The following is a 288,358-nucleotide window of genomic DNA, read 5'->3' as shown; positions in this document are numbered from 1 at the left end:
TGTGGAGCGACAGGTGGAAGTGAGATACTTTCGCTGACGTTGTGCGCCATGGTGGGAGGCAGTCGGGAACCACCATGCAATTCCTCATTGGTTAACATTGGGCCCTATGGGTTACAGTGGCCAATGGTGATCTACGCCGGCAGTGACGATATGCACAGCCGCGGACATGACCAACATTTTCTATCTGATTCCTCACTTGCCACCTGACCTTCCATAGGAGAGGACCTACACTGCATGTGCTGCTGTGACCTGTGTCTGGAACCTACCATGGCCCGTGTGACCGGGGAAAAGGCCACAGCCTTCAATTCGGAGGATTTGCAGCAACTGGTGGATAGGGTGCTACCCCAGTACGCACTGCTGTATGGGCCTCCAGATCAACTGGTGAGTACAATGTGGGCACGATGCACGTGGCATGAATGCATGGCGTTGTGTGTGTGGAGGCCTCGTGTTAGGGGGTTAAGTGGACATCCTCTTTACGATGTACATGTTGTGTGTTGGGCTATGTGTGTGCCAATGGTGATGGAAACAGGTATGGTGGGCCATATGTGTAACTGGCTGGACTGTTTGTCTAATGGTGTTTTCCTGTGTGTATTGCCTCTGCAGGTCAGCGCCCATCAAAAGAAGGGTATATGACGTGCCATCGCCAAGGATGTGCGGACCCTGCGGGTCTATGGCAGGCACAGCACCCACTGTCACAAATGGTGGGAGGACCTGAGACGCTGGGCATGGAAGACGGTGGAGTCCCAGTTGGGGATGGCCTTTCAACGAGGAAGGGGTGCCTGTCGAACCCTGACCCCCCTGATGGCCCACATTCTGGCGGTGGCCTATTCTGAGCTGTTGAGGGCATCACAGCAGCCAAAAGGGGGTGAGTACAGTGGCTATCATTACAACTTACAGCTGGTGGGGTGGTATCCGGGTGGTGGATGTGTGTTAGTGCATGTCCCTAGGCCAGGTCTGACATAGCAGCGTAGATCCTCTGGTGGCTAGTGTACTGAAGGGATAATCCTGCCTACCTAGCTTGTAAGCATCCACTACTGGTCAGGGCTGCGTGGGTCCCAGGTGTGCTGCAGCTGGCGGTGTGTGCCCCTCCTTATGCCTTGGTGGCTAGCAATATCAGTGGTGGTGCAATACATAGTGCGTATGCCTGCTCCCTGTGTGTGAGGGTGCTGTATACGCCAACTGTGGTGTTGGTGTAGCCATTGGCCCAGTGTATTGTCTCTCTCCCCCTTTCTTGTTTTGTCATCCTGCCCTTATGTGCATTAGCATCATCTGGCGCAGGAGCAGAGGCACCGGCAACGGAGGGAGCTGCATCCCACAGGACCCCGGAGGCAAAGTCCACCGACGCTGAGTGCACCAGTGGAACAGAGGGCGAGAGGAGCTCCACAGCACAGACTGGAGGGGACAATTCGGACATAGATACCTCCTCCGATGGAAGCTCCCTGGTGGTGGTGGACACTTCTGTGAAAACCCCAGCTACAGGTACAGCCGCCACCCCCGTACCAGCACCGCCCTCCTAGCAGCCCCTCAGCGAGTTGCCCGTGCCCGCTCACCCAGGAGGGTGGGCATCTCCTTTGTCCCAGGCACTGAGTGAGGAGGCTATTGACCTCCTGAGATCCATCTCTGTAGGGCAGTCAACCATTGTGAATGCCATCCAGGGGCTGGCAGCCCAGGTGAAACAATCTAATGCATTCCTGACTGGCATTCACACTGGATTGGTGACCCAACAGAGATCGATCCAGACTCTGGCCTCCTCTCTGATGGCATCCATTGTCCCCATTTCTACTGTCCCTCCTCCAACTACCACTTCCCAGTCCCATTCCCCTCAACCCCACTGTGTCTGTCCCCCCTCCTAAAGTACACAAATGCAAGCATTCAGATACCCAGCAGCCATCCACCTCACAACAGCATACAGCCCATGCACCTGCACCCAAATCCAGCAGACAAACACCTCCAACAACCACTCCCTCATCCTACACTCCCATTCCTTCTCCCTCTTCCCGCCCCAATGTACCCAAGAAACTTTTCCTTTTCACCATTGACCTCTTCCCTACCCCTCCCCGCCGTCCTGCATGTATGGCCAGGGAATCACAAACCCAGCCAAGCACCTCAGCCACACAGTCCACAGGCCCAGTTCCATCTGCACCTACTCGTGGTGGAAAGGATTCCAGGCCACATATACTGAAGGGGAATGAGCCTCCACTAGCCAGCCAAAAGGGGAAGGAGCCTGCACCTACCATCCAAAAGGGAAAGGAGCCTGCACCAGCAGGTAAGAAAGGCAAGGAGCCTGCACCTGCCACCCGAAAGGGATAGGAGCCTGCACCAGCAGGCAAGAAGAGAAAGGAGCCTGCACCAGCAACTGTTACGGAGCCCCCACCACCAACCATGGGTGTGCAGCCATCTGAGGGTGCAGGGGCTGTGCAGGAGCCTCCCACCAACACCACCAGCACCACCACAGTGCAGCCATCCGAGGGTGCAGGAGCCTCCCATCACCCGTGGACGCAATGTGATCCTGCCTCCATGGGCTGCTGTGCGGCCTGTCCACTCCAGAACCAGTGGGGAAGACACCCACTCAAGAGACTGTGGCATTGCACTCCCCAGGACCAAGCACAGGGCATGTTGCCCCCTCCAGAACGAGTGGGCAAAACACCCACTCGAGAGACTGTGGCCTTGCACTCCCCAGGACAAAGCACAGGGCATGTTGCCCCCTCCAGAACCAGTAGTCTTGTTTCCACTCCCGGCTGAGGTGCCCCCTCTTCCCCTGAGGTGCCTGCCTATTTGCCAACTGATGCCCCTGCAGTGTTCTCTCCGTATTGATGCAGGTGACAAGCGGGGCCTTGGACTTTGACCTGTGCCCATGTGGCCCACGCGAACTGAGGACTGGGCAGTGTCCCTTTTTCTGTACATTTGTAGATATCTGTAACATTGACTAAATTATTTTTATACTGTGTTGATCTTATTACAATCACTTTAGTAAATTCATGTCGTCCTTGCATTATTCTGCCGATTTAGGTGGATTCACTTGTTTTCTTGTGCATATGGTTGTGTGTATGGTGTGTGTGTATGGGGTGTGTGTTGTGCGTTTGTGTGTCACTGTTGTTTTCCTCCCCCCTCCCTTGTGCGCAATGTGGCTGTACTCACTGTCGTCGTCTTCGCCGACGTTGGTGTTCATGGTGGAGCAGAACATAGAATATCATCGAAATACATGCAGTTCTGGTTCCATGGTGGCGTGGTTCTTCCCTGTGTCTCCAATGGTGAGTCCTTTCACTTCTGAGCTCTGTTTCTGACAGGCTTTTGATGTCGTTTGTATCGCCCCTGAAAAGGTGGCAGATTGTCTGGTCTTAATATGGGTGGCGGAACTTTGACTTCCGCCTGGCTGTAGGTGGGTACCGCTGTGGTGCCTGTTGTTTCCACCCTGGCGGTCGGTGTGGTACATTGGCTGTTTTTCAGGGATCTTTCCGCCATGGTCATAATTTGGCAGTAGTTACCACCAGCCTGTTGGCGGTATTACCGCCACTTTATCACTGACCACCAGGATCGTAATGAGGGCCTATGTTTCCACATGTCCTGCTTTTAAATACCATGAACCCTGCCTTGTGGGCTATAAGGCCTACTTAGGAGTGACGCTGAGTCCAGGCTCCCCTGGGAAATAAAAAAAGATATCATGCAATGCGCCTCGTGCAGGGTGCAGATATCACCTGGCACCTTGAGAAAAAATGAAACATTAAATGAATAACGGGAGGGTACGGATTTAAGCTCTCAAACACACAAGGAAATGAAAAGGGCATATATTTTTGTTCGTATTTTAGTAACTGCTGAACTGATCTACGGGGTAGTAAATATTTCAAAATATGTTATTTAATGGGCTGAAGTTCTCATCTTCAACTCTCGTATATAGTGCTAGAAATATTCGTTTCTCGCCTTCCATATCAGCACTAGATCTCCAGGTGCAAGACGTGAATTCAGTGAGGAGATGAAATTCATGTTTTATACATTCATGTTGGAAAGCAGGTGATCTGATATTGTTCAGAGTTATTAAAGTGCAGAGTAATCTGAACTGCACCCCAACACCTCAAGGTGTCGGATTTCTCTCTGCCACGTGTAAACATCCGGCAGCAGCATGAATTTACTGCGTTAATCATTCTGTAACCCCACCAGCATTTAGTCAAGGACATGACCTGATCAGCAGCGACATGTCTGAAGATGTGTCCCAAACCAGCCTGCGTGGAAGACACAACACGATCAGCCTTGCGTTCGGGATTCTGTTGCATGGTTCAAGTCGGACAAGCTCACTCTTTGCTTTCATAGCTCCTGTATCAGTCCTTGTGCTCACCATGCTTGCACTACATTCATGAAATTCCTGTCCCAAGGCACATTGATTCCACCTCTTAGCTTGCAGTATACATGTGCATACACCAACAAGCACATTTCAAGTAGAAAGAACTGCAAGGCCGGTTCTCTGCACATCCAATGGTGTGTGAGTGGATGACCATATGGGCTGGAACCAGCTTCAAAACCGTTACGGTTTGTAAAGAGAGGAGTGTCCTCGGTTTGTCTCAACAGGTAAGTCATTGCAAGCTACTGCACCATCACACTTGGTTTTGCTGGATGCGATGCTACCTCTGACTAGTGCATGCCCATATCTACTCAAAGATTTAAATATAGTTGTATCACCTTTAACAACCATCTTCACAAAGGCTGCATATCGCTTACACAAATATATCAACACAAGGTACGTGCAGGAGCCTTGTTGGCAAATATCCGCATATTGAGCTTTCTTGAACTTCATTGAACAACACAGACTCGCTTGCATGAAAAGCATGCTACACGCCTACTCATGAATGTGTGAAGACCACACGCATGGCTGAAAATTAGATGAAACCAAGATCTAGTCGAAGCTGGTGATAATTGCCTTCAAAGGTCAGGGGTTGGGAGGTGAACAGGTCCATGCAGTAAAGATGGCCACCAGGTATGTGCACTTCTCATGGATCCCACCCTCTTGCCAGTTTCAAGTATACTTAGATAGTGGTGGGTCAAAGAAGCTTGATCCGCAACAATGCTGGTGCATCTTCCACCCCAGACTTCACCCAATCATCGTGGTCTGTTCCTATCATGTGATGGTGCAACGCTAATGGTCATGGAATGATGATGTGAAGCTCCAGCAGAGTCTAAAAGGCACTTTAGCCCCACCTACCAAAGCTGAGCTTAAAGGAAAATGCTTGTGGTCTACTCTAGATCATACTCAGCAGGAGGCAAGTAGAATGTGCCGGTATCATGCACCGGCTGCACTAATGCTAAAGGTGTTGAGGTATTTGCTGGTGTTCGGTCCCGGAACATGTTTAGAACACCTAGATTAAAACGAAGGCTCATGATGCTCAATTTGTATTCGGCACCCTAGCTGGGTCAGAGGTACCACATGGTGAGCTATGCTATTGACAGATAAAATGTCTGGCAACATTTCCTGCTTTGTCTATGGTAAAGTCAGTGAGGAAGGCAGGTTGGGAGAAGGTTGGTAAGGTGGGAGAGGGGTTGGCAAGGTGAAAGGGGGGTTGGCAGGGTGGGAGAGGGGTTAACAGGGTGGGAGAGGGGTTGGCTGGGTGGGAAGGGTGTTGGCAGGATGGGAGTGGTCCCGTAGATGGGTTGGGAGTGCTTCACCAGGGCATTGCACATAGGGCAGCTTTTCATATGGTCATAAATAATGAAAATCTGTTTTCTGCCCACTCTTATTACAAGATCAACATGTTTAGACTTAATAATGACGTTTTTATAAACAGTGAAAAAGCAGAAAACATGTACATTGCATATATAACTTCCTCTAAAGCAACCATATTGTCATAGGTATTGCAATCCCTTTCAAAGGCTAAGAAAAGTCTTAGGAAACATAAAAACAGGAAATGAAAAGATGGGCATTGCCTGTAAAGACTGGGACAAGTGTTCAAAGATTGTAATTATATAGCATGTACGTCATCTTTAAAACAAATGTGACCAATTCCATGTGCTGCCACACAAAACAATACAAATAAAGTACTTTCCGCACTTAGGTGGTCATTACAACCCTGGCGGATGGTGTTAAAGCGGCGGTAAGACCACCAACAGGCCGGCGGTAAAAAAATTGGAATTACGACCGTGGCGGAAACCGCCAACAAAGACAGCCACTTTAACACTCTGACCGCCATGGCAGTACAAACAAACAGCGCAGCGGTCACCGCCAACAGACAGGCGGAAGACAAAGAACCACCCACAGTATCACAACCTACCAATCTGCCACCTTTTCCAGGGCGGATTCACCGCGGACAAAAACACGGCAGAAACAGGACTTCAAAGGGAAAACGGTCACCTCTAAACACCCCACGAGGAATCTGGACGCCATGGAACCAGAGCTGCAGATCCTGCCAGCCCTTATCTTCTTGCTCCTCTACCAGGAGCACGAACGCCGGCGGCGAAGACAACGGTGAGTAGTGCACCTACGACACAGGGGACGGGGAGGGAAAAAACAGAGACACACACACGCAACATGCAACACCCCCACCCTCATCCACTACAACACACACACCAATACAGCATGATACATTACAGTTACACCCCCCAACCCTCTGGAAGAATGTAAAGACAAAAGGAAATGAGTGTAACCATTGCAATATATTAAAATCAAGTACACAAAAATATACATATAATCTATAAACAAAATATACACCAAGCTTACTAGTCCAGGTAGTGCTCCAATGAAGTCAGTGGATCACTGGGCCCACACGGTATGGGCGAGGCCCACACAAGATCCCCGAACATGACGGAGAGAACACTGCAGGGGCATCAGAGAGCAAGAAAAGGGGGGCACCTCAGCCGGTTGAGTGCACAACGCCAAATCCACGAGGGGGTGACATGCCCACTGTTCAATCCTGGGGAGTGCAAAGCCACAGTCTCTCAAGTCTCTACAGTGGGTGGTTTGCCCACTGTTCCATCCTGAGGAGTGCAAAGCCACAGTCTCTCAAGTCTCTACAGTGGGTGGTTTGCCCACTGCTTCATCCTGAGGAGTGCAAAGCCACAGTCTCTCAAGTATCTACAGTGGGTGGTTTGCCCACTGTTCCATCCTGGGGAGTGCAAAGCCACAGTCTCTCAAGTCTCTACAGTGGGTGGTTTGCCCACTGTTCCATCCTGGGGAGTGCAAAGCCACAGGCTCTCAAGTGGATAACAGTCTCCACTGGTTCTGGAGGGGGCCTTGTGCCCAGAGTGCTTCATCCTGCTAAGGACAGAGGTAGTGGATGATGGTCTCAACTGGTTCTGGAGGGGGCTCTGTGCCCAGAGTGCTTCATCCTGCTAAGGACAGAGGTAGTGGATGACGGTCTCCACTGGTTCTGGAGGGGGCCTTGTGCTCAGAGTGCTTCATCCTGCTAAGGACAGAGGTAGTGGATGACAGTATCCACTGGTTCTGGAGGGGGCCTTGTGCCCAGAGTGCTTCATCCTGATCGTGACGGACTCAGTAGTGTCAGTGCCCTTGGCATTCATGGGCCAGCGGTGCTTGTAGCGGCGGTGCCCTGTTCGGTGGTGCTTGTAGCGGCGGTGCCCAGTTCAGCGGTGCTTGAGGCGACGGTGCCCTGTTCAGCGGTGCTTGAGGCGCGGTGCCCTGTTCAGCGGTGCTTGGAGCGACGGTGCCCTGTTCAGCGGTGCTTGTAGCGGCGGTGCCCTGTTCAGAGGTGCTTGAGGCATTCATGCATTCATCATCGTTTCATGCACGCCTCAATCTCCCGCCCCCATCTTTCATCCACCCCACTCCACACAGGCATAACCCATACAGCATGCTCCCAGCGTACTTACCTGTTTGTCTGGAGGACCGTAGAGTAGCGTGTACTGGGGGAGGACCCCATCCACGAGTTTCTCCAACTCCTCCGATGTGAAGGCAGGGGCCCTTTCCCCAGACACTCGAGCCATTGTCTCTTCCAGACTGAGGTCACAGCAGCACTTGCAGTGTAGGTCCTCTCCTGTCGAAGATCAGGTATCGAGTGATTGAACAGATAGAAAATGGCGGTCACGTCCACGGCGGTGCGTACCGTCACCGCCAGCGTACATCGTCATTGGCTCCTGGGACCCATAGGGTCCAATGTTAACCAATGCAGCATTGCACCGCGGTCTTCGACCGCCCACTGCAATGGTGTACAACACCAGCGCAGTTACCACACATCCCATTGTCCCACTTTAGAGGTCAGGCAGCTGCCATTTCAGCGGCCCACATGGCTTAATTTTTAACTGCGTCACACATACCTAGGCCTAGACTCAACACACATACAGGCCACTTTTTGGATTAGGATTCGTGTTCTGTGTAAGCTGTGGGTACGTACCTCTGAGTTGGTTGACTCTGTGCTTGCTGTTGTCCCTCATAGGCACCGTCCGCTGGGACATGTGAGAAGATGGCGGCATCCTCCGATGTACAGACCACTGGTGGACCTGTCGACAATGGAGGAAAGACATGTGATCATCACCTACAGGCTTGACCGTGCCACAATCCATGAACTGTGTACCCAGCTGGAGCCAGACCTGATGTCAGCTATCGGCCATCCCACTGGAATCCCCCCTCAAGTGCAGGTGCTGTCAGTACTTCATTTCCTTCCAAGTGGGTAATTTCAAACAACAGTGGCCATAGCATCAGGGATGTCCCAGCCTATGTTTTCCAACGTGTTGTCCAGAGTGTTGTCTGCCCTGCTGAAACACATGCAGAGCTACATCGTTTTCCCTCAGTTGGAGGATTTGCCGACAGTGAAAGGTGATTTCTATGCCCTGGGACATATCCCGAACATCATAGGTGCCATTGATGGGACACATGTGGCTTTGGTCCCCCCGCAGGAGTGAACAGGTGTACAGAAACCGGAAGAGTTATCATTCCATGAATGTGCAGATGGTGTGTTTGGCAGACCAGTACATCTCCCATGTGAATGCCAAGTTCCCTGGCTCAGTGCATGACGCCTACATCCTGCGGAATAGCAGCATCCCTTATGTGATGGGTCAACTCCAGGGGCACAGTGTGTGGCTATTAGGTGAGCACCTGGAACCAAGACAGTGGGAATGGTTGTCTGGGTCTGGGGATATCCCTACAGGTTAGTGTGTGTCTAACAGTTGTCATTCGCCTTTTGCAGGTGACTCTGGTTACCCCAACCTGCCATGGCTACTGACCCCAGTGAGGAATCCCTAGACAAGGGCAGAGGAACGCTACAATGAGGCCCATGGGTGAACTCAGCGGATTATAGAACGGACCTTCGGCCTCCTGAAGGCCAGGTTCAGGTGCCTCCATATGACAGATGGATCCCTATTCTACTCACCAAAGAAGGTGTGCCAGATCATCGTGGCCTGCTGTATGCTTCACAACTTAGCTCTGCGATGACAGGTGCCTTTTCTGCAGGAGGAGGGTCCAGATGGCGGTGTTGTTGCAGCTGTGGAGCCTGTGGACAGTGAAGACGAGGAAGCAGAAGAAGAGGACATGGACAACAGGAAATTCGGTGATTCTGCAATATTTCCAGTGAGACACAGGTAAGAGAACAGACCTGCCTACTACATGTACTTTAACACTACTACCTCTCTACTGTCTGTCGTTTTCACCCAGTGGATGGTCACTGAGTTGTCACTTTCCCTTACGATTTCACAGATGTGGGTCCCACTGTGTAACATCTGCTTTGTTTCATCATGGACTAGAGCTGTGTGACATAGGTATGTTGACATTCCAAATTGAAAGAGCATTTTGTCACTGTAATTGCTAATACACAATTTTGAAATCACAGACTGACTCCAGATTGTTTTGTGCTTCAAGGGTGTTTATTTAAGTGCCAAATATTTGAGGGTGTTGTAAAATGGTGAGGGGTGAAGGTGGAGGAATGTCCATGACAGAGTCCAGTCTATTAGTCTCACAGGTGCATTGCCCAAATGGGCATAGGAATTGGAGCTGGGGCAGGGTAACAAAGTGGGACAGAAAGATGACATTCAGGGTGGTCTCATTTCTTGGAGGGGGTCTTGGCATCATTCTCTGTCTTTGTCCTGGATCTCAGTGACCGTTTGCGAGGAGGTTCTCCCTCTGCAGGGGGTGGGGTGCTGGTGTGGTGGTCCTGTGGTGGGTCGTCCTTCCCACTAGCGCCGGCAGAGGTGGTAGGCAGTTCATTGTCCATGCTAGTGTCAGGGGCCCCTTGTTGTGTCACAGTGTCCCTCCTGGTGTTGAGTACTTCCTTCAGCACCCCGACGATGGTGCCCAGGGTGGAATTGATGGTTCTGAGTTCCTCCCTGAAGCCCAAATACTGTTCCTCTTGCAGGCGCTGGGTCTCCTGAAACTTGTCCAGTACCGTTGCCATCGTCTCCTGGGTGTGGTGGTAGGCTCCCATGATGGAGGAGAGGGCCTCGTGGAGAGTGGGTTCCCTTGGCCTGTCCTCCCCCTGTCGCACAGCAGCCCTCCCAGTTCCCCTGTGTTCCTGGGCCTTCGTCCCTTGGACCGTGTGCCCACTACCACTGCCCGAGGTCCCTGTTGTTGTTGGGGTGGTGGGTTATGCTGAGTTCCCTGTAGTGGTGGACACACTGCTGCTTGACGTGTCCTGGGGACAGAGGTATGGGCCCACTGGGTGGGTGCTGTGCTGGTGTTTCCAGAGGGTGGAAGCTCTGTAGTGGCCTGTGACTGTGTGAGGGGAACCAACTGTCCAGAGGTCCCCGATGGGCCGGGCTGTTCATCTAGATCCAGTTGGACAGAGGTGCTGTCATCACTGTGGGCCTCTTCTGTTGGTGGTGTGGACATGTGTGGACCCTCCTGTCCGGTGACGTTGGGTAGGGGTCCTGCAGGGGTATAAAAGGATGTTTATTACATCTGTGTGTGGCATGGTGTGCAATGGGTGGGTGACCGTGTACCCCATTGCTTGCATTCCTGTGATGGACCTTGTGTGATGATGGTTTAGGGGGTGTATGGGTATGTGCAGTGGCCATGCTTTGGTGATGGGTGTCCATGCTTTGGTGTTGCATGCAGGGCTTGGTGTTGGGATGGGTGGTTTGTGATATTGGGACATTTGTGAGGAGTTGGAGTGATGGGGGTGAGGTTGAGGGTGGGGGTATGTGATGGCATGCAGGTAGGGAGGGGGATGTAATAGTAAAGATTTGACTTACCAGAGTCCATTCCTCCATCTACTCCTCCGAGACCCTCAGGATGTAGAATCACCAAAACCTGCTCCTCCCATGTTGTTAGTTGTGGGGGAGGAGGTGGGGGTCTGCCGTCAGTCCGCTGCACCCCAAGGTGGTGTCTTGAGACCACGGAACGCACCTTTCCGCGTAGGTCGTTCCACCTCTTCCTGATGTCATCCCTATTTCTTCGGTGCTGTCCCTCTGCGTTGACCCTGTCCACTATTCTTCACCATAGCTCCATCTTACTAGCTATGGAGGTGTGCTGCACCTGTGCTCCGAATAACTGTGTCTCTACCCGGACGATTTCCTCTACCATGACCCTGAGCTCCTCCTCAGAGAACCTGGGGTGTCTTTGCCGTGCCATGGGGTGGTGTGGGTGATGTGTGGGGTGGTGTGTGTGGTGATAAGTGTGCTGATATGTAGTGGTATGTTGTGTGAGGTGTGTGGAAGTTATGTGGGTGATGGTATTGTGTGCCTGTGGATGCTTGGTAGTAGTTTGTAGTGTCTCTCTCTGGGCTTCTTTCGGTATTTTTGTCGTAGGGGTTTGTGGATGATGTGGGTGTGTGTTTTATATTGTATTGGGTGTGTGGGAGTGGTGTGTGTATGTGTATCAGGTGTGTGTATTTTGAATTGTCCAATGTGGCTGTGTTTTTTATATGTGTGTGTATTTTGAGCGCGGCGGTGTGTACCGCCAATGGAATACCACAGTTGAAAGAACACCGCGTGGATTCGTGTGTCGAGATACTGTGGGCGTATTTCTGTTGGCATGACGGTGGAGGATTTGTTTTCGCCAGTTTATCACTGACCTTTAGTGTGGCGGACTTGTGTGGGTGTCTGTATTTTGGCGGATTCCCTGCTGTGGGTCATAATAGCTGTGGCGGATTTCCGCAGCCTTGGCGGTGTGTTGGCTGCACGTCGGTGAGTGGCTTTTACCGCCAATGTTGTAATGAGGGCCTTAATCATGATATAGTTTCGAGAAGCAGCCACCTGATGACTCCCTATGTCTGCTTGCTTCCTCCCCACCGACATGCAGATTGTTGTTGTTACCAGCAGTTCAAGCTGCACAGAAGATGGGTAGCAACTCCTGTCACTACCGCCAGTCATCGTGGGCTATCTCAGGGAGTATGTGTGCAGCCATCTGGTAGACTCCCTACAAAGGACAAGAGTAGACTTTGAAGAAGTTGTCTGTCTTCATAAATATGGCTGACCTGACCTCAGATGCCTTCAGAGGTGTTTCCCTGACATTAAGGGCTCTGCCAGGTTTCAGCCTGGCAGTGCACCACTGGCAATGACTGATGGCAGTGCCAGTAGTTACAGAGGTGGCTACGTGCAGCAGCAGTGGACAACTCCAGGAGTTCTTATTGATAAAGCAGTGGCAAGACACAATTGCTACAGAAACTCTCCATCTCCTGGCTGCTGTCGTTTCCTGGGATACAATACAATAACAAGTAAAGCAGGAAGGGGGTGTGGCCAAGATGGCGACCGGAGCGGCAGCATAAACTGCAGCTCCAATCCCTGGCCCGCACAATTATCCTGCTAGAGGCACCCTGGCTCCCATTTCGCGGGGTATGAGTGACGCTTAGGGTGCTGCCTGGTGGCTGCATCAACGGCGCGACTTAAAACGCAGAACTGCCGCCGATTCAACACGTGGCGAGCGCCCGGCCGGCCGCGGCCTGGTCCCGCTTTGGAACCTGCAAGCTTGCTGTGTGCAATGCGCAGGAGTCCTCGCGACTGGTGATCTGTCTTCTTCGGGGGCACAGGAGTCGTGCACAGGCCCGTGAAGGTCACCCTGGAGTGGCGGCGCCGGCCGGGTCTTCCCTGCTGCGACGCTGCCCATCTCGGCTCAAGCCCTGCCGGAGCAGGCTTGCCTGAGCTTCATCCCTCGAGGGGGACAGCCGCTGGGGACATCGGTGTCCCGGCTCCACCCCCTGTTCACCGGAGGCTGTGCCAAACAATACTGCCGCGCGGCCTCACAAGTTGGGGCCGCCATTTAAAATTTTGAATCCTCGCCCGGTTAAGGATGTTTGACTCTGTAATGCCGGCTCCACCAGTGAAGGGGTTCATGCCGTAAGGAGACGCACCGCATCGGGGTGGCCTCCTTGAGGAGGCACTCTGTGGCGCAATCGTGTTCTGGCACTGATCTGTGGCACTCTTACGCCCTGCATGGTGTGGCCCGCGGGAGCCGGCTCACAACCCCAAGCACCCTGGGCTTGTGGACTGTCCTGGATTGCCGGCTTTTTATGGCGGTCCCTCTTATCCAGATCCCAGTCTAAAATTGAATCTCGCTTCACCTCAGGAGGGGTGAGGCAACAAGAGCGCAACTGACTGACGGGAGCAAAGTGCACAACAGGCTTGATCGACTGCAAGAGGTGAGCTTTTTGGCGACATTTATCGAGTCGCAGTGCGCTGCCGTGCTAGTTATCCTCCTGTGACCCAAGGCAACCGGAACAGTTATAACTTTTAACAAACCCCGCAGTGCTCTATCCACACCCCACTAGCATCATAAATTCCCACCAGCATCATAACTTCTAGGCTTTGCAAGCAATGGTCAATGCACTAGGCTACTAATCTCCAATATATTCGTCCTGCCTATGCTTTACTCGGCCTCAGCACCCAGTCCAGACTGATGTGACGCCTGACTCGGCCGCACTTATTGCTTTGTGTTCACTTGTTGCGTTAATGTCCACGTACTCCTGCACTTGTCAAATGGTCAAGCCAAAGACCACACGAGCACCTCCGGGCAAAATGGACCACACTACCTCACCCCCTTAAGAGGCCCACGCCACCACGCAAGTGGTATTTTAGAAGCTGGAACTCACCCTACAATCACATACGTCACAATTTGAAAAGATATTGCAAGCCATTCTAGACACTAAGACCACCCTGGAAGCTAAAATAGGCTCGGTAACAGAATATCTCAATATACTTCATACTGATCAACACGCACTGGCCGACAGGGTGTCCAAACTTGAAAAAGACACGGCGACCCTTCCCCGCTCTATGAAAGATTTTCAATCGCAACTAGCGCATCTATCAACAGAAGTGGACTCTTTAAAACGCAGAGCTGAGAACGCAGAAGGCAGGTCCCGTTGCAATAACATTCGATTGGTGGGATTCCCTGAATGCACAGAGGGCTTAAGCGCTGAATTATTCATAGAGCAATGGCTCACAGACACAATCCTTAAAGACAATATCCCGAAGTTCTTCTCCGTTGAGAGGGCAGACAGCATCCCCGGCAGACCCCTCACCTGGCTCACAACCACGCCCGCTTATAGTAAGATTTCTTAACTATCGAGATAGAGATCTTACCCTACAGCTATTCCGTAAATCTGGCCTGGTAAGCTTTGAAAATGCGGTGATTACAGCTTATCCAGACTTTAAAGCAGAAGTACAGAAGAAGCTAAATTATTTTTACCGTGTTAAGACATGCCTCCGCAAACACAGCATCAAGTATGCGCTGATGTTCCCAGCCAGACTCCGGGTGCAGGACGACACTCGTTCATATTTTTTCACTACTCCGGAAGATGCCTGGACTTGGCTGCACGCCAAGGGTCTAGCCGACCCACTAGACACAAGCACACAGGACGATGATAGACCTTTCTCCACTCCGGGTCGCAGGCAATGCAAAAAACAAGGGGCTAAACCCTCGCCTGAACAGGCACAGACCGAACGCTCCCGGCTACTGCGGGCCACATCCAGATTCGTTAATGCATCGCCCACTGCCTTATCTACACAAACGGACGCGGACCTGGAGCAGGACGTAAACTCTGACTCAGCGGAGTCCACGCGGGGTCCTTCCCTCACACCACTCACAGCGGACGACATCTGCTGAGCAGTTAAGTTCCACCTGTTCCCGCTCACCAGTTGCGTTGGTATGACTCCCCCTTTCTCTGGCTGTTTAGTGGCTAAGGGATGCCACTATTGTTTCCTCACTGCGGCGCGAGGCCCATGTGCGTCCCCCGGGCAGCGTACTTCGCAGTTGGCTCTTTTGATCATGAGTAACCCGGGCAGGGTAAATCCATGTTTCTGCACCAATGCCCTCTGGCACCTCCTTGATCCATATGGACCATTCTCTCACGCCGGCAACCGCCGGAATTGTTTTCTATCTTCTAGTAATTCATCCGTTGTTATATTTCGTTTTAGTGTGCACCTTTTTATTTGGTGGTTGGTTTTGTCAAAGGCTAGTTAACTGTAAATGCGGCATCAAACGTATATGTCATATCTACCATAATAATAGGATCACAGCTCATAATATACCAGTCATTGGCTGGCCAATCTTAGCGGATAAGTGTCACAGCAGTGTCATAATGGGGGTGGCAGATACCCACTCCTCTGGTTACACGACAGCCACAAAAATATTATGGCCACCCAAACGCACCAAGTTATCTTGAAATATAAGATACTCATATGGAATATTAGGGGCATGACAACCCCACTGAAACATCAAAGGGTCTATGCTTTTCTCAAGAGGCATCAAGTACACATAGCTCTATTACAAGAGACACATCTCTCTAAATCCACGCTGGAAAGCACACGTTCAAAATGGAAAGGTCAACTGCATGGCACCACTTCTTCGTCTTTTGCCCGTGGAGTAGCCATTTGGATTTCTCCTGGGGACCCATTTGCTTTATCTCGCACACAGTGTGACCCAAATGGCAGACATGTGATACTCGAAGGCACCCTTGACGGGTCCCCTTTAGCTCTGGTTGCACTGTACTCCCCAAATGCAAATCAAAGTGATTTTCTATCCACGCTCTCTACCGGTAATCTTAGCGACCCCACACTAGAATACATGTAGGGGGGTGACTTCAACAGTGTCCTAAACACTAAAATAGATTGCTCGCTTACCCCACTCACCATGGCCCCTTCCAGTCGCGCCTCACAAGCTCCTGCAAGCTGGGCATCAAACAACGGCCTGAGGGATGTATGGAGGGTGAGCCACCCCACCCACCGCGAATATTCTTACTACTCCCCAGTACATAAGCTACATACCAGAATAGATATGTTCTTTGTATCTGCAACCGTTATTCACAAAGTATGCATGTCCGAATACCTAGCGCGCACTATATCAGACCATAACCCTCTATGCGTAACAATGGCTTGGAGCCACATGCACACTCGTATACCAACATGGCGATTGCAGCCAGAAGCTCTTTTAGACCCCCCTTTCAAACAGATATGTCCATAAGACTAGCCGATTACTTTCTATCGAACAAAAACACAACCTCATCCCGCGCTATAGAATGGGACGCCCACAAAGTGGTGATACGTGGACATTGCCCTGTGGCCACGGTGGGGGTGAGAAAAGTACTCACCAAAGAATTACAAGATTTGGAGGTGAAACTCCGCAGTGCAGAGAATGTGATCGCCAGTGAAGAGTCCACACTAACAACATTGAACTCGCTTAGGGCTGCCCACAAGAAAGCAGACAACAGATTAAGCAAACACGACTATAGACATTACATGGCAAGACAACACGCTGAGGGAGACAGGTTGGGCAGGCTATTAGCTTGGCTGACCCACCAGCCATCGCAGCCAACACCCACTGGTGCGATACATTTAAACCCTGATGTCATCGTTAACACTCAGGCAGGCATAAACAACGCCTTTTCTACATACTACCGCACCCTTTACACGCCCCCCCAACCCCCAGAGCAGCACCTCACTGACACACTACACCTAGTCTCTCAAAACCAACTTATCCTAGATAATACCGCTACTCTAGATGGCCCTATTACTATTGAAGAGCTGCGCTTAGCTCTGTCGCAAATGGCACGCAACAAAACCCCCGGTTCAGACGGTCTACCGGTAGAATATTTTAATTCCCTCGCTATCCATCTACTACACCCACTCATAGAGGTATTCAACGAGGCACACCACAACTTACAATTGCCAGACTCTAGGTGCGAGGCTTTGATAGTTGTCCTCCCAAAAGCGGGCTGCGACCCCCTCGATGTTAAATCGTACAGGCCGCTCTCACTACTCAATACAGATTACAAATTATTAGAGAAAGTACTCGCAAATGGGCTCCTCCCCTACCTACCAAGTTTAGTACACCACGACCAGTCCGGCTTTATTTCTGGTAGAAGTACCTTCTTAAATATCAGAAGACTCCTACACATAATGCATAGCAATACAAACATTGAAGCGGTGGGCCTCTCCCTAGATATTGAAAAAGCGTTTGATACGCTAAGCTGGAATTATCTCCTATGTACACTCAAAGCATTCGGTTTCGGTCCCGGCTTTATCAACTGGATCAAAACGCTCTACTCCATGCCCACAGCCCGCGTAAAAAATGGTCGCACTATCTCCGAAGCATTCCCTCTAGGCGGAGGCACCAGACAAGGCTGTCCACTAGCTCCTTTGCTATTCGCTATTGCCATGGAACCATTAGCAATTAAACTACGCAGCTACGCACACATATGGGGTATTCCGGAGTCTAACACATATCACATTATACCCTTATATGCAGATGATGCCCTAATATACTTACGCAACCACTCAGCCTTTATGGCAGAGGTATTGCAGTTGCTGGACTCCTTCGCCCTCGCCTCTGGTCTGCATGTCAATTGGTCCAAGTCAAGTATCTTCCCTCTTACCTTTACCCTTTTGGAGCTCGCTCCCCCTATCCCCCATGGGTCGGGTGGCGATAGCCAAGATGCTTATCCTTCCAAGGTTTTTATATTATTTTACTGCCGTCCCGTTGTGCCTACCACGCTCGTTCTTTAGCAAACGGCAGTCAACACTAACCGACCTACTATGGGGCAAAGATAGACGTAGAGTAGAGTTGACTACAACACAACACCCGCAGGAGATGGGTGGGCTGGGTATGCCTAACTTCGAAAGATACTACGCAGCTGCTCAACTATCGTGGCTATCCACATGGCTTCAAGATACTCCTACTGCTGAAGGCATAATGTTGCAGACATATATAGCCCCGCAAGAGTTGCTGTTTACAATGCTATCTGGCCCTCCCCCTCTACTCCCAAAACTAATACTGTTGGAAGCAGCTCGCTTTTGTTGGCGCAGATACGTCCAAAGCAAGACTCCCTCTCCCCCTTACTCACCCTTGCTGCCGCTGTTTCAATTGCCGGGAACACAAATCCTCTCAACACATCATGACATGTGGGAAATAAATACACTGAAGGTGGGCGATTTATATTCTAGCTCCGAGATGCACACCTTTGCGGAACTGGTGTCTGCAGGAGTGATGCACAACGGGGCCTTCCTGACATACAGCGCCATTAAACGGCTACTTAATAACCTCTGGGGTGTCGGTAGCGTTGAGCCTCCTGAGTCCCCATTACTCACCATCATCCTTACCATAGGCAGTACAAAAGGCATTATAACTAAATTATATAAAGCATTGCTTGCGGCGATTTGCACCACCCTGCCGCATGCGAAGGCACATTGGGACTCTGTCCTCCCCTGACCCCTACCACAAAAGACCTGGATCGCCGCTCTCGCAATGATCAAATCAATATCCCGTAATCCTCACTGCGTTATACCCAATTCAACTATATTCTCCACTCATATTTATCCCCAGCCCGCATCCAAAGAATATATCCGAGCACAACCCCGACATGCCCAAGATGCGCTACTCTGGCAGCTGACTTCTACCATATGGTCTGGAGCTGCCACTCAATAAACTTGGCCTTTCACCGCGTTACAGATGTCACAGCAGACATCTCATCCCACACTTTGTTGCCTATGCCAGACTCCTGCTTACTTGGCATATGCCACTGCACCAGAGCGGATAAACAGACACACAGATTCATAGATTTAGCATTCGTCGTTTTCAAACGACTAATAGCTACGCACTGGAAAGCTCCACATGTCCCTTCCCACCTGTCCTGGCTTCGTGACTTACATAGCAGAGTGCAGGCTGAAGCCCAGACACTCCACTTATTGCAACACAAAGGTCTCATTCAGGAGGGCCCCGAAGCTTAGGACACTTTTGTGGTGGCAATAGAAGCCAGAGATGACATGTACGCCCCGTGAACGGGGCACCATACATACTTATTACAGCTCTGACTGACACCGTCAGCACGTTAATTAAGCTGCCCCAATTTCATTCATTCTCAATCATACCCACTATCAACATTCTTACCCCTCCCCACAATGTAATTTCGCATCACACTAGGACACTTTCTCTGTGGTCAAGTCTACATGCAACCTATACCTAGATCACTCAATTTTACTCTTGCCCTGTACCCTGCCAAACCCCACAAAACATACTCCACACCTTAGTTGGGACCCCCGCCCTATTCACACATATTAGCTGTACTCCTTCTTTTCTCTTTCCCCACTTACTGTTGGAGATTGCCTATACTAGCAATGACATTAATAGTGATTAGCTGCATCCTTAATTTGCAATTAGTTAATACATAGTTTTCAAGCTGAATGCTGCTTTATTTCTTCTTTTTTTTCTTCTCTTTTTGTATTTTCATGTTGTTTTATATTTGCCTTTTTCGTTTTTCTTCGTTCCTTTTGACACCTTATTGTGTAATAATGCTGTGCAAGTTTATATAAGTAAGCAAATGGATCGCAAAATTATTAACAGCCAATGTACTGTTGTGTGAATGTTACGATTAATAAACAGATTTTAAAAAAACAACAAGAAAAACAAGTAAAGCAGGAAGACTCTTACCTTCTCTTCATCCTCCTTGTTGCAGCAAAAAGAGGGTGGGTGTTAGAAATTAAGGCCCTCATTACAACCCTGGTGGTAAATCCCACTTACTGCCGTGCTGACGGCCATCAAGATACTGTGGTGGAAATCCGCTACAGGTATCACAACCCACAAATTGTAATCCGCCACAATACAGACAACCACACAAGTCCGCCACACCAAAGGTCAGTGATAAACTGGCGATAGCAAAACCTACACTGTCACGCCAACAGAACTACGCCCACACTATCACGACCCACGAATCAACGTGGCGGTCATTCAACCACGGTAATCCATTGGCGGTACACACCGCCGCGCTCAAAAGACACACACTTACAAAACACAACAACATTGGACAATTCAAAATACACACACCTGATACACATACACACACCACACTCACACGCCCAATCCAATATAAAACACGCAACCACATTGCCCACAACCCCTTACAACAACATTTTTGGAAGAAGCACAGAGAGAGAGAATAGCAAACACAACACCAGCATCCACAGGCACACAACACCATCACTCATACAACATCCACGCACCTCAAACAATACACCCCAACACAGCACATCACAACAAACAGCACCTCACACATCACCCACACCACATCATGGCACCTCAAAGACTCCCCACGTTTTCTGAGGAGGAGCTCAGGGTCATGGTGGAGGATAATCTGGGTAGAGCCACAGCTATTCGGATCACAGGTGCAGCAGACATCCATTGCAAAGAAGATGGAGCCATGGCAGAGAACTGTCGACAGGGTCAATGCAGTGGGACAGCATCCAAGAACACGGGATGACATCAGGAAGAGGTGGAACGACCTACGGGGAAAGGTGCGTTCCGTGGTATCCAGACACCAGGTAGCAGTACAGAGGACTGGCGGTGGACCCCCACCTCCTCCCCCACAACTAACAACATGGGAGGAGCAAGTCTTGGTGATCATGCATCCTGAGGGCCTCGCAGGAGTAGCAGGAGGACTGGACTCTGGTAAGTCATATCTTTACTACTATATCCTCCCCACCCTACCTGCATGTCATCACAAACTCCTAGCCCAACCCTCACACCCATCACCCCAACACCCCAGAGATATCCCACTATCACAATCCACACATCCCTAAACCAAGACCTGCATGTCACACCAATGCATGGACACCCATCACCAAAGCATGTCCAGTACAGATACTCACCCAGGCCCCAAAATTAACAATCACACAAGGCCAAAGACAATAACCCAACCACAGGAGTAGAGGGTAACTCACACTTTGGACAAGAGGGCACACACAGATACAATAACTATGCATTTACACCCCAACAGGACCCCTACCCAACGGCACCAGACAGGAGGTACCAGACATATCCAGTCCCCAACAGTAGAGGCCCACAGTGACAACAGCAGCTGTGCACGCCTGTATCAAGATGACCAGCCTGGCCCATCTGGGACCTCGGGACAGTCGGTTCCCCTGCCACTGTCACAAACAACCACAGAACCTCCTCTGTCAGGAAACACCAGCACAGCACACACCGGGCCCATCCCTCTTTCCCCAGGACACGTCAATCAGCAGTGTGTCCACCACTACAGGGACCCCAGGCAAACCCACTAACCCAAGACAATCAGGGACCTGGGGTCAGTGGCAGTGGGCACACGGTTCAGGGAACAGAGGCATAGGATAACAGCGAAGCTGGGAGGACTACTGTGTGACAGGGGGAGGACAGGCCAGGGAACCCACTCTCCACAAGGCACTCTCCAACATCATGGGAGAATACCATCATTCCCAGGAGACCATGGGCACGGTACTGGCCAAGTTTCAGGAGACCCAGCAGCTGCAGGAGGAAAACTACCTGGGGATCAGGGAGGACTTGAAGTCCATTAACAATACCCTGGTCACCATTGAAGGGGTGCTGGCAGACATGGCCAACACCAAGAGGGACACAGTGGCACACCAACAGTCCCCTGACACTAGTCTGAACGATGAACAGCCCTCCACCTCCGCTGGCGCTAGTGGACAGGAGGTCCCACCACAGGAACAACAGGTCACCAGCACCCCACCCCCTGCAGAAGGAGAACCACCCCGCAAACGATCCCTGAGATCCAGGAACAAGACAGAAAACATTGCCAAGAACCCCGCCAGGAAATAAGACTCTCCTGATTGTCACCCTTCTGTCCCACTCTGTTACCCTGTCCACCTTCAACTGCCATTACTCCACTTCCTATGCCCCCTTGGACAATGCACCTTTGATGCCAATAGACTGGACTCCACCATGGACATTCCTCCACCATCACCCCAGCCCATTGCATAGCCCCCTCCACTCATTGGCACAGAATTAAACACCCTTGAATCACAAAACAATCTGGAGTCAGTCTGTACTTTCACAAATTTGTTATTGCAACCTCTCAGAAAATTAGCAATGTCAATGTTCATTTTCACATACCAATGATAGACAGTTGTTGGGCAGCAGTAAACATAGCAGAAGGCAGAAAGTGGTACACAGATCTGTAAAATGGAAACCAAAGTGAACTGTCAGGTTCCATACACAGAGGCAAAAAGGCAGAATCATGCAATGTCCTACAGTAGTCTGATATGAGAGGAGCAGTGCCAGTCTCTTACCTGTGTCTCACTGGAAGTATTGCATGATGATGTTTCAGTTGTCTATATCTTCTTCTTCTGCCTCCTCTTCTTCACTGTTCAAAGGCTTCACAGCTGCCACAAGACCAACATCAGGCCCATCCTCCTGCAGCAAAGGCACCTGGCGTCGCAAAGCCAGGTTGTGCAACATACAGCATGCCACGATTATTTGGCACACCTTCCTCGTGAGTAGTATAGGGAGCCACCTGTCAGATGGAGGCATTGGAACCTGGCCTTCAGGAGTCTGAAAGTACGCTCAATTATCCTCCTAGTTCTCCAATCTGCCTCATTGTAACGTTCCTCTGCCCTGTCCTGGGATTCCTCACTGGGGTCAGTAGCAATGACAGGTTGGGGTAACCAGAGTCACCTGCAAATATCGAGGGACAACCGTGAGACATACACCAACCATTAGGGAATCCACCATACCCAGACACCTATGTAATCTGTGTTGGGACCTTGGGCTCACCTATTAGCCACACTCGGTGCCTCTGGAGTTGCCCCATCACATAAGGGGTGCTGCTATTCCTCAAAATGTAAGCGTCATGCACTGAGCCAGGATACTTGGCATTCACATGGGAGATGTACTGGTCTGCCAAACACACCATCTGCACATTCATCGAATGGTAGCTTTTGCAGTTTCTGTACACCTGTTCATTCCTGCGGGGGGACAAATGCCACATGTGTACCATCAATTGCCCCAATGATGTTGGGATGTGTCCCAGGGCATAGAGGTCACCTTTCACTGTGGGCAAATCCTATACTTGGGGGAAAACGATTTAGCTGCGCATGTGTTTCAGCAGGGCAGACAACCCTCTGGACAACACGTTAGAGAACATTGGCTGTGACATCCCTGATGCTATGGCCACTGTTGTTTGAAAGGACCCACTGGCCAGGAGATGGAGTACTGACAGGACCTGCACTAGAGGGAGGATTCCTGTGGGATGGCAGATAGCTGACATCAGGTCTGGCTCCAACTGGGCACACAGTTCATGGATTGTGGTACGATCAAGTCTGTAGGTGATAATGATGTATACCAGAGGATGACCCAATCTCATCATCTGCCCCAGCGGACGTACCCTATGGAGGAGAAGGGTGAGCAGAGGGTCATACACCACATAGGTTTCACAAGGGTGTTTAGAACAAATGTGATGTAATTTGTGTTTAGCGCTGTATGTTCGTATTCCTGCACAAAACTGTTGTGATGCAGTTAGATGGCCTGCCATGTGCCCACCTGAAATGGTGGCTGCCTAACCTGTAAGGAGGGACAAGATGAAATGAGGTAACTGCGATGGCGTTGTACACCGTCGCGGTAGGCGACGAAGACCGCGGCGCAATTCAGCATTGGTAATCATTGGGCCCTATGGGTTCCAGGAGCCAATGACGATGTACGCTGGCGGTGACGGTACCCACCGCCGCGGATGTGACTGCCATTTTAATCTGTTCACTCACTTGATACCTGACCTTCAACTGGAGAGGAGACCTACACTGCAAGTGCTGCTGTGACCTGAGTCTGGAAGCGACAATGGCTACAGTGTCTAGGGAAAGGGCCCCTGCCTTCACTGTGGAGGAGTTGGACAAACTGATGGATGGGGTCCTCCCCGAGTACACGCAACTCTACGGTCCACCAGACAAACAGGTGAGCACACTGTGAGCATGATGGATGGGACAGGAATGTATGGAGTGGCGTCGATGGAAGATACAGGTGGGGGGTGGGTAGAGGCCAGCATGTGAGGATGGTCAGTGTATGTGTTTGTGGGCCAGGGTGGGAGGTTGTGGCCAATGAGTAAGAATAACCGGACGGGGGAGTAAAATCCTGTGGACGGGCTCGGCTCTCTCCGACACCGGAATAGACGTGTCGGATCTCTCCGACGCGTCATTTCCGCGTTCCCACGTTGCCGTGGGAACGCCTTCGGAGGACGGCAGGCGTCCGCCGGTTGCCGCGGCAACCCAGGAGGGGTTCCGGGCCGCGGCACCAACGCGGGAGGAAGTTCCGAATTTAAAGGGACTTCCGAGGAGGCCAGAGGACGGAGAGGAGAAGGAGCGCGAGGAGGACAGAACGACGGACACGGGAGAGAGCCGACCGGAGCATAGGAAGGAGGAGACGGAGAGGATTGCCCAGGAGATTGCAGCGAAGGAACTCCCCAGCACCAGCCACGACCCAGGAGGGTCGTGGCTTGCTAAGGTACGGTCCTTGTGGGGAAAAAGGGATTAGTACCATTAAAAGGGCACTGGGGAAGGGGACTAAAATAGAGTGAGGGGAGGATTTGGGAGGGAATTGCAGAGCACAAGAAAAAAAAAACACAAGAGTCACAAAAGAGTGCACTTAAAAGAGTTTATTTCCTCTGCACTAACTCACAACCATCACTCCCCACCCTTTTTGGTCACCACTTCCCCTTTCATTTAATAAACCCTAAAACCTTATTAAAATACCCCACTTACCTTAGCGTTTTTTCCTTTTCATACGGCATCATATCATTGGAGGCCGCCGACAGACAGGGAGAACATCCACCTAGAAAAAGAAGAGACAAGGAAAAGGCAAGAAGGAGAATAAAAGACAACGTCCAGAAGAACTGACCTATAGGAGACGGCAAAAGAACAATCAGAGACAATCCCATAAAAACTCAAATAAATCATTTATCTTACCACCATAAATATTCTCTGGGTTTGTTTATACCGTTCAACCTGTCACAAATCCATTCCTACTTTACATTTCCTCTAGGTCAGCGCCCACCAGAAGAAGGGCATTTGGCGTGCCATCGCCAAGGAAGTGCGGACCCTGGGGGTCTACCATAGATGGAGCACCTACTGCCGCAAGAGATGGGAAGACCTGCGCCGCTGGACCAAGAAGACGGCGGTGGCCCAGCTGGGGATGGCCTCCCAATGTGGAAGGGGTGCCCGTCGCACCATGACCCTCCTGATGTACCGGATCCTGGCGGTGGCATATCCTGAGTTAGATGGGCGCTTGAGGGCATCACAGCAGCCACAAGGGGGTGAGTACAGTCTCATGCAGCTGACTCTGCGTGCTTTATAAGGTTTCTGGGTGTGGGAAGAGGGCTGTGGGTCCACCTAGGGCAGGGCACGTGTGCCAGGGTAGATCCATTGTTGGCAGGCTCAGTGCCAGTCCAACCCCAAAACTGGTAGTGGCCCTCTACACCTAGTCAGGCTCCTGTGGGTTCCAGGTGTGCATCAAATGGGTATAGGCACAGTCCACCATGGGCATGTGAATTTCCCCTGAACTGTTAGTGCATGGCCTAGTGCATAGGGTCTGCTCCCTGTGTGTTGTGTCCGCCAACGGTGGTGTTGTTGCAGGCATTGACCATGTCTCTCCTCTGTCTTCCCCCCCTTTTTGTTTTGTCACCCTGTCCTTGTGTGCATTAGCATCATCTGCCGGAGGAGCAGTGGCACCGGTGCAGGAGGGAGCTGCAACCCACATGGCCCTGGAGGGTGAATGTACAGAGTCTGAAGGCACCAGTGGGACGGAGGGCAAGGGGAGCTCCACAACGGGGACATAAGGAGACACCAGCGACAGAGACTCCTCCTCTGATGGGAGCTCCCTTGCGGTGGCAGGCACCTCTGTGCCCACCGCAACAACAGGTACAGCCACCAGCCGCCCTACCAGCACTGCCCTCCCAGCAGCCCCTCATCGAGTTTCCTGTGCCTGGTCACCCAGGAGGGTGGGCATCTCCTTCGTCCCAGGCACCTCAGGCCCTGCGCAATCAGCCCTGCTGCCCTCAGTGAGGAGGCTATTGACCTCCTGAGATCCCTCACTGTTGGGCAATCAACCATTTTGAATGCCATCCAGGGTGTCGCGTGGCATTTGCAGCAAACAAATGCATACCTGGAGGGCATTCATTCTGGCGTGGCAGCCCAACAAAGAGCATTTCAGGCTCTGGCCTCAGCACTGATGGAAGCCATTGTCCCTGTGTCCAGCCTCCCCCCTCCAACTTCCACTACCCAGACCCAATCCCCTGTACCTCAGCCTATCCCAAGCACACCATCAGACCAGCTTGCACACTCATCAACACACAAGAGTGGACATGGCAAACATAAGCACCACACATCCCAAAGGCACTCACACAAGCACCATCCCCATGCAGACACACCAACATCCACTGCCTCCACTGTGTCCCCCTCCTCGATGTCCTCCTCCTCCCTCCCAGTCTCGTCTCCACTCACACCTGCATGCACTACATCCTCAGCCACTACCTCCATCACCAGCACGCCCATCACCACACACCGCTCACGTGCAATCACCACCCCCACTACCATACACACGTCTCCTGTGTCCTTTCCCTAGTGTGTCTGTGAGCCCTCCTCCCAAAGTACACAAACACCGGCACACACCCACTCAACAGCCATCTACCTCACAACAGCCTCCAGCCCATGCACCCTCACCCAAATTCAGCAGACGTACACCTCCTACAAGCACTTCCTCTTCCTTCACTCCCAAACCCCCTCCATCTTCCCGTCCCAGTGTGTCTAAAAAACTTTTCCTTGCTAACTTTGACCTCTTCCCTACACCTCCCCCCCATCCTTCCCCTAGGGCCAGGGTGTCCAGATCCCAGCCCAGCACCTCAGCCACGAACTCCTCGAGCACTGTGGTCTCTGCAAGTCCTGTAACATCGCGGGCCGCACCCATCAGGGCTGCCAGTGTGCCACCTAGTGAGGCCAAGGATCACCCTATTCCGCCACCTGCCAAGGTGAAGAAGGGGACAACATGCAGTAGGGAAAAGCCGCACCAACCAAGCAGCAAGGCCTTCTCTAAGACAAAAGACGACAGTGCCAAGGTCCCAGCAGCGACTTCCGAGGTGGGGAAGGGACACAAGGCTAAAGGGAAGTCAGCTCAGGGCACGGAGCCTCAGGGTGAGGGACTGGTGACACCCCTTCTGCAGGACAGAACAGCAACCTGTACGGCGGTGGCTACCGCCACAACCACCACCACCTACACCGCCACCTGCACGCCCACCTGCACATCTGCTGCCTCTGCTACAGTCCCCAGCATCATCCCCAGTGGGCAGCCGTCCGAGGCTGCAGGAGACGTCCTTGTGTCTCCCTCCACAGGTGCTGACACATGCACCACCGCCAGCATCTCCTCCGCTGACACCGCCGCAACCACCGCCACCTGCCCCGCGACGTACTCAGACTGTGCAACCACAGCCGACATGGACATCATCCCCAGTGGGCAGTCGTCCGAGGCTGCAGGAGACATCCTGGACCCTGCACAGACTACATGAGGCACCACAACCAGCACTGGCAGTACCAGCAGTTTGCAGGCTATGTCGCCGCAGGGTGGAGTGTGTCTCTGCCTCCATGGAGTATTATGCTACCTGTTCCCAGCAAATCTCGTGGCTCTGACACCCACGTGCGGTAATGGGAACTGCCACACACCATGTGAAGCACTCTGGGCACCAAGCCCCCTCCAGAACCAGTGGAGAGATACATCCACTACCCCAGTCCTTAGCAGGATGAAGCACTCTGGACACCAAGCCCCCTCCAGAACCAGTGGAGAGATACATCCACTACCCCAGTCCTTAGCAGGATGAAGCACTCTGGGCACCAAGCCCCCTCCAGAACCAGTGCGGAACAGCATCCACTGGAGAGACTGTGGGTTTGCACTCCCCAGGACCAATCAGTGGGCAACCCACCCCCTTGAGAGACTTGTGAGACTGTGGCTTTGCACTCCCCAGGACCAAACAGTGGGCAACCCACCCACTTAAGAGACTTGTGTGACTGTGGCTTTGCACTCCCCAGGACCAAACAGTTGGTAACCCACCCACTTGAGAGACTTGTGAGACTGTGGCTTTGCACTCCCCAGGACCAAACAGTGGGCATGGAGCCCCCTCGAGGAGTAGTGGCGTCGTCCCATCATCTGGCTGAGGTGCCCCCCTCCCCTTCCCCATGAGGTGCCTGTTTTTTGCCAACCTGATGCCCCAGCAGTGTTCTCTCCGTTTTGAGGCTGGTATCATGTGTGGGCTTCACCCATGCATTTTGGGACACTGGTCCATGGATATTGAATGGAACACTATCTGGACTTGTGTAGTTGCTGTACATATTTGTGTATAATGATCTGTTACAGACCTGTTTCCAGATCTGAGTTTTCGATGATTACACTTGTTACAATCATTTCCTTTTGTCCTTGCATTCTTCCAGAGGGTTACGGGGTGTGTATGTAATGTTGCTGCATGTATTTGTGTGTATGGTGTTGTGGGTGAGGGTGGGGGTGGGGGTGTTGCGTGTGTGTGTGTGTCACTCTCTTACCCCCGCTCCCCTGTGTGCTAGGCGCAGTACTCATCGTGGTCGTCGACGCCGTCTTTGATGTTCCTGGTAGAAGAGGAGGTAAACCAACATTGGTAGCACCTGTAACTTGGGCTCCATGGCGTCCTGGTTCCTCGTTGGGTGTCGAGAGGTGAGTCGTTTCCGTTCCAAGTTCTGTTTCCGCCGTGCTTTTGATGGCGTTGGTACCACCCCAGAAAATCTGGTGGATTGGTGCCTTGTAATACAGTGGGCGGTACATTGTCTTCCGCCTCTCTGTTGGTGGTTACCGCCACGCTGTTTGTTTCTACCGCCGTGGCGGTCGGAGTGTTAAAGTGGCTGGCTGTGTTGGCGGTTTCCGCCATGGTCGTGATTCCCTTTTTTTTACCACTGGCCTGTTGACTGTATTACCGCCGCTTTAACACCGACAGCTAAATATTTGCTTTGCAGACTCAAAAATAAAGCTAGGTTGATAAGCAAATATACAGATCAAAGGGGTTGTGCCGGGGACCTCTCGGCACAGGTATGCAATACTGTGATGGACTCTGGTTCTGTCCTGGTTGTGCTCCTATGAGGGATCGTTGAGCGGCTGAGAAGGGCAAAGCCGCTCAGGTTGACTGAGATTGGAGAGCGGCAAAGGAAAGCTGGACTACTCCAGTGGGTCACAGGTGCCAGCAGCAAAGTTTGACAAAGCTGCTTGGGTTGACCACAAGCAGCGAGCAGCTAAGGAAAGCATGGCTGCTCAGGACGGTTCACAGGAGCAAGCAGCAAAGGTTGACAAAGCCACTCCAGTTTGACTGAAAGCAGCGAGCGGCAAAGGAAAGCAGGGCCACTCCGGACTGTTCACTGATGCGGGTGGTAAAGTCTGCCAAAAAATGCTTGGGTTGAGTTGAAAGAAGCAAGCAGCATAGGTAAGCAAAGGCTGCTCGAATTCACTCTGGGTTTGGAGGACGAGTCTTAGGCTACCGGGCAGAGATCAGCAGGCAGCAGGCACAACAAAGCACGGCAGCAGTTCATGAGAGCAGTCAATCCTTGCATAGCGGCAATCCTAGTGCACAGCAGTCTTTACTCCAGCAGCATTTTCTTGATTCCAGAAGTGTACTGAAGGTAGAGGGTCAGGGACCAAGTACTTATACTAGAAAGTGCCTTTGGTGTGGGAGGTGACTACAAAGATTTATTGTGAAGTACGCAGGTCCCGTTTCAGGCCTGCCTCAGTTCCAGACTATTAGTGGAATGTAATCAGCCCTTTTGTGTGGACTGTCGTCACTACCCTTTGAGTTGTAAGTTTGAGCCCTTCCCAACCTCCTCCCCAGGAAGGCCCATCAATATGCAGACACATACTGATGCAGCTGAGTATCCTGTGTTGTGGGTGTCTGAAGGGACTGCACTAGGGTTTCTGTCACCTAGCCCAAGCCAGATGTGGTTTGGAGATAGGCTGTGGGCATTGAGTGCAAAGAAATGTCCACTTTTTAAAAGTGGTGCTACTAAAATAGTAATATTAAATCAGATTTTACCAGTAAAGAGGATTTATTATTACCATTTCAATGGTACTAAATATGATGCAGCTACTTCTCTCAGATCAAGAATTACAGCATAAAAGGTATTATAAGGAATTCCTAGTGATGGCCTATGAAAGGGGCAGGTCCCACAGTAATACAAAATGACTTTGGGGAGTTTTTCATTACTAGAAGATGAAAACTTAATAGCATATGTCCTGCCTTTGCTTACATGGCGCCCTGCCCTATGGGCTACCTAGGGCCTACTTAGGGAGTGACATATGTAAGAAAAGGGGTGTTATGGGCTTGGCAAGAGATTTTAAATGCCAAGTGACTGTGGCAGGTATACTGCACACACAGGCTCTTCAGTGGTAGGCCTGAGACATGCTTACAGGGCCACTTGAGTTGGTGGCACAATCAGTGCTGCAGGACCACTAGCAGCATTTACTTTACAGGTCCAGGGTGTATGGTATATCACTTTACAATAGGACTTATAGGTAAATAAAATATGTCAATTGTGGATACACCAATGTTACCATGTGTTGGCCCTGGCCCTTTTTGCAGGGTCATCCCCAGTCTTTTTGCCTCCTTCCTCCTACTTTTTCTGGCCAGTTTTTGTTGGCTTGAGGACTCTGGGCACGTTACCACTGCTAACCAGTTCTGTTGTGTAGCCATTTTAGTTATAGCATCATGCACGTTATTTTAACATACTAGGCCTGCAGCTGTGCACTTTAACCTAGATATATTTAATTCGGCTTTGCTTTATTATTGTTACAGTAGCCACTTTTACGGTGTTGTTCTTTTTTCTCTCTATCTGACTGTTTTTGCCTAGGCCAGCACTCTGTTCTCAAACAAGACATTCTTGCTCACTCTGTGCTTCTTCCAAGGCTGCAGTAAGATAGGTTGCCGGTGAATGTGGTATAAGTTTAGTCTCTGACATTCTTAGAAAATACACATCCTTACATAGGGACATTTTCTCAGAACATCAACTGTTTTATTATAAAAATGCTTAAAACACTTCCCTGTCTCTTACACGTTAGAGGGAGATCCCAGCCACAGAACCACGACTGTATGCTGATTGCCGAATGTTTCGCTACAGCTGTTTTGCAAACTTCAGGCCTTTGCTCAGGTATGGGGGGTGATGTCTTCCCAGGGGAACCTGAAGGGCAGAATTAGAGCTTAACACGCTGTGCTCTATCATAGCCTAGGTAGGAATTAGTCTGACTCTAGTGACAAAATGGTAGCATTATTCTTATGTTTCACTCTTCTTGTCACAATTTTAATCTTGTCATGCTGTATCGTCCTGGTTATTGCTGTCCACTCTTTGCTACCTAAGATGCAGTCGCTTTAATAAAGCATTATTGAAATATATACTGCCTCTGTTTGTCATTGTGTATATGGGACTAATGTAACTGAGAGAAACGGATGAGACCTGAGTGACCACGGCTTCCCTGAGAAACCAGTTATGTCATGCGCTCAGCTGCCCAATCATCCCTGCCCTTGGGTAGAGATGAAGCACTGCTAGTTAGCCGGAGCAGAACCCGTATTGGAGCGACAGTTGTCACCTTTAGTGGGTCAGACTCAGTCTCCCACCCCGCAGGCGATTCTGCCACTCGAAATCCAGTAGTCTCATTAGAATAATGAGAGCCTACGCGACAGTACTATAGTGCATATGCTCTCTGTGTAAATTGTATTAGTGATTGGTTTGTCCATGATTGCCATATTTGATTTACTAGTAAGTCCATAGTAAAATGCACTAGAGATGCCTAGGATCTGTAAACCAAATGCTATTAGTGGGTCTGCAGCACTGGTTGTGCCACCCACATGAATAGTCCTGTAAAGATGGCTCATACCTGCCACTGCAGTGTTTGTGTTTCAGTCTTGCACTGCCAATTTGACCTGGCAAGTGTACCCACTTTCCATGCCCAAACCTTCCCTTTTTGTACATGAAAGATACCCTAAGGAAGGCCCTAGATAGCCCCATGAGCAGGGTGTAGTGTATTTTAAAGATGGTCCATGTACTGATGTGTTTTACATGTCCTAACAGTGAAGTATTGCTCATAGGTTAACATGGAGGCTGCCTTTAAATATTCTTAAAGTGCAGATTCCCTTTGAGAGCCGGTAGAAATATGGAGTTTGGGGTCTCTGAACTCACAATTTGAAAATACATCTTTTATTGAAATTGTTTTTTAGATTGGTAGTTTGAAAATGCCACTTTTCTTGCTTAAACCATTCGGTACCTCTGTCTGCTTGTGTATTCCACGTCTATGTCAGACTGACAGTTGGGCTGTTGTGAATTCCCTCTAGACAGTGACACAAAGGGAGCTGGGGTGTAGCCTGCATATCCTGATGAGCCATCTGGGCTATAGTGGAGGTAGGAGTGGTCACTTACATCTGAAAAGGAAGTGCCTGCCTTCACACAATGCAATCTCCGATCCCCTGGAGTGTGTCTTGGGCCAAGACTGGGCAAGGCAGGATCTTATGAACAACAGAGACTTTCCTTTGAAGTAGGTCTACTTCAAAGGCAGAAAGGGGTATAAGTAGTAGACCCAAAACCCCAGACTTTAAAAATATTTCTGGATCCAGGGGAACCTCTGCCAAGATGAATAGCTAAAGAGCTGGAGGATGAGTACTACCACTTTGCTGTGTTGCTTTGCTGGGTTGGTCTGTAGTTGCTGCTTCTGCCTGAAAAGAGAGCAAAGGGTGAACTTTGCTGTGTATCCTGCTTGAGAAAGTTCTGCAAGGTCCTGGAGGAGAGCTTGCCTCCTGTTGTAAGTCTTAGGGATATCAAAGACTTCAGTTTCATCTGCCATAGCACTGGGAGCTGTGTGAAAGATCACTGCAACACCACCAACAATGCCGCTGGTCTGCACAGTGACCTGCAGATGCCGCACGGAGCCGCACTGCCCCACTTCACACCGTAACCTTGGTCTCACCGATGCCGCCATCTGACGCCACCACCGAGCCGCTGCTTGGACCGTGAATTGTGGCCCCGCACTCCGGCATTGCCTTGCTCACACCACAGCCTGGTCATCCCTGACGATGCCGCTCCTGCTGACACCGGCGCCGCTGCCTGCACCTTGGCCTATGGACACCTCTCGTGAGGTACACGAAGCACCGTCCCACACTGCAGCGCCATCGACTCCAGTGTTGTCAACTGATGCCCCTGTCTGCACCGCAACATGTGGGTCCCGCACGAAGCCTGCCCCGCGCCGCACTGATGACTTGGGCCTGCCGACAACAGCACTTCAGCAATGATGACCCCGCCGCCTGCACCGTGACCTGGGGACACCGCATGGTGCACTGCCCCACTTCACACAGCAGCCCTGGTCTCACTGATGCCGCAGGACACCATCACCGAGCCGCTGCCTGCACTGTGACCTGTGGGCCCCGCACATCACACCGTCCCACTTCGCACCGCAGCCCCAAAGCCATCCAAGCCAGCGCTCCTGATTTAATCATCAGACCGGAGTTCGATCTGTAAAGCGTGTGACTTCAAGGGCCCAACGACCCCTGTACCGACCTCTGGAACCGACACCAGCGACACCGCACTCTGGCTCTCATCACGAGGACCACGATGCCCTACATTTCCAAGGTACTGGTTTCAGGTCTTCCCGACACCGTAGCTGGCCCATGATGCCGCAGCCGGCCTGAACTGTTAGATTTGTTGTTCATGACACCGCAGTAGCCCCAGACGGAGCTATCAACTTCAAGGAACTGTATTTTTAAGTAAATTCTTGCAAAATTCATATCTTTATTACTGTATGTTGGATTTTTCTCGTTTTGGTCTTGTTTTATATAGATAAATATTGGCTGTTTTTCTAAAACTGGTGTGGTGTCCTTTTGTAGTGTTTTTACTGTATTACTGTGTGTTATGTGCAACGTCTTTACACATTGCTTCTCAGATAAGCCTGACTGCTTGTGCCAAGCTAACAAGGGGGTGAGCCGGGGTTATCTGAGCTGGGTATCTCCATTATCCTGACTAGAGTGAGGGTCCCTACTGTGACAGGGTGCAAACTGACTGGCAAATAATGACCCATTTCTAACAATATGTTTTAGGGGAGAAGCACATGCACTTTAGCACTGTTCAGCAGCAGTAAACTGCTCGGAGTCCTGAGGCCAATAAAAAGATACAGCAACAAAACAAGAAGTAAAGGCATAAATTATGAGGTAAGGCCACCCCGAGGATGCCAGTTCTAACAGTCAGCTTCAGGCCTATACAAGGAGAGCTGGAACGCAGCTTTCTCTGCAGATGGATCTCTCGGAAGACTTGCAAGCCTCCGGTCCCGCTGGCATATATTCGCTACAGTTTCCAAGATGATCATCGAAAACATCCTCAAACCCTAGCAGCACACATCTGCTTAAGTGAACAGGGCCACGTTCACCTCAGTCACCTGAGTCAGTATCTGCCCCCTTGTGGGGTGTTCTCATCATGTCAGGAAGGGCACCTGGCAATGAGAACTAGTTAGGGACCAGTACCCTGATCCATTCCCCTATCACATAAGAGTCAAGCCCACTCTGAGCCGGGCCTATCCTAGGCAGTCACCTACGCAGATACCGATCTAGGGCGGTGTCACTGACATCACCAGGGCCCCATCTGGTCAGGAGGGCAACCGGAACCCAACCGGAACTCCAGCAAAACCAGTGGCAAGAACCGCAAGTGGTCAGTGCAGCATCTACTGAGTCCTGGCCCCCGCCCTTACCCCATCACTCCCTCATTGGGGACACTGGAACAAGGACTTTGGAGCCGAACAATGGATTGCTCTGTAACTTTAGGACCACAGGAATACGACCAGCAGACACCAATTTTCAAAGCCCCTTAGGCCCTCTTTTCACCATCTCTGTCAGAACAGGGGACTTCAGCGGATGGTGTGACAGGCAGCCCCAGTAGTTAAAGCCGGAAGGGGCAGGAAAGGCTGGAAGAAGGTGCAAGAAGTCAGAACAGGTGGGAGAGAGATTTCGGGCTTTCCCTGAAAATGTGGGCTCCGTGTCTATGGGTCTGTAGCACTGTCTCATTAGAGTCACCTCTGGGTTTTATTGGAACATATAGATACCTATATTGTAGAGCCTCTAAATACTAAGGGCCAGATGTACGAAAGGATTTTACCCATTCTGTGTCTATGGGAAAAAGCTTTCGTACATATGGCCCTTATTTCCTTCCCTTTAAATTGTATATCCCAGTACTAGCCTCTAAAGGAATTTCACTTTCCCGGATTGTCTTTTGCAGTGAAGATGTATTGTTTTCTTTAACTCCACCCTCTCCGCTCCTTCCCTTTCTTCTTTAAGAATTTAACCTTTCTGTGCAGGCGCCAGACCCCGTCCCCCCTCCCCTTTTTTGCATCTCAGTATATATGGCAATTTGTAACTCTTTTCGCCCCTAGTTTGCGATCTTTATGATAAACCATGGCACTTTTATTCCCGTAAATAAATCATACTAATTTTCCACATTTTTGCTTTTTAAAAACTGATGAAGCGGAAAGAGAAAGACTAACAAACATTTATATATATATCATGCAACAAAACCGCATAGAAAACGTGCCTTAGCAAAGAAAATAGTGTACGTAGAGAAATATGCCCACAAAGTAGGTCGCCACTAGCTTAAACAAGCTCAATTAATCATGAAAACTAACAAAATGTATTATTAAATGTACTAATATGTCATATTTGAAGTTATACTTTATGATTCTCTCATTAAAACTGTTACACGCTTATCTTAATTTAGCAGAGGCTTTGGCCTAGTTGCCTGGCCTCAGTTTTAACTGTGTATTTTCATTAATATTAACAAAGATGTGTTTGAATCTCTAAAAAGCTGTATTTTTCCAGTAGATGACTAATACTCTTATCTCAAAGTTGTGTGTTAGGCAACTTTCATCTACTTTGAAGCTCAAGGTCAGTTTCTGCAAGTGCAGACAATGAAGACACTGATGCAGAATTAATTGGCAACTTTGTTGCTACTTATGTTCCAAAATTCAAGGACACCTTATGCGTAAATGAACTTTAAGAGAAAAGACAACAATTCATTGGTCAAAGTAAAATCACCCCATGGACCCTCCAATGGAAGAACTTGAAAGAATTGGAACCGTTTTTACTTAATCTCACCAGACGAGGAGAAGGGAGCATTTTACTCCATTATTCCATTTTGCCATTGCCGTTCTTACCTTGATGACACCTTGATGCCTTTCTTGATGCCAGACAGACATTTTGAATAATTCTCACCCCAGTGACTTTAACTTTAACTTTAACTTTACCCTTTCTTGCCCATACAATACCTTTTGCCCCCCTTTCCTTGCTGTTGCAGGGAACTTGACTTAAACTTTGCCCCCTTCGAAGTCTTGCCCCATGCTGATCGAACTGGTGCCTGAAGGATGAAGACTTACCTTGAATGCTGATTGTATTTGGTAATTATAAAACGATAAATGTATTATTCATCATGCTTTTCCTTCTTAGGTACCAACTGCTTATTTTGACAGAGCCTAAGCTAGAAGTTTTTGATGAATTTAAGTTGAATAAATTCATTTTGCATGAAGCCCCACATGCCAATGCAAATCAGAGATTAGTTGAGATATTCATTTAATGCAACGTGCTAAATTGAAATCTTGTTATGCTGATCAATGTAAGCAATCAGTCAATCTCAGTTACTTTTATTAGTGATTTGCACTGCTATATCTGAGTGCATTATTATTCAAGTTTTGCATAGATTGTGCTTCTTCCGCTGCTATGGACAGCCAGTAATGTTCGTATACGTGTATCATTTGATTTTGAGACTTACTTACATTGTATTAGCTTAATTAATATAGGGAAATAAACTCATTAACTTTTAATAAATAGGTGTGGTTATTCATGGCTGAAAGGTCATGGTGTGTCAATTACTGATTCCTATTAACTTTTAATTGTTATTTGATTACTAACTGAGTACTAGTTTATTGATCATAAATGATTATTGATTACTGATTTGTTGGATCTGATGATTTCTTTGGATGAGGAGAACTCAACCCGATCAAAAGGTTCACCGACCTCCGGCATGTCCAAGTATAAGTAATCTACAAGGACTGGACGCGCTATCAGTAGATGGTAGCAGAGGATGGTTTGGCCCTTTGGGACCCCATCTGAAAAACAGACGGATCTAAGTTAGAATTTTCTTTAATAAAACAAGTTGGAGAGATGATGATGCCCTAAATCCCCAATGACTTCCCTGGAATCTCAGAGCTTGGAATGGAGGAAATGGAGGAGGATGTTCTCGGCGTTTCTAGTGACAGTATGAATGAGGTTAGGGTTTCGCGCTTGCACAGCTTATGCCGCAGATAAATTGTGAAGTTTGTGAGGATTTTTAGGGGGTTACGAACTCCATTTAAAATTTTAGAGGAGTGGTACTCTAAAGTGTGAAAGTAGGGAAGTCTTCGAACTTCATATGTGTGTAGCGCTTTGTGCAGGAAAATTGTCCACATGGTTGTTGATGTTGAAACAGGCCCTGCGAGGTCAAGAGACTCCAGAGTATGTTGAAAAGTGTATGAGATACTTTATTGATGTTGTAATTTGTTCGGTTGAATAGGTTGATCGGGCATGGTCAACGAGTCAGTACGAATTTTGAAGAATAAAAAAAAAAATTCAACTTTGAGATTTGACTAATTCTAAGGTGCACTAGAATAGTTCATTGATCAGTTGAAAGTAAAGTTTGCAGGTCAAATTCTGCTTGCGAAAATGGGAAGCCGAGAAAGATGGAATAACTGCAGAGGCTAGTGAAAAATCCCTAAGGTTTCTGAAGCGATTGTATTACCTTTTCCTATAGTAAACCGACAGATTTGTTTTCTTCTTTTTGATTAGTGCTGGCGATATATTGCAGAAACTAGTTTTGAGTGAAGCTGAATGATGGAGGACAAGCCGCAAGACTTTGTCAGCTGCAGTGTGTGAGTGTGACATCACTGGAGCCGCGCTGGGATAGGTTGGTTGGTGAGAAGGGTCACACACGAATTGGACACTGTCTGTGAAGCGCAATTGGTGGGTAAAGCCAAGCGAAGAGTATTCTGGGGAATTAAAGTCACTTATTGATTAAATTTTTGGGAGAAAATAAAAGACGGAAAGCTGAAATTTCTCAAAGCATTTAAGAGAGCCTTGAGGGGAGATGTATATATTAAAGCAAATGTAGGACAAGAAACACCGCCCGAGGGTACACCAGCTTACATTGTAATTGAAGAAAAGGGTGTCGCACCATGTCTTTGGTTAAATCAATGGTGTAAATTAACAGAGAAGCATGGAAGCGTAGCGTTTCCTATCCATGGGACGTTTAATCTGAGAGTTTTGGAGAATTTGAGATTTGTGCTATATGACATGGAAATACCTCCAAGACCAGCACAGTTTAAAGCATTAGCAATTTGGGAACTGATAGCTAGAAAGCAACTACAAAAGAAATTTGAGACAAGAGTGAGAAAAGTAGGAAAGACACTAGCGGATGCTAGATGGGATAATGCTCAAAAAGTTTGGAGATCCGATATATTGCATGGAGTTAAATTGTTTCCAGCAATTACTGAAGGAGCAGAGATGGAAGGAAAGAAAGCTACCCATAAAACAAACAGGAGTCAGTTCAAAGCTGGAGAAAACAAGAGAACCTCGAAAAGGTCAGACGAATCAGATGATGAGGAATTCATTCTGCAATTGCTAAATGACCGTCCACCATCATATATGGAAAACGAAAATGACCCAAGCACTAGCACTGCCCCACTAGAACCAATACATGGTATTGTAAAACCAAACTTGAGAAAAATGCCTATCACTGTAGGTCTGCCAGTACCATTATATGCACAAGCAAAGCCCAGTGCATGCGATCAAGGCCTAATGACACAGAATGATACAGGAAGAGGATATGTAGAAAATATCCAAGACGTGACTCCCGTAAGAACAATCTCAAACAGATCTGGGTCTTTGTTGGAATTGAGTCCGATTCCAATTTGTGTTCCGTCAACTGTGGTAAGGTCAAATCCAACACTGTTAATACCGCAATTTTCAAAAACAGAAATATTACAGAAACCATCAGTAGCAGTGGATGTAGATGCTACATTATTGGGACTAAATGCACAACAGTTAACACAATGGTTGAACAGTCTGAATACCCCACAGAATACACCCAAAGGAAAAGGGGAAGAATACTTGAATCAAATTAGGTTGGGTATGGAAGCAGGTGAACTCGTAGAGGGAACTATGGGTCTGAACAGGTTGAAATCATACACAGAAGAGGAGCTGAGATATATATGCCCTAGAATTACAAGAGAAGTAGGCAGCATACATAAAGGGTTACAAGAAATTGCAGATAAACATAACATAGACATAAATAAAACCAAGCACTTGAGTAGAAGTTACAGGTTAGACTTTGAGACAAAAGATTTTGAACACATGAGGTCTGCAGAAATGAAAACACACCTTAAAGAAGTACTGCAAAGTGCGCAGGTTTGGAGGTGCTTAGACAAATGGGAGAGCAGGTGGGCTAAGAAAAAGGATAAGAAGAAAGAAAGTACCCCAGATCAAAATGTTAGAATACAACAGAATGATGATCTTATAACCATGTTACCGATGAGAGAAACAGCAGGAGGAAAACTTACTCATATACCATGGCACAGGTGTGATAGTCAGTCTTTTACGGATGATTACCCTAAGTTAAGAGAGAAACCGATCGAATGGTATCAACAAACAGAAAGATTCGTGAAACTCGCAAAAGTGTCTTTGGGAAGATTTGAATACTCTATTTGAAATTGTAGTTCCAGCAGATTTGTGGGTTGAATGTAAAAGGGCTATAGATTGGCAGACAAAGGAACTGGAGAGAGATAAGGACACAGGTGCACCATCGCCTGAGGTAATGAGAATATACCATAAAGTGATTGAGTATCTGAAAACAAAAGCACTGAAATTACCAACAACTGATAGGAAAGTACCAGGCACTGAGACAGAACAAAAAGAGCCTGAAAGCGAACAAGGAGAAACGGAGACAGAAGAAATATTCACTGAGGAAGACACAGTCACTCCTTTTGAGGACAACTGTGAAGAACCCCAGAAGGTGACGAAGATCCTATATCAGGTGAAGAAGCAGGAGAGCTTAGTCAGAGGAGGGCTTTCCCAGAAACAGACAATAAAGAGAACAGAGAGAAAAATTGACCGATCTCCCAGGTGAAGGAGACGAGATGGAGCAAAGTCAAATTGTTCCAACTCTTCCGGAACCGGTTGCAGGTCCGTCAAGCGAAAACAACACAAAACGAAAACAAAGTGTATCACCAGTGAAATCAAAGACTAAAGAAACATTAAATGGAAACAAATGGCCATAATCCAAGGAGAAAAGAAAAGAAGTGTCCATCATAACAACATTAAATGAAGAAAGAGACACATCCAAAGAACAAGACATAAGCGAAGGGGAATCGAAAGGAGATGAAAAATGTAAAAGGAAAAGAATAGCGAACAGAAGATATTCAGGTCTAGAATGGGCATACACAGCCACTAACGACTAGTCAGACAAATTTTTATCTCTTAGTCTTGAAAATGAAGAAGCAGAACAACATTTTGGCACTTGAAAATTGAATTTTATTAACTGAATTATTTTCTGAAAAAGAAAGAGAGAAAAAAAAATTGTATTACCGGATAAGACATTGATAACCTGATTGACTTTGAAACTGATTTTGAGACAAAGCTGCTAAACCAATAAGAGACTTAGCTGCTAAGAAAATCATGTGAACTTTGACCTCGTTGATCCTTTATATATTGCTGCAAATTTGATTTTGCCAAACTATCTTCAACTTTCTGATTCTCTATAGATCATGACTGACACTACTACACAAAGACGTTGGACAAAATGCTGTAAATTCATGTGTATAGGTCTGATAATTGCATGTGTAATAATAATTATGTCACTAATTTTCTGAAAGCATGGATGGAATATGATGCAAATGATGCTTCTATCTTTAAAACTACTACTGAACTAACTTCTTTGAAGAAACTCGAACTAGACGAAAAATATTTACATGACGATACTAACACGAAGAAAGAACTCTCATATAATGTTTTCTATTGTGTGCTGAATGAGTATGTTGAGACAATGGATGCAAAGGATTGTTATGTATGTACAAAAATTCCTACATCAGTATTAGAAGGAGTTACATATCATAGCATGCCCCTTACATATACCAGATTTTATAACCAGGAGTATATTCAATACTTCTATTCCAATCAGGACGTCGTATTTTCATTTGTCCCCATAATTGAGTATTTGAGTAAAGTAGCAAGAGATTATTATATAAAATTAGTTAGAGGTTTATTTGAGCCAACCTTGCCTTTTGTTACAGTCTACGCTCATAGAAACAACCTTACATGCTTACTTTCACCTGTAGATAAAAGCTTTTTAGATCACACTGAGGATAGAAGATTGCTATAAGATTTTTTTTTTAAAGAATTGCAAAAAAGGACATCTGTAGATAACTATGCTTTTGCCGCAATAAAAACACAAGGGAAATTAGCTTTAGATGCATTACATATAGGGAAACTTTGCGTAAATAGACCTAAATCATATTATGACAAAATCATTGTAGGAACGATTGAATGTAAACACGCGTTTTTGCTCCAGAGTAAATGGATGTTCATGTTAAATATACAAGACCCAGCTGTTCCAGGGTCTATTATATTTGTGGACTTAATGCCTATTATCGTCTTCCTAAAGGATAGTGTGGGATATGTTATTTGGGAACAGTATTTCCAAAGATTTATCAACTAGACGACTTAAAGAAATGTCCGAAGCTGTCTGAATTACATCGTATTCAGAAAAGGGAGACAGCCTCTGGTGTGATAGGAGACATATTTGGAGCAATAATTCCTTCAGTAGGAGTTATATTAAACTCAATTAAAATACAAAATTTGTCTACTATTGTGGATAACATGCTGACAAATTTTTCAGGAGCAATGATCCTGATGGATACTGAACTTGCTGCAGAAAGAGACATTCTTCTACCAAAGAATGGCGGCGTTTGCAAAATGCTTAGTGCACGTCACTGTTGTTCATATATTCCTGACAACAGTACACAAATTAGAAATATGCTTACAAATTTAACTAACTATAGTACAGATTTGAAAGAACGGAAAGAACCAGGAGTATGGGAAAAGGTTGGAAAAGGTCTTGCTTCCATGGGAAATTGGCTCAGCAACATTTGGAATGGAAAATTAATGAAAATGATAAAAGGGATATTAATAATATTAACCCCTTCGCTGCCAGGCCTTTTCCTCCTCCTGTGCCAGGCCTTTTTTTGCCTATTTGGAATAGTTTTTGCTTAGGCCCTCATAACTTTTTGTCCACATAAGCTACCAACACCAAATTTGTGTCCTTTTTTTCCAACATCCTAGGGATTCTAGAGGTATCCAGACTTTGTGGGTTCCCCTGAAGGAGGGCAAGAAATTAGCCAAAATACAGTGAACATTTTTTTTTTTTTTTAAATGGGAAAAATGGGCTGCAGAAGAAGGCTTGTGGTTTTTTCCCTGAAAATGGCATCAATAAAGGGTTTGTGGTGCTAAAATCACAGCTTCCCAGCTTTCAGGAACAGGCAGACTTGAATCGGAAAAAACAATTTCTCAACACAATTTTGCCATTTTAAGGGGACATACCCCATTTTTACAATTGTTTTTGCTTTCAGCCTCCTTCCAGTAAGTGACAGAAATGGGTGTGAAACCAATGCTGGATCCCAGAAACCTAAACATTTCTGAACAGTAGACAACATTCTGAATTCAGCAAGGGGTAATTTGTGTAGATCCTACAAGGGTTTCCTACAGAAAATAACAACTGAAAAAAAACAAATATTGAAATTGAGGTGAAAATTTTTTTTAAAGCAATATACCGTTACATCTGCTGGACTCTTCTGGGTGTGGGGATATATAGGGCTTGTAGGTTCATCAAGAACCCTAGGTACCCAGAGCCAATAAATGAGCTGCACCCTGCAGTGGGTTTTCATTCTATATCAGGAATACAGCAATTCATTTGCTGAAATATAAAGAGTGAAAAATAGCTATCAAGAAAACCTTTGCATTTCCAAAATGGGCACAAGATAAGGTGTTGAGGAGCAGCGGTTATTTGCATATCTCTGAATTCCGGGGGGGCCCATACAAGCATGTGAATTACAGGGCATTTCTCAAATAGACTTAGGGCCATATTTATACTCCGTTTGCGCCGAAATTGCGTCGTTTTTTTTTACGCAATTTCGACGCAAAACTAACGCCAACTAACGCCATATTTATACTATGGCGTTAGAGGCGAATAGCGCCAAAGTTCCCGGAATGTGCGTCATTTTTTAGCGTGAACCCCTTCCTTGCGTTAATGATATGCAAGGGAGGCGTTCCCGTCTAAAAAATGACTCCCAGGCCTTTACGTGGGATTTATACTCCCGGGCAAAAGAGATGCCCGGGAGTTGGCGTGGCTAAAAGCGGCGCATTTGCGCCGCTTTTTAACGCCTGGGTCAGGCATGGCGTTAAGGGACAAGTGGGCTCAAAATGAGCCCAGAGTGCCCTCCCCTGCCCCCAGGGACCCCCCCTGCCACCCTTGCCCACCCCAGGAGGACACCCAAGGCTGGAGGGACCCACCCCAGGGACATTCAGGTAAGTTCAGGTAAGTATTTTTTTTTTTTTTTTTAATAATTTTTTTTGGCATAGGGGGGCCTGATTTGTGCCCCCCTACATGCCACTATGCCCAATGACCATGCCCAGGGGACAGAAGTCCCCTGGGCATGGCCATTGGGCAAGGGGGCATGACTCCTATCTTTACAATGATAGGAGTCATGTTGATGGGGGATGGGCGTCGTTAAAAAATGGCGCAAGTCGGGTTAAGACGATTTTTTCGACGTAACCTGACTTGCCCCATTTTAAGACGCCCATGCGCCATTTTCCCCCTACGCCGGCGCTGTCTGGTCTACGTGTTTTTTTCCCACGCAAACCAGGCAGCGCCGGTCTGATTGCGCCGTCTAACGCCATTCCATAAATACGGCGCCCGCATGGCGCTTCAGAATGGCGTTAGACGGCGCAAAACTTTTTGACGCTAAACTGCGTTAGCGCAGTTTAGCGTCAAAAAGTATAAATATGGGCCTTATTTTTTACGCACTCTCTTATATTTGGAAGGAAAAAATGCAGAGAAAGACAAGGGGCAAAAACACTTGTTTTGCTATTCTATGTTCCCCCAAGTCTCCCGATAAAAATGATACCTCACTTGTGTGGGTAGGCCTAGTGCCCGCAACAGGAAATGCCCCAAAACACAACGTGAACACATCCCATTTTTCTACAGAAAACATAGGTGTTTTTTTGCAAAATGCATACCTGTAGATTTTGGCCTTTAGCTCAGCCGGCACCTAGGGAAACCTACCAAACCTGTGCATTTTTTAAAACTAGAGTCCTAGGGGAATCACAGATGGGGTGACTTGTGGGGCTCTGAGCAGGTTCTGTTACCCAGACTCCTTTGCAAACCTCAAAATTTGGCTAAAAAAACACATTTTCCTCACATTTCGGTGACAGAAAGTTCTGCAATCTGAGAGGAGCCACAAATTTCCTTCCACCCAGCATTCCCCCAAGTCTCCTGATAAAAATGATACCTCACTTGTGTGGGTAGGCCTAGCGCCCGAGACAGGAAATGCCCGAAAACACAACGTGGACACATCCCATTTTTTGACAGAAAACAGAGGTGTTTTTTGCAAAGTGCCTACCTGTAGATTTTGGCCTCTAGCTCAGCTGGCACCTAGGGAAGCCTACCAAACCTGTGCATTTTTTAAAACTAGAGACCTAGGGGAATCCAAGATGGGGTGACTTGTGGGGCTCTGACCAGGTTCTGTTACCCAGACTCCTTTGCAAACCTCAACATTTGGCTAAAAAAACACATTTTCCTCACATTTCGGTGACAGAAAGTTCTGCAATCTGAGAGGAGCCACAAATTTCCTTCCACCCAGCATTCCCCCAAGTCTCCCGATAAACATGATACCTCACTTGTGTGGGTAGGCCTAGCGCCCACGACCGGAAATGCCCCAAAACACAACGTGGACACATCCCATTTTTTGACAGAAAACAGAGGTGTTTTTTGCAAAGTGCCTACCTGTAGATTTTGGCCTCTAGCTCAGCCGGGACTTTGGGAAACCTACCAAACCTGTGCATTTTTTAAAACTAGAGACCTAGGGGAATCCAAGGTGGGGTGACTTGTGGGGCTCTGACCAGGTTCTGTTACCCAGAATCCTTTGCAAACCTCAAAATTTGGCTAAAAAAACACGTTTTCCTCATATTTCGGTGACAGAAAGTTCTGCAATCTGAGAGGAGCCACAAATTTCCTTCCACCCAGTGTTCCTCCAAGTCTCCCAATAAAAATGATATCTCACTTGTGTGGGTGGGCCAGGTGCCTGCAACAGAAAAAGGCCACAAACTTATATAGATTATGGGGATAGCACAGCGAGTTGATGAGCACATAATCTTCTTTTATACATCTTTAGGGTGACTCTGCTTTGGGGACCCACACAAGTGAGGTGTCATTTTACTTGGGAGACTGAGGGGAATGCTGGGTAGTAGGAATTTTGTGCTGGAGCGGTGATCGTACAAACGAAAGTCAGGAAAATATGCTTTTTTAAGCAAATTTTGAGGTTTGCAGAGGAGTCTGGGTAAGAAAATGTTGGGGGATCCACGCAAGCCACACCTCCCTGGACTCCTTGGGGTGTCTAGTTTTAAAAAATGTCTGGGTTTAGTAGGTTTCCCTAGATGAAGGCCGCACCCAGGACCAAAAACATAGGTGCCCCCTCCCCCCAAACACAGGTAGTTTTGTAATATATCATTTTGATGTGTCCACATACGTCTGTGATGTGCCAAACACTAAAACTGTGAAAACAAACGCACTTAGGTTATGTGAAAAAGACCCCTCACCCACCAACCAAGTTGGTGGCATGCTTCATCATCGGGGCCCCACCTGAGACACCTAGAGTGTCACAAGTGTGCTGCGATGCCTGATTACAGCGGAGCAGGGTTTTTGAATTTTTACCCCACAATCTGGTTGGATTTGGCCCGAGGGTGAGTGATGGTTCAGTAGATCAAATTTTATTAACAAGAGATTTCACAAAAGTGAAATGCACTGGTAATAACTGAAAGGCCAAAAAACTGAACCAATGACTCACAGATCGTGAGCTGTAAAGCCACGGCAAGGCACCAACCGCTTTACAGTCCATTCACACACCTTTCATACATGAAATGCACAAGACCATTCACGCAGTGAGCCACGGGCCCAGCACATTACAGCACTAACATCGACAGACAGCGCCAGTCAAGGGCCCATCACTTTCATACGCCCACATGGCTAATACAGCAATCACACCAGCTGATGAGTGTGTGGACTGGCGTTTGGCCAAGCGCCACACCATCCATACCGCCAGCCAAGCGCCACCCCACGCACACCCCCAGCCAAGCGCCACCCCAAGCACACCGCCAACCAAGCACCACCCCAAGCACACCGCCAGCCAAGCGCCACCCCACGCACACCACCAGCCAAGCGCCACCCCCTGCACACCGCCAGCCAAGCACCACCCCACGCACACCGCCATCACTTTTTTTTTATTTATAAACAACAAAGAAACCACTAACTAATTATAAAATAAGTACAAAACTACAAACACAAAAACTCTAACTAAATACATGACAGTAATGCCAACCATGAAACTGAACATATGAAAATATAAAACAGGCAGTGTACGCTCACGGTATGTCCCAAACATTTTCCTAGTGTGGTAACTTCTAAAACAGCCGGGCACACACAGCCCAGGCTTTGAAGGGCATTCGGGGCAGTACATCCAGCTCTCCCTCCGGATTGCTCTCCGGGCACATACTCTACATTTCTTTGTGGGTAAATCTTTTTTGGGAGTGAGAGGAATGTGATCTAGAAAGTGGCGATCTTTCAATCTAGCCACATCCTCCACCAATTCTACTCTAGGAACTCTTGCCTATTCCACCACAATAAGGCTCTCTATCACCGACTCCTGAAATTTAACAAATGTCATCCTTGATTCAGGTGAACAAACCTTGAACACAATAAAGCAGTGGTTCCCAACCTTTTGACTTCTGTGGACCGCCATTTTATCAATACTGGAGCCCGGGGACCCCCACTGAATCATTATTGGAACACGGGGACCCCCGAGGAGTCATTACTGATAGCTGGGACCTAATATTATTAAGTGTTTTAAGCAGCCGCGGACCCCATGAGGAGGCTTCGCGGACCCCCAGGGGTCCCCGGCCCACAGGTTGGGAACCACTGCAATAAAGGCATTAAAAGTTGCCAGATGAAATAAATGTAGGGCCAACTTTTTATACCGCACGTAAGACTTACGCAGAGCAGTGTGAGGTTCCAACCTCTGATCTACTCTATCAACACCACCCATGTGCCTCTTGTAGTTCAAAATGCACGTAGGTTTGCGCGCTTCGGCAACCTGGCCCCAAACAGTCACAGGGGAAGTACTCTCATCATGGATGGTAGATAGCATGTACACATCCCTGCTGTATGAAAATTTCAGAGCCAGCAGCATATTATTCCGCAAGGCACTGCACTGTCTGCTCTCAAGTTTTTTACAGACAAGCTCCCTTGGATAGCCTTTCCGGTTAGAACAGATTGTGCCACAAGCACCAGTGTCCACTCTAAACAAATCCTTGAACAACTGCACTCCAGTGTAGAAATTATCTGCGTACAAATGGTGACCTTTGTTAAACAGTCGTCTACCAAGTTCCCACACAATTTTTTCGCTAACTCCAAAAGTGGCCGGACAACCAGGAGGGTCAATACTGGAATCCCTACCAGTGTAGACCCGGAAATTATACACATATCCTGTACTGCTTTCTGACAGCATATACAATTTAATCCCATACCGTGCCCTCTTACTAGGAATGTACTGCTTAAAAACTAAACGCCCCTTGAAAAGGACCAAAGACTCATCCACACTTATCTCTTTGCCTGGAACATATACCTCTGAAAACCGATCTACAAAATGATAAAGGACAGGCCTAATTTTAAAAAGACGGTCACAATCAGGGTGATCTCGTGGCACGGCTAAAGCATTGTCTACAAAATGCAGCATACGAAGAAGAAGCAAATAGCGATTACGTGTCAAAGTTGCAGGAAATATAGCCGTTGCCATCAAAGGACTAGTAGACCAATAAGAAGCCAGTGACGGCTTCCTGATCAACCCCATCAAAAAAGTCAAACATAAAAACTTTTTCATCTCTTCCAGATATGTGGGAACCCAATGAGTAGCTCTAGGCTGAGGCCTAAGTCTGGCAGTGTTGTCCCTCAAATATTGCTCTGCATACAAATTAGTCTGCTCCACAATCTCTTCCAAAAACACATCGTCCATAAACAAGTGAAAGAAATGGACAGGCAAAAAGTTTTCCATATTGACTCTACACCCTGGGAGACCAGTAAATGCAGGTAACTGTGGCCGCTCCATGTTTGGGGCAATCCAGGTGTCAGGTCTTCTAATGGGAACACTTCAGCCCCAGGCTTATGCACTCATGGCACATCAATGTCCACCTCTAACACAGGCCCTTCTTCTGCACTGAGAGTAGCTTCCTCATCAGAAGAACTCTCTTGGACAGAAAACTCACTGCCAGAACCTCTCACTTCCTCCTCTGCCTCAGATGCAGAGTCAGTCTCATAATCATGGTCTGAAGATGACTCAAAGAGCATGCCAACAACCTGCTAAGTGGTCACTCTGCGGCTAGCCATGATTCTCACTAACAACAAATTGATTGCCAACAACTAGCACTAAAATAAGTAATAAACCAAGTGTAGCTTTATCACAAAGAGTTATGTACTAAAAAACTATACCACTCACTTGCCTGAGAAAGCTACTCACCAGCAACTACTCTGCACAGACACAGCAATCACCAATGATATCCCACTAAAAAGAAAAAAAGAAAAAAGCAAATTAGACATATGACAACACAAATATCATTGTGCTCAAATCTAAGGACAATTTCACACACAATACTGCATTTAGTTCACCACCTACAAACATGTCATTCATGCATGTCAACAATACTCATTTGGAGTAAATTGCTGTCACTTACCTAAAACATGCAACTATGCAAACCGCAGGACAACTACTGCCAAAACCGCGAGGATCCACAGCAAAGGAAACAAAAGTTTTGAACTAGAACAAAAAGAAGAAATAAACTGTTATAATCACAAATACAAATACTTCGCAAGTTGAAAAACACCCCGCCACCAAGAACTTAGAAATTGTCCCTGGTGCCTAAGTGGTTTCTGCCCCACTAGGAGGCAGATAGGCCTAAAAAAAATAGTCTGATCTGCCTCCAAGTGGGGCAGAAATGGCCAACAGCTCTGTACCCTGTTTGGGGGGGGCGGACATTGCCAAAGGGGGCGAATGGGGGTGCCCCCAGCACAAAAAAAACAAAGGAAACCAAAAAAATAAAATCTCTGACATCTTGGTGCCTTCTGCCCCCCTTGGGGGCAGATGGGCCTAACAAAAATAGGCTGAACTGCCTCCAAGGTGGGCAGAAATGGCCATCACTAATGTGCCCCCTTTGAGGAGGTGACCCTTGCCAAAGGTGCCGCCCCCCCCACACACACAAAACACAAACACGATCCTTGGTGCCTAAGTGGATTCTGCCCCCCTTGGGGGCAGATGGTCATAAAAAAGTTGGCCGATCTGCCCCCAAGGGGGGCAGAAATGGCCAACAGCTCTGTGCCCCCTTTAGAGGGCGATTCTTGCCAAAGGGGGCACCCCCAGCACAAAACAAAAAAAGGGGAACAAAAACATAAATAAATCCCTGGCGTATTGGTGGTTTCTGCCCTTCTTGGGGGCAGATGGGCCTACAAAAATAGGCCCATCTGCCCCCAAGGGGGGCAGAGATAGCCAATACGAAATTTCCCCACTTTGGGGGGGGCGACCCTTGCCCAAGGGGTGCCCCCAAACACACAAAAGACACACACACACCACACAATCCCTGGCACTTAGTGGGTTTCGACTGCCTAAAAACATAAAGAAAAGAAAATCCCTGGTGTCTAGTGGTTTTCGGACCCCCCTGGTGGCACATCGGCCGATCTGCCCTGGGGGGGGCCGAAATAGGATTAAAAAATAGCCCCCAATGGGAGCGACCCTTGCCCAAAGGGTCGCTCCCAAAATACATTACAAAAATCAAATCCCTCATGTCTAATGGTTTTCGCCCCCCCCGGGGGCAGATCGGCCGAAGAATCAGCCGATTTGCCCTCAGGGGGGGCCGAAATACGGGAAAAAAAATAGCCCCCCACGGAAGCGACCCTTGCCCAAGGGGTCGCTCACAAAATACATATGAAAAAAGAAATCCCTGGTGTCTAGTGGTTTTCGCCCCCTCCCCCGGGGGCAGATCCGCCAAAAAATCGGCCGATCTGCCCCCGGGGAGGGGTGAAATAGGATATAAAAAATAGCCCCCCATGGGAGTGACCCTTGCCCAAGGAGTCGCTCCCAAAATAATTGTGTAAAATGAAATCCCTGGTGTCTAGTGATTTTGACCCCTACCCCCAACCCCCCCTGGGGCAGATCAACCGAAAAATCGGCTGATCTGCCCCCGGGGGGATGAAATAGGAAATAAGATAGCCCCCCATGGGAGCGACCCTTCCCAAGGGGTCGCTCCTAAAATACAATACTAAAACAAATCCCTGGTGGGTAGTGGGGATTCCTGTTCCATCATGGAGCAGGAATCCACTGAAAACAGGCACAGGGGGAAAGGAAAAACCCTTTCCTTTCCCCCGTGTCTGTTTTTCCCCCCAAACCCCCAAAAAGGGAAGGACTCACCTCTTAGGAGTCCTCTTCCCTCGAAGCGCTGGAAGCAAATGGCTTACAGCGAGTCCTGGCAATACTTGATGACGTCGGCGCGTTGTGAGCGCGCTGACGTCATCAGATTGCCGGGGGGGTCGGGAGTGGAAGGTGAAGGGATTCCCCTTCCATCCAAGACCGGGGGGTGTGGGTGGGGTGGTGGGGGCCCCCCCGTGGGCCGGGTGCAGGACGAGGTGATCTCGTCCAAGGCACCGGGGAACCAGTGCCTTGGACGAGATCACCTTGTCCAAGGCACCCTACGGGTTAATTTGCTTAGTAGGAATATGGGGAATATGGAAAATTATTAAAATATTAAAATTAAGAAACAAAAGAAGAACTGAAAAGAAAGAACAAAAAGAAATGGTAAAATTAAACAGGAAAAATTCAAAGGGAGAAAAACGAAAAAGAGAATTCATTGAAATGCAAGAATATTAAAAACAGAATTTTAGAAAAAAGAAAATTTGTGTAGGAAGATTTAGTATGATGACATCATTAGTCATCAGAGGAGGGATTGATGAAGCGGAAAAAGAAAGACTTACAAACATTTATATATATCATGAAACAAAACCGCTTAGAAAATGTGCTTTAGCAAAGAAAATGGTGTACGTAGAGAAATGTGCCCACGAAGTAGGTCACCACTAGCTTAAACCAGCTCAATTAATCATGAAAACTAACAAAATCTATTATCAAATGTACTAATATGTCATATTTGAAGTTATACTTTATGATTCTCTCATTAAAACTGTTACACGCTTAGCTTAAATTTAGCAGAGGCTTTGGCCTAGTTGCCTGGCCTCAATTTTAACTGCGTAGTTTCATTTATATTAACATTAGACGTGTTTGAATCTCTGAAAAGCTGTATTTTTCCAGTAGATGACTAATACTCTTATCTTAAAGTTGTGTGTTAGACAACTTTCATCTACTTTGAAGCTCAAGGTACGTTTCTGCAGGTGCAGACAATGAAGACACTGATGCAGAATTAATTGGCAACTTTGTTGCTACTTATGTTCCAAAATTCAAGGACACCGTATGCGTAAATGAACTTTAAGAGAAAAGACAACAATTCATTGGTCAAGGAAAAATCACCCCATGGACCCTCCAATGGAAGAAATTGAAAGAATTGCAACCGTTTTTACTTAATCCCACCACACGAGGAGAAAGCAGCATTTTACTCCATTATTCCATTTTGCCATTGCCGTTCTTACCTTGATGACACCTTGATGCCTTTCTTGATGCCAGACAGACATTTTGAATAATTCTCACCCCAGTGACTTTAACTTTAACTTTACCCTTTCTTGCCCATACAATACCTTTTGCCCCCCTTTCCTTGCTGCTGCAGGGAACTTGACTTAAACTTTGCCCCCTTCGAAGTCTTGCCCCATGCTGATCGAACTGGTGCCTGAAGGGCGAAGATTTACCTTGAATGCTGATTGTATTTGGTAATTATAAAAGGATAAATGTATTATTCATTGTGCTTTTCCTACTTAGGTACCAACTGCTTATTATGACAGAGCCTAAGCTACAGGTTTTCTAAATTTATGTTGAATAAATTCATTTTGCATGAATCCCCACATGCCAATGCTAATCAGAGGTTAGTTGAGGTATTCATTTAATGCACCGTGCTGAATTGAAATCTTGTTATGCTGATCAATGTATGCCATTAGTCAATCTCAGTTGCTTTTATTAGTGATTTGCAATGCTATATCTGAGTGTATTATAATCCACGTTTTACATAGATTGCGTTTCTTCGGCCATTATGGACAGCCAGTAATGTTCATATATGTGTATCATTTGATTTTGAGACTTACTTACATGGTATTAGCTTTGTTAATATAGGGAAATAAACTCATTAACTTTTAATAAACAGGTGTGGTTATTCATGGCTGAAAGGTCATGGTGTGTCAATTACTGATTCCTATTGACTTTTAATTGTTATTTGATTACTAACTGAGTACTAGTTTATTGATCATAAATGATTATTGATTACTGATTTGTTGGATCTGACGATTTCTTTGGATGAGGAGAACTCAACCCGGTCAAAAGGTTCACCGACCTCCGGGTGTCCAAGTATAAGTAATCTACAAGGACTGGTCGTGCTATAAAAACCTCATATGATCTTTGTACAAAGCCTCTGAAAGCGTCTCTGAACCTCACCCGATGGCAGCTGTGTCCGCCTACAGACACGTCAACGTTTTACGAAAGGTAAAGGGTGAAATTTTCAGAAAAAAAAAAACGGGGAATGTATTTTCCCAATTGTTACATAGAAGCAGAGACAGCTTCAGGTTAAAGGCAGCTAAAATAAATCCATTTTTCGTTGTTTTTAGAATCGGGAGTCTCGCGCCTGAATCGGGTATGTAGGTATGCGCACGCCTATGAGGCGGATACGTTATATAAGTAGCAGTGTTTCGGAATCGTCATGTCATAGAACACGTGCCATTAGGAGAAATGTCTAACCACACAGGTGAGTCAGGAGTTTTCTCAAGGTGAATTGTACTTACTGCATCACGCCTTTTGTATTTGTCATTTAATGAGTTCAGAGTTCGCAAGTTTTGTGCACCATAAATATCTGTGACGTCATCTGAGGATCAGTGCCCCTTTTTGAAACACAGTTTTCTGAATCGGTATTGAAATCGTGAACAGAAGATGCACATTTATTATTCACGTAGGTTTAGTATGCAAATTTCTCCTGCCGTGGATTGGTTTGGGGAAACAAGGCCAAAATCTCATGTATTTGCCACAGATTCGCTTGCCTTTTTAAAATCACAGTTCTTACTCAATTACAAAAATCACAGAAACACTGCAGATTTCCACAGCATATGGTCCCAGTGAATGTTTAACACTAAGGGGCAGATTTAAGAGCCCCTAGCGCCACCGAAGTGTCACTTTTTGCGACGCTCCGGTGGCGCTAACCATTTCTCCATATTTACAAGGAGATGTAATTCCACTTTTTGTGGCTTTATGCCTCCTTGTAAATATGGCCCCCTCCGAAGCAGTTTTCTGCGTCAGAGGGGCGTGCAGCGGGTGTTGCAGTGGGCGTTCCATCGCAACACACATTGCTTTTGACGCTGCCCCATATTTACCAGATAGCGTAAATCTGTGGCAGGACCAAAAACGAACATGGGAAAACGAGGAGGAATACCTTTATTCATCCTTGTTTTTTGCTTTTTTCTATGTGTGCTGCATTCTGAAGCACACATAGAAGACGCAAAATGCCCTAGATGATTGTTTATGTGCAGGAAGGTGTCCCTTCCTGCCAGTGCTTAATTTGTAAATAAAAATGTGCCGGTGCTCAAAGCCCTCCTCTTAAACATGCGTCTGCTGCAATTAAATATGGGAGCACAGAATAATGAGGCAGCGTGATCCTGAAGCCATCCCGGGCCTCTTCAATCTATTTAAAGCCACTCCCTGCCCCTTCAACTTACTCTTGCAGCTTTCTGCCTTCTCCCATTGTGACGCTTTTTCATTTTTCTCTTCCTCTGTCTTTCCCATATGTGCCTTTTCCTCACAGGAAATGCTTGGGACAGAAGAATAAGCACCGGCCCTCAAAAATAAGTGCTGGTGCCCAGCACCGGAAACAACAAGCACAAATTAACCACTTCGCTGCCAGGCCTTTTCCCCCTCCTGTGCCAGGCCTTTTTTTGCCTATTTGGGGCAGTTCGCGCTTAGGCCCTCATAACTTTTTGTCCACATAAGCTAACCAAGCCAAATTTGCGTCCTTTTTTTCCAACATCCTAGGGATTCTAAAGGTACCCAGACTTTGTGGGTTCCCCTGAAGGAGGCCAAGAAATTGGCCAAAATACAGTGAAAATTTCGTTTTTTTCAAAAAAATTGGAAAAAGGGGCTGCAGAAGAAGGCTTGTGGTTTTTCCCCTGAAAATGGCATCAACAAAGGGTTTACGGTGCTAAACTCAGCAGCTTCCCAGCTTTCAGGAACAGGCAGACTTGAATCCGAAAACCCAATTTTTCAACACAATTTTGGCATTTTACTGGGGCATACCCCATTTGTGCAATTTTTTGTGCTTTCAGCCTCCTTCCAGTCAGTGACCGGAATGGTCATGAAACCAATGCTGGATCCCAGAAACCTAAACATTTCTGAAAAGTAGACAAAATTCTGAATTCAGCAAGGGGTCATTTGTGTAGATCCTACAAGGGTTTCCTACAGAAAATAACAGCTGAAAAAGAAAAATATTGAAATTGAGGTGAAAAAAACATCAATTTTTCTCTACTTTTTACTCTGTAACTTTTTCCTGCAATGTCAGATTATCGAAAGCAATATACCGTTACGTCTGCTGGACTCCTCTGGTTGCGGGGATATATAGGGTTTGTAGGTTCATCAAGAACCCGAGGAACCCAGAGCCAATAAATGAGCTGCACCCTGCAGTGCGTTTTCATTCTATACCGGGTTTACAGTAATTCATTTGCTGAAATATAAGGAGTAAAAAATAGCTATCAAGAAAACCTTTGCATTTCCAAAAAGGGCACAAGATAAGGTGTTGAGGAGCAGTGGTTATTTGCACATCTCTGAATTCCGGGGTGACCATAGTAGCACGTGAATTACATGGAATTTCTCAAATAGATGTCTTTTTTACACACACCCCTATATTTGGAAGGAATAAATGTAGAGAAAGACAAGGGGCAATAACACTTGTTTTGCTATTCTATGTTCCCCCAAGTCTCCCGATAAAAATGATACCTCACTTGTTTGGGTAGGCCTAGCGCCCGCGACAGGATATGCCCCAAAACACAACGTGGACACATCACAGAAAACAGAGCTGTTTTTAGCAAAGTGACTACCTGTAGATTTTGGCCTCTAGCTCAGCCGCCACCTAGGGAAACCTACCAAACCTGTGCATTTCTGAAAACTAGAGACCTAGGGGAATCATAGGAGGGGTGACTTGTGTGGCTCGGACCAGGTTCTGTTACCCAGAATCCTTTGCAAACCTCAAAATTTGGCTAAAAAAACACATGTTCCTCACATTTCTGTGGCAGAAAGTTCTGGAATCTGAGAGGAGCGACAAATTTCCTTCCACCCAGCATTCCCCCACGTCTCCCGATAAAAATGATACCTCACTTGTGTGGGTAGGCCTAGCGCCCGCGACAGGATATGCCCCAAAACACAACCTGGACACATCACAGAAAACAGAGCTGTTTTTAGCAAAGTGACTACCTGTAGATTTTGGCCTCTAGCTCAGCCGCCACCTAGGGAAACCAACCAAACCTGTGCATTTCTGAAAACTAGAGACCTAGGGGAATCCAAGGAGGGGTGACTTGTGTGGCTCGGACCAGGTTCGGTTACCCAGAATCCTTTGCAAACCTCAAAATTTGGCTAAAAAAACACATGTTCCTCACATTTCTGTGGCAGAAAGTTCTGGAATCTGAGAGGAGCCACAAATTTCCTTCCACCTAGCGTTCCCCCACGTCTCCCGATAAAAATGATACCTCACTTGTGTGGGTAGGCCTAGCGCCCGCGACAGGATATGCCCCAAAACACAACGTGGACATATCACAGAAAACAGAGCTGTTTTTAGCAAAGTGACTACCTGTAGATTTTGGCCTCTAGCTCAGCCGCCACCTAGGGAAACCTACCAAACCTGTGCATTTCTGAAAACTAGAGACCTAGGGGGATCCAAGGAGGGGTGACTTGCGGGGCTCGGACCAGGTTCTGTTACCCAGAATCCTTTGCAAACCTCAAAATTTGGCTAAAAAAACACATGTTCCTCACATTTCTGTGGCAGAAAGTTCTGGAATCTGAGAGGAGCCACAAATTTCCTTCCACCCAGCGTTCCCCCATGTCTCCCGATAAAAATGATACCTCACTTGTGTGGGTAGGCCTAGCGCCCGCGACAGGATATGCCCCAAAACACAACGTGGACATATCACAGAAAACAGAGCTGATTTTAGCAAAGTGACTACCTGTAGATTTTGGCCTCTAGCTCAGCCGCCACCTAGGGAAACCTACCAAACCTATGCATTTCTGAAAACTAGAGACCTAGGGGAATCCAAGGAGGGGTGACTTGTGTGGCTCGGACCAGGTTCTGTTACCCAGAATCCTTTGCAAACCTCAAAATTTGGCTAAAAAAACACATGTTCCTCACATTTCTGTGGCAGAAAGTTCTGAAATCTGAGAGGAGCCACAAATTTCCTTCCACCCAGCGTTCCCCCACGTCTCCCGATAAAAATGATACCTCACTTGTGTGGGTAGGCCTAGCGCCCGCGACAGGATATGCCCCAAAACACAACGTGGACATATCACAGAAAACAGAGCTGTTTTTAGCAAAGTGACTACCTGTAGATTTTGGCCTCTAGCTCAGCCACCACCTAGGGAAACCTACCAAACCTGTGCATTTCTGAAAACTAGAGAACTAGGGGAATCCAAGGAGGGGTGACTTGCGGGGCTCGGACCAGGTTCTGTTACCCAGAATCCTTTGCAAACCTCAAAATTTGGCTAAAAAAACACATGTCCCTCACATTTCTGTGGCAGAAAGTTCTGGAATCTGAGAGGAGCTACAAATTTCCTTCCACCCAGCGTTCCCCCAAGTCTCCCGATAAAAATGATACCTCACTTGCGTGGGTAGGCCTAGCGCCGGCGACAGGAAACACCCCAAAGCGCAACGTGGACACATCCTAAATTTTGGAAAAAAACAGAGGTGTTTTTTGCGAAGTGCCTACCTGTAGATTTTGGCCTCTAGCTCAGCCGGCACCTAGGGAAACCTACCAAACCTGTGCATTTCTGAAAACTAGAGACCTAGGGGAATCCAAGGAGGGGTGACTTCCGGGGCTCGGACCAGGTTCTGTTACCCAGAATCCTTTGCAAACCTCAAAATTTGGCTAAAAAAACACATGTCCCTCACATTTCTGTGGCAGAAAGTTCTGGAATCTGAGAGGAGCTACAAATTTCCTTCCACCCAGCGTTCCCCCAAGTCTCCCGATAAAAATGATACCTCACTTGCGTGGGTAGGCCTAGTGCTGGCGACAGGAAACACCCCAAAGCGCAACGTGGACACATCCTAAATTTTGGAAAAAAACAGAGGTGTTTTTTGCGAAGTGCCTACCTGTAGATTTTGGCCTCTAGCTCAGCCGGCACCTAGGGAAACCTACCAAACCTGTGCATTTCTGAAAACTAGAGACCTAGGGGAATCCAAGGAGGGGTGACTTGCGGGGCTCGGACCAGGTTCTGTTACCCAGAATCCTTTGCAAACCTCAAAATTTGGCTAAAAAAACACATGTTCCTCACATTTCTGTGGCAGAAAGTTCTGGAATCTGAGAGGAGCTACAAATTTCCTTCCACCCAGCGTTCCCCCAAGTCTCCCGATAAAAATGATACCTCACTTGCGTGGGTAGGCCTAGCGCCGGCGACAGGAAACACCCCAAAGCGCAACGTGGACACATCCTAAATTTTGGAAAAAAACAGAGGTGTTTTTTGCGAAGTGCCTACCTGTAGATTTTGGCCTCTAGCTCAGCCGGCACCTAGGGAAACCTACCAAACCTGTGCATTTCTGAAAACTAGAGACCTAGGGGAATCCAAGGAGGGGTGACTTGCGGGGCTCGGACCAGGTTCTGTTACCCAGAATCCTTTGCAAACCTCAAAATTTGGCTAAAAAAACACATGTTCCTCATATTTCTGTGGCAGAAAGTTCTGGAATCTGAGAGGAGCTACAAATTTCCTTCCACCCAGCGTTCCCCCAAGTCTCCCGATAAAAATGATACCTCACTTGCGTGGGTAGGCCTAGCGCCGGCGACAGGAAACACCCCAAAGCGCAACGTGGACACATCCTAAATTTTGGAAAAAAACAGAGGTCTTTTTTGCGAAGTGCCTACCTGTAGATTCTTGCCTCTAGCTCAGCCGCCACCTAGGGAAACCTACCAAACCTGTGCATTTCTGAAAACTAGAGACCTAGGGGAATCCAAGGAGGGGTGACTTGCGGGGCTCGGACCAGGTTCTGTTACCCAGAATCCTTTGCAAACCTCAAAATTTGGCTAAAAAAACACATGTTCCTCACATTTCTGTGGCAGAAAGTTCTGGAATCTGAGAGGAGCTACAAATTTCCTTCCACCCAGCGTTTCCCCAAGTCTCCCGATAAAAATGATACCTCACTTGCGTGGGTAGGCCTAGCGCCTGCGACAGGAAACACCCCAAAGCGCAACGTGGACACATCCACAATTTTGGGAGAAAACAGTGCCTACCTGTGGATTTTGGCCTGTAGCTCACCCGGCGCCTAGGGAAACCTACCAAACCTGTGCATTTCTGAAAACTAGAGACCTAGGGGAATCCAAGGAGGTGTGACTTGCGGGGCTCGGACCAGGTTCTGTTACCCAGAATCCTTTGCAAACCTCAAAATTTGGCTAAAAAAACACATGTTCCTCACATTTCTGTGGCAGAAAGTTCTGGAATCTGATAGGAGCCACAAATTTCCTTCCACCCAGCGTTCCCCCAAGTCTCCCGATAAAAATGATACCTCACTTGTGTGGGTGGCCCAGGTGCCTGCAACATAATAAGGCCCAAAACCTGAAGGGATAGAAGGGATAGCACAGCAAGTTTATAAGGGCATATTCTTTTATACATCTTTAGACGGACTCTGCTTTGGGAACCCACATAAGTGAGGTGTCATTTTACTTGGGAGACTGAGGGGAAAACTGGGGAGTAGGAATTTTGTGCTGGAGCGGTGATCCTACTAAGAAAAATCAGGAAAATATGCTTTTTTATGCAAATTGTGAGGTTTACAGAGGAGTCTGGGTAAGAAAATGTTGGGGGAGCCACACAAGCCACACCTCCCTAGACTCCTTGGGGTGCCTAGTTTTAAATAGTTTCTGGGTTTTGTAGGTTTCCCTACATGACGGCCGCACCCAGGACCAAAAACATAGGTGGGCCCTCCCCCCCAAACACAGGTATTTTTGGAATATATCACTTTGATGTGTGCACATACGTCCGTGATGTGCCAAACACTAAAATTGTGAAAAGAAACACACTTAGGTTATGTGAAGAAGACCCCTCACCCACCAACCAAGTTGGTGGCATGCTTCATCATCGGGGTCCCACCTGAGGCACCTAGCGTGTCTCAAGTGTGCTGCGACGCCTGATTACAGCGGAGCAGGTTTTGTCATTTGTACCACACATACTGGTTGGATTTGGCACGAGGGTGAGTGATGGTTCAGTAGATCAAATTTTATTAACAAGAGATTTCACAAAAGTGAAATGCACTGGTAATAACTGAAAGGCCAAAAAACTGAACCAATGACTCACAGCTCGTGAGCTGTAAAGCCACGACAAGGCACCAACCGCTTTACAGTCCATTCACACACCTTTCATACATGACATGCACTAGACCATTCACGCCGCCAGCCACGGGCCCAGCACATTACAAGACTCGCATCCACAGACAGCGCCAGTCAAGGGCCCATCACTTTCATACGCCCACATGCCTGATACAGCAATCACACCAGCTGATGAGTGTGTGGACTGGCGTTTGGCCTGCACTGCCAGCCAAGCGCCACACCACCAGCCAAGCTCCACCCCACCCACACCACCAGCCAAGCGCCACCCCACACACACCGCCAGCCCAGCGCCACCCCACACACACCGCCAGCCAAGCGCCACCCCACACACGCCGCCAGCCAAGCGCCACTCTACACATGCCATCCCCCTTTTTTTTGTTTTTAAACAACAAAGAAACCACTAATCATAAATTAGTACAAAACTACAAACACAAAAGCTCTAACTGAATACATGACTAATGCCAACCGTGAAACCGAACATATAAAAATATAAAACACCAGTTTACGCTCACGGAATTTCCCAATAATTCTTCTGTGTGTGGTAGCTCCTGAAACAGCCACCCACACACAGCCCAGGCTTTGAAGGACAATCAGGGCAGTATATCCTAGTCTCCTTCCTGATACCTCTTCGAGCACAGACTCTACATCTCTTAGCAGGAAAGTTTTTTTTGGCCGTGGGAGGAATGTGCTCAGCAAAGTGACGATCTTTCAATCTAGCCACATCCTCCACCACTGCTTCTCTAGGAACTCTTGCCTGTTCCAGCACAACAAGGCTAGCTATGATAGACTCCTGAAATTTCACAAATGTCATCCTTGACTCTGGAGAACTATCCTTAAACACAACAAAAGCATTAAAAGTTGCCAAGTGGAACAAGTGAAGCGCTAATTTCTTATACCACACATAAGACTTACGAGCAGCAGTGTAAGGTTCTAACCTCTGATCTACTCTATCAACACCACCCATGTGCTTATTATAGTCTAAGATGCACACAGGTTTGCGCACTTCGGCAACCTGACCCCAAACAGCCACAGGTGAAGTACTCTCATCATGGATGGTGCTTAGCATGTATACATCCCTCTTGTCTACAAATTTCAGAGCTAGCAGCTCATCATTCCGCAAGGCACTGCACTGTCCCTTCTCAAGTTTTTTACAGACAAGCTCTTTTGGATAGCCTTTCCGATTAGAGCGGATTGTGCCACAAGCAACAGTGTCCACTCTGAACAACTCCTTGAACAACCGAACTCCAGTGTAGAAGTTATCTACATATAAATGGTGACCTTTGTTAAACAGTCGTCTACCAAGTTCCCACACAATTTTCTCACTAACTCCAAAAGTGGGAGGACAACCAGGGGGGTCAATATTGGAATCCCTACCAGTGTAGACCCGGAAATTATAAACATATCCTGTACTACTTTCTGACAGCATATACAATTTAATTCCATACCGTGCCCTCTTGCTAGGAATGTACTGCCTAAAAACCAAACGACCCTTGAACAGGACCAAAGACTCATCTACAGATATTTCTTTCCCTGGAACATAGATCTCTGAAAACCGATCTACCAAATGATCAAGGACAGGTCTAATCTTAAAAAGATGGTCAGAATCAGGATGATCTCGTGGCAAGGCTAAAGCATTATCTACAAAATGCAACATCCGAAGAAGAAGCTCATACCGGTTACGACTCATGATGGCAGGAAATATAGCAGTTGCCATCAAGGGACTAGTAGACCAATATGAAGACAGCGACGGCTTCCTTATCAGCCCCATCAAAAAAGTTAAACCCAAGAACTTTTTCAACTCTTCCAGATTTGTGGGAATCCACCGGCTAGCTCTAGAGTGTGGCCTAAGTCTGGCAGCGTTGTCCCTCAAAAACTGCTCTGCATACAAATTAGTCTGCTCAACAATCTCTTCCAAAAATATATCGTCCATAAACAACTCAAAAAAGTTGACGGGCAAAAAGTTTTCCGTATTAACTCGACACCCTGGAAAACCAGTAAACGCAGGCAACTGTGGCTGCTCCATGTTTGATGCAACCCATGCGTCAGGTCTTCCAATGGGAAGCCTTTCAGCTGCTGGCTCCTGCACCATTGGCACATCACTGTCCTCCTCTAAAACAGGCCCTTCATCAGCACTGAGAGTGGCTTCATCATCAGATGATTCATCTCTGACAGAAAATTCACTTCCAGAATCCTGCACTTCCTCCTCTGCCTCAGATGCAGAGTCAGTCTCATATTCATGGTCAGAAGATGACTCAAAAAGCACACTAACAACCTGCTGAGCGGTCATCCTACGGCTGGCCATGATCCTTCCTACTAAAATTAACTGGACAAATACACCACCAACAACCAGCACTGTGTAAGATAAGTAACAAAGTATAGGTTTATCACTAAGAATTATAAACTCAAAAACTATACTGCTCACTTGCCTGAAAAAGCTTGACTCACCAGCAACTACTCTGCACAGCCACAGCAATCACCAACGATATCCCACTAAAAAGAGAAAAAAAAAAGCAAATTAGACATAAGACAACACAATAATCATTGTGCATAACTCTAAGGACAATTTCACACACAATCCTGCATTCAGTACACCACCTACAAACATGTCATTAATGCATTGCAACAATACTCACTTTGAGTAAATTTATTTACTTACCTAAAACATGCAACTACGCAAACCGCAGGACAACTACTGCCAAAACTGCAACAAGCCACAGCAAAGTCAGCAAAAGCTTTGAACTAAAACAAAAAGGAGAAAAACTGTTATTATCATAAAAGCAAATACTTCGCCAGTTGACAAACACTCCGCCACTAACCATATTTTCATTTTCCCCTGTGTCTAGTCTTCTCTGCTTGGGGGAAGATGGGCCTAAAAAAAAATAGGCCAATCTAACCCCAAGGGGAGGGGGCAGAAATCGCCCAGATTACATTGCACCCTTTGGGGGGGGGCGACCCTTGCCCAAGAGGCCACACCCCCACACAAAGCACACACACACACATAGTATCCCTGGCGCTATGGGGATTCTGCCCCCCTTGGGGGCAGAAAGGCCTAAAAAAAATAGGCCTCTCTGCCCCCAAGGGGGGCAGAACTGCCCAAAAATACATGTGGGCCCATGGGGGCGACCCTTGCCCAAGGGGCCACCCCCCAACACAAAAAATAAAAATCAACAATAAAATCCCTGGTGTCTAGTGGCTTTCTGCCCCCCTTGGGGGCAGATCGGCCTAAAAATAGGGCCAATCTGCCCCCAAGGGGGGCAGAAACGACAATAAATACATTGCGCCCCTGGGGGGAGCGACCCTTGCCCAAGGGGCCACCCCCCAACACAAAGCACACATACATACATACTATTTCTGGCGCTATTGGGATTCTGCCCCCCTTGGGGGCAGAAAGGCCTAAAAAAAATAGGCCTCTCTGCCCCCAAAGGGGAGCGACCCTTGCCCAAGGGGCCGCCCCCGAACACAAAAAATACAAATCAACAATAAAATCCCTGGTGTCTAGTGGCTTTCTGCCCCCCCTTGGGGGCAGATCGGCCTAAAAATAGGGCCAATCTGCCCCCAGGGGGGCAGAAACGACGTAAAATACATGTGCCCCCAAAGGGGAGCGACCCTTGCCCAAGGGGCCGCCCCCCAACACAAAAAATACAAAGCAACAATAAAATCCCTGGTGTCTAGTGGCTTTCTGCCCCCCTTGGGGGCAGATCGGCCTAAAAATAGGGCCAATCTGCCCCCAGGGGGGGCAGAAACGACGTAAAATACATGTGCCCCCAAAGGGGAGCGACCCTTGCCCAAGGGGTCGCTCCCCTACACTAATAAGCACACACACACACACACACATACTGAAATCCCTAGTGTCTAGTGGGCATTCCTGCTGCCCGATCGCATCGCGATCGGGCAGCAGGAATGCTCAAAGAGACATCGAGGGAAAGGAAAACCCTTTCCTTTCCCTCAATGCCTCTCTGAGAGCACCCCCACCCCGCACGAAGGTGAAAAACTCACCTTCTCCCTTAGACGCGCTGGAAGCAAATGGCTTCCAGCGCGTCTTTCCCCCTTTCCCTGAAATCAGCGCGCGATCGCGCGCTGACATCATGGGGGGGGTCGGGGGGTGGGCGTGAAAGGGGAAGGGATTCCCCTTTCAGCCCTGGCCTGGGGGTGTTGGGGGGCGGCCCTCGGGGGAAGCGCTAGCGCTTCCCCCGACTGCCAGTCCCAGGACGTAATGGTTACGTCCATGGCGCCACACGGGCGCTGCCATGGACGTAACCATTACGTCCGTGGCGGGGAAGGGGTTAAGCACTGCTTCCTGCACATAAACAATCATTCAACATTGACACTTTTACTTCTATGTGTGCTGACACTTTTATTTCTATGTGGGCTGCGTTCTGCAGCACACATAGAAGTGCCTAATCACCATTGTGTATTGTTTATGTGGAGGAAGGGACACTTTCCTCCACATAAACAATCACACCCTTCAACGCAGACACCCTTGCATCAGCGCAGGCAGCTTGATTTAGCACATGCACATGGGGAAACGCAGGGCTGCACCACATTCTTGTAAATACAGCGCAGCCCTGCATTTCAAAACTGGCACAGCACTGCGCTGTTGATTTTGCTGCAGCACCACGCTGCACCAGTTTCTTGTAAATCTTGTCCTAAGGCACTCATTTACAAGGGCATGCAGCACCGGAATGTCACTTTTACCGACGTCCCGGTGGCGCAATGCCCTGCCCCATATTTCCAAAGCGGTGTTAAGCCACGTTTTGTGGCTTAACACCACTTGGAAAATATGGCCCCTTTAAACACATCTCTTTGCGTGAAAGGGGCCTGCAGTGGGCGTTGCTGTGGGCGTTCTGCTGCAACACCCATTGCTTTTTGACACTGCCCCAGATTTACAAGGATTTGTAAACCTGAGGCAGCGCCAAAAACATGGTGCACAAGAAGAAATACTTTTATTTCTCCTCGCTTTGCTTTTCCTATGTGTGCTGCATTCTGCTTTTAGCACACATAGGAAGAGCAAACCTCCTTTAATGATTGTTGATGTGCAGAAAGGTGTCCCTTCCTCCACATAAACAATCATTAAATAATGACGATTTGCCACTCCTAAGTGTGCTAAATTGTGCAACACACATAAGACTAGCAAATTGCAATTATTGATTGTTTCTGTGCAGGAAGGGACACCTTCCTGCACATAACCAATCATTCCTTGCAACGCAGGCACCCTTGCACTAGGTGGCCACTTTTACTGCCAGTGCTAGGGAAAACACAGGGGTGCACCATACTGAATTAAAATAATGAGGCTCTTTGAAGTTACATCAAAGCAGCGTATGGTGATACTCAGGGGCGTAGGTGACACTTCATTTCTGGGATTGGGCATGGACAGCCTTGGAGACTTTTCATTGACCATATAGAAGGTGCCCGTTGTCTAAGAGCAGCAGTGTTCGATTATTGTATACAGTCACATAGTTCTGAAGTGCAATAGCATGAAAGCAGAGCATGTCATCACAATCTGTAATTATATTCTGGAAAGCAATTACAAAATATGTGAAACAAACATGATCCTTGCTTCTTTATGCATTAAGAAACAAGGGTGGGAGAGAAAACAGGCATTTGCAATACAATAGGTCTTGCATTTGCTTGAATTTAAGCTAATGGTGTTGTAAATGCATAACTGGACTTTTCTTGCCACATAAATTGGTCAACCCTGTTTCATAATTTGGGCCTCTCTGCCATATAATTCCAGTGACCCTGCATATAACTAAAGTATTTCCACTTACCAACACAACGCAGAAGCAGTATCCTAGAATGAAGCTGAGTGAGGAGAAGAGAAGAAAGAAGAGACAGTTAAAATGTTTATCCAACAGAGACGTTACTGGGGTAGCTGGGATTTCAGTATTTTTCGTGTTTTAGGCTTTCTCCCATTTTTAGTCATATGAGGGCGTTTCAGAAGACTGATGCAAGAGCAGCAAATTTGTGCTCTCCATGGAAATATTTCCATTACATAGAACCCCTTGTTGCTAATCAAAGTCTGTGATGGTCACCGATCTATGGTATATTACTTTGAAGTCAGCACCCCTAGTGGACACAGCACAATACCTTAAATGTTTGATGCTATACCATTAATAGCCAATACCAGTTTCACAGAGATAGTTGGTTGTGCTCAAGTATTGTTTACTTTCATTAAAAAAAAATACCATTGCCTTATTTTTTGCAGTTTTATGTATCACGACTCGGCACGTGGGCACTGCAGCTGTTTACATGAGCAGGAGATTGCGTTACACAAGATCAGATCAATTGTTTTTGCTTGTTTTAGGCACAGGAAGATTAAGAGATTTGTCCAGAATCACAGGCTGTTGAAGCAACGCCGGGACTGGAGCCCGAGCTCCAAAGTCTCGTTCGGAAGAAGCAGCAGGCAGGATTAAGACATTATGGCCCTCATTACAACCCTGGCGGTCGGTGTTAAAGCGGCGGTAATACCGCCAACAGGCCGGCGGTAAAACAAATTGGATTACGACTGTGGCGGAAACCACCAACATAGACAGGCACTTTAACACTCTGACCGCCACGGCAGTACAAACAAACAGCGCGGCGGACACCGCCAACAGACAGGCGGAAGACAATGTACCGCCCACCCTATCACAACACAGCTATCCGCCACCATTTCTGGGGCAGAACCAACGTGAATAAAAACACGGCGAAAACAGTACACAGAAGGGAAAACACTCACCTCTCCACATCTCATGAGGAACCAGGACACCATGGAGCCAGAACTGCAGATCCTGACGGCGAAGGTCTTCCTGCTCCTCTATCAGGAGCTCGAAAGATGGTGGCGACGACCACGGTGAGTACTGCACCTACAACACAGGGGAGGGGGGGAGGGAAAAGAGAGTGACACACACACGCAACATGCAACACCCCCACCCACAACACCATACACACAAATACATGCAGCAACATTACATATACACCCCCCTCACCCCCTTGAATAATGCAAGGACAAAAGGAATTGATTTGAACGATTGTAATCACTAAAAATCCATTAGTCAAAACTCAAAATACAGTACATACAATTATGTACACCAACTACACAAGTCTGGATAGTGCATCAATCATTGTCAGTGGACCACTGGGCCCAAAATGCATGGGCGAGGCCCACACTAGATACTTGACTGGAAACAAAGAGAACACTGCTGGGGCATCAGACCGAAAATATACAGGCACCTCAGGGGGAGAAGGAGGGGGAGCACCTCAGCCTGATGAACGCACTACGCCACTGGTCCACGAGGGGGCTCCATGCCCATTGATGTATCCTCGGGAGTGCAGAGACACAGTCTCACAAGTCTCTCCAGTGGGTGGTTTGCCCACTGCTTTACCCTGGGGAGTGCAAAGCCACAGTCTCTCAAGTCTCGCCAGTGGGTGGTTTGCCCACTGCTGAATCCTGGGGAGTGCAAAGCCACAGTCTCTCAAGTCTCTCCAGTGGGTGGTTTTCCCACTGCTTTATCCTGGGGAGTGCAAAGCCATAGTCCCTCAAGTCTCTCCAGTGGGTGGTTTGCCCACTGCTTTATTCTGTGGAGTACAAAGCCACAGTCTCTCCAGTGGGTGGTTTGCCCACTGCTGCATCCCGGGGAGTGCAAAGCCACAGTCTCTCAAGTCTCTCCAGTGGGTGGTTGGCCCACTACTGCATTCTGGAGAGTGCAAAGCTACAGTCTCTCAAGTCTCTCCAGTGGGTGGTTTGCCCACTGCTTTCTCCTGGGGAGTGCAAAGCCACAGTCTCAAGTCTCTCCAGAGGGTGGTTTGCCCACTGCTTTATCCTGGGGAGTGCAAAGCTACAGTCTCTCAAGTCTCTCCAGTGGGTGGTTTCCCCACTGCTTAATTCTGGGGAGTGCAAAGCCACAGTCTCTCCAGTGGGTGGTTTGCCCACTGCTGCATCCCGGGGAGTGCAAAGCCACAGTCTCTCAAGTCTCTCCAGTGGGTGGTTTGCCCACTTCTTTATCCTGGGGAGTGCAAAGCCACAGTCTCTCAAGTCTCTGACCTCCGGCGTGTCCAAGTATAAGTAATCTACAAGGACTGGACGCGCTATCAAAACCTTATATGAACTTTGTACAAAGCCTCTGAAAGCGTCTCCGAACCTCACCCGATTGGCAGCTCGTGTCCGCCTACAGACACGCCAACGTTTTACGAACGGGAAAGGGGGATATTTTCAGAAAAAAAAATCCGGGGAATGTGCTTTCGCAATTGTTACATAGACGCAGAGACAGCTTCAGGTGAAAGGCAGCTAAAACAAAGCAATTTTTCTGTATTTTTAAAATCAGGAGTCTCGCGCCTGAATCGGGTATGTAGGTATGTGCACGCCTATGAGGCGGATACGTTATATAAATAGCAGTGTTTCGGTTTCTTCATGTCATAGAACACGTGACATTAGGAGAAATGTCTAACCACACAGGTGAGTCAGGAGTTTTCTCAAGGTGAATCGTACTTACTGCATCACGCCTTTTGTATTTGTCATTTAATGAGTTCAGAGTTCGCAAGTTTTGTGCACCATAAATATCTGTGACGTCATCTGAGGATCAGTGCCCCTTTTTGAAACACAGTTTTCTGAATCGGTATTGAAATCGTGAACAGAGGATGTACATTTATTATTCACGTAGGTTTAGTATGCAAATTTCTCCTGCCCTGGATTGGTTTGGGGAAACAAGGCCAAAATCTCATGTATTTGCCACAGATTCGCTTGCCTTTTTAAAATCACAGTTCTTACTCAATTACAAAAATCACAGAAACACTGCAGATTTCCATAGCATATGGTCCCAGTGAATGTTTAACACTAAGGGGCAGATTTAAGAGCCCCTAGCGCCACCGAAGTGTCACTTTTTGCGACACTCCGGTGGCGCAAACCATTTCTCCATATTTACAAGGAGATGTAATGCCACTTTTTATGGCTTTATGCCTCCTTGTAAATATGGGCCCCTCCGACGCAGTTTTTTGCGTCAGAGGGGCGTGCAGTGGGTGTTGCAGTGGGTGTTCCATCGCAACACACATTGCTTTTGACGCTGCCCCATATTTACCAGATAGCGTAAATCTGTGGCAGGACCAAAAACGAACATGGGAAAACGAGGAGGAATACCTTTATTCATCCTTGTTTTTTGCTTTTTTCTATGTGTGCTGCATCCTGAAGCACACATAGAAGACGCAAAATGCCCTAGATGATTGTTTATGTGCAGGAAGGTGTCCCTTCCTGCCAGTGCTTAATTTGTAAATAGAAATGTGCCGGTGCTCAAAGCCCTCCTCTTAAACATGTGGCTGCTGCAATTAAATATGGGAGCACAGAATAATGAGGCAGCGTGATCCTGAAGCCATCCTGGGCCTCTTCAATCTATTTAAAGCCACTCCCTGCCCGTTCAACTTACTCTTGCAGATTTCTGCCTTCTCCCATTGTGACGGTTTTTCATTTTTCTCTTCCTCCGTCTTTCCCATATGTGCCTTTTCCTCGCAGGAAATGCTTGGGACAGAAGAATAAGCACCGGCCCTCAAACATAAGTGCTGGTGCCCAGCACCGGAAACAACAAGCACAAATTAAGCACTGCTTCCTGCACATAAACAATCATTCAAAATTGAGACTTTTACTTCTATGTGTGCTGACACTTTTATTTCTATGTGGGCTGCATTCTGCAGCACACATAGAAGTGCCTAATCACCATTGTGTATTGTTTATGTGGAGGAAGGGACACCTTCCTCCACATAAACAATCACACCCCTCAACGCAGACACCCTTGCACCAGCGCAGGCAGCTTGATTTAGCACATGCACATGGGGAAACACAGAGCTGCACCACATTCTTGTAAATACAGCGCAGCCCTGCATTTCAAAACTGGCACAGCACTGCGCTGCTGATTTTGCTGCAGCACCACGCTGCACCAGTTTCTTGTAAATCTGGTCCTAAGGCCCTCATTTACAAGGGCATGCAGCACCGGAATGTCACTTTTACCGACGTCCCTGTGGTGCAATGCCCTGCCCCATATTTCCAAAGCGGTGTTAAGCCACGTTTTGTGGCTTAACACCACTTGGAAAATATGGCCCCTTTAAACACATCTCTTTGAGTGAAAGGGGCCTGCAGTGGGCGTTGCTGTGGGCGTTCTGCTGCAACACCCATTGGTTTTTGACACTGCCCCAGATTTACAAGGATTTGTAAACCTGAGGCAGCGCCAAAAACATGGTGCACAAGAAGAAATACTTTTATTTCTCCTCGCTTTGCTTTTCCTATGTGTGCTGCATTCTGCTTTTAGCACACATCGGAAGAGCAAACCTCCTTTAATGATTGTTGATGTGCAGAAAGGTTTCCCTTCCTCCACATAAACAATCATTAAATAATGACGATTTGCCACTCCTTTGTGTGCTAAATTGTGCAACACACAGAAGACTAGCAAATTGCCGTTATTGATTGTTTCTGTGCAGGAAGGGACACCTTCCGGCACATAACCAATCATTCCTTGCAACGCAGGCATCCTTGCACTAGGTGGCCACTTTTACTGCCAGTGCTAGGGAAAACACAGGGGTGCACCGTACTGAATTAAAATAATGAGCCTCTTTGAAGTTACATCAAAGCAGCGTATGGTGATACTCAGGGGTGTAGGTGACACTTCATTTCTGGGATTGGGCATGGACAGCCTTGGAGACTTTTCATTGACCCTATAGAAGGTGCCCGTTGTCTAAGAGCAGCAGTGTTCGATTATTGTATAAAGTCACATAGTTCTGAAGTGCAATAGCATGAAAGCAGAGCATGTCATCACAATCTGTAATTACTGTATATTCTGGAAAGTAATTACAAAATATGTGAAACAAACATGATCCTTGCTTCTTTATGCATTAAGCAACAAGGGTGGAAGAGAAAACAGGCATTTGCAATACAATAGGTCTTGCATTTGCTTGAATTTAAGCTAATGGTGTTGTAAATGCATAACTGGACTTTTCTTGCCACATAAATTGATCAACCCTGTCGCATAATTTGGGCCTCTCTGCCACATAATTCCAGTGACCCTTCATATGACTAAAGTACTTCCATTTACCAACAACACGACGCAGAAGCAGTATCCTAGAACGAAGCTGATTGAGGAGAAGAGAAGAAAGAAGAGACAGTTAAAATGTTTATCTAACAGAGATATTACTGGGGTAGCTGGGATTTCAGTATTTTTCGTGTTTTAGGCTTTCTCCCATTTTTAGTCATATGAGGGCATTTCAGAAGACTGATGCAAGAGCAGCAAGTTTGTGCCCTCCACGGAAATATTTCCATTACATAGACCCCCTTGTTGCTAATCAAAGTCTGTGAGGGTCACCGATCTATGGTATAGTACTTTGAAGTCAGCACCCCTAGTGGACACAGCACAATACCTTAAATGTTAGATGCTATACCATTAATAGCCAATACCAGTTTCACAGAGATAGTTCGTTGTGCTCAAGTATTGTTTACTTTCATAAAAAAAAAATACCATTGCCTTATTTTTTGCAGTTTTATGTATCACGACTCGGCACGTGGGCACTGCAGCTCTTTACATGAACAGGAGATTGCGTTACACAAGATCAGATCAATTGTTTTTTCTTGTTTTAGGCACAGGACGATTAAGAGATTTGTCCAGAATCACAGGCTGTTGAAGCAACGCCGGGACTGGAGCCCGAGCTCCAAAGTCTTGTTTGGAAGAAGCAGCAGGCAGGATTAAGACATTATGGCCCTCATTACAACCCTGGCCAAGTCGGTGTTAAAGCGGCGGTAATACCGCCAACAGGCAGGCCGTAAAAAAAATGGGATTACGACCGAGGCGGAAACCGCCAAACAAACAGCGCGGCGGACACCGCCAACAGACAGGCAGAAGACAATGTACCGCCCACCCTATCACAACACAGCTATCCGCCACCTTTTCTGGGGTGGATCCAACGTGAATAAAAACACAGCGGAAACAGTACACAGAAGGGAAAACACTCACCTCTCCACATCCCATGAAGAACCAGGATGCCATGGAGCCAGAACTGCAGATCCTGCGGGCAATGGTCTTCCTGCTCCTCTATGAGGAGCTCCAAAGATGGTGGCGACGACCACGGTGAGTACTGCACCTACAACACACTGGAGGGAGGGAGGGAAAAGAGAGTGACATACACACGCAACACCCCCACCCTCACTCACAACACCATACACACAAATACATGCAGGAACATTACAGATACACCCCCCACCCCCGCTTGAATAATGCAAGGACAAAAGGAATTGATTTGAACGATTGTAATCACTAAAAATCCAGCAGTCAAAACTCAAAATACAGTATATACAATTATGTACACCAACTACACAAGTCCGGATAGTGCATCAATCATTGGCTATGGACCACTGGGCCCAAAATGCATGGGCGAGACCCACACTAGATACCTGATGTAAACGGAGAATATATAGGCACCTCAGGGGGAGAGTAAGGGGGAGCACCTCAGCCTGATGAACGCACAACGCCACTGCTCCACGAGGGGGCTTCATGCCCATTGATGTATCCTGGGGAGTGCAAAGCCACAGTCTCACAAGTCTCTCCAGTGGGTGGTTTGCCCACTGCTTTACCCTGGGGAGTGCAAAGCCACAGTCTCTCAAGTCTCTCCAGTGGGTGGTTTGCCCACTGCTTTATCCTGGGGAGTACAAAGCCACAGTCTCTCAAGTCTCTCCAGTGGGTGGTTTGCCCACTGCTGCATCCTGGGGAGTGCAAAGCCACAGTCTCTCAAGTCTCTCCAGTGGGTGGTTTGCCCACTGCTTTATTCTGGGGAGTGCAAAGCCACAGTCCCTCAAGTCTCTCCAGTCAGTGGTTTTCCCCCTGCTTTATACTGGGGAGTGCAAAGCCACAGTCTCTCCAGTGGGTGGTTTGCCCACTGCTGCATCCGGGGGAGTGCAAAGCCACAGTCTCTCAAGTCTCTCCAGTGGGTGGTTTGCCCACTGCTGCATCCTGGAGAGTGCAAAGACACAGTCTCACAAGTCTCTCCAGTGGGTGGTTTGCCCGCTGCTTTATCCTGGGGAGTGCAAAGCCACAGTCTCTCAAGTCTCTCCAGTGGGTGGTTTGCCCACTGCTGTATCCTGGGGAGTGCAAAGCCACAGTCTCTCAAATCTCTCCAGTGGGTGGTTTGGCCACTGCTGCATCCTGGGGAGTGCAAAGCCACAGTCTCACAAGTGGATAACAGTCTCCACTGGTTCTGGAGGGGGCTTGGTGCCCAGAGTGCTTCATTCTGACAAGGATTGAGGTAGTGGATGTGATACTCCACCAATTCTGGGGGGGCTTGGTGCCCAGAGTGCTTCATCCTGCCAAGGACTGAGGTAGTGGATGAGATACTCCACTGGTTCTGGAGGGGGCTTTGTGCCCAGAGTGCTTCATCCTGCCAAGGACTGAGGTAGTGGATGTGATACTCCACTGGTTCTGGAGGGGGCTTGGTGCCCAGAGTGCTTCATCCTGCCAAGGACTGAAGTAGTGGATGTATCTCTCCACTGGTTCTGGAGGGGGCTTTGCGCCCAGAGTGCTTCATCGGACGACTGACCATTGTGGATGGCAGCCATGTCTGCGTTGGTGGCACTCGCTCAGGATGTCGCTGGGCCACTGGCGGTGCTTGCGGCGGTGTCAGTCGCAGCGGTGCTTGCGGCGGTGTCAGTCACGGTGGTGCTGGCTGCGGGCTCTGTGGCGGCGGTGCTGGCAGCGGGCTCTGTAGTGGTGGTGCTGGCAGCGGGCTCTGTGGCGGCAGTGTTGACTGCGGGCTCTGTGGCGGCGGTGCTGGCTGCGGGCTCTGTGGCAGCGGTGCTGGCTGCGGGCTCTGTGGCAGCGGTGCTGGCTGCGGGCTCTGTGGCGGCAGTGCTGGCTGCTGGCTCTGTGGCGGTGCAGGTGGCGGTCCTCTCCGCCGTACAGGTTGCCGTCGACGCGGACAGAAGGTGTGACGCTGGTCCCTCAGTCAGTGCCACCATGCCCTCTCCTGACCTGCCCTTCAGTTTCTGGCCCTTCCCTACCTTTGAAGGTGGCGCAGCTGTCTTGCCACTATATCCTTTCGTTTTCCCTGACCCCTTGGTGGCAGGTGTTTTCGGCTTCTCCCTCCGGTATGTGGGCACCTATTTTAGCTTGGCAGGTGGCGGGATGTCCTTGCCTTCGCTCCGTGGCACACTGGCAGCCCTGATGGTTGGCGCACTCCAATAGCCCGCAGTTGCTGGCACCACTGTGCCTGGGGATGTGGTGGGTGAGGTGCTGGGTCGGGACCTGGAAAGCCTGGCCCTAGGGGAAGGATGGGGGGGGTGTAGGGAAGAGGTCAATATTAGCCAGTAAAAGGTTTTAGACACACTGGGAGGGGTAGATGGAGGGGGTTTGGGAGTGGAGGAAGAGGTAGTGGTTGTAGGAGGTGTACATCTGCTGAATTTGGGTGAAGGTGCATGGCCCAGAGGCTGTTGTGAGGTGGATGGCTGTTGGGTGGGTGTGTGCCTGCGTTTGTGTACTTTGGGAGGAGGGCTCACTGACACAGAGGGAGAGGACACTGGGGATGTGTGCATGGTAGTGGGGGTGGTGAGTGCATGTTTGCGGTGTGTGGTGATGGAGGTAGTGGCTGAAGATGTAGTGCATGTAGGTGTGAGTGTAGATGAGACTGGGGGGGAGGAGGGAGACATGGAGGAGGGGGACACAGTGGAGGCAGTGGATGTTGGTATGCCTGCATGGGTATGATGCTTGTGTGAGTACCTGTGGGATGTGTGGTGCTTATGTTTACCTGAGCCACCCTTGTGTGTTGAGGTGTGTGCATGCTGGTCTGATGGTGTGCTTGGGATAGGCTGAGATACGGGGGATTGGGTCTGGGTGGAGGAAATTGAAGGGGGAAGGCTGGACACAGGGACAATGGCTGCCATCAGTGCTGAGGCCAGAGCCTGAAATGCTCTCTGTTGGGCTGCCTGGCCAGAATGAATGCCCTCCAGGTATGCATTTGTTTGTTGCAAATGCCTCTCAACACCCTGGTGGGCATTCACAATGGTAGACTGCTCAACAGGGAGGGATCTCAGGAGGTCAATAGCCTCCTCAATGAGGGCAGCAGAGCTGACTGGGGCAGGGCCTGAGGTGCCTGGGGCGAAGGAGATGCCCACCCTCCTGGGTGAGCGGGCACGGGACACACGCTGAGGGGCTGCTGGGAGGGAGGTGCTGGTAGTGGGGGTGGTGGCTGTACCTGTTGATGTGGGGGGCACAGAGGGGCCCGCCACCGCAAGGGAGCTCCCATCAGAGGAGGAGTCGCTGTCACTGATGTCTCCTCCTGTCCCCGTCGTGGAACTCCCCTAGCCATCCGTCCCACTGGTGGCTTCAGAGTCCGTTGTGTCGCCCTCCAGGGCCAAGTGGAATGCAGCTCCCTCCTGTTCTGGTGCCACTGCTCCTCCGCCTGATGATGCTATTGCACACAAGAACAGGGAGACCACAAAAAGGGGAGGGAGATAGAAGAAAGACATGTTCAGTGCATGCAACACCACTACCGTTGGTGGACACTACAGACACAGCAGCCCTCTGCACTACGCCATGCACTTATGGTTCCTAGATTTATCACATGCTCATGGGGTACAAGGCCTAAGCCCGATTGCTGCACACATGGAAGTCACAGGAGCCCGACTAGGTGTAGATGGCACTAACCACTAGTGGGGTTGGGGTGCCACTGAACCTGCCTCACAAAGGACCTTGCCTACAAAGCTCGCCCTGGCCTAGGGGAACCCACTGCCCACCTCCCCACCCAAACACCTCGCAATGCGTGCAGAGTCATTTGAATGTGACTGTACTCACCCGCTTGTGGCTGCTGTGATGCCCTCAAGCGTCCATCTAACTCCGGATACGCCACCGCCAGGTTCCGGAACATCAGGGGGGTCATGGTGCAACAGGCACCCCTCCCGCGTTGGGAAGCCATCCCCAGCTGGGCCTCCGCCGTCTTCTTGCTCCAGCGGCGAAGGAACTCCCATCTTTTCCGGCAGTGGGTGCTCTGTCTGTGGTGGACCCCCAGGGTCCGGACGTCCTTGGCGATGGCACACCAAATATCCTTCTTCTGGTGGGCGCTGACCTAGATGAATAGTACAGGGAAAAAGGAAAATCTTTACCCATCCGGACTGTCATACTCATTGGCCCACGTTCCCACCCTTGCCCTGACGCACATACACTCACCGTCCGCTCATGCAGGCCTCAGCCCCCCCATGTATCTTCCATCCACACCACTCCAAACAGGCATTGCCCATGCAGCATGCTCACAGTGTACTCACCTGTTTGTCTGGAGGACCGTACAGTTGTTTGTAATGGGGGAGGACCCCATCCACTAGTTTCTACAACTCCTCCGAAGTGAAGGCAGGGGCCCTTTCCCCAGGCACATGAGCCATCGTCGCTTCCAGACTGAGGTCACAGCAGCACTTGCAGTGTAGGTCGTCTCCTGTTGAAGGTCAGTTATCAAGTGAGGGAACAGACAGAAAATGGCAGTCACTTCCGCGACTGTGCGTACCGACACCGCCGGCGTCCGTCGTCATTGGCTCCTCTGACCCATAGGGTCCAATGTTAACCAATGCAGGATTGCGCAGCGGTCTTCGACCGCCTACCGCGACGGTGTACAACACCAACGCAATTACCTCATATCCCCTTGTCCCACCTTACAGGTCAGGCAGCCGCCATCTCAGGGGGCCACATGGCATTAATTTTAAATATGTCACACCGATGTAGGCCTTGCATACACACAGTAACAGGCACATTACGGATTAATAACATTTCTGCAAAAAACACATTGTGATAGCTCAGTGTTGGCTGACTCTCTGCTTGCTGTTCTCCTCCATAGGGTACGTCCGCTGGGGCAGGTGATAAGATGGCGGCATCCTCCGGTGTACAGACCGCTGGTGGACCTGTCAACAATGGAAGAGAGACACGTAATAGTCACCTACAGACTTGATCGTGCAACAATCCATTAACCGTGTGCCCAGTTTGAGCCAGAACTGATGTCAGCTATCCGCCATCCCACAGGAATCCCCCCTCTAGTGCAGGTCCTGTCAGTACTCCATTTCCTGGCAAGTGGTTCCTTTCAAACAACAGTGGCCATTGCATCAGGAATGTCCCAGCCAGTGTTCTCTAACGTGTTGTCCAGAGTGTTGTCTGCCCTGCTGAAACACATGCGCAGCTACATCATTTTCCCTCAGGAGGAGGATTTGCCGACAGTGAATGGTGACTCCTATGCCCTGGGACATATCCCCAACATCATAGGTGCCATTGATGGGACACATGTGGCCTTGGTACCCCCCGCAGGAGTGAACAGGTGTACAGAAACCAGAAGAGCTACCATTCGATGAATGTGCAGATGGTGTGTTTGGCCGACCAGTACATCTCCCATGTGAATGCCAAATTTCCTGGCTCAGTGCATGACGCTTACATTCTGAGGAATAGCAGCATCCCTTATGTGATGGGGCAACTCCAGAAGCACCATGTGTGGCTAATAGGTGAGGACATGGACCCTATACAGTGTGAATAGTTGTCTGGGTATGGGGTTGTCCCTAGGGGTTAGTGTGTGTCTAACAGTTGTCCCTCGACATTTGCAGGTGACTCTGGTTACCCCAACCTGTCATGGCTACTGACCCCAGTGAGGAATCCCAGGACAAGGGCAGAGGAATGCTACAATGAGGCACATGGGCAAACTAGGAGGGTGATAGAAAGGACCTTCGCCCTCCTGAAGGCCAGGTTCCGGTGCCTCCATATGACAGGTGGTTCTCTCCACTACTCACCAAAGAAGGTGTGCCAGATCATCATGGCCTGCTGTATGCTGCACAACCTGGCTTTGCGACGACGGGTGCCTTTTCTGCTGGAGGAGGGTCCAGCTGGAGGTCTTGTGGCAGCTGTGGAGCCTGTGGACAGTGAAGAAAAGGAGGCAGAAGAAGAGGAGGTCGACAACAGAAACAACATTATCCAGCAATACTTTGAGTGAGACACAGGTAAGAAGATGTCACTGCCTCCAACATCTCATTCTATTGTTTGAGCTATCATAAGTCTGTCATTTTCACTCAGTGTATGGACCGTGACTTGTCACTTTGCCTTTCCATTTAACAGATGTGGGTCCCACTTTGTGCCCTCTTCTATATTTCATCCAGCCCTACAGCTATGTTTCATCGGTATGTGAACAATTAAATTGACATTGGTATATTCCATAGTTATTGCAATTACACATTTGTGAAAGCACAGACTGACTCCAGATTGTTTTGTGAATGAAGTGTGTTTATTTCTGTGCAAATAAGTGGAGGGGGTTGTAAAATGGGCAGGGGTGATGGTGAAGGAATGTCCATGGCAGAGTCTAGTCTATTGGTATCACAGGTGCATTGTCCAAAGGGGCATAGGAAGTGGAGCAAGGGCAGTTGTAGGATGCACAGGGTGACAAAGTGGGACAGAAGGGTGACATTCAGGGGGGTCTCATTTCTTGGCGGGGGTCTTGGTAATCTTCTCTGCTTTGTTCCTGGATCATTTGCGGGGTGGCTCTCCATCTGCAGGGGGTGGGGTGCTGGTGTCGTGGTCCTGTGGCGGTGCCTCCTGTCCACTAGTGCCGTCAGAGGTGGACGGCTGTTCATCATCGAGGCCAGTGTCAGGGGCCCCTTGTTCTGCCACAGTGTCCCCCCTGGTGTTAACAAGGTCCTGCAGCACCCCTGCAATGGTGACCAAGGTGGTGTTAATGGACTTGATTTTCTCCCTGATCCCCAGATATTGATCCTCCTGCAGCTGCTGGGTCTCCTGAAACTTGGCCAGTACCGTTGCCATTGTCTCCTGGGAATGATGGTGCGCTCCCAAGATGTTGGAGAGTGCCTCGTGGAGAGTGGGTTTCCTGGGCTTGCCCTCCCCCTGTCGCACAGCAGTCCTCCCAGTTCCCCTGTTTTCCTGTTCCTCTGTCCCCGAACCGTGTGCCCAATGCCACTGCCCCCAGGTCCCTGATTTTCTTGGGTGGGGGGTTTGCCTTTGTTCCCTGTAGTGGTGGACACACTGCTGCTTGACGTGTCCTGGGGACAGAGGTATGGGCCTGCTGGGTGGGTGATGTGGTGGTGTTTCCTGAGGGGGAGGCTCTGTGGTGGCTTGTGCCAGTGACAGGGGAACCGACTATCCAGAGGTCCCAGATGGGCCAGGCTGGTCATCTTGATCCAGTTGTGCAGAGCTGCTGTCATCACCGTGGGCCTCTTCTGTGGGGGCACTGGATATGTCTGGAACCTCCTGTCTGGTGATGTTGGGTAGGGGTCCTGCAGGGGTGTAAAGGCATGATTATTGCATCTATGTGTGCCATCGTGTGCAATGGGTGAGTGACCCTGTACTCCAGTGCTTGCATTCTTGTCTAGATCCTTGTGAGATATTTGGTTAGGGGGTCTGTGTGGGTATCTGTAGTGGATATGCTTTGGTGATGGGTGTCCATGCTTCGATGTTGCATGCAGGGCTTGGTGTTGGGATGGGTGGGTTGTGATAGTGGGACATATGTGAGGTGTTGGAGTGATGGGGGTGAGGGTGAGGGTGGGGGTATGTGATGGCATGCAGATAGGGTGGGGGATATAATAGTTAAGAGTTGACTTACCAGAGTCCATTCCTCCTGCTACTCCTGCAAGGCCCTTAGGATGCAGTATTGCCAAGTCATGCTCCTCCCATGTTGTTAGTTGTGGGGGAGGAGGTGGGTCCACCGCCAGTCCTCTGTACTGCAACCTGGTGTCTGGAAACCAGGAACACACCTTCCCCCGTAGGTCGTGCCACCTCTTCCTGATGTCATCCCGTGTTCTTGGATGCTGTCTCACTGCGTTGACCCTGTCGACGATTCTGCGCCATGGCTCCATCTTCCTAGCAATGGAGGTGTGCTGCACCTGTGATCCGAATAGCTGTGGCTCTCCCCGGAGGATTTCCTCCACCATGACCCTGAACTCCTCCTCAGAGAACCTGGAGTGTCGTTGAGGTGCCATGATGTGGTGTGGGTGATGTGTGAGGTGGTGTGTGTTGTGATGTGTGAGGGGATGTGTTGTTGTGTGGTGTTTGAGGTGCGTGGATGTTGTGCGAGTGATGCTGTTGTGTGTTTGTGGATGCTAGTGTTGTTTCTGGTGGTGTCTCTCTCTGGCCTTCTTTCAAAATTTAGGTTGTAAGGGTTTGTGGGTGATGTGGGTGTGTGTTTCATATTGGATTGGGTGTGTGGGAGTGGTGTGTGTATGTGTATCAGGTGTATGTATTTTGAATTGTCCAATGTGGTTGTGTTTTGTAAATGTGTGTGTATTTTGAGCGCGGTGGTGTGTACTGCCAATGGAATACCGCGGGTGAAAGACCGCCACGTGGATTCATGGGTCGTGATATTGTGGGCGTATTCCTGTTGGCGTGACGGTGTCAGTTTTGTTATCACCAGTTTATCACTGACCTTTGGTGTGATGGACTTGTGTGGGTGTCTGGATTATGGCGGATTCCGAGCTGTGGGTCGTAATAGCTGTGGCGGAATTCCGCCGCCGCAGCAGTGTGTTGGCGGTCTTCTGCTCAGCAGTAAGCTGGATTTACAGCCAATGTTGTAATGAGGGCCTATGTTAATTGATCGCTGCAGTATTGCCTGACTTCTGGGTGTGATTGTCTGAGCACCAAATATTTAAAAGAAGAGGAGTAAGGATATCATCTTAAGGCTAATGTCAAGAATGTTTCAAGAAAAAAAATGAAAATAAAAAGTAAAACAGTTGAAATAAGCGATCTGATTCAAAGCGCCACTGTGAGCGTGAAGAGCGAGACAAAAGGAAAGAGAAGTTTGCTCACAGCCAAAGTTATTGACAAAAGTGCAATTATCCATGTAATAGGAGCGATAGCCAAGGTGGTAACAAAACCGTCCCAAGGAGGGACAAACATAAAGCAGTTACCAACAGAAACAAAGGACTTTTGAAAGGCAAGCCAATGAATGAGAGATAGTAATGGGCGTCAGTGGGCGTGATTAAAAGTCCAGAAACATATCAACACATCGGAAAAGCAGCGCATGCACACTGCTAAGCTCGACCCAAAAAGGAACAATAAACAACATTTTTTTTAGCTGCATTCTTAAACCTTAAAAACCAACGGAATTAATCAGAAACCTTTCTGTCTGCTGCAGGCAGTTATAATACAATCCTGAATTTATGTTGGAAAAAACTAATATTTTTGTGCACCATTATGTGAGGAGGGCAAATTATTTGGCAGTTGTATGTATGTCAAATGATTCCATCATATCTTTATATACGTTGCAAATGGCATGATTCAGTCTTTTCTGGCACAAAATTGACCTTAATCAAGTTTTCAGTTGATGGAGACGAATGAAGTTTGTCCCCGCCTCAAAGAAGATAGTGGAATAACTAAGATGACCTGTTATAGGCTCTCAACCTTTGTTAAAAATAAAAAAAAGCTCTCTTTGTTGGAAGCATTTTTTCAAATCATGACTGTAAGTTCTGGCCTTGAAGAGTACTTAAATATTCTTGATAATAAAGTTAACTGAGGTGAGGGTAGCAAATAGACAATTTCTTGGTAATGAGCAACTGTGTCTTGTGTGTGTCTCTGTGCCCATTTTTGCGGTTCAGTCCATAACATCAATCTCTACAATTGGCCCTCATTCTTTTGAAAGACAAAGCTGTAATCACTCATTGAATTTTAGCGTCTGTGATTAATGTATTCTGCTGTAAGGAAGTCACCATCCCTCTATAATTTCAACTAAACCTTGACTGACCTCAGTTGCTACACTATAAGAGTTGGTTGTATGAAGACTTAGGCCCTCATTCGGACCTTGGCGGGTGGCGGAGGCCGCCCGCCAAAGTCCCGCCGTCAAAATACCGTACCGCGGTCGCAAGACCGCGGCGGGTATTTTGACTTTTCCCCTGGGCTGGCGGGCGGCCGCCAAAAGGCCGCCCGCCAGCCCAGGGGAAATATCCCTTCCCACGATGACGCCGGCTCGGAATCGAGCCGGCGGAGTGGGAAGGTGCGACGGGTGCAGTTGCACCCGACGCGTATTTCACTGTCTGCTAAGCAGACAGTGAAATACTATTTGGGGCCCTCTTACGGGGGCCCCTGCAGTGCCCATGCCATTGGCATGGGCACTGCAGGGGCCCCCAGGGGCCCCGCGACACCCCCTACCGCCATCCTGTTCCTGGCGGGCGAACCGCCAGGAACAGGATGGCGGTAGGGGGTGTCAGAATCCCCAAGGCGGCGCAGCATGCTGCGCCGCCTTGGAGGATTCGTTTGGGCAGCGGGAAACTGGCGGGAGACCGCCAGTTTTCCCGGTCCGACCGCGGTGTTACCGCCGCGGTCGGAATGCCCAAGGGAGCACCGCCGGCCTGTCAGCGGTGCTCCCGCCCCCGTTGGCCCTGGCGGTGCAACACCGCCAGGGTCAAAATGAGGGCCTTAGTGAATTGGAATTCAAGAGTATCTCAGGAAATGGGACACCAATAAGTCTCTCTTAGACTTAGCTCTCTATGCAGGGTCACTTCCTAGTGTTTTCTGAACCTGTTTTTTGTTAGCTTGTAGAACACTGTGCACTTTACCACTGTTAACCAGTGGTAAAGTACTTGTGCTCTCTTCTTTACATGGTAAAATTGGATTGCTTCCAATTGGCAACTTCTATTTACTTATAAGTCCCTAGTAAGGTAGTACTACATGTCCTCAGGGCCTGTAAATTAAATGCCACCAGTGAGCCTGCAGAATTTATTGTGCCATCCACTTAAGTAACCCTGCCACTGCAGCCTGTAGTGTAGTTTTAAACTGACATTTCAACCTGGCAAAATAAACCTTTTGTCAGGTCTAAACCTTCATTATTAATTCATATGTCACTCTTAGGGTAGGACCTAAACAGCCCACAGGGCAGGTATTGGTTTACCTTATTACATTTAATAAGTGATAACTTCAATTGGGAACAGATAGGAAGGTCGAGCATGGTGTCTAAAGAACTGTAATTTAGACCACTCTTTAATGTTGATTTTAAGGCACATTTCTGAAAATACCACTTTTAGAAAGTTGGCATTTTCTTTTCCTAATCCTTTGGTGCATGCAGCATGTGCCTTGGGTCACATGACTGGATGTAGTTGGCAGTTTGTCTTTGTGTAGTCCACCCAGACAGTAATTCAAAGGGGGATTAGGTGTTGGCAGGATGGGAGGGACAAGCTGTTTCCTGGCCCAATTACATTTAGAAGAGGCTGCATCAACCCACAAAGAACTTGTCACCAGTCTATTGTAACCCCAGATTCCTTGGAGTCTGACAGGGGAAGAAAGGAAATTCCAGAACCAGATGTAGGGGAAGTCTGCAAGGTTCACTTCAAAATCTGGCACCAGCTATAAACATTAGACCCTCCGACCAGCTCTTTAATACACTCCTGGAACTGTGGAAAACTACAGGAGGACTGCCTTGTGCTACAGAGATCTGCCTGGCTGCTTGAGGCCTGTCTTGTTTCTCAGAGTAATTAGCTGCTGCTTGAGGCCTGCCTTGTTTCTTAGAGAACTGCCTTGCTGCTTGAGGCCTGCCTTATTTCTCAGAGGACTGACCTTCTGCTTGGGGCCTGCCTTGTTCTCCAGAGGACTGCCATGTTGCTTGAGGCCTATCTTGTTCTTGAGAAGACAGCCCTGCTTCTTGAGGCCTGCCTTGTCACTTGAAAGAGAGAGCACCATCTCTAAAACCAGGACTACCAGAGTGACTCTAATGGCAGGAGGCTAATCTATTTTTATGGACTACGGAACACAACAAGCTCCAGGGGCCTCACTGCACTTGTCCAGCTGGCCTGCTGCAATTGGCCCTTCCTGGACCTGCAACTGGTCTGGTGTCTGCTGGAATTAGTTCCTGATCCCCAAGATGTGCCCCCACCCCAGGGCCTGGACCTTTGGCGAAGCATTAGTTGAGCTCCTCCTGTGAAATCCTGATTCTTTGAACTCTGCGCACATGACTTTGAGGAGGTAACCTTTTTCATTTGAACTAACCTGGTCATGTATCTGGCCCACACTCCATCATGTTCAGTCTGAATGTAACACCTTGTCCTGGTCTACCGCCCAAATATCCACGGTTAGAACTTTCTTCTTCTCGGTGGTATTTTTGCTTAAACTTTTATAATTGCATATCTCCAGTTCTACTGATTGGATATTTTGTCATTTGGTTTTATTTTTTTTACCCTGCTTGCAGGTAGGTCGCTCCCTGCTTTCTCCCACTGCGCCACCACCACCTTTACCGTTCTCTGCTTCCCTCCTCTCTTCCCGCCGCTGCATCCCCTGCGGCCCCTCCCACCTCCCCCCTAGTTCGCTCTCCGTTTTTCTTCTCCTTTTTCCCCGCCGCTGCATCCCCAGCCCCCTCATTGCACGATTCCTCCCATCTCCCAGCTGCCACTCCCACCCTCCCCTCCTCTTATGGCAGCCGCGGCGCGGCGCGCCAAAGTCGCGTCAAAGGCAAGTCAGTCTGTGCCCGTCCGCACCTGGACAGCGCCCAGCACCACCCCCGGTCCACGAGACCCTTGCGACTCTAGACGCCACTACACGGCTGACCAACTCAATGCCCTCAACCCCGGCCGCACCACAGCATGTCCAAATCCTTACCAAGGACCACCCACGGACCCTTTGCCTGCTGCGTCTGCAAATTCCCCGTGCGACAAAACAAGGAATCCTACAAAGACCGGAGCAAACCACCTCCACTGCATACTCCTTAACACCCGCTCCGCACGCAAGCACCCCATCGAGCTGTGGGACCTGCTCGACTCCACCGCCCCAGACGTAGCCTTCCTGTCCGAAACCTGGTGGAACGACTCCTCGGCGCCCGACATCGCAATAGCCATCCCGGACGGCTACAAGATCATCCGTAGGGACCGCAACAACGGAATCGGAGGAGGTATAGCCATCGCCCACAAATCCTCCCTCAAAGTCAACACCCACACCGACGACTCCCTCAAGACCGCTGAACACCTACACTTCCGCATTGACACCGACCCCAACACCACTCTCAGAGGAACGCTCATCTACAGACCCCCCGGACCACGAGCACCATTCAGTGAATCCCTCGCCGACCTCACCAGCCCCCAAGCACTCACCTCAACGGATTACATCCTCCTCGGAGACCTAAATTTCCACCTGGAGAACAACAACGAAACCAACTCCACTACTCTGATCGCTAACCTCGCCAACCACGGCCTCAGACAACTCGTCAACACACCAACCCACATCACCGGCCACACGCTTGATCCCATCTTCCCCTCAAGCGCCCACATCACCTTCAACCATACCACCGTACTCCACTGGACCGACCACCACTGCATCCATTTCACCTACAAAAAACATACCGAGCACCATCGCACCCAACAACCACCCCGCTGATGCTGGAACAAAGTTACGGAAGACCAGCTTACCAACGCCCTCGTCTGGAACCCACCCCCCGACTCCACCGACCCAGACACCGCTGCCAACAACCTCACCCAGTGAATCAACGACTGCGCCAACACCCTCGAGCCACTCAAAAAACCCACCGACAACCAAGCCAGAAGAAAGGCCACCTGGTTCACCAACGAACTGCTAAATTCCAAACGCGATTGCCGGAATCTAAAAAAAGGAATGGCTCCTCAAACGCACACCTGACAGCCTCACAGCCCACAAAGACGCCACAACCAAGCACCACTAACTCATCAGACAAGCCAAACTATCGCACTTCAAAGACCGCCTGGACAACAATGCACACAACAGCAAAGAGCTCTTCGGCATTGTGAAAGAACTCTCCAACCCCAGCGCCAACGTCAGCGACATCCCTCCATCCCAAGAACTGTGCAACGCACTGTCCACCTTCTTCCACCAGAAGATCATCAACATACACAACAGTTTTGACGCCACTCCCACGCCAGACCCCACCCCCGAACACTCCACCTGTGCAAACCACCTGACCTCCTGGACCAACGCGAGCGACACAGAGACACGCAAGACCATGAACTCCATCCACTCAGGATCTCCGTCAAACCCCTGCCCACACCACATATACAACAAAGCCGACACCACCATCGCCCCCCAACTACGGAAGGTCATCAACATCCCCTTCGAAACAGCGACATTCCCTGAAAAATGGAAACACGCCGAAGTTCGCGCCCTCCTCAAGAAACCTAAAGCAGACCCCAACAACCTCAAAAACTTCCGATACATCTCCCTGCTCCCCTTTCCAGCAAAGGTGATTGCAAAAATCGTCAACACACAACTAACCAGGCACCTCGAAGACAACGGCATCCTAGACCCCTCCCAGTCAAGCTTCAGAGGAAACCACAGCACCGAAACCGCCCTTCTCGCCACCACAGACGACATCAGATGCCAAATGGAAAATGGCGAAACATCAGCCCTCATCCTTCTGGACCTTTCTGCCGCCTTCGACACAGTCTGCCACCACACCCTGGAATCACGCCTCCACAAAACCGGAATTCAAGGAAAAGCCCTCGACTGGATCGTCTCGTTCCTCTCCGGCAGAACCCAGAGAGTCCGCCTCCCCCCCTTTCGCTCCGAAGCTACCGACATCATCTGCGGTGTCCCCCAAGGCTCATCCCTCAGCCCGATGCTGTTAAACATCTACATGGCCCCCCTTGCACAAGTGGCCCGACAACACAACCTCAACATCCTCACCTACGCCGACGACACCCAGCTCATCCTCTCACTCACCAAAGACCTGCGCACCGCCAAAACCAACCTCCACGAGGGGATGAAATCCATCGCAGAATGGATGAGAATCAGCCGTCTGAAACTAAACTCGGACAAGATGGAGGTCCTCTTCCTCGGACCCACCCCTTCCGCCTGGGACGACTGCTTGTGGCCCAACGCACTAGGAACCCCACCGACACCAACCGACCACGCTCGCAACCTGGGCTTCATCCTCGACTCCTCCCTCACCTTGTCTAAGCAGGTCAACGCAGTTTCCTCCTCCTGCTACAACACACTCCGCATGCTCCGCAGAATCTATAAGTGGATCCCGACAGAAACAAGACGAACAGTGACACAGGCTCTCGTCAGCAGCAGGCGGGACTACGGCAACGCACTCTACACAGGCATCCCAGCAAAAGACCTTCTACGCCTCTAACGCATCCAAAACACCTCCAACCAACTGATCCTCAACGTACCTCGCCACAGCCACATCTCCCACCACCTGAGAAACCTTCACTGGCTCCCCGTGGACAAAAGGATCACTTTCAAGCTTCTTACCCACGCTCACAAAGTGCTCCACGACACCGGACCAGCCTACCTAAATGACAGACTCAGCTTCTACACCCCCACCTGTCAGCTCCGCTCCTCTAACCTCGCCCTCGCAGTCGCCCCCCGCATCCGAAGAAAGACCTCCGGCGGCAGATCTGTCTCTTACCTCACCGCCAAAACCTGGAACACCCTCCCCACCAACCTGCGACAGACCCAAGACCTTCTCACCTTCAGAAGACTCCTCAAGGCCTGGCTCTTCGACCAGTAACTCCAGTTCCCCTCAGCCCCCAGCGCCTTGAGACCCTCGCGGGTATGTAGTGCACTTTATAAATCCAATGATTGATTGATTGATTGATTACATTTTACTCTGTTTTCTAAATTGGTTTGGGGGTTCTCTTGTGCTGTGTTTTCACTTTACTACAGTTTGAGTGCTGCATAAATATTTAATCCAGTGCCTCTGAGTTAAGCCTGACTGCTTTTGTACCAAGCTACCAGGGGGTTAAGCACAAGTTAATTTAGTGACTTCTGTGATTCACCCTGACCAAGAATGTGGTTTTGCTTGAGAAGGGGTTTCACCCCACTCAATCAAAAACTCAGTTTCTTCCAGTTTCCATCATTTAATATCCACCTACTACCCCAGGCCTCTATAAGAGACATGTCAAAGAATGAAAGCCCTTAGAAACAATGCTATTAAAATATCCTTGACGAGCCCTCCAGTTGGCAATTCGCTAGCATTAGCAGACAACATCACCCCATTAAAAGTGGTCCTGTGTGTATGTTTTAGCCAAAAAACTATAAGATTTCTAATCCCTGTTTCTCCCTTTTAAAAAAAGTATGATGTAATAAGCATTGCATTAAAATCAGCATAGGGCTCACAATGAGTTTGTCCACAAAGGCAACCTCTGGGACTTTTCATCAGAACCTGCCACACCATAATTGCAGTGTTGTGGGGAATGTGGAACCAGGAAAACTTATTATTATTCCCAACCTCACTACTAAAAATGGTCATGGCCAATCAAATTTTCAACATATAACTCTGCTGCCATTTGCTTCATCATTGCACAGGACAGGGAGAGAGGATACTATCACAGACATCTGAAGTGTATTGCTTGCTCTCCTGTGGCTGCAAGGCAGAGATCGAAGCACTGTATGCACTCAGCGCAACACAAAATATAAAACACAATAAAAAAATACTTTAAACCTTTGCTGTCTACTCTGCTGGAAGAATCAGTGCAGATGGATGCCATGAGTGTAGAGTGCTCAAAAACTGAAAAGCTGAAGATGCAGATAAACATGACATGAAATATTCCTTCTGTATGAGAAGTTCATAAAATGAGATGCACAGTGTGTGTGTGTTGGAGATAGATGCTTCACAAATGTGAAAACCATGATGTGAAAGAATGGGTTACATATAGCCTAGTATGTGAGATGCCTTCAAAAACAAGATGCAGTGTGTGTATGTGTGTGTGTGTGTGTATGTGTGTGGCTGTGTGTATATGTTTGTGTGTGTGAAATATGTTTGCCAAAACGAGATGCAGTATGTGTGTGAGAGACAGGTCTTACAAACACATAGGCCCTCATTCTGACCTTGGCGGGCGGCGGAGGCCGCCCGCCAAAGTCCCGCCGTCAGGTTACCGTTCCGCGGTCGAAAGACCGTGGCGGTAATTCTGACTTTCCCGCTGGGCTGGCGGGCGGTCGCCTTCAGACCGCCAGCCAGCCCAGCGGGAAAGAGGCTTCCACGAGGAAGCCGGCTCGGAATCGAGCCGGCGGAGTGGAAGCTGTGCGACGGGTGCAGTTGCAGCAGACAGTGAAATACATGTAGGGGCCCTCTTACGGGGGCCCCTGCAATGCCCATGCCAGTGGCATGGGCACTGCAGGGGCCCCCAGGGGCCCCGCGACCCCCCCTACCGCCATCCGGATCTCGGCGGTCCGACCGCCGGGATCTGGATGGCGGTAGGGGGGGTCGGAATCCCCGCGGCGGTGCAGCAAGCTGCGCCGCCGCGGAGGATTCAATGGGGCCGCGGTACACTGGCGGGACCCCGCCAGTGGTGCCGGTCCGACCGCGGCTTTACCGCCGCGGTCGGAATCCCCATTGGAGCACCGCCGGCCTGTCGGCGGTGCTCCCGCGGTCCTCCGCCCTGGCGGTCAAAGACCGCCAGGGTCAGAATGACCACCATAATGCTTGGTATATGAGACACAGTTTACCATATGTCGAGAGATGCTTGAGACAATAAGAAATGCGGCACCGGCTTGTGAGATGCTCACAGAAATTCAAAATAGTAACATATGCCAAATGAGATGAGTGTGGGTAATGCTTGGTTAATAAGGAAATGTAAGGCATCCTTTGGAGCCAGTACAAGCTTTATTTCATAGAATAATTTGAAGCTTCATGGTGTCAGAGAGTTATTTTTTTTTTTAAAGGCACTTTAAGAATATTACTCTGCCAAGAATGGTTTGCAGTAGGTACAACCCGAATGTGTTGTTCTAAAAAATATTTTTGATGCACTATAAGCAATTAAACATTGAGGGGCAAATTTATATAATTTGATACAACTTAGCACAGTAACCAAAGTTATCAAAAATCATCAATCGGAGAGTAGAACAGCACTACATCCACTAAGGTACGACACCAGTTTTATTTCTCCCCATGCTGACACACATTTGTCTGCCATGGGCCAGTGCACACAGCCATGCACTTTAGTGAACAGGAGCGTGTTTGATGTCAAGCATATGTTTTGAGGTGGAAGGGTACCCTTCTGTACAAAAACTATGCTTTAACATAGTTTAATATTTTGATCATTGTATGTATGCTGAAAGGTGCTGTACATGTATAAACATTTATAGAAAATAAAACTTTTCTAATTATTTATGCTTGCCTTGAGGAGGTGTAAATGTTTGCCACAAAGTCCTATCTAACTTTTTTTTCAGTAAATAAGGTTTTGCATCAAAACCATGGATGGTTGTATGGGAATTAGAGGTGGGCGAGCCACTGAAAGCTCAAGCCAGGTTCGAGCTGGAAGCCTGACTCTGGCACACCTTGAGGTCTTTCTGGAACTTCAAGCCCATAACGAACAGAGCATTGGCTCCTGCCTGCTAACCTCCTTTATGTGATGTTTGTTGTATGATTTAAATCACAAATATTTTCAGGGCTTGGCTCATGCATAGGCTCTAATATGCGAGCCAAACCCTTGGCTCGGCTTGCTCTGTTAATTTGTTGGCTCGTCCACCTCCATATTAACCAACTGAGGTTTAAACTTGGAACATTGGATTGCCCACAGATCAGGAAGGACCAAATTATGTGACATCATTGACTAAATTATGCAGAAGTAAAAAGCAAATTGTGCTGCATAATGTGGCACTTTTTTTGATGGTATTACTTCATTATATTGCCACTTTTACAATCCTAATACTGTATGAGCAAATGTTTTACCACATTAGTACAGGTTCAACGCCCAAAGGGTGCACATATGTTATATGTGGTGATCAGAGTTGTGCTCCTATCATGTGATTTTGCTGCTGTTATGCATGAATTTGAGGTGAAAAGGCGTGAGAGATGGGTTTCTCCCGACAGATTCTAATGAATGGATGGAAGTGTGTGAGTGCCTTGTGGCCTATGTTTGAACTTATTTGGTATGAGATGAAGGCTACCAATCTTCGGAGGTGTAAATCCAGTGTTTCATGCAGTTGCACGGCCCATAACATTACCCAATTCCTCTCAAAGCATCTTCGGTAGAAGAAAAATGTGACATTGACTTTACAGTGCAACAGGACTTATATAGCACTTGTCTTACACTTTGCTAAATGCAACAATTACCTGGAAGGAAAAGAGTGGATGGACATGGAGGGATGGGCCATTAAATAAAATAATTTATTGAACCTGATGACAGAATATAACTTTTTTCATTAAAGATTCTGATTAAATAGTGTTTTATGTTGTTAGAGATGGGTTTCCAGTTGGTAGTCGGTTTGCACCCTGTCCAAGTAAGGACCCTCAATCTAGTCAGGATAAGGGAGATACCCTCTCAGACAACCCTTGCTCACCCCCTTGGTAGCTTGGCACGAGCAGTCAGGCTTATCTCAGAAGCAATGTGTAAAGTGTTTGCAAATAACACACAGTAATACAGTGAAAACACTACAAAAGGACACCACACCAGTTTTAGAAAAATAGCCAATATGTATCTGTATAAAACAAGATAAAAACGAGAAAATCCAACATACAATAATATATATATGAATTTTGCAAGAATTAACTTAAAAATACAGTTCCTTGAAGTCGATAACTCCACCTGGGCCTATCACGGCATTGTGATCAACAAAATTAACAGTTCAGGCTGGCTGTGGCGTCACGGGCCAGCTACGGTGTCAGGAAGACCCACAAACAGTACTTTTGCATTTGCATGGCGTCATGATCCTTGCCGTGAGCTCCGGATAATGGAGTTGCTGGCATCGCAGTGTCGGTTCCGGAGTTGGTGCGGGGGTCATCGGGCCCTTGAAGTCTCACGCTTTGCAGATTGAACTCCGGGCTGATGAAGTCAGGGGTGCTGGCGTAGATGGCATTGGGGCTGCGGTGCGAAGTGGGACGATGCGATGTGTGGTGCCCACAGGGCATTGTGCAAGCAGTGGCTCAGTGACGACATCCCTCGATGAGACCAGAGCTGCAGTGCGAAGCGGGGTGGTGCAATGTGTGGTGTCACCAGGTCACGGTACAGGTATCGTCGTCATTGTTGAAGCACTGTCATCGGTAGGTCCAAGTCAGCTGTGCGGCATGGGACAGGCTCTGCAGTGTCCATGAGTCGCAGTGCAGACATGGACGCTTGGTGACTACACAGGAGTTGATGGTGCTGGTGTTTGTGGACCGGGGCTGCGGTGTGGGATGGTGGTTCGTATACCTCAAGAGCGGTGTCCACAGCCCATGGTGCAGGCAGTGGCACCGGTGTCAGAAGGATCGGCATTATCGGGGATGCCCAGGCTGCGGTGTGAGGAAGGCGATGCTTGAGTGTGGGGCCCACAGTTCACGGTGCATGCAGTGGCTCAGTGGCTGCATCAGATGGCGGTGTCAGTGAGACCAAGGTTGCGGTGTGAAGCGGGGCAGTGCGACTCCGTACGGCGTCATTGGCAGCATTGTAGTGCTTTTCTACCTAAGCAGCACAAAACACACAGTTGCCAGTGCTGTAGCAGATGAAACTGACGCCTTTGATATCCCTGAGACTTCCAACAGGAGGCAAACTCTACTCCAAGTCCTTGGAGAACTTTCTCAAGCAGGATACACAGCAAAGTTCATCCTTTGCTCTCTTTTCAGACAGAAGCAGCAACTGCAGTCCAACCCAGCAAAGCAACACAGCAAAGGGGCAGTACTTCTCCTCCAGCTCTTCAGCTCTTCTCTTTGACAGATGTTCTTCTTAATTCCAGAAAGATTCTAAAAGTCTGGGGTTTTGAGTCCACTACTTATACCCCTTTCTGCCTTTGAAGTTGCTCAAATTCAAAGGGAAGACTCTGTTGTTGACAAGAGCCAGGCCCCAAACACACACCAGGGGGGTTGGAGACTGCATTGTGTGAGGGCAGGCACAGTCCTTTCAGGTGTAAGTGATCACGCCTCCCTCCACTCTAGCTCAGATCGCTCATCAGGATATGCAGTCTACACCCCAGCTCTCTTTGTGTCACTGTCTAGAGGAGAGGTGTAAACAGCCCAACCGTCAAACTGACCCAGACAGGGAATCCACAAACAGGCAGAGTCACAGAATGGTTTAAACAAGAAAATGCCTACTTTCTAAAAGTGGCATTTTCAAACTAACAATCTAATAACCAACTTCACTAAAAGATGTATTTTTAAATTGAGAGTCCAGGGACCCCAAACACCCAATTTCTATCTGCTCTCAAAGGGAACCTGCACTTTAAAGTTATTTAAAGGCAGCCCCCATGTTAGCCTACGAGAGAGATGGGCCTTGCAACAGTGAAGACTGAATTTAGCAGTATTTCACTGTTAGGACATGTAACAAGCATCAGTACATGTCCCACCTTTAACAGACACTGCACCCTGCCCATGGGGCTATCTAGGGTCACCTTAGGGGTGCCTTACATGTAGTAAAAGGGAAGGTTTAGGCCTGGCAAGCGGGTGTACTTGCCAGGTCGAATTGGCAGTTTTAAAACTACACACACAGACACTGCAGTGACAGGTCTGAGACCTGTTTACAGTGCTACTTATGCGGCTGGCACAATCAGTGCTGCAGGCCCACTAGTAGCATTTGATTTACAGGCCCTGGGCACCTCTAGTGCACTTTACTAGGGACTTACCAGTAAATCAAATATGCCAATCATCGATAATCCAATCAACAGTACAATTTATATAGGGAGCTCTTGCACTTTAGCACTGATTAGCAGTTTAAAGTGCGCAAAGACAATAAACCAGCAAAAACAGAGTCTAGTATACCATAAAAACAGGAGGCCAGAAGGCAAAAAGAGAGGGGAGACAAACCAAAAAGCTGCCAGGTCTAACTCATGTCCCCTCTGGCTGAGAGTAGGGGGAACTAACCAACCCCTGGGGAGTTCTTACTAAGGCAGAAGAACCTGGACAGACCATCAGTGTTGGCGTGTGCTGCGCCAGTACGGTATTCCACTGAAAAGTCCATCACCTGTAGGGAAATGGACCACCTCAACAGTTTTGAGTTCTCACCCCTCATCTGCATTAACCATTTGAGGGGTCTGTGGTCGGTGTGAACCTGGAAGTGAGCCCCAAACAAGTTGGGTCTTAGCTTCTTCAACACCCAGACCACAGCAAAAGCTTCCCTTTCAATTGCACTCCACCTCTGTTCCCTGGGAAGAAGTCTACTGCTAAGGAAGACTACAGGCTGGTCTAGACCCTCCCCGTTTAGCTGTGAAAGTACTGCTCCCACACCATGCTCTGAAGCATCTGTCTATACCACAAACTCCGTTGAGAAGTCAGGGGCCAGCAGCATGGGTGCCATGCACATGGCCTCCTTCAGAATGCCAAACACAGTCTGGCATGCCTCAGTCCAGATCACCTGCCCAGGCTGCTTCTTAGAAGTCAGCTCTGTCAAGTGGGCAACAATGGTGCCAAACCCCTTGGCAAATCTCCTGTAGGCGTAGGAAAGCTCTCACCTCTGTTTGGGAATTGGTGGGTGCCCAAGCCTGAATGGCATCAATCTTGGGTTGTAGAGGAGCCACCTGGCCACTTCCTACCTGGTGTCCCAAGTACACCATTGACCCATGCCCTAGCTGGCACTTACTGGCCTTTATAGTAAGGCCTGTGGCTTGCAGAGCCTTCAAAACTTCCCAGAGGTGGTGCAAGTGTTCCTCCCAACTGGAGCTGAAAACGGCAATGTCGTTAAGGTAGGGGGCACTGAAGATTTCAAGCCCAGCCAGGACCTGATTGACCAACCTCTGAAAGGTGGCAGGGGCATTTTTCAACCAGAAGGGCATGACCGGAACTGGAAGTGCCACTCTGGTGTTGAGAACGCCGACCTCTCCTTGGCCCCATCAGTTAAGGCAATCTGCCAGTACCCAGACGTTAAATCAAACATGCTGAGGAACTTGGCTGCCCCCAACCGATCAATTAGCTCATCCAGACCTGGGGATGGGGAGGGCATCAGTCTTGGTGATGGCATTGAGCTCCTGGTAGTCCACACAGAACCGAAGTTCTGGTATGGCACCAGGTGCAGCAGCCTTGGATACCAAAACCACTGGGCTGGACCACGGGCTGCTGGAGCTCTCAATCACCCCTAAAGCACAACATCTTGAAGACCTCCACCGTGATGCTGGCCTTCACTCTGTCAGACAACCTGTAAACCTTGCTTTTCACAGGCAGACTGTCCTCAGTGTCCACATCATGCATGCATAGCTGCATGGCACCTGGAGTGAGTGAAAACAGAGTGGCAAAGTGTCCCAGTAACTGGCGACACTCACTCTGTTGCTCTAGAGTCAGAGAAGGGGAGAGAACCATGCCTTCTACTGATCCACCCTACTCCTTGGCAGACAGGAGATCAGGGATAGGTTCACTCTCCTCTTCTGCCTCATCATCTGTAGCCAGAAGCATGGTTACATCAGACCTCTCAAAGTGGGGTTTGAGGTGGTTCACATGAAGAACCCTCAAGGGATTGTTGGAGTCTGCAAGTCCACCAAGTAGGTGACATCACTCTTGCGCTCCTTCACCTCAAATGGCCATGACCACCTGTCCTGCAGAGCACAAGGCTCTACTGGGGCCATGACCCACACTTTATGGCCAGGCTGAAACTCAAACAAAGTGGTATTCTGGCCGTATCAGATTTTCATGTACTCCTGGCCTGCCTCTAGGTTCTCTTTAGCTAGCTTCTTGAAGCATGCAGTTTAGTTTCTGAAGGCCAGCATATAACTGAATACATCCTGGAGTAACTTCCTAGGAGCTTGCTCCCAGCCCTCTTTCACAAGACTAAGATGTCCTCTGACCGGGTGTACCTACAATAGCTCAAAGGGGCTAAAGCCAACCCCCTTCTGTGGTACCTCTCAGTAGGCATAGAGAAGGCAGGGTAAGAGGACATCCCACTTATGCCTCATGAAGTCTGACAGACCCCCTATCGTGCCTTTCAGGGTTCTGTTGAATCTCTCAACCAACCAGTTACTTTGGGGGTGGTAAAGAGTGGTGAACTTGTAGTTCACTTCACATTCCTTCCACATGGCCTTTATGTACATGGACCTAAAGTTGGTACCTCTGTCAGATACCACCTCCTTGGGGAAACCCATTATGGTAAAGATCCCCATCAGTGCCTGGGTGTAGGAAAGTAGCCTCTTTCTAGCTTGGTTACCTCACTTTTGGCCTGTTTGTCAGTGTGCTTAACTGTGTCTACTGGGATCCTGCTAACCAGGACCCCAGTAGTTATGCTCTCTCCCCTAAATTCAGTTGTTGGTAACTGTTATCACTGTATTTCACCCACAATTAGCATACTAGTGCCCCATTATAAGTCCCTAGTATATGGTACCTAGGTACCAAGGGCATTGGGGTTCCAGGGGATCCCTATGGGCTGCAGCATATCTTTTGCCAGCCATAGGGAGCCCAAGCAAAGGGTTCTGCAGGACTGCCATTGCAGCCTGAGTGAAAAGGTGGAAGCACACTTTCATTGACACTTTTCACTACAGCAGGTCACTTATACGTCACCCCTATGGCAGGCCTTTCAGCCCAGAGGGCGTGGTGCAAAGTACCTGTGTGTGAGGGTAACCCTGCACTAGCAGAGGTGCCCCCACAAACTCCAAGCCCATTTCCCCAGACTTTGTGAGTGTGGGGATGCCATTTTACGCGTGTAGTGGACATAGGTCAACACCTATGTCCAGCTACATAATGGTAACTCCGAACATAGGCATGATTGGTATCAAACATGTTGGAGTCACACCCCAAGGCTTCTGCAAGCATTGGTTGTATGATTCCATGCACTCTGGGGGCACCTGAGACGACCCCCAGTAGTGCCATTACAGCCTTCTGAGGGTTTCCAGGAAGCCCAAGCTGCTGCCACCTCTCAGACAGGTTTCTGCCCTCCTGTTCCTTGAGAAGCTCGGGCCCAGGAAGGCAGAATAAAGGATCTTCTTTGGGAGAGGGGTATTACACCCTCTACCTTTGGAAATAGGTGTTACAGGCTTGGGAGGAGTAGCCTCCTCGAGCCACTGGCAATGCTTTGAAGGGCACATTTAGTGCCCTCCTTCGATAAACCAGTCTACACTGGTTCAGGGACCCCCAGTCCCTGATCTGGCATGAAACTGGACAAAGGAGTGACCACTCCCCTGTCCATCACCACCCCAGGGGTGGTGCTCAGAGCTCCTCCAGAGGGTCCCTGGGTTTTGCCATTTTGGATTCAAGGTTGGCAGGGAACTCTGGGAACATCTGACTGACCAGTGCCAGCAGGTGATGTCAGAGCCCACTCCTCATAGGTGGTCACCCAGCTAGGTGACCAGTCCTTCTTTCAGGGCTATTTAGGGTCTCTCTCTTGGGTGGTTCCTCAGATTTGGATTGCAAGACTTGGGTAGGGATCCTCTGCAACCTCCACTTCAACTTCTGACTGAATAAACTGCATCTGGAGTCTTCAGAACCCTACAATCTGCAACAAAGAAGCAAGACGCCTCCTGCAATATTGTATCTCCGGCTCCTTCCAGCAACTGCAACATTTCCCCAGTGGTGCATCCTCTGAGGACAGCCCGTCTTCAGCCTGCATCAGAAGGTACAAGGAATCTCCCTTGCGGTGAAGAAGTCACTCCCCTGCTTCTGCAGGCACCAACCGCGACAACGACTGGCTGCATGGATCCCCTCTACTGCTGAGTTGCGTAGATCCTGCATCACAGGTGATAGACCGAAGTGATCCTGATGGTCCTCTCTTCCAGCTCTCCAAACTGAGTGGAGATAAGCTCTTGCCTGCCCATGCAGGACAGTACCTCCATGCACCATGTCCTATGCAGCTGCCAAGGCTTGTTGACATCCTTTCCACAAGACCTTCAGGCATCTTGAATCTCCAGCCCCAGCACTCCTTCCTGTGACGCACAGCTCACTGAGTGGTTCTCCAGCGTGATGGGAGCCTTTCTTGTAGTCTGCATGGGCCTCTTCAGCGACTCTCCTGTTCCCGTCCTGTAGGACTCCTGTGGGCACTGCCAGGGCTTCTGTGGGCTCTCTGTGTTGCAGAGGGCCCCTTTTGACTCCACCTCCTGGGCAGAGTCCACCTGGCCCTTCCTGGTCCCCAGCAGCTCCACTTTCGGCTAACTGTGAGTTTTGCATGTACCAAGGCTTGTTGACGGAGCCCGAAGACGCAAACCAAACTGCAATCCTCCTTCTGGCGTAGGACATCACCTGCATCCTCCAGGAACCCAACTTCGTTTTCTTGGGTGCAATGCTGACTCTTCTTCAACTGTGGTTCACTTCTTGCACCTGCATCCTGGTGGGTAGGTGCTCCTACAATCCCTGGACTTTGCTGTGATTCTTGGACTTGGTCCCATTCTTCCACGGGTCCTCTTGTCCAGGACTCTACTGTTGGTGTCTTGCAGTCTCTTCTGAGTTTTGCATTATTTTTCTTTACTTCTCCGTGTGTGTTCTGGGAAACTTACAGTGATTTAATCCTGTTTTCCTGGTCGCTGGGGTGTGTTGTGGTACTTACCTTTGGGCTTTTCTAGTACTCACAGCTCCTCTCTACACACTAACCATACCTAGATACCTAGGTGGAGGGGGGGTGACTTTCACATTCCATCTTTTAGTATATGTTTTTTTCCTCCCCTTACGGCCATTTCTTTCTATTGTGATTTTCACTAATTGCACTGTTTTCTAGCTGTTTTTATGCCTATTTCTGCATAGTAGTGTATATATTTTGTGTATTACTTACCTCCTAAGAGAGTATAGCCTCTATGTTATTTTTTATATTTATGTCATAAGAATAAAGTATCTTTATTTTTGTAACACAGAGTGTTTCCTTTCATGTGTTTGAGTACTAATTGTGACTACAGTAGTATTGCGTGAGCTCTGCATGTCTACTAGATAAGCCTTGGCTGCTCATCCACAGCTACCTCTAGAGAGCCTGGCTTCTAGACACTGACTACACTACACTAATAAGGGATACATGCACCTGGTATAAGGTGTAAGTACGATAGGTACCCATAACATACCAGGCCAGCCTCCTACACCGGGCCACATTGGGCACCGTCACTGTCGTCAGAGGAATAGCTTCCGGGAACTGGGTGGCATGGTCCAGCAAGACCACGATAAACCTGTTGCCCAGGGCTGTCTTGGGGTCCAAAGGCCCTACTATGACAATGCTCACCCGCTCGAAAGAGGTGCTCATGACAGGAAAGTGTTGGCGAGGGGCTTTACACTTCCCTCCACTTTTGCCATTTGCTTGGCAGGTCTGACTGGTCCTACAGAACGCATCTGAATTGTTTCTCATTTGGGGCCAGTAGAAGTGGGTGACAAACCTGTCAAAAGTCTTGCTCTGCCCCAAATGATCTGCCAGAGGCACATCATGAGTCAAGAAGTAAGAAGGCTCTGGGGTACCACCAGCATATCGGCTCCCACAGGCTCAGAAGCCTTAGGCTCGCAATGCAGGAGATCATTCTCCCAATATATCAGGTGATCCTTGGGCTCAGCGCCAGCTGCCTGGCGTTGGGCTTGCTGCCTAAGATCTCCGAGTGTAGGGCACACCTTCTGTTCTGCACAGAACTCCTCCCTGATGGGACCCCCTTCTTGCTGCAAATGGGTCAGCTCAGGTAGGTCTCCCAGTTCGGCCACTTGCTCCCCTGTAGGTGCTGGGCCGTCCCCCTCAAGGTCAGCCTCCTCCCAGACCATGGGAACTTCTGGGGCAGGTTTCCCGCGCCCCTTGCCCTTTCTCTTGGCGGTCACCTGGGACACTGATTAAGGCTCCAAGTCTTTCTGATCACTCTGTCTGTCTGCCATGGACCGAGTGGTCACACACGCCCACTCTGGTAACCCCAACATCCCCAAGTGTGACCTGAGTTCCACCTCCTTCCAGGCGGAAGTCTCCAGGTCATTGCCCAGCAGACAGTCAATTGGCATGGTGGGACTCACAGCTACCCTCAAGGAACGTGAAAACCCCCCACTCAAAAGGAATCTGCACCACCTTACATTGGCGCTCCGTGTTGTCCATTGCAACTACTTGGTGGAATACACAAGGGACTATTTGCTCTTCAGGCACCATGTGACACCAGACCGTGGTCACACTGGATCCAGCATGTCTGAGAGCTTCTACACTCTGCCCATTGCCTGTATTTGATAGTGTTATCAGGCATTAGGTTTCTCTGGACCATCTCACCGCCCCCTAGTGAGAATGGCCATCTCTGTGGATTCCCCACACCCACCTGGGACCAACTCCTCCCCAAGCGCTACACTGGCCAACCCCTTCGTCTGCTCACTGCTGGGTGGCTGTGTCCACTTTGGACATTTGGGATCCCCCTTCATGTGACACACCTGGTCACAAGCAAAGCACTTACGGGGTCCCGCCTATGCAGGCTTCCCTGAAGAGGTCCATGGTTTCTTATTTCCTGTGGGGTGGGATTTCTTATCTGGGTTATTAGATTGGGGCCCTTTGGAAGACTCCTTTTGTTTACCCTTTTCCCCTCACTCTCTGTTGCTGGGAACCCTGCCCAACCTTGGCTGAATCTCCCCCATCTACCTTCTTGTGGGCTTTGGCACCCACCCAGCGGTTCGCCTCCATAGCTAGCTTCCTGGGGTCAGTCAGCTTACTATCAGTCAAGTGCTGGCGCAGCTCTGCAAAACCATAGACTAGACAAGTGCTCTCATGCAATTAAGTTGTACAGCCCCTGAAAATCTGTCACATTTCTGCCCTTCACCCAACCACACAGTGCTCTGCAGAAAGAATCTACACATTCTAACCAGGTCTAGGAATCAGTTTTGTCTAAATTGATCCCTGTACTTGTCAGGAGCGAGACCATACCTAGTGAGACGGGCCTCCTTCATGTCAGCATAGGTGAGGCTGTACCACTTACCCAAAGATAGATAAGAGTCCCTCCCCTCCTCTAAGACATGGTTCCATAAACCTGCTCCCCAATTCTTCTCAGGGACCCCATTCATATTGATAGATGCCTCACATCCCTGAAACCTTCTCTGGATATCATCTCCCTTCTTGTACTCTCTACCTACATCCTTGGGAATGTGTACTATTCTCTCTGAGTGCCCTGCGGTATTGCTGCCACTATCGCTGCTGGATCTACTCCTATGATCCAGCTCCTTTACTCTGAGCTCATGGTCCAAAAGCATCTTCTTCTCCTCCATGGCATACTGCTCCCGCTGAGCCTCAATTTTTAATCTCTCCAATTCTATCTTAAACCTCTTGGCTTCTATCCTGTCCTCCAGCTCCTCTGGAGTAAGGTCTTTTGATCCACCACTGCTGCTTGCCTAGAGGGTACCTCCCCCAGCAGCTCCTGCACCCTCAGCACATCTTCCCTAGGATTTGGGTCCACAGACTCCCCCATTGGATCCACAGACTATCCACTGGCAGTTCTGGCTGCTATCTGGGCTTTCAGTGTCTTCTGTAGCTCCTCCTTCTTGGTGAGACCTCTGACTTGGACTTTGAGATTTTGCAAACTGCCTTCAGTTCCTTCATGGTGTAGGTTTCCAACCAATTCTGCTCAAAAAACAAATCCAGTTTTGCCACTGATGATGCTTATGACTGAGACATGATGTTGTTGGGGTTCACTTGAACTCAAGATCAAATATAGATCAAAGAGAAAAATCTAAAACAAAAATCTGTATGTGGCACGTAGTGGTCTGTGATATGGTAGAAGTGTACACCAATCACTGTGGGTCAAGTGCAAATACAAGTTCTACCCTCACCACTGACAACCAATATCAGAAATGGGGTCTCTAGTTGGCAGTCAGTTTGTACCCTGTCCAAGTAGGGACCCTCAATCTAGTCAGGATAAGGGGGATACCCGAAAAGATAACCCCTGATCACCCCCTTGGTAGCTTAGCACAAGCAGTCAGGCTTATCTCGGAAGCAATGTGTAAAGCATTTGCACACAACACAGTGATACAGTGAAAACACCACAAAAGGGCACCACACCAGTTTTAGAAAAATAGACAATATTTACCTGTGTAAAACAAGCGCAAGACAAGAAAAATCCAACATATAATAATAAAGAAATTAATTTTGCAAGAATTAACTTAAAAATACAGTTCCTTGAAGTCGATTGCTCCACCTGGGGCTGTCACTGCGTCGTAACCAACAAAACCATCAGTTCGGGCCATGCACAGCATCAGGGCCAGCTACGGTGTCGGGAGGACCCGCAAACAGTACCTTTGGATTTACACGGCGTTGTGATCCTCGCGGTGAGCTCCAGAGAACGGCGTTGCTGACATCGCTGTGTCAGTTCTGGAGTCGGTGCGAGGTTTGTCGGGCCGTTGAAGTCACACATATTACAGATCGAACTCCAGGCTGATGAAGTCAGGGGAGCTGGCGTGGGTGCTGTTGGGGCTCTGGTGCCAAGCAGGATGATGCGACATGCGATACTCACACGTTATGGTGCAGGAAGCGGCTTGGTGACGTCATCCAGCAGCATCAGTGAGACCAGGGCTGCGGTGTGAAGTAGAGTGGTGCGACATGCGGTGTCACCAGGTCATGGTACAGGCAGTGGCATCATCATTGCTGAAGCACTGTCGTCGGTAGGCCCAAGTCAGCGGCGCGGCGTGGAACGGGCTCCGTGAGGCATCGATGGGTCATGGTGCAGGCAGGGACGCCTGGTGACGATGCTGGAGTCGATAGTGCTGGCGTCGGTGGACCGGGGCTGCGGTGCGGGACGGGACGGTGCTTCATGTACCTCACAAGCGGTGTTCTCAGGCCACGATGCAGGCAGCGGTGTGAGCAAGGTGATGTGAGAGTGTGTGGCACACAGGTCCCAGGGCAGGCATGGCTCGGTGGCGGTGGCAGTATCAGATGGCAGCGTCGGTGAGACCAGGGTTGCGGTGCGAATCGGAGCAGTGAGACTCCGTGCGGCATCGACAAGTCACAATGCAGGCCAGCAGCATCGTTGACGGCGTTGCATTGGTTTTTCTTCTTGAACAGCACAAAACACACAGTTCCCAGTGCTGTAGCAGATGAAATTGAAGTCTTTGATATCCCTGAGACTTCCAACAGGAGGCAAACTCTACTCCAAGCCCTTGGAGAACTTTCTCAAGCATGATACACAGCAAAGTTCACCCTTTGCTCTCTTAATAGACAGAAGCAGCAACTACAGGCCAAACCAGTAAAGCAACACAGCAAAGGGGCAGTACTCCTCCTACAGCTCTTCAGCTCTTCTCTTCTCCTTGGCAGACATTCCTCTTGATTCCAGAAAGATTCTAAAAGTTTGGGGTTTTGGGTCCACTACGTATACCCCTTTCTGCCTTTGAAGCTGCCCAACTTCAAAGGGAAGTCTCTGTTGTTGACAAGATCCTGCCTGCCCCGGCCAGGCCCCAGACACACACCAGGGGGTTGGAGACTGCACTGTGTGAGGGCAGGCACAGTCCTTTCAGGACCACTCTTCCCTCCACTCTAGCTCAGATGGGTCATCAGGTTATCTAGACTACACCCCTGCTCCCTTTGTGTCACTGTCTAGAGGAGAGGTGTAAACATCCCAACTGTCAAAGTGACCCAGACAGGGAATCCACAAACAGGCAGTCACAGAATGGTTTAAGCAAGAAAATGCTTACTTTCTAAAAGTGGCATTTTCAAACTAACAATCTAAAAACCAACTTCACTAAAAGATGTATTTTTAAATTGTGAGTCCAAATTTCTATCTGCTCTTATTATTTAAAGCGAGCCCCCGTGTTAACCTATGAGAGAGATAAGCCTTGCAACAGTGAAGACTGAATTTGGCAGTATTTCACTGTTAGGACATGTAACACACATCAGTAGATGTCCCACCTTTAACATACACTGTACCCTGCCCAGGGGGCTACTGAGGGCCTACTTTAGGGGTGCCTTAGATGTAGTAAAAGGGAAAGTTTAGGCCTGGCAAGTGAGTGTACTCGCCAGGTCGAATTGGCAGTTTTAAAACTGCTAAGACAGACACGGCAGGGGCAGGTCTGAGACCTGTTTACAGGGCACTTATGTGGGTGGCACAATCAGTGCTTGTAGGAAAGTACCACCTTGCCTGGCGTGTAACCCCCATTGTTACTTGTGTGTATATTTGTTTTTGCCTGTGTCACTGGGATCCTGCTAGCCAGGACCCCAGTGCTCATATCTTGTGCCCTGTATGTGTTTCCTGTGTGGTGCCCAACTGTATCACTGAGGCTCTGCTATCTAGAACCTCAGTGTTTATGCTCTCTCTGCTTTTAAAAATTGTTACTGCTGGCAAGTGACTAATTTTACCAATTCTGATTGGGACACTGGCACACCCTTATAAATCCCTAGTATATGGTACCTAGGTTCCCAGGGTATTGGGGTTCCAGGAGATTCCTATAGGTTGCAGCATTTCTTTTGCCACCCATAGGGAGCTCAGACAATTCATACACATGACTGCCACTGCAGCCTGAGTGAAATAATGTCCACGTTATTTCACAGCCATTTTACACTGCACTTAAGTAACTTATAAGTCACCTATATGTCTAACCCTCACTTAGTGAAGGTTAGGTGCAAAGTTACTAAGTGTGAGGGCACAAGCCAAGGTGCCCCCACATTGTTCAAGGCAATTTCCCCAGACTTTGTGAGTGCGGGGACAACATTACACGCGTGAACTACATATAGGTCTATACCTATGTGTAGCTTCACAATGGTAACTCCGAACACGGCCATGTAACATGTATTAGATCATGGAATTGTCCCCTCAAGCCAAATCTGGTATTTGGGTGCCAATCCCATGCATCCCCTGGGCTCCAGCATGGACTCCAGGTACTGCCAAACTAACTCTCTGGGGTTTTCTCTGCAGCTACCGCTGCTGCCAACCCTCAGACAGGTTTCTGCCCCCCTGGGGCCTGGGCAGCCCAGTCACAGGAAGGCAGAACAAAGGATTTCCTCCGAGAGAGGGTGTTACACCCTCTCTCTTTGGAAATAGGTGTTAAGGGCCTGAGAGGAGTAGCCTCTCCTGGCCTCTGGAAATGCTTTGAAGGGCACAGATGGTGCCCTCCTTGCATAAACCAGTCTACACCAGTTCAGGGATCTCCCAGCCCCTGCTCTGGCACGAAACTAGACAAAGGAAAGGGGAGTGACCACTCCCCTGTCTGTCACCACCCCAGGGGTGGTGCCCCGAGCTCCTCCAGTGTGTCCCAGACCTCTGCCATCTTGAATGCAGAGGTGTGAGGGCACAATGGAGACCTCTGAGTGGCCAGTGCCAGCAGGTGATGTCAGAGACCCCTCCTGATAGGCTCTTACCTGGTTAGGTAGCCAATCCTCCTCTGAGGACTATTTAGGGTCTCTCCTGTGGGTTTCTCTTCAGATAACGAATGCAAGAGCTCACCAGAGTTCCTCTGCACTTCTCTCTTTGACTTCTGCCAAGGATCGACCGCTGACTGCTCCAGGACGCCTGAAAAACCGCAACAAAGTAGCAAGAAGACTACCAGAAACATTGTAGCACCTAATCCTGCCGGCTTTCTTGACTCTTTCCTATTGGTGCATGCTTAGAGGGCTGTCTGCCTTCACCCTGCACTGGACGCCAAGAAGAAATTTCCCGTGGGTCAATGGAATCTTCCCCCTGCTAAAGCAGGCACCAAACTTCTGCATGACCGGTCCTCTGGGTCCCCTCTCATCTTGACGAGCGTGGTCCCTGGAACACAGGAGCTGGATCCAAGTGGCCCAGACAGTCCAGTGGTCCTTTTGTCCAAATTGGGTGGAGGTAAGTCCTTGCCTTCTAACACCAGACAGTAATCCTGTGTACTGCGTGATCTGCAGATGCTAGGGCTTCTGTGCACTTTTGCAAGACTTCCTTCGTGCACAGCACAGCCCAGGTCCCCAGCACTCCGTCCTGCATTGTCCAACTCGCTGAGTTGACCTCCGACTTCGTGGGACCCTCTTTTGTTGTGCTGAGATGACTGCTGTGCTCAGATTGCTTGAACGCCTGTTCAGGTGCTTCTGCGGGTGCTGTCTGCTTCGGTGTGGGCTCTCTCTGTTGCTGAGCACCCCCCTCTGTCTCCTTCTCCAAGGGGTGACCTCCTGGTCCATCCTTCAACCACGACTCTCGCAGCCAGCAAGGCTTGTTTGCAGTCTTTCTGCATGGAAACAATGCTGCATCCTCCAGCACGCCGTGCAACTTCTTCTGATCAAAGGAGAAGTTCCTGGCACGTTCCGTTGTTGCAGAATCTTCAGCTTATTCCACCCAGAGACAGCCCTTTTGCACCTTCATCTGGAGTTTAGTGGGCTCCTGCCTCCCCCGGACACTTGCATGACTCTTGGACTTGGTCCCCTTCCTTTGCAGGTCCTCAGGTCCAGGAATCCGTCTTCATTGCTTTGCAGTCAGTTGTGGTCTTTGCAAAATCCCCTATCTCGACTTTACTGTCTTTCTGGGGTAGTAGGGTAACTTCACTCCTACTTTTCAGGGTCTTGGGGTGGGGTATCTTGGACTCCCTTAGTGTTTTCTTACACTCCCAGTGACCCTCTATACAATACACTAGGCCTGGGGTCCATTTGTGGTTTGCATTCTACTTTTGGAGTATATGGTTTGTGTTGCCCCTAGGCCTATTGTCTCCTATTGCATTCTATTGTGTTCTACAGTGTTTGCACTACTTTTCTAACTGTTTACTTACCTGATTTTGGTTTGTGTGTATATTTTGTGTATTTTACTTACCTCCTAAGGGAGTATATCCTCTGAGATACTTTTGGCATATTGTCACTAAAATAAAGTACGTTTATTTTTTAGTAACTCTGAGTATTGTGTTTTCTTGTGATATAGTGCTATATGATATAAGTGGTATTGTACGAGCTTTGCACGTCTCCTAGTTCAGCCTAAGCCGCTCTGCTATAGCTACCTACAGTAGATCAGAGGGCAAAAAGACAGGAGAGACACGCCAAAAAGCTCCCAGGTCTAACATATGTTATGAATGGTTTATAGGCACTAAGAAAATAAAAAGAGACATTAACTTTTAATTTTTGTCAAATATTTATGTTACAGTTCCTTTAGACTCACAAGGAATAGGTAAGTGCTATAGGACCATATAATAATTAAATGTAACTGCCTTGCTCATTTATATTTTAAAAGAAACTTGCATAAACTCTCCTTTAAAGTAGTTTAGAGTGTGACAAGGTATTACCGCAATGTATTTGTCGGTGGTGAGCGATATGCTAATGGAGCCATTCATCCCTGTTTATCTGTCCCCCCCCCCAAGTCTTTAAATTACACCTTGAAAGTGGGTTGAAAAGAGAGTGGTACTGTAGGGGGTACAAGAAGCAATTACAATAAGCTTTTGCAATGCAATAGGTATTACATTTTCTTGAGTTACAGCTAGTGGCATTGTAAATTCCTAACTGGACTTTTCTTGCCACATAAATTGGTCAATTCTGCCTCACAATTTTGTCTTTTTCTGTCATATAATTCCTGTGGCCCAGCATTCAACTAAAGCACGTCCATTTACCTTCTTCCTCTAGCTTAAAACATATACAATTATCATATGAACCTTCATCAGAAATAAACTTTTGGCATTAGAGTGTAATGCTCAAAACACCATAACAAAAATATAATTTGGGGCAGATTTGAGGGTGAAAGTAAAGAGTATGTCAGGAGTAAAGATGGAGAGGACAAGTGGCGTAGTAACGGTGTCATGGGCTCTGGAGTAAGAAAGGAAAATGGTTGACTGCAATTTTGGTAGGAAAATACAGCAGTAATTAGAATTGAGTGAGGTTCATAGGTCTCTGGGGCCGGGTGCCTCTGCACCTGATGCTCCATTGATAACCAGACCTTAGGAGACAGAGCGGATGGGGCCGAAAAAGAGAAGTGAAAAGAATACAACAGACAAAAGGAAGAAAAAAATGGGGCCGCAAAGAAACAAAAGAAAGAAGAGAAAGAAAGAATGGGGAAATGAAAACACAACTAAGAGAAGAAATATAGCAAATGTGAGACAAAAGAAAAAAGGAAATGAAGCTAGTGAACAAAAGCTAGAGGAAAAAATAATGTAAGAAGTGTGAAAAGAAGAGACAAATGAACATCAGAGAAAAAAAGAGATGGTGAGAGAAACAAGCAGCAAAAGAACCAGGGCATGTAAATACTGACACATTGCCCACAGACACAGAATGGGAATACCACTTTGACACTTCCGGTCCCAACAAGTAACTTGTGGCTTTCACATACAGACGGGAAAAAGAGGGATTTATAGTCAAATGTGAATTGACAGATAAAGATAACAAAAACACCAGAGAAAGGAAGGAAAAAGGATCTAAAAAAAAAGAGAAAGGGCACATACCGAGTCAAAGGAAAGAGCAAATAAAAAAGACAAAAAAGAATGAAGGTAAGAGAAAAAATAGTGAAAGAATGGATGCCTGATGAAGAAAAAAGAGAAGAAACAAGGAAAGAAATACCCACGTTTTTGCCAGTTTGAAAGAGGAGGTAGCAAGAGAAAGAGAGAAATTAGAAAAAGGTAGAGGAGTAGAAATATGCAGTTGAAAGAAAGAGCAAAAATGTTAACTTGTGGATTTTGAGAGCTGGATAGAGAAAAGTGGCAGAGAAAGAAAACATTGAGAGTAAACAGAGTAGAGGAAATAACAGAGTGAGATAGGTGAAACAGACCCTCCCAAATAAAGATGGCAGCTATGAATATATTTAATTGGCTCCCCCAGGTCCTCAAACAGAAGTCAGAGTGTGGAACAGCACGGGGCACTGCAGAACAGCAGGAGGAGCATTAGCAGAGTTGTATGTGAACTCCAATACAGCAATATTGGGGAGCTTCAGATCAGGATTCGCTGTATAGAACAGCTGTGTCCCAGCCCAGTGCTGGAATAACAGACAGGCAGCGGGTGAGAAATGAGAAATGGAGCGCTGTGTAATTCCTGGTATTGGGATAATGGGGCGTTGCAAGTTAGGGTGGAGGTGCACTAAAAGAGTTGTGTGCTGGCTGCAGTACTAGAATAGTAACATGCACACAAGGTCAGAAGTGAGCTATGTTAATGGAGCTATGTGTGGAAGCTAGTATTGGTGTGCCAGTGTTGCCTAGTGTTGTCCTGGACGTGCCCTGGTGAAGCTGTGAGTGGGGACCAGTATGGGAGTGGCATTGCCTCTGAACCACAGAAGCGAGGAGTCCTGAACAGCTTGTGTGCACTGAATGTTAGAATTGATGGATTCTGGTGGAGCTGTGGTGGTTCCCATCAACAGTGGTGTTGGATGTTAGACTTGAGGTGCACTGACTGAGCTGTGATTTGCTCTTTTGGGTCTAGTATTGACTCATCAGTGAGACTGAATATTAGAATTTAGCTGCCGTAATGGAACTATATGTGAGCAAAGTCCCACTATAGGAAAGCAAGTGACCTCGCCGGGGTTGAACTGAGGTGCACTGATGGAGCTGCTCCTGAGGTCCTAGTACTGGAACAGCAGAGTGCACTGACTGTAAGAACTGAGGTGCTCTGGCAGACAGCATGTGTGGGGTTCTGGCACAGCTGAGGGGCTTGGAGTGCGTGAATCGAGGTGCACTGATGGAGCTGCGCCCGAGGTCCCACTACTGGAACAGTATTGTGTAATGACTGTAAGAAATGAGGTGCTCTGGCAGGCAGTGTGTGTGGGGTTTGGGCATGGCTGAGCGGCCTGTAGTGTGTGATCTGAGGTGCACTGATGGAGCTGCACGCAAGGTCTCGGTACTGGAACAGCAGAGTGTATTGACTGCATGAACTGAGGTGTTCTGGCAGACAGCATGTGAGGTTCTGGCACTGGCATAGCTGAGGGCTTGGAGTGTATGAACTGAGGTGCACTGATGGAGCTGTGAGTGGGATCCCAGTATGGAGCAGAAGTGGGCACTGTCTCTAAGGATTGCAGAGCCCTGGTTGAGCTGATGAGCAGTCCTAGCACTGGAACAGCAATGGGCACTGAGTGCTTGGAAGGAGATGCTTTGTCTGAACTGCATGTGGGTAGCAGAGCTAAAAGAGTAGGGACGCCCTACAAAGGTTTCCTAGGTGACATCAGGCTACATCTGTGGGCGGGGCCTTTGGATGGCATAGGCAGGCACACCAAATGTGACCAAGGTAACAGCCTGATTTATAGCCTTGTTTCCAGCTAAGCACGGAAACTGAGGTGTGCTGGCAGACAGAATGTGTGTGGTTCTGGCAAGGCTGAGGACTTGGAGTGTGTGAACTGAGGTGCACTGATGGAGCTGCGCCCGAGGGCCCAGTACTGGAGCAGCAGAGTGTACTGACTACAAGAACTGAGGTGCTCTGGCAGACAGCGTGTGTGCGGTTCCTGGCACTCGCATGGCTTAGGGCTAGGAGTGTGTGAACTGCTGTGCATTGATGGAGCTGTGCCCGAGGTCCCAGTACATATACAGTCAGAGTGTACTGCCTGCAAGAACTGAGGCGCTCTGGCAGACAATGTGTGTGAGGTTCCTGGCACTGGCACGGTTGATGGCTTGGAGTGTGGGAACTGTGGTGCACTGATGGAGCTGTGTGCGAGATCCCAGTACTGGAGCAGCAGAGTGTACTTACTGCAAGAACTGAGGTGCTCTGGCAGACAGGGTGTGTGCGGTTCCAGGCACTGGCACAGCCGAGGGCTTGGAGTGAGTGAACTGCTGTGCACTGATGGAGCTGCGCCCGAGTTCCCAGTACATTACACAATCAGAGTGGACTGCCTGCAAGAACTGCGGCGCTCTGGCAGACAGCGTGTGTGGGGTTCCTAGCACTGGCACGGTTGATGGCTTGGAGTGTGGGAACTGTGGTGCACTGATGGAGCTGCGCCCGAGGTCCCAGTATATTACACAGTCAGAGTGTACTGCCTGCAAGAAGCTGAGGGCATGGAGTGAGTGAACAGCAGGGTCTTCTTCAGGACTGATCGAACAGCAAGGAAGGTCATCATCATCACAGTTTAATTTGCTGTAATATATGAGTTAACACTGAATAAAGTAAAAATACAAAATATACTTCTGATTTGTAGGGCACAATATTACATGTAGCACATGAAACACGCTAAGCTGTTTGATAGCGCTACTCCAGGCAATACCTTGTTTCCTTACGTTTTTGTGTCATGTCACTATTTTACTATGACACGGTTTATTAGTTATAACGAATTTCTGAAAGAACGCATTTCAAATTAATAACACTACACATACTTTTGGATTAACAGCATCCAATCAAACGGTTTATTTTTTATAATATGTAAAAATATATATATTTAATGCACAAAACACAGCAAGCTTTGCATAAGAAGCAACAAACAGGGAAGAGGAATACAGGGGGGAGTTAGTGGGAGTGACAGGGAAGCCACGAAGTGGAATGTAACATAACAGCAAAACAAGTTCGCACTTTATAAAACTTCAATGTGGCATGTCCGACACGGCGGACGGAGATACAAAATAAACAATATAACTACCTTGTAGTCATACAAAGCGCTCAAATACCACTGATCAAGTTTGTGCTGCATTAATCTCATAAGCACCATGTCCTGCATCAGCACCAACGAGAGAGACAAAATATTATTTTTTTTAAGTAGTTTGCTCTTAGTCAAACATATTGGCAATCGTGTAATTATCCATGTAACAGGGTGGGTCCCAAAGGCGCTAACAAAACCGCCCCAAGATGGGACAAACGTAAAGCATTTACCAACAACATCCGGGGACTTTTAGAAGGCAAGCCCACGAACAAATCAAGGTGATGGTTGTGAGGTGGTTGTGGTTAAACCCCACAGATAGATAACAACATGCCAGAAAGCTGCTACTCTCGACCTAAAACAGGTCTTTGTGGAAGTCACTCTGGGAAAATGGGACCAAATCACAGCCAAGTAACGAAACGGCTGAAATTGTGCACAATACAAATGGTAGCAAATATCTAGCAAGGAAGCAAGAATGTCTTCTCCCTCTACATTCTAAAAACTCGGTCAGATGTCTCCATCAGCTGCCTCCAGCCTGAAGATAAAACTAGACAAATAAACAGACTATTTGTGAAAGGAATTTATCACGAGTTACCACTTTGTTGTTTTTCATAGGAAGCAAAAATAAATAGGGCTTCGAGCATGTGAAGAAGAGGGAGGGACTTGAACCTAACTCTGGTGATTGATGCGCCTGCAGCAAATCGCGTGCACTATGCAGATCACAGAATTGTGTTTTTTAAGTAGATAGCTCAGTGGTTTGCTGCTTTTGTGACAGAGATCCTTTTGGGAATGCTTCTCCAGAGCAAGCACTCTTAAAATATACTGCCTATCAGTATGGATGGCATGTGACTCGCACATCTTTTAGTCCTCACTGTCTTATGTAGCATTTGTGGTGCACAGATTTACACACCCATGATTCACTGTTTCTATATAATATGTGTGTGATGTAAAGCGCTATGTCTCCCTACATTGGTATGAGCATCTCTAGAAACGGAAGGAAAACATGAGAGAAGGGTTATGGAGAGATGGGGGACATCATTGAGGAATGGTAGTGAGGGAAACGGTGGAGAAGGAGGTCCATGGGGGGCCCGACAAAGAATGTGGAACCGGGCGCCACCAGCACTAAAGCCGACACTGCGAGGAATCAATCAATGTTAACCATGTCCTGTTACAAATCACAGGTGACTTATGGCACTCAGAGGTCATTAATGTGCTGTGCAATAGCCTGCTACACTGTAATGCAAAATCAAAGTGTATACTGGAATACATTTTATTAATATAGTTTACTTAATACTGTAGTATAGTCGGAAAAGTCGTGTTGTGACCAGTTCCTCCCACACAGGGACATCATGATAACGAAAAACAGTTGTACATCATATCTGTTTGTCTAACAGTGCAAACAATGTTTTGTTTGTTGACGGGAAAACGAATTTCTGATTGTTCCCGAAGCGTCACGAGAGGCAGGGTGGCCATTTTTTAAGAGATTCCGACGGTCACTCTCTCACCTCCAAAACGTGCGTGACACAGTCATCGCGCTCTATTAAGCAACAGCATGACTGTACTGAAAACAACACAACAGTCTCTCTATCCAAGGAACGTTTCTTGATTGGTTAGGGGCAATGGCATAGGCAGCTGAAAGAGACAAACAAAAGGCTTCACATTCTGTGTGACCAAAATATATTAACTAATGTAAAAAAACAAAAGTGGAAACAAGTTTGCAGACCAAAACTTACAATCTTTTGGTGTCACGACGCCGAGATAGGATTATTTTGGGGCTGAGAAACTATGTCCTGATAAGTTTGGTTTATTTAAATAAAAGTTGAACACCCTGACCTCAGCCGACACCATATTGGAGCACACTGCCTCCCCACTCCAAATGTACACCGCCCTTGGGACACAGGTACCGGCACAATCACAGCAAGAGCTGACACTCAACAGGCCAGGTACCGGCGAGCAGGCCTCCGGGAGACATGCTCTGCTTCCATTATTAAAACTGATCTATGCTTATTTTCGAAAAGATGTTTCTGTGCTCAGAAATTATCAGTGCAATTCAACATGAGCGCAGACAGAGACTGAGCACATGTCCTGCCATTAAGAGAGTACTCTCAATATCTTCCTTACTGCATAGTAACATCCAAAATACATGTGCTTTGGACACCGGGTTTAAAGATTATTATTGACAGGACTGAGGGCCATATTTATACTTTTTGACGCAAAACTGCGCCAATGCAGTTTTGCGCCCAAAAAATTAGCGCCGGCTAACGCCATTCTGAAGCGCCATGCGCGTGCCGTATTTATTGAATGACGTTAGCCGGCGTTAGCCGCCGGCGCTGTCTGGTGTGCGTTAAAAAAAATGACGCATGCGCCGGCGTAGGGGGAAAATGGCGTATGGGCGTCCACAAATGGTGCAAGTCAGGCTGAGGCAAAAAAATCGCCTCAACCCGATTTGCGCCATTTTTTTGCGACGCCCAACCCCCATTGAAATGACTCCTGTCTTAGCAAAGACAGGAGTCATGCCCCCTTGCCCAATGGCCATGCCCAGGGGACTTCAGTCCCCTGGGCATGGTCATTGGGCATAGTGGCATGTAGGGGGGCACAAATCAGGCCCCCCTATGCCACAAAAAAAAAAAAAATTAAATGACTTACCTGAACTTACCTTAATGTCCCTGGGGTGGGTCCCTAAATCCTTGGGTGTCCTCCAGGGGTGGGCAAGGGTGGCAGGGGGTGTCCCTGGGGGCAGGGGAGGGCACCTCTGGGCTCATTCTGAGCCCACAGGTCCCTTACCACCTGCCCTGACCCAGGCGCTAAAATCCGGCACTAATGCAGGTTTTTTAGACACGCCCACTCCCGGGCGTCATTTTTGCCCGGGAGTATAAATACGACGCATATGCATCGGAGTCATTTTTTAAGACGGGAACGCCTACCTTGCATATCATTAACGCAAGGAAGGTGTTCACGCAAAAAAATGACGCTAACTCCATGGACTTTGGCGCTAGACGCGTCTAACGCCAAAGTTTAAATATGGAGTTAGTTTTGCGTCGAATTTGCGTCGAAAAAAACGATGCAAATTCGGCGCAAACGGAGTATAAATATGCCCCTGAATACCTAACGTGTGGATCCTGGAAATTAAAGCAGGATTCTGATTAGAGCCAACAAACACCTCCTTTGCAAGATCTGTGATCTCTTGGTAATGTGCAGCCATTGGACATCATCACGCTGCCCTCCCAGCTGATAAGGGGATGCCCGCTTTGTGGTGATTTGTCTGCAGACTGCCCGTGGGTTAGTTGTCCCCTATAGGCCTGATAAACAGGTCAAAGTGTAATTTTACAGTAGTAGGTCCCTGCTCCCACACAGAAGGAGGGACAAACGGGCATGGCTGACCACTAGCAAGAAAGGATTTTTAAAAGACACTTAAACTAACAAATGAAATAGCTTGAAGCCCACAGTAAGTATACTAAAAGTATACATGTGGTCCAACGCTTATGCTCGACCTAAAAAACAAAGCTTCCTCTAAATCTGAAAGGCCTTTGAATGGCCTGTGAAGTACTAGAGTCCAGAACACAGATTAGATAAGAGTCCTCAGTTTCACGGAAGTTGCAAGAGGTGTGCCAGCTTGGATTCTGAAAACAGACAGCAGCCCTGTTTAAACTTAACTCGTTTTCAGTTCTCATGCTTTTAATGCAGTGAAAAACGAATGAAGTTTAAAGGGGGATTATATTGGTGTATTTTTTTCAGTTTCAGGGTCGTTTGTCCCCTGTACCCCCAACCTCCCAACTCTTGTCCCCCTTGTCTCCTCCTCTCAAAAATCTGAGGGGGGGATAAATCCCCAACGCCCCCCGCAGTTCCTTTACTCATGGTGGTACTGGTGCAGAGTTAAGATTATTTTTTCACCCTGAGGGTGAGGGCAAACATGGAGAGCCCAATAGGGACCCGACTCAGCACATTCTTTCAGAACTGCCAGTGCTGAGCACCGGTATGACTCCGCCCACCTACATCTCTCATCTCTTCAGTTCAGAGGCTATTGAGGATCCAGGAGTGGGCTAAGGGTTCAACCATGTGAGGTATCAGACATCGAAGGCGTGTGAGTGATCTCACTTCTGAGTAGGCATTTTGGTGGGGACAATTACATGTCTGAAGCTTGGGATACAGCCACAAAGACTGCTACTGTTCAGGTCGAAAGACCTAGGGATTGTGGCAGGAATCATAAAAAGACCAACTCTCATAAAATGCAAAGTCACTCAGACGTTTCTCCACCATAAACCGCCTCGCCGGTAATGAGGAAGAGAAAATAAAACATCTATGTAGTTGTGACATAGCTTGTGTACAGGTGAAAGTCCCTGGAGATGCGTCCATGTAACATCCGGCTTCTCATTTTTTGATTCTGGCAGACCCAGTAGGATTTTGGTTCAGGGGAGCCACATCACAAATCTTGTTGTTTTTAACATGATGCTCACCAAAAGTGTACTAAACCTTTTTTTTAAATATACTACTTTGAAACTTCTTTTTGAACACATCAATGGGGTAGCAAGAGTGTCATTGGCTCCAATGCGAGTTAGGTAAATGTCCCTGCCCTACAGTCCACCCCTTGGGCAGTAAAAACGATGATAAATTGGGTGCATCGTGTCCCTCACAGCCCTGGACCTCGGTGCCACTGCACCCGCTGCACTAATGATAGCCATGTCCCAGGATGCATCTTTTTATAAATGTTTTATTCCAGAAGAACTGGCATTGTAACTCCTGACAAAAACACTGCTAATTGTTCAGTTTCCCAAGGATGGTTTTCTTAATGACCGCAGGTTCATAAGAGGCAGGACTTTGACTCTGTGAGGAATGTGATTCGATCACTCTAAATCTGAGCCAATGAGAGACTGAGGTTGAAATTGAGACACCAAGAAGCAACCTCCTTTATTATACCAAAGATCAATTTACTTCATGTCCATTGCCTATGTTCAAGACACTGTAGCGCCCCACCCCAGTGGATCACGCGGGGATCGCAACAGAGAAACACATTTAGCAGATAACAACGAAAATAAGCAGTGAAGCGTGGCACTGTTTACACCAGTCGTTTCCTGGTAGTTGGCTTCCCTTCCTCCTCTCACTTTTAATCGCATGACACCCATGTGATGCCTTGGTTTGTGACACCAAGTGTTAAAAAAAACACAGATTGTCCGTACGTATTATTTAACATCTTCAGTTCAGACACACATTTATTTTCATATTGAAATTTACAGAAAAAAGCATGCTTGCCGAAAATATTTATTACAGTTTGATATAAAACGCACTGTATAAATGTCATCTACTGAGTGAAGTGAACTATAAAATGACACTGATAAAATACTAATTGTGTATTTAAAGAAAAATATAAACTTTCAATAGTCAGGCAATTTGTAAGATATACGACCAACACAGTTTCACACCTGAATAGTAGTATTGAGCTAATTACCAGGCATGAGCTAAGCTGAGTAACCGACCTTCGCAGTCCCAAAGACGCCTGCAGCTGAACCATCAGGAGGTTCTGTTGCAACTTGGGAAGATTGCACAACTTGCTCTAGTGCTAGCGCAATATTTCAACGTTTTTTGCAATGAAAAGAGCAAGGATGACCTTTATACCCACTCACTGTTGCAAAAAGACATTCTTCTACTCGTCAGTCAGTGCGAATGATCACGCACTGCTCTCAACTTGCCCAACAGCGGTGTAAAACGTCTGTAATTCCGACCCAAGAGAACCTCGCCGTCACATGACACAGGACACACCTGCGGCTGGCCAAAGGTCAATAAAAAGAGAGGAGAGGGTCAGCTCACCTTTGGTCAATTTGTATCATCAAGGGACTCTCCAGAATACATCTAGAAGCAACCCCGCGTTGGTAGTTAGGTTACAAAAACAATAACATTACAATGGTTTGAGGATGCTTGGACCATAACATGTTGGAAGCACAAGCTCTAGCGCTATACAGTGCTCTACTGAAAGTGTCTCCTCCCCGCACGCAAGAGATTGTTGCCTGTTTCTTTTTTTAAATGAACACAAACGTAGACTTGGCGATCCTTGGACAATATATTTCTGCACATCCCAGTGGTGACAAACAGATCACGTGACTTGCCAAATATCCAGTCAGGATGACGACATCATCAAAAAATAACATCAGGGTGTCTAAAATAGTCTTGGCGTGACTGAAAGCGATAACAGAACTATTATAAGGTTTGCGTATGTATCTTCAGGCCTTCATTTCAAGGGGCTTGTTAAAATAATGGAAGGATCCTGTCCCCAGAGTCTGGGGTTGGGATGAAAAGAGGATTTCATGATTTTGGGGAAGAACTTTCGGGAGTTGAAGTTTCTGCATAGATGTTTTCCCTCTGAGGTTCCACTGGAGGTTTTAGCTGCTCTTATTAGCCGAATACTCCATGTGAATAACCAATAAGTAAAATTCTGATGGGCCCGCTATCACCCGCTACTGGGTCCCCTGGAATATACAGTTCACTCATAAACTAGCCCTTTATTTTCAGAACATCAGTATAAAGGAAGATGAGCAAAAGGTGAATCTTCCTTGATTAAAGAAATAAAAGATTTGTTGTTGAATAAAGACCTTGTTTGCTTATATATAAAACCCATTGTTATGGTGCGAAAACTCTAGCCTATATACCTTGCAATCCTAGATTACTTTAAGTAATGCAATGGAAAATTTATAGAAATATGTCATTCTACGTAGAAAAAAAAACCTCCCAACCTGATAGAGCGGAAAGTGGGTATAACTCTTTATTAAAACGGAGAAATAAGGCATACGGTGTGGCTTGTTCAGAGACCCCCAGAAACTTGATCCACTTTTTAACTCAATCTCACTCAATAAGCCACATCAGGAGTATGTACATTTAGCAACTGTGGCAGTCCCAAGCGCCTCTGCTCCATGTGCGTAGAAGTGCTGCCCTCATGCCATGGAGGTGGAGAGCTACTCCATGTCTTCTGCTCGCGAGAGGTTCAGCTCGCTGTAAATGATCTGACTCCCCTGTATGAGTGGAAGAGCATTTCTGGAGTCTCCGTTGCAACGCACATGCGGTGAGCATTGGATATCTGCGTAGATGGTACCAGTCCTGGCAAGCTGCAGAAGAGGCAATGAGAGTGAACAGAACACAAGGTTAAATGACATCTCTGGAACAATGCATGTAATCTCTTACTGGTGGTCACATCAAGAGATGGTGTTGGCTCAGAAGTCTATTGAGCCAACCTGCCTCCACTGTGTATTCTGACAGATCTGGTATCTTTCATGAGAAGTGGCCCTGAATACCAAGCCCATTTGGGGGTGATGCTGTATGTGTTCGGTGTTTGCTCCCTCTAGCAGACAACTACACTTTTCTAGGCTGGCTAGGTTGGGATATAACGTGAGTTGAAGATGGCTTCTCCCTTTTCACCAGGCCATGGGAAGACTGAGACCTGCTGGTGATGGTAGTCAATTGTAGTAAGCACACACCTATTCCACACCTCTAGCTGAGGTGCTTCCCATACCTCAGAGTACAATTTGATGTATAACATTTCTAGGACCCTTTTATATCACATCAGTGCTGTGCACTGTATATGCAGAGTATTTTGTGTTAACAGTGTGACCGATGCTCTTTCAAACCTACACAGTGAGTGTGACCTAATATAGAGGTCCACTGAAGTAAATGAAGGTCATTCTGGCTTCCATTCCCTTTGCTTGGTTCATGAGTGGTCACTACATCCATCTGCGTCCCCAGAGACTCGCTTTTTTCTCTTGTGCCATTTTTGACATTTAGCTTCTATTTGCTAGTATACATAGCCCAAAGCACGCTCAGCAGTGCCGCTCCTTGAGCCTCAAGAAGGAGTAGGCCATTCCCTCCTTCCTGGGAATATGAGCAGAACAATGGGAATCTGCCCAGCCTCAGAGCCATGCACAAGGACCTCTCTTGGAGGTGTGGTACCAGAATATCACAATCAGGATACCGTCTGAGATAAATATTGTGTCATTTAAAAAAATATGCCTCCATTGGAATTAACAAAAGAACGTCTACATTGGAAGGGAATACATTTTGAAGGCAATACTTAGGAAATAAAATGTATGTCAAAGGACATTGCTGACTACAATATTCTGAAATACAACTCATTTGGTTACCTCCTCCTAGCTCCTCTTTCTCCATTGTGGAGAAATCCCCATGAAATGGCATTTGAATGAACTGAAGAGTCACCGTGGGGGTCCCCAATGGCTTCCACTGGGGGACCAAGGAAAACAATTGCTGCCCCTAGCGTGCTCCTTCACACCCTGTTACTGCTCCTCCACCCCCACAGTCGTCATGAAGGTAGTAGCAGGACCAGAAAGTAAAGGGATCCCTTAGTGTGTTGTTTAATTTCTACAGTGTCCATTCTTTGCCTTCCTCTGAACCACCCGCACCATCTGCAGGAACTAGCAGCTTTTTTAAGGGGCTATGTTTGGAATAAGTGGTCAACCCTTTCATGTCATCGGGGAGTCAAATGGGACTTGGTGTCACTAAGGCTATTTCTGGCATTTTGTTTTAATGATTGTCCACGTCTTTCAATGCTTGGACACTGCGTGTCCCTCCAGTGCCCACCCGAGCACATGCACTAACACACCTAAGCTGGTTTTAAGTCACCCTTTTTACCCTTCAATGTCTGTAGAATGCCTATGAGCTTGCATTGAGGATGGTGTTGCCCTGTTGCAGGCCCCAGTGAAGCTGTGATCTTCAGGGAAAGGACTCGGCCACCAATGAGTGAGGCAGACAAAGGAGAAAGGATCTGTGTCTGGCATTGTGGACCCGAGCTGTGTCCGAACTGACCGAGGCCTAACAACGAGGATCTGCTTGAGCAGAACAAAATCTGTCAAGTATCAGAGGTCTGTCTGTGCAACTGTCAGCGTGACCCAAAACAGGAACCTTAGCAATGAGACAAATGCCTTCATAATAGCCTTCTTGTGGAAGATGTAGGCTTGATGAGTAGCTCGCCTGTCCTGTCCATGTTCTACCCACCCTTCTGACACCGAATTAGGTAAACCGTGTTCGTATCAAAGCAGAATTCCCCACTAAGCTCCTGCCATCTCTTCGCAGTTTAAGGAGAAACCTTTAGACCTCTCTGGGGCCCCAAAGACCTTGTCCACGACCCCAGCAGGCTGATGTCCGGACAATTGTCATCTCTATTGCCCCAGTGGTGCCTGAGATGTTGTGGTTACAAGTTCCGCCCACAAGCCTTAAACCCCAGAATGACCCAGCCACCTGTTGTAGTAAGTGACCATGGAATGGACCCTAAAGACACATACCTTGAACCTAAGAACACATACCTTGGCCAGTGTTGCTGTGAATTCGAAAGCCCTCATTTCTTACTAGACACTGGCTCGAGATTACTATTGTCATAAATCCACAGGGCCTCTTAGCATCCTTTGGGTGATCAATTTGTTGGTGGACTTGAGATATTTGCAGACATCAGGCGCTACAGTGTTTACCCTGGATGTTGAGCTATCTTGCTGTGAATTGTCTGAGAATCCACAGAAATCCTGTTGTGACAATTCTGAATTTGAAATCAGAGTTTAGCAGTAAAACAATGGGTAGCCCATGCTCATAGTCCACTGCTGACAAAACGTTGAGCAGGAGAAGGATTTACATACTGTTGTGGTGCAACATAAGGCTTAAGGTTATAGCGGCTAGAGATGCTCACACTTTCATAACATTAGATGTGGTGTCTCAGTCCCACAAGATGCTAGGACCTTCTGGCGTGTTGTTATACTTTTACTTTACTGTTCTATTAATCTGTCATATAATGAAAGATATGTATGCTTTCTAAACTATAGCTATCTGATTTTAAACTATCATTTTGAGAGTGTTATTCTGTATCTGAATTTTTGACCAAATAAAACCTCCAAGATTAAACCTTGGCCACGGGACTGACCTCACTACCCCCAAAAGAGCAAATCCCCAATAAAACCTTTTGGTGCACTTGAAAAGAGCAATAGTATTCAAGGAAGTGGGATAACAATGTCAAAAGATCGTAGGTGTAACGTAGGCCCCTGCAGCCCCTGTGGTGCATGCTCGCCAACTCTTCAGGGGGTCCAACCATTCGGGGAGGCCACAACCCTTACAAGAATCCCCATTCAGCTCAAAGTCTAAGAATCAGTGAGGTATAGGGGACCTAGGGACCCGTCATCACATTCTGCAAGGGGGTACCCATCATTCTGTCTTATGCCTCTGCCCATAACCACTGTCGGCCCCGGACATGGAAAAACTGACATGGGGTGAAGTCCTGCAATGTCCCCACCTCAGAATCTCACCTGAGTATCTGTCAGTGCCGCTGTCTCACCGCTGGCTCCAAAACAACCTGAAAGAAAAGGACCAGTATTATGTCTCTTTAAATGTAATACAGACACTATAATTTGCAAGTATGACCACCATACCATCCTCTCTTCTTGGTTAGTGCTTAATTCATCAAAAATAGGTGCTAGTGCCCAAAGTTGTCCTCAGAGGTCCAAGGCCAGTGCTACCAAATGACAGTGGTGCTGAATACGAAGGCTGTCTAATCTTGATTCCATCTTGTACCTCTTTCTTCAACTACCAGATACTCCCTACTCATTTATCTCACTCTTGCAGGCTGTTTCCATGCTTGTTTTCTTTCTTTTTCACTGCTTCCCATCTTTATCCTCCTCCTTTTTTCTCCCTTGTGTGTTTTTCTCTCTCTTCTTCTGCATCAAAGTCTGACGAGGAAAAATAAGTTCTGCACTGATCCTGAGAGCCTTGTTTGACATCCTCATGAATCATTCTACTTCGCTGTATCCATTGCGGTATGATCTTCCTGTTCCCTAGGACCAGTGTCTCCAGGAATTCCTTAAACTTGAACTCCTGCTGCGGTGGCCCACTGAGCGTCTTTAACTCCACCAGGAGGCCGAAAGTAGCAAAAACGTTTTTGAAGATGGCCCCACACTGTGGAATGACATTGAGGATGATAACTCACTGACAGGGTGCATAGAGTAACTGTCCACTAGCAGCAACGTTTCTCGACTGTCTGGGAAACTTCGGAAATCTGCACTGCTGTTGGTCCATGGGCTCAGCCATGGGTCTACAGTGAAGAATGGGGCTGGGCATGCCCCCCTATTGGTGATCTGGCATAGGTTGCACACTTGGACCCTGTCATTGACTACAGTATGCATGTCAGGCAATCAGACTTTGTCTCTGAGCCATGGCTTTGTCTTGGCAGCCCCAGGTGTCCCTGATGTGCCAGGTCAACAGTGAAGTTCCACAGAGACTGTGGCACCACTAGCTGCTGTCATAAAAGCACAAGGTCATCCCCTATGCAACAGAGCTCGTCCCGAACTCTCTAGAGTTGTGTCATGACCAGGCTCTCGGTTGTGTTTCAGTGCTTAGCATTATCTAGAAAATGTTTCTATTTATGGTGCTGAAGAGCTTTCACCGCCTTTTGCAAACATGCATCTTTGATCATTCCATTTCAGATGTCTTTGAGGGTCATAACCTTTATGTGTCCTGGGCGATGTTGTAGATGAAGGATTCTGCCCACTCTGCATCCCTACCCCTCTTGTCCACCAAAGGTTTTTGCAACAGATAGTTGGCTGTGTTCCTCATCTTCGGGCAGTAGAGGATGGTGAGGTTAATGCATTGTAGCTATACTGCTCACCTCTCGATCTGCTGCAATGAATGGGGGAAGGTGACAGTGAACAGGGGAATCAAAGGGATATGGTGAATGACCACCTGAAACTCTCTTCCATACAGATATGGATGAAAATGCTAGCAACCCCAGTGGGTGCACTATTTCCTATTATCCAGAACTGTGTCTGGAGAGGGCATAGGGATATTTTTGTGAGGAATACAGGATAATGTCTCCCTGTCTGTAACTCAAATCAAAAAAAGGTATCATACAATACTTGGTACCTGGTCATTGCCTGGCTGAACCCAAAGTATTTCTTTAGGGACCCTTACATACCCTATTGGTGTCGTGCTTCATCATATGGTTTATATGGACTCACTTTGGTCCCTATAAACTAGGGTGGGATCTAACATATCCCAGGGAGCAAGTTGGATATTTTTCCACAAGGGGTATTAAAATATAGATAAAAATACTTAAAGGTTACCTAAGTTCCCTGTATTCTTAAGTACACTTGGGATCATTACAAAAATCACTATTTTGGGTATTTTTAAGGGAATTAGTATCCCTACACCCTAATCATTTGTGAAATAACACTGGGTTGACCTTTTGTGATTTGAACCTCAGCGGATGGCCAGGGCCTCCCTTTCAATCTGATTGTATTTTGTCTACATTTTGATCAGCATTCTACAGGAGTACGCAATGGGGACCCACACACCATGTAACTCTTCCTGTGTCAGCACTGAAACTAATCCCACTTGACTAGCATTGTCAACAAGCTCTGTGCACTGGTTGAAGTATGCCATGGTGGTATCCCAAAAAAGGGTGTTATTTGTTTCCTCTAAGGCTTCATTCACCTTACTGTCCCATTTACAGTCTGCCTTAGCCTTTGTAAGTGTGCGGAGGGGTTTGGCAGCATAGCCAAGTTTGGCACCATCCTTCTGCAATATGTGGCTATACCCAGAAAACATTGTTTTTCATCAGATTCTGGAGCAGTGAAACATTCTGAATGGCATCTGCCTTGGAGGGGTCGACCTGTATGCCGTCTTTTGAGTAGATGTATCTGAAGAATTCTATAGTGGACTCAAAGAATGAATATTGTTGCCAGTGAAAAGTGCCACTAGACTCTGCCAGCCTTGAGAGAGTAGCATGAAGACGGCCATGGTGCTATTCCAAAGTTGTGGAGTAGATTAGAATGTCACTTATATTTATGACAGGCTCAAATACTGGAAAGGTTCTTTTATGGAATTTTGGAACACATCAGCAGCCAAGGATATCCTGAAGTGTAACCACTTGTATCTGTGTAGTACCAAATGAGTAAAAAATGTGCCAGTGAAGGGGTTGCCTAGGTCAAGGTCTAGCTGGTGATAACAAACATTCAAGTCCTCCTTTAAAAACCATTGACACCAACTTAAATTTGCTAAAATGTCATCCATTGTCAGCGTCAAATGCTGCTCCCTTCTAATTGCCTTGTCAGGGAGTCTCATCTCAACACATAGCCTGATGGCACCAGGGTGCTTCAGCGCCATCAACAGGGGAGATACTCAAAGGCTAGGCTCAATACTTTTTACTGACTTCTTTTAGAGTTCTTTCTCTACTAAAGGGAGGAGGTGGAAGGGATAGGATATAGCAGGAGCTGGCCCTGGTGGATGGGGTCCCCAGGGCCTTACAAAGCTCTCGTCTTTAAAGAAAAAGTCCCTGGGCTCCCCGGGCCATTCCCTGTGGCTAAATTCCCACTGCACTCACAAAAAGGCTGTGTGCAGTGAGGGATTGGCTGCCTTTGGAAGGTTGGCCACAGGGCCAGGCTGTAAGCCAGGCCTTGTGGCCAACCCCCTACTGTACACAGCCAAGGGAGTTACACAGCTTTGGGTTGATTGCATGCAGGGGGTTGGCCACAGGTCCTAGCCCCAGAGCGGGCTTTGTAGCTAACACCCCACTGCTCACGGCCAAAGACAGTGCACAGCATGGGGTTGGTTGCATGGAGGGGGTTGGCCGCAGGGCCTGGGTGCAGTTCTGTCCCTGAAGGTAACACCCCCGCCGCACACAGCACACACAGGCTCTGCGCTGTGGTGGTTGAACTAACATATGGTAATTAAATATTACTTTACTAAAAAAAACTGAAATTGACTGAAAAAAACACACGTTACAGGCACATCATAGTTAGGAAATAGCTTTAAAAAACCGTGAAAATTCACTGAAAAAACAAAGGTTACAGGGACGTTATAGTTAGGGAATAGAATTTAAAAAAACTTAGGCATTTTCTAAAAAAACAAAGGTTACAGGGATGTTATGGTTATTTTCAGATTGTACATGCACAAAACCATAGAAAAACAGTTATATTTTTCTCAAGTAACTATAACGTGTGCCCTAAAGTAACTGTAACCCATGCCTTTGCCATGGACTGCTAGTTACCCCACATATTATCTCAGTCATGACATCTTCTATGACATAATTGATAAAATAACTGCAATATTTACAGTGAAATTATTGATGAGGCAATTGTGCATGGCATGGGGGGGTTTAGGGAGAGGCTTTATGCTTGCCTTTGACCTTGTGCAGCACTTGTAGTCTTTTGGCTAAGATTGTACTATAGAAAGTATGGGGGTCATTACAACCCTGGCGGACGGTGTTAAAGGTGTGGCAATACCGCAAACAGGCCGGCGGACCAAAAAAGGGAATTATGACCCTGGCGGAAACCGCCAACAAAGACAGCCACTTTAACACACCGCCCGCCACGGCGGTACAGACAAGCAGCGCAGCGGTCACCACCAACAAACAGACGGGAGACAATGTACCGCCCATAGTATCACAACCCGCCAATCCGCCACCTTTTCCGGGGCGGATTCACCGTGGATAAAAACACGGAGGAAACAGCCATTTCAATGGGAAAACGCTCACCTCAACACATCCCACGAGGAACGAGGACTCCATGGAGCCCGAATTACACATTCTTCCAGCCCTTGTATTCCTACTCATCTACGAAGACCAACAGCGGCGCGGCCGAAGACAACGGTGAGTACAGCACCTACAACATGGGGGAGGCAAAAGTTAGGGGGACACCCACGAAACACTCCCACCCCCACCCTCATATATTACAACATACACACCAATGCATCCAAAAAAATCACAGTAACAACCCACAATCCCACCGGAAGAATGCATAGACAAAGCGAAATCTGTTCAAACATTGTAATGTATCAATATACATGTCTGTCAAAAATATACAGATATATAAGAAAATCAGCCAGAAAAATATACATTACGAGAAGTAATGCAGATATGCACATAGCAATGTCCGTGCACCACTAGTCCAAAAAAGCATGGGCGAGGCCCACAAAAGATACCTGTCCTCAATCGGAGAGAACACTGCCGGGGCATCAGATAGAACTACTACAGGCACCTCAGGGGGAAGGGAAGGGGGGGCACCTCAGCCGGATGACTGCAAAGCCAGATCCACGACGGGGCTCCATGCCCATTGATGTATCCTGGGGAGTGCAAAGCCACAGTCTCTCAAGTCTCTACAGTGGGTGGGTTGCCCACTGCCATATCCTGGGGAGTGCAAAGCCACAGTCTCTCAATTAGATAACATCCGCCAGTGGTTCTGGAGGGGGACATGTGGCCAGACTGGATCCGTCTCCCCGTGAAAGTTCCTGTCCCGTCAATGTCTCAGATGCACATGGGATAAGGATGCTTGATGTGGCGGTCTTTACATTCTTACCCAGTGCATGCCCTGTTCAGCGGTGCTGTGCCGTGGCGGTGCTTGCCCTGTTCAGCGGTGCTTTGCCATGGCGGTGCTTGCCCTGTTAAGCGGTGCTTTGCCATGGCGGTCTCTGGACTGTTCAGCAGTGCTTTGCCATGGCGGTCTCTGGACTGTTTAGCGGTGCTTTGCCATGGCGGTCTCTGGACTGTTCAGCGGTGCTTTGCCATGGCGGTCTCTGGACTGTTCAGCGGTGCTTTGCCATGGCGGGCTCTGGACTGTTCAGCGGTGCTTTGCCGTGGCGGGCTCTGGACTGTTCAGCGGTGCTTTGCCATGGCGGTCTCTGGACTGTTCAGCGGTGCTTTGCCATGGCGGGCTCTGGACTGTTCAGCGGTGCTTTGCGAGGGCGGGCTCTGGACTGTTCAGCGGTGCTTTGCCATAGCGGGCTCTTGACTGTTCAGCGGTGCTTTGCCATGGCGGTCTCTGGACTGTTCAGCGGTGCTTTGCCATGGCGGGCTCTGGACTGTTCAGCGGTGCTTTCCCATGGCGGTCTCTGGACTGTTCAGCGGTGCTTTGCCATGGCGGGCTCTGGACTGTTCAGCTGTGCTTTGCCATGGCGGTCTCTGGACGTTTCAGCGGTGCTTTGCCATGGCGGTCTCTGGAACGGGCATTGGTGTGTGGCATGACGATCCCTAGACTGGGCATTGGTGTGTGGCATGACGTTCCATGGACTGGGCATTGGTGTGTGGCATGACGACACCCAGACTGGGCATTGGTGTGTGGCATGATGTTCCCTCATAGCGCACCGGGGCTGTAGCAGCCGGGTCCCTCCTGGGCACTGACTCCGGCAGTGGCGGTAGTCTCCTGGCCAGTGACGATACTTGGGCCCTCCTGGGCAATGACTTGGGCGGTGGTCTCCTGACCAGTGACGATACTTGGGCCCTCCTGGGCACTGACTCCGGTGGTGGTCTCCTGACCAATGACAATACTTTGGCCCTCCTGGGCACTGACTCTGGTGGTGGTCTCCTGACCAGTGACGATACTTGGGCCCTCTTGGGCACTGACTCCGTCGATGGTCTCCTGACCAGTGACGATACTTGGGCCCTCCTGGGCAATGACTCCGGCGGTGGTCTCCTGACCAGTGACGATACTTGGGCCCTCCTGGGCACTGACTCCGGCGGTGGCGGTGGTCTCCTGACCAGTGACGATACTTGGGCCCTCCTGGGTACTGACTCCGGCGGTGGTCTCCTGACCAGTGACGATACTTGGGCCCTCCTGGGCACTGACGCCGGCGGTGGTCTCCTGACCAGTGACGATACTTAGGCCCTCCTGGGCACTGACTCCAGCGGTGGTCTCCTGACCAGTGACGATACTTGGGCCCTCGTGGGCACTGACTCCGGCGGTGGTCTCCTGACCAGTGACAATACTTGGGCCCTCCCGGGCAATGACTTGGGCGGTGGTCTCCTGACCAGTGACGATACTTGGGCCCTCCTGGGCACTGACTTCGGCGGTGGTCTCCTGACCAGTGACGACGGTGCTGGCGGTGGCGTCTCGACAGCCGGGAATGATGCCGCCCTTCTCTGCCGTGAGACTCACAACAGGCTGGGCAGACTTCCTCTGGCCCTTCCCCACCTTTGGTGGAGTCACAGCTGACTCTCCAATCCCCTTGGGACCCCTGTGAGTTGTTTTCCCACCAGGAGTCTTCACACGGTCCCGCCGTCCACTTTCCAATTTCAGAGCCTTTACAGGGGGTGGGCTGCCAGTGCCTTGGCTCCGGGTCATACTGCCTGCCCTGGTGGGCGGTGCACTCCACATACCTTGAACAGGCACCACTGGTATTGGAGGCTTTTTGGCTGAGGCGCTATGACGGGACTGATGAATTGGAGGGGGGGTGGGGCAAAAAGGTCAACTTTACACAGGGACAGTTTCTGACGAAAACTGGGATGGGTAGTTGGAGGGGGTCTGGGAGTGGAGGAAGAGGAAGTGGTTGTAGGAGGTGTCACTTTAGGTGTTATGGGTGCAGGTGCAGGTACTGGAGGCTGTCGTGAGGTGTGTGGATGTTGGGTGTGTGGGTGCCCGCGTTTGTGTACTTTGGAAGGGGGCGTCACAGATACACTGGGAGAGGACACAGGGGACGTGTAAATGGCAGTGGAGGTGGTGAGTGCAGGTGAGCGGCTTGTGGTGCTGGGTGTCCTGGGGCGATTCCTGGTGCCTTTAGATGTGGTGCATGCAGGTGTGTGTGTAGACAAGACTGGGAGGGAGGAGGGAGAAGAGGAGGAGGGGGACACAGTGGAGGCAGTGGATGTTGCTGTTTTTGGATGTGGGTGAGGCTTGCGTGAGTGCCTGTGGGTTGTGTGGTGCCTATGTTTGCTTGAGCTACTTGTGTGTGCTGACTTGTGTGCATGCTGGTCTGTAGGTGTGCTTGGGATGGGCTGGGGTACAGGGGATTGGGTCTGGGTGGAGGAGGTTGGAGGGGGGAGGCTAGACACAGGGACAATGGCTGCCATCAGTGCTGAGGCCAGAGATTGCAGGGTCCGCTGAAGGACAGCCTGACCAGAATGAATGCCCTCCAGGAATGCATTACCGTGTTGCAACTCTCGTTCTACACCCTGGATGGCATTCACAATGGTAGACTGCCCAACAGTGAGTGACCTGAGGAGGTCAATGGCCTCCTCACTGAGGGCAGCAGGGGTGACTGGGGCAGGGCCTGAGGTGCCTGGGGCGAAGGTGATGCCCACCCTCCTGGGTGAGCGGGCACGGGGCGAACGCTGAGGGGCTGCTGGGAGGGCGGTGCTGGTAGGGGAGGTGGCGGCTGTACCTGTAGAAGTGGGGCGCACCGATGGTGCCGCCACCACAAGGGAGCCCCCATCGGCGGACGAGTCCGTGTCGCTGCTTGGTGATCCGGTGGCCGACGTGAAGCTCCCCTCGCCCTCCGTCCCACTGGTGCATTCTGAGTCCGTGGTGTGGCCCTCCATGGCCATGTGGGATGCAGCTCCCTCGTGCTCCGGTGCCACTGTACCTCCGCCTGATGATGCTGATGCACAAAAGAACAGGGAGAGCACAAAAAGGGGGGGGAAATACAGAAGAAGAACAGGTTGAGTGCATGGCATACCGCTACCGTTGGCGGACAAGACAGACACAGCAGCCCCCTGCATTACGCCGTGCTCCTGGCCTCTGCATATGCAATTCCTGGGATATGGCCTACATCGCTATGGTGGACATCTGCACACATGGATGCCACAAGGGCAACTATACCTGTATTTGGCACTGTACTGAGGTGGGGTAGAGTGCCGCCACATGGGCTGCATTATAGAGGGGCCTAGACTACGCATTTCTGGCTGGCCTAGGTACACCCACAGGCCTCCTCTCCCACCCAGACCCCTCTACTGCGCGCAAAGTCCGCAGAATGAGGTTGTACTCACCCCCTTGTGTCTGCTGTGATGCCCTCAAGCGCCCATCCAACTCCGGGTAGGCCACCGCCAGGATCCGGAACATCAGGGGGGTCATAGTGCGATGGGCACCCCTCCTACGTTGGGAGGCCATCCCCAGCTGACCTTCCGCCGTTTTCTTGCTGCAGCGGCGAATGTCCTCCCATCTTTTCCGGCAGTGGGTGCCCTGTCTCTGGTGGGTCCCCAGGGTCCGGACGTCCTTGGCGATGGCACGCCAAATGTCCCTCTTCTGGTGGGCGCTGACCTACATGACATGCACAAGGGAAGAAGAGAAGTCATTACCAACTGCATCGTCGATGTGAGTGCCCCCCCTCCCTACTCTAACCATGTGGCCCATTCATTGACATGCATTAATGTTCCCTGAACTCTGCCCCCTTCCCTCTTCCACCCAGCCCTCTCCACCCAGGCCTAGCCCATACAACGTGCTCCCTGTGTACTTACCTGTTGGTCTGGAGGACCGTAGAGTAGCGTGTACTGGGGGAGGACCCCGTCTACCAGTTTCTCCAACTCCTGAGCAGTGAAGGCAGGGGCCCTTTCCCCAGACGCAGCAGCCATCGTCGCTTCCAGACCGAGGTCACAGCAGCACTTGCAGTGTAGGTCCTCTCCTGTCGAAGGTCAGGTATCTAGTGATTGAACAGATAGAAAATGGTGGTGACATCCGCGGCGGTGCGTATCATCACGGCCGGCGCACCTGTTCATTGGCTCCTGGGACCCAAAGGGTCCAATGTTAACCAATGCAGCATTGCACCGCGGACTACGACCGCCTACCGCGACGGTGTGCAACGCCAGCGCAGTTACCCCACAATCCCATTGTCACAGTGTAGAGGTCAGGCAGCCGCCATTTCAGGGGCCAACATGGCTTCATTTGCTTCTGCGTCACACATAGCTAGGCCTACACTCAACACACATACAGGAAGGGTTTTGTGTGTGGTGTCGTGTTCTGTGTAACTGTGGGTACATACCTGGATGAAAATTTACTTTATCGTCGCTCTTGTCCTTCGTAGACGCCGTCAGCTGGGACATGTGAGAAGATTGCGGAATCCTCCGGTGTACCGACCGCTGGTGGACCTGTTGACAATGGAAGAGCGACATGTCATCGTCACCTACAGGTTTGACCGTGCCACAATCCAGGAACTATGTACCCATTTGGAGCCAGACCTGATGTCACCAATCCGCCATCCCACTGGAAGCCCCCCTGACGTGCAGGTGCTGTCAGTGCTCCATTTCCTTGCAAGTGGGTCTTTTCAGACAACAGTGGCCATGGCATCAGGGATGTCCCAGCCTATGTTTTCCAACGTGTTGTCCAGAGTGATGTCTGCCCTGCTGAAACACGTAAGGAGATACATCATTTTCCCTGAGGTGGAGGATTTGCCTACAGTTAAAGGTGACTTCTATGCCCTGGGACATATCTCCAACGTCATAGGTGCCATTGATGGGACCCATGTAGCTCTGGTCCCCCCCCCACAGGAGTGAACAGGTGTACAGAAACAGGAAGAGTTATCATTCTATGAATGTACAGATGGTATGTTTGGCAGACCAGTACATCTCCCAGGTTAATGCTATGTTCCCTGGCTCTGTGCATGACGCCTACATCCTGCAGAATAGCAGCATCCCTGATATGATGGGTCAACTCCAGAGGCACCGTGTATGGCTATTAGGGGACTCTGGTTACCCCAACCTTTACTGGCTACTGACCCCAGTGAGGAATCCCAGGACCAGGGCAGAGGAACGCTACAATGAGGCCCATGGGCGGACTAGGAGGGTGATCGAACGCACCTTCGGCCTTCTAAGGCCAGGTTCAGGTGCCTCCATATGACAAGTAGTTTCCTATTCTACTCACCGAAGAAGGTGCGCCAGATCATCATCGCCTGCTCGACGCTTCATAATTTGGCTTTGCGACGCCAGGTGCCTTTTCTGCAGGAGGATGGTCCAGATGGCAGTGTTGCGGCAGCTGTGGAGCCTGTGGAGCCTGGGGACAGTGATGAGGAGGAAGCTGAGGAAGAAGACAACGACAACAGGGAGTCAGTCATACAGCAATATTTCCAGTGACACACAGGTGAGAACATTTTCAGATTTTACATTACATTCACTGTCACACGTCTTCCTCTATCCTGTGTGTAATTACTTGGGATTATTTGGTAATTGAGTTGTTTCTTTCCATTACGGTTTCACAGGTGTTGTTACCAATGTGTGTCATCTACTTGCATCCTTCAAGGACTTTTGATGTGTGACATTGGTATGTTGCTTTTACATCTCACAACGCATTTTCACACTGTCATTGATATTACATTTTAACAAATCATAGACTGACTCCAGATTGTTTTGTGTTTCAAGGGTGTTTATTGCAGTGCTCAGAATTGGGAGGGGGTTGTTACATGGTGATGGGTGATGGCAGAGGAATGTCCATGGCAGAGTCCCGTCTATTAGTCTCACAGGTGCACTGAGCATAGGAAGAGGAGCTGGGGCAGTTCAAGTATGGACAGGGTAACAAAGTGGGGCAGTGGGAGGACAATCAGGGTGGTCTCATTTCCTGGCGGGTGTCTTGCCATCTTGCTCTGTCCTGTTCCTGGATCTCAGGGACCGCTTGCGGGGTGGTTGTCCGTCTGCAGGGGGTGGGGTGCTGGTGTGGTGGTCCTGTGGCGGGGCGTCCTGTCCACTAGCACCAGCGGAGGTGGTGGGCAGTTCATCGTCCTGGCTAGTGTCAGGGGCCCCTTGGAGTGCCACGGTGTCCCTCAGGGTCTGCTGTATGTCCTTCAGCACCCCTACGATGGTGCCCAGGGCGGAGCTGATGGTCCTGAGCTCCTCCCTGAACCCCAAATACTGGTCCTCCTGCAGGCGCAAACTTGACCAGGACCGTGGCCTTCGTCTCCTGGGAGTGGTGGTATGCTCCCATGATGGAGGTGAGGGCCTCGTGGAGAGTGGGTTCCCTTGGCCTGTCCGCCCCCTGTCGCACAGCAGCCCTCCCAGTTCCCCTGTGTTCCTGTGCCTCCGTCCCCTGGACCGTGTGCCCACTACCACTGCACCAAGGTCCCTGTTGTTGTTGGGGTGGTGGGTTAGCCTGGGTTCCCTGTAGAGGTGGACACACCGCTGATTGACCAGTCCAGGGTAGGGAGGTTTGGGCCCGCTGGGTGGGTGCTGTGCTGGTGTTACCAGAGGGTGGAAGGTCAGTGTTGGGCTGTGCCTGTGCGAGGGGAACCGACTGTCCTGAGTCCCACGATGGTCCGGGCTGGTCATCAGGCTCTAGTAGGGCAGAGCTGCTATCGTCACTGTGGGCCTCTTCTGGGGGTGGAGTGGTGTTGTCTGGACGCTCTGGTGTGGTGACGGTCCTTCGTGTTCCTGCAGGGGCATAAGAGCATGATTATTGCATGTGTGTGTGTCATGGTGTGCAATGGGTGGGTGAGCGTGTACCCCAGTGCTAGCATTCCTGTGTGGGGGCTTGTGTGATGATGGTTAGGGGGTTGTTCTGGGTATGTGCAGTGGGCATGCTTAGGTGATAGGTGTCCATGCTTCGTTGTGTCATGCAGGGCTTGGTGTTGGGATGTGTAGTTTGTGTTATTAGTACATTAGTGAGGATTTGGGGTGATAGGGGAGGGTGTGAGGGTGGGGGGGTGTGATAGCATGCAGGTAGGGTGGGGGATATGTTAGTTAAGATTTGACTTACCAGTGTCCCATCCTCCACCGACTCCTCCGAGGCCCTCTGGATGCATGATGGTCAAGACTTGCTCCTCCCATGTTGTTAGTTGTGGGGGAGGAGGTGGGGGTCCGCCGCCAGTCCGCTGAACCACGATGTTGTGCCTGGAGACCATTGAACGCACCTTCCCCCGTAGGTCGTTACACCTCTTCCTGATGTCCTCCCTATTTCTTGGGTGCTGTCCCACAGCGTTGACCCTGTCCACTATTGGTCGCCATAGCTCCATCTTCCTAGCTATTGATGTGTGCTGTACCTGTGAGCCAAATAGCTGTGGCTCTACCCGGACAATTTCCTCCACCATGACCCTGAGCACCTCCTCGGAAAAGCGAGGGTGTCTTTGGCGTGCCATGGGGTGGTGTGTGTGATGTGTGGGGCGGTGTGAGTGTTGATGTGTGTGGTGATGTGTCGTGGTGTGTGGTGTTTTGTGCGTGGATGTTGTGTTGGTGATGGTGTTGTGTGCCACTGCGTGGTGGGATTGTCTGATCTGTGCTGTGTCTCTGGCCTTCGTGAATTATTTTTGTTCGTAGGGGTTTGTGGGTGATGTGGGTGTGTGTTTTATATTGCGTTGGGTGTGTGGGAGTGTTGTTTGTATGTGTGTCAGGTGTGTGTATTTCGATTTGTCCAATGTGGCGATGTTTTGGAGATGTGTGTGTATTTTGAGCGCGGCAGTGTGTACCGCCAATGGAATACCGCTGTTGAAAGACCACCGCGTGGATTCGTGGGTCGTAATAGCATGGGCGTGTTTCTGTTGGCACGGAGGTGGAGGTTTTGTTATCACCAGTTTATCACTGACCTTTGGTGTGGCGGTCTTGTGTTGGTGTCTGAGTTTCGGCGGTTTCCGAGATGTGGGTCATAATAGCTGTGGCGGAATTCCGCGGCCGTGGCGGGGTTTTGGCAGTCTTCTGCACGGCGGTAAGCGCCTTTTACCGCCAATATTGTGATGACCCCCTATATATCTATATATGCATAATCCCACTGCACAGTGCAAATACCCTCTGTGTAATCCATCTTTTGCAACATCACTGTGCCTGCACCAAATCACTGACTGCACAACACCATGGACATATTCTTTCCTGCAGTGCACCACAGTACTAGATAATGTGTAGGCACTGGACAAGTAATAGTTGTTTGTGGATGAAGGTATTATGAGGAAATGCAGCTGAGTCCCCTGCAAGCTAACCTGTCCTTGTACAGAAAATATTTCGACAAGAACTGACAAAGTCAATATGCCTTGCTTATATAACAAATGCAAAAAGCATTTCTAGATATCTTTCTCTTGTAAGATACAAAGATTTTCCAGGCCACGCAGTCAAGAGGCTGAGCATGGTTATAAAAGAATCTGACACTTTTATTGGATGTTATTACATTAGTCCACTGAAGGTTTCGGACAGTCAAAGACCAGCACAACATTGTTGAGCCTCTCTTGGGCTTTTCATGCCTAAAAGGTGATTTTAAGGCAGTTGCAGATGGAACCAGCCCACTTTAACAGCATAAAAGAAGATCATGCATGTAGCTCCCAGTTTACACTGCTACTCTTACATTAGCCAATCACCAGGCACCAATGACAGGCACAGTCCCATGCTGTAGCTCCTGTCATGCATTTTTGAAGCTGGAAAAATCGCAGATGACTACATTTCCCATGAAACTGTGTGTGCCCCTGTGTGCGCCCCACAAGCAGCTTTAGGGTACAGCCATTAGACTTGGCATGTCAGAAGAAGCCTTGCAGTGGTGTTGAGAGTAGGGATTCCTTGGTGTAGAGTTCCACCTAGACTATGACAGATGTGACACACTGCGGCCAAGGATATCAATAAATGGGCCTTGGACTGCTCAGAGCTACTCCCATATTAGGCATCCAGTGTGGGATGCATGTAATTTGTGCTTGTGGGTTGGGTTGCAGTCTACTGTCTATGGCCTACCGCTTTGAAATCTACATTGGCAACAAGGGCAGATCTCTGACCGCCCGCACTATCAGTGCTGTTGGTGAGTGCTGCTCACTAACGCTCCAGCAAGTGTCTTCCGGGCATAGAGCCCCACTTGAGTGGAGGTGTGGTGCGGGTGACCTCTCCTCATGGGCATCAGCAGACTCTTGTGCTGGCCGGCTCGCTATTCCTGCACAGCTACCTGTCTAGATACACCACTGACTGATGGGTCCCTGCTGTCCCTGAAGCTGGTGGAGCTGCAACTAGAGAAGGTGCCATCTTGTGGTGTGTGGCTGCTTCCACAGAAGAGGGGACGGCAGCCATTGCATTCTATGTGAGAATCCGCTGGGGGCTGGACCTCACTATCACATGCAGGCCCCGGAGAATGTGAACTCCAGGCAAGTTGGAATGCAGCCAATACCTTGAATAGAATAACAGTACAAAAATGCAAGGCCAACACATGCTTTCTCATAGTTGTAGGCCTCCTCCTTGCCTTACTGAACCCAGCCTGCAGGCAAAGCCCACCTCCTGTGGGGGTTTGGCATCTGCACCTTGAATCTACCTCTTGGCCTGAGGGTGGCCATCTGGACACACCCCTACCCCACCTGCTAACTCGGGATGGAACTCAGAAGCTATTCCCTGTGGTGTGGTTCACACCGCTCTCCTCTGTGACACTTCAGTGATTGCTGATGATCCGAGCCAGCCCCATCAATAACCATTCCTACCTCTGCAGCAGTGCTGCCTCCCTTGTGGGTAAGAAGACTCAACCGTTATTTCTGTGCACTAAGGAGACAAATGATGCCATTAAGAGGTCATTGCTGCTGCACTTGGAGTGGAGCAAGTTTACGCTTTGTTTGAGAAACTCCTGGGGAAAGGTAAAGACAATTACGAGGATGTTGCTGTGGCAGCATTCAATGCCCATCGTAACCGGCAGCGGAACCCCGACTATGAGTGGTTCAAATGCTTTTAGGCCAGCCAATACAACAACAAAATAATTGATAGATTCTATGCGCAGCTCAGAGCCCTAGCGTGCACGTGCATCAACGATGACCAGGCAAAGGAGGTGGAAGCACAGCTGGTTCAATGGTGCCATTCATCTGTATTTAAACGCCTAATATTATACCAGTCAGGCATCAAACTAGAGGATATTCCAATCTTGGCAAAGTTATATGAACTTGCCAACAGCTGTGATGACAAGATGGTGTTAGCCTTAGGGGAAGGTACCACATCCACAGTCTTATCCAAATCAGAGCAGATCAAAAATGCAATGGTTGACTATGTGTACACGCAGTCAGCCTTAAATCCGCCAGCACATCCACAGCACTCGACACAAGGTCAAAGGCACAATTATGGGCTAGATCTCCATGCTCCAATAGTTGCCCGGCAAAGGGAAAGGCATGCTCCTGATGTGTCAAAAACAACCCAAGTGTGCCAGAGAAATGACAAGGGGGGAAAGCCACAAGCATGCTAGCACCTCATGCAAGCACTTTAGCAGCTGACCCTTAATGACAACTGTAGGAGGCTGGACTGGCTTGTAGTGAGTACCAAGGGGTACTTGCACCTTGCACCAGGCCCAGTTATCCCTTATCAGTGTATAGGGTGTCTAGCAGCATAGGCTGATAGATAATGGTAGCTTAGCAGAGCAGCTTAGGCTGAACTAGGAGACGAGTGAAGCTCCTACAGTACCACTAGTGTCATATGCACAATATCATAAGAAAACACAATACACATATATACTAAAAATAAAGGTACTTTATTTTTATGACAATATGCCAAAAGTATCTCAGTGAGTACCCTCATTATGAGGATAGCAAATATACACAAGATATATGTACACAATACCAAAATATGCAGTAATAGTATTAGAAAACAGTGCAAACAATGTATAGTTACAATAGGATGTAATGGAGACACATAGGGATAGGGGCAACACAAACCATATACTCCAAAAGTGGAATGCGAACCACGAATGGACCCCAAACCTATGTGACCTTGTAGAGGGTCGCTGGGACTATTAGAAAATAGTAAGGGTTAGAAAAATAGCCCACCACAAGACCCTGAAAAGTGAGTGCAAAGTGCACTAAAGTTCCCCAAAGGACATAGAAGTCGTGATAGGGGAATTCTGCAGGAAAGACACAAATCAGCAATGCAACAACAATGGATTTCCAGTCGAGGGTACTTGTGGAACAAGGGGACCAAGTCCAAAAGTCACAAGCAAGTCGGAGATGGGCAGATGCCCAGGAAATGCCAGCTGTGGGTGCAAAGAAGCTGCTACTGGACAGTAGAAGCTGAAGATTCTGCAAGAACAACAAGGGCTAGGAACTTCCCCTTTGGAGAACGGATCCCCCACGCCGTGGAGAGTCGTGCAGAAGTGTTTTCCTGAAGAAAGACTGCCAATAAACCTTGCTAGCTGCACATCGGGAAGTTAGGGTTTTTGGATGCTGCTGTGGCCCAGGAGGGACCAGGATGTCGCCAATTGCGTCTGGGGACAGAGGGGGTGTCGAGCAAGACAAGGAGCCCTCTCAAAAGCAGGCAGCACCCGCAGAAGTGCCGGAACAGGCACTACGAAGTGGAGAGAAATGGTGCTCACCCGAAGTCGCACAAAGGAGTCCCACGTCGCCGGAGGACAACTTAGGAGGTCGTGCAATGCAGGTTAGAGTGCAGAGGACCCAGGCTGGACTGTGCACAAAGGATTTCCGCCGGAAGTGCACGGAGGCTGGAGTAGCTGCAAAAGTCGCGGTTCCCAGCAATGCAGTCTGGCGTGGGGAGGCAAGGACTTACCTCCACCAATCTTGGACTGAAGAGTCACTGGACTGTGGGAGTCACTTGGACAGAGTTGCTGGATTCAAGGGACCTCGCTCGTCGTGCTGAGAGCAGACCCAGGGTACCGGTGATGCAGTTCTTTGGTGCCTGCGGTTGCAGGGAGACAATTCCGTCGACCCACGGGAGATTTCTTCGGAGCTTCTAGTGCAGAGAGGAGGCAGACTATCCCCATAGCATGCACCACCAGGAAAACAGTCGAGAAGGTGGCAGGATCAGTGTTACAGAGTTGCAGTAGTCGTCTTCGCTACTTTGTTGCAGTTTTGCAGGCTTCCAGCGCGGTCAGCAGTCGATTCCTTGGCAGAAGGTGAAGAGAGAGATGCAGAGGAACTCGGATGAGCTCTTGCATTCGTTATCTAAGGAAATCCCCAAAGCAGAGACCCTAAATAGCCAGAAAAGAGGGTTTGGCTACTTAGGAGAGAAGATAGGCTAGCAACACCTGAAGGAGCCTATCAGAAGGAGTCTCTGACGTCACCTGATGGCACTGGCCACTCAGAGCAGTCCAGTGTGCCAGCAGCACCTCTGTTTCCAAGATGGCAGAGGTCTGGAGCACACTGGAGGAGCTCTGGGCACCTCCCAGGGGAGGTACAGGTCAGGGGAGTGGTCACTCCCCTTTCCTTTGTCCAGTTTCGCGCCAGAGCAGGGCTAAGGGGTCCCTGAACCGGTGTAGACTGGCTTATGCAGAAATGGGCACCATGTGTGCCCATGAAAGCATTTCCAGAGGCTGGGGGAGGCTACTCCTCCCCTGCCTTCACACCATTTTCCAAAGGGAGAGGGTGTAACACCCTCTCTCAGAGGAAGTCCTTTGTTCTGCCATCCTGGGCCAGGCCTGGCTGGACCCCAGGAGGGCAGAAGCCTGTCTGAGGGGTTGGCAGCAGCAGCTGCAGTGAAACCCCGGGAAAGGCAGTTTGGCAGTACCAGGGTCTGTGCTACAGACCACTGGGATCATGGGATTGTGCCAACCATGCCAGGATGGCATAGAGGGGGCAATTCCATGATCATAGACATGTTACATGGCCATATTCGGAGTTACTATTGTGAAGCTACATATAGGTAGTGACCTATATGTAGTGCACGCGTGTAATGGTGTCCACGCACTCACAAAGTCCGGGGAATTGGCCCTGAACAATGTGGGGGCACCTTGGCTAGTGCCAGGGTGCCCTCACACTAAGTAACTTTGCACCTAACCTTTACCAGGTAAAGGATAGACATATAGGTGACTTATAAGTTACTTAAGTGCAGTGTAAAATGGCTGTGAAATAACGTGGACGTTATTTCACTCAGGCTGCAGTGGCAGGCCTGTGTAAGAATTGTCAGAGCTCCCTATGGGTGGCAAAATAAATGTTGCAGCCCATAGGGATCTCCTGGAGCCCCAATACCCTGGGTACCTCAGTACTATATACTAGGGAATTATAAGGGTGTTCCAGTTGTAGGAAGTTGGCTCTGTATGCACTATTTCAAAGTAAGGAATAGTATGCACAGAGTCCAAGGGTTCCCCTTAGAGGTAAGATAGTGGCAAAAAGAGATAATACTAATGCTCTATTTTGTGGTAGTGTGGTCGAGCAGTAGGCTTATCAAAGGAGTAGTGTTGAGCATTTGTTGTACATACACACAGGCAATAAATGAGGAACACACACTCAGAGACAAATCCAGCCAATAGGTTTTGTTATAGAAAAATATATTTTCTTAGTTTATTTTAAGAACCACAGGTTCAAATTCTACATGTAATATCTCATTTGAAAGGTATTGCAGGTAAGTACTTTAGGAACTTTGAATAATCACAGTAGCATATATACTTTTTACATAAAACACAATAAGCTGTTTTAAAAGTGGAGACAGTGCAATTTTCACAGTTCCTGGGGGAGGTAAGTTATTGTTAGTTTTAGCAGGTAAGTAAATCACTTACAAGTCTCAGGTTTGGGTCCAAGGTAGCCCACCGTTGGGGGTTCAGAGCAACCCCAAAGTTACCAGACCAGCAGCTCAGGGCCGGTCAGGTGCAGAGGTCAAAGAGGTGCCCAAAACACATATGCTTCAATGGAGAGAAGGAGGTGCCCCGGTTCCAGTCTGCCAGCAGGTAAGTACCCACGTCTTCGGAGGGCAGACCAGGGGGGTTTTGTAGGGCAACAGGGGGGACACAAGTCAGCACAGAAAGTACACCCTCAGCAGCGCGGGGGCGGCCGGGTGCAGTGTGCAAACATGCATCGGGTTTTCAATGGTTTTCAATGAGGGACCAAGGGATCTCTTCAGCGGTGCAGGCAGGCAAGGGGGGGGCTCCTCGGGGTAGCCACCACCTGGGCAAGGGAGAGGGCCTCCTGGGTGTCACTCCTGCACAGAAGTTCGGTTCCTTCAGGTGCTGGGGTCTGCGGGTGCAGGGTCTTTTCCAGCCGTCGGGACTTTAGGTTCAGGCAGTCGCGGTCAGGGGGAGCCTCGGGATTCCCTCTTTAGGCGTCGCTGTGGGGACTCAGGGGGGACAACTTTGGTTACTCACGGTCTCGGAGTCGCCGGAGGGTCCTCCCTGAGGTGTTGGTTCTCCACCAGTCGAGTCGGGGTCACCGGGTGCAGTGTTGCAAGTCTCACGCTTATTGCGGGGATTTGCAGGGGTCTTTAAATCTTCTCCTCTGTAACAAAGTTGCAGTTCTTTTGGAGCAGTGCCGCTGTCCTCAGGAGTTTCTTGTCTTTCTTGAAGCAAGGCAGTCCTCTGAGGATTCAGAGGTCGCTGGTCCTTGGGAAAGCGTCGCCGGAGCAGGTTTCTTTGGAAGGCAGGAGACAGGCCGGTAGGTCTGGGGCCAAAGCAGTTGGTGTCTTCTTTTCTTCCTCTGCAGGGGTCTTTCAGCTCAGCAGTCCTCTTCTTCTTGTAAGTTGCAGGAATCTAAATTCTTAGGTTCAGGGGAGCCCTTAAATACTAAATTTAAGGGCGTGTTTAGGTCTGGGGGGTTAGTAGCCAATGGCTACTAGCCCTGAGGGTGGGTACACCCTCTTTGTGCCTCCTCCCAAGGGGAGGGGGTCACATTCCTATCCCTATTGGGGGAATCCTCCTTCTACAAGATGGAGGATTTCTAAAAGTCAGAGTCACCTCAGCTCAGGACACCTTAGGGGCTGTCCTGACTGGCCAGTGACTCCTCCTTGTTATTCTCATTATTTCTCCTGGACTTGCCGCCAAAAGTGGGGGCTGTGTCCAGGGGGCGGGCATCTCCACTAGCTGGAGTGCCCTGGGGCATTGTAACACGAAGCTTGAGCCTTTGAAGCTCACTGCTAGGTGTTACAGTTCCTGCAGGGGGGAGGTGTGAAGCACCTCCACCCAGAGCAGGCTTTGTTTCTGTCCTCAGAGAGCACAAAGGCTCTCACCACATGAGGTCAGACACTCGTCTCTCAGCAGCAGGCTGGCACAGACCAATCAGTCCTGCACTGAACAATTGGTTAAAATTCAGGGGGTATCTCTAAGATGCCCTCTGTGTGCATTTTTTAATAAATCCAACACTGGCATCAGTGTGGGTTTATTATTCTGAGAAGTTTGATACCAAACTTCCCAGTATTCAGTGTAGCCATTATGGAGCTGTGGAGTTCGTTTTTGACAGACTCCAAGACCATATACTCTTATGGCTACCCTGCACTTACAATGTCTAAGGTTTTGCTTAGACACTTTAGGGGCATAGTGCTCATGCACTGGTGCCCTCACCTATGGTATAGTGCACCCTGCCTTAGGGCTGTAAGGCCTACTAGAGGGGTGACTTATCTATACTGCATAGGCAGTGTGAGGTTGGCATGGCACCCTGAGGGAAGTGCCATGTCGACTTACTCGTTTTGTTCTCATCAGCACACACAAGCTGGCAAGCAGTGTGTCTGTGCTGAGTGAGGGTTCCCCAGGGTGGCATAAGATATGCTGCAGCCCTTAGAGACCTTCCCTGGCATCAGGGCCCTTGGTACCAGGGGTACCAGTTACAAGGGACTTACCTGGATGCCAGGGTGTGCCAATTGTGGAATCAAAAGTACATTTTAGGTGAAAGAACACTGGTGCTGGGGCCTGGTTAGCAGGGTCCCAGCACACTTCTCAGTCAAGTCAGCATCAGTATCAGGCAAAAAGTGGGGGGTAACTGCAACAGGGAGCCATTTCTTTACACAGTAAGCCAATGTAAATTGGTATAATTGGTCACTAGCCTGTTAGTGACAATTTGAAAGAAATGAGAGAGCATAACCACTGAGGTTCTGGTTAGCAGAGCCTCAGTGAGACAGTTAGGCATCACACAGGGAACACATACCTATAGGTCACAAACTTATGAGCACTGGGGTCCTGACTAGCAGGGTCCCAGTGACACATAACAAACATACTGAAAACTTAGGGTTTTCACTATGAGCACTGGGCCCTGGCTAGCAGGATCCCAGAGAGACAGTGAAAACACCCTGACATACACTCACAAACAGGCCAAAAGTGGTGGTAACAAGGCTAGAAAGAGGCTACTTTCTCACAACAACCATTCTGAAAGTGGGACACCAAGACCACCCACCACAGAAGAAGAAGGGGCCAGCAAAGATAAGTGCACCTCGTCAGCATGATTGTTGGTCCTTTGTTATGTTCACTAGTGTGATTTTTAGTCTGGGGGAATGCTGAACTCCTGTAACCCGTGATCAAGGCACAGCTGGGCCAAAACACATTGGGAGAAGGCAGTAATAAACACTTTCTGTTGCAAAACCTACAGCGGTGTCTGAGCGTATCTATAGTTTATAGATACTGTATATATATATATATATATATGTATATATATATATATATACATACACACACACACACACAGGAAAAGCATTTTTTGTGTTAATAATAACTTTGGTAAATTTAGCCTGTTTTGATGAATCTCCGCTAAAAATCCCACAAATGTACTATTCTTTGACTAATTAGTGCATGGAAAGATTTGGGGTGATCCATGAAGCAGGGGCCGAGTAAAATGGGAGGTCTCGAAACTCAAAATTCCCATGCCTTTTCCAAGGCTATAGCAAAAACTGCTGAATGGAATAACATCAAATTTGGTAGGAAGATTAAGGGTCAAAAATATTTGCATGTCCAGATGGTTGGATCCACAAGATGCTTGAGAGACCTTTTTTGCGATTTTTGTTGTGATCCTGCAAGACTCCCACAAGATCGAAAAAAACAAAAACAAATTGGGAGCCCAGGGCTGCATTGATTAATGAAGGGGAGGGAAGGTGTGCGGACCACTCCCTGAGTAGTGTTAGGCCCCGGGGAGTTCACCCTTGGGATTGCATTACATAAAAGAAGAGGGCATGCAGCCCCCCTCCTAAAGCAATTATAAGTCCTGGGGAGGCCACTCTGCAGCCAAATATGCACAAAAACAAAGAAGGGGCGTTGCATGGCTCCCATACTGAAGCCTTCAAAGGCCATGGTGACACCAGTCCCCGGGCTTTATCTTTAATGGTAGGAGGGGGCATGGGTCCACCCTCCACAAGACTTTTTAGGCCCCGGCTAGCCCATCCATGTGGCCGGTTCACTTGCTATGTCCAGAGGAGCCAACCCCCAGGACACAGGAGTTTCCCTGTCTGCACAGGTGTAGGCAGGTATACTTGTGGTTGCTCCCGCTTGGCGCAAGCAAACACAAATTCTGCTCCCAGCAGGTGGGAGTTTTAAAAATGCTCCCGCTGGGAGCTGATTTAAAATCTGTTTCACTGCCCGTACTGATGCGAGCAGGAAAACAGAACAATAGATTGCTCCCACCTGGAGGGAGCATGCAAAGATAGCTGCTCCCTCGGGGTGGGAGCAATACTGTGGGAGCTGGCTGGGGGTTGCGGGGCCCTGGGGCTCCCCTCAGGGCACACATCATTGTGTTTGTGGTGGGTACCCCAGGTTAGCCCTGGAGCACCTACCTTTAACTAATGAAAGCCCCAGGAAATGGGGTCCCTGCACCAAAATAGGCTCTGAGAGGGGTGCCACATGCCCCCTCCCTTTTAAATAGAAAAAACACATATAAGTTCTGTCCCTTTTAGCGCTGCCCCTTCCACGTTAGTAGTATGCAACAGTGTTCCTGCCATTTTCCAGGCTGATGGACAGTGTGTTTTCTATACAATCGCACAATGGAAAATGGCCGAAATCCTTGATGGAGGTGAACACATTCTTGATTCATGGGAGTTCTATTTCTTCTGTATTGACTGTCCAAGACGAGTGGGTTCTTTCTTGTCATCTCCTGGTCTGAAGACAAAGTCCATGGTTCTCCCCTCTAATTGCTGCTGAGTATGCATCGGTGCCAAATCAATCACAACCTCCGCCTGTTTGGCCCTGCATTTATAGCATGCATTGGCATTGCCGCCATGTTGCACTCTGATGTACAGTGTATTTTATCTGCAACTGCACATTGAAAAATGATCTGAAATCCTTGACATGCATCATTGATTTATTGGAGTGCTATCTCTTCCGTAGTGACTGTCAAAGACGAGTAGCTCTTTCTTGTCATCTCCTAGTCTAAGGGCAGGGTCTACAGTTCTCCCTTTTAATTGCTGCTTGGTATGCAAAGGCACCAAATTACCTACAAGCTCCACCTGTTTGGCCCCGTCCCTTCCACCTTCATAGTATACAATAGTATTCCCGCCATTTTCCAGGCTGAAGGACAGAGTGTTTTCTTTACAATTGCACGTTGAAAAACAATCTTAAATCCTTAATGGAGGTGAATGCATTGTTGATTTATTGGATCACAGTCTCTTCTGTATTGACTGTCCAAGACGAGTGGGTTCTTTCTTGTCATCTCCTGGTCTGATGGCAGAGTCCACTGTTCTCCCTTTTAATTACTGCTAAATATGCAAAGGTGCCAAATCACCTACAAGCTCTGCCCATTTGGCTCCACCCCTTCCAAATTAGTAATAAGCAATGTTGCTGGTTCCGTGTGGGTTGGCCATAGGGCCTGGCCACAAGACAGACCCTTTTGCCAACCCCCTGCTGTGCACTGCCAAAGGAAATGCGTGGGGGAGAGTTGGCTGCCTGTGGGGGAGTTTGCTGAAAGGCCTGGCCCCAGGACAGGCCCTGCGCTGCAGTGCGTGGCAGGGGTTACCTTTATGTATTGTTATAAAATATTACTTTACGTAAAAAAAAAACTAGAAATTCAGTGAAATAAAAAAGGTTATGGCAACATTATAGTTAGCTGTGATAAAAAGATTTGGTTTTGTTTACAAAAAACCTTTAAAAATTACTGAAAAAATCTAAAGGTTAAACTAATGTTATAAGTAAGTGAATATGTCAGTGACAACATTAACGTTTTGAAATTTTAAAAAACACAAAAATTCGTCAGTAATATTTAGCAGAGCTAACTATAACTTGCACCCGCCATGCACTGGTTAGGACCTTACATATTATTCCACTGATAAAATGTTCTATGACATAATTTATGACATCACTGATGAAGTCTCAAATGAGATACTTGATGTCATAAACAGAATACAAGTGCTTAAACCTACACAGTGTGATAAAATCACAATAGCTAGGCTTTGGTTTCTTTTGTAATGTGATTACAAAATAGAATATGTGACACATTCAGTGTTTTCTCAAGTCAGTTACACTCTACAGTAGTAATAGCACCTTTGCATGCAGTAATACGTTTGTCTCACTGTTTATTAGTATAATTCTTCCACTATGAGTGTGTGCGTGTGTGCGTGTGTTTAGGTGTGTGTGTGTATGTATACCTGCATAATTATATAATATTAACAAACAGACTGTAAATGCTATGACTTATACAACAATGTATAAAATAAAGTGTGCTGTCTACAACAGGATGTGGCCATATTTATCATACTTATCTTGGAGGTGTATTCCGGCATCCCCCAAATCATACACTGAGAAGTTGGGAATGTTTGCTCATTCACTGATATGCAAGCAGCTAAGTAAGACTCTGACACTTTCAAAGTTCGCCAGGTGCAAATACAAAGATACTAACCTAGGGCCTATGACAGAGATATAAAGACTACTGACTGAAAATCATCTGGATTCTTTCCAGTATTGAAATATGTTTTCAAAGCAGTTCCTGCTACCATTACAATTACCTCTCTATAAAAGTCCTAGTGCATGACTTATGAGATACATTAGCTGATCCAGGCGACTAAAGTTATTGTGTTTTTGTACTTTTGGACAGGAACGAGCAGGCTCTTGGCTTTACCACCTTACAGTGATCCAGACAGTACCATCAGCTCTATTGTAAGCATTTTGTTTTCCTTACCCCCTCCTCTGACACAGAGGCTGTAAGGACTACCCGGAGATAATGATGATTTCCAGCTTTTAAGAGATTGGTTCAAAGTCTGCCTTAATAAACATCGCCAAACCTGTACAAGAAGCATTCACAAAGTTAGTATGACTGGATTGCTTTAGATGTAGGTGTTCCTTGTTAATCCAGCTATAAGCAACATGTTTTGCTACACAAATAGGAACACACACAAGCAGGCAGCAATATGCACACACACAGAGTCAAACAGCACTCATGCTAGTACATGCAGACACATCTGTGTTTGCATGCATAGACTGATGGTGTATACAAGGGTGAGTTACTTTGAATTTGAGATTGATAAACAAAAGCTTACCACTCGAGTCTCTGAGCCCTGCCTCGACAGCATTGCATGCCGTATTGCCTATGGAATGACTGCTAAGTGCCATGCCCAGTCTACCTGAGGTGCCCCCACTGTCTGTAGATTGTAGTGACATATGTGAAAGTTTGAGAAATCACACCGTGAGATAACAAGAGATCACTGTGGATGTATCTTCTTAATAAATAGGACTCTTTGTCACAAGGTTTGCAGACTTGATCCAGGTTTGCAGATGCAAAATCAGTATGCACATTTATTTGAAAAAGTACTTTTGTGAATCAAAAATAAGAATAAAAGAAAGTTCACAGTGAGACCATTCGAGTTAAATGTGTGCAGAGAGAACTATCTGCATGAGAGTAGGTGTATTGTTATGTCACCAATGCTGTCAATGCTGGGGTGGTTTGTGATGTCAACAGTGACACCCTTATGAAAAGGCTAGGGGAGAACAGGTGCAATGGCTCACGGGGATCCCCTGCACTGTTCATGCACTTGGCATGGGCAGTGCAGATGCCCCTCTCGCCAGCACCATTGCAATGTTCAGACAGTGAACATTTGCAAGGGTGTTGGTGCACCCTTCTGGCTACAGAATTGCTGCCGGCTCGATTACGAGCGGGAAACAATGCTGTAGCCTGTTTCCCGGTAGGCCGTTTCCACTCGCTGACCTAGCAAGAAACTCGTAAAAACTCCAGAAGGGAGGTCGCCATGAAGGTGGTGGCCACCCTTTCTGGAGTTTGCCAGATGGGCCTTCCCTTCTGCCAAAATTGAAAGAGGCCCATAGTTTCAGAGGAAAGAGCTACACAATATTTAGCACAGAGATCTTCTTAAATATTTATTTGTTTCAGGAGTGCCTAGGAATATCTGAGCTTTATTCGCGACAATTGTAACTTTATATTGGGAATTTAGGTTTCTGTAAATTAAAGTACACTTTCCTTTTGAAAAATGACATTGATTTATTAAGCCACTTGTGTACTTTATTAAGCGTTAGTATGTGCTTTGCAGAGTTTTAAGTTTCTAATCCATACCATAGTCTTGAGTTAGCCTTCTACTGCTCTGCCTTGCTAATTTTACGATGATGTGCTAAAGTGGTTTAACTGGACCACACTTGGGATCCAAGGAAAACGTCCTAAACAACACATCATAAACAACACAGACATTTCCCAACGCTTGCCTGAAAAATGACTGCCTTTTTCTCTGCCTTAACCATGCATCTGCCAAACTATGCATATGCGTGGTTAAGGCGGAGAAAAAGGCAGACAGCAGTCTAGTGGATCAGAAGAGGACGCAGTGAGGTAAGTGGGGCTAAGGCAGGGTTGAGGGGGCAGTTTTTAGGGGTGGATTTAGGGCTTATGTGGGGTTTGGGAAGTTTATTTTTTAGGGCTTAGGGTGGGTGGGGTATTGCAGTAGTTTATTTTTTTGAGGGGAGTGGGGGCTGGAGTAGTTTATTTTTTAGGGGTGGGGGAGGTTTAAGGAAAATTGGGAGGAGAGGATGAAGGATCAGGAGAGGATGCGGTGAGGTAAGTGGAGTTGGAGGGTAGCTTTTAGGGGTGGGGTGGATTTAGGGCCTAGGTTAGGTGGGGGCTCGGGTAGTTTAGTTATTAGGGGTGGGGGAAGGTTTTAGGGCTCAGGGCGGGTGGGGTGTGTCTGAGTGGTTTACTTATTAGGGGTGGGGTTAGTTTTGGGCCTCAGGGTGGATGGGGGCATTGGGGTACTTTTTTAGGCTAAGGAGGGGTTGTATGACACAACCATGCATGCCCTTTCCACAAGGCATGGGCAGTGCAGGGCCCCCCATGGACAGCCCCAGTCGCGCTTTTCACTGTCTGCTTAGCAGATAGTGAAAAGCACAACAGGTGCTGTTGCACCATATGCACCGCAACATTGCTGTTGTGGGCTGTTTCCTGCTGGGTTAGCAGATGGGAAATCTGTTTCCACCCGCTGAACCAGCGGTAAACTTGTAACAGGGGCCGCGGGAAGGACACCTCACTGATGGTGACCTGACCCCGGGACTTTGGCAGACAGCCTTTTCCGCCCGCCGAAGTCAAAATTAAGCCCTATGTCTCTATCGCTTTGCACAGTGGCATTTTAGAGATGTTTTTGAGGCTCTCGAAAGATATATTTCAAATGTTTTGTGTCAACCCAGTTTCGGAAAGCTTGTTTTGTTTCTTGTGGGATCAGCAAAATAACAAACAGGGCGCTGCAAAATATGGCTTACCCAGGTCCACCAAAATCTTTCAGACAACACTGAAGTAAGTTACTATTGCCAAAGTGCAAGAACTGAAAGCATGACTTTTGACAGCACCATAACACTCCTTTATGTGTGCATCACCTTCCGCAGTCCGGCTTTCAGCTCCTAGAATCTGTTTCATGGACATCAGTAGTGTTTTATAAATTGTTGGTACATTACATTACAAGTCCAGCACTACAGATGGCCTCCTACTGGTACAGCAACACTATCTGCTGAAAAATATTAGTAGGGACTATAAATAAAGCCTCAGAAGAAATAATGTTTTCTCTTGAGTTATTTTATTTTAAATGAAGAATAATAGACAACATACTACATAGCTATTACCTTTATTTGTATTCAACATTTAATTAAGTTACATATATATTATTTAAATGAAATTATTTTCCTGAAGTTTAAATTAAATAAATTAACATAAAGAAAAACATACCTAAATATACTGTAATAACTATTAAAAGTGATGTTTAAAATTAATTATAATGAATGTAATTTTATTAGACAAATTACCATTTTGTTTACATTCTAAAACAATTGCTAAAACTGTGTGCTATTTTTATATATTTATTTTAACATAATATTATATTTCTATATATGTAAAATAATGTAATTTAATGCACCATTATTTCCTATGAGGTTTTAGTTAAAGTGTGTTATTTTCTGTTTGAATTTGTAACAATACCAATGTTCTGGCTGTATGTGGTGTTGGATTAGTCAGAAGTAACTTGAAAAGTGCAGTTTGGGAACAGCAGTAGATTCACTCTTTTGTGGGTGGGTGGTGTCAGTCAATGAACGCTTCCCTGACCCCCAGTAAACCCCTCCTAACTCCTCCCTTATTTCCTCATTTTTAAGTAAGTAGTCCCCTTTTCCAACCACTACCCTGTATTCCCCCCACATTTACTACTAAAACACAGGGCCTCTTTCACAAAAGTATCCTACACTTTTGAGTAATTTACACTTTCAAGTAAATTTACGACTTTTTGCTGTTGACAAAATCTGAGTGTAAGTTACTACCAAAAAATACAGTAGTAATAATTTGAGTATTTTTTCAATTGTCTGTAATATTGATATCTATTCCACCATTATTTAGAAATACGTCATTGATATTTTGCAATCTTGTTAAAAGCACTTTTTCCCTTGATTTTTGTCCCAGTACTTTTGCTCCCATTTTTTCATCTCAACTTTTCTCTCCAAGCCTTTCTTGGGTGAAATCTTCTTCAGTGAATTATTTGAGTGTTTCAGGGTCTGCTCTGTTATGCTCTTCCTATTCTCGTCCGTCAAGTTCCATCAGTCCTGATTGCCCCAGAGGCTTTTAATGCATTTATATGGATTTTCATCCAATCTTTAAATCATCTTTGTAGACGTCTTCGGAAAGACTTGTCGCCTTCACGCTGTAATACGGTGTGAGTAGCAGAGTGAATATAGGAAAACGTTTTCCCATTTTCTGGCACTGGTACAGCAGAATGGTGTGGTTACTGCATCCTGTTATTGACGTGGGCCCGAAGTCGGGCCCTGCATCAGCTCCTCTCCCACCAAAGTGTATGACTCAACTCGTGGCCGTGGCAATTCCTGTCCAGTGGCCGGATTGGCTTTCCTATGTGACATGGATTCAGCTGCTGTTTCTATTCCTTTTGGGTGATTGCTGAAGGTAAGTGGACGGTGTGAGTCACTGTCTTTTTGGATGGCTGTGCCTATACTCATGCACCATGCGTCTTGCTCCTTTCTTTCACCCTCGTTGATTTCTCCTTGGGGTGCCCTCCCAGCACTGTGCTATGTGGGTTCAATAGCTCCAACGTGGGCAGGAAAGGGGCCAAAGGGAGGATTCAGGTCACATTATATTGCTGTCTTCTTGTTTCAGGTCACTTGGGACAGGGGCCGCCGGATTTCCACTATGTAAGGCAAGTCAAATTGCGCAGGGGGCACGTCGCAATGTTTCAAGATCCTGCCTTCACCCCGACCAATTTGCATTTAATTCCCTTGGTTCTACCTCATTTGTTCTTGGTAGATTTTGCCTTCTGTTTGTCTCGTTGATGGTTTCTTTCAAGATTCTGTCATTTGTTAATTGTTTTTTATTTTATTTTGTCTAGAAATGTTTTGCTTGATTTGTTTTGGGCTTCAGAGGGGTTTTTAATTCTTGCTTTCTGTTGCTTTCCCTCGTTGATGCCTGTCTTTTCTTAAGATGTCTGGTCAAGTGTCTGTTCTTCATTATTTTTGCTGGCACCGTCTTACTGCATACACATCCCTTTTTTGGGAGTTGGTATAAGGGCTTTGGGAGAAAGTTGCCCCTTTCATCCATTTAACTGTCACAGAGAAAAGCTCTCAGTACCGCTGCTCAATACGCTGCAGCAAGACACCTGACCTCAATGTGCCAAACGCCAGATCAACAGTGTCAGTGTGCACAGCCTTGCCATGCATATATTTATATATATTCACATTGTGATTTTATTTTGTTAATTGCTTTCCTGAATTTCTAAAAAACATTCTCCAAAATTGTATGGCTCTACCCACTACTTTGCAGGACTACACATTCTGCAAACATACAATTGTGTGTATTTTTATTTTTGGGAGAGTGCCTGGATGCTTTGGGACCACCCCGTCACTCGCCAGTCCCCATTGACTGATCATATTGGCCAGATCCGCCTATCCTCCAAATATCCTCTGATTACTTGGTGACTCAAGAGAGAAGTGCTTCCCCTGCCAATGGGATTTGTTCATTGTGAACACTGTGATGGGAGCACATACACAAAGACTGTAATGTGTAGTCCAAGACAAATGTTAACAAGAAGCATAGTGCCTTATTCGTTTAATGATTAATATTGCAATGTTATAATCCACATCAGAGTTTCATAGGAAAAACTGTTGGTTCGTCCACTGGTCTTTGCTAAGGCTATTATGTTCAGTAGGTTCATTTAGTATAGACTCCTCACAGCAAGACTGTTGTCACCAAATGTTGATGTTGTTGGTTGTGTTGGAGTCTCCTATACTCTTGGCCATTGTACATGCTGGGAGCTGTAAACTCTTCTCTGTGTCACCTGTTTGTAGGTGCATAAAATGCAGCAACTCACCAGTATATGATAATGTCTGGTTCAAGGTAGGGACTAACCTGAACAGGAAAACAGTCTAGGATACTCCAACACCACCAACATTCCCGGACATGCGTCTCGGTGTTATTGAATCTATACCAAGCGAACCTGCCAGCCATAATATTCTTAACTGGAAATCGGACCTCTTTCCTGGGCTTTTCATGCCCCTCAACATTCTTTAACTTCAACAGTTCTCTTTTACTATTATGAGCAGGCCAGAATTAAGCAATTGGATTGGCTGTATCGCGTTATTGTGTGACATGTCCTCAACCTCCTCCCTTCCCTACTCCTCTGCGCACACCATCATCTCACCTTTGTTCTTCATCACCAGTATCACGATGAGCGCTAGCAGCAGAAACAGACTGGAAGCAGCGGTCACCGTGTAGGGAAGATGGAAAGAGGGTGTTCCCCCTGTAGAAGGCATCAAACACCAGTCAGAGGGATACGTAATGACACAGATTATGTCACTTCTCTTCCACTGCTATAATTACGGGTTACATACATGTACATGCTTGGTAAATCTTAGGTTTTGACCCTGAGTATCAGGGATTTTGGTTCAAACACCCCCAATTTTCTCCATATACATGAAAAACGATTTCGTAACTTGCATTTTTTAAATCAAACAATGAGTATGTTCTACGTAGGTTCTCCATACATAAGAAGACAGGTTTATTTGCCAAAAAACAAACTGAGGAACAGTGGGAAATAAACCCAAACAGATATCTCTGAAAGGTGATGAATAGTCATACTGTAGAACTGTTTAATAAAGGGCTAAATGACAAAATAATATCTTAAAACCGGCAAACGTAAACATTTTAAAGAGTAAAAGAAATTGCGGTTTAATGTGTTCAAAAAACAAAAAAGGAGAAATACGCTTGTTGTGGGAAATACAAGGAGGACAGGAGATTGATAGTCTATTTTCCATTTCTATGACGACCCAAGAATGAGGGACAAAGAGCTGAAGCAGAAAAGTTAAGGAGGATTAGCAAGCAGTAAAGGGGCATTGGGACACAGGGGCAAGGATAGGAAGTTGCTGTTTGATTTGCAAAACTTTCAAACACAGAGGAAACGATCTGGAACAAAGCGAGACAGGAGGAAGGGTAGTGTGGAACGAGAAGATGAGCTAAGAGACCAAAGGTGGTTAATCCCAGTACCTACTGTGTCCTAGTGGGTGCCAGTGGGCACCTGTGGCACACCTAGCAGGGAAATGTCCTATTGACACTCTCGAGCAGCTTCCCCCCCAAGGCGTGTGCCTGCTCGCTCAGTGCAGAGAGAAACACGAAGCTCACTCTTCCCTCCATGGAATCCAGCATACTGCAACATAAAGTAATGCAGAGTAGCTTGTTTGTTGGTACTGCAGGTTGAGACAATGACATGTTTGCCACCTCTCTATGAACATAAAAAGCTCAAGGAATCACTTATATTTTTGGAATTTTCTAATGTCATCCGGCAACTTCTGATAGTTACTAAAACCCTATAAAAATAACTGTTGATGTTAGCAGAGCTTCTGCGTCTGCAGTAGTACACATTGTATTAGACCGAGTGGGTGATATATATTTGAAAATAGTTCCAAAGGCTGTTCTTCTGCTCTGGCCAAAACCCAATGTTACCCCCACAAAATACCAAGCCAAAACGGTGCAGAGACCCCGCAGTCTTTAAACACAACTGTGAAAAAGAAGCACAGTAGTTCTTATACTATGTTTGAAACTCTGAACCAAAGAAAAACTCGAGACTTCTGTTTTTGTGAAAGGCTGTGTTTTGCTTTTTGATGAAAAGAAGTTACTTACAGAAAAGGTTCTGAAAGAGAACTTATTTTCCTAAGTTTTAGAGTGAGTTGGTAAAAAACAGTTTTATCTTGAAAAAGTTTCTATGTATGTGGCTGTTTAGCCCTGGAGCAAATTTACATTGCCTCCACAAAACAAAACGCAATTAAAAACCTGCCTGCCTCCATAGGATTGTGGGTATGCGAGTGCACTGCTGGGAGCCCATTTTAAGCCTCACTCTGATATTCTCCAGTGGGGCAGTGAGCATACTAGTAGTGGGAGTGGGCTGTGCCAGTGGCATACGTGCCTTCCTAATCTGCCTTCCGACCATTTCTTCAAGCATTAGCTACTCTTTACCTGGCTGTGGTCAATACTGCCTTTACTGAAGTCGCAGACATTTTGTTTATTTTTTCCATCCACGCAGGTTCATGGAGCACCCTCCATGCATGAGCATGGCATCTCAAGATACAGATAAAACCTGACCAGACCCTCCCACATTCAAGAAATTCCACTGGCTCTCCCCACACATCAGCATCACCTTCAAGATCTGCTGTCTCATTCAAAGCTGTGACCTCTAACACACTCCCTGACGCTGTGACACACGCTTGAGAACACCAGTGACCTCAAGACCTGCAGCAATGATAGCGCGCTAAAAACAAGTGCAAAAAGGGGAAACATGCCTTACTCTGCAGTGCAACCAATATCTGCAATGCATCCCACTGCATGCCAGTCACATAGAAGTGATCATGGGAGCAGCTGTAATGTCGGCGCCTCCGACATACAATTGGTATTTTTAAATAAATGAGTCCTACAACTGTGTTGTTTTAATGCGTGGTCGAGGGCGGCTCGTGAAGGCTACCTAGACTCGCACTCCCCTCATGCGCAGCCTCACTGCCTGCCTCCAGCCACGCCTTTATTATTTATGTCGGCCCTCCATAACCTCAGGGTAAAACCATCATTAACAAAACTATAGGGTAACCAAACAAACCGGCAGAAGCGGGTTCGACACCCTCCCCCAATGGTAGTGTCCAGCGACCAGTTGCGTCACTTGAACGCAACACTACATACCTTCTAAAAATAAAATAACTGAAAATGCACAACAAAGCATTAAGTCACCCATCCACCAGATGGTCGCGTAGTCTTATAGAAGGAGCTGGGTTGTTGCGCAGATTATATTGGGTAGCCTCTGATCTCGACTAGAGTCACGACAAGGGATAACATCATGGTCTGGAGCATGCGTGGTTTCAGGTGACACTTCAGGGCACGGGATACTACTAGGGTCCTCATCAGGTAGCGATATCATGTCACTGTCTACATATGGATTAGGTACACCCCTGGTGACAACAGTGGAAGGATGGAACTTCTTGAAAAGGGATATGTTGCGGGTGATAACAACAGTGCCGTGTTGCGCCACCACTGACGATCCATGTCGAGGGATGATGGTCCAAGGAGTGGTGCCAAACAGCATGCAGAACTTACTTCCAGACGCCAGCTCTCTCAACAGTACTCAGTCACCAACCATGTGGTCTGGCGACACCGCTTGTCTCTTCCTGCTTGCATAGTTGTTCGTGGCTAGTCGTCGTTCTTGAACTTGATCAGGGTTTATGGATGGAGGGACCCAAGAGCAGTGATGTGGGATGGAATTAACAGCAGCTCGCCCAAAAACGACATGTCCAGGGGCTTGGTTAGTCGTAGAATGATGGGTCTGGCGATAGTTCCCTAAAAACGAGTATATGGCATAGTCACTGGTTTGACCACTATCGTGGGAGATGCGTATCACTTTGTTTAGGGTTCTCATAAAACGTTTGACTTCCCCATTAGCCTGGGGCCATCGTGGAGTGATTTGACGGTGTCAAACACTGGTGCTCTCAAAATACCCACCCATCTCCTGACTTTGGAAAGGCGGACCATTATCAGTTTTGATTTCAGAGATGAGACCGTGTGTGGCCATAATCTTCTCCAAACAGGAGATTACTACATCAGATGTGAGAGCCGGTATGATCTCCACCTCTGGGTATTTGGAGAAGGCATCGATCAAACCATGGTGTGACAACCATCCGGGAGACTCCCAAAATCAAGACTCGCTGACACCCAGGGTTCTTCCGGGCCTGTCTCTGTTTCAACTGGGACTGGTCGGCTGGGCTCACCAGAGGCCTGGCACCACAAACAAGATCTCACCACATTCTCCACCTGTTCATCAATAAGGGGAAACCATACTTTTGATCTCGGATGGTTTTTGGTCTTGACCATGCCTTGGAGACCATTGTGAGCAAGCTACACCACTCTGGCAGTGAGAGACGACAGTATGACCAACCTGCACCCACTGAGCACACATCCATCAGTGTCCACTGTAAGTTCATCTCAAACATTGTACAAACTACCCAGAACACTTTGGGAGTCAGACGTTAGGGTGGGCTGTTGTTTCTTCATGATGTACCACTCATTGGTCCGTATGGCAGTTAATACCTTTTGTAAACGCTCATCAGCTTTGGTAGCCTGAACAACCTCGCTCACCGAGAGCGGTAATGGTTGAGACCGGTCTGACACATACTTGACGTACTCTTCCGTTTCTTGGGCATCATGTACTTCATTCTCTGACTCGGCTCATGGGTGCCTTGACAGATAGTCTGCAGGGTTCTCGGACCCAGGACAGTATTCTAGCTGACACCTGTAATCCTGTAATTGGAGCATCCATCTCTCTATCCTGGTAGGAGGCTTAGATGCCGTGCCGTTGAACAAAGGTATTAGGGGTTTGTGATCCGTTGTCACTACGAAAGGGCGACCATATACATAGATGTGAAAATGTTTACAGCCCTAATGCATAGCGATGGCTTCCCTCTCTATTTGAGAGTATCTTTGTTCGGTCTCAGTTAGCGATCTGCTGGCGTAAGCTACTGGGGACCAGATCCCCTCACCTTGTTCTTAGAATAGCACAGCTCCTAGTCCTTTTGGCCCTACATCGACGGCAACTTTAGTTTTTTTCTTAGGGACAAAATATCTCAGTGTAGTTTCACTGGACAAAGCATCCTTAATAGCCTGAAATGCTGCTTGTTCAGCCGAGCCCCATGTCCAAGATTTGGATGCTTTGGCCAATTTTCAGAGAGTATGTGGACAGGTCCTTTATGAATCGGCCACAGTAGCTTACCATACCCAAAATACTTAGAAGCTCGGTCACGTATGTGGGAGGATGTGCATCTTTGATGTTGCTTACTTTCGCTGGGTTCGGTGCAATGCCACTGGCTGAGAATACATACCCAAAGAACTGTATTCTGTCTTTCAAGAACTCGCACTTCCTGTGATGCAGCGTTAGCCCAGACTCCTGGACCTTCTGAAGCACGCTTCTTAGACGGGAATGGTGTTCTGCAATGGTGGGTGCATGGACCAGGATGTCATCACTGACATTGATCGTCCTTGGTAGATATGCCAGGAGTTCCTGTATCACATTTTGGAAGACTTCAGCGGCGCTGGAGATCCCAAAATTCAAACGTTCATAACTTCTCAGCCCAATGTGAGCAGAAAATGTTGTGATGTAGCGCCACTCCTCTGACAGCACCAGCTGGTGGTATCCTGATCTTAAGTCCATCTTTGAAAACCAACAAGACCCACTGAGCTCACCAATAATGTAATCGATCGTGGGTGTTAAATGTCTCTCCTGTTTGATGGCTGCATTCAGGAGGCGCATGTCCACACAGATGCGGACTTCTCCAGGTTGCTTGGGTTTGCGTGCAATGACGATTGGTGACATCCACGGCGTTGGTCCTGTCACTCTTTCTATGATACCCGCCTTCTCAAGATGATCCAACTCCTTCTTTGCCTGGGGTCGGAGGTGAAACGTGATGTGCCTATGGCGAAGGGTAACTGGGTGCACCGTCTTGTTGATGTGTAGCTTTACCTCCCTACTCCTTAAAAACCCAATTCCTTCAAACACTCCTTGGTATTGGGCCAACAGCTGTGTTACAGACTCCTGATGTATGCTGAGTGAAAAGGTGACTACTCCTAGGTCTTCTGCCTCATTGCAGCCTAGCAGCATTCCAGGTCCCTCTTGTGTTACATAGATTTTAGCCAGGATGGTTCGAGACCCGTGTGAGATGGTAGTCTGGAACATACCCTTCAGGGCAAGTGGCGTGTTCTGGCCATAGTCATAGACCTTTACTTTGGCTTTGGTTAGTACAGGACTGGGCGTCATTTTACGGTATTCATCAGTGACTAGAATGTTGATTGATGCTCCCGTGTCGACCACTGCCAGAATCTCATGCGTGCCTACATGGACCTGGCATTTTGGCAACTTTGTTGACACAAAGAAAGTGTTCCCAACTGCGAACAATGAATGAATGACGTGTACCTCGGCCTCATTGTCATCCATGTCGCTACCATGCTCGGATTTGTCAGTCGTCGCGTTGACAGGAGTGTTTCCAGTTCGGGCTTTGCTTGACCTACACACTTTTACAAATTGGTGTAGCTTTCCACACCCAGCACACTTCTTGCCTCTTGCTGGCCATTCAGACGGTTTATGCGTGGGACCACCACAATACCCACATTGTCTTGTTGACTATTTATTTGGGCGGTACTTTGTTCTGCTCGTGGTTGGAGCTACAATGTTGGTAGCCTCCTCTTTTATGGGTCTTTGTAAAACTGCTTCCATATGAGAGGCTCAGGCTTTAGATAGTTCTTTCATGCACCCCATCTGTAGGATGTCAGGTAGAGACCTTCCTGACTCTTCCAAGATCCGTTCTCTGAGTTTTATTGAGGAGCATCCTTGAATTATTTGCCCTCTTATTTCTTCTGCCACGTCAGTGAACCTGCACATACTGACCAGATCCCTCAGTCTCATGTGGAAGGAGTCTAATTACTCTTCTGCTTATGGGCTTGCCTGAAGACAAAGCGCTCGTAATCTGTATTGGCCATGGGCTCAAAATGTCTATTTAGGGCAGCAATGAGAGTGGTGTGTGTTTTGGGTGCATCCTCAACGAGATTCTTTGCTATCTTGTAGATGTCCTTTCCCCCTAAATGCAGGAGCAGGGCACGCTTTTGAGCGTCTTCCACCTTGGTGGCTTCAAAAAATAGTAGGACCCTCTCCACCCAGTCTCTCCACTTAGGGGCTTGTGCAGATGGAGCCTCATCGACCAGAAATGGCTCTACGGGTGGTATAGCTGACATGGCAGCGGTGGGTGTACGTGCCTGCAGTGAACATGGGTGACGGCAGGGCAAAATCTGTAAGCAGGAGCACTCACCAGATAGTCACTAGCCCAGCAGTGCAAAGATCCTGAGTGCTGTGTTACGAGGCCATGTAGTAGGCCCAGAGGCACATAAATACTCCCTTGGAATGAAGAGGGGCAGAAGGATCCTCTGTGGCAGCTGACTGGAATCACCTCTCACAAAAGTTTGCACATGTCAAAGACAGCAGCAGGAGCAGGAAGCTCTCCAAGCATCAGAAACAGCAGCGGGAGAGAGCTCAAGGCAACAATGTGGGCGGGGCCACCAACACAGGCCACGCTAAGAGAATGACGTGCTCCTCACAGCAGGCCCGCCGGCACCACTTGCAAATATAATGCATGGAAAAACAGACCTCTGCAGACACCAGGGGCAGCATGCGAACAAAACGGTGTGCGGCATACAGCAGGAGAAACAGCTGGTTCGTCTGAACCCACGTGGCACAAGCACCGCGTCAAGAGCGCCCACCATGGGGCAGAGCAGCACGGTGAGTCACTCCGTCCTCCGTTGCCAAATGCAATGTCGGCGCCTCCGACATTCAATTGGTATCTTTAAATACATGAGTCCTGCGACTGTGTTGTTTTAATGCGTGGTCGAGGGCAGGTCGTGAAGTCTACCTAGACTCGCACTCCCCTAATGTGTGGCTTCATTGCCTGCCTCCAGCCATGCCCTTTAGTCTTTATGTTGGCCCTCCATAACCTCAGGGCAAAACCATCATTAACAAAACTACAGGGTAACCAAACAAACCGGCAGGAGCGGTTTCGACACACTTCCACAATGGTAGTGTCCAGCGACCAGTTGCGTCACTGGAACGTGACACTACAGCAGCGACCTCTTCTTATACTTACTGAAATGGGGAGATTAAAACTATCATTTTGTATTGTCTAACAAATTTGAATTAATAAAATAATTTAAAAATATTATTAGATTCATGAGGTTTGATGTCAATTACATAAACATTATAATTTACATAAGAACCGCTGTCATCATCTAGAATTCATGACTAATGATTTAATTAAAGAGGCTGTGCTTTATGTATGGGTCTTTTATAAGAATGCTGCGCAGTCGCAGTAGGCTCAAACATCCTCCACAAATAAATGTCCCATTTACCTCCTGCTTCAATGAGGAGGCTGGGACTTGAGTGCTGGTGCCCTCTTTGGGTATTAGTGGGTGCAGCTATTGTGGGGTTGTAGGGATCTGGCTATCATGTTTAGAATATTAGGGGAGCATTGAAGTATTGGGGGAGGACTAAGGCTGTTCCCCACGAGCAAATAATGTGCCATAAGTCCTCATACATTCAAACTTGACACACATCACCCTTGCTTTCCCTTAACATCTGACTGGTGTCTGGGGGCAGAGCACTGAGCAGTGGAGCAACAACCAACCTCTCTATAAAAGAAAACAGACAGCAGAGAAAACTTGTCTTTGCAGCTTCCTCTGTCGCAAAGAGGGTTTATTCCAGACAACCCTTGAATCCAATGACAGTTCTGTTCATGCTTCCAGAGCCCTAGGACTTTTGCATTTGTCTGACTTTCACAGTAGCTCCCTATAAGAATGTGAGATTAATTGGGAGTGGATGGTAACCCACCACAAGAAGTAAAGTCACTAACCTGTTAAGTCCAGGCCAAGGATTCAATCATTTAAACCTGAGCTCAGCCCCTGGTAGCTATGACACAAAGCAGACAGGCTTAACTCAAAGAAAACGTGTGAAGTATTTAAAAGAGGCACAAGGAAAAGAAAATTTGTCAATCAGTAATCACTGTTTCCAAAGTGATGGGGACCTAAGCCTGATTTCAGCCCGACTACAGAAAAGCTCCAGGTTCTTCTCACTCAAAGGTTTCATCTTAGGACTCAGAATCTAAAGTGGAAGTCAAAATCCTTTAACGGGGCAAGACAGAAGACTGTATCAGAGAAAGTTCTCCTGAAGTCTGATAGCCAGTGTACAAAGACCTGCTGAAGCCGTTGGTTGTGGTGGGAGGGGCTTAGAGTGAGATAATTACAGATTCCGTTAACAAGAAAGTCCTCTTGTCGGTTGGATACTTTTGGGCATGGACATTTCTATTCATTGGCGGGATCCACCATCATAGCGATTCCTATTAATGTAAGAAAAGTTTGACGGACTGTTCCAATTAAACAGGAAGGATGGCTGGCAGATTTTGTAAAAGTTATTTTTATTGTTAAAATATAGCAGTTTATTTTTTAAATAATATATTAATGAGCTCCAAAGCTTTCTCCCACATTGTGGTGGTAATTTTTTTACTGTTCCTCACTGCACAGATATGCCTGATAGTGACACAATGTAAAAACAAAAGCCATCCGACTGCCCACTCTAAATATGGTGGATGGTTGGATGGATTAACTTCAATGGCCCCTACTCCCTCAAGCTGTTGGAGAAAAGTGTTTGCAGACTAAACAAAATGTATTCTGTTGGAGTATATCTGGTAGTCCCCCCACCTCTAAATTGGGAGACCAAGAGTTTAGTGGGGAGGGAACTCCATCACAGTTGCGCAAAGTAGCCTCTCTGCCAAACCATAAATTAACCCCTTAGTCTCTTTTTTGGATCCCAGAATCCTCCCTGGGTAAAGAAATAAATATGTCAATTAGGGATTAGCACATTTTGACATGTATTTAGAGGTCAGTACACATGTACCGGGTAGTGGACAGCAGTGCCCCAATGTGCAGAGTTTAAAAACTAGCAATACAATTAAGCACAAATGAGGGTGAATTTGGAAAAATGTACAAGAGAGGTCAGGGCCTCCTGTAATCATTCCTAAATATTTACTCTGTTGACTGATTGATCCAAACTCTGTGGGACCTCCCATTCTGATCTGATTTCTAACTTTTCCCTCACTTAGTGCTTGCTTAAAGTTGTGTTTTGATAAAGTGAACATCAGCAAGGGCGATGAGATCACCCCCTCCTTGCTCCAGCCCTTGGGATAACCAGAAGGACCTCCCACCTTCTATGTTTTCAGTTCTTGTACTGATATGTATTCTTGTTTCTTCGCAGCATCCTTGGCGTTGCTGTTGTCTGTTTCCATATCAGTGGATGAGGACTCTTCCTCACTACTTTCTCATAGTGTTGGGCAACTTTTATGTTACTAATGTTAAGGGATGTATCTTCTCTTCTATTATGCTCACTTATGGGGAAACCTAGTGTATGCTCCATCTGAATCATACACCTGTACACATTTGTTGTACAACTGCATCTGTCTACAAGTAATGCAATTGCAGAAACATGGAGGCTACAGTGAAAAGTAGCTGATATAGTTCAAAACAGTTATTAAAGAGTGGATGACACATAGAGAATTGAGAGTTTGGGGTATTTGCTTAAAGAAGCAATTCAGCAGCATAGACATAATGATACGACTTCACGAGGACAACTACGCACAAGTCAGGTGGGGCGACAAGGGCCAATTAACTGATAGAATCCACGTTTCCCGGGGTGTGCGGCAAGGGTGCGTACTTGCCCTGACCCTCTTTTCCCTGTCTATCAATGAAATCGTCCCCTCCCTCCTCAGACTGCAGGCTGATGCACCTTCACTCGGCACACAAAAAATCCCAGTCTTACTCTTTGCCGATGACACTCTTCTGATATCCAAGACCCCTAGTGGTCTAAGGAAACTCCTTGCGTGCTTCAAGCATTTCTGCTCATCACAGGGACTCGAAATCAACGCCTCGAAAACAAAACTAATGACCCTCAATCCCCACAGATCTTTTAAAGGGAAGTTTACTTTAGAGGGCTCCACACTTGAGAAGGTGGGTATTTTCAGCTACCTGGGCATAACATTCACTGACAACATGTCTTGGAAGCCACACATAGGAAAACAAGCCCTAAAACTAAAACAAACAACAGGGGTACCACTAAAAAATGTTCACCTCTCACACACAAAACCAATTCGCCCAGCATTACAGTTATACGAAGCCCAGGCCGTTTCCTCAGCGCTTTACGGGGCTGAACTATGGGGCTATACCAAAACCCAAGACTTAACCACCGCTGAAAACAACTTCCTAAGAAACCTTGTGTCCCTTCCGCTAAGCACTCCACTGTTCCTCCTTTTCAAGGATCTCGGTATCAAACGCATTGGACACAAAGCCCGCCTGCAACCTCTGCTGTACTGGCGGCGTCTCTGGACCACTCCGGAGCTCGACATCTTCACTGAAGCTCTACAGGTCATCCTAAAAGCCGACCATCTTCACAGAATCCCCTGGCTACGATGCATCAAGGGTTCACTGTACTCACTTGGGCTCGATGATCTCTGGAACTCACCAACCACGTCAGACTTCCCCTCGAAAAGCGAACTAAAGAAACTATACTGGCAAATGGCAAATTACGAAGACACAAGGGCTGCACTCCACACTACACTATCTTGTGACTTTGCCAATCTAAAAGAGTCATGCAAGTACGAAGCTTTTTGGGACCTAATCATGGCCCCAAGGGAAAGGAAACTGTACTTCCAGCTCCGCATTGGAACACTCCCATTAAGACTTCTCACCAGTAGCTGGTCACACAATGAATCAACTGTATGCCCAGCTTGCAAAGCCCCCGTCGAGAATCTCCCTCACGTCCTTTTTGCCTGCCCCGCGTACACCGCCCCCCGTAGGAAATGGCTGGCCCCGGCATGCAGACTACTGGGAGTCCGCAGCTCTGCGCTAGCCCTGCGAATCCTCAGATCAGACACTAGGCCAACGCTAGTGATCGCCGTCGCCAAATTCCTCAGAGCTTGTTGGCTTGTCAGAGGGAAAACCCTTCTGGATAAAGACACCAAATAAGACTGTCCCATCGTCCTGTGCAGCACATTTTATTCCATTTTTTTTCCACTTTTTTCCATTTTCTCTTATCTTTTACTCCCTTTTATCATTACATTTACTTGTAATTATCATTATGTGTATTTATTTGTATTTATTACTGCTTTCGCTTTTTTGGCTCTTGTAGCCGCAATAAAGCTCCTTTGAATTGAATTGATTCCAATAATTGTCAACATAGCACCAGAAATGGCATAGTTAAAAGTCATAGCTTTGGCCTTTTCTCATTTTTTAGGTCTTCCCCGCATGTTGTCAAAAGAACATATCGAAACTTTACAGTGAGCTCCTGTCTCGTTGCTTACCATTGGTTGGTTGTTTTTTCATCGTCCTCATTTGCTTGTTTCTTATTCTATGGGTTTCCTTCCTCTTCTTGTGTTTGTCCTTCCCCTGGTAAATAGCTTCTTTACCATTCTTTTAATCACATGGTTTACATCCCTGCATTGCACAAATTCAGGGAACTACTTTTTTCTCTAAGCACTCCCTGAAGTGCATCTGTTTCCATCCTCTGTACCCTGTGTGATGCATTTCCACTCCAAATACCTGCCCCCTACATGCTCCATGTTGCCGGCCCCACACACACCCTGAATTCATCCATTTTGTCAACCCATGGGCTGTTTTTCCTTTTTTCTTTCTTCCCAAGCATGCGTTTAGCTCCTCCATTTCTCCCACATCCACTTTCATTGGTTCCCACCCCTTTAACTTCTCCCACACCCGCTCCCTAAACCAACTCTTCCATTGCTGCACTGCTGTTTCTAAAAATTCTAAACTTGTTTTTTGGTCATTTTTGGGGGGCCTTGTGCCAGGCTGCTCCTTTTTTTTTTTAGTGCTTTCACAGAAGGAAACATTACGTTTTATAAACTGGTCCAATTGACATTTGCCATCTTGAAACATCAAACAAACAAAAACAATAAAATAGTGGCTGCATCATTTCATATGCGTGGGTACACCTCTTGTGCGTATGTCATCATGCACGTCCGCCAGCAGTGGTGATTATTCATGATGCCTTTCTTTTCATTTTTCATTTTTTTGCTGATTCTGAGCAGTATCAGCAAAAATAATTTATTTTTGCCGATGGGACACAGCATCAGGAAAAAAATCATGAATCAAAAAGGCAAAACCATTTGACTTGCCCAACTTGTTTTATCAAAATGAGCATAAGCCTATTTCTCTTTAGGTAATCAGATCTCTTGCTAGGCATTCTTGATTTTTCTGGCATTATTCCGAATTCTGATCCGTTGTCCAAACCCAGCTTGTCACCTTCCCATTGCGTGTTGGCTTTTTTACTACAACTCTACTTCCAAGGGTGAACCTGGGAGACTCGTGAGTCCTGTTCGGTTGGACAGAGAAGGTACCTAGAGTGCTGGGTTTGAAAGAGCATCTGGCATTTCTCCCTGTTGAAATACCTGGCTTTACCTTCTCGTTAAGGATGATTAGAAGTTTGGCAAAAGGGGTTAGGGGGAGCAGAACAGCACATAATGAGGGAAAAGTATAATACAATGGGATGTGGAAAAGTGGAAAGGGTGGGAGAAGAGTAGTATGGTGGGGGGGCGAAGAACAAAATATTGAAGGATGGGAGAGTAGAAAAATGGGAGGACGTGGGGGAGTCTGCACTAGGCACGGGGAGAAAAAGGAAAGGAAACTGGTTGTAGGAAAACAAAATAGTAAAAAACAGGAAGATAAATAAATAGAAAGATGCAGGGGAGACTGATTCACAGATGGACGGAAGGCAGAACACAGACTAATGAGGAGAAAATAGTAAAGGCCTACAGGACAGCAGAATCGACAGGAAGAAGGAGAGGGAGGCAGAAGATAAGGTGGAGAGCAGAAAAATATAAAGCTTAGAAGGGATGAGTGGAGAGCAGAGTAGCTTAAGAAAGTAGAAGAGAAGAGTAGGAAGGTGTTCTTGGAGAGCGGCAGAGGACAGAGTGTAAGTAAAGTCTAAATAGATGAGATGGGAAGACAGCAGAAGAGATTTCTTATTTTCCCGATTCTGCACAGCATAAGCAAAACTAATTTCTTTAACTCGATGCTGCACAGCATCAGGAAAAATAAATTACAAAGCCAATAGGTCAAAAAGGCAAGACCCACTGATTTGCCAATACTTATTCCACCAAGACAGACAGAAGGCTATTTCTCGGTACCTGGCAATGTAACTCTGATCCGTAGCTCAGTCCCATTCCCCTGGAAGGGCTTCCGGGGCAGCGGCTGCAGGATGATGACCTTACAGTAGTAGACACCACTGTCTTCCTCCCGGGCGCTCTGCAGTCTCAGCTCTCCATTCTGCAAGGAGTCATCGACACTCAGAGACACCCGTGAGTCTGCGCTCACTTGGGGTTCCTGCTTCGCCTGGCCCACGGGACCCTCTGTCAGCAAATCAAACGTGCGCGTGAAATTGCTGCCAGCCTTGCTCCAGGTGTACGCGACCTTCTTGAGGGTCACCCTGTTCCTCAGCTGCAGCTGACAGGTCAAAGTCACAAAGCTGCCTCTCGGCACGTGCAGCACTTCCGGTGTCTGCCTCACTGTGTCCTGCTCCACATGTCCACTGGCATCTGGGACAAGACAGATAGATACATATGTAGCAGACTATGCACTGAGTGCTTATAAATATAAAACACACAGGAGAACCTCATGTGCAATAACTTGGTGGAATTTCTTATTGTCAAAGGCCAGGTGAGTCAAATGACCTTAAATTCTTTCAGGTCTAAGATGCTGCTATGTTCTGTAAGACAACTCCATGTGCACTGTCACCCTTGATGTAGGAAGAATAGGAACACGTCACATACATCACATACATACAAACAAGTTCCCAAATCCCAATAAAAACATTTTAGGCTAGGGATAGTTGTAAAGTAATGCAAGCAGTGAAAGGCTTAATATATGACATGCTAAAAAAAGACAGACCGTGGGTTCAAGAGAAAAGGCAGATCATATTTAGGACAAACAAACACTTATTACTTAGGAAACATACACATGCTGCATTGTTAAGTTAGCTGTGCTGAAACACACAAGAGGCCCAAGCCACATTAGAATGAGAGTTTTTCTTTAAAGCTGCACCAACTGTTGCTTTCAAAATCTTCACTTAGCACGAACATGGTGGAACAAAAGGGTGTATCCTGCCTTAGCACAAGGGTCCTAAAAACCACAAGTCATTCATATCTTGGGGAGGTGAACTGTGTCAGGGTCAAATAAGCATTAGCACAAGGCAGGGCTACCGTGAGCATCATGTAACATATAATCACTTGTTGTGTTACTTACCCACTCATGAGGTGACCAGTAATCGTGCATGTGCTCTTGTCAAGAGGTACCTCTCCCCTATTATCTTATCTGTACTGCTTGTTCTTGCTTATGTCAATGCTGAACTTGTCAGCACAGTTTTTTTTGGTTTTTACAGTATAAATACCACTGCTTGTGAACTAGAACTTTGAACTTCAGTCATGGCCTCTATGTTGAGACTGCCTGTTGTTCCCAGTTGAAAATCGATTAAACCTATATTATTGCGTCAAATTGATATGTCTTATTTTATTAACAGATTTCCCTCTAACAGCCTGCACTTCTTCTCACAAGGTATTGAGGACTTTACCTGCCCAAGTGCTCCCACAGTGGCTGAGAGAGGCAGGTGTTTCTTCACTCTAACTCCTGAATTGGAAAGCTCCCTTCCTGGCCTCAGTGGCTAAATGTTTAGGGGCTCCCTTACTCTAAACCTAAACATCTCTACACCCTCTCTTTATGAAGAGGATTCATGGACTTAATCCTGCCATGGTTCACCTCCTATGTGACGAGTTTGTCTAAATTCACCCCTTAATCTGACAGAATTGTTATCCGTGGTACACTTCAAGCAACCGTCAAGTCACAACCATCATTAACATTGATGAGCAATTTCTTGGCCTGCTCCGGACGGGTTTGAACATCCAGAGACACCTTTTCTTGACAACACACAGCTGAAGACACCTTCTTGCAGAAACAACTCTCTTTCTTTCTAGAATAAAAAGGAGACTACAAGTACAAGGGTGCGAAGAACACCCTGGACTGGATGAGCACTAGACATAGACCTGAGAGTTCTCCTGTAGGGTTCAGAAATAGTCTCAGAAACAAGTGTGCACTTTTGTTTTATCAGAAACGTGACCCGTAATTCCCATAAAGTGTGTGAGACATAAAGTCATGAAGTTGCATACAAGAAAGTTTGGTAGTCTATGTATGAAGTCCAACTTCTTGCAGGTTTCAAATGTAGAGGGTTGAAAGACGATGCAGGAAAACTTGAAAGTCATCCCTAAAGCTGGTGGCATGTGGGAGAACCCTCACTCCTGGTTTCCTAGGGTGTGAAAGCCAAAGAAAATGGAGAACAAGGCCGGACTAGCTGGACTGGGCATCAGGGGTTTCCAAGGAAGGCAGTAAGGTGGGTGGGCCTGTTTTGTAACCGGGAGTCGTTTGTGTAGCAGTGCAGCAGTTTTGAAGGCACGTGCTGCAGAGTTCCTTGTATATTCAGAAGCTTTCAGCAAACAACAAAAGTGTCAAGGTAACTCTGGTGATTAATGTTCCTGCTGGAGAGAGATGGAGTTTTGCCTTGTGGCAGTTTTGACTCATCTAAGGTAGCACAGAGGGTTAATATACCTGTTAGAAAGGCCATTTTTCATGAATATAATAAAACAGCATTTTTTGTGCATAGCTCAGTGGGTTACTGAGTGGAGACTCTCTTGTTACTGTACAGTTTGTAAATTACAATCCTAATATAGCACAGTCAGCTGTGAAGTGTCATCAAAGAGCAGCATGCAAACTGCAAGGTACAAGTTAGAAAATTATATTTTTTCAGACTTTCATTATACTAATGTTGCTAAAAACAGTTTGTGTTGAAAGTAATTATTGTTAGCCAACCCTAACCACTGTGTTACATTCTGAATCCTGGGTTTGTGCTTCTCCAGACCACGTACTGTAAAAACATGCCTACCAGTATGGAAATTAGCTGTCTCTTACCTACAAAGTTTTTTGTTCGGCTTTTGTAGCTTAACCCCTTCGGTGCCTTGGATGAGGTAGGGCAGGGCTACCGTGAGACACACAGGATCCCTGGTGCCTAAGGGGCAGAATCCCCTTAGGCACTAGGGATCCTGAGTGTGTGTGTTTTGTGTAGGAGGCGGCACCTATGGCAAGGGTCGCCCCCCAAAGGGGGCATGTTACTGATGGTCATTTCTGCCCATGTTGGAGGCAGATCGGCCTATTTTTTGGGGGGGCAGAATCCAATTAGGCACCAGGGATCCTGTGTGTGTGTTTTGTGTGGGTGAGGGGCGCCCCTTTGGCAAGCATTGCTCCCCAAAGGGGGGCACATTACTGATGACCATTTCTGCTCCCTTTGGGGGCAGATCGGGCTATTTTTTTAGGCCCATCGGCCCCCAAGGGGGGCAGAAGCCACTTAGGCACCAGGAACTATTTCTAAGTTCTTGGAGGCGGGGTGTTTGTCAACTGGCGAAGTATTTGTATTTGTGATTATAACAGTTTATTTCTTCTTTTTGTTCTAGTTCAAAGATTTTGCTTCCTTTGCTGTTCATCCTTGCAGTTTTGGCAGTAGTTGTCCTGCGGTTTACATAGTTGCATGTTTTAGGTAAGTAAAAGCAATTTATTCCAAAGGAGTATTGTTGACATGCATGAATGACATTTGTGTTGTCATATGTCTAATTTTATTTTTTATTTTTTATTTTTAGTGGGATATCATTGGTGATTGCTGTGTCTGTGCAGAGTAGGTGCTGGTGAGTAGCTTTTTCAGGCAAGTGAGTGGTATTGTTTTTTAGTAAATAACTCTTTGTGATAAAGCTACACTTTGTTTATTACTTATTTTAGTGCTGGTTGTTGTTGGCAATCCATTTGTTGTTAGTGAGGATCAAGGCTAGCCACAGAGTGACCACTCAGCAGGTTGTTGGCATGCTTTTTGAGTCATCTTCAGACCATGATTACGAGAGTGACTCTGCATCTGAGGCAGAAGAGGAAGTGAGAGATACTGGCAGTGAGTTTTCTGTCCGAGAGGATTCTTCTGATGAGGAAGCCACTCTCAGTGCAGATGAAAGGCCTGTTTTAGAGGAGGACATTGATGTGCCAAGAGTGCAGCAGCCTGGGGCTGAAGGGTTTCCCATTAGAAGACCTGACACCTGGATTGCCCCAAACATGGAGCAGCCACAGTTACCTGCATTTACTGGTCTCCCAGGGTGTAGAGTCAATACGGAAAACTTTTTGCTTGTCAATTTCTTTCACTTGTTTATGGACGATGTATTTTTGGAAAAGATTGTGGAACAGACTAATGTGTATGTGGAGCAATATTTGAGGGACAACGCTGCCAGACTTAGGCCTCAGTCTAGAGCTACTCAGTGGGTTCCCACATATCTGGAAGAGATGAAAAAGTTTTTAGGTTTGACTTTTTGGGTGGGGTTGATAAGGAAGCCGTAACTGGGTTCTTATTGGTCTACTAGTCCCTTGATGGCAACGGCTATATTTCCTGCAACTATGACTCGTAATCGATATTTGCTTCTTCTTCGTATGCTGCATTTTGTAGACAATGCTTTAGCCTTGCCACGAGATCACCCTGATTGTGACCGTCTTTTTAAGATTAGGCCTGTCCTTGATCATTTTGTAGATCGGTTTTCAGAGGTCTATGTTCCAGGGAAAGAGATAAGTGTGGACGAGTCTTTGGTCCTTTTCAAGGGGCGTTTAGTTTTTAAGCAGTACATTCCTAGTAAGAGGGCACGGTATGGGATTAAATTGTATATGCATGTCAGAAAGCAGTACAGGATACGTGTATAATTTCTGGGTCTACACTGGTAGGGATTCCAATATTGACCCTGCTGGTTGTCTGGCCACTTTTGGAGTTAGCGAAAAATTGTGTGGGAACTTGGTAGATGACTGTTTAACAAAGGTCACCATTTGTACGTAGATAATTTCTACACTGGAGTGCAGTTGTTCAAGAAGTTGTTTAGAGTGGACACTGTTGCTTGTGGTACAATCTGTTCTAACCGGAAAGGCTATCCAAGGGAGCTTGTCTGTAAAAAACTTGAGAGGAGACAGTGCAGTGCCTTGCAGAATAATGAGCTGCTAGCTCTGAAATTTTCGAGCAGGAGGGATGTGTACATGCTATCTACCATCCATTATGAGAGTACTTCCCCTGTGACTGTTTGGGGTCAGGTTGCTGAAGTGCGCAAACCTGCAACTACAATAGGCACATGGGTGGTGTTGATAGAGTAGATCATAGGTTTGAACCTTACACTGCTCTTCGTAAGTCTTACGTGTGGTATAAAAAGATGGCCCTACATTTATTTCATTTGGCAACTTTTAATGCCTTTATTGTGTTCAAGGATTCTTCACCTGAGTAAGGATGACATTTGTTACATTTCAGGAGTCGGTGATAGAGAGCCTTATTGTGGTGAAACAGGCAAGAGTTCCTAGAGTAGCAGTGGTGGAGGATGTGGCTAGATTGAAAGATTGCCACTTTCCAGATCACATTCCTCCCATTCCCAAAAAAGACTTACTGACTATGAAATGTAGAGTATGTGCCCGAAGAGGTATCTGGAGGGAGAGCCGGATGTACTGCCCCGATTGCCCTTCAAAGCCTGGGCTGTGTGTGCCCAGCTGTTTCAGAAATGACCACACAAAGAAACATTTTGAGGAAATACCGTGAGCGTAAACTGCCTATTTTATATATTCATATGTTCAGTTTCACGGTTGGTATTACTGTCATGTATTCGGTTAGAGCTTTTGTGATTGTAGTTTTGTACTTATTTTATAATTAGTTAGTGGTTTCTTTGTTGTTTATAAATGGAAAAAAGTGATGGTGGTGTGCGTGGGGTGGCGCTTGGCTGGAGGTGTGCGTGGAGTGGAGCTTGGCTGGCGGTGTGCATGGGGTGGCACTTGGCTGGCGGTGTGCTTGGGGTGGCGCTTGGTTGGCAGTGTGCGTGGGATGGCACTTGTCTGGCGGTATGCGTGAGGTGGAGCTTGGCTGGCCGTGCCAGCCAAATGTCATTCCACACACTCCCATCAGCTAGTGTGACTGCTGTATCAGGTATGTGGGCGTATGTAAGTGATGGGCCCTTGAGTGGCGCTGTCTGTCGATGCGAGTGTTGTAATGTGCTGGGCCCGTGGCTGGCATCGTGAATAGTCTTGTGCATGTCATGCATGAATGGTGTGTGAATGGACTGTAAAACGGTTGGTGCCTTGACGCGCTGTGAGTCATTGGTCCAGTTTTTTGGGCTTTCAGACATTAACAGTGCATTTCTCTTTTGTGAAATCTCTTGTTAATAAAATTTGATCTACTGAACCATCACTCACCCACGTGCCAAATCCAACCATTATGTGTGGTACAAATGACAAAACCTGCTCCGCTGTAATCAGGCATCGCAGCACACTTGTGACACTCTAGGTGTCTCAGGTGGGACCCCGATGATGAAGCATGCCAGCAACTTGGTTGGTGGGTAAGGGGTCTTTTTCACATAACCTAAGTGCATTTGTTTTCACAATTTTAGTGTTTGGCACATCATGGGCGTACGTGGACTCATCAAAATGATATATTGCAAAACTACCTGTGTTTGGAGGGGGCACCTAGGTTTTTGGTTGTGGGTGCGGCCTTCATGTAGGGAAACCTACCAAACCCAGACATTTTTGAAAACTAGACACCCCAAGGAGTCCAAGGAGGTGTGGCTTGCGTGGATCCCCCAACATTTTCTTACCCAGACTCCTCTGCAAACTTCAAAATTTGCTTAAAAAAACATATTTTCCTGACTTTTCTTAGTAGGATCACCGCTCCAGCACACAATTCCTACTTCCCAGCATTCCCCTCAGTCTCCCAAGTTAAAGGACACCTCATGTGTGTGGGTCCCCAAAGCAGAGTCAGCCTAAAGATGTATAAAAGAAGAATATGTCCTTATCAACTCGCTGTGCCATCCCCTCTATCTCTACACGTTTTCGGCCTTATTCTGTTGAAGGCACTAGGCCCATTATATCGAGGATCTAATATAATGTAAATGACTGGCTTGCGTTGCGTAACTCACGAGCCAGGGAATGTTAGGAATGGAATATGGTGAGAGATTTGAGGGTGGCAGTTGGCAAGTACGGGCAGACTGGAGGAGTAGTGTATTTATGCATTACAGCTGGGGCTCTTTCTTCCAGAATAAATCTAGACAAAACATACTTTGTTTTGGGGCATCAATCATAACAAATTTGGCGACGAGTGACTCTCAACCCCGACTACCATGCGAACTACAATCTTCATACGGCCTACAATGCAGACAATCTTTCAACGTACTTAGCGGTCTACAGGGACTTAATTATTCAACATTCAACGCGAGTGAGTAACTTTATAATTTAAGAATTGTGTAGAGTACCTGCAAAGTAAAACTTTTCAAACGTTATTGGATTTCATTGCATGCGCGCACCGTGTGTCCCATTGGTGCTGTTCCTTGCGCTTCACTGCCGTACCACAGCGTCACTCATGATGTCAGATTAGGAATTCTGACAACTAGACCACCAACCTTGTTAAACGTTCGGATATCATTAGATTTTATTGCACGTGCGTCTCACGCCTGTCAAGTTAGGAAGGCTGACAACTAGACTGCTAACCTTGCTGCACGTTCAAGCTGTTTTATGCATTTTTATATCCAGATCGCTAACTTATGAACAGAAGGTGGTACTAAATATAAAATACATACAAAATAAATGCATACATTGGCTTCAAATAATTTACATTTACCACCACCACAACCTTTTCTCTCTGGTAGTGGTGATACATCTACAAAATGGCAAGAATGGCTGGAATATTTTTAAATTATATTCCTACATGTGATGAAGATAACGACTTTTCAGGGGAGCAAAAGAAGAAGATTTTATTACATTGTTTAGGACCACAAGGTCCTGCGTTGGCATTGATCGTTACAAATTTTTTCATAGAAAGCAAGAGTAAGAGGAAACAATTGATGAATATGTGTCTGCTTTGAAGAATTTGGCTTTAACATGTAGATTCGGTACTTTACACAATGAGTTCATAAGAGATCAAATAGTTATGCATGCTGCGAACCAGAATACACAATATTGCTTATGGACTAAAGGGGAATCACCTTTACAAGAAGTAATAAAGGTAGTCAAAAGGGCGGAATTGACTGGGAGATGTGCAAAGGCAGTTTTGCTGAGCAACAAAAAAGAGGATGATTCCAAAGCAGAGTCTAACACTCTTGTCAACAAGGTTACTGAGACAAAAAAGAATTTGAGTGGGACAGACAGTATCTTGAGAAAATATAATTCCAGTAAATTTAAGAAGAAGAAGAAGAAGGAAGTTACAAAGACAAGTGTTACGTGTTTCAGATGTGGATTACTGGGACATTACGCAAATGATAAGAGCTGTCCGGCCCAGAATCAGAAGTTTTCTGGTTCGGTATTATTGGCCATTTTGTTAAAGTCTGCAGAAGAAAAAAAGAGTCGGCTATAAAGTTATTAGAAAGTGCCCCAGATTCAGCTTCAACCTCGGACAGTGATGACAGGAACATGTGGGTACTCAATATAAAAAATACTGAGTCTTTGGTACCCGAGTGTCAACGGAAAAAACGAAATGTGAAATATCAATGGGAGGAGTTATCATCACTGTTACTGCTGACTCTGGGTCACCTTACACAATTGTAAATGAATTGGTTTGGTTAAAAAAATGTAAACATGTTGTTGGTGGGGATCTAGTTACACTGGATATTTCCCCGAAAAGTTTTACTGGTGAACCAATCCATTTGATTGGTTACAGGAAACTGTTATTTGTATTCAAGGATCGTAAGGCGGAATGCAAAATGTATGTATCTAAGTCTGGGCCTTCTGTTTTAGGTTGGTGGGACCAAGGTGCGCTGGGAATGATCCTTGACCCAAACAGCACGGAACCTGTGTCTGTGATTCAGGGTGGAGAGGCAAATGAGACATCCATTTGTACGAACACATTTTCCCATTGACACAGAATGGGAAAAACCCTTTGATACATCTGGCCCCTATTTCCCCAAGTATTTTCGGGTACTATTGGTAAGTTAAAAAAGTTTAAGCATAAAATGTTGTTGAAGGATAACGCAGTACCTGTTGTCCATAAAGCAAGGAACTTACCTTTAAGTGTTAGAAATGAAGTGTCTGGTGAGTTAGACAAGTTATTACAAGCAGGCATTATCAAACAAGTTGAAGCATCTGATTGGATTTCTCCATTAGTAGTGGCAAGACGCTCTAATGGTAAATTGAGACTATGTGTGGACCTTAGAGACCTCAATAAGAATATTTTGGTAGACCAATTCCCTTTACCAAGAATTAATGAAATTGTAGCTCTAATTAAAGGTAAAGAATGCTTTACCACAGTCGACCTTACTTCTGCATATCACCAAATTTTGTTACATCCTGATAGCCGTAGATTGACCGCCTTTATTATGCCTTTTGGATGTTATCAATTTGTCAGGGTTCCATTTGGGTTAGCATCAGCGGCTGCTGTGTTCCAAAGACTAATGTCCAAATTATTCAGCAAGTTGCATAATGTATTTATTTTTCAAGATGACATTTTAATTATGGGCGATTCGAAAACTAACAATGATGCTAAAGTTATGAGTGTTCTCCAGGTGTTAGGGCACAATGGACTTACGGCTGAATACAGTAAGTGCAAAATTGCCAGACGGAGTGTCATTTATTTAGGACACAAGATTAGTGGTAAGGGTATTGAACCTAAAGTAGCCTATTAGCTGTGATAAAAAATTTGCCAGCGCCTACAAATAAGGATGAGGTCAGAGCTTTTTTAGGTCTGGCGGAATATTATGCTAAATATGTGCATGGTTTTTCCCATAAGACTTTTCCCATTAGACTGTTGTTAAAAATGAAGTGTGTGTTTGAGTGGTCTGAAGAGTGTGAGACAGCATTCAAAACAATTAAAAATGACATTATTAGAGCACCTGCTCTACAAGGTTTTGATCCAAATTTGCAATGCATTGTCACTATGGATGTCAGAAGTAAGGGGTTGGGAACGGTTCTTACACAAGTAGAGGAGAGTGATAAGGAATGTGTAATTGCATTTGCTTCCCGCTCAATAACCAATACTGAGGCGAAATAAAGAGAGGGAAGCACTTGCATGTGTATGGGGTTTGGAGCATTTCTGTTCATTTGTATAGGGCACAAATGTCATTTTGCGAAGCGACCATAAACCACTTACCAGGGTGTTAACCACAAATGGCTTATTTAAAGCTTCTCCACGCATTGCCTGTTTATCCATAAGGCTTTTGGAGTACAAATATGAAGTACGTTATGTGCCAGGTATCAAGAATAAAATTGCTGATTTTTTAAGTAGGATGCCTTTGGCCAGAACCAATGAAGAAGTGAAGGAGTTGGAAGATTGTTGTGTGGCTGACATTGTACAAGACGTTCAGGGTATCACCAAAGATGAATGGAACAAAGCTTTGGATGAAGATGTGGTATTAAGTAAAGTTCAAACGTGGTTATGTGAGGGGTAGCCACATAAAAAATATATAGGGGATAACCTAAGGGTGTTTTGGGAAGTGAAGGAGGAGTTGTCCGTAGAGTGTAACAGATTAATGCGTAATGGAAGGTTTATTCCTCCGGAGATTCTTAGAAATAAAATACTGGATTTGTGCCATGATGGTCATTTAGGTATATCAAAGACAAAAAGTAAAATTAAACAGTTGTATTGGTGGCCAGGGATTAGATATAGCTGTGGAAAGGAAAGTGAGAGAATGTATTCAGTGCAATGAATCAAAGAAGACTTTCTCTACATTTAAACCGCCTTTGGTTCCTATTAAATGTCCTGAAATGCCCTGTGAGAAGATAGGTCTAGATATTACAGGACCCATACATGCAGAAGGGGAGTGCAAATACATTGTGGTGATAATTGACCATTTTGTAGAAAATATGTATATGTAAAAATTGCATAAATGTATAGGGGGAAATGTGTTATATAGAGGATCTAATGTAGTGTAAATTGCTGGCTCGCATTGCGTAACTCACGAGCCGGGGAATGTTAGGAATGGAATGTGGTGAGGGATTCGAAGGAGGCAGCTGGTCAGTACAGGCGGACTGGAGGAGTGGTGTAACATATGTCCTTATCAACTCGCTGTGCTATCCCCTCTATCTCTACAAGTTTTTGGCCTTATTCAGTTGCAGGCACCTGGCCCACCCACACAAGTGAGGTATCAGTTTTATTGGCTGGAAGGAAATTTGTGGCTCCTCTCAGATTCCAGAACTCTCTGTCACCGAAATGTGAGGAAAAAGTGTTTAGCCAAATTTTGAGGTTTGCAAAGGATTCTGGGTAAAAGAACCTGGTGGGAGCCCCAAAAGTCACCCTGTTTTGGATTCCCCTAGGTCTCTAGTTTAAAAAAATGCACAGGTTTGGTAGGTTTCCCTAGGTGCCGGCTGATCCAGAGGCCAAACTCCACAGGTAGGCACTTTGCAAAAAACACCTCTGTTTTCTGTAGAAAAAAGTGGCTCCTCTCAGATTCCAGAACGTTCTGTCAACGAAATGTGAGGAAAAAGTGTTTTTTTTAGCCACATTTTGAGGTTTGCAAAGGATTCTGGATAACAGAACCTGGTGAGAGCCCCAAACGTCACCCCGTTTTGGATTCTCCTAGGTCTCTAGTTTTCAAAAATGCACAGGTTTGGTAGGTTTCCCTAGGTGCCGGCTGAGCTAGAGGTCAAAATCCACAGGTAGGCACTTTGCAAAAAGCACCTCTGTTTTCTTTGAGAAAATGTTATGTGTCCACTTTGTGTTTTGGGGCATTTTGCTGTAGGGGGCGATAGGCCTACCCACACAAGTGAGGTACCATTTTTATCGGGAGACTTGGGGGAACGCTGGGTGGAAGGAAATTTCTGGCTCGTCTCAGATTCCAGAACTCTCTGTCACTGAAATGTGAGGAAAAAGTGTTTTTTTAGCTAAATTATGAGGTTTGCAAAGGATTCCGGGTAACAGAACCTGGTGAGAGCCCCAAATGTCACCCCGTTTTGGATTCTCCTAGGTCTCTAGTTTTCAAAAATGCACAGGTTTGGTAGGTTTCCCTAGGTGCCGGCTGGGCTAGAGGTCAAAATCCACAGGTAGGCACTTTGCAAAAAACACCTCTATTTTCTTTGAGAAAATGTGATGTGTCCACGTTGTGTTTTGGTGCATTTCCTGTCCCGGGCACTATGCCTACCCACACATGTGAGGTACCATTTTTATCAGGAGACTTGGGGGAGCACTGGGTGGAAGGAAATTTGTGGCTCGTCTCAGATTCAAGAACTCTCTGTCACCGAAATGTGAGGAAAAAGTGTTTTTTAGCCAAATTTTGAGGTTTGCAAAGGATTCTGTGTAATAGAGCCTGGCGCGAGCCCCACAAGTCACCATGTCTTGGATTCCCCTAGGTCTCTAGTTTAAAAAAATGCACAGGTTTGGTAAGTTTCCCTAGGTGCCCGCTGAGCTAGAGGCTAAAATCCACAGGTAGGCACTTTGCAAAAAAACACCTCTGTTTTCTGTAGAAAAATGTGTGGTGTTTCCACGTTGTGTTTTGGAGCATTTCCTGTCAGGGGCACTATGCCTACCCATACAAGTAAGGTACCATTTTTATCAGGAGACTTGGGGGAACGCTCGGTGGAAGGAAATTTGTGGCTCGTCTCAGATTTCAGAACTCTCTGTCACCGAAATGTGAGGAAAAAGTGTTTTCTTAGCCAAATTCTGAGGTTTGCAAAGGATTCTGGGTAATAGAGCCTGGTGCGAGCCCCACAAGTCACCCTGTCTTGGATTCCCCTAGGTCTCTAGCTTTCAAAAATGCACAGGTTTGGTAGGTTTCCCTACGTGCCGGCTGAGCTAGAGGCCAAAATCCACAGGTAGGCACTTTGCAAAAAACACCTCTGTTTTCTGTAGAAAAATGTGATGTGTCCACGTTGTGTTTTGGAGCCTTTCCTATCACGGGCACTATGGCTACCCACACAAATAAGGTACAATTTTTATCAGGAGACTTGGGGGAATGCTGGGTGGAAGGAAATGTGTGGCTCGTCTCAGATTCCAGAACTCTCTGTCACCGAAATGTGAGGAAAAAGTGTTTTTTTAGCCAAATATTGAGGTTTGCAAAGGATTCTGGGTAACAGAGCTTGGTGTGAGCCCCACAAGTCACCCTGTCTTGGATTCCCCCAGGTCTCTAGTTTTCAAAAATGCACAGGTTTGGTAGGTTTCCCTAGGTGCCGGCTGAGCTAGAGGCCAAAATCCACAGGTAGGCACTTTCCAAAAAACACCTCTGTTTTCTTTGAGAAAATGTGATGTGTCCACTTTGTGTTTTGGGGCATTTCCTGTCGTGGGCACTAGGCCTACCCACACAAGTGAGGTACCATTTTTATTGGGAGACTTAGGGGAACGCTGGGTGGAAGGAAATTTGTGGGTCCTCTCAGATTCCAGAACTCTCTGTCACCGAAATGTGAGGAAAAAGCGTTTTTTTAGCCACATTTTGAGGTTTGCAAAGAATTCTGGTTAACAGAACCTGGTCAGAGCCCCACAAGTCACCCCGTCTTGGATTCCCCTAGGTCTCTAATTTAAAAAAATGCACAGGTTCGGTAGGTTTCCCTAGGTGCCGGCTGAGCGAGAGGCCAAAATCCACAGGTAGGCACTTTGCAAAAAACACCTCTGTTTTCTGTGGAAAAATGTGATGTGTCCACGTTGTGTTTTAGGGCATTTCCTGTCGCGGGCACTAGGCCTACCCACACAAGTGAGGTACCATTTTTATCTGGAGACTTGGGGGAACATAGAATAGCAAAACAAGCGTTATTGCCCCTTGTCTTTCTCTACATTTTTTCCTTCCAAATATAATACAGTGTGTAAAAAAGACGTCTATTTGAGTAATGCCCTGTAATTCACATGCTAGTATGGGCACCCCAGAATTCAGAGATGTGCAAATAACCACTGCTCCTCAACACCTTCTCTTGTACCCATTTTGGAAATACAAAGTTTTCTTGATACATATTTTTGACTCTTTATATTTCAGCAAATGAATTGCTGTATACCCGGTATAGAATGAAAACCCACTGCAAGGTGCAGCGCATTTATTGGCTCTGGGTACCTAGGGTTCTTGATGAACCTACAAGCCCTATATATCCCCGCAACAAGAAGAGTCCAGCGGACGTAACAGAATATTGCTTTCAAACATCTGACATTGCAGGAAAAAGTTACAGAATACAACGTAGAGAGAAATGAATGTTTTTTTTCACCTCAATTTCAATATTTTTTTATTTCAGTTGTTATTTTCTGCAGGAAACCCTTGTAGGATCTACACAAATTACCCATTGCTGAATTCAGAATTTTGTCTACGTTTCAGAACTGTTTAGGTTTCTGGGATCCAGCATTGGTTTCACACCCATTTCTGTCACTGACTGGAAGAAGGCTGAAAGCACAACAAAACGGAAAAAACGGGGTATGTCCCAGTAAAATGCTAAAATTGTGTTGAAAAATTGGGTTTTCTGATTCAAGTCTGCATGTTCCTGAAAGCTGGGAAGCTTTTGATTTTAGCACCGCAAACCCTTTGCTGATGCCATTTTCAGGGAAATAAACACAAGCCTTCTTCTACAGCCATTTTTTCCATAAAAAAAAAAAAAAAAAACATTTTCACTGTATTTTGGCTAATTTCTTGGTCTCCTTCAGGGGAACTCAAAAAGTCTGGGTACCTCTAGAATCCCTAGGATGTTGGAAAAAAGGGACGCAAATTTGGCGTGGGTAGCTTATGTGGGCAAAAAGTTATGAGGGCCTAGGCCCCTAATAGCCAAAAAAAAGGCCTGGCAGCGAAGGGGTTAAAAGGGGTTACTTGAAGCATTATAATGATCCATAAACGTTTTTATTGAGAGTGAAGTTCACTGAGTCACACATTAAGGGACATTCACAGCTGTCCCCGCATAAGGAAGTGAAGCTCTCTGTTTGCTTTGGTAACAACAACTATAGAAAGGAGAACGAGTGCAGTGTTTACCCGAAGTTTATCACCGTGCTCTTTCCTGGTCACTTATTTACACTAAACATTCTCTGCTGGTGGAGGCCTTTGTGTAGGAGTTGTTTAGATTTTTTATGGAACTCTTAAAATATTCAGGTGAATATCTTCAATTCTCTTGAGTTCAGTGTCTAGCCATTCAGCACTGTTCCTTCCCTGTCTCCCAGCTTCTCATGTCATGAGAGAACCTTACAGCTAGTCGTGCTTTTACACCAAAAGTAATTGTAGATTTGCGACTGACAGCAGAGACCGCATTGTAAAACACAGCCCAGGCAGCCAGTCCTTGCCCCAGGTTGCATGGCTTTTGTGTCTGTCTCACTTGCCTAGCTCCTATTTGTTGCTTTGCTCCTTTTTGTGGTTAACCTTTGATAGATTTGTCATTCTTATTGCTCTGTACCCAGCATTGCAAAATGGGCCACACAAACTATGTTCCTGGCTTTCAGTGCCACCTAATGCTCACTCGAAAAACTGCAGCAAAATATGACGATAAAACATTGATTTTTTTCTTTTTTGCTGTAGTGCAAAATGCTGCACTAAGGTGCATGTCAGTCTTTCTTACTTTTGCATACAATAGCGACCACCATTGCCTGGTGTTAATGGAGCCAGAACTCTGTGCCCAAAATTCTGTTAGCTAACAATGGAGAATTTTGGGCACATGCTACAAAAATATCCCTATTCTAGCAAGCAGAGTTGGAATCACATGCCATTATGTGCTGCAATCCTAAACCTAAATATTCAAACAAAGATTAGCTAACCGAATAGGTCTGGTTTTAATGTGCTAACTCATGCAAACAGAATTCCTTTGTGTTTCCACAGATTAGAACATTACAGTTAGACTTGTTGCTTTCACCAATGTTTGTTTGCCACAGGACCCTGAAAAGGAACATTAACCTTGTTTCATTCCAGTGAACTTGATGCTGTTTTATTGTTGGCATTAGGTTTTCAGTTACTTCAGAGAAAGGTAATTTGTTGGTCATTTTTTTCATCAAATGTAGGAATATTCACCATTCATACCAACATATGGACATGATTTCACACTTGCAACTTCAAAACCAGTGATAAACTCAAGTTTGGTCCCTTGCGCATTGTACACATATTTTCATTGAAGACTTTGGTAGTGTTTTTGAGTTGTAAAAGATGACACAAACATTCCGTTTGTAGCCCTAAAATGTACAGCAGCCATAAAGGCTTACTATGCTCCATGGCGTCTTTAGTATATCTGAAGTGTGAAATTATATATTTCCACAAGTCAGCTATAGAAGTGCTTGCATAAGCACTTTAGAATATTGCCTTTGCCAATTTTTCTTAGCAATAGCAAATACCTATTTGTAGTTTACCTGGGTGTGGCTGTCCAACTGTGAGATTGGCAGTGTGGGGTTGCTGGTGGGTTTTGCCATTGAGATTGGGAAGGCCTGCCCCTAAGATGGTCACCCAAACATCTTGCAATAAGTGGCCATGTTTGGGTCTTGATCACCCAAAAGTCCTGACACACAGAAAATATTAATAATAGTAATAATAATAATAATAATAATAATAAAAAGCACTGGCAAAACCAATGGGTCTGACTAATAAGTGAAAGTGCTTCATTGTTGTTTGTCTCCATTATTGTGTGTATGAGGGAGTGGAGGAATGCAAGACTGGGTCAGTCAGTGGACGAATAGATGGATGTAATTGGAGAGTAAATGAGTTTATTGATGGAAGAGACCATTAGTGAATTGTCGGAAAGACTCTTGTTAGAGCAACAAGACTGCTGGATTTGGGTGGCAGCAAAACTGGGTGTGGGGGACTGAGTCTGATCCTGCACTGTGTGACAGCTGTCACCCTAATCCTTATGGCCAGCTAGCAGCACCTCACCAGCACCAAAGAGTAAAAGGTGATTTGTGGCAGTTCTTAGCATGTTATCTGGGTTTCTCAGGGAAATCATGGTGGGACAGATCTTACCCCTTTCCCTCAGTCACATATGCCTCACACATACAAAGGCAAAACAGAAGCAGGACTAGATTTTATAGGTTTAATTGAATCACCCTCATTCTACGTAAAAAGGCATGTTTTGCAATTATAAGTATGATAAAAAATAATAAAAGCAAGGCAGGGACAATAAAAGTGAAACATTGGAAAAGTCCTACCATACTGTCACAACAATGATTCTAAAAATCCTTACTTGCACTACTAAGATTTTCTACATAGCATGGCTATGTAAGCCCTAATCTGCCCATTAGGCCCCCTGGGAGAACCCCATCCTCCATACCTGTGATTGTAGGTAAAGAAGAGGTCTGTTGGTTTACCACCAATTCTCCCACATGGAGGGAGAGACTGTGTCAGGTCTCAGCAGAAACTTGCAAAGGTGACTTAGAGTGTACAATGGCAACTGGTTGGAATTACCCTCTATTGTGTAGGGGGCAGTGAGGTAGTTTATAATAAAACATCTGGTGTTCTGAGAAAACTGCTCTGACGTGACATCTTGTATATTCCTGTGTTTAAGAGTTGAGGATATGAGGAACTCTTTGTACCGTCAAAAATTTGCAGCTTATCACTTACAACCTTGGATAGAGCACAGCATGAGAATGTCGTGCAGAGAAAAGAATAACAGATGTCTGTGTAAAGGACATGCTGATAAAATAATGAAAACATCTCCACTAAAAAAAGGCTTCAGCTAAAAAATATAGAGAAATAAAAATGCATGTCTCAAAGTGAAAAGGGCACAAGCTGCAGGCCTAACCTAAAATAACGTGCATGTGTAATAGCTAAAGTAGCTTCACAACAGGATGGATGAATATGTGAATGGGCGAATGCATGAATGAATAAATGGAGAAAGAGCAATGTTTGGGGGCCAAGAACGGTCAGAAAAATAGTATTAGACAAATATGTAACTTAAATAAAGAAAAGAAAGGGAAAGAGGGAGGAGAAGAGAGAAAGAGCAACACAGTAGATGAAGGAAGAATGATTGGAGCAGAGATAAAGAAGGTGAGAGAAAGGGAGACATATTATGTGAGCAATACAACAGTTAGGTGTATTACAACTCGTTGTGACAACATTATTCGATAGGAACAGTTATATTATGTGTTTATGCAACATATGTGGGAATGTAGTTGTCAAAGTAATTATTTTATCCTGCCTTTTCAGGAAACATCTAATATTGCCTTTATTCATCAAACTGTCTGGTGTACATTAATATGTGCACCAGTATGCAATGTAGTAACATAATACATTTCATAATTAGCAGCCCATTGGATGACTGCTTTCTGGATTTGGTAACATGATTCCAAGGTACTAATGGGCTGTTTTATCATGGTATTGTGTTCCTCTTGCATCCCGCATGGTATTGCAAGGGCAACGCAATACCAAAGTTAGATTTCCCAAGCAGTTTCTTGGTAAATCTGGAGTAACACAGGGCAACACAAATTACTTCCTTGTGTTACTCTGCAATGCGAAGGCGTTCAGTGGGTGGAGTGTGGGTGTTCCAATGCATCTACTCCTTTCTTTTTGGCAGATTCACAGATTTACCAATTTTGGAAAAACTGGGAATGTGTCAAAATGCTAACCTTCTCAGGGGAGGTGCAAGGTGCCTGCTTTGGCACCAGGCAGCAGGTGGTGTACAACCCCAGGCAGAGAGCAAAAATTTGACATATCTTGATAGATATGGCACATTCCAGCCCTCTCCCTTTCATGCAGTGCAGCAGGTTGTCATTCTGGATTCCATTGCGTGAAAGAATGATAAATCTGGCCCTAAGTCCAGGCTTGTCATACTGCTTGAACCTGGACACAACCTTTCAGCACCCTCTTGTAGCACATTGTTCCCCAACTGGCACGGTAGAAAACGGTTGTGGGTTATTAGTTGGGGAGGATGTGAATCTTTCCTAAGTAATCGGTCCAAAAACTTGTTAGGTCTAACTTACAAGCACAATAAATAAACCTGCTCTCAGCCCCTAGTAGCTATGGCACAGAACAGACAGACCTAACTTAAGGAAAAATGTGTAAACTATTTAGCAATTTCAGAACAGGTAAAAAGTTAAGAGAAAACACAATAAAATTCCCACAATAATTTTCTAAGACTAGAAAAATAAGCCTTTATTGGCAGATTACATTTGCTCAGCGTTAAAGCCTGCAGTCAGGTGTTTTATTGCAAGAAATCTCACAAATGACCTTTGTAGGGAACGATTTTGGTGTTGGTTATCCCCTTGACAAACCATAGAGGTAGAAGCTTTTAATTGTAACAATTCTGGCTAGAATTTCTTCGGAAGGCCTGACAGGATTAGCTGTGTTTTATACCAAAACAAAATCATAAAATTATAGATCCTTTCATATGTATGTGGAGAACTATGACAGTCTGTTACAGCTTGCATAGTACATCTGGAGGTGTGGTCAAAGCCTAGCTGGCATGCCAAATACAGCTCTGCAAATTGTGATGAAATGGAAACAAGTGTGCGTAAAAGATGCATATTGTTTCTCCCTTGTCATAAAAAATCCCAGGGTGCAAGCTGTAGCATAACATACCTCATTTGGTTTACATGACTGTGTATCCATTATCAGTTGTAAGACAGTAAACAAGTGTGTTGGTGAAATCCTGGCTATGTGTGATTTTGGCCCTGGGGACCCCATCCCCCGGGGCCTGGCAAATTGTAAAATGGCCCCCTTATATAGGCAGATTTTAGCCCCGGGGACCACGCTTCCCCAGGGTCCAGACAGTTCGTTAAAGAGGAGGTGGGGAGTGTGCCCCCCTCCCTAGGCTGATTTTGGACCTGGGGACTCCATCCCCAGGGGCCTGGCCAATACAAAAAATGGGAGGGAGGCTGTGTGCCTCCCCTTCCTGAGCTGAATTTGTCCTCAGGGACCACATACCTCGGGTCCAACAATCCAAAATTGAAAAAGAGGAGGTGAGTCACATGGCCACCCTCCCAGGGCAACTTCCGGCCCGAGAGACCAGGACCACATCCCCTGGGGCCTGGTCAATTTAATAAACAAAGAGGAGGGCGTCACATTTCCCCCCTTCCTGGGTTGATTTTGAGCCCGAGGACCCTATCCACCAGGGCCTGGCCAACTATTGTAAGGGGAAGGGTCTATGTGGCACCCCTCCCTTGGCTGATTTTGTACCCAGGGAGCCTATCCCCTGGGCTTGGCCAATTATAGAAGGGAAAGGGGCCTCATGGTTCCCCTCCCTCAGCAAAATTTGGCCCAGGGGACCCAATCTCATGGAGCCTGGCCTTTATAAAAAACAAATAGAAAGGGGGGCACACAGCACCCCTCCCATGTTGATTTTGGCTCCAGGGACCCCAGGGCCCGGCCACTTCTTCTGGGTGCCCTGGCCCCACCCAGGGCACCCAATGTACACTTTCGTGTACCGCGGGGGGAGCCTCAATTCATGCGTGGTCCCATTGCCAATTTAGCAGGGTTGCGACATTGGAGGAAACATCTATAGACTCAAATATGGATAAAAGTTAATAACTGGCCCAACCTTTTTTACCTCAAAGAAAGTGTATGCAATCAAATGGCTTAAACAAAGATGTGGCCTGGCCACTTTACTTTTTAAATAGGTATTTATAGTGAGGACCTAGTTTCCAAAGGAAAAGTGTTTTTTTGTTTTTCCAGTTACAGCCGAGCCCTACAAAAAATGTTACAACGAAGAGAAGAGACAGGGTAGGAATACCCTTGCCCCCTATACTGGTGGTGGGGTCCCCCATGCACAACGCTAATGCCAAAAAGCATTTAAAAAAATAATAATCTTGCAAAACCTTAGAGGATCTGTGGATCCCAGGAAAATTGAAAGAAAAAAACAAGCCCGGTCTCCCACTTTTTGATTGTATTTGAGCCCCAGGGTGGGCGAGGTCCCGTGGGCATATTATATAATATATTATGGGGATATGTGGTGCAGGTGGTCCATCTCCCCCAATGACCGCCACCTCCCTAGGACCAGACAAATGTGTAATTGTGAGGAGGGGGACGCACGGCCCCCCTCCATAGGATTTTTATGGTCCCAGGGACCACCACTTCCCAAGGGCTTAGCCTTGTGCCCCCTTGGAGCCCCGGGGACCAGCACCTCCCTAGGGCCACAGTAACTTTAAAAGAGAGAGGAAGGCCGCGTGGCTGTGAAATTTGCATATGAAGGGAGAAGAGCCATGTGACCCCCCCTTCCTAAGCCTCCACAGGCCCGGGGGACCCCATCCCTAAGGGCCGATTTCATTAATAATGGGGCAGGGCCATTTAAGGCCCCAGGAAGCTCACCCCTATGGCCTAAACTTTAGAGATGAGGCTTATAAGTTTAATTAAGGGAGGAGTGCCATGAGGCCACTCCATGAGCCTTCAATGGTTCCATGGAGCCCACCCCCGGGCCAGCTCACATGCTGTGTCCAGTGGAGCCCACCCACGGAACACAACGGTTTCCCTGCCTGCACCAGCACAGGCCAGGAAACCAGTGTATTCTTCCACTTGACAGGTGCATTTTTTAATCTCCCACCATGCGGGAACAACACAAATTCTTCTTTCAGCAGGTGAAAGCTTTGAAAATGCTCCCACCAGCTGACAGCACATTTTGATCTGTTTCCCTGCCCACAGTGATGCAAGCACGGAAACAGATCAAAATATGCTCCTGTCCCAGAAGTATAAGTAACTGCTCACCATGCACTGCTTATGACCTTACACATTACAGCACCCATCACATGTACTATGACATAATTTATGACATCACTGATGACATCTTGAATGACATTACTGATGATTGTTGTGTAATAGACAGACACAATAGAAAATTCAAGATTCCTCTCTAATGCGAATTATTTGTGGTTCTCTGTGTCTAATATATCATAATATTGTGGGAGAGAAGAAATCGAAAGGTTAGGCAGCGATAAGAGCGTGCAGATGCTCAGGCGTAGGGTGGCATCAAATCAGAAACAAACTGCACACGTTAAGCAAGGCATGATGGAACCCCACCTACTGCTGCCCAAGTGATCATGTGTTTTTTTACCTTTCAAAAGCAGAAAGCAGTGTGTACCATGTAATCTTTACATAAAAAAACTCACCTTAGTCTTCTGTCCCGCACCCATGTGAGCAAAGCCAGTACTAACAGAGATTTTAGTCTGTTTGATGAAAGTGAGTGTTTGCACATGAAACAACTAAGCCACTCCCTAAAATGCATCCTTTAAAACTCAGATCTGGAGGTTAACTAGTGATGCTGGCAGCACAGTTCGGAAACAGAGAGAGGAAAACAGTCGTCACTGTTTCCCAGCTGAACTGTTTGTAGTACACTAACTAACTTGCAGAAATTCTGAGTTAAATGTAAACACTTTAGAAACTGTAATCACATAAAAATAGGCACACAGTTGTGTCCTGCACAAACATACAACTTTATAATATGCCCTTTGGTGTTTTTAACAATTATTAAATAGAAAAATGTTATCTGTAGTTAAAGGCTTATTTGCAGTGCTGTCTTTACACTAATAATACATACTATGCACATTCTTTAAAATGCTTTACAAAGAAAATTTGTAGGCACAATTTTTCCCAATTCAAAGTTAATTTTCATTTAATTTAGGAGAGGAGGAGCCAGCCTCCTAGCACTCGTATTTTCAGATAACACACATATCCCCAGGGGCGGCTCTCCTTTACTATGACAAAGGAAAGTCACTCCACTGGCTGAGCCAGAAGCAGAAAAATATAACAATAGTTTATTACTTTATTTTTCTGCTTCTGGCTCAGCCAGCAGTGCAGGGAGGGGTGCGGCTAGGCCACAGGAGGTGAGAGTAGGGGAGATTGCGCCTAAGTGCACATGTGTGTTTGGCCGACCTCAGACAGCCAGCCAGGCACACATGGCAGTTAGGTGTCTCCAGCCTGTCTGTGTTTAACAGCCGGGCTGGAGAAACTGCACAGACCCCAGGGCTGTGTCTGAGCAGCAGTCCAAGCCGCTCAGACCAATCCTGGTGCTGCTTTCATGCTAAGTTCAGCATCAAAGAAGCACCAGGATTGATGGGGAGCCTGTGCTGGTGTCTCAGCAGTGAATGCTGGGACACCACAAGAAGAGCAACAAGTGAGGCGGCAGAAATGGAGACAAGGTAAGTGTTTAAAAAAAAAAAATGTTTTACCTCATCTCTGCCCTCCCGCCCCTACTCCCCACCCCACCCTTCCCATTGAGTTATCTGGCAGCCGCCTCTGCATATCTCATTATCTGTCAATGTGAGATTATCACAAATGGCAGGGGTGTAACGCAGACTCCTGCAGTTACTGGCCTTCAGGGATACCCAACCCTTCGGGGGGGGGCACATTTCAGACCAAGTCCAGTAAATATTTGTGAGATTTATGGTATATTCAGGGACCCCTTTTCATATTCTGGAGGGCTCCCACGTCGCTTTGTTTTACGTCCTTTGCTGGAACTGGATAAAATGTAGTCTGGGAACCCACAAATTATGGGTCAAGGTGTGGCAGGGGAAAGGAAGTGGATTTGTGAGGGGCAGGGCTTGAAAAACAGAGTCTCACACTCAATTTATACATTTCTTTTCAAACTGCTGCATAGAAGTTGGCAACAAGGACCTATGTGACAGTAAACCTGTTTTAGATTACTTAATTGGTCACAAAGAGGCTGCATTTTATATATATCTTACAGTGCTAAGAAACCTGCCGAAGAGATCATTGTGTGCCCAGAGATTTTGAGGGAATTATAATAGAGGTAAGAAAACTCTAGTGGTAAACAAAGTTCTGAGAGAGTTCTTTGTTTTGTCCAGTCACAGTTTTGACTCAAAGTAGAATAGTTGGTTAATATGCCTGCTGCAAATCACATCATGTCACATGCAGATAACAGATTTGTATTTTATTGGTATTTTATTCAGATAAGACAAGTGGGCTACTGCTTTTGCCTTGAGATCATTTTGTCAATTCTGGTTCAAAAGTTGCAAGCTTGCTAATATAGCATAGTAATCTATTTACCAGCATCAAGGAACTGCCTGCAAACTGATGACATGAGTTTATGTTCTTATTGTTTTATTTTACAATCTGATGTTATTCCAAAATTGCAAAAAAAGGTTCCTTTGGGAAGAATACTTAGTACTATAGACAACCACAATCACTGCATTATGTTTTATATCCTAACTTTGATTTTCTCTCGACCATTCATTCAATTTATAATGTCTACAAGTAGGAATGATATATGATTTCTGTACCCTAAATCCCTTATTTCCTAAGGTAACATTTCTCGTACATTGATTTACACGCATGTATAATTTATTGTGCCTTTGTTTGTAATGTAATGTGCTCTGACACCCTGAATTGGAATGAACAGAACTATAAAAGAATTAAATTAAAAAAAATAATAGGAGCCATTTACATCAATATTTATATAATTACTCATACAGACAGATAACTCTTGCATTCCTACAATGCAACCACATTTCTTACATAGGGAGATGAACAAAGTTTAAAACATGCCTCTGAATCATAACTTCTCTTAAACACTTGTGAAGTGATAACAAGCTGTGCGTATTTGTTGTCTTCCATTGTATTGGCATTTAGGTGTTAGGCTCCTGATGGCTCCCAGCCAGAATGCTATTTGAATAAAGTTAGGGCTGATGGCCCTTTGAATCAGGCCTTTGTTTCAGCCCAGCCTGAGGTGTAAATAAGAAAGTTCCCTCCCTCTCTGCACAAAGCAGACAACCTGCGCTGCTGAAATGTGTCCTGGTGTCGGAAAATGACACCAGGACGAATTCAGCATGTTAGCATGTTTCCCTGGCATCCATCGCAGAATACCTGCCAGAACAGGGATCCAGCAGGATTGCCCTACTTTCCAGCACTGGCTACACCACTGGTTACGCCACTGGCAGATAAGCCAGTCACAAGATCCAGCAGGGTCCCCCTACTTCCCAGCACTGGTTATGCCACTGGCAGATAGGCTAGTACCAGGATCCGGAAGGGCCCCCCTTCTTTCTAGCACTGGTTACGCCACTGGCAGATGGTGAGTCACAGGATCCAGCAGGGTCCCCCCACTTTCTAGTACGGTTATGCCACCGGCAGATGGGAGGGCTGCATACAAGCTGGGAAGCAGCAGTGTGAAAGAAACACACACACACAGCTGGAATCTGAATGCAGAGCACGTGGCAGTTGGTGAGTTACTGCTCTGACGAGATTAAGTGGGGAAGAAGGAGCTGAAAGTCCAGGCTAGGTTTCCACTGCAATGCCAAGATGAGCTATAGGGCAGCGGTTGGACTCTACAAATGGAATCACTCAAACAGCTAATGGGGAGCTCAATCATTGTAGCGAGTGGGTCTAAGGTTAAACTATATAGACATCAGACTATTTTACGACTGCTAAATTGCCTTGACCCACCCCCACACATTTAGCACTTCACAACATCTGTCCTATTGTAGCCCCTGCGGACCGGCGACATGCTGTTTCACTATTGAGGTTATGAAGGCAATGTGTGTTGAAAGCATCCCTTAGGACAGGAACCAAATAAAGGCCTAGAAGAATGATCTGAAATGTGTACCCTACATTGTTTTGAAAGCCAAGGCTTGCATGTATCCTAATGCTATCTGTATTTAACCACAGGCTCCATCTTGACCACTGAATTTTGTGCTTAGCTTAGCTTCAAACGCCGTCACATTGGTAGCGTAGGTATTTTTTCGTGCACAGCTTGTTAACATGTTTTTGCTTTTTCTTACCATGGAAGGGAACATAACATGCAGTGGGAATATAGATAAGGATATACCAGACTGAGAATGTTTATGGTAGAGCAGGGTACAGCTCGGTCCTGGAAATACGCTGTGAGATTTGGCCAGTCTTGATTGGTTTTTTTCAACACTGACCTGGTACGGCCAGAGCTTGAATTTCACAACTTACTCAAATGGCGGGGGATTTCTACAACCTTCCTCTTAAGTTTGTTTTAAGTATATAAGGTAGGGAAGTTTGACAATTGGGAGAAGAAGGAACTCATCTCTGTGAATGGATGCATTGCCCAGAGAGTAATCCCATCAGGGTTGTTCTCTTTTGTCTCAGTTGTCCAGAGTTCCACAACCTGAAGTTCGCAGACAAGGGATGATGTCAGAGTCAAGCCCCATGGTGATTTATTTTTAATTCTTATTTCTAGCTTTGAGGTATGCATGCATGAATAAGTGTATTGAATTTTTTTTATCCTTCTTATTCTACTGCTGTGATTATTTTAAGAGTTGCATGTGTGTTGCTCATGTTATTATCTTCCTGTAACTTGGGAAGTGCCTTAATAAATTAATTACTCAGACTAAGAGTGCTGCATTCTTTGCATTCCTTTCACTTCGTTCCTTCTTGGTCTGAAGTAAATCAGAACAGTATCTTAAGATGAGAAAAAGAAACACATCAAAATCGAAGGTACTATTGACTTAAGGATATCAGAAGATTCTGTGTCACCAAGAAAAATGTCCTTGCATTTTTGTTTAATATTCATGTTTTATTGTGTGTTAGTTAAGTTGGTTCAATTAGTTCAATTGGAGAAATGGAACTAAAACAAGACTTCCTGTCCCGAATGCATTAGATGTTTAAAAGAAAGGCCAGAATCTGAGTCAGGCCTCATCCGGTAATTTCATTTAGGCTACTGAAGCGCCCAGAGTTGTCATGACCACACAAACATGCCAAGTCAAAACAAAGAAGTGCATGAGAAAAGCAAAGAGATATCCTCAGTGGAGACAGCAAAGCCCAAACTGGAAGAAGGTTTGCAGAGTAATCTTGCGCTTATTTCAAAAGAAGAATCAAGAAGAGAAGATCCAAGATGGCCGCTGTGAGTCCTGAAGGTTAGTTACAGTTCTAGTCTTGCAATCGGTTGGTTGCTAGGTTACGAGCTCTCCAGCTGGAAACCTTGCACTTCAACTGAGGTCTGACAGGAATGAGCTGTGTGGAGAGAGAGCGCGCTTCAGAACAGAAACTCCTGTGAGGTAAAATTACATTTGAAGATTATATTACAGAAAAAATATAAATATTGTGAAGGTTATTTCAAAGAGTTTGATAGTAGACCGTTCCTGTGGAAGTCGGCAAGGCTAGAGAGTTAATGTATGAATTGACTTTATGTTTACAAGGTTCTTGTTTAAGATATTAAAGTCAAAGAAAAAACGAACTTTAAAAGAGCAAGTATCTACAAATGTCAAGGTTATAAACAAAGGCCAAGTTTAAAGGAGAAACGAACTGTTAACAAATAAGCATTTACAAATTCAATGGTAATAAACCAAAACAGAGTTTAAAAGAGAAACAAACTTAAATAAACAAGCATTTACAACTACAAGTTGTCGACAGATGTCGAAGTAAGGAAGGAGAAACTAACTGTAATAAACAAGCATTTACAAATACAAGTTATCAACAAATGTCGAAGTAAGAAAGGAGAAACGAACTTTAATAAACAAGCATTTACAAATACAAGTATTGACAGAAGTCACAATAAGACAGGAGAAATTAAATAACATCAGCTGATTTGAAGAACGCATTATCACCAACTATATATATATATATAGCAACTTAAAACTAATCTCTAACAAAGGTTGAGAAGTTCTTCCAGAATCAGTAATAAGCATTTTTTTAAGAAGATCTATCATTTATAGAGAGAAGCAAGGCTACAGAGAACTCAGGGTGAGTGAAGAAATAATAGAATTAAAGAGAATTAAGTGTTGAGAGTAGAAAGTGAAAAAACTGATGTTGTATGTCCCTAGTAATTGCGACTGTGACTCTTGCAGGTGCTGTATCCAATCTTAGATGTGAGGAGGCAGACTGAGTACTGGCGTTCATCATCTCTGTGGCAGTCTCTCTACCATCCCATTCCCCTTTCCCCCTCCGGGGTACTCAGCACGAAGGATTACTATTCGTTGTGAGTAGCTCGGGTCGGGACTGAGGAGTTGTCTTCTGCTTCTGAGGAAATCGAATAGAAGTATCCTGACAGATTGAAGTGCCGTTACCCTAATTTTAGGGAAAAAACAGATTTCCTCCTGAGCAGAATGGCAGAAGGAATTGATATAAAAGCATTAGCCACCGTTTTGGAAGGGTTACAGAAACAATTAAATAACACCATAGAAGATCAGTCCAAATAAAACAGCGAATAAATGAGTTAGGGAACACCGCTAAATCAAATGAATCTGTGTTTTCACAAATCCCTAGCCCTTCACAGTCTGCAGGTATATCCACTCAAGTAATTCATGCTGTTTCCCCTATTATTCCTTTGGCTCAACCGGAGCGCTTCGGTGGGGATCCAAATAAGGCGCAGATTTTTCTGACCCAATGCTCATTGCATTTTTTATGTAGACCAGTCATTTTTTCCGAAGACCAGTCCAAAGTGGCATTTATATTGCCTTATCTGACAGGAGATGCGGCCGCATGGTCCATGCCAATAATTTCCAGAAATGATCCTGTTTTATATAATTTCCAAAATTTCAAGGAAGAGTTCTTAAGAATATTTGATCGGAGAACTGCAGCTCAAGCCACTGACAATGAACTACTGGAAATCAGGCAAGGTAATAAAGATCTAGTAGCCTATCTGGCTCATTTCAATAAACTCATTGTAGAGACTGCCTGGCCGGAGTCAAAAAGAGCCGCCATATTTTATCGTGGACTGAGAGATGAATTGAAAGATGCCTTAGCACAAGTTCCAAATAGACCCACCGAAATTTCGGAGTTAATTGATCTTGTGTTACAGATTGACCACCGGTTAACTGAACGAAGAGCAGAAAAGAGAAGAGAGTATCGACCATTTCCCCTGAGAATTGATCGTGTAAGAAATTAACATACGAGAGCTGGAGAAGGGATAACGATAGAAGAACCAATGCAAATTGGTTCCATCCGAGGTCCTTTATCTAAGGAAGAAAAAGAGAAAAGAAGAGTGAATCAACTATGTTTATATTGCGGTGCATCTGGGCATTTTGTTAAAAACTGTCCCAAGAAACCCAAAGCTCTTCAGTCGGGAAAAGGCCAGCTTCATCAGTAGAGGGAGTTGCCCTGATGAAAGCAGAACCCAAGACAACTCCTTTAGATCAATGAGTGGCGAATACCTTACAAACCGCCGCGCCACATTTGGTACAAACAGTATCAGTTAAGACCCTTGAGAAGGAAATTCAAGGGATCTCAGTTATGATAGACTCTGGAGCTACGGGCAACTTCTGTGATATCAAATACGCTCGTAAAATGGGTATTCGATTTATCAAGAAATCTACTTTGGAAGTAGTAAGAGCTGTGGATGGAACCAATCTTTCTTCAGGACCCATTTCCCATGAGACCGAACCAATTCAGATGCAAGGTTTTGGTGGACATCAGGAGCAGATAATCTTTAATTTGATAGATGCTCCACAATTTCAACTCATTTTGGGTCTGCCCTGGCTTACAGAACATAATCCACAAATTGATTGGAGCAAAAGAACGATCAAGATGAATTCCTCTTACTGCAAAGAGAATTGCTTTCATGATGGAGTGGAAGTGTCCACCAAGTCCCAAGCGGCCTGTTTATCATCACACTCTTCAATGATCTGTGCACTAAAGACAGCAGAAATCCCAAAAGAATATGAGGATTTAGTCGCCGTTTTTGATGAAAAGGAGGCTGAGAAATTGCCACCACATCGACCCTACGACTGCAAAATTGAACTGGAGCCAGGTGCGATATTGCCATGTAGCAGAATATACGCATTGACCGAAGCAGAGAATCAACATTTAAAGGAGTATTTGGATCAATATCTTGCTAATGGTTTTATTCGTCCTTCTGAATCTCCAGTGTCATCCCCACTATTTTTCATACCAAAGAAGGATGGGAGTCTTCGAACTTGCATTGATTATCGAGCCCTCAATCAGGTTACCATCAAGAATCGATACCCACTGCCTTTAGTGTCAGTTTTATTAGATCAAGTAAAGAATGCTAGAATCTACACCAAATTGGACCTGCGAGGAGCATATCATTTGATTCGAGTGGCTTCAGGGGATGAATGCCAAACCGCTTTTCGGACTCGATACGGATTATTTGAATATCAAGTGATGCCTTATGGGTTATGCAATGCTCCCGCTGCATTCCAGCATTTCGTTAATGATATATTACGAGAATTCCTCGACCGGATTGCCGTGGTTTATATAGATGACATTTTAATCTTTTCCGACAATCTACAGGAGCACATTTCCCATGTTCGATCCATCCTCACAAGGTTGCAAGAAAACCATCTCTATGTAAAATTGGAGAAGTGTGCATTTCATGTGGAACGAGTTGAGTTCTTAGGATTCATTTTGTCACCAGAAGGCGTTAGTATGGATCCTGCCAAGATAAAGACAGTGCAACATTGGCCTTCTCCTTGCAATGACAAAGAGATCCAGAGTTTCTTGGGGTTCGCTAATTTTTATCAAAGATTCATATCCAATTTTTCTCAATCAGTTACACCCATTACTTGATTGTTGAAGAAAGGAGTGAAGTTTGAGTGGACAAAAGAAGCTGAAAATGCTTTTAATTTTTTGAAGAATTCCTTCGTCTCAGCTCCAATCTTGCTTCACCCCAATCCAGATGAGCCATATTATGTGGAGGCAGATGCTTCAGATGTTGCCATAGGAGGTATCCTTTCCCAGCGTCATAAAGATACAGGTCAATTACATCCAGTGGCCTATTTCTCTCGAAAATTAACACCACCAGAGATAAATTATTCAATTGCGGATAAGGAGCTATTGGCAGTCAAATAAACTTTTCGTGAGTGGAGGCATTACATTTTGGGAGCTAAGCATAAAGTGACCGTTTACACGGACCACCAAAATTTACAGTTTTAAAAATCAGCTCGAACTCTAACAGCTAGATAACTGCGTTGGTCCCTATATTTTGCAGACTTTGATTTTGTTATCACTTTCAGACCAGGAAAAGTAAATGGGAAGGCAGATGCTCTATCTCGAATCGATACCGGTGCAGTTAAAGAGCCTCCAGAAAAAGAATTGATTATTCCACAAGAGAAGTTCATATCTGCCATATTGTATGAAAATTTAACCAAAGAAATTCAAGAAAACTTAACATTCGAAGGAATGCTGAAGTGGTCCAAAGAAGGCCAAGGAAGAGAAATCAAAAAAGGTTTGCCATACTTTAAAGGTGCACTGTATGTTCCGACTGTGGAGCTGCAAGAAAAAATTCTTCAGGCTTATCATGACGATCAATTGGCTGGACACAAAGGAATTCAAAAGACTCAAAATCTAATACAACGAGAATTTTGGTGGCCAAAAATGAAAACTCAGATAAGACAATATGTGTCAACTTGTGACAAATGTCAAAGAGGGAAATCGAATAGAACAGCTTCACAAGGTCTGTTAAGACCTTTGCCCACTGCACCCCATGCCTGGCATACTGTTACTATGGATCTTATAGTGGACCTCCCTAGTAGCCAAGGTTTTAACACTATCCTAGTTTTTGTAGACACTTTCACTAAAATGCCGCATTTCATTCCTTTGAAAGAAATCCCTCGAGCCCCACAGGTTGCACAGTTCTTTACACAACACATAGTACGCGCCCATGGTATCGAAAAAATTCTAGTTTCAGACAGGGGGGTCCCAATTTGTTTCTCGCTTTTGGAAGGCCTTTAGTAAAATATTAGGAATTGATTCTCGTTACTCTACCAGTTACCATCCTGAAACCGATGGGCAAACAGAGAGAGTGAATCAAGAGTTAGAACAGTATTTAAGACTCAATTTATTCGGTAAAGAGAAGGAATGGCCCGAGTTGATGTGGGCAGCTGAATTTGCTTACAATAATGCTGTTCATTCCACCACTGGGTTCACCCCCTTTTATCTGAACCATGGTAGACATCCTAATGTATTGTTGGGTAAAGAAGATGATTCAGTGCCTGCAGTAGAAGAGATGGTGAGGGATTTGCAGACCACGTTAGTTAGGGCTAGAAAAAACATCATTCAAGCAAAAGACTCATATAAGACTCAGGCTGATAGAAAAAGAAGAGAGAGACCCATTTATTCGAAAGGAGACAAAGTTTGGTTATCCACTCGTCATTTACGTCTCAAAGGAAATCGCAAATTTCAGCCACGATTTATACGTCCATTCAAAGTTGACAAGATGATCAATCCAGGGGCAGTTAAATTGCAGTTGCCAGCTCATCTAAAGATACATCCTGTTTTCCATGTCTCCTTGTTAAAAAACAGTCCTCCAAATTTACGTCAAAACTCCCCTCCAATTCCTATCCAGATTAGCTCTGCAGAAGAGTATGAGGTCAATCAAATCTTATATTCCAAAATCCGTAATGGCCAGCTTTATTATCTAATTGATTGGAAAGGTTATGGTCCAGAGGAACAATCCTGGGAGCCGCACGAGTATGTACATGCTTCAAGATTAGTGAGAAACTTTCATAGAACCTACCCAAGCAAACCTAAATTGGAGAACTGTTCCTTGAGGGGGAGTACTGTCATGACCACACAAACATGCCAAGTCAAAACAAAAAAGTGCATGCGAAAAGCAAAGAGATATCCTCAGTGGAGACAGCAAAGCCCAAACTGGAAGAAGGTTTGCAGAGTAATCTTGCGCTTATTTCAAAAGAAGAATCAAGAAGAGAAGATCCAAGATGGCCGCTGTGAGTCCTGAAGGTTAGTTACAGTTCTAGTCTTGCAATCGGTTGGTTGCTAGGTTACGAGCTCTCCAGCTGGAAACCTTGCACTTCAACTGAGGTCTGACAGGAATCAGCTGTGTGGAGAGAGAGCGCGCTTCAGAACAGAAACTCCTGTGAGGTAAAATTACATTTGAAGATTATATTACAGAAAAAATATAAATATTGTGAAGGTTATTTCATAGAGTTTGATAGTAGACCGTTCCTGTGGAAGTCGGCAAGGCTACAGAGTTAATGTATGAATTGACTTTATGTTTACAAGGTTCTTGTTTAAGATATTAAAGTCAAAGAAAAAACGAACTTTAAAAGAGCAAGTATCTACAAATGTCAAGGTTATAAACAAACGAGTATGTACATGCTTCAAGATTAGTGAGAAACTTTCATAGAACCTACCCAAGCAAACCTAAATTGGAGAACTGTTCCTTGAGGGGGAGTACTGTCATGACCACACAAACATGCCAAGTCAAAACAAAGAAGTGCATGAGAAAAGCAAAGAGATATCCTCAGTGGAGACAGCAAAGCCCAAACTGGAAGAGGTTTGCAGAGTAATCTTGCGCTTATTTCAAAAGAAGAATCAAGAAGAGAAGATCCAAGATGGCCGCTGTGAGTCCTGAAGGTTAGTTACAGTTCTAGTCTTGCAATCGGTTGGTTGCTAGGTTACGAGCTCTCCAGCTGGAAACCTTGCACTTCAACTGAGGTCTGACAGGAATCGGCTGTGTGGAGAGAGAGCGCGCTTCAGAACAGAAACTCCTGTGAGGTAAAATTACATTTGAAGATTATATTACAGAAAAAATATAAATATTGTGAAGGTTATTTCAAAGAGTTTGATAGTAGACCGTTCCTGTGGAAGTCGGCAAGGCTACAGAGTTAATGTATGAATTGACTTTATGTTTACAAGGTTCTTGTTTAAGATATTAAAGTCAAAGAAAAAACTAACTTTAAAAGAGCAAGTATCTACAAATGTCAAGGTTATAAACAAAGGCCAAGTTTAAAGGAGAAACGAACTGTTAACAAATAAGCATTTACAAATTCAATGGTAATAAACCAAAACAGAGTTTAAAAGAGAAACGAACTTAAATAAACAAGCATTTACAACTCCAAGTTATCGACAGATGTCGAAGTAAGGAAAAAGAAACTAACTGTAATAAACAAGCATTTACAAATACAAGTTATCAACAAATGTCGAAGTAAGAAAGGAGAAACGAACTTTAATAAACAAGCATTTACAAATACAAGTATTGACAGAAGTCACAATAAGACAGGAGAAATTAAATAACATCAGCTGATTTGAAGAACGCATTATCACCAACTATATATATATATAGCAACTTAAAACCAATCTCTAACAAAGGTTGAGAAGTTCTTCCAGAATCAGTAATAAGCATTTTTTTAAGAAGAGCTATCATTTATAGAGAGAAGCAAGGCTACAGAGAACTCAGGGTGAGTGAAGAAATAATAGAATTAAAGAGAATTAAGTGTTGAGAGTAGAAAGTGAAAAAACTGATGTTGTATGTCCCTAGTAATTGCGACTGTGACTCTTGCAGGTGCTGTATCCAATCTTAGATGTGAGGAGGCAGACTGAGTACTGGCGTTCATCATCTCTGTGGCAGTCTCTCTACCATCCCATTCCCCTTTCCCCCTCCGGGGTACTCAGCACGAAGGATTAATATTCGTTGTGAGTAGCTCGGGTCGGGACTGAGGAGTTGTCTTCTGCTTCTGAGGAAATCGAATAGAAGTATCCTGACAAGAGTAGTGGAAGGGAACCTTCCTGACATGCAGACCTCCGAAGTTCATGTGATACAGCACATCCAGCAAATACTTTTTCTTGCATTCTAGGATTTACAGATATGTTTATCTCATTATAAATGTAGGGATTTATTCTCCATAATAAAAGGAAAAATCCTGAAGTGGTTTAACTATTCACTTGTGTTTGTGATTGTAGTTCCTAGTAGTGAAATGGGAGAGTGGTAACTCATCCTGCAAATTATAATGAGATGGGGATTTATAGGGGCATATTTACAAGCATCTAGCGCCACTTTGCACCACCGTAGTGTCATGTTTTTTATGCTAAGGTGGCGTTGAGGAGGCCTTTCTCCAGCGCTGTATTTACAAAGTGGAGCAATGCTTGCATTGCGCCTCTTTGTAAACACCTGCGCCACATTATGCCTGCACCAGGCATAATGTATGCAAGAGGGTCGTTCTGATGCAGGGATGCCCGAAAAAATGGTGTAGTGAAATTTACAACATTTGACTGGACCATTTTTCCATCATTTGTAACAACTGCTCAGAGCAGGTGTTAAAATGACACACCCATTTTAATCATTGGGCCTCCGTGTGCTTTGCTATTCTAGTGTCAAAATGTTTGACGCTACTGCAGCAGAGTGCCAGAGTAGGGTAAAAAAAATGATGAGCGCTATTGTCTTAATGACCACGAGGTGCGCCATATTCTAAATATGGCTCAACCATGATGTTGTTAGGTGGGGCAGGGGCGACATCAGAAAAGTGGTACATCTGGACTTATGCACCACTTTCTTGAAAATATGCCCCATAGTTTGGTGCAAAAAGGCTGAGGATCACTAGTGAACGTCAGCCTGGGAAACATGCGTCTAGGTGTTTTAATGGAAGGAAATGTAACCAAAGATCTACTCTGGGACATTTCTGCAAACTGTTACTTTGAAACATGTCTCGCAGTTTAGAGAAATGGTCAGAAAAGAACCCACAACTAAAAAGGAACTGTCTGTTCTACACAAAGAACCACAGACGTCCTGCCACAGAGCCAGAAGTGATGTAATAGGACAGCTGTAGGGGACAATGACTGATCCAGTGCGCTGCAGCTATGGTGGACATGGGGTGGTACATTTGAACTCCTAGGGACTAGGGTGCAATACGCGCACCGAATTCAAGGAAGCAAGCAAGTTAGCCCAACTTCTTTTAGGAGAGTTTAGGGGAATTTCTTCTTGAGAAAAATTTAAAATGAAATGGGGTCAAATATGATATTTTAAAGCACATTTATCACATACATTTGCACACAAGCCACAGGCTCTGAAATGGCACTCATTTAATATTGAAGTATATCCATAATGTGCCAGGCCAATGCAGCCCAAATCTTCCCAGTAGTTGACCTCGTTTAAAAAAAATAGACAGTGGGTTCTCCCATATACACCTCCATTGTAACAAAGGCAGCATTGTGTACTTGACAGCCCCCATGTGCCATAGGTGCCTCTTATGTCAAGTATTACATCTCATATGTCCGAATTTTACCATTGATTGTTTCTATATACCATGAGTGACACATATGTCAAAAATGACCTCTACTACAATGGTCCTCAAGCTTTTTGACTGTTATGCCCCCGCTCCTTGAGTAAAATAATTTAACTGGGGCGTCACAATTATTCTAGAAAAAATAACATGCTTAGAGAAGATTTGGGGACTTGAGCACTCACTTTCTAACAAATATAGACAAACCTGATTGCATTAGAGCTTTTAAACTTTGCACACTAAGGGCCTCTTTACGAGTTTGGCAGAGTGGATTACTCTGTCACAAATGGGACAGTTACCCTGTCTGCCGTATTACAAGTTCTACAGGATTTAATGGAACTTGTAATATGGCAGACGAGATATCCGTCAGGTTTCTGATGGCGTAATCCCCTCCACCAAACTCGTAATGAGGCCCTAAGTATCTGAAGGATAGAACAAAACAAACAAAACATTTCAAGTGAGAATTTTCCACACACTGGCCTCTATCCTACTTTTTAGAATTAATCCTATGTGTGAATTTGAAAAAAATATTGGCCCTCATTACAACCCTGCCGGTCGGTGTTAAATCGCCGGTAATACTGCAAACAGGCTGGCGGGAAAAAAATGGGATTACAACGGTGGCGGAAACTGCCAACATAGACAGACACTTTAACACTCCGACTGCGACGGCGGTACAAACAAACAGCGTGGCGGACACTGCCAACAGACAGGTGGAAAACCGTGTACCGCCCACCCAATCACAACATGGCTATCCGCCACCTTTTCGGGACGGAACCAACGCGAATAAAAACACGGCGGAAACAGTACACAGAAGGGAAAACACTCACCTCTCCACAACCCACGAGGAACCAGGACGCCATGGAGCCCGAATTGCAGATCCTGCCAGCGATGGTCTTCCTGCTCCTCTATCAGGAGTTCCAACGACGGTGGCGACGACCACGTTGAGTACTGCACCTACCACACAGGGGAGGGGGGAGGGAAAAGAGAGTGACACACACCCGCAACACCCCCACCCCCACCCTCACCCACAACGCCATACACACAAATAAATGCTGCAACATTACATATACAGCCCCCCGCCCCCTGGAAGAACGCAAGAACAAAAGGAATTGATTTGAAAGATTGTAATCAATAAAAATCCATTAGTCAAAAGTCAAAATCCAGTATATACAAATATGTACACCAACTACCCAAGTCCGGATAGTGCACCAATCATTGTCCGTGGACCACTGGGCTCAAAATGCATGGGCGAGGCCCACACGTGATACTTGACTCCAAATGGAGAGAACAATGGAGGGGCATTACATAGAAAATATACAGGCACCTCAGAGGGAGGGGGAGGGGGGCACCTCAGCCTGATTAATGCACAACGCCACTGCTCCACGAGGGGTCTCTATGCCCATTGATGTATCCTGGGGAGTGCAAAGCCACAGCCTCTCAAGTCTCTTCAGTGGGTGGTTTGCCCACTGCTTTACCCTGGGGAGTGCAAAGCCACAGTCTCTCAAGTCTCTTCAGTGGGTGGGGTGCCCACTGCTTTATCCTGGAGAATGCAAAGCAACAGTCTCTCAAGTCTCTTCAGTGGGTGGTTTGCCCACTGCTTTATCCTGGGGAGTGCAAAGCCACAGTCTCTCAAGTCTTTCCAGTGGGTGGTTTGCCCACTGCTTTATCCTGGGGAGTGTAAAGCCACAGTCTCTCAAGTATCTCCAGTGGGTAGTTTGCCCACTGCTTTATCCTGGGGAGTGCAAAGACACAGTCTCTCAAGTGGATAACAGTCTCCACTGGTTCTGGAGGGGGCCTAGTGCCCAGGGTGCTTCATCCTGACAAGGACTGAGGTAGTGGATGCCTTTCTCCACAGGTTCTGGAGGGGGCTTTGTGCCCAGAGTGCCTCATCCTGCCAAGGACTGAGGTAGTGGATGCCTTTCTCCACAGGTTCTGGAGGGGGCTTTGTGCCCAGAGTGCTTCATCCTGCCAAGGAATGAGGTAGTGGATGCCTTTCTCCACAGGTTCTGGAGGGGGCTTTGTGCCCAGAGTGCTTCATCCTGCCAAGAACTGAGGTAGTGGATGTCAATCTCCACTGGTTCTGGAGGGGGCTTTATGCCCAGAGTGCTTCATCCTGCCAAGTACTGAGGTAGTGGATTTCAATCTCCACTAGTTCTGGAGGGGGCCTGATGCCCAGAGTGCTCCACGTGCAGTGTGACTTGTACAATTCCCTCACCTGGGTATGTGTGCCACAAGATTGCCAAGGTACAGGTAGCATGATATGCCATGGAGGCAGCGACATACCCCACACTGCTGCGGCTTCGCATTCCATATGCAGGTGACAACTGTGATGACAGTGTAGCTTCATGGAAGCTGCCCAGGGTCCTGGAACTCACCACCAGCCTCGGACAACTGACCATTGGGGATTGTAGCCATGTCTGTGGTGGTGCCACTGGCTGAGGATGTTACGGGGCCGCTGGCGGTGCTTGCGGCGGTGTCAGTCGCGGCGGTGCTTGCGGTGGGGTCTGTGGCGGCGGTGCTGGTCGCAGGGTCTGTGGCGGCAGTCCTGGCTGCGGGGTCTGTGGCGGCGGTCCTGGCTGTCGGGTCTGTGGTGGCGGTGCTGGCTGCGGGGTCTGTGGCGGCAGTGCTGCCTGCGGGGTCTGTGGCGGCGGTGCTGACTGCCGGGTCGGTGGCGGCGGTGCTGGCTGCGGGGTCTGTGGCGCTGTCCTGCCTGCGGGGTCTGTGGCAGTGCAGGTGGCGGTGTTCTCCGCCGTACAGGTTGGTGGCGACGTGGATAGAAGGTGTGACACTGGTCCCTCAGTCGGTGCCACCATGCCCCCTCCTGACATGCCCTTCAGTTTTTGGCCCTTCCCCACCTTTGATGGCGGCGTGACCCCTTGGTGGCCGGTGTTTTCGGCTTCTCCCTTTGGGATGTGGGCACCTTTTTTAGCTTGGCAGTTGGCGGAATGTCCTTGCCCTCGCTCCGTGGCACACTGGCAGCCCTGATGGTTGGTGCACTCCATGACTCCACAGTTGCTGGCACCACTGTGCCTGGGGATGTGGTGGCTGAGGTGCTGGGCTGGGACCTGGAAAGCCTGGCCCTAGGGGACGGATGTGGGGAGGTGTAGGGAAGAGGACAATATTAGCCAGGAAAAGTTTTTTTGTCACACTGGGATGGGTAGATGGAGGGGGTTTGGGAGTGGAGGTAGAGGTAGTGGTTGTAGGAGTTGTACGTCTGCTGAATTTGGGTGAAGGTGCATGGGCTTGAGGCTGTTGTGAGGTGGATGGCTGTTGGGTGGGTGTGTGCCTGCATTTGTGTACTTTGGGAGGAGGGCTCACAGACACACTGGGAGAGGACACAGGGGATGTGTGAATGGTAGTGGGGGTGGCGAGTGCACGTGAGCGGTGTGTGGTGATTGGTGTGCTGGTGATGGAGGTAGTGGCTGAGGATGTAGTGCATGCAGGTGTGAGTGGAGACAGGACTGGGAGGGAGGAGGGAGAAGTGGAGGAGGGGGACACCGTGGAGGCAGTGGATGTTGGTATGTGTGCATGGGTATGATACTTGTGTGAGTGCCTGTGGGAAGTGTGGTGCTTATGTTTGTCTGAGACACCCCTGTGTGTTGATGTGTGAGCATGCTGGTCTGATGGTGTGCTTGGGATAGGCTGAGGTACAGGGGATTGGGTCTGGGTGGAGGAAGTTGGAGGGGGGAGGCTGGACACAGGGACAATGGCTGCCATCAGTGCTGAGGCCAGAGCCTGAAATGCTCTCTGTTGGGCTGCCTGGCCAGAATGAATGCCCTCCAGGAATGCATTTGTTTGTTGCAAATGCCTCTCAACACCCTGAATGGCATTCAAAATGGTAGACTGCCCAACAGTGAGGGATCTCAAGAGGTCAATAGCCTCCTCACTGAGGGCAGCAGGGCTGACTGGGGCAGGGCCTGAGGTGCCTGGGGCAAAGGAGATGCCCACCCTCCTGGCGGAGCAGACACAGGACACACGATGAGGGGCTGCTGGGAGGGCGGTGCTGGTAATGGGGGTGGTGGCTGTACCTGTTGAAGCGGGGGGCACAGAGGGGCCCGCCACCGCAAGGGAGCTCCCATCAGAGGAGGAGTCGCTGTCACTGCTGTCTGCTCCTGCCCCCGCCGTGGAGCTCCCCTCACACTCCGTCCCACTGGTGGCTTCAGACTCCAATGTTTCACCCTCCAGGGCCAAGTGGGATGCAGCTCCCTCCTGCTCTGGTGCCAATGCTCCTCTCCCTGATGATTCTATTGCACACAAGAACAAGGAGACCACAAAAAGGGGGGACAGAAGAAAGACATGTTCAGTGCATGCAACACCACTACAGTTGGCGGAGACTACAGACACAGCAGCCCTCTGCACTACGCCATGCACTTATAGTTCCTAGATTAATCACATGCCCATGGGGTACAAGGCCTAAGCCCGATTGCTGCACACATGGAAGTCACAGGAGCCTGACTAGGTGTGGATGGCACTAACCACTAGTGGGGTTGGGGTGCCACTGAGCCTGCCTCACAAGGGACCCTGCCTACCAAGATCGCCCTGGCCTAGGGGAACCCACTGCCCACCTCCCCCACTCAGACACCTCGTAATGCACGCAGAGTCACCTGAATGAGAGTGTACTCACCCCCTTGTGGCTGCTGTGATGCCCTCAAGCGCCCATCCAACTCCGGATATGCCACCGCCAGGATCCGGAACATCAGGGGGGTCATGGTGCGACGGGCACCCCTCCCACGTTGGGTGGCCATCCCGAGCTGGGCCTCTCCACTGTCTTCTTGCTCCAGCTGCAAGGGTCCTCCCATCTTTTTCCGGCAGTTGGTGCTCCGTCTGTGGTGGACCCCCAGGGTCCGGGCTTCCTTGGTGATGACACGCCAAATAACCTTCTTCTGGTAGGCACTGACCTAGAGGACTAGTACAGGGGATAAGGAACATCTTTACCCGTCCGGACCATTATACTCATTGCCCCCCGTTCCCACCCTTGCCCTGACGCACATGCACTCACCGTCCGCACCTGCAGGCCTCAATCTACCCTCCATGTATCTTCCATCCACACCACTCCAAACAGGCATTGCCCATGCAGCTTGCTCACAATGTACTTACCTGTTTGTCTGGAGGACCGTACAGTTGTGTGTACTGGGGGAGGACCCCATCCACTAGTTTCTGCATCTCCTCCGAAGTGAAGGCAGGGGCCCTTTCCCCAGACACATGAGCCATTGTCGCTTCCAGACTGAGGTCACAGCAGCACTTGCAGTGTAGGTCCTCTCCTGTTGAAGGTCAGATATCAAGTGAGTGAACAGACAGAAAATGGCGGTCACGTCCGCGGCAGTGTGTACCGTCACTGCCGGCGTACATTGTCATTGGCTCCTCGGACCCATAGGGTCCAATGTTAACCAATGCTTAATTGTGCCGCGGTCTTCGACCGCCTACCGTGACGGTGTACAACGCCAGCGCAGTTACCTCATATCCCCTTGTCCCACCTTACAGGTCAGGCAGCCGCCATTTCATTGGGCCACATGGCATTAATATTAACTGCGTCACACAAATGTAGGCCTTGAATACACGCAGTAACAGGCACATTGAGGATTAATAAATGTGTGCAAATGACATGTTGTCATACGTCAGTGTTGGATGACTCTCTGCTCACTGTTCTCGTCCATAGGGCACGTCAGCTGGGGCAGGTGATGAGATGGAGGCATCCTCCAGTGTACAGACCGCTGGTGGACCTGTCGACAATGGAAAAGAGACACGTAATAGTCACATACAGACTTGATCGTGCAACAATCCATGAAGTGTGTGCCCAGTTGGAGCCAGACCTGATGTCAGCTATCCGCTATCCCACAGGAATCCCCCCTCTAGTGCAGGTTCTGTCTGTACTCCATTTCCTGGCAAGTGGTTCCTTTCAAACAACAGTGGCCATTCCACCAGGGATGTCCCAGCCAATGTTCTTTAACGTGTTGTCCAGAGTGTTGTCTGCCCTGCTGAAACAGCGCAGCTACATCGTGTTCACTCAGGTGGAGGATTTACCTACAGTGAAAGGTGACTTCTATGCCCTGGGACATATCCCCAACATCATTGGTGCCACTGATGGTACACATGTGGCCTTGGTACCCCCCGCAGGAGTGAACAGGTGTACAGAAACCGGAAGAGCTACCATTCTATGAATGTGCATATGGTGTGTTTGGCTGACCAGTACATCTCCCATGTGAATGCCAAATTTCCTGGCTCAGTGCATAATGCTTACATTCTGAGGAATAGCAGCATCCCTTATGTGATGGGGCAACTCCAGAGGCACCGTGTGTGGCTAATAGGTGAGGACAAGGACCCTATACAGTGTGAATAGTTGTCTGGGTATGGGGTTGTCCCTACGGGTTAGTGTATGTCTAACAGTTGTCCCTCGACATTTTCAGGTGACTCTGGTTACCCCAACCTGTCATGGCTACTGACCCCAGTGAGAAATCCCAGGACAAAGGCAGAGGAACGCTACAATGAGGCACATGGGTGAACTAGGAGAGTGATTGAACACAACTTCGGCCTCCTGAAGGCCAGGTTCCCGTGTCTCCATATGACAGGTGGTTCTCTCCACTACTCACCAAAGAAGGTGTGCCAGATCATCGTGGCCTGCTGTATGCTGCACAACCTGGCTTTGCGACTGCAGGTGCCTTTTCTGCAGGAGGATGGTCCAGCTGGTGGTCTTGTGGCAACTGTGGAGCCTGTGGAAAGTGAAGAAGAGGAGGCAGAAGAAGAGTATATCGACAACAGAAACAACATAATCATGCAATACTTGCAGTGAGACACAGATAAGAAGATGTCACTGCCTCCCACATCTCATACTGTTGTTGGAGCTAGCATAAGTCTGTCATTTTCACTCAGTGTATGGACCCTGACATGTCATTTTGACTTTCCATTTCACAGATGTGGGTCCACCTTTGTGACCTCTGCTATATTTCCTCCAACCCTACAGCTGTGTTACATCGGTATGTGAACAATTAAATTGACTATATTCCATGGTTATTACAATTACACATTTGTGAAAGCACAGACTGACTCCAGATTGTTTTGTGATAGAAGTGTGTTTATTTCTGTGCAAATAAGTGGAGGGGGTTGTAAAATGGGCTGGGGTGATGGTGGAAGAATGTCCATGGCAGAGTCCAGTCTATTTGTTTCACAGGTGCATTGTCCAAAGGGGCATAGTAAGTGTACCAATGGCAGTTTAAGGATGGACAAGGTGACAAAGTGGGACAGAAGGGTTACATTCAGTGGGGTCTCATGTCCTGGCAGGGGTCTTGGCAATGTTCTCTGTCTTGTTCCTGGATCTCAGGGACCATTTACGGGTTGGTTCTCCATCTGCAAGGGGTGGGGTGCTGGTGTGGTGTTCCTGTGGCGGTGCCTCCTGTCCACTAGCACCGGCGGAGGTGGAGGTCTGTTCATCATCCAGGCTAGTGTCAGGGGCCCCTTGTTGTGCCACAGTGTCCCTCCAGGTGTTGACAAGATCTTGCCGCACCCCTGCAATGGTGAGCAGGGTGTTGTTAATGGACTTCAGGTCCTCCCTGATCCCCAGATAGTGTTCCTCCTGCAGCCGCTGGGTCTCCTGAAACTTGTCCAGTACTGTTGCCTTTGTCTCCTGGGAATGATGGTAAGCTCCCATGATGTTGGTGAGGGCCTCGTGGAGAGTGGGTTCCCTGGGCCTGTCCTCCCCCTGTCGCACAGCAGTCCTCCCAGTTTCCTTCTTTTCCTGAGCCTCTGTCCCCTGAACCGTGTGCCCACTGCCCCCAGGTCCCTGACTGTCTTGGGTTGGTGGGTTTGCCTGGGTTCCCTGTAGTGGTGGACTCACTGCTGATTGACGTGCCTGGGGGCAGGGGGATGGGCCCGCTGGGTGGGTGCTGTGCTGGTGTTTCCTGAGGGGAGAGGGTCTGTGGTGGCTTGTGCCAGTGTCAGGGGAACCGACTGTCCCGAGGTCCCTGATGGGCCAGGTTGGTCATCTTGTTCCAGTTGTACAGAGCTGCTGTCATCACTGTGGGTCTCTTCTGTGGGGGGACTGGACATGTCTGGTACCTCCTGTTCGGTGACATTGGGTTGGGGTCCTGCAGTGGTGTAAAGGCATGATTATTGCATCTGTGTGTGCCATCGTGTGCAATGGGTGAGTGACCCTGTACTCCAGTGCTTGCATTCTTGTCTTGGTCCTTGTGTAATATTTGGTTTGGGGTCTGTGTGGGTATCTGTAGTGGCATGCTTTGGTGATGGGTGTCCATGCTTTGGTGTTGCATGCAGGGCTTGGTGTTGGGATGGATGGGGTGTGATAGTGGGGCATATGTGAGGTGTTGGAGTGATGGGGGTGAGGGTGAGGGTGGGAGTTTGTGATGGCATGCAGGTAGGGTGGGGGATATAGTAGTACAGTTTTGCCTTACCAGAGTCCAATCCTCCTGCTACTCCTGCAAGGCCCTCAGGATGCAGTATTGCCAAGACCTGCTCCTCTCATGTTGTAAGTTGTGGGGGAGGAGGTGGGGGTCCACCGCCAGTCCTCTGTACAGCAATCTGGTATCTTGAGACCATGGAACGCACCTTCCCCGTAGGTCGTTCCACCTCTTCCTGATGTCATCCCGTGTTCTGGGGTGCTGTCCCACTGCGTTGACCCTGTCGACAATTCTGCGCCATAGCTCCATCTTCCTTGCAATGGAGATGTACTGCACCTGTGATCCGAATAGCTGTGGCTCTACCCGGATGAGTTCCTCCACCATGACCCTGAGCTCCTCCTCAGAGAACCTGGGGTGTTGTTGAGGTGTCATGATGTGGTGTGAGTGATATGTGAGGTGATGCGTGGGATGATGTTTTGGGGTGTGTGGTGTTTTGTGCGTGGATGGTGTATGAGTCATGGTGTTGTGTGCCTGTCAACACCAGACCAGTATGCGCTCTATTGGCGACAAAAATGCAAAAACCCAGCACTCTAAAAACAACGTAATTTATGCATTGTGCTGATATGTTGTGGTTTAACCTTTTGCATTGCAGAGTTCAATCTTGAAAACTTATTTTTAATATGCTTACAAATACTGTTCCTTTGCAATGTATTGCTGCAGGTTTTCAGAGTGTGTTAAGGTGTGGCCCCTTTCCAGGGCCTTCCAGAGACTTTCCATGCAACATGCCTGGGCACGGTTCTGGGCTGGGCCAAGACTCTATAAAAGAGAGCCAGCCCAACTCCCAGTGCTCACTGTTCAGAGGTCCCAGTGCAGAGCAGCACCTTCTTCCTGAGCTCCTGTCCCCGCGACCCATTTGGATCTTCCAGTCTTCTGCCCTTCATCCTTCATTGGTGATCATTGTTCCAGGCGGTAAGACTGTGGTTGGACTGTTCCGACACCGTTATTGAGAATTTTTCATATTCTTGGTTCAATTCTTAAATGAGTAACAGATTAATTGCGCGCTACCATTTCTTGACATTTATATGATAGTTTACAAATAGGCAAGACACGCAATTTGTTTCATAAAGGTTTGACTTTGTTATTCATTGCGTGCTACCATTTCTTGACATTGGCATGGTGGCTTAAGAATCGGCAAGACGCGCAATTCGTTTTATGGTGCTTAAACATTGTCCATTGCGCGCTACTATTTCTTGACATTTACATGATGTTTTATGAATTGGCAAGACGCGCAACTCGTTTCATGAGGATTTAACTTTGTTGTTCATTGCATGCTACCATTTCTTGACATTTACATGGTGGCTTAAGAATCGGCAAAAGAAGCGCGATTCGTTTCATTGTACTTTGATCTTGTTATTTATTGTGAGCTGTTATTTCTTGACATTTACATCATGTTTTACAAATTGGCAAGACGCGCGATTCGATTAATTATGATTCGACTTTGATATTCATTGCGTGCTACCATTTCTTGGTATTTTACATGGTGACACTCGAATCGGCAATACGCACGATTCTCTCCTCGAGTTTATTTCATGTTGTTTATTGTATGCCACTATTCTAAGATATTTATTATGTAATATTCGAGGTTACAAGTTATGTGATTTGTTTACTGTTTCCATATTGTGTTATTCATGGTGCACAATCCTTTTATGGTGTTTACTATATATATATATATATATGTATATATATATCTGCAATATGCGCAATTTGTGTTGAAACATTTTAAGAGTACACAGAAGGCCAGAGTTTCTAGATGCAATATTGTATGGTCTTAGTATACATTCTCAAAACAGGATTTATATGACTGGTTTAAAATTTAGTCAGAATGTTTTTTCTGATTCTCATGTAAAGGAAAGTACTTAAATAAGAAAGTTTTCATTAATCTTGATTCCCTTACAGGTATCCGGCCATCTTGAAACTTAGTAATTTTAAACTTAACTCTTAGATTGTTCATGTTTTCAGAGTGACTAGGCTTAGAATCATAGTCTAGTATTGATTTCAGGAGATATCATTTTCATATCCTGTGTTCTAACCTTTTTCTTACTACAGGTCTCCTTCCCAGCTGTTCCCTTCCTAATCCCCTCTTCCCCTCTTGAACTCTCTCAGTCTCTGTGATTTATCTATCAGAGTCTTGGAGCTGTTCAGTGGTGGACGTGTTGGGAACGTGCACAGACCCCGAGGATCTGGTGACTCTGACAGAATAGTGAGCCCACAAATTATTATCCTCCTGGCTAGTGTATGTTCTCAGCATGGCCACGCTAGACGAGTTAGTCAAGGCTATCACACAGCTCCAAGCAGAGGTGGTATCATCCAAAGAATTGACAACTAGCTTAGCAGAGAGAGTGAGTCAGTTGCAAGATAAGGTAGGGAAGAAGGAACAAAGGGCCAGATGTAGGAAACTGTTTGCGACTCGCAAACGGCAAAATTTGCCGTTTGCGAGTCGCAAAACGCAGTTTCCTATGCAGAAATGCATTTTGCGAGTCGGAACCGACTCGCAAAATGCATTTCCGACTCGCAAATAGGAAGGGGTGTTCCCTTCCTATTTGCGAGTCGCAGTGGGATGCAATACCATTAGCGACCGCGTACGCGGTCGCAAATGGCATCGCAGTTACCATCCACTTCAAGTAGATGGTAACCCACTCGCAAATTGGAAGGGGTCCCCATGGGACCCCTTCCAGTTTGTGACTGGACCCAAAAATATTTTTTCAGGGCAGGGAGTGGTCCATGGGACCACTCCCTGCCCTGAACAAATACCGAAACTAAAGGTTTCGTTTTTTTTTTAAGTGCAGCTCATTTTCCTGTAAGGAAAACGGGCTACACTTAAAAAAAAAAAACTGCTTTATTTAAAAGCAGGTCACGAACATGGAGGTCTGCTGACGTCAGCAGGCCTCCATGTTAGCGAGTGCCTATACTCGCTATGGGGCCGCAATTTGCGACCCACCTCATGAATATTCATGAGGTGGGTCATTGCGACCCCATAGCGAGTTGCAGTCGGTGTCTGAGACACCGTACTGCATACGAATTTGCGAGTTGCAAATTGCGAGTCGCATGGACTTGCACTTTGCAACTCGCAAATTCGTCAGTTGCTACATCTGGCCCAAAGTCCCATAGGTGTGTCTTGGACAGGTACTTCTTCTCAGGCTTCTGGAAGTAATCCGATTTCCCTAAATGTTCCTTCTGCAATTCCTTTAGCTCCCCCAGAACATTTCGCAGGTGACCTTTTGAAAGCGCAATCTTTCCTGGTTCAAGTGGAACTACACTTCACCTGCAGACCAAATACGTTCCCGATGCCCAGTCCAAAGTAGCTTTCTTGTTATCATATCTGTCTGGGGATGCAGCTACTTGGGCAATTTCTCTTGTGCGTAAAAATAGTCCCCTGTTGTACAACTGGAGAAATGTTGTTTGTGAATTTGAGAGAGTTTTTGATCGTAGAACTGTAACACAGTCAGCTGATCCTGAATTATTAGATTTACGCCAAGGGAATCAAGACCTAGTGTCGCATTTAGCCAATTTTAACCAGCTGGTTGCTGAGACATCCTGGCATGAAGAAAAACAAGCGGTCTTGTTTTACAAGGGACTCAAAGAGGAACTAAAAGATATCTTAGCGCAAATTGACCCACAACCTACAGACTGTCAAGAATTAATAAATCTTGTCTTGAGACTTGATCATCGTTTAGCAGAACGTAAAGGAACGCGCAAAAAGATTGAAAAATATTAATGGCGCGTTCATGATAACAGAGACTCAAGAACTCCAAAAGAAAGAACGCCGGAACCGATGGAAATTGGAACCATCAGAAGACCTTTGACCAAAGATGAAAAGGACCTACGCAGAAAAAATTGACAATGTCTTTATTGTGGGCGCAAAGGTCATTTTGCCAAAGATTGTCCAATCAAACCAAAGAACAAGCAAGGTCCAGTTCAGAAGGTCGCAGCCAATGCACCAGTCAATGATTTGTGAAGATAAGAATCAAAGAAAGAAACATAAAGAGAAAATCATCCTTGACGTGATCCATGCTCCCCAATATGGGATTATCCTCGGCTTGCCTTGGTTAACTCATCACAATCCGGAGATCAATTGGGCAGAACGAAAAATCATGTTCTCATCTGCGCTATAGAACGAACAATGTCTCCAAAAGATTCAAGTACTAAAAGTTTGCAACTCTTACATAGCTACTGCCACGGAGAAAGAAATTCAGCTGCCCAAACAGTATTCATCTTACAAAGATGTATTTGATGAGAAAGGAGCAGAGACTCTACCTCCTCGTAGATCTCATGACTGTCAAATTGATCTAGCCCCAGGTGCGATACTTCCCAACTGTCGTGTATATGCCCTGTCAGAACATGAAAATCAACATTTATGAAAATACCTAGATCAAGTTTTGGTGAATGGCTTAATTCGCCCCTCTAAGTCTCCTGCAGCTTCGCCTTTGTTTTTTGTTTCAAAAGCTAATGGAGAACTTCAAACTTGCATCGACTATAGGGGTTTGAACAAAGTCACCATCAAGAATAAATATCCTTTACTCCTAATTCCGGTCTTATTGGAACAAGTAAAGAGAGCAAAAATCTACACGAAGCTTGACCTTCGAGGTGCTTATCATTTGGTCAGAATGAAAGAGGGTGACAAATGAAAAACAGCGTTCAAGACAAGATATGGCCTTTTTGAATACACCGTCATGCCTTTTGGTCTGTGTAATGCTCCAGCAGCATTTCAATTTTTCTTGAATGACGTTCTTAGAGAGTACCTCGACATATTTGCCATAGTCTACATCAATGACATTTTGATCTACTCAGACAATGAAAACGAACATGTCCAACATGTCAAGAAAATTCTTGCAGCCCTTCGAAAACACCATTTATATTGCAAACTAACCAACTGTGAGTTTCATGTTACCACAGTTGAGCTTTTAGGGGTTATTCTTACCCCTCAAGGTATGGTGATGGCAGAAAAGAAAGTAAAAGCCATATCTGATTGGCCCACCCCAAAGACTGTTCATGATGTACAATGTTTCCTGGGGGTTGTAAATGTTTACCAGAGGTTCATAAATCATTCCTCCCAGACAGTTGCTCCAATCACTAAGCTACTAAGAAAGAAAGAAAAGTTTGGATGGTCCCCAGAAGCTGATCAAGCCTTCTCGACTTTGAAGGAAGCGTTCTCCACTGCCCCAGTCTTGACTCATCCTGATGCGAATCAACCTTTCATAGTGGAAGCTGATGCTTCAGATGTAGCAATAGGAGCCGTCTTATCACAATGAAATAAAGACAGTGGTCAATTTCATCCTGTAGCTTATATGTCTCGGAAGTTGAACGAAGCCAAACAGAACTATGTCATTGCTGAAAAAGAGCTTTTGGCAATTCGTGACGCCTTTAAATAATGGAGACATCATTTGTTGGGTGCCAAATACACTGTCACAGTATATACTGATCATTGTAATCTTCAATTCGTGAGTTCCGCCAGACTTTTGACCCCTCGGCAATTACGCTGGATGCTTTTTTTTTCCAAATTTGATTTTGTAGTAACCTTCCGGCCTGGTAAGGATAATCGCAAGGCTGACGCCTTGTCCTGTCAAGAGTCTACCACGTTGCCTGCATTTCAAGCCTCCAGAGCTATCATTGCTCCTGACAAGGTTCTATGTATCATAACAACAGAAGATTTCTTTGAAGAAATTCGCAAATCTTTCACTGTTGAAAAATGCCAAACATGGGCCCAAGCAGATCCCAAAAAGTCAATCAAGCAAGGTTTACCCATTCATGAAGCTCGTTTGTTCGTACTCACTACCAAACTTCGCAATATAGTATTTAATTGGTTGCATGTTATACCTACGGCAGGTCACCCAGGTACTCCTAAAACTCTTGAACTGATCCAACGCTATTTTTGGTGGCCTACCCTAACAAAAGATATAAAAGCAATGGTAAACAACTGTGAAGTTTGTGCTCACATTAAAACAAGTCATTCAAAACCAAAAGGATTTTTACATCCACTTCCAGCCCCAAGTCGTCCATGGGAGCACATTTCTTTACACTTTATTACCGGTCTGCCAGTGGTTCAACAGCATTCAGTAATTCTAGTGGTAGTAGATAGTCTCACGAAATATGGACATTTCATCGCCTGTAAAAAATTGCCCACTTCTAGTGAATTGGCAACTATTTTACTGAACAGAGTGGTTCGTTATCATGGACTGCCAAAGGTTATCCTTTCCGATTGTGGGTCACAATTTTCCTCCAATTTCTGGAAGACATGGTGTAAAACACTTCGAGTGACATCTACACTATCTACTAGTCACCAACCTCAAACAGATGGTCAAATGGAGAGACTCTGGGCCTCATTACAACATTTACGGGCGGCTACCGCCGCCCGCCAAGCTGTAACCGCCGTGCGGCACCAATGCGGCTGCAGTCCCGCGGCGCCCATTTGGACATCCCCGCTGGGCCGGCCGGCGGAAACCAAGTTCCCGCCCGCCGGCCCAGCGGGGATGTGGGCCGCAACATGGGAGCCGGCTCCAAATGGAGCCGGCGGTGTTGCGGCCATGCGACGTGTGCAGTTGCACCTGTCGCGCTTTTCACTGTCTGCACAGCAGACAGTAAAAAGCAGCATGGGGCCCTGTCAGGGGGCCCCTGCACTGCCCATGCCAGTGGCATGGGCATTGCAGGGGCACCCAGGGGCCCCACGACTCCCCATACTGCCAGCCTTCTCCTGGCGGCTCAGACCGCCAGAAAAAGGCTGGTGGTCGGGGAGTCGTAATCCCCTGGGCAGCGCTGCAAGCAGCACTGCCCTGGCGGATTACATCCACCAGGGCCATTGTGGCGGTAAACCGCCGGCCCCGGCGGTGCGACTGCGGTCATAATACGCCGGGAGGCACCGCCAGCCTGTTGGCGGTGCTCCCGTCGTTTTGGCCCTGCGGTTGTAATACCACCAGGGTCATAATGACCACCTAAATCAGACTTTGAAACAATACCTACGTGCCTACGTTGAAAAGGCACTTCATTCTTGGACATCTATGCTCTGGTTAGCTGAGTTAGCTTACAATAACTCATTCCACACTTCTATTGGCGTTACACCCTTTTTTGGTTTATTTGGCTATCATCCTGACACCTTCCCCATCACAATTCCTCAAGAAAGTTCTCTTACTCCAGCTGTGTCAGAAACCATTCATCATTTACATCAAACCCAGAAACTGATTCAACAGCATTCAGAAAAAAACAAACAAAAATATAAAAGGCATTATGACAAGAAACATTGTGAGGGACCGCAATATCAACCAGGTGACAAAGTGTGACTTTCCACAAAACATATAGGGGGTCATTACAACCCTGGCGGACGGTGTTAAAGCGGCGGTAAGACCGCAAACAGGCTGGCGGAAAAAAAAAGGGAATTATGACCGTGGCGGAAACCGCCAACAGAGACAGCCACTTTAACACTCCAACCGCCACGGCGGTACAGACAAGCAGCGCAGCGGTCACCGCCAGCAGACAGGCGGGAGACAAAGTACCGCCCACAGTATCACAACCTACCAATCCGCCACCTTTTCCGGGGTGGATTCACCGTGGATAAAAACACGGCAGAAACAGCCATTTCAAAGGGAAAACGCTCACCTCAAACACTCCACGAGGAAGGAGGGCAGCATGGAGCCGGAACTCCAAATACTCCCTGCGTTAGTCTTCCTGCTCCTGTACGATCATCATCAACGCCGGCGCCGAAGACAATGGTGAGTACTGCACCTACGACATAGGGGAGGCAAAAGTCAGGGACACAAACACGCAACACCCCCACCCCCACTCGACCCTCACCCACTACAACACACACACCAATGCATATCCAAACATCACAGTAGCAACCCCCCCGGAAGAATGGAAAGACAAAAGGAAATGAGTGCAACCATTGTAATGTATAAAAATACAGTAAGCTAATATATACAAATATATATACACATTCAACAAAATATACATCACGATTAGTAGTGCAGGTATGCACCATTCAATGTCCGTGGACCACTGGCCCCAAAATGCATGGGCGAGGCCCACATCAGATACCTGAGCAAAACGGAGAGAACACTGCTGGGGAATCAGATCGAAATACAACAGGCAACTCAGGGGGAAAGGAAGGGGGGGCACCTCAGCCGGATGACAGCACCATGCCAGATCCACGAGGAGGCTCCATGCCCATTGATGTATCCTGGGGAATGCATAGCCACATTCTCTCAAGTCTCTACAGTGGGTGGGTTGCCCACTGTACCATCCTGGGGAGTGCAAAGCCACAGTCTCACAAGTCTTTTCAGTGGGTGGTTTGCCCACTGCTTTATCCTGGGGAGTGCAAAGCCACAGTCTCACAAGTCCTTTCAGTGGGTGGTTTGCCCACTGCTTTATCCTGGGGAGTGCAAAGCTACAGTCTCACAAGCCTTTTCAGTGGGTGGTTTGCCCACTGTACCATCCTGGGGAGTGCAAAGCCACAGTCTCACAAGTCTTTTCAGTGGGTGGTTTGCCCACTGCTTTATCCTGGGGAGTGCAAAGCCACAGTCTCTCAAGTGGATGACAGTCTCCACTGGTTCTGGAGGGGGACAGGTGCCCAGAGTGCTTCATCCTGTTAAGGACTGAGGTAGTGGATGCTGTTCTCCACTGGTTCTGGAGGGTAAATGGTGCCCAGAGTGCTTCATCCTGTTAAGGACTGAGGTAGTGGATGCTGTTCTCCACTGGTTCTGGAGGGGGACTGGTGCCCAGAGTGCTTCATCCTGTTAAGGACTGAGGTAGTGGATGCTGTTCTCCACTGGTTCTGGAGGGGGACAGGTGCCCAGAGTGCTTCATCCTGTTAAGGACTGAGGTAGTGGATGCTGTCCTCCACTGGTTCTGGAGGAGGACTGGTGCCCAGAGTGCATCACTCGCCCCGTGACGGTCCAAGTTCCGTCACTGCCCTTGCCGCCCATGGGCTACCGGTGCTTCAGTTGGCGGTGCTTGCCCTGTTCAGTGGTGCTTGCCATGGCAGTCTTTGCCCTGTTTAGCAGTGCTTGACTTTGCAGTTTCTGGCCTGTTCAGCAGTGCTTGCCATGGCCATCTGTGCCCTGTTTAGCGGTGCTTGACTTTGCAGTTTCTGACCTGTTCAGCGGTGCTTGCCATGGCGATCTTTGCCCTGTTCAGCGGTGCCTGTCCTGTTCAGCGGTGCTTGCCATGGCGGTCTTTGCCCTTTCAGCGGTGCTTGCCCTGTTCAGCGGTGCTTGCCCTGTTCATCGGTGCTTGACTTTGCAGTTTCTGACCTGTTCAGCGGTGCTTGCCATGGCGGTCTTTGCCCTGTTCCGCAGTGCTTGCCCTGTTTAGCGGTGCTTGCCATGGCGGTCTTTGCCCTGTTCAGCGGTGCTTGCCCTGTTCAGCCGTGCTTGACTTTGCTGTCTCTGACCTGTGCAGCGGTGTTTGCAATGGCGGTTCCTCATTGCCCAGCGTGGCTGTGGCTGCAGGGGCCCTCCTGGGCACTGACTCTGGCAGTGGTCTCCTGACCAGTGACAATGGGACTGCCCTCCTGGGCACTGACTCTGGCGGTGGTGCCCTGACCAGTGACGATGGGACTGCCCGTCTGGGCACTGACTCTGGCGGTGTTCTCCTGACCAGTGACGATGGGAGTGCCCTTCTGGGCATTGACTCTGGCGGTGGCGTCTTGGCCAGTGACGATCGGGCTGGCGGAGGCCTCCTGGGCAGCGGGGATGATGGCGGCCTTCTCTGCCGTGCTACTCTTCCCAGACTTTGTTGCTTTCTTCTGCCCCTTCCCCACCTTGGGAAGAGTCACAGCTGAGTCGACACTCCCCCCGGGACCCTTGTGTGCGGCTTTGCCGGCTGGAGTCTTCCCCCTATCCCGTTGGGCACTGTCCAACTTCTGGTGCTTCACAGGGGGGGGACTGGCTGTGCTTTGGCTCCATGTCACACTGGCTGCCCTGGTGCCCGGTGCACTCCACATACCTCTAACAGCACCACTGGTACCGGAGATTTTTTGGCTGAGGTGCTAGTACGGGACCTATGAATTGGAGGGGGGGTGGTGGGAAAGAGGTCAACGTTGCTTAGGAAAAGTTTCTGACGAACACTGGGACGGGTAGCTGGAGGGGGCCTGGGAGTGGAGGAAGAGGAGGTGGTTGTAGGAGGTGTAACTTTTGATGATTTGGGTGCAGGTGCATGTTCTGGAGGCTGTAGTGAGGTGGATGGATGTTGGGTGTGTGTGCCCGCGTTTGTGTACTTTGGGAGGGGGCGTCACAGACACACTGGGAGAGGACACAGGGGATGTGTAAATGGTAGTGGGGGTGGTGAGTGCAGGTGAGCGGGGTTTGGTGGTGGGTGTGCTGGTGCGAGTCCTAGTGGCTGTAGTGGTAGTGCATGCAGGTGAGAGTGTAGATGACACTGGGAGGGAGGAGGGAGACGACGAGGAGGGGGACACAGTGGAGACAGTGGATGTTGCTGTGTCTGTATGTGGGTGATGCTTGTGTGAGTGCCTGTGGGATGTGTGGTGCCTATTTTTGCCTGAGCTTCCCTTGTATGTTGACGTGTGTGCAGGCTGGTCTGATGGTGTGCTTGGGATAGGCAGAGGTACAGGGGATTGGGTCTGGGTGGAGGAAGTTGGAGGGGGGAGGCTAGAGACAGGGACAATGGCTGCCATCAGTGCTGAGGCCAGAGATTGCAGGGTTAGATTATGGGCAGCCTGACCAGAATGAATGCCCTCCAGGAATGCATTAGTGTGTTGCAACTCCCTTTCTACACCCTGGATGGCATTCACAATGGTAAACTTCCCAACAGTGAGTGACCTGAGGATGTCAATGGCCTCCTCACTGAGGGCAGCAGAGGTGACAGGGGCAGGGGCTGAGGTGCCTGGGGCGAAGGTGATGCTCGCCCTCCTGGGTGAGCGGGCACGCGGCAAAGGCTTAGGAGCTGCTGGGAGGGCGGTGCTGGTAGGGGGGTGGCGGTTGTACCTGTACAAGTGGGGGGCACAGATGTTGCCGCCATCACAAGGGAGCTCCCATCGGAGGACGAGTCTGTGTCGCTGGTTGCTGATCCGGTGACCGCCGTGAAGCTCCCCTCGCCCTCCGTCCCACTGGTGTATTCTGAGTCCGTGGTGTGGCCCTCCATGGCCATGTGGGATGCAGCCCCCTCGTGCTCCGGTGCCACTGTACCTCCGCCTGATGATGCTGATGCACAAAAGAACAGGGAGAGCACAAAAAGGGGGGGGCGACAGAAGAAAGACAGGTTGAGTGCATGGCTTACCGCTACCGTTGGCGGACAATACAGACACAGCAGCCCCCTGCACTACGCCGCGCTGTTGGGCTCTACAGATGCAGTTCCTGGGATATGGCCTACATGGCTATGGTGGACATCTGCACACATAGATGACACAGGGGCATGTATACCTGTACTTGGCACTCTACAGAGGTGGGGTGGAGTGGCACATGGCCTGCATTACGGAGGGGCCTAGCCTACGGAACTCGCCCTGGCCTAGGGAAACCCACAGCCCTCCTCCCCCACCCAGACCCCTCTACTGCACGCAAAGTCAGCTGAATGAGAGTGTACACACTCCCTTGTGTCTGCTGTGATGCCCTCAAGCGCCCATCCAACTCAGGGTAGGCCACCGCCAGGATCCGGAGCATCAGGGGGGTCATGGTGCGACGGGCACCCCTCCCACGTTGGGAGGCCATCCCCAGCTGAGCCTCCGACGTCTTCTTGCTCCAGCGGCGAATGTCCTCCCATCTTTTACGGCAGTGGGTGCTCTGTCTCTGGTGGACCCCAGGGTCCGGACGTCCTTGGCGATGGCACGCCAAATATCCTTCTTCTGGTGGGCGCTGACCTACATGACATGTACAGGTGTAGAAGAGAAGTCATTACCAACTGCACCGTCGAAGTGAGTGGCCCACATCCCTGCCTTTGCCATGTGGCACATGCATTCACAGTCCTTCAAGCTTGCAGAACTCTGCCCCCTTCCTTCTTACAACCAGCCCTCTCCACCAAGGCATAGCCCATACAACCTGCACCCTATGTACTCACCTGTTGGTCTGGAGGACCGTAGAGTAGCATGTACTGGGGGAGGACCCCATCCACGAGCTTCTCCAATTCCTGTGCAGTGAAGGCAGGGGCCCTTTCCCCAGACGCACGTGCCATTGTCTCTTCCAGACCGAGGTCACAGCAGCACTTGCAGTATAGGTCCTCTCCTGCCGAAGATCAGGTATCAAGTGATTCAACAGATAGAAAATGGTCATGTCTGCGGCGGTGACGTCCGCGGCGGTGCGTATCATCACCGCCGGCGCACTTCGTAATTGGCTCCTGGGACCAATAGGGTCCAATGTTAACCAATGCAGCATTGCGCAGCGGTCTTCGACCGCCTACCGCGACGGTGTACAACGCCAGCGCAGTTACCTCACATCCAATTGTCCCAGTTTAGAGGTCAGGCAGCCGCCATTTCAGGGGCCCACATGGCTTCATTTTCAACTGCGTCACACATACGTAGGCCTGGACTCAACACTCTTACAGACAACTTTTTGGATTATGTTTCGTGTTCTGTGTAACTGTGCGTACATACCTCTGAGTTGCTTGACTCTGTGGTCGCTTTTGTCCTTCCTAGGCACCGTCAGCTGGAACATGTGTGGAGATGGCTGAATCCTCCGGTGTACCGACCGCTGGTGGACCTGTTGACAATGGAGGAGCGACATTTAATCATTACCTACAGGTTTGACCGTGCCACAATCCAGAAACTGTGTACCCAGTTGGAGCCAGACCTGATGTCAGCAATCCGCCATCCCACAGGAATCCCCCCTCGAGTTCAGGTGATATCAGTGCTCCATTTCCTTGCAAGTGGGTCATTTCAAACAACAGTGGCCATGGCATCAGGGATGTCCCAGCCTATGTTTGCCAACGTGTTGTCCAGAGTGTTGTCTGCCCTGCTGAAACACATGAGGAGCTACATCGTTTTCCCTCAGGTGGAGGATTTGGCTACTGTTAAAGGTGACTTCTATGCCCTTGGACATATCCCTAACATCATAGGTGCCATTGATGGGACCCATGTAGCTCTGGTCCCACCCCACAGGAGTGAACAGGTGTACAGGAACCGGAAGAGTTATCATTCGATGAATGTACAGATGGTATGTTTGGCAGACCAGTACATCTCCCAGGTAAATGCTATGTTCCCTGGCTCTGTGCATGACACCTACATCCTGCGTAATAGCAGCATCCCTTATGTGATGGGTCAACTCCAGAGGCACCGTGTGTGGCTATTAGGGGGCTCTGGGTACCCCAACCTGTCATGGCTGTTGACCCCAGTGAGGAATCCCAGGACAAGGGCAGAGGAACTCTACAGTGAGGCCCATGGGTGGACTAGGAGGGTGATTGAACGCACCTTCGGCCTCCTGAAGGCCAGGTTCAGGTGCCTCCATATGACAGGTGGTTCCCTATTCTACTCACCAAGGAAGGTGTGCCAGATCATCATCGCCTGCTGTATGCTTCACAATCTTGCTTTGCAACGCCAGGTGCCTTTTCTGCAGGAGGATGGTCCAGATGATGGTGTTGTGGCAGCTGTGGAGCCTGTGGACAGTAATGAGGAGGAAGCAGAGGAAGAAGACATTGACAACAGGGACTACTACAAGTACTTTCACACTTCTACCTCTATCCTGCCTGTCAATTTCAACCAGTATTTGGTAACTGATTTGTACATTTCCATTACGGTTTCACAGGTGTGGTTACCAACGTATGTCATCTGCTTGCATCCTTCATGGGCTTGTGATGTGTGACATAGGTATGTTGACATTACTATAGAGATCGGATTTCATCACTGTCATAGCTAATACACATTTTCTAAACCACAGACTGACTCCAGATTGTTTTGTGGTTCAAGGGTGTTTATTGAAGTATTAATTATTGGAGGGGGTGGTAAAATGGTGAGGGGTGATGGTTGAGGAATGTCCATGGCAGAGTCCAGTCTATTAGTCTCACAGGTGCACTGCCCATGTGGGCATAGGAAGTGGAGCTGGGGCAGTTCCAATATGGACAGGGTTACAAAGTGGGACAGTGGGATGACAATCAGGGTGGTCTCATTTCTTGGCGGGGGTCATGCCATTGTGCTCTGTCCTGTTCCTGGATCTCAGGGGCCGCTTGCAGGGTGGTTCTCCGTCTGCAGGGGGTGGGGTGCTGGTGTGGTGGTCCTGTGGCGGGGCGTCCTGTCCACTAGCGCCAGCGGAGGTGGTGGGCAGTTCATCGTCCATGCTAGTGTCAGGGGCCTATTGGAGTGCCACGGTGTCCCTCATGGTGTTCCTTATGTCCTTCAGCACCCCTACGATGGTGCCCAGGGCGGAGCTGATGGTTCTGAGTTCCTCCCAGAAAGCCCAAATACTGTTCCTCCTGCAGGCGCTGGGTCCATGAAACTTGGCCAGGACCGTAGCCATCGTCTCCTGGGAGTGGTGGTATGCTCCCATGATGGAGGAGAGGGCCTCGTGGAGAGTGGGTTCCCTTGGCCTGTCCGCCCCCTGTCGCACGGCAGCCCTCCCAGTTCCCCTGTGTTCCTGTGCCTCCGTCCCATGGACCGTGTGCCCACTACCACTGTCCCCAGGTCCCTGTTGTTGTTGGGGTGGTGGGTTATCCTGGGTTCCCTGTAGTGGTGGACACACAGCTGATTGAAGTGTCCTGGGTACGGAGGTATGGGCCCGCTGGGTGGGTGCTGTGCTGTCCAGAGGGTGGAAGGTCTTTGTTGGGCTGTGCCTGTGCGAGGGGAACCGACTGTCCCAAAGCCCACGATGGTCCGGGCTGGTCATCTGGATCCAGTTGGCCAGAGCTGCTGTCATCACTGTGGGCCTCTTCTGTGGGTGGGGTAGAGATGTCTGGACCCTCCTGTCTGGTGACGTTAGGTAGTGGTCCTGCAGGGGTGTAAAAGTATGATTATTGCATGTGTGTGTGTCATGGTGTGCAATGGGTGAGTGAGCATGTACCCCAGTGCTAGCATTCCTGTGTGGGGGCTTGTGTGAAGATGGTTGGGGGGGTGTTATGGGTATGTGCAGTGGGCATGCTTTAGTGAGGGGTGTCCATGCTTTGTTGTGTCATGCACGGCTTGGAGTTAGGATGGGTGGTTTGTGTTATTAGTACATTAGTGAGGAGTTGGAGTGATAGGGGAGGGGGTGAGGGTGGGGGGGTGTGATAGCATGCAGGTAGGGTGGGGGATATGATAGTTAGGATTTGACTTACCAGTGTCCATTCCTCCACCGACTCCTGCGAGGCCCTCAGGATGCATAATGGTCAAGACCTGCTCCTCCATGTTGTTAGTTGTGGGGGAGGAGGTGGGGGTCCGCCGCCAGTCTGCTGTACCGCGATGTTGTGCCTGGAGACCACGGAACGCCCCTTCCCCCGTAGGTCGTTCCACCTCTTCCTGATGTCCGATTTCTTGGGTGCTGTCCCACTGCGTTGACCGTGTCGACTATTCTTCGCCATAGCTCCATCTTCCTAGCTATGGAGGTGTGCTGCACCTGTGATCCAAATAGCTGTGGCTCTACCTGTACGATTTCCTCCACCATGACCCTGAGCTCCCCCTCGGAGAACCTGGGCTGTCTTTGCCGTGCCATGGGGTGGTGTAAGTGATGTGTGGGGTGGTGTATGTGGTGATGAGTGTGGTGATGTGTAGTGGTATGGGGTGTTTTGTGCGTGGATGTTGGGTGGGTGATGGTGTTGTGTGCCTCTGTGTGGTGAGGTTGTCTATTCTGTGCTCTCTCTCTGGCCTTCGTCAATATTTTTTTGTTGTAGGGGTTTGTGGGTGATGTGGGTGTGTGTTTTATATTGTGTTGGGTGTGTGGGAGTGGTGTTTGTATGTGTATCAGGTGTGTGTAATTCGAATTGTCCAATGTGGCGGTGTTTTGGAGATGTGTGTGTATTTTAAACTTGGCGGTGTGCACCGCCAATGGAATACCGCGGTTTAAAGACCGCCGCGTGGATTAGTGGGTCGTGATAGCATGGGCGTGTTTCTGTTGGCGTGACGGTGGAGGTTTTGTTTTCGCCAGTTTATCACTGACCTTTGGTGTGGCGGACTTGTGAGGGTGTCTGAATTTCGGTGGATTCCGAGATGTGGGTCATAATAGCTGTGGCGGATTTCCGCGGACGCAGCGGTGTATTGGCGGTCTTCTGCACAGCGGTAAGCGCCTTTTACCGCCAATGTTGTAATGACCCCCAGAGACTTCAAGAAGAAGCACATGTTTATCCCCAAATTCATAGGTCCTTACACTGCCCTTCAGCAAATCAATCCGGTGACCTATAAACTACAATTGCCCAGATCCTAACGGATTCATCCAGTGTTCCACACTTCCCTCTTGAAAAAGGCAGTCCAAAAGGTCCACCCTCATCCAGCTCCTGTTCTAGTACAAGGGGAAGAAGAATACGAAGTCAAGAAAGTGTTGGATTCTAAACTGAGAGGGCGTAATCTATGGTACTTAATCTCATGGAAAGGTTATGGTCCTGAAAGTAACTGGGGTTTCCACATCTGATGTTCAAGCTCCAGTACTTGTGAGACACTTTCATAATCTTAATCCAAGCAAACCAGGCCCCAGAGCGCGTCTGGGAGAGGGGAGTACTGTCAACACCAGAGCAGTACGCGCTCTATTGGCGACAAAAATGCAAAAACCCAGCACTCTCAAAACAACGTAATTTATGCATTGTGCTGATATGTTGTGGTTTAACCTTTTGCATTGCAGAGTTCAATCCTGAAAACGTATTTTTAATATGCTTACAAATACTGTTCCTTTGCAATGTATTGCTGCAGGTTTTCAGAGTGTGTTAGGGTGTGGCCCCTTTCCAGGGTCTTCCAGAGACTTTCACTGCAACATGCCTGGGCGTGGTTCTGGGCTGGGCCAAGACTCTATAAAAGAGAGCCAGCCCAACTCCCAGTGCTCACTATTCAGAGGTCCCGGTGCAGAGCAGCAGCTTCTTCCTGAGCTCCTGTCCCGGCGGCCTATTTGGATCTTCCAGTCTTCTGCCCTTCATCCTTGTTCCAGGCGGTAAGACGGTGGTTGGACTGTTCCGACACCGTTATTGAGAATTTTCATATTCTTGGTTCAATTCTTAAATGAGTAACAGATTACTTGCGCTCTACCATTTCTTGACATTTATATGGTAGTTTACAAATAGGCAAGACGCGCGATTTGTTTCATAAAGGTTTGACTTTGTTATTCATTGCGTGCTACCATTTCTTGACATTGGCATGGTGGCTTAAGAATCAGCAAGACGCGCGATTCGTTTTATGGTGTTTAAACATTGTTGTCCATTGCGCGCTACTATTTCTTGACATTTACATGATGTTTTATGAATTGGCAAGACGCGCAACTCGTTTCATGAGGATTTAACTTTGTTGTTCATTGCGCGCTACCATTTCTTGACATTTACATGGTGGCTTGAGAATCAGCAAAAGAAGCGCGATTCGTTTCATTGTACTTTGATCTTGTTATTTATTGTGAGCTGTTATTTCTTGACATTTACATCGTGTTTTACGAATTGGCAAGACGCGCAATTCGATTAATGATGATTTGACTTTGATATTCATTGCGTGCTACCATTTCTTGGTATTTTACATGGTGACACTCGAATCGGCAAGACGCACGATTCTCTCCTCGAGTTTATTTCATGTTGTTTATTGTATGACACTATTCTAAGATATTTATTATGTAATATTTGAGTTTACAAGTTATGTGATTTGTTTCCTGAATCCATATTGTGTTATTCATGGTGCACAATCCTTTTATGGTGTATGGTGTTAACTATATATATATATATATATATATCTGCAATATGCGCAATTTGTGTTGAAACATTTTAAGAGTACTCAGAAGGCTAGAGTTTCTAGATGCAATATTGTATGGTCCTAGTATACATTCTCAAAACAAGATTTATATGACTGGTTTAAAATGTAGTCAGAATGTTTTTTCTGATTCTCATGTAAAGGAAAGTACTTGAATAAGAAAGTTTTCATTTAATTCATCTTGATTCTCTTACAGGTATCCGGCCATCTTGAAACGTAGTCATTTTAAACCTAACTCTTAGATTGTTCATGTTTTCAGAGTGACTAGGCTTAGAATCATAGTCTAGTATTGATTTCAGGAGATATAATTTTCATATTGTGTGTTCTAACCTTTTTCTTACTACAGGTCTCCTTCCCAGCTGTTCCCTTCCTAATCCCCTCTTTCCCTCTTGAACTCTCTGTGATTTATCTATCAGAGTCATGGAGCTGTTCAGTGGTAGACGTGTTGGGAACGTGAACAGACCCCGAGGATCTGGTGACTCTGACAGTGCCTCTGGATGCTGGTGTGGTCTTTGTTTTTCTGTCTCTCTGCTTCTTCATAGATTTTGGTTGTAAGGGTTTGTGGGTGATGTGCGTGTGTGTTTTATATTGGATTGGGTGTGTGGGTGTGGTGTGTGTATGTATATCAGGTGTGTGTATTTTGAATTGTCCAATGTGGTTGTGTTTTGTAAATGTGTGTGTATTTTGAGCGCAGCGGTGTGTACCGCCAATGGAATACCTCGGTTGAAAGACCGCCGCATGGATTCGTGGGTTGTGAAAGTGTGGGCGTATTCCTGTTGGCGTGATGGTGTCGGTTTTGTTATTGCCAGTTTATCACTGACCTTTGGTGTGGCGGACTTGTGTGGGGGTCTGTATTATGGCTGATTCCGAGCTGTGGGTCGTAATAGCTGTAGCGGAATTCCGCGGGCGCAACGTTATGTTGGCGGTCTTCTGCACTGCGGTAATTGGCATTTACCATGAGGGTTGTAATGAGGACCATAGTATTGCAAAGACTCGACTGCCCATTTGATAGCTAAACACTGTGGCCCTCATTACAACCCTGGCGGACGGGGGGAGAAGTGGCGGTAAAACCGCCAACAGGCTGGCGGAAAAAAAATGGAATTATGACCATGGCGGTTACCGCCATGGTCATCCGCCACTTCTCTACTCCGAACGCCAGTGCGGTGATGACCGATGGGCTGGAGACTTTGGTCTCCAGCCCGGCGGGCGTCATCAGACTGCCGGCGATATCAGGACCCTGCATACCGCCATGGATTTCGAGTGGTTTGGAACCGCCACAAAATCCATGGTGGTAGGCCGTATCAGTGCCAGGGAATTCCATGCCTGGCACTGATAGGGGTCTCCCCCACTCAGAGTCCCCCCCACACGCCCCCAGCCCCCTGCCACCCCCCATAGGTGGGAGGACCACCCTCCCCACTCCAACATCAACATACACACACCCCCTCCCCACACCCACCCCCACCATCAACATACACACACCCCCTCCCCACCCCCACCATCAACATACACCCCCCCTGCCCACCCCCACTCCCAACATGCACACACGCACACATACACTACAACAACACATACCCACATACATACAGATATGCACAGAGACCGACCTGCACACATTTCCCATACACACAACACCCCCAGCATGCATACACACACCTCCTCTACATACTCACTCGCACACCCCCATGCACGCACACAACACACAACACCCCCCTCCCCTAACGGACAATCAACTTGCATTGTCCGTTGATCCTCCGGGAAGGGACGGGATCCATGGGGGCTGCTCCGCCGCCAGAACCCCATCACCAGAAGACTGCCACACTGAATCATGGGACGTGATTCAGTGGGCATGTTCTGATGAAGGGGCGGTGGAGGTGGAGCAACCTCCACTCCCCCGCTAACCCCCAGTATGGCTGCTGGCGGCTCTCTGTCCGTAACAGGACAGAGGGCTGCCAGCAGTCATAATACGCCGTGTGGAAAACCGCCTGCACTGGCGGTCTTCAGCACGGCCGTACCTCAGTGGTCTTTGAAAAAGACCGCCGAGGTCGAAATGAGGATCATTGTAATCAAAAGTAGCCAAATTGTTTACCGAAGTTAATACAACATCAGAGACAATTGATGTTAATTTTGACCTCTTATTACATCACATTATTGCCTGCAATTGGTTCCATGTCATTTGTGACAAATCTGGCTAGCTCTGGATTTTTAGCAAAAAAAACACTTTGCTAGCTGGGATTATTGAGCCTGTCTTTAACAAACTGGATTGTTATTTGGGCTTAGTGACTGATCACTTCAAAGACTAATCACAATCCTTGTCAGGGTGAACCTGTAAAATCACTGTGTTAACTTGAGCTCAACCACACATAGCTATGACATAGAGAGGACATGCTTAATTTAGGGCAAAGTGTAATCATGTTGGTGGGCCCAGCTTAACTGATCATTCTGTCAGAGAAAAAAACAGCACCTCCCCAACACTCAGAACGTTGTCTGCTCTGGGGGCAGTTTTCACGCTTCATCAGGGATTGAGAACTCACAGGCTGCAGTAAATTTACCTCCAGAGGCTTTAGCAGGTAAAAGCCTTTCCCTTAATATTTATTAGAAATCTGACTTCATCATATTAGGCTATTAGAATATTAAAATAGTTCTGGAATGATGTTTCTAAGTGTTTGGAAACCTAACCCATTATTCATTTTAATGGTGCATCCTAGTGTTTCTCTGCACTAGAAAGGACCAGCCAGCCTTTCTGACGTGAAAATAGCTTTTCTGTGCTAGTCTTTGTATGGGCATGCTTAGAATTGTTTCTATATGTCCTTCTTTTCAAATACAATGAACCCTGCCTTATTGCATATAAGGCCTACATAGGAGTGCCCTATTAATATTTAAAAGGAAGATTTTGACCTGTCAAAACAGTTTATTTTGAAAGTTTGATTAACAGTTTTTTCACTGATACAGTTAGAGTGCAGTGGTAATCCTGAAGCCAGTTTTGCAGTGCCACTGTTGTGGATAGCATGCTAGGTGCTGCAGTCTACTAGTGGCATTTACCTTATAGGCCCTCGGTACGCCCTGTACCAAATACTAGGGACTTATAGTTAAGTTAAATATGTCAGTCAGGACTATACCAATTTAACCATGTTTAAAGAGGGAGCACATTGCTTTTACCACTTGTTAGGAGGGGCAAGTGTACAGCAACCAAAACATATAGGCAAAAATCTTGGTGTACAACACACAAAACTGGTCGTTCCCAACATCTCCAACATGCTAAAATTTTGAAACTGGTGCTTCCTTACAGCTACACTCATTGTTGTTCACTCTCACTTGTTCTCCCTGTCTCTCACTGTCACTCGCTCTCACTCATAAACACACACATGTTCGCACATACATACAATCTCTTTCTCTCACACACACACAGATATGCCCTCGGACTTACACACGCTCACAAAATATAAGAAGTTTTTATTTTGCTTACCTTCAGCCGCCTCTACTGATCCACTTCAGCAGCTGGGTGGACCCTCTAGGCATGCACACAGTCCCTCTGCCTCAGGTGCTAAAGAAAGAAGCTGAAAGCTTGTGTCAGCTCATTCTCCAACTACTTGCATTTTCACCTTGCCCTATCACAAATCGTCGCAGAATGGAATGGGTCTGACAGGCTCCTGATATAACTGCACCCTGTGACAAGATGGGATAGGGTGAACTTGTAGGATAGGATGAACCATATTTAGCACTTATAAATGCACTAATGCCAAGTAGAGTGAAATAAAAGAAGATGAAGGGCTGAGCAGCCCTGATTCACTTAGACAAAGGGCCATGCTCTGAGACCTGCTTTCATCCACTCTTTTCTACTATGTCACAAGCTTGGGTGGGGCCAGGTATGCTGATCCCATACACAGCCTTTGACAGGAAAGGAAAGGGTGAAGTCAGAGTAGAAGTGTCTAATCCCAACCCTTTTTTTTCTTTAAAGTTGCTGGAAGTGGGGCAAGCATATGTGACCCCACTGCAACTTGCGATATAACGTAACAGTATTGGTTGAAAGTCAATTCCAGAGTAGAAATTGATCTACTTCCCTAACTTCAGAGAACTAGACCAATGACTACACTGCAGAGGGAAGCTGGCAGCTCCATCAAGTTGTGGCATGAGTTAGTGTCTACATCCCTATCCGAAAGTACAAAACCACTACAGATTAATTTTAAAGACCTGAGCACTACATACTGCTACTCTCGTAAACTGGAAGCCCATGCAGGGACATTGACATTGAAAGCACAGTGGCCAGTGTCATGGCACATGCACATCCATGCATTCACTGGCACAGTAAAAGGTAAACAAGGAAAGAGGTGTGGCATGTGATTCACTTTAAACTGAAAGTGATCTTGCAGTGCATGTGCATGCTCATTGATAAATTGTATTTTCCAAAAAAGTAATGCCAATATATCACCTATGGGAGCTATTGGCTCTGAAATTGTTTTGCATACATGTTGTAAAGCAGTGCAGATGCCTTGCATTGTGGCTAAAATTAATTTTAAAAAGTGCTATGATGCAGCCTGGGCTGATGTACTTTTGTTTTTTAAAGTTCATTAGGGATGGATGCATCATAGTCCTTTTTTAGGTCAAGCATTTGAGACCTCTTGTATATACTTTAGTATATACTTATGTTGTCAAGCTATTTCATTTGTTTGTTTCAGTGTCCTTTAAAAATCCTTGCTTGCTTGTGGTCAGTCCAGCCTCTTTTTCTCTTTCATTCCTCATAGGGAGCAGGGACTAAGTACTGTAGGAGAAAGCTATGTTCTTTTGGGGGACTACTGTTTTCTTGTTTTCCTGTTCGTCTTACACTTTGTCTGTGTTTGTATTTTTAGGTGTCCCTCGGCTGCTTGCATTTTATTATAGCATTCCTCCCTCCCACCTCCTACCATGTCGCTGCATGCCCCTCCCACTCCCCCTTGTGCCTAGTGCTCACATCCTGTCCCTAACCCTTTGCTGTCACTTTACTTGTTTCATTTTACCGTCCATTGGTGCTAAAGTATAGTGGAAGGCATGTTGCCTCTTACTTCTCCTGTGTGTAGTTTTGGTTCCCTCCAGTTTACATCACTGTTGGGGGACGGGGACTTCTTGGAAGAAGTAGTTTGGGCTGTGGATGGCTCCAAATCAGAATTCAAACAGCACAAGTACTTGAGCCAGGAAAATGAGCATCATATATTATGTAAAATAGAAAACACTAATGCGTCCTCCCCTCTGCCTTACCAGCTGGGCTTCTCTCCTTACAAATCTGTGGAAAGAAGTGAAATCAAAAGCGTGTTCCAGCTTGAAAATCTAGAAAATAGAGGACTATGCTTTTTTCCCAGCAAAGCTGCTGGAGGGCGGTCATCCAATCCTGTCGGCTGGCAGAAATTTGCTTGGAAAAAAGCATAAGCCTCTATTTTCTATAGTTTCAATCTGGAAGATGCTTTTGATTTGTATATTTGACAAACTAAAGACGGTGTCCGCGGTTTTGTGAATCTGACCTTGAAGGTGGGACGGATGTGAAAAAAAATAAAAATGTATATATATATTTGTGAGTTGTGTGAATATGCATACACTGTCCAGCAGGGGCGGCTCCTCCGCTATGGCAGAGGAGTGTCGCCCCCCGCCAGCAGTAGGAGCTGCAAACCTTTAACAATGAAAAGATAATAAATTATGTTTATTATCCTTTTGTTGTGAAAGGGGCAGGGCCATGGGAGATGATGGAGACGTCTCAGGCCGGCCAAACACACATGCGCACTGTGCTATCTCCAGCCAGGCACTGTGTGGCAACAATGACTTCATTTAGCTGCACATCCCTCCATTTTTCTCAGATCATTTATACACATTTATGGTGCTCAAACACTGTAACACATCTGTTGCCACGATGTGTAGACTGGAATCGGATAACCAAACCAATTAATGACAAAACAAAATAATAGTGGAGCAAACTGAGACCCAATTGCTATGCATCAAGTTATTAGACAGTAAAAAATATATCAATACATAGACATCACGGTGTGTATCATTTTGTTCCTTTTCCTTACTAATTCCGTTTACAAAAATACTCATTACAAATATTCACATTTGTATGTTCTATGGTCTCATTAATTTACATAATTTCAAACAAGTAGGAACAAGCTAACAGCTTGTACATGTCTTTATTAAACAATAGTTGAAGATTTCCAGCTGTTGAGCCTTTGCAAATTTTCAGGCAATGATTGTAGAGTTCAGCCGACACATGTTTCGTCTCATTACAGGACTTCCTCAAGGCTGATTAAATGTCAACACAAAAAGATAGTATTACACAACCTGTTCCATATGTCTACTCCTTCAAATGTTGTTGCTAAATGCTTTAATATTGAGACAACCAATGATAAACATGTATTAAAAACATTACCCAAAAGCACCATGTGCCCCAAAATCACCATTTCAAAGTGATATAATACAAATAAATATGTATTATACTCACCAAAGCCAAATAAAAAGTATGAGGTTGGTTTATTTGCAGTTTTGTATGCACTTTTGGTGACATATATAGTTTTGTATGCACTTTTGGTGACATATATAGTCTAAAATATGTGGTTTTCTGATGAGTTTCCCCTTTCTTCCTCTGGTGGTTGTGTTTTCTTTGGCTAAGAAGTACTTATGAACAAGAATAAGGTATAATTAGTGATAGAATTTCTATTTTATGGGATATTGCTGCCTCACTTCTGTCCAATAATAAAAAATGTCTTAATAAATATGGGATCACAATGTGTTTCTTTCCTAACTCTGTACTTAAGTTCTAAGTGGACATTAGGGTATTGGAGCACTTTTTAATTCTTGTGTTTACCTGAGTGAGAAAAACACATATAATATTGATATATATTTTTACTTATCTCTTTGTCAAGTCTGCGTACTTAATTGAATTACTCGTATGGTTATACTAAATACCAGGCATATAACTTGATGCATAACAATTGAGTCTCAGTGTGCTCCACTATTATTTTGTTTTGCTACACTGCTATACAGCATGGCTACAAATTATTGTCAGAGTCAGCAATGCCCCTGCTGTACAAAAGGTTTTGCCAATGCTTGATGGGTCTTGGCACACCACCCCTGTGATTCTGAGCAAATCAGTTAATCTCCCCACGCAAAAAAAAGAAACAAAATATGACATTTGGTAAAAAAGTCTACAACATAAAGAAAGCAATTGCACCCATGTCCATGTCTTAGTACAAATAGCAAAGTTCAACAAGTACAGGGAAGAAGAATACATAAAAGTAGTACCTTAATCACAGGCAGTCAAAGGACAACAATTAAGCTAAATCAATCAGTACTTGGGCCAATCTCCAGCCGAAAGAAAAGGAAGAGAAGCCATCATGCACTGGCCAGTTAGAAGGCAGCAAATAAGAGTGATAATTAAGCCAAGAAATGTCAAGCAATGGGCGGGCTGCAAAACCCTTGTTGTGTACAATACCTCACGCAAGCAAGACAGCATACACTGTGGTAGGTGAGATCTAAAACGGTATTAACTTTTTAGTGCGGAACAATAATGAACTGCAGTGAAACAGCAAGTTCCTGAAACAATCCACTGGTTTCAATATGATAGACTCAAGACTAAGCTGTCAGCTACAATCTCAGCATTTTAAGTTGTGGTGACAGTCGAGTTGCCAAATTTAAAAGGAGCAGGACATTTTATCACCTATTTAAAGACTTGTTATTGCAACAATATCACAGTTCTGCTAAAAATTAATTGCCGTATAGCAGTGCTTCCATGTCTTTGGACAATGGTTTGGGAGTGCCAGACAGTTACATTAGAGATTGTTGCTTCATTATCAGAGATTGACAGTGGTTTTACATCGAAACAAACATTAACACACACATACACACACCAACGCACCATCAAAAATAAACAGGGGGTGGTGCAACAAGGAATCTGCACTTAGCCAGCAGTACCAAAAATTGTTGAAAAGAGTTAATAGGGGAAGACCTACCAGCTCCATGTGAACAACGGTTTATAATTTACAACACCTTGAAACCTCAATATATTAAATGTCCAGTCCCTGCCCTCCACCATAGGTCGCATGACAACTTTCCCAAAAAGCATTGTAAACAGACCTGTGCAGGTCCTCTCAATAAACAGGTCACTTGTGCATGAAGTCCCCGCTTGTGCAAGTCACTGTCTTTTTAAATCTGTACATGTACATTTAGATAGTCAGACCAAGCAAACATACATTCATCTTTTCAGCAGTCGTGCAGCTACCTGGAAATGCAGTCCAGGCCATTGTTGAAAGGGGCTTTAGCACAGTCTGACACTGCCAGGTGGGCCTGCTTGAAAGATCCAGTCTGAGGGCCATATATTTGGTACTGTTAGCCATGACGGGAAAAACAAAACACAGCCAACACACTTATCCTTTCAAACTGGTCCATCTGGTTGTGCTAGACTACACAAAACAGTAGTCCAACACTGCTCAAAGCAGATGTTTGATGCAGGTGGTTCTTCTCTCCCTTTCTTGCAGCATTGGACCTTTTTTGTAATGCACCATTTTTAAGGTATCCCGAGATAGTTCATGTACTGCAACTATTCCAAGATCTTTTGTATTCCAAAACAAAATAATTAAAAGGGTCTGCAAGTCTGTTCATTACTTTCTATTAGTTAGGTTCAATATCACTCTCTTTTCTTTTCATTGTTCAGTGGCAGCTGGTTTTATTTTGCTGGTCTCATTACAAACAGGAGGATTTGGGTTTAACCTTACATAGATGCAACACACTCATTGCAGGGAATCAGCTGTGTGTACCTCACAACGCCATTCCCCTTAGTACCTCTCCCGGCCTGTTTTTTAGATTTTGCCCGCACAGTGCTTGTGCTGTGTTTGCAAAATCTCTTGTATATAAAAACAAATCTTAAAAGGGACTTAGAGCCTGCCCATTACTTACTTTTACTTATCATTGACTGGCTCCTTGGTTGTTTCCACATCACTTTACTTACCATTGGCTGGCTCTGAGTGGCTCACACATCAGTTTACTTACCTAGCTTTCCATTAGTCAGCACCTCCTTGTAGGCGGCTGGCCTGGCTTATAGTGGTTACTTATGGTACTTACACCTTGTGCCAGGTCCAGTTATCCATTTTTAGTAGAGTGTAGTAGTGTTCTAGCAGCTTAGGATGATAGAGGCTGAACTAGGTGACGAGCAAAGCTTCATGCAATACCACTTACATCATATAGGTACTATATCATAAGAAAGACAATACTCATAGTTACTAAAAATGACCTGTGTTCCAGCAGCCACGCTTGTCAGAATGAGAGGGGACCCAGGTTACCGGTGAAGCTGAAGTTTGGTGCATGCTGAGGCAGGAGGAAGTTTCTGTCAACCCACAGGAGATTTCTTTGTGGCTTCCAGTGCAGGGTGAAGGCAGGCAGCCCCCAGAGCATGAACCACCAGGAAACAGTCGAGAAAGCCATCAGGATTAGGCACTACAATGTCACTGGTAGTCTTCTGCCTACTTTGTTGCAGTTTTGCAGGCGTCCTGGAGCAGTCAGCGGTCGATCCTTGGCAGAAGTCAAAGAGAGAAGTGCAGAGGAGTCCTGCTGGATTCTTGCAGGTCGTTATCTGAGGTAAAGCCAACTGGAGAGACCCTAAATAGCCCTCAGAGGAGGATTGACCACCTAGTCAGGTAAGCACCTATCAGGAGGGGTCGCTGACGTCACCTGCTGGCTCTGGCCACTCAGAGGCCTCCAGAGTGCCCTCACACCTCTGAAAACAAGATGGCAGAGGTCTGGGACACACTGGAGGAGCTCTGGGCACCACCCATGGGGTGGTGATGCACAGGGGAATGGTCACTCCCCTTTCCTTTGTCCAGTTTCACGCCAGAGCAGGGATTGGGGGTTCCCTAAACCGGTGTAGACTGGCTTATACAAGGAGAGCACCATCTGTGCCCCTCAAAGCATTTCTAGAGGCTACCCTCCCCAGCCTTTACCACCTGTTTCCAAAGAGAGAGGGTGTAACACCCTGCTCTCAGAGGAAATGCATTGTTCTGCCTTTCTGGGACTGGGCTGCCCAGACCCCAGGAGGGCAGAACCCTGTCTTTGGGGCGGCAGCATCGGTAGCTTCAAAGAAAACCCCAGATAGCTGGTTTGGCAGTACCTGGTTTCATAGTAGAGACACCGGGATGGATGGAATTGGCTCCCCAATACCAGATTTGGAGTGGGGGACAATTCCATGATCTTAGACATGTTACATGGCCATATTCGGAGTTACCATTGTGAAGCTACATATAGGTATTGACCTATGTGTAGTGCACGTGTGTAATGGTGTCCCCGCACTTACAAAGTCCGGGAAATGGCCCTGAACTATGTGGGGGAAACTTTGCTAGTACAAGGGTACCCCCACACTTAGTAACTTTGCACCTTACCTTCAGCAAGTGAAGGTTAGACATATAGGTGACTTAAAAGTTACTTAAATGCAGTGAAAAATGGATGTGAAATAACGTGTGCGTTATTTCACTCAGGCTGCAATGGCAGTCCTGAGTAAAGGTTTGTCTGAGCCCCCTATGGGTGGCAAAAGAAATGCTACAGCCCATAGGGATCCCCTGGAACCCCAATACCCTGGGTACCTAGGTACCATATGCTAGGGAATTTTAAGGGTGTTCCAGTATGCCAATTGAAATTGGTAAACATGGTCACTAGCCTATAGTGACAAATTTAAAGGCAGAGAGAGCGTGAGCACTGAGGTTCTGATTAGCAGAGCCTCAGTGACACAGTTAGGCACTACACAGGTATACACATTCAGGCCACAAACTATGAGTACTGGGGTCCTGGCTATCAGGATCCCAGTGAAACAGGCAAAAACATACTGACATACGTGTAAAATTGGGGGTAACATGCCAAGAAAGAAGGAACTTTCCTACACTCCTACTTAGCTCAGTCTTCCTCCTAGGCACTATTCTTCAGGATGCCGCGGGGCATGGACCAAGTACTGCTCCCAGCGGCCAGTGTCCTTCTACTGCAGGCTTCACCATGTACTCTTTATTTTTAACTTCACATTAGACAGACTGTAAAGAGGATATGAGAGAGAGAGAGAGAGAGAGAGAGAGAGAGAGAGAGAGAGAGAGAGAGAAAGAGTGTGTGTGCATGTGACATATATATATATATATATATATATATATATATATATATATATATATATATATGTGTATATATATATATATATATGTGTATATATAAATATATATATATTACCTAGTGCCAGTCACCACTAGGTAGTTGTAGTGAGGACCCTGTTTATATAGAAAAAGTGTTTTTTGACTTGCCAATATCTTTGGGGCTGTTTGACAAATCTTCAAGAAATTTCCTAAAAAAAAGTGTTGCGGTGAGTCTTGTTGCACATGGAAAGTTTCGGGGTGATCCATCAAGCGGGGGCCGAGAAAAAGGGGTGGTCAAAAGCAATGCATTTGCCATGTTAATTCCCAGAGCATTCTTTAGACACATCTACAGCCGGAACCACTGGACAGAATTACACCAAATTTGGAAGAAAGCTAGCTTTTGGTACACCGATTACGCTTTCGCTTATCTGGTGTAATTCAGTTTAGTAGTTTTTGAGAAATTTAGGGAAATTCAAATTTGTATATCTATGGCCCTGAAGAATTCGCAAACAAAGACGAGCTTGTGCAGGGAAATGTACAGCTGTGATTGGCTGCCAACACTTCAACCCAGGAAGTGTTGACAGCCATCTCGGGACCCGGATTGAGCAGAGTCCCAGAAAAAAATATTTTAAAAAAAAGGAAAGCGACCAGGGTAGAGTCACCCAGACCCCACAGTAAAAAGGCTTTTTTTAAATTATTTTTTGCAACGAATTTGCAATATTCACAAATTTGTGGCAATAAATAAATATAAAAAGCAAGCACAGGCTCCTGCGCTTGTTTTTTTATAAGCTTCAGGGTGGGCTAGGTCCTGGGGGCATTAAAAATGTTGTGTGGGGGGCCTCCTGGCCCCCTCACAGCCCCGAGACCATGAACTCCCCAGAGCTTTCATTTTTTTTAAATGCGAGGGGCGTGGCCCCCTTGTTCTAGTGGGGACCGCCACCTACCCAAGGCTTTCATTATTCTCTATGTGAGGGGGCCCACACCCCTGCTGCCCTGGGAACCAGCACCTCCCCAGGGCTTTCATTTTTAAAAGTGTGGGGGCGCATATGGCCCCCTCGCTGACCTGGGGACTGCCACCTCCCAAGGGCTTTCATTATTTTATACGTGGGCCTTCGCTTTCCTAGGGACCGCCACCTCATCAGAACTTTTATTATTATATATGTGAGGGGCCCACGGATCACCCACTGCCCTGGGTACCGCCACCACCCAAGGGCTTTAATTTTTTTATATGCGGGCCCCCCACACCTCAGGGACCACCCTCCCTGGGCAAAAGGTAATTTATTTGCAGGGACCACGTGGCCTCCCCCTGCCCAGGGGACTACCACCTCCCAGGGCAAATATTTAAAAAAAGAACATCGTCCCTTTGGTATCCCTATGGACCCCCACTCCCTTGGGCTATTCTTGTTGGAGGGGGGTGCACGTCCCCCCTCATGGAGCTAGAGATGGCCTTGGGGTTCGCTCCTGCTATGTCCCAGGGTGCCCACCCCGGGACAAAGCTGTTTGCTGTGGCTTGGCTGCAGCACTGCAGCCAAGCCAAGCCACAGCAAACACTCCGGGTTTTGACAGCAGGACCTGTAAAGCAGGTCCCGCTGTCAAAATCCGAAGCTTTCATCTCTGTTGCATGCAGGGGACAGAGATGAAGTGCTTCAGCAAGCAGGGAGCTGTTGTCAAAGCAGCTCTGTGCTTGCTGAAGCAATGAAAGTGCCAGTTATCCCATAAATGGTATTTTATTATTATTCTTTTTTAAATAAATAAAAAAGTAGGGACTGCAGGGGAGCTCTAAGGACTCCCTTGTGGTCCCAGATGACCCATAAAGGGCTGATAAAAAAGAAAAAGAAAACAAATTCTCATAGCTCAGTGTGAAGGGTGGAAACCTTCACACTGAGTGTTTAGGGTTCGTGTCCAGCTGGACTCATTTCTGTTTTTTTAATTATTATTATTTTAAATATTGTGCTAAAACAAAAAAACATAGTTTTTTTCAAATTGGACACAAATAACTCATTATAAGCATATTAGATCCTAAAAACTCTATCTCTCTCCCACTCACTTTATTTTGCTAACTCTGTCTCTCTTTCAATCAATTCTCCCACTCAGACACTTATGCAACTACTCACAGACCCACTGAGACATTCATGCACCCCACCACAGACCCACTGAGACACTCACGCACCCACTCACAGAGCCACTCAGACCCTCAAGCTCTCATTCAGAGCCCCAGTCAGACCCTCACACACCCACTCAGACTCACCCAGACAGCTATGCACCCACTCACACACCCACTCAGACACTTATGCAACTACTCACAGACCCACTCAGACATTCATGCACCCCATCACAGACCCAGTGAGACACTCATGCACCCACTCACAGACCCACTCAGACCCTCATGCTCTCATTCACAGCCCCAGTCAGACCATCATACATCCACTCACAGACCCACTGACACCCTGACACCCACTCCTACCGCAAGATAGTCTCTCACACCTATTCTCACACCCAGAGAGGCCGCGGCCAACTTCCACTGAGCATGCGCAAAGGGCTGTGCACAGCATCGGGCTGGGTGGTTCGGGGGGGGTTGGCCGCAGGGGCTGGCTGCAGGCCAGCCCTTGCGGACAACCCCCTCTGCGCACAGGAGAAGGCCGTGCACAGTGCAAGGTTGGGTGCTAATAAGGGGTTGGCCTCAGGGCCTGGCTGCAGGCCAGCCCTTGTGGCCAACCGCTGCCGCACACGGCCAACGGCTGTACACAGCAGTGGGAGGATTGACGTATAGAAATGAAAATTACCATACGTTAAAAAAACATATAAGTTCACTGAAAAAAACAAAAGTTACAGGGACGTTATAGTTAGGTTCTGAATTTACTCATACAAGACCATAGAAATTAGGCAGTTATAGGTAGAGTTCTTTCAAGTAACTAAAACCCATGCCCTAAGGTAACTATTACTTGTGCCTTCGCCATGCACAGCTAATTAATCCATATATTCTATCATTGATGACATATTCTGTGCCATCTTTCATATTCTCACTGCAACGTTTGCAATAAAATTATTGATGAGACAACTGTGCATGGTGAATGTGTGAGTTATAGTTACCTTAGGGCGTGTTTTCTGGACAAATTAAAAAGAAAAATATATTTGTTATTTAAAAAAGCATAAGATTACCTTTCAGTATGAGCCTTAAAGATTTGTAGTTAAAAAAAGGGAGAAATAGGTGTAGCGGGGCTCAAACCCTCAACGCTCAGCATGAAAGTCTGTGAACTTCACACTGAGTTATTGCCTTTTTTAATTTAAAAAACGTCCTTTTTTTAGCCCTTTACTGGCTATCAGGGACTGCGAGGGAGCCCTCAAGGGCTCCACTGCGGTCCAACATATTTATTTGTTTATTTTGAACAAAATGCCCTTTACCGGGTACCTGACACGGCAGGGGAATCCTCAAGGCTTCCCTCGCAGTGCCATTGCTTCAGCAAACAGGGAGCTGCTTTGACAGCAGCTCTGTGCTTGCTGAAGCATTTCATCTCCGTCCCCTGCATACATGCAGAGGACAGAGATGAAAGCTTTGGATTCTGACAGTGGGACCTACTTTAAAGGTCTCGCTATCAAAACCCAAAGTGTTTGCTGTGGCTTGGCTGCAGCTGGCACACTGCAGCCAAGCCATAGCAAACAGCTATGTCCCAGGGGTGGGCATAGCAGGGGCCAGCCCTTGATAACAGGGTCACAGGCCCCCCTCCAACATGAAGATAGGCCCTGGGGATGGTGGTTCCAGGGGCTCATAGGGTTCTGAAATGGACCCCCTTCACTCTTTTTTCTCTTTGCCTCAGGGGGTGGATGTTCCCAGGTATGAGGGGAGGCAGAGCCCCGGGATGTGGTGGTGCTTGGGTTGAATGGGGGCAGCAGGACCCCTGCATATAGTTTAATAGAAACTCCAGGGGTTGGAAGTGCCCGGGTCACGGGAGGGCCTTGGGCCCCCGCATATAATATAATGGAGGCCCCATGGGGTGGTGGTCCCTAGGGCACAGGTGGGCTGTGGCCCCCAAATATGAAACTAAAAGCTCTAGGGAGGTGGTGGTCCTCGAGCATCGGGGGCGCGGGCCCACCTGCATATAACAAATGAAAGCTCCAGAGAGGTGGTTGTAAGGGGGGGCAGGAGCCCCCCCATCCAAAATGTTTAATGGCCACAGGACCTGGTCCACCCTGAGGCCTATAACAAAACAAGCGCTGGAGTCTGCGCTTGTTTTTTTCTGATGTGAAATCACTAATATCACAATTTTGTGGAAAGAAAATAATTGAAAATTTTTTTTTTTGCTCTGGGGGATCCCTTTGGAACCCTCCCACCAGTGCTAAGGGGTCAGGGTCTGTTTACCCCTGCCTCTTTTAATTTGTTTTACTTTTTTTTCTGGGACTCGGCTCAAACCGAGTCCCAAGATGGGTGCCAACACTTCCTGTTTTGAATTGTTGGCAGCCAATCAGAGCTGTGCATTTCCTTGCATGAGCTCGCCTTGTTCACGAATACTTTGCAGTCAGAGATATACAAATTTGAATTTCCATACATTTTTCAAAAACTAATGAACGGAATTAAACTAATTAACAAAAAGCACAATCTGCATACCCACAGCTAGCTTTCTGCTAAATTTGATGTAATCCCGTCCAACGGTTTGGGCAGTAGATGTGTTGACAGATCCTATGGGAATTTAAATGGAAAACAAATGTTTTTTAGCCCCCTTTTTTTCAGGCCCTGCTTGATGGATCACCCCGAAACTTTCCATGCGCACTGAGAATCACCGGGCCACGTTTTTGGGAAACTTTTGTTAAGATTCGTCAAACGATGCTAAAGATATTGGTAAGTTAAAAAATGTTTTTTCTATGGAAACTTGATTCTATCTATAACTACCTACTGGCGACTGCGACATGTGAGTGTCAGTATAGAGCATACCAGCACTGAACGTATGGCTATGTAAGGTGAATCGCATGAAGATCTCCTCTTTGTTAGTTCACCTAACTTTTCCCTTCTCTTCTACCTTGGTTGTACTTGCTATTTCCTGTCTTACATTTGTGGTTTAGCTCTTTCTGAAACGCTCACTCATTGACAGAGGGGCAGACCTCTCTCACTGTCAGGTGCCGCCCTTAATCTTTATTTGCAATCTACTGACAGGTGTTGACGCAGATATGCTAATTAGAAATTATTAATAAATGCATATATGTTATGATTTATAAAAGTTCATTGAGAAATTATTTGTAGAGAAAACTAATGTGCATGCTTTTGAAAATGTGCCCACGAGGTATGTCAGTCACATATATGAACTTGTACTAAAAGAACTAAAAATGTGTGAAATAATGAAAATGTGTAATAATGATGTAGTAATGTGCCATAATGAGATGCATAACCTAGGTTTTGCAATATATTGTAGAAGCTAACTTAGCCGAAATCATGGCCTACTTACCAGGTTTCATGCAGAAGCAGAATTAATTAACGCACGCTGTAGAAGTTGCTAGTGCCTATGAATCGACCAAGAACTGTGTGCTTAGCTAGAATTTTCTGCAATGTAAAAACGGACAGGAGATAATGAAGTCAATTTGATACAATTATGTGTGGAGTAGGCTGAATGTATTTTCCCAGGACTTGAACAATAGAGGCACTGACTGACGAGGAACATGCAACATTTTCGATACCTGGAGAGCCGGATGATGAGGACATCATACAATGGACCAATCCATGAACTGAGAAAGACAAAATACTAGAACTCACAGATATGTAGAATAAAAAGTATTGGGTAACGTCACCTATGGAGGACTGATTGACCAATTAGGAATTAGGGGGATGGACTGAAAACTCTAATAAAAAGTCAAGACAAGGGGCTAAAACTTCAGATGCCGGGAGGTGCATGCGCAGATGCGAGAGGAGAATTGATGATGTCAGGAGAAGCGGTTTGAGATTCTGTCATTGGACTCATGCTCTTGAGAGCCTGATGCGTTGCTGATCGATTGATGACCTGGGGATGAAGACTGACCTTGTTGCTGATCCATTTTGTGGATAGGTAGCTATGACAATGTGACTGATTAACTTTTATGCCTTTCTTTCTAGGTACCAACTGCGCTGTTTTATAGTTTTTCTCTTATATAGATATTTTCCAAATTCACATTTTCTAAATTGTTTTTGTAGGAAGTCCCACATGCTAAATGCTAATTTGGGTTAGGTGAAGGATTCTTTGGGTGACTCTGACAGTGACAAATGATTGACGGACTGATTGCTGAACTCTGGTATTAATGCTGTTATATTCATCTTTGTCGGCTTATGCTGAAGCATTCGAGCATATGTTTTCTCATGTTCTGATTAGAAAATGTTATTGGTGGTCACTAATGAACTAATTCTGAGTTTAATGATTAAAATTTGATCTAACCTGAGGACCTAGAATTGTAACAAATAGGGAAATAAAATTCATAAAACGTTATTGAGTTGTGGTTATTCGTGAAACGTTGATATATTGTCTCATGCTTAAATGATTCTCTTTCTGGTTGTTGATTGATTACATTGATAATTGATGTTCATCGATTACTACATAGCTAGGACACTTCATGCGATCCAGAAGGTTCATCGGCCTATACGCATCCCCTTGTAAATTTACTTACTAAGGACCAGGCGCGCTTGCACAGGTTATGAAAGAATGATGCCAATTAACGGGTATATAAAATAAAAGACAATATCTGGTGCAGCCAGCAGACTTGGCTAAGTATGTTTTATGTGCAGAGGATGAGAGGCCAGCGGTGTGCGAGGAGCAGTTTTATGGGAGATTAATAACAGGAGCGTGCGGAAGGCCTATGAATTATTTCTCTTTCCCAGAACGAAAATAACTTCCTGTTATAGGCGACACCTAATGACTTTGCCAATGCTTGGTGTAAATCTGTAGACAGAGGGGGTGCTAACCAGAGTAAGTAAAGACGTGGTGTGACCAGCTAGTAGTGGCTTTATCTCTTTACAGTTTCAAGCAGGGGCGATCATCTTTTCCTCATGAAAGCAGTGCTTCCGGCAGGGGACGGAGGCAAACAGGAAGTAAACATTCATCAGGGGTACCACGCCGTCAGAGTTCACCCAGCCAGGCACATCATGGGATAGGCAAAACAGACGGCACTTTTCAGGAGACATCTACTAAAATCTGCACTTCTCATCATTTCTTGCTTTGAGGCTTGTCTCTCCATCCTTGTAACATCTAGGTTCTGGGAGATATCCTTCTGTGATTCAGCTCTCTCGGTGAGGAGCTGGCCCTTTTCAAACCCGAAGCTCTCCTAAGCTCTCCAATTGTCCCATGTGAGGGGTGATGTACTCAGTCCTATTCCCATTATAATTGAAGAACTACACCTCCAGTAAGGCAAGCAGCCATTTCCCCCTTTCGCTGCCAGGCCTTTTCCCCCTCCTGTGCCGAGCCTTTTTTTGGCTATTTGGGGCAGTTCGCCCTTAGGCCCTCATAACGTTTTGTCCACATAAGCTAGCCAAGCCACATTTGCGTCCTTTTTTTCCAACATCATAGGGATTCTAGAGGTACCAGACTTTGTGGGTTCCCTTGAAGGAGGCCAAGAAATTAGCCAAAATACAGTGAAAATTTCGTTTTTATTTTTAAAAATGGGAAAAGGTGGCTGCAGAAGAAGGCTTCTGTTTTTTTCCCTGAGAATGGCATCAACAAAGGGTTTGCGGTACTAAAATCACCAGCTTCCCAGCTTTCAGGAACAGGCAGACTTGAATCAGAAAACCCAATTTTTGAACACAAATTTGGCATTTTACTGAGACATACCCCATTTTTAAAAAATTTTGTTCGTTCAGCCTCCTTCCAGTCAGTGACAGAAATGGGTGTGAAACCAATGCTGGATTCCAGAAACCTAAACATTTCTGAAAATGAGACAAAATTCTGAATTCAGCAAGGGGTCATTTGTGTAGATCCTACAAGTGTTTCCTACAGAAAATAACAACTGGAAAAGAAAAATATTGAAATTGAGGTGAAAAAAACATCACTTTTTCTCTACGTTTAACTCTGTAACGTTTTCCTGCAATGTCAGAATTTCGAAAGCAATATACTGTTACGTCTGCTGGACTCCTCTGGTTGCGGGGATATATAGGGCTTGTAGGTTCATCAAGAACCCTAGGTACCCAGAGCCAATAAATTAGCTGCACCCTGCAGTGCGTTGTCACTCTATACCGGGTATACAGCAATTCATTTGCTGAAATATAAAGAGTGAAAAATAGCTATCAAGAAAACCTTTGTATTTCAAAAAAGGGCACAAGATAAGGTGTTGAGGAGCAGTGGTTATTTGCACATCTCTGAATTCCGGGGTGACCATACTAGCATGTGAATTACAGGACATTTCTCAAATAGATGTCTTTTTTTACACACTCTCTTATATTCGGAAGGAAGAAATGTTGAGAAAGACAAGGGGCAATAACACTTGTTTTGCTAATCTATGTTCCCCCAAGTCTCCCGATAAAAAAGATACCTCACTTGTGTGGGTAGGCCTAGCGCCCGCTACAGGAAACGCCCCAAAACGCAATGTGGACACATCACGTTTTTTTAAAGAAAACAGAGGTGTTTTTTGCAAAGTGCCTACCTGTAGATTTTGGCCTCTAGCTCAGCCGGCCCCTAGGGAAACCTACCAACCCTGTGCATTTTTTAAAACTAGAGACCTAGGGGAATCCAAGATGGGGTGACTTGTGGGGCTCTGACCAGGTTCTGTTACCCAGAATCCTTTGCAAACCTCAAACTTTGGCTAAAAAAACACATTTCCCTCAAATTTTGGTGACAGAAAGTTCTGGAATCAGAGAGGAGCCACAACTTTCCATCCACCCAGCATTCCCCCAAGTCTCCCGATAAAAATGATACCTCACTTGTGTGGGTAGGCCTAGCACCCGCGACAGGAAAAGCACCAAAACGCAACGTGGACACATCACATTTTTTAAAAGAAAACAGAGGTGTTTTTTGCAAAGTGCCTACCTGTACATTTTGGCCTCTAGCTCAGCCGGCACCTAGGGAAACCTACCAAACCTGTGCATTTTTTAAAACTAGAGACCTAGGGAAATCCAAGATGGGGTGACTTGTGGGGCTCTGACCAGGTTCTGTTACCCAGAATCCTTTGCAAACCTCACAATTTGGCTAAAAAAACACATTTTTCTCACATTTCGGTGACAGAAAGTTCTGGAATCTGAGAGGAGCCACAAATTTCCTTCCACCCAGGGTTCCCCAAAGTCTCCCGATATAAATGATACCTCACTTGTGTGGGTAGGCCTAGCGCCCGCCACAGGACATGGCCCAAAACACAACGTGGACACATCACATTTTTTCATAGAAAACAGTACCTACCTGTGGATTTTGGCCTCTAGCTCAGCCGGCACCTGGGGAAACCTAGCAAACCAGCACATTTGTGAAAACTAGAAACCCAGGGGAATCCAAGATGGGGTGACTTGTGGGGCTCTGACCAGGTTCTGTTACCCAGAATCGTTTGCAAACCTCAAAATTTGGCTAAAAAAACAAGTTTTCCTCACATTTCGGTGACAGAAAGTTCTGGAATCTGAGAGGAGGCACAAATTTCCTTCCACCCAGCGTTCCCCCAAGTCTCCCGATAAAAATGATACCTCACTTGTGTGGGTAGGCCTAGCGCCTGCGACAGGAAATGGCCCAAAACACAACGTGGACACATCACATTTTTTCATAGAAAACAGTGCCTACCTGTGGATTTTGGCCTCTAGCTCAGCCGGCCACAGGGGGGGTAGAAATGGCCTAAAATAAATTCCACCAACCCAACCCGGGAGCAACCCTTGCCTATGGGGTCGCTCCCCCTGCGTGACATTGGCACAAAAAAAAAATCCCCGGTGCCTAGTGGTTCTGCCCCCTTGGGGGCAGATTGACCTAAAATCAGCCAATCTGCCCCCAAGGGGGGCAGGAATGGTATAAATACAATTTGCCACCCAGGGGAGCGCTCCCTATCGCTGAAAAAACAAACAAACACAAAAAAAAACACAAAAAATAATTTGCCCTGGCGCCTAGTGGTTTCTGCCCCCCCTGGGGGCAGATCGGCCTAATAACAATAGGCCGATCTGCCCCCAGGGGGGGCAGAAATGGCCTAAAATAAATTCCCCCCCCCCCACCTCCTCAACCCCCCCTCGGAGCGACCCTTGCCTACGGGGTAGCTCCCCCTGCGTGACATTGGCGACAAAAAAAAAATCCCCGGTGCCTAGTGGTTTCTTCCCCTTGGGGCAGATTGACCTAAAATCGGCCAACCTGCCCCCAAGGGGGGCAGAAATGGTCTAAATACAATTTGCCCCCCAGGGGAGCGACACTTGCCTAATGGGTCGCTCCCCATCTTTGAAAAAACAAACACACAAAAAAAAAAAAAAAAACAGGAAATGGCCCAAAACACAACGTGGACACATCACATTTTTTCATAGAATACAGTGCCTACCTGTGGATTTTGGCCTCTAGCTCAGCCGGCCCGAGGGGGGGTAGAAATGGCCTAAAATAAATTCCCCCAACCCCCCCGGGAGCAACCCTTGCCTATGGGGTCGCTCCCCCTGCGTGACATTGGCACAAAAAAAAAATCCCCGGTGCCTAGTGGTTCTGCCCCCTTGGGGGCAGATTGACCTAAAATCAGCCAATCTGCCCCAAAGGGGGACAGGAATGGTATAAATACAATTTGCCCTCCATGGGAGCGACCCTTGCCTAATGGGTCGCTCCCTATCTCTGAAAAAACAAACAAACACAAAAAAAACACACAAAAAAATGTGCCCTGGCGCCTAGAGGTTTCTGCCCCCCCTGGGGGCAGATCGGCCTAATACCAATAGGCGGATCTGCCCCCAGGGGGGCAGAAATGGCCTAAAATAAATAATCCCCCACCCCCCCAAACCCCCTGGGAGCGACCCTTGCCTACGGGGTCTCTCCCCTGTGTGACATTGGCGCCAAAAAAGAAATCCCTGTTGCCTAGTGGTTTCTGCCCCCTTGCGGGCAGATTGATCTAAAATCGGCCAATCTGCCCCCAAGGGCGGCAGAAATGGTCTAAGTACAATTTCCCCCCAGGGGAGCGACCCTTGCCTAATGGGTCGCTCCCCATCTCTGAAAAAACAAACAAACAAAAAGAAAATACACAAAAAAATGTTTTGCCCTGGCACCTAGAGGTTTCTGCCCCCCCTGGGGGCAGAACGGCCTAATAACAATAGGCCAATCTGCCCCCGGGGGGGCAGAAATGCCTAAAATAAATTTGCCCACCTCACCCCCGCAACCCCCCCGGGAGCGACCCTTGCCTACGGGGTCGCTCCCCCTGCGTGCCATTGGCGCCCAAAAAAAAATCCCCAGTGCCTAGTGGTTTCTGCCCCTCGGGGGCAGATTGACCTAAAATCGGCCAATCTGCCCCCAAGGGGGGCAGAAATTGTCTAAATACAATTCGCCCCCCCCCCCCCAGGGGAGTGACCCTTGCCTAATGGGTCTCTCCCCATCTCTGAAAAAACAAACAAACAAAAAAAAAAACAAAAATAAAATTTGCCCTGGTGCCTAGAGGTTTCTGCCTACGGGGTCGCTCCCCCTGCGTGACATTAGCACCAAAAAAAAAATCCCCGGTGCCTAGTGGTTTCTGCCCCCCTTGGGGGCAGATTGGGGTAGCAAAAATCGGCCGATCTGCCACCAAAGGGGGCAGAAATGGCCTAAATACAATTGTCCCCTCCAGGGGAGCGACTCTTGTCCAAGAGGTCGCTCCCCATCTGTAAAACAAAAAAAAACTAAAAATCCCTGGTGCCTAGTGGTTTCTGCCCCCCTTGGGGGCAGATCAGCCTAATCAAAATAGGCTGATCTATCCCACAGGGGGGTAGAAATGGCCTAAAATAATTTCCCCCCCAGGGAGCGACCCTTGCCTAAGGGGTCGCTCCCCTTGCGTGAAATTCACGTAAATAAAAAACTCCCTGATGTCTAGTGGTTTCTGTCCCCCTTGGGGGCAGATTGGCCTCATAAAAATAGGCCAATCTGCCCCCAAGGGGGGCAGAAATGGCCTAAATATAATTTGCCCCCTAGGGGAGTGACCCTTGCCTGAGGGGCACTTCCCACACCTAAATCAAAAACATAAACAAAAACGAAAGAAAAAAATATCCCTGGGGCCCCTCTGGGGGCCCCCCTTCTGCCCCCCCCTGGGGGCAGATTGGCCTAATATTAGGATAATAGGCCGATCTGTCCCCGGGGGTGCAGAAAAGGCCTTCCCAAAAAATGCCCCCCCTGGGAGCGACCCTTGCCCAAGGGGTCGCTCCCTTATGTCCATTTCAACAAAAATAAATAAATCCCTGGTGTCTAGTGGTTTCTGCCCCCCTTGGGGGCAGATTGGCCTCATCAAAATAGACCAATCTGCCCCCAAGGGGGCAGAAATGGCCTAAATATAATTTGCCCCCTACGGGAGAGACCCTTGCCTAAGGGGTCACTCCCCACCTAAAAAAGAACCAAAAGAACTAAAACAAAACAAAAAGAAAAAAAAAAAATTATCCCTGGTGCCTAGAGGTTCTGAACAGGCCTTCCCAAAAAAATGCCCCCCCTGGGAGCGATCCTTGCCCAAGGGGCCGCTCCCTTATGTCCATTTAAAAAAAAACAAAAAAAACCCTGGTGTCTAGTGGGGTTTCAAAAGCCGGATTGCAAGCAATCCGGCTTTTGAAACGCTGGGAGAGACTTCAAAGGGAAGGAAATACATTTCCTTCCCTTTGAAGCCTCTCCGACCTCCCCCACATGATTGAAAGAGAAATGCTGAGCATTTCTCTTTCAATCGTGCTGGAAGCAGAGCTTCCAGCGCGATGGGGGAGACCCAGTGACAAATCAGCTCGCGCGCTGACGTCACAGGGGGGGTGGGGGGGTCGGTGTGGAAGGGGAAGGGCTTCCCCTTCCATCCCTGACTTGGGGGGGTGGGGGAGAACCCCTCAGAGGGAGCGCTAGCGCTCCCTCTGTGCTCTGTGACCAGGACGTAATGGTTACGTCCTGGGCACAGCAGCACTGTGCCTCAGGACGTAACCATTACATCCTGGGCACAGAACCGGTTAAAAGCATGACAGGACTGGCTTAGAATTCACATAGGACGACTCCTGGTGGCCCACCGCCCTAGGCCCCGCACCCACCCCCGCAAATCATGCACCCAACCTCGGCATCATCCTTGACCCCTCCCTCTCCATGACACATCAAATCAATGCTTTAACCTCCTCCTGCTTCCACACACTCAGTACTCTAAAAAAATCCTTCAAATGGATTCCCCCAGAAACCAGAAAGACAGTCACCCACGCACTCATCAGCAGCGGACTGGACTAAGGTAACGCTCTCTACGCCGGCACCACACTCAAACTCAAACGCAAACGCAAACTCCAGAGAATCCAGAACACAGCTGCACGCCTTGTCCTGGCCCTCCCCCGCCACAAACAAATCTCACCACACCTCAAATCCCTTCACTGGCTCCCCATAGACAAGAGAATCACATTCAAGATCCTCATCCACGCACACAAATCCCTCCACAACACCGGCCCAACCTACCTCAATGAAAGAGTTAACAGCCACACTCCGACACGCAACCTCCGATCAGCCGACCTCTCCTTAGCCACAGTCCCCCACATCCAACGCACCACCACAGGAGGCAGGTCTTTCTCCTACCTCGCCCCCAAAACCTGGAACTCCCTCCCCACCGACCTTCGCAAAACCAAAGACCTCCTGGTTTTCAGAAAGAACCTCAAGACATGGTTGTTAGATCAGTGACCCTCCCTGCCCACCCCCCTGATTTTGCCACCCCCCAGCGCCTTGAGACCCTCACGGGTGAGTAGCGCGCTCTACAATTTTTTTTTATTGATTGACATATTGCACAGGGCATTTGGAGAGCTTGGCAAGTCTTACAGTTTGTTGTAGACATTTTAACCCCTACTGTGCCCTGGACGAGGTGATCTCGTCCAAGGCACCGGTTCCCGGGTGCCTTGGACAAGATCACCTCATCCTGCACCCGGGAACTGGGGGTAGTGCTAGCGCTCCCCCCATATGCCCATAAGGCAGGGATGGCTTCCACCCCGACCCCCCCACCCCCGTGATGTCAGCGCGTGATGGGCCTCCTCCCATCGCGAAGCATTTCTCTTTCGATCACGTGGGGGAGGCCCAGAGAGGCTTCAAAGGGAAGGAAAGGAATTTCCTTCCCTTTGAAGTCTCTCTGAGCATTTCAAAAGCTGGATTGCAAGCAATCCGGCTTTTGAAACGCCCACTAGACACCAGCGATATTTTTTTTTGTATTAGAAACTGGCATAATGGAGCGACCCCTTGGGCAAGGGTCGCTCCCGGGGGGGGCATTTTTTGGAAGTCCTTTTCTGCCCCCCCCGGGCAGAAACCTTTAGGCACCAGGGTGCTCCCCTAGGGGGCAAATTATATTTAGGCCATTTATGCCCCCATTGGGGGGAGATTGGCCTATTTTTATGAGGCCAATCTGCCCCCAAGAGGGACAGAAACCACTAGACACCAGGGAGGTTTTTTTTTTACGTGAATTTCACACAAGGGGAGCGACCCCTTAGGCAAGGGTCGCTCCCCTGGGGGGAAAATTTATTTTAGGCCATTTCTGCCCCCCTGGGGGCAGATCAACCTATTTTGATTAGGCCGATCTGCCCCCAAGGGGGGCAGAAACCAGTAGGCACCAGGGATTTTTTTTTTTTTTTTACAGATGGGGAGCGACCCCGTGGACAAGGGTCGCTCCCCTGGAGGGGAAAATTGTATTTAGGCCATTTATTTTTGCTACGCCAATCTGCCCCCAAGGGGGGTAGAAACCACTAGGCACGGGGATTTTTTTTTTGCGCCAATGTCACGCAGGGGGAGCGACCCCGTAGGCAAGGGTCGCTCCTGGGGGGGGTTTATGGGGGTGGGGAGGAATTTATTTTAGGCCATTTCTGCCCCCCCTGGGGGCAGATCGACCTATTGTTATTAGGCCGATCTGCCCCCGGGGGGGCAGAAACCCCTAGGCGCAAGGGCAAAAAAAGTTTTGTGTTTTTTTTTTGTTTGTTTGTTTTTTAGGAGATGGGGAGCGACCCATTAAGCAAGGGTAGTTCCCTGGGGGGCAAATTGTTGATTTTAGGTCAATCTGCCCCCATGGGGGCACTTTGCGCCAATGTCACGCAAGAGGAGCGACCCCGTAGGCAAGGGGAGGGGTTGGGGGGTCACATTAATTTTAGGCCATTTCTGCCCCCCCTGGGGCCGGCTGAGCTAGAGGCCAAAATCCACAGGTAGGCACTTTGCAAAAAACACCACTGTTTTCTGTGAAAAAATTTGATGCGTCCACGTTGTGTTTTGGGCCATTTCCTTTCGTAGGCGCTAGGCCTACCCACACAAGTGAGGTACCATTTTTACTGGGAGACTTGGGGGAACGCAGGGTGGAAGGAAATTTGTGGCTCCTCTCAGATTCCAGAAATTTCTGTCACCGAAATGAGAGGAAAAAGTGTTTTTTTTTGCCAAATTTTGAGGTTTGCAAAGGATTCTGGGTAACAGAACCTGGTCAGAGCCCCACTAGTCACCCCATCTTGGATTCCCCTAGGTTTCTAGTTTTCAAATATGCACTGGTTTGCTAGGTTTCCCCAGGTGCCAGCTGAGCTAGAGGCCAAAATCCACACGTAGGCACTGTTTTCTGTGAACAAATGTGATGTGTCCACGTTGTATTTTGGGCCATTTCCTTTTGTGGGCGCTAGGCCTACTCAAACAAGTGAGGTACCATTTTTATCGGGAGACTTGGGGGAACGCTGGGTGGAAGGAAATTTGTGGCTCCTCTCAGATTCCAGAACTTTCTGTCACCAAAATGAGTGGAAAACGTGTTTTTTTAGCCAAATGTTGAGGTTTGCAAAGGATTCTGGGTAACAGAACCTGGTCAGAGCCCCACAAGTCACCCCATCTTGGATTCCCCTAGGTCTCTAGTTTTCAGAAATACACAGGTTTGGTAGGTTTCCCTTGGTGCCGGCTGAACTAGAGGCCAAAATCTACAGGTAGGCACTTTGCAAAAAACACCTCTGTTTTCTATCAAAAATTGTGATGTGTCCACGTTGTGTTTTGGGGCATTTCCTGTCGCTGGCGCTAGGCCTACCCACACAAGTGAGGTATCATTTTTATCGGGAGACCTGGGGGAACGCTGGGTGGAAGGAAATTTGTGGCTCCTCTCAGATTCCAGAACTTTCTGTCACCGAGATGTGAGGAAAACATGTTTTTTTAGCCAAATTTTGAGGTTTGCAAAGGATTCTGGGTAAAAGAACCTGGTTAGAGCCCCACAAGTCACCCCATCTTTGATTCCCTTAGGTCTCTAGTTTTCAAAAATGCAAAGGGTTTGTTAGGTTTCCCTAGGTGCCGGCTGAGGTAGAGACCAAAATCTACAGGTAGTCACTTTCCAAAAAACACCTCTATTTTCTTTCAAAAAATGTGATGTGTCCACGTTGTGTTTTGGGGCATTTCCTGTCACGGGCGCTAGGCCTACCCACACAAGTGAGGTATCATTTTTATTGGGAGACTTGGGGGAACGCTGGGTGGAAGGAAATTTGTGGCTCCTCTCAGATTCCACAACTTTCTGTCACCGAAATGTGAGGAAAAAGTGTTTTTTTAGCCATATTTTGAGGTTTGCAAAGGATTCTGGGTAACAGAACCTCGTCAGAGCCCTACAAGTCACACCATCTTGGATTCCCCTAGGTCTCTAGTTTTAAAAAATGCACAGGTTTGGTAGGTTTCTCTAGGTCGCGGCTGAGCTAGAGGCCAAAATCTACAGGTAGGCACTTTGCAAAAAACACCTCTGTTTTATGTCAAAAATTGTGATGTGTCCACGTTGTGTTTTGGGACATTTCCTATCGCGGGCGTTAGGCCTACCCACACAAGTGAGGTATCATTTTTATCGGAAGACTTGGGGGAACGCTGGGTGGAAGGAAATGTGTGGCTCCTCTCAGATTCAGAACTTTCTGTCACCGAAATGTGAGGAAAACATGTTTTCTTAACCAAATTTTGAGGTTTGCAAAGGATTCTGGGTAACAGAACCTGGTCAGAGCCCAACAAGTCACCCCATCCTGGATTCCCCTAGGTCTCTAGATTTCAAAAATGCACAGGTGTGATAGGTTTCTCTAGGTGCCGGCTGAGCTAGAGGCCAAAATCTACAGGTAGGCACTTTGCAAAAAACACCTCTGTTTTCTGTCAAAAAATGTGATGTGTCCACGTTGTGTTTTGGGGCATTTCCTGTTGCGGGCGCTAGGCCTACCCACACAAGTGAGGTATAATTTTTATCGGGAGACTTGGGGGAACATAGAATAGCAAAACAAGTGTTATTTCCCCTTGTCTTTCTCTACATTTGTTCCTTCCAAATATAAGAGAGTGTGTAAAAAAGACATCTATTTGAGAAATGCCCTGTAATTCACATGCTAGTATGGTCAACCCGGAATTCAGAGATGTGCAAATAACCACTGTTCCTCAACACCTTACATTGTGCCCATTTTGGAAATACAAAGGTTTTCTTGATAGCTATTTTTCACTCTTTATATTTCAAAAAATGAATTGCTGTATACCCGGTATAGAATGAAAATCCACTGTAGGATGCAGCTCATTTATTGGCTCTGGGTGCCTAGCGTTCTTGATGAACCTACAAGCCCTATATATCCCCGCAACCAGAAGAGTCCAGCAGACGTAACAGTATATTGCTTTCAAAAATCTGACATTGCAAGAAAAAGTTACAGAGTAAAACGCACAGAAAAATTGCTTTTTTTCACCTCAATTTCAATATTTTTCTTTTTCAGTTGTTATTTTCTGTAGGAAACCCTTGTAGGATCTACACATTACCCCTTGCTGAATTCAGAATTGTGTCTACTTTTCAGAAATGTTTAGGTTTATGGGATCCAGTATTGGTTTTACACCCATTTCTGTCACTGACTGGAAGGAGTCTGAAAGCACAAAAAATCGTAAAAATGGGGTATGTCCCAGTAAATTCCAAATTTGTGTTGAAAAATTGGGTTTTCTGATTCAAGTCTGCCTGTCCCTGAAAGCTGGGAAGCTGGTAATTTTAGCACCCTTTGTTGATGCCATTTTCAGGGAAAAAACCACAAGCTTTCTTCTGCAGCCACTTTTTCCCATTTTTTTAAAAGAAAAATACATTTTCACTATATTTTGGCTAATTTCTTGGCCTCCTTCAGGGGAACCCACAAAGTCTGGGTACCTCTAGAATCCCTAGGATGTTGGAAAAAAGGACGCACATTTGGCTTGGCTAGCTTATGTGGACAAAAAGTTATGAGGGCCTAAGCGCGAACTGCCCCAAATAGCCAAAAAAAGGCCTGGCACAGGAGGGGGGAAAATAGCTGCAAAACTTCCAAAAAGTAATTGTTCCTGATAACTTTATGTAGTGCTTGCAGACAGGGCCTTGAAGTGTTACAGACCTGTCAGTAACAGGCATTTCTTGTATCCAGTTAAGTTTATTAACCTCGGAAAGACAAAAGATTAAATCAGTCATACAAGTTTTCAAAACCACTCGGAGCACATAGCTTGTATAAGGATCGCTGAGGCGTATGCGCTAACCCATCAAGCTACCTTTCTGGGCAACGAAGTTGGAGAATTTCTCAGTGATCATGCCCGGAGACAGTCTCTACGTCTATACAATGTGAAACATTTTTTGAGAGTAGAGCATGTAGAAATGATGCATTTCCGTTCTTATCAGATGCCGCCAGTTGTCATATTTCATGACTGAGTTGCTCCTCAAGTTCTATTTCTGCCTTTACCCTTTGGAACTTGAATGCTCCATTTACACTAGAAAGAGCAAAACGACAATAACCAGAATGCAACAGTGAAAACTATGCCTGACTTCATTAGTTACTCGCATTCTACAAAAATTAAATACATAAAAAACTGGAGCTCCGTTATACATGGCGGCCATAAATGCCCAAATCATGGGTGACACAGTCAGCTAGCACGCCCTGGATTTTCAGCCAACCACACCTTAGATCTGAGGACTTCTAGGCTCCTGCATACAACGGGGAAATAAAAACAACAGCACTACTAGTCCCAAAATGCAAAATGCTGCTGGATAAAAGCTAGGGCTCACTGAAGGTGTAACACATGACTTGAAACGAGCAAGCAACCCCAGTAATACACAGAACATTATTTCCTCTAATGAGAGGAAAGCTGATGACGTTGGAACTGGGGAGCCAGGTTTGTCTGCATAGGCTCAATATCCTATGATTTTGAAAAAGCCACTTAAGGTTACCATGCCTTAAGAAAAAACAAGCATTTATAATGCAATGGGTCTCGCGTTTGCTCGAGTTAGAGCTATTAGCGTTGTAAATTCCTAACTAGACTTTTCTTGCCACATAAATTGAACATGAAAAGTAAAACAGTTGACATAAGTGAGCCGATTCAAAGCACCACGGCTGCCATGAGCGCAAAAGAGAGGCACAAAAGGAAAAAGAAGTTCGCTCGCAGTCAAATGTATCGGCAAATGTACCGTTATCCATGTAACAGGATTGGTGTCCAAGGTGGTAACAAAACCACCCCAAGGAGGTAGAAACGTACAGCATTTACCAATGATAACAAAGGATTTTTTAAAGGCAAGCCCATGAATGAGTGATAGCAATGGGTGTGCGGTGGGCACAGTTAAAAGCCAACAGATAGATTACAACAGGTCAGAGCGATTTGCACTCAATCTAAAAATTACTCTGACCTTCTGTAATGTAATCTAGTGCTTAAGCACAGCAGTTCAATGTCCTTGGGCCAAGTTTGGTATATAAGCAGCAAAACATTTCTCAATGTGTGAGGATGAAGCGAGGCCCTAATGAGACAGGGCTTTGTGCCAAGAACCGCTTGCTACCACAAGCATTAAAACAAAAAGTAAAAGCTTCTCATTATGCCGCCAATGTCCTGTTGTGTTTTCACACCCCACAATGCACATTGGCTGTGCAGAGACCCCAAGCAAGAACTGGAAACTAACTCTACGCAGGGGTTTCAAGCCCACCATGTGATATCGGCTCCTAGTGGCTGTGTCAAGGGAGACAGTACTTAAAATGGCATCATTGGCCTGTGTTATGGACCTTTATCGAACAACTCCACTCTTTCAGCAAACAAGAAGCAGAGGCTGCAGTTACGGAAGATCGCTCTCGTTTTTAGTTTGAACTACTCCAGTGCCAAGATTATTCACCAATAATATCACTAAACTGTGCCCTAATCTACATATTCACTATCATAATTAATGAAGATTACCATTAAGTGATCTGTGCATCACCAAACACCTCCACTTATCCTGGTCACAGTCATAAATAACTCATGAGAATATAGCAAGCATCAAGCTGGTGCCTGACTGGACACACCACAATAACAAGCATTGGTAAACTAAATAGGTCTCACCTATAAGAACTATTGGCTTTGTCAGGGTTTTAGCCATATTCTGCAGCAGGGCAGCTGCTGTGTGACATGGCTGAAAGTTAAAAAAGCACTATGATGCGCAGTGCTGATGTACAACATAACTAAAAGGCACTGACAAAGCCAATAGCTCTTGCAGGCGAGACGTATTCGGTTTGCCACTGCTTGTTCTTTCTGTGACTGTTTGATCTCTGGAAGCGGGCTCTGATGCACTGCTTAATTTGTGCTTGTTGCTTCCGGTTGCTTGCGGAGCACCGGCACTTATTTTTGGGGGCCGGCACTTATTTTTCTGCCTCAAGCATTTGCTGCGAGCAAAAGACACATTCGGGAAGGACGGAGGAAGAGAAACACGAAAAAACGTCACAAAGGGGGAAAGCAGAAAGCTGCAGGAGTGAGCTGAAGGGGCAGGAAGTGGCTGTAAATGCATTAAAGAGGCCCGAGATGGCTTCAGGATTCCCTGCCTCGGTATTCCGTGTTCGCACATTTAATTGCAGCAGCCGCATGTTTAAGAGGAGGGCTTTGGCCACCGGCACGTTTTTATTTTCAAATTAAGCATTGCTCTGGGTTATCTCTGAGCCCCGTCAGCAACTCCCAAACTCATCCATCCTGGAAGTGCATTCTGTGAGCAACTTGTTTGTACTTATCACCTGGATGTGACAGTGAAGCAAGGATGCAGATGAATCATAATGGAGGGTGGAGAAGCTGAAACAGTTGCCATACAAGCCATCATTACTGTGCCCACTTTGTCCCCGTGATTCTGGCCTCCCCAAGACAGTGGGGTCAGTCTCTACAATAGTGGGTCCAATCTCTCATCCGCAAACATACCACTCAGCCTCTCCATTCTTAGAAAAAACTGCAGCAGAACGTAAAGTTGGCAGGCAGCATGATAACTTCCTAAAGAGTGCTTCCCTGAGGTCATTACCTGAGTCCCAGATCATGGCTTCAGGGCACACCCACAGAAGACGATTGGGGACCAGGAGATTAGGAGTGCAAAGAGGGATTAGGAGCACGAGGGACAAGAATAGAAACTCTTGCTGTAGGAGAGCAGCGAACAGGAAGCTATTTGTGTGTAACTCCGACGGTAATCAGGCTTTCATACGTTTTTGTAGGGTCCATGGCAAACACATTTGCAACCCCATGTGAAATTTGTAATCCTTGGAACGCCTCTTAAATGGGGAAAAGGTGTTTCCCGGGGCAGAGTAGGAAAAAACAGAGTTTGGTGTCACGCATTGCTGTGGTCATATTAGTTGCATCACAAAGGAACAGGCCAAGCCTGCGTTTTACCTCTGACCTACAGTTTTAGCTATGTTATAAAAAAAGTATATATAACAGAATATATATATCTCAAGATAGACAGATAGCTAGAGAGACAGTTAGCTATAGAGACAGCGATAGATAGATAGATAGATAGATAGATAGATAGATAGATAGACAAACTGAGATAGATAGATAGATAGATAGATAGATAGATAGATAGATAGATAGATAGATAGATAGATAGATAGATAGATAGATAGATAGATTGCATCATATTGCTGTTGATCATGAAACCGAACATCTTAGCCAGTATGTTGACCTTTTCTTAAAAAGTTGGCTGGTTTGTAAGCAGAAATCTCTTGAGAAGGATTCAACTGATATGACATCAAAGTTTGACTGAGTGCACCTTGGAGAAGGTACTAAGGGAGTTTTTTTCTTTATAAAATGGGACTTTGATTTATGGTGTCCTGGGCGATTTTGTACAACTATAATGCATTATTTGTGTGCTTTCGGGAATTCTTGAGCACTGAGTGCCGGAAGGGAGACCCTGGTTGTGTTATAGGAATTTACCACGGACTGCTGTAGTACCCGTGAGCCAGCATGATATGCGCACGAGATCCATTCCAGCAACGAAATTGTATTTTCTTAACAGTGCATGAACTCATTTATAGGAAATGTTGCCTCTTCTCATAAGTGGCTGGGAGTCATTCTATCTGAGGACTGCGCATGCTCCGTTCGGGGGCTATGAGCGAGGAGGTGTCCAAATAGGTGATGGGAGATCTACTCTCGAAGGTAAATCTGCATTGGACATAGGGGAGAGGAATAGAGTACATAATAGCGTGGATGCGGGTTAAATGTTCGGAAGGATGCTATAGAATCTATGATGCGTAAAATGATGAGTTGAGACTAGAGAGGCATGCGTGTGATGCTCAACCGCTCGCGTGGTTGCCTTTAAAGGAAGGAATGTAGCTTACGTAGCCTCCTACGAGGTGGAGTTGCTCTCTTCTCCCTTGTGTGTCTTTCTTTTTTTTCTCTTTTTCTTTTTAAAAAACATGTCTCCAACAGAATATATTGAAATTACTCCTAGTTTTATAGTTTTTTTAATTCATATTAGCGATGTATTTTCGGTGAAAAAACTGTTTTGTCAATGGTTGGTTATATGTACTAATGGATGTTGGTTAACCTGTGTGTTGTATCGTTTGTAGACAGATTCGTGTTCTTGAAATATGGTTGAATTTTCATCAAGGGTCCAAGGGAAAAAAACAAATATATATATATATATATATATATATATATATATATATATATACACACACACACACACATAGTAATTGTACTGAAGAAGGTGCTGTGTATTACCCTCAGGACACATTCACAAGCAAAATAGGCATATTTCTAGGCACATTCGATTTTAGAAAGCCTTATAAACATATATGGCTCTATTATATGATGATGTGTGATAGAAAATGCTAATAAAATAAGTATTTATTTATATATTAAATTGATGGATTGTTTTGGCGTTCAGCTGTGTGTATTGTTTACGTTGCGCATTGTGATGTGTGCATGAATTAGTGCATGAATTAGTAGCACTCGATATGTACCTGCGAGAGTATGTAGGATTGAATATACGGTTCCATGTCTACCTGATACAGTAGGTTAAAATGCTGTGTAGCTGTCCATATACCCCCATAACAGTATATGAGATATTGTATGCAACATTGTGTATATCTTCTTTCTAAATGTATGTATGGCACAGATGAAAATGGTAAACACCCTTCATGTTCTTTTCTTTAGACTCCTAGGCAGGCCTATTTCACAAAAAAAGTTAGTAATCTTTAGCCTTAGGTTTTCACCCTCACACTGACTTCTGAATTTTTAGAATTCATGGACGTTTTCCAGTGTGACAGTGGCAGGGGTTGCCACGCGTTGCCCTGGAAATATTCAGTGAACTCCACTGTCTCGTGTTTAAAGTATAGACATGTCTTTTTGCATGAGAACTCTTTTAACTGTTTAATTACTTCCCAAGGCGACATGTTGTCCTCTTCCTTTACACTCCCACCAATTTTGGGGGTGTTTGATTTTATGGCCCGCCTTGCACAAAGATTTACTCCTGCCCTGGATATGAGTAAATTGCTGACCTTTCCAAGCTGGGCAAGGTTACAAGCTCAGTTTGCGAATGGTGTGGGTGTCCACAAACTCTATGACTGTTCTGTCCCTTTCCAGCTATGCTTGTAGATTTACGAATGCAAAAACATCCACGTGAGCAAATCCAGTTACGAGCTGAAAACCAACTTTTCTGATTTAGTAAAATGATTTTACACTCATCACAACTTACACTGGCACAGCTGGTTCCAGGCTGAGGTGGTGCAACGCCAGCCCCAGCCGTCACACCGCTTGCCATTGTGGTGAATATCGTTGGGACAGAATATTGAGGACAAAACATCACAAACATATAAACAGGTAAGTAAGTCTAGATTTTCTATACATAACTCCACATATGTGTACTTAGACGGTACATATATCTTCAAAGTGCCATAGATTTTAAATTAGGATTAGTAATTCTATACTACCTTCTATGCATTCACCTTTGGATACTTCGTCAATTGGTATTTTGTCAATGGACATTCGTCTATCTTGATATTATTGGTGTTGATATTCAGTAGTACAACCATTTCCTCTGACACTCAGTCCCTACCTTGGCCCACCAGTGTGGGTGTGGAGGCCGTGGCCCAGAGCCACAGGAGGGGCAGGATGCAGGCGGTCTTCATATCTCACCTCGCTTCTGTGGGGTCTGTTGTGCGAATGCGGTGTGCCCTTGAAGATGAACTGATTGTGAGCCAATCCGCAAGCCCCAGCTCAGAGCCGCGATGGCCGTCTCCGTCACGGCCTCACTCACATGCCCTACTTTTTGCACTCTCATCTCCCTCGGCCACTGTTTTCAGCACTCTTTTCTAATGTTCTCTGCCGCACACTATCCTTCCACTTTTTCCTCTCACGTCACAACTTTACCCTCTCTTAATACGATAATACCTCGAAATCCCTTTGTACATTGGGTGACATTTGTCTGACATCTGGATTTTCTGTCATTTTTTACATCTTTTTAAATCTGTCCTCTCTTGATGTTTTGCCTCTTTCTCTGTGCCTCCTGTCATTTTCAGGTTTCCTGTTGTAGTTTTCTAATCTGCCTCGTTCTTTCCTTATTTGTCTCTACCGGTATCTCTCTGTCTCTGCATCTCTCTGTCTCTGCGCCTCTACGTGTGTTTCCGCATCTTCTCCTGCTGTGTATCTGACACGCTCACACCTTCAGTGGCTATCGGATGTGCGCGTCATAACGCTACAGCAGCACCACTGTCACCACGGGTCAAGTGGCACTAACCTTTTACCAAAAAACAAAGTGGCCCACACTCGTGAGCTGCAATTGTTTTGTGAAGAATTGATATATATATATATATATATATATATATATATATATATATATATATATATATATATATATATATATATATATATATATATATATATATATATATATATATATATATATATATATACAGCAACATGAAGCCTGCAAGTTATATCTGTGGCCACTGGAATTATGTGATTGTGCTGCTTTGGCATTTTTCGCATATAGATGTGCCACATGTGCCATATAATCCATCCTCTGCTGCATAATCCGTGGATTTTTACAAAACAAATGCGGTTTCTAGCTCAAACGGTTAAAAAATTATTTAACATGCAGCAACATGTGGCCGCGCAGTAGAAGCCCCTTTGCAATGCTTGACTGATTGTCTTTCTGTTGCTTATTTCTATATTTCAGTGTTAAAATGGTACTAATGAGGAGCAACCAATGTCTAGACACTGTTAAAAAATCTAACAAGCATTTGCAATGCAACAGGTCTCGTGTTTACTCGAGTTAGAGCTATTAGTGTTATAAATTCCTAACTTGACTTTTTTTGCACATAAATTGAAAATGAAACATAAAACAGTTGACATAAGCAAGCCGATTCAAGGTGCCACAGCCGCAATGAGCGTAAAGGAGAGACAAAAAAGGAAAACAAAGTTCGCTCGTAGTCATGTAACAAGGTCAGTGTCCAAGGTCGTAACAAAACCACTGCAAGGAGGGACAAACGTAAAGCACTTACCAATGATAACAAAGGATTTTTGAAAGGAAAGCCCATGAATGAGTGATAGGCGTGCAATGGGTGTGGTTAAAGCCCAAAGATAGATTAGAACAGGTCAAAGCGCTTGCGTGCTCGATTTAAAAAAGAGGAGAAATGAAAGCATTTCTCCTTGTTGCAGCATGGTAACACCACCCCTGGGGTGGCATTAGTCTTTGGCGCTGCCTCCGATTTACAAAATTTCATAAATCTGGAGTAGGGTCAAAATGCAATGGGTGCTGCTCTGCAACGCCCACAGAAACACCCATTGTACGTCCCTTCCACGCAAAATGCTGCGTGTGAAGGGGCTGTATTTCATATTGGTATTAAGCAACAAAAAGTGGCTTAACACTGCCTTGTAAATACAGCACAGTGCACAGCACCACCGAGTGTCACAAAAAGTGGCGTTCGGGTGGCACTACGGGCTTGTAAATATGCCCCAATGTTTGCATGAATTTTATGTGCTTTATAGTTGTATTTTTCTGATCCTTATGACTTTCAGTATTGTACATTTTACTCTAAGATATGTAAAATCAATAAACAAATTATACAGTGGCTAATGTTGATATGGAGAGACTTATTTCACTACTGCACTGCTCTGATTTAGTGCATTATGGGCCAGAATTATGGAAAGTGGCGCATCTTGCGCCCCATTGTGCCTCCCTAATGCTACCATGTGTGCGCCGTATTTATGATACACTGCATCATGGCACACGTTAAGGAACTAGTGTCAAAAATGATGATGCTACTTTGGCGCTTTGCAGGATTAGCACTAAAATTGTTGACACTAATCCTGCAAAGTGAAAGGAGGCCCTTTGAAAACAATGGACGCCTCATTTTAACACCTGCATTGGACAGGCATTAAAAATGAACTAAAACGGCACAGTGGAATCTCATAGTTTGCACAGCGCCATTTTTCTGGGCCTCCTAACGCCGGACCACCCCACCTGCATATATTATGCCTGGCGCAGGCATAATGTGGCGCAAGGGTTTACATAGTGGCTCAATGTGTGCTTTGCGCCACTTTGTAAATATGGTGTGGCGTTTTGGCCAACCTAACGCCACATCAGCGTAAAAAAAGGACTCTAATGTGGCACAAAGTGGCACAAGCAGCTTCTTAAATCTTTCCCTATGTTTTGTGTACGTTCCCTTCTTTCGCTTCCATTTTTACTGTAAATTTGTTGATTTTGAAATATGAAAGCGATGTGTTCTCACAGCTGTGGACATTCACATCTTTATTGCAACATTTATAATTTTGTTGCATTGTACCTCAACTCGCTTTATCCCATCTCACCTGGCTAGCTCGTGACTGGTCGTTCACACCTACCTAGAGATTCAAGCAAACCATCTTACTGGGATATGACTCTTTGACCTGTTGGTTATGCACAGATCTCTGCTGCAGCGTTCAGCCCACTGAGCAATTTCACTGGAACTAAAATTGAGCTTGCCCGAGATTTCTTCTCTAAACAGAAAATTATGTGGTATGGGGGGCGAGGTTGCAAGTAGGTTGGATGGAGCAAGTGCCTAGAGGTGGGGGTACCATTTTACTTTGCCCAGAGTGGCAAATACACCTTGCATTGGTCGGGTTGGTAGGGATGTTCTGTTAATGGAAGTTACTCCTTACTGAAACATGGAGAACTTGACAAATAAGTATGGAACCATCGTTCGGCCGCATTGTAGAGTTCAGTGAAATAACATTTCTGGAACTTGGAACTCACAGATGCGCGTATGTTTCATATTTCCCTGGTTCCTAAAATGTATTCGATTCAGTTAGAAATTGTTTACAATTTTAATTTGCAGAACGGTGTGAAAATAAACGGTGTCACGCACAAAAAATGACACTGTCGTAGAATGTGAGCATTAATTTAACACCGAGAGCCTGACCACTAGACCTCGGCAATTCGCGTAGATTCCTGGGCGCAGATTGTGCATCTGATAAACACAGACTGCACAAGACTTTTTGTTAACCTCTTGCAAAAATTTTACTTGATTCCTGTTTGTGCGTCAGAAATCCATTTGTTGGAGCAAAATTCAGTCTTCGCTGAAACCCGCATTGAAATGTAGGTACTAATCTCCAGGAAACCCTGCCCCCAAACTGCGGTAGTAACTGTCTTTTCATACACTGAGCAATGGATGAATGGATGCTTGGACTGCACGTGACTATGGGTGCACAAACCCTAATCGGGTGCAAATTGCACTTCTGTTTATTTGCGCCCACCACACTAATACAACTACGTCACACATTTTTGCGGCCACACCCAAACCAGCCCTATAATCCATGCGATTCCCATTGCAAGATGCGCAAAAATCATGTGAACTATATTTTTTAGACCAACTTGTGTCTGTTTTGACCAGGGCAATAACCGTCCTAGCTGAAAACCTCTCGAATGCGCGGTTTTTGCACAGTTTGCAAAGCTCAGTCAGGCGCAAAGGGTATTGACATACCCGACAAGCACGGCGCCTCAGAAGGGCTCGTAGACCCGCCTACTGTGCGATACATTCTAGCGAGCAAGCAGACCAGATGTACATCATGGCCACAGAAATGCGCACATGAAATATTACAAGAGCTCCATCCCAAGGCTTTTAGACAACTTGCCAAAAATCGAAGTCGTCACAGCATTTTGACTACCAAGGTGCACACAACTACACTGACAACCAAAATAAGAAAAGAAACCACAATTTTCAAAACTGCGACCCGGTGCAGTTTTAAGAAAGATGTTTATTGAACATAGAGAATAAAGTAAAACAAGCATTTGTAATGAAACGGGTCTCGCATTTGCTCCAGTTAGAGCTATTAGGGTTGTAAATTCCTAACTCGACTTTTCTTTCCACGCAAATTGAAAATGAAAAGTAAAACAGTTGACAGAAGTGAGATGACTCAAAGGTCCATGGCCGACGGGAGAGTTATTGGCTCCCTGCGTAAAAGTCTAGAAAGGATCGTGGTTGGGATGAAGGCAAACCAAAGCCGGAGGAGGGGCCATTACAGCTGGAACAGGGGGAACCATGATGTAGTGTAATAGCCAACAGAAATGTTTATCGAGTTAAATCGCCTGGGGAGGGAATTCAGCACACAAAGGAGGGACATTTCACAAAATGCACCAATAAAAATGAAGCATTTAAGATAAGCACAACAAAGAATGAATAGCAAGAGTAGTTGTGGTTAAAAGCCTACAGAGAGATTACAACAGGCCACAGCGCTTGCGCGCTCGACCCTGAAAACACAGCTACCACACAAAGGCACTTCTCTTGGGTGGCTGGGCCACACACAGTGTAAGTAGGGAGCTCCCTGCCTGTCATTCAGGGTTTCCATGATTATGTTTAAATTGTAGTTTGAGGAATGTATCGCACTGCCAGCAAAACCCAACATAAGTGCACGCAGCCCACTTTACGTGCAACAGGAAAAGGATCATTACACGCTGCCCGGCAATGAGATAAGAAATAATTTCAACCAAATAGCTGAGAATGCCGCCTAATGTGAAAATCTAGATCTATGGCCTCAAAGTGGCCTCTGACATCAAGCAATGCAGCTGAAACAAATCTATCTATGGAGTATCCTACTTCCAGATAAAAAAGAAAAAATAACAAGAGGCACAAAAGGAATGTGCCAGATCAGTCTCCGGCGCTTATCTTGTGATTGCCTGGAGAGCGAGAGGGGCAGAACAAAAGAAAGTCGCACGGCCTCCTGAAGTAGCAGCCATGATTATAGAAGAAACGTGGCAGCAGCGAATCTGAATCCAAGCTGATGTTGACAAAAAAGTAACAATGGGAAGTGTGCACAAAATAACAATTAATACTAATTTTAAAAAAATGTCAGCGACCTGTGAGGAGGTGGGAGGGACCAAACGGCACCAAGATAGAATGATTATAGCCTTGTTTGCAGCTAAGCTAAACTCAGAGCAAGAATGCTCTACAAATGAAAAGGAAAGCTTCCCCGGACACAAAGTAAAAAAAAAAAGTCCCCTACGGACCAGATAACAGGACAAAACATAATTATACCGTAGTTGATCCCTGCTCCCAAACACAAAAAGGAGGGATAAAAAAGCACAACTGACCACAAGCAAGCAAGATCTTTTGAATGACACTTAAACTAACAAATGAAATAGCTAGAAGCCCCCAGAAGTATACTTAAGTATACAGGAGGACGAACAATTACCCTCGACATAAAAATGACAAAATAATGAAGTGAAACTATCATTACATTTGCTGCATTACACCGCATATTTTCCTTTTGTAGTCATATATTTTACTCAACCCTGCCACTTAATTTGGGCCTCCACTGCTGTATAATACCAGTGGTCCTGGTAATATCAATACGGCCAAGATAGTGGGGTTTAAGAAGACCATGCTTTGTAAGTCACTCTGGATTGCTTCAACACTGACGAGGAATGAATATGTCACTCAATCAATCAGGAAGTTCTTGTAGAGCGTGAGCTTGTCACCCTGGGGGGTCTCCAAGTGCTGGTTTGGTGCTGTGGGGCTGGCCTGTCTAGCAGTGGTGGTCAAAGAGCCAGGTCTTGAGTTGCTTCCTGAAGTCCTACAGGGAGGGGGAAATTCAGAGAAGTTGGGGGGGGGGGGATTGTTCCAGGCTTTGGCCACGAGGTGGGAGAAGGAGCGTCCTCTGAATCATTTGAGGCAGATGCGGGGCATGTGGGCCAAAGCGAGGGAGGCTCAGTTCTCTAGTGAGTTGATGGAACTTGAGAAGGGTCCGGAGTTAGGTCCTTGTATGCATGTGTGAGGAGTTTGAAGAAGCATCTTTGCTGTACGGGAGCCAGTGGAGGGCCCTGAGGTGGGGCTGGTCCTTCTAGTGAGGTCAGAGATGAGTCTAGCTGCGGTGTTGTGGATGATCTGCATCCTAGGAGTTGTCTGGTGGTCCCGACATAGAGAGCATTGCCATAGTCGAAGCGGCTGGTGATGAGGAATTGTGTGACTGTCTTTCTGGTGGATGGGCATATCCATCGGAAGATCTTGCGGAGCATGCAGAGTGTGTTGAAGAAGGCAAAGGAGACAGCATTGATTTGTTTCTTCATGGTGAGGTGGGTGTCTAGGATGATCCCGAGGTTGCGTGCGTTGTCCATGGGTGTGAGTGGATGGCTGAGGGCAGTGGGCTACCATGTGTTGTCCCGGGGAAGGCTTGTGTCCAAAGATAAGGACCTCCGTTTTGTCCCAGTTTAGCTTGACGCAGGTGGATAATCGAGGCAGCGATTTCTGTCAAGGCATCTTGGAAGTTGGATCGGGTAGCGGTGGCATCGTTTGCAAAGGAGAGGACGAGCTGGGTGTCATCAGCATAGGAAATTATGTTTAGTCTTCAGGCAAGGTCATCTAGTGGAGTCATATAGATGTTGAAGAGGGGACACTGCAGATGATGTCTTTGGGGGCGGAAAGGGAAGGGAGGGAGGAGGATCCTCTGTGTTCGGCTGGTGAGGAAGGAGGAGATTCACTTGAGCGCATTGTCTTGGATGCCGGCAACATGAAGTCTGGTGATCAGAGTGTGATGGGAGATGGTGTTGAATGCTATGGAGAGGTCTATGAAGATGAGGGTCACTGTGCCACCGAGGTCGAGGATGCTCTTGATGTCATTAGTTGCTATGATCAGGGCTGTCTCGGTGTCCCAGGGTTGGACCAAAAGCCAGATTGGGAAGGGTATAGTAGGTTGTTGTGTTCGAGGTGGTGGGTGAGCTGGTTGTTGATGGCTTTTTCCAGGACCGTGGCAGGAAATGGGAGAAGCAAGATCAGACGGTAATTCTTGAGTTTGTTAGGGTTGGCTGAGGGTTTCTTTAGTAGTGATTTGATCACAGCATGTTTCCATATGTTAGGGATGGGAGCTGGGGTGATGGAGGCATTGAGGATTTCCATGAGGGTGGCTGCAATTTCTCCATTGCCCAGGTTGTAGAGTTGTTATGGGCAGTGGTCTGCGGGGTTTTGAAATGGATAGATACCATAATGGTGAAGGTGTCTTCCGTGGATAGCTTCTTCCAATCGGAGATCTGAGGGTGGTGGTGTGGGTTCTGGTGCAAGGGGTGTCAAGGTTGGTGGGTTGAGTATTGAAGTTGCTGTAGATGTTGATGATTTTCTAGTGGAAGTAGTCTGATAGCTTGGAGCAGAGGGTTTGGGGGGTGGATTGTGTTCGCTGTGGTGGAAGGACAGGAGAACTCTGATGATGTTAAAGAGTTCTCTGGTGCGGTTGGAGCTGGCTTTTGTGTGGGTGGTGAGTGCTTGTTTTTGTTGGCCATGAGTCAGAGATGGTATGATTTCAGAGGGGTCCTGAAGAAGTCGAATTTGGCGGGAGTCTTGCTTGGCACCAGTGTCTCTCTAGAGTCCTGCATCGTTGCTTGAGAGCTCAGAATTCAGGGGTGAACCATGTGGCTTGCTTGGTGGGTTTGTTGCTGTTTTTTTTTTTTCAGGGGGGCTACGGTGTCAGCGGTGGTGGTGAGCCAGTTGGAGAAGTTCTGTAGGTGGAGTTCGAGGGTGTCAGCTGGGAGCAGTCTGGTGTTTGTGAGAGCGGTAACCCAGGTGGCTACTGTGACTTTTCCCCAATTGCAGCAGGGGAGGTTGGGAGGTCTGTTGAGACATTATGTGGTAGGTCGATGGTGAAGTGCACAATGCTGTGATCTGTGCAAGATACTTTGGTGGTGTGGGTGAACTTGGCTATGTTGCTGGTAGAGGAGATGGGGACCAGTGTGTCCCCTGCACTGTGGGTGGGGCAGAGACCAGTTGTGTGAGGCCAATGGTGCTCAGGTTGTTGAGGAGTGCTATGGAATTGGCGGCGTTTGGGTATTCTAGATGAAAGTTTAGATCTCCCAGGAAAATGTAGTGGCCGGTGTCAACTGCCAGGGGGGTAATGAAGTCTGGTATGGCATTGCAGAAGATGGGGCAAGGGCCAGGGGAGCATACAGGCGAGGGTTCCTCTGATGGTGATGTTGGCATCCAGTTTGATCTGGAAGATGAGGGGTTCCATTATCGGCGTGGTGTTGTCGTCTATGGAGGTGCAGAGGAGTGAGTCCTGGCGGATGATGGCAATGCCTCCACCGTATCTATTGGGGCGGGCGTGGTGGATCATCTTATATCCAGGGGTGTGTCACAATTGTGATGTCCGGAGTGGATACGGGGGTGAGCCAGGTTTCTGTGATGAACTTCACGTCAGGAGAGAGGGAGGAGATGGTGCCCCAGTTCTCAATGGCTCGGATGTTGAGTCTCACTCCACATATACTGCTTACAGACTTCTTACAAAGCTCCTGGGGATGGGAAACTACAAAGTCAACCATATCTGCTGCTTTCCTACTCCTCGCACCCAGCAGACTGCACATTATTCACTGTGCTGTCTTAACTATTAAACTACAGGCGTAAACACTTTCAGTTTCATTGGTTTTGTTTGAAAGGGCATTTTTTTTCAAGGACGGAGCATGGTTAAACATTTTATCTCTCTGGAAAACAGTAACACTTTCTGTGGAGCCCTCCTTTGATTAAGGTATTTTAAAGGGTGTACTGCTGGCACTAACGCCCAGGAAAGTCACTGCCAAGGGCATCTGCTGACAAAGTCTCTCAATTATCTGTCAAATCTGCAAGAGAGAGGGAAGGCAGGGGGATACTTTCCAGTTAAATTGTGGGTTTGAGATGGAAGGTTGGCACAGCTGAAAGGAAGCCCTGTCTGGCTACCATGAATGTCGACTGTGGAGACAAAGGGAGAATTCAGTTTATTGCCCCCACCACTTCCCTTTCTAAGGGAACTGAAAGCTCTACCTCTCAAAAGCAGCATCTCCCGTGGTCAAGCCTCCCTGTTATGCCCTAAGGCCAGGGCAGGAGCACACACCACAATGTGTGTCTGCAGGGATCTGTCCATTGCTGTGCTATAGATGACAATGGGCCACAATAATCTGTGTGGGATCGGGAACGATCTGCTGCAGCAACTCGAGTTCAGAGCAGCAAACCAGGCCTGGACATTGATTGGAATAATCTGGCCCACATGAAGCCTCAGGCACTGGGCTTCGACCACTGCCTGAATGTCTGCCTTCCCAATCCAACCCTATTGGAGACAGTAGGAGCAATGCATGCTTCCGTCCTTCAAAATGACCACTTCTGACCACACAGGATATGTGAGATGAATACTAGAAGCTGGGAAAGGAGAATGGGCTAAATGAGAAAACAGACACTGGGTATTACTATCTGCCTCAATACTCTGCTGGGCTCAGACTAGTGTAGTTTGAAATTGATATCCCAAACAAATTAAGGAGAATTCAGTAATTTGTTATAAACATCTGGAACAGTGTTTATTTTGGGCTGACTGATGCTGGTGGCCCAGCAGAATTTATTTTTAGGTTTTGCCTGTACAGAGCTTTTGCTGTGCTTGCGAAATATCTTGTAACTAACAAAAAAAAAAAAAGAAATCTTACAAAGGGTGCAACCCGCCTATGACTTACCATTTGTTGGCTTGCTTGTCACTCCGATTTAGATACGATTTCTATCTTATGGGTTATTGTGTATCATTTCCTGCAGGTTCTGGGTTCCTTTTGTCTGTCCTTGTGTGTTTCAGTGGAGCTTGGACCAAGAACTCCTTCCTGTTGAAGTCTTCATCCACTTTTTTTCCTCAAAGTCAGCAGCTCTCGTTGTAATGTCATAGCCTCTGTACTGACGTGGCATCAAGATTTTCTCTACTCCATTTTCTTTTCATAATTATTTTAATTAATGTAGATGCCGCTCGTATTTCTTTCTTCGATATGCCCATTCTCTGTCCATCACTTTGTCTTTCTTTTCTCCCTGCTTTCGCTCTCTCTTAGCTTCACATGCAACTTCACTCATCATGCATGTAACTCATCAGTATTCTCTCCTTCTGATTACAGATGGTGCCCTGTATTGGTATGCAATCCGTCCTGCCAGTCTGTGCCTGTCTGACCGATTTGTTTAGAAGTGAAATGCATCAAGTCTCCGGGCCTTCTCTCTAATCTGTCTCCATCGTGACTGTGAGCACATATTTGTTTTAGCTGTATCAACGCCACCCTACTGCCGTTGAGCAGATGCTCCCTACTTTGATCGCTATAGAAATCCAGCCTACTAGCTGATCAGCTCGGTATCTGCTCCATGTCTCTTCTAGAGGGTGGGGTAGGGGTAGACGAGCCACTGAAACCTTGAGCCAGGCTCAAGCCTGAAGCCTGGCTCAGCTTGAGGTCCTGTTGGAACCTTAAGCCCATGCAGAGCTTTCATATTTAATGTGGCTTCTGCCTGACTCCCTACCTCTACTCAGGATGTGGTGTTATGGTGAGAGTTGCCGACCTGGGAAACCGGTTCGAATCTTTGCATCTGTTCAACATCCTGTGATTCTGGGCAAAACAGTTAACCTCCCCTTGTCTATAAACAATACAAGTGTCCATATGTACTGTAACTGGTGCTCACGTAGAGAGCTTCAGTACCTTTGGGTCGAGTTTACGCTAGATCTTTATAAATGGACTAAGAGGTAAAAAACAAAGCCTTGACGTTAGACCTGACAGCCTTAGGGTGGTCATCCCCCAACTTTTTGCCTGCCTCCCTCCACTTTTCTGACACTGTTTTTGCTGGTTTTAGGATTCTGAGCACTTTACCACTGCTAACCGGTGCTAAAGTGCATAGGCTCTCTCCCTTAAACATCGTAACAGTGGTTCCTCCCCAATTTATATATTATATGTCCTGGTAGTGGAAAACACCTAAATTCATTTTCCACTGCTCCTTTCATAGAGTAGTGTTAAGACTGCCCTCATAGACTTTTTGAGTAGTAGATTCTGATCTGAAAGGGGTAACCAGGTCATATTTAGTGTGGCCAGAGTGGTAATAGAAAATCCCACTTATTGGTGAAGTTGGATTTTTAATTACTGTTTTAGAAATGCCACTTTTAGAAAGTGAGCATTTCTTTACACTTAACCCCTTTGCTGCCAGGCCTTTTCCCCTCCTGTGCCAAGCCTTTCTTTGGTTATTTGCGGTAGTTCGCGCTTAGGCCCTCATAACTTTTTTGTCCACATAAGCTATCCACGCCAAATTTGCATCCTTTTTTCCAACATCCTAGAGGTTCATTCTAAAGGTACCCAGATTTTGTGGGTTCCCCTAAAGGAGACATTGAAATTAGCTGAAATACAGAAAAATGTATGTTATTTGGGGAAAAAATGGGGAAAAAGTACTGCAGAAGAAAGCATGTGGTGTTTTTTCCCTGCAAATGTCATCAACAAAGGGTTTGTGGTGCTAAAATCACCATCTTCCCAGCTTTCAGGAACAGGCAGACCAGAAAACCGAAACTTTCAACACAGTTTCGGCATTTTACTGGGACAAACCCCATTTTTATTATTTTTTGTGCTTTGAGCCTCCTTCCAGTTAGTGACAGAAATGGGTGTGAAACCAATGGTGGATCCCGGATAGCTAAACATTTCTGAAAAGTAGACAGACGTCTGAATTTAACAAGGGGTCATTTGTGTAGATCCTTTAAGGTTTTCCTACTGAAATGAAATAGCTGAACAGCTGAAATAAGTTAAAATATTGAAATTGAGTTGAAAAAAACAGCCATTTCTGTGTATGTTTTCTTTCGTAAATTTTTCCAGCTATGGCAGATTTTTTAAAGCAATATACCGTTACGTATGCTGGACTCTTCTGGTTGTGGGCATATATAGGGCTTGTAGGTTTAACAAGAACCCGAGATACTCAGAGCCAATAAATGAGCTGCATCTTGCAATGGGTTTTCATTGTATACCGGGAATACAGCCATTCATTTGGTAAAATATAAATAGTGAAAAATAGGTACCAAGGACATCTTTGTATTTGCAAAATGAGCACAAGATAAGGTGTTGAGAAGCAGTGGTTATTTGCACATCTCTGAATTCAGGAGTCCCCATACTACATGTGAATTACAGGGCATTTCTCAAATAGACTTCTTTCTTACACACTGTCTTATATTTGGAAGGAAAAATTGGAGGGAAAGACAATGGGCAATAACACTTGTTTTTCTATTCTGTGTTTCCCCAAGTCTCCCGATAAAAATGGTACCTCACTTTTGTGGGTAGGCATAGTGCTCGTGACAGGAAACGCCCAAAAATGCAACATGGACACATCACATTTTTACATTGAAATCTGACGTGTTTTTTGGAAAGTGACTAGCTGTGGATTTTAGGCTGGAGCTCAGCCGGCACTTACAGAAACCTACCAAACCTGTGCATTTTTTTTAACTAGACACCTAGAGGAACCCAGGATGGGGTGACTTGTGGGGTTCTCACCAAGTTCTGTTACCCAGAATCCTTTGCAAACCTCAAAACTTGGCCAAAAAAAAACACTTTTTCTTCACATTTCAGTGAGGGAAAGTTCTGAAATCTGAGGGGAGCCACAAACTTCCTTCCACCCAGCATTCCCCCATGTCTCCCAATAAAAATAATACCTCACTTGTGTGGGTAGACCTAGTGCCCGTGACAGGAAATACCCCAAAACACAATGTGGACACATCACATTTTTCTAATGAAAACTGACCTGTTTTTTGCAAAGTGCCTAGCTGTGAATTATGGACTCTAGCTCAGCCGGCACCTAGGGAAAACTAGAAAACCTGTGCATTTTCTAAAACTAGACATCTAGGGGAATTCAGGATGGGGTAACGTGTGGGCTTCTCACTGTATTCTAACACCCAAAATCCTTTGCAAACCTCAGCATTTGGCTAAAAACACTTTTTCCTCACATTTCAATGCTGCACAGTTCTGGAATCTGAGAGGAGCCACAAACTTCCATCCACCTGGCATTCCCCTAAGTCTCCAGATAGAAATGGTACCTCACTTGTGTGGGTAGGCATAGTACCCATGACAGGAAGTACCCCAAAACACAACGTGAACACGTCACGTTTTTCCAATGAAAACGGACCTGTTTTTTGCTAAATGCCTAGCTGTGGATTTTGGCCTCTAGCTCAGCCGGCACCTAGGGAAACCTAGAAAACCTGTGCATTTTCAAAACCAGGCACCTAGAGGAACCCAGGATGGGGTGACTTCTGGGCCTCTCACTGTGTTCTATTATCAAGAATCCTTTGCAAACCTCAAAATGTGGCAAAAAAAAAACTTTTCCCTCATATTTCAGTGCTGCAACGTTCTGGAATCTAATGGGAGCCACAAATTTCCTTCCACCCAGCACTCCCCCACATCTCCCAATAAAAATGGTATCTCACTTGTGTGGGTAGGCCTAGTGCCAGCAAAAGGGAAGGGTCCAAAACACAACATGGACACATCAAAATTATCTATGACAAACGTACCTGTTTTTGCAAGGGGAGCACCTGCGTTTTTGGTCCTGGGCTCGGCAGTCATCTAGGGAAACCTACCAAACCCAGAAATTTCTGAATACTAGATTCCTGAGGAAATCCAGGGAGGTGTGACTTGCATGGATCTCCCAGTGTTTTCTTACCCAGAATCTCCTGCAAAACTCAAATTTAGCTAAACAATCACATTTTCCTCATATTTATGTGTGGCATCACCACACCGGCACAAATTTCCTACCACGCAACATTTCCCTCAATCTCCCGATAAAAATGATACCTCATTTGTGTAGGTGGGCCTAGTGCCTGTGACAGGGATGGGACAAAAACATGTTGTAATTGAGGGAGAACAAAAGCGGGTGCAAAAAGGCAGTTAAAAAAAAATGGGGTAGAATTTTTATCAATATAGATGCGACAATGCTCTGTGGTAGGAATTTTGTGGATTCCTGCAGATTCCAGAAGGTTCCATCACAAAAATGTGGGGAAAATGTGTGATTTGAAGCAAAGTTGGAGGTTTGCAGGGCGTTCTGGGTAAGAAAATGGTGCTGGGTGCATGTGAAGCACACCACCCTTGACTCACCCAGATGTTTAGTTTTCAGATATGTCTAGGTCTGGTAGATTTTTCTAGGTGGTAGCGTACCAAAGTCCAAAAAGTGCAGCCGTTTACCATTCCAAGTGGGACAATACTGGTAGTTAGCCAAGCTCTCTTGGCCCAAATGTAAAATCAAAACCCAAAAAACATCAAATGTCCTCTTGCTTGCCATTGGGATGAGATGCTTTAGTTTGCAGGGGGGGGCTGAAAGACTGTTACCCCCTTCAGTAGGGGTTGGGGGGCATAACCATTCCCATAGTGCTTGGCAGCACCCACCCCTCTATTTTTTTCAATTCCCTGGCATCTAGTAGGCTTTCTGCCCCCCAAGGGAGTAGATTGGGGTAATTACCCCATCTGCCCACCGGTGAACAGAACAACTTTGTCCCCATTTATTTGGGGTGGGGGTCTGGCCATACCCACACCCTCTCTTTTAAAAAAAATCTTCCCTGGTGTCTAATGGGCTTTCTGCCCCCCTTGGGGACAGATGGGCCTTACAAAAATATTCAGAAATGGCCATCAGTAATGTGCCCCCATGGGGAGTAACCCTTACCCAAGGGTCTGTTCCCCCACAAACAAAACACACACACCGATCACTGGTGCCTAAGTGGTTTTTGCCACCCTGGGGGGCAGATTGGTCTAATAGAAATAGGCTGATCTGCCCCCAATGGGGACAGGAATGGCCTAAAATAATATGCCCCCAGGGCGCCACTCCCCTTATGTAAAAGAAAAAAAAAAGAAAAACAACCCTGGTGTCTAATGGTTTCTGCCCCCGTGGAGGCAGACTGGCCTAATAAAAGTAGGCTGATCTGCCACCAAGGAGGCAGAAATGGCTTAATATGATATGCCCCCCTGGGAGCAACCCTTGCCTAAGGGGTCACTCCCCTTATGTAAATAAATAAAATAAAAATAATCCCTGATGTGTAGAGGTTATTAAAATAGGTCAATCTGCCCCAAAGGGGGGTAGAAATGGCCTACATTATAATGCCCCTGGGAAGAGACCCGTGGGGGTCGGTGGTTGCAGCAGGAGCGATTTTGCTGCCATCCCTGCCCAGGGGGTGTGGGTGGGAGACCACCGGGGAGAGCGCCACCGGTGCCAGGAAGTAATGGTTACATCAATGGCACAGGAGCGCTGTGCCACAGGACTTAACCATTACGTCCTTGGCACTGAACAGGTTAAAACCATCTGTGCTTTACAGCCTGTCTCCAATCAACATCTGGTCTATGCTGGTTGACACCTCCCTTGTGCATTTCACCCAGACAACCACAAGCACAGGACACTCACCCACATCTGCATTCATCTGCATACTGAATGGGTCTTCCTGGGCTGTCAGGGTGGAGAGCCTGATACTTACATTTTAAAGGCCAGTGGCCTGCCCTCACACAAAGGAGTGATAACCCCCCACAAGGACCCTGGCAGACAGGACTGGGCTGAAAGGGGAACGTATGCATTTCAAAACCACTCTTTCAAGTCTCTCCCACTTCAAAGGCATTTTTGGGTATTTAAACTGGGTCTCTGACCCCACCAACTCAGACACTTCTGGACCTGCACCTGAACTCTGTCAGAACACCTGCGTGGTTGCCCAAGGACTCTCTGGACTGCTTTTCTGAGAAGGACTGCTGCCTTGTTGGCCTCTGACTGTGCAGGGAGGTCTCTGCCTCCCCCAAAAGTGCTCTCCAAGGGCTTGGATTGAGGTTGCATCCTGTTCTGAAGTCTCAGGGGCACAAAGACTTCAACTCCTAGCTTTTTGCTGGTACCCAACTCCAGCGACTCCGGAACAACTTCAGCGACGCCATGGCCTGCTCCGCTCCATGGACCGTGCTACACGCAACGACGCGGCCTGTAACACACGTCTGACGTTGCAGCGACTCCACTGACGTCACTCAGTGTCATTGCGACACTGAGGAGTCGACACATCAGGTTATGTTTCTTCCTCCGCTTTGGACAATCAGTGTTGTTTCCGTATGTGTTTCATTTGATTTTGAGATTAATCTACATGACCTCAGCATTGTTGATATAGGGAAATAAATATTTAAAACTTTTACTAAAGGTGTGGGTATTCGCGAATAGGTCGATGAACCTTTTGACTTGCAATTTAGATATTCCTACCATAGCTCCAGTACATAATCAATTATCAATACACAATAATCAACAATCATTAGTAATCAATAAAATCATTAATCAATGGAGTTAGTAATTGTAACACACCAACTTTCAGTCATGTATAACCACACCTTTAGTAAAAGTTTAGAATATTTATTTCCCTAGATTAACAATGCTAAGGTCATGTAGATTAATCTCAAAATCAGATGAAAAACATACAGAAACAACACTGGTTGTCCAAAGCAGCTAAAGAAACATAACCTAATCAAAGCTTGAACTACACCACATTCTAAGGTTATGGTGCAAATCAATAACAAGTCAACTGCACCAACAAAATGAAGTACGTGAAGTGTTGCAGAAAAAATCATCAAGCATTAGTCCCTGTTATCGTAAGTGAGGATCCTTAACTAACATCAAATTAGCATCAACATGTTGGGCTTCATGCAAAACAATTTAGTAACACAAATTCGGAAAAACATCTGACTATGGTTCTATCAAAATAGCTCAGTTGGTACCTAGAAAGAAAAAGCAAATATGCATGGTAATCACAGTTCGAAATATATCTATCCTCAGGGTGGATCAACAAAGCAGAATCAGTCTTCGTCCTCAGGAAAAACACTCAATCAGCAAAGCATCAGGCTTCAACATCAGAAATTAAAAGGGCAATGTCATTAAGCATCAAAGTTAAGCATGTCTCTAGTAAAGATGCAAAAATAGTAACCTCTCGGTCAGGAAGAAAATGGGCAATGGGCTGTCTTCTCTCAGAACGAATGACTGCAAGAAGGCAAGGGCAGAATGTCCGTCTAAATCCCTATTGGTCAGTTAATCATATGTTCACACTCTATCCAGTAAAACTACTATCCCAAATCTATGAATTCTAATAGTTCTCCGTTTTCATATTGTTGATTGGTTTGTCTTGTGATGTCCTCATCAACCGGCTTGTCAGGTAACAATATTGTTGCAGCTTCTACTCTAGTCAGTATTTTCATTGTTCTTGACCTGGAAAAGTCAGTCTCACACACATTACACATAAAATATTGCATTAGCGGTTGGTTCATACGAAAAGCTTCCATTCTGAGCACATTTAAACAATACAATAGAAATGTTCACAGTTTAATTCACTTGGTCAGCATTTTTATTAAACGCTAAGAAATGCAGCTTTTACATGAGGACTGGCAAAATAGGACAAGGCACTCGCTACGTTAAGGCCTACAATTAATAAAGCTAAAGCATACTTCATAACCCTCAATATGACATATTACTGCATTAGTCTAACATATATTCAATATTTCATAAGTATTAATCATTGATTAGTACACTTTGTTAACATCGGTGGCCATTCTTCGTAATCACATTTTCTAATTTTCTACGTTATTACATTTTCTACATAAGCTTATTATTCAAAATACATAAACACTATTTAATAATTTTTATTAAAACACCTGCGCTAGCTGCGACGCCATGGTCTGCTCCAGCTCAATGGACCTTGCTGCACACAACCACAGCGGCATGTAACACACGTCTGACGATGCTGTGACTCCACAGACGTCACTCAGTGTCATTGCGACACTGAGGATTTCACACATCATGTCCTGATGGACCGGAACCAACGACCCCGCCAGGTCACAAGGAATCAACACATTGTGGACAACACCGCATCATCTCCCCCTGCATCTGGACAGAACCGAGGCCTCACCTCCACCTTCTTCACAGCGCGGAACCGACACCTCTTTCCTCGGAAGCCGTAGGGGGCTGACACCGCACCTACTCCAGCGATGCCTCTTTCCAACTCCGTGCAATGTCCCTGTTCTTTGTTTTCAAAAGGTACTGTACCTGGGGGTCCATTTGACTCCGTGACCGGCACTGGTGGCGTCAGCTTATTGGGAACTAATCCGTCAACGATGCCGTGATAGCCCCAGTTGGATCTATTGTGTTTCTAGGCGCTTTCATTGGATTTAATCTTTAAAAATGTATAACTTTGCTTGTACACAATCACAAAAAAGGGGAGTGCGGGGTTGTATATAAAGTGTGGAGGTCAGTATAGCTGGATCCCTATTTCCAGGAATAAGATTAATTTACACACTCCCTCCTGTTCTTTTAACAGTGAGGTTGAGTCTGCCCAGGTGGCATTGTCCTACCTGGGTGGGGCTAGGTGGTCATATGATGAAGCATGACACTATATAGTGTGTGAGACCACCTAGTCCGTAAAGGAAACTTTCCTTTCCTCGTTTTTTTCCCCAGCTCCTCTCCTTCCCCCCAGACCGAACATCACTACACAGCCCACCCAATTTTCACCTCTAGTTGAGGACTACGAGTGGTCTAGCGTCACAATTAGTACACTACTGACCCCCACACTTTATATACAACCCCGCACTCCCCTTTTTTGTGATTGTGTTCTTGTGGGAGCCGAGTGCGGTTTGGTTTTTTTCCCCTTGCTCCCATCCGCTCTCCCTTGTGTAATGTAACTTTGCTTGTATACATTGGATTTTCATCATTTCAAGAGTATGTTATTCAGATAAATATTCTCTATTTTTCTAAACCTGTGTGGAGCCTTTCTGTGGTGTCTTCACTGAGTTATTGTATAAAGTTCTGCACAAATACTTTACACATTGCCTTCTATGTTAAGCCTGACTGCTCAGTGCCAAACTACCGGGGGGTGGGCACAGGATAATCTGGATTGTGTTGTGATTTACCCAGACTAGGTTTGTGGCCCCTAGTTGAAAAACTCTACCAATTGGAGACCCCATTTCTAACACTTGACATAAAAAAAGACATATAGGGCCAGATGTAGGAAGCCCTTTGCACGTCGCAAACTGCGAAAAACATGAAAGACATGCAAAAAGCCGTTTGCGATGCACAACCTCAAATTGCGAGTTTGTACCGACTCGCAATTTGAGGCTGCGACTCGCAAATAGGAAGGGGTGTTACCTTCCTATTTGCGACCGCATCACCATGCTGAGTTGCTTTGTGACCGCGAATGTGGTCGCAAACCAACTCGCAGTTACCACCCACTTCAAGTGGGTGGTAACTAATTTGCAAAAGGGAAGGGGTCCCCATGGGACCCCTTCCCCTTTGTGAATGACGAAAAAAATGTTTTTTCAGAGCAGGCAGTGTTCCTATGGACCACTGCCTACTCTGAAAAAACCGAAACCAAATGGTTTCGGAAGTTTTTCGTTTTGCAACTCATTTTCCTTTAAGGAAAACGGGCTGTAAAAAGAAAAAAAAAACTGCTTTATTAAAAAAGCAGTCACAGACATGGAGGTCTGCTGTCTCCAGCAGGCCACCATCCCTGTGAATGCATGGACTCGCTATGGGGTCGCAAAATTTGACCCACCTCATTAATATTCATGAGGTGGGTCTTTGCGACCCCATAGCAAGTCGCAGAAGGTATCTGAGACACCTTTCTGCATGCACTTTTGCGAGTTGCAATTTGCGAGTCGGTATGACTCGCAAATTGCATGTCGCAAATTTTAACTTACCTACATCTGGCCCATAGATCCTAATTTACTGGCCGATTTGTACAAAGTGAAACCAGAAAACCTGGATCGATCATGGCTCTCCCACTTAAAGTTGTGACTTTAGACAAACATTTCATCTCAGCAAAACCATTTTTCATTATCGCGTATGAAGGCACTTTCAAATATTTGAGTTCAGACTACCAGTTATTAATAAATACTTCTAGGGTGCACTGCTATAATGTGCCCTATTAATGGCAAAGCCTTCTATGTTAAAGAAATACACTTCTTTAATTTTGAATATACTTTATTATATTTTGTGTGATGCTTGTATATTTTACATAGCAAATATTTTCAGGGCATGGCTCATGCACAGGTTCGAAGATTCGAGCCAGACACTTCGCTCAACTCTGGCTTGGCTCTTCCTATTATTTGGTGGCTTGCCCACCTACACTAGATGCAGCTTTTTCTGTGAATCACTTCTAAATCTCAAAAAGGCAGTGCCTATGCGAGAAAGGTAGGCATATCAGGCTTGGGGTTGATGGCACAGTCTAAGGTCGTCCATCGGCACTGCCGTCTTACAGAGGCAAAGAACTGTTTGCAAATAGAGAGCTGGCCAACAGTCTTCTAATCTATCACCCAGCCAGAGTTTCAAAGGCACTTACTACTGGTTGGGGAATGACTGATATCGTGTATTGTTCTCAAGTGTGAACCCCAGCTTTCTATTGTGCCCAACCCCTGTACTCCTTAAGCTGTCCCACTCTCCTCTCTTGTGTTACTTGAGCTCACTCCTAAAACCCTTTAACTTTTCTTTTTTTCACATGTTACACAGCAGCGCAAGTTGCTGGGCAACATGGCTTAAAGTAAAATAAAAAATGCTATGATGAGGCCAACACTGGCCGCATCATGGCACTTTGTTTTGTTTTTACTTTGAGCCCCGTTGCACATCTAAAAAAACATTGACAAAAGCCAATAGATCTGGCATAATCGAAACCTATTTCCAGTGCTTGTTGGGAACTGAAACTAATTTTTCCTCACCGCAAACTGACCACGAACAAGAGATATAAAAACAAATGAACTGTAAAGAAAGAGGAAGAGAACAACGGAAAACTGGCACAAAGGGAGAAAGCAGGGACAGGCAAGAGAGGCATAAGGGGGCAGGATGTGTATGCAGTGGCTTAAAGAGGCCCGCAACCTTGGTATTTGGTGCACCGATTTTAACTAGCAGCTCCAGAGCAGACCTTCGAGCACCGGCACTCATGTTTTTTTACAATTTAAACACAGCGCTGGCATCTATGCAACAGTGAAATTATATACCTTTTAAATATCTCTGAGTCACTAGCTCCCTGCACAGTTAAGTATTAGAAGCAGACTTTTCTTGAATCTCAAATACGAGATATAAAGACCAATGTAAAGCTGAATTAATTCCTTCCCTATCAGTAAGATAACCACCTCTATAAATTACATATGCACCTTATGATGACCTTGGTAAACTGGAAAGTCACTGGAACATTTGTTAATACTTTTTAACCCGCAAAACATGTATCACTTTCTAAACATAAAGGATACGTTCCTGCCCATTACATGTATGTAATAATATTGAAATGTTACTTACCTACTCAAATCCACGACAACCCATCCCACTACAGTCCTAATGTTGTTTCACAAAGAAATTGAAGCTTAAAATCTGTCAATGTTCAGAAACAGCTGTAGAAATAATACACTAATAAAAGGTTCAAGGGATCAAATCTCTGGCAAACTTGGTTCAAAGTCTGTTCCCCAAACACCTTAACTTCCAGAATATTCTGTAAAAAATGCAATTTCTTTCAGGTTGTAAAGGCAGTTAGCTGGCATTAAAAAAAACACCTGACAACATTTATATATGGTACCACACACATAGTTGTAATTCTGCCTGAGTCTTTTTTAATCCTGATCCAATTTAACACTAAGGTCCCCTACTGATTTCTTTCCACACTGAGGCTTCTGCACAAAGGCCCATCAAAATCCCATTTTTCAAAGCATTTGACATTCAAAAAATATGTTTCCACTTGGGCTTGCCTCACAGTCACTTTTACACTCAGATTGTCACCAACTGGATGTAAGGTTGAGGTAAACGAAGGAGAAGACACAGTCAGATGCTCGAATAACTGATGTTTATTCCAAGGCATAACAGGAGCCTATATATATACAGGGAGTGCAGAATTATTAGGCAAGTTGTATTTTTGAGGATTAATTTTATTATTGAACAACAACCATGTTCTCAATGAACCCAAAAAACTCATTAATATCAAAGCTGAATATTTTTGGAAGTAGTTTTTAGTTTGTTTTTAGTTTTAGATATGTTAGGGGGATATCTGTGTGTGCAGGTGACTATTACTGTGCATAATTATTAGGCAACTTAACAAAAAAAAATATATACCCATTTCAATTATTTATTATTACCAGTGAAACCAATATAACATCTCAACATTCACAAATATACATTTCTGACATTCAAAAACAAAACAAAAACAAATCAGTGACCAATATAGCCACCTTTCTTTGCAAGGACACTCAAAAGCCTGCCATCCATGGATTCTGTCAGTGTTTTGATCTGTTCACCATCAACATTGCGTGCAGCAGCAACCACAGCCTCCCAGACACTGTTCAGAGAGGTGTACTGTTTTCCCTCCTTGTAAATCTCACATTTGATGATGGACCACAGGTTCTCAATGGGGTTCAGATCAGGTGAACAAGGAGGCCATGTCATTAGATTTCCTTCTTTTATACCCTTTCTTGCCAGCCACGCTGTGGAGTACTTGGACGCGTGTGATGGAGCATTGTCCTGCATGAAAACCATGTTTTTCTTGAAGGATGCAGACTTCTTCCTGTACCACTGCTTGAAGAAGGTGTCTTCCAGGAACTGGCAGTAGGACTGGGAGTTGAGCTTGACTCCATCCTCAACCCGAAAAGGCCCCACAAGCTCATCTTTGATGATACCAGCCCAAACCAGTACTCCACCTCCACCTTGCTGGCGTCTGAGTCGGACTGGAGCTCTCTGCCCTTTACCAATCCAGCCACGGGCCCATCCATCTGGCCCATCAAGACTCACTCTCATTTCATCAGTCCATAAAACCTTAGAAAAATCAGTCTTGAGATATTTCTTGGCCCAGTCTTGACGTTTCAGCTTGTGTGTCTTGTTCAGTGGTGGTCGTCTTTCAGCCTTTCTTACCTTGGCCATGTCTCTGAGTACTGCACACCTTGTGCTTTTGGGCACTCCAGTGATGTTGCAGCTCTGAAATATGGCCAAACTGGTGGCAAGGGGCATCGTGGCAGCTGCACGCTTGACTTTTCTCAGTTCATGGGCAGTTATTTTGCGCCTTGGTTTTTCCACACGCTTCTTGCGACCCTGTTGACTATTTTGAATGAAACGCTTGATTGTTCGATGATCACGCTTCAGAAGCTTTGCAATTTTAAGAGTGCTGCATCCCTCTGCAAGATATCTCACTATTTTTGACTTTTCTGAGCCTGTCAAGTCCTTCTTTTGACCCATTTTGCCAAAGGAAAGGAAGTTGCCTAATAATTATGCACACCTGATATAGGGTGTTGATGTCATTAGACCACACCCCTTCTCATTACAGAGATGCACATCACCTAATATGCTTAATTGGTAGTAGGCTTTCGAGCCTATATAGCTTGGAGTAAGACAACATGCATAAAGAGGATGATGTGGTCAAAATACTAATTTGCCTAATAATTCTGCACTCCCTATATATGCATATATATATATATATATATATATATGTCCTCGCCATGTGTCCACTAGTCGCAACAGCTACACAGTTACAATCAGAACACACAGCACGAGGAAAGCATCTTAGGCAGTAGTTTAACAATAACATTGAATGCATAACGACAAGCAGAATAGATAAACCAATACAATTCTAAACTTGTGGCAAGAAAAGATAAAAGAAAGCCTATACCACATGTTATTCATGTTACTCACTACATCTTCTTTCCCCTTTCATAAACAAACAACAACAACAGCAAAAAAATAACAAAAAACTTGTGCAATGAAAATTAAAACAACACAAAGTCTTTGTATCTTGCAGGTACAGAAACATTTCTTGATGATCTGTTAACCTCAACATAAGGTGATCCTTCATTTTCTGTGTCAAGTAATGTGCCTGGATTGCTATGAAGTTGACTTTCACAGGGTTTTTGGTCATGTCCCAATCTCCAGTACCGAAAGTCTGATCTTTGATCTTATGTGTGGAATCAAAATATGTATTTTACAAAATCTGTTTGTGTGTAGTGTTCAAAATAATTTTTTTCATATCTGTACATGCATAACAATTAGGTTTGTTGGTCAGTTCCCTGATCCAATCAGGACATACATTGAATCCCTCAAAGGACGAAAAGGGGATTTGCCAGTAGTGAAGTGAGGAGAAATCAGTTAAGACCAGTCCATTGGAAGAAGGGGAAAAGAAGGGCACTTTAAGATGTTTGATGTGTTTGGCTAACAAGCATTTTTTCATTTGAATGCATGTGAATTGTGATCCCCTATCAGTTACCATTTCTTTGGGAGGACCTTCAATATTAAACGTTTTGCTCAAAAACATTATAAGTGAAGTGGTGTTAGGAGTAGGGGTAAGCTCAATGTATACCCATTTGGAATTATAATCAATTAATACCATGAGATACTTTTTGTCAGACAGTAGAAAATCAAAGGGACTTGCTATGTCCAAAGCAGTTTTACTCCAGGCTTCATTGGGAATTGGAACTAAATGCAAAGGTGTTTGAGTGGTTTTCCAATGTTTGTTAGACCCCAAGCACATTTGACATCTATCTATCACTTGTGAAACATTGCTATCTGTTGATGGGCACCAAAATAATTCTACAAGTTTCTCTCACCGCCTAAATGCCCTTCATGTGCTGCTTTA

General features: G+C 46.8%; 1 protein-coding gene across 1 annotated transcript; it reads right to left on the bottom strand.

The window, feature by feature from the left end:
* Positions 1–116,639: 116,639 nt before the first annotated feature.
* Positions 116,640–263,686, bottom strand: LOC138268495 (junctional adhesion molecule-like). Its single transcript, XM_069218202.1, has 5 exons — positions 263,595–263,686; positions 166,364–166,771; positions 152,758–152,856; positions 121,667–121,713; positions 116,640–118,477 (listed from the first exon to the last, which is right to left on the bottom strand). Exons 1-5 carry the CDS (start codon positions 263,665–263,667, stop codon positions 118,328–118,330), a joined length of 777 nt encoding a protein of 258 aa, XP_069074303.1. The 5' UTR covers positions 263,668–263,686; the 3' UTR covers positions 116,640–118,327.
* Between the last annotated feature and the right edge of the window lie 24,672 nt (positions 263,687–288,358).

The sequence above is a fragment of the Pleurodeles waltl genome, chromosome 12 (genome assembly GCF_031143425.1).
Source record: "Pleurodeles waltl isolate 20211129_DDA chromosome 12, aPleWal1.hap1.20221129, whole genome shotgun sequence".
NCBI classification, from domain to species: Eukaryota; Metazoa; Chordata; class Amphibia; order Caudata; family Salamandridae; genus Pleurodeles; species Pleurodeles waltl.
This window is presented reverse-complemented; position numbering and strand designations above follow the sequence as displayed.

Coding starts and splice junctions, on each gene's coding strand:
- LOC138268495 (XM_069218202.1), bottom strand. CDS start 263,667: ATGAAGACCGCCTGCATCCTGCCCCTCCTGTGGCTCTGGGCCACGGCC. Junction 152,857..166,363: donor GATCAGAGTTACATTGCCAG/GTACCGAGAAAT, acceptor TGCCTTCTACAG/GGGGAACACCCTCTTTCCAT. Junction 118,478..121,666: donor CGGCACTGACAGATACTCAG/GTGAGATTCTGA, acceptor CCTCTTCTGCAG/CTTGCCAGGACTGGTACCAT.